Source organism: Motacilla alba, chromosome 2 (genome assembly GCF_015832195.1).
Source record: "Motacilla alba alba isolate MOTALB_02 chromosome 2, Motacilla_alba_V1.0_pri, whole genome shotgun sequence".
NCBI classification, from domain to species: Eukaryota; Metazoa; Chordata; class Aves; order Passeriformes; family Motacillidae; genus Motacilla; species Motacilla alba.
In genome coordinates, this window is record NC_052017.1 from 25,631,194 (window position 1) to 25,919,551 (window position 288,358).

At 37.8% G+C, this 288,358-nt stretch overlaps 1 protein-coding gene and 1 long non-coding RNA gene across 4 annotated transcripts; both read left to right on the forward strand.

The window, feature by feature from the left end:
- The first annotated feature begins 14,072 nt into the window (after nt 1-14,072).
- LOC119697526 lies at nt 14,073-19,312 on the forward strand. Of its 2 annotated transcripts, none has more exons than XR_005255863.1 (3): nt 14,073-14,201; nt 16,837-17,060; nt 17,357-19,312. It is a non-coding gene; the product is annotated as an uncharacterized LOC119697526 (long non-coding RNA). The 2 variants fall into 2 exon arrangements; XR_005255864.1 differs by having other exon boundaries at nt 14,102-14,376.
- Nucleotides 19,313-24,435: 5,123 nt separating this feature from the next.
- NXPH1 (neurexophilin 1) lies at nt 24,436-163,386 on the forward strand. 2 transcript variants are annotated; one of them, XM_038127938.1, is made up of 3 exons: nt 24,436-24,824; nt 25,792-25,953; nt 161,439-163,386. In XM_038127938.1, exons 2-3 carry the CDS (start codon nt 25,900-25,902, stop codon nt 162,198-162,200), a joined length of 816 nt encoding a protein of 271 aa, XP_037983866.1. In that variant the 5' UTR covers nt 24,436-24,824; nt 25,792-25,899; the 3' UTR covers nt 162,201-163,386. The 2 variants fall into 2 exon arrangements, with proteins under 2 accessions (XP_037983866.1, XP_037983865.1); XM_038127937.1 differs by having other exon boundaries at nt 24,438-25,077.
- The last annotated feature ends 124,972 nt before the right edge of the window (nt 163,387-288,358 follow it).

The following is a 288,358-nucleotide window of genomic DNA, read 5'->3' on the forward strand; positions in this document are numbered from 1 at the left end:
CTCCAGTGTAATAACTAGAGACGTTTCTGATGTCTCCCTCTGCCAGGACTGCATGGAATAACATCTAACCATGCCCCACCTTTGCCAAATTTGTTGAAAACAATTTTAACACTGATTTTAATCACATCTCCTTGTTTCACTTCAAGGGGTTAATGTTTCTTGGATGTCAAGCCTCCAGATCTGCAAAACTCGGTGAAATAGGGATGAAAGTGCAAGGTACCAAGGTAACCTAGGCATCTGCCATCATTTTCATCAGATATTGCACTGACTGTGTGACTGCTGACAGAGATTTCTCTGTGTCCCTTTTTCTCTAACCCTTTGGTATTCAAAGCAAGCAGTAGCTTTGCTGAATAGAAAGAAATAGAGCTGAGTCACATGTCTTCAAAGTGGCTGCAGGAAAAGACCCGAAAATGCATTAATATGACAGCCATCCTTCACAATGGTTTTTATACATCCTGTAGAGATCATGCCTGGCAGAGAGAGCTACTTCCTTTAAAGAAAAGCACTGTGGTTGGTTTTCCTTTCCTGTCTGGATTACCTTTCAATTGCTTTTATTTGGATTTCTCCTCTCAAAAAATTATGAAGGATACTGAAATCCCAAAAAATGATGATCCTAATTGCATTCAAAAGTTGTCAATTCCTTGTAAATATGCAGGTCACCTGTATAGTCATGGTATTTTTTATCTCAATCCTCTTTAAAAAAAAAAAAAAAAAGGACAGAAAAGGCTTAAACTTCAAAACATTCCTATGAGACAGGTAGATCTTTCCATAAAAGATTATTTCACCTTTTACTGAGATACAGGCACCTCCAGGGTGAAACACTGTGGTTTTTTAACTGCCTGTAGGCACACAACACAAGACGTGAGGGGACAGGAAATGAAAACCATCCTACCCAATTTAATTTTAAGGAGACAGGAGACAGGAGGAATGTAAAGTTCACAGCTGGGATTTCACCAGAGTAGAAGAAATAATACACCTTAAACAAAAGTGTCACAGTGTCTTTAGTGACTGCAGTAGCAGACTCTCACTTTATGTCTTATCTGGAAGACAAAATCCTCTGCAGGTCAGTGCTCTTTACATTGTCCTGCAATAACAATCTGAGAATTCAAGTTAGAGGGTAAAATAAGATTTTACCTTCCTAAGAAATCCAGATATTCCTTAGATTTTTGCAATGCAAATACCACCTGGCCATCGCTGATAAGTTATGACAGTATTGCAGTAAAAGGTGGAAGGATGCAGCAGATGTTTGAAGTGCCTGTGCAGAAAAACACCAGAGGAAAGGTTCTCTTCCAAAAATGTTTATTCCTGTTCCCTAGAGTATCTCAACCTGTATCTGCTTGCTTATCCATAGTTCTGTAGTGACTGGAAATGTTTAGATGCCTCAGGATCATTTGGAGAATTTTCTCTCTCTGGGAATGAGCTTTTGTACTTGAGGTCCCAGCCGAGAAGGAAGAAATGAGAACTGCACTTTACAGCTCTGAAGTGGCCTGAGGAAAAGCACCAGCAATGGGAACAAAAATGCACAGATGTGACTGACATGGAAGAAACAGGAAGGGAGGGAGGGAGGGAGGGAGGGAGGGAAGGAAGGAAGGAAGGAAGGAAGGAAGGAAGGAAGGAAGGAAGGAAGGAAGGAAGGAAGGAAGGAAGGAAGGAAGGAAGGAAGGAAGGAAGGAAGGAAGGAAGGAAGGAAGGAAGGAAGGAAGGAAGGAAGGAAGGAAGGAAGGAAGGAAGGAAGGAAGGAAGGAAGGAAGGAAGGAAGGAAGGAAGGAAGGAAGGAAGGAAGGAAGGAAGGAAGGAAGGAAACATTTGTTGTATTTGTCTTTTGGAGAGCCCCTGTGAGGCTGTGGCCACTGAGCAAATACTTGGTGTGGTTAAAGGGAGAAATAGCTGCAGCCATAAGCAGAGGAGGGTTTTGATGAGGAGGGTCAGACTGGTGGCAATGGGGTGTGACCCAAAAAAACCCTGCCCCTCCAACTGCCATATGTGTTTGACAACAAGAAAATCAGGTTTGCACTACAGATGTATTTTTGTGAAAGGGAAAAGAGGAGCTAGTATATTTTATTCTGATTTGTATAGTTGTATCCTTTTCTTCCACTGGATTTGTGAGTGTCTTCTTTAGCTTTGGATAGCGTAGTCCTTCAGTAAGTGGTTAAAGCAATGTTTTGAATGTATAAAAAGAAGGATGAAAACCACTTGTGGAAACTCTCTTTTGTACCTTTTCTTTACATTTGAAAGGAAATCAAGTGTCTTTTTCTGTAAACGATTCATCAGGAACCACAACAGGAATGCTCAGAGCTTGAACAACCTCTTCTGCACACTTCTTCCATAAATCATGCATTTATTTCTGACTTCCCTGGTAAACCCAAGTTGTGCTTTTTACAGGTGATTTTCATGCCTCCTGTGCCAGGTTATAGCTGCCAAGCTATTTCCAACCCTCCCTAGCATGTTTGTCATAGGTTAGGAAGTCTGTGAGGCTGCAGAGAACTATGGTGAGAGAGCATGTGTTATATCACAAGTGGTTTCTACACATTCCCAGCAAGAGGAAATTATTTTGAACAGCATAGTCTGCCTTGCTTTGTGTTGCTAGGGCACAAAGCTGTCAAATGTTCTTCGGTTTAAAGAGGACAACAACACTGACAACTGCAGGGATTTCAAATAGGTACTGGTTTCTCAGTTATGTAGCGAAGAGACAATATTATTAATTTCCTGATCAAAAAGAGTGGGAACTGACATATCCATTGGCTGGTGAAAACCATTGGGATCCAGGCACAAAGGTGTTGACCAAGTCAGTCTCTGTGCTGTGGAGAAACATTCATTCAGCTGGAAGCTACAGCAGCAGCAGCCACAGCTGAGCTGTCCGCTGCCCTAACCCATGGTCAGTCCTGCAGCAACAGAAACTGGGGAGGGCTGGATCCAACCCCATTGCAGCAAAGCAGTGGAACTGGGAGAAGCAATGGCCATCTTGCCTTTCAGTGGTCAACAGTGAAGGCCTTCTCCTTACCTACAAAGGGAGAAGCAGAAGGAGATGTGCCAGGAGGGGAAGGAAAAAAACGGTTCTGGTAATTTCTGCAAAGATTCTACACCTGGGGTAGGGCAGGTCTGCTTGTGAATATAAACTAGTGAATGAGAGGCTGGAGCTGCAGAAAGGGCCCTGGGGGTCCTGGTCATTGTCAGGTTGGACATGACTCAGCAGTGCCCTGGCATCCAGGAGGGCCACCCATGTCCTGGGGGTCATCAGGCACAACATCACCAGCTGGGCAAGGGAGGGGATTGTCCCACTCTGCTCTGCTCTGGGGTGGCCTCACCCTGAGTCCTGGGGGCAGTTTTAGGGCCCAAAATATAAAAAGAGACATTAAACTATTAAAGACTGTCTAAAGGAGGGCAAAAAAAGATGGTAAAGGGCCTTGAGGGGAAGTCATTTCAGGAGTGGCTGAGGTCACTGGTCAGCTCAGCCAGGAGGAGACTGAGGAGAGACCTCATTGCAGTTACAACTTCCTCATAAGGGGAAGAGGAGGGACAGATAGTGATCTCTTCTCTGTGGTGAGCAGTGACAGGACTCCAGGAAATGGCATGAGGCTGAACTAGGGTGGCGGTAGGGTTGTGGAGGGGGTGTGTTTAGGGTAAATATCGAGAAAAGGCTCTTCATGCAGAGGGTGGTGGGGCACTGGAACAACTCCCCAGGGAAGTGGTCACACCACCAAGCCTGACAGTTCAAGAAGCATTAGGACAACACTCTTGGGCACATGGTGTGACTCTGTGCAGGACCAGGAGTTAGACTTGATGACTCTGATGGGTCCCTTCCTACTCAGCATATTCTATGATTCTCTGAAAGGAAGGAACAGAGATGTGTCCTTGAAGCAGAGACATTGACGTGTTTAAAATTGTGGACAGTCCAAGACATACTGTTTTCTCAGGACTGCCAATAGCTGAAAGCTAAAGATGTGGAAGATTATGTGTTATCCATAATTCAGTTTCAGTGTTATATACTGAAAACAAGTGATGATACCATTGCCATGGAAAGGTCTCCAGCAACTGGCAGAGTAAAAAAAAACCAACAAAACTTTGCTGTCCTTCCTTTTATTTCATAAATGTCAAGCTATATCATACAATTCTCTAATACTTGTTTTGCATCCGTGTTCAAATACTCAGGGGGAACACTTGAAATCAAGCAGCTGAGACAGAGAAAAAGGGATCAGATCACATTAGAAAGCTAAAATTATTTCAATGGAGTTTTACAGAAGAGACCAAGCTGGTGTCTCTTACAGATTGGTCAAGTGATGCCTGGACCCAGTGTGAATCAAATCTACTGATGATTTCTTTGATGTATAGTCGCGTCTCCTTCCCTGCTTTCCTACTATGTGAGCTTTTTATCTTCTCCTCTGTCTGGCACTTTGTTTGCTTTCCCTTTAGAGAGAGACTAAAATGGTCAGAGGACTCATTACTATATCCCCAAGGCAGCATTGGAATGAAGACAAGGGACATCATTGTTGAAAGGCAGTAAAATGATGGGATGTAACAAGAAATACACTCAGGGAATGCCAGCTAATGCTCACAGCCCTCTCAAGGTAGTTTTAGCAAAGAGAATCTTGAATTTGTCACAACCAATCAACCTGAAATCATTATGGTACTTAACAAATGAAGAGTTTATAGCCATGGATATTTTGTTATATGCTCAGTGAAGAATGAAGAAAGGAATACAGCAAAGGCAAAATAAATTTCTGTTTAAGATCAATGAAAAATTAATAAAGTTAAAATAGGACTATAGGTGGCCTAAGATGTCATTTCAAATGGGTGTCATCTACTTGAGATAACTAGGACTTTCTTCTAAAACAGGTCTTTGGAAGTGTGTTGACCAAATATTAGCTTATTTAGGAGTTTTATAGGTCACAACTTGGTTGTTCTAGGCAATCACACACCTGCTCAGGGAAGCCAGACAGATGCCATTATCAGAAGGTGTTACATGGAGAGGTGCTGTGGTGTGGTACCCTGGCCCCAAAGGGAAAACACTCAGCAGAGGCACAGTCAGTGTTTTCAGGACAGAACATCTTACCTCTGTGCAAAGATAACCAGAAAATTTCTGGATCAGAAACACCATGGGAAGCTAAGACCATCTCACCACCCTTTCAATACAGCACAGAAGTAGCTGGATGACACAATTAATACATTTTTTATAGGGTGAAAACGCTAGTGACACTTCTGTGTTTTCTTCCTATTATTATTCAGAGCCACACTACCCAGCAGCTGCAGCTTCCAGAGAGTCCAGCTGAGGCTCAGCATTATGAACTAATCTCACTGTACCTTCAGGCATTGTTTAACACACATCTCTTGTTCCTGTAGCTTAGCTAAGACAGAAGACTGTCACTGAAGTCTGACTCCCCTGTTTTATGTGAGAAGACAAACTTAGACTCAGGAAGAACTACAAGACTAAGTGAGAGGACCAACAGGACCTGTGCATGTTGAAACACTTGCTGTTCTAGCAGCCCCTCCTGTGGAATGAAAAAGGAGAAGAGGCTGTTTCATTCAGACTTTGCAGGTCTGTTGTATGAGTAGGGGGAGGCAAGAGGGCAATCTGCAGGGCAATTCCCTTGACAGTCTGGGTATTCTCTCCCCCAGTCCTCTCCTGTGTTCCTTCCTCACTCATCTACTCACACTGCTGCTTGATTGAGCTTACCTACCAGTGCTTCATGTTTTTACCACTGAGCTATTTAGGAAGCAATACATTTGTATTGCCATTTGCACAGTGCCATTTGCACAGCTCTGCTTATTCTGAAGATATTCACTATCTTTTTTCTCCTACTAGGTACTACTCTTTTCTATTATTTCTTACTTTCTTTTTTTCTTACTCTAACTCTCCTACTGCACAGTACTGTTTCTCTTCTCTTTGTTTAGAATTGAAGTGAAATTCAGGCAGACACTTGAGTAGAAACCCCTGCAAAAAGATTTGGGATTACATCAGCACTCATGAAATTACCTGTAAGTTCCATGAGTCTTTCTTCAGTAGCCTGGATTACCTTCTTCTGTGGTTTTGTAGGATGACTGACCCCAAACCAACCTCTCTTCTAACTGCCTCCATCTCTGGGGACATACTGCACACTCAGCCACATCTTTTGTTGAGTCACAAACACCTCCTCACAGGCTGGCCTATTAGTAGTGGTGGGAACATTGTACAAACATTTGCCATTTGTTTTCTGGCAGTTCTTGATTCCTGCAGCACTTTCTTGATGGCTGCTTTTGCAGTGGACTCTGATAAACAGATGTAACACTTTTATAAGGACATAACAAGGCACAAACACTTTCCTACCACTCACTAGTTCTTTAAGCAGTTTAGCAGAAATTCCATAAGTTTTCTAATATGTTCATTCACTTTTTTTTCCTTTTTTCTCCTTGAGTAGTGTCACTTTAATGCAGTCACTAGCAGCTCATCTAGCATCAGCAGATACACAGTTACACACTATTTCCATTTCCAAGAACCTCTTTCTATAAATAATAGGAATCCTTTCATCACACAATATTCTCTTTCATCTTTGTCAGTCACTGATTCCAGTCCAGTGACCTTTTCACTTCCATTTACAATGAGCCTGTTTACAAACATAAACCACTTCTTGCTTTCATCTCACTTGCCTTGTCCATCTCTGTTCTCTTCCTTTGCAAGGACAGTGTCACATCACTTCTCTCTGCTGTGTTGTTATCTTTTTATTTAGACCTGGTCTCATGTCTCTTTTTTCTTTTCCTTTCACCTCTTTGCAGAGGTACCTAGGGTATGATCATAGAAATACAGAATCTTAGAATGGTTTGGGTTACAAGGAACCCTAAAGTTCATCTAGTTCCAACTCCCCTGGCATGAGCAAGAATGCTTTCCTCAACACCAGGTTGCTCAGGGCTCTATCCAGCCTGGCCTTGAACAATTCCATGGATAGGGCATTCACAGCTTCTCTGGGCAACCTGTTCCAGTGCTTCACCATCCTCACAGTAAAGAATTTCTTCCTTATATCTAATCTAAACCTGCCCTCTTTCAGTTTGCAGCCATGACCCCTTGTCCTGTCACTACGTGTCCTTGTTAAAAGTCCCTCTCTGTCTCTCTTGTCCCTCTAGGTTCTGGAAGGTGCTCTAGTGTCTTCCCAGATTTTTCTCGTCTCCGGGCTGAACAGCCCCATGTTTCTCACCCTAGAGAGGTACTCCAGTCCTGTGATCATTGTAGCCTTTCTCTGGGGCTCACTCCAACAAATCCACATCCTTCTGGTGCTAGGGACCCCAGAGCTGGATGCAGCACTGTGGATGGGGTTTGAGCAGAGTACAGCAGAGCAGAGCAGAGGGGCAGAATCCCCTCCCTGGCCCTGCTGGCCACACTACTGTAGATGCAGCCCGAGGGATACAAGGGGAACAGACCGTGCGGGCCTAAATCCCAAACTAGCTGAGGGGATTTTTACAGCCCGAAACCCACGGATCCTTCAGCAGCCCAGGACAGATTTGGCTTTCCGGGCTATAACTGCATGTTGCTGGGTCATCCATCAGCACTCCCACGTCCTTCTCAACAGTGCTGCTCTCACTCCATTTTCCGCTCAGTTTGTATTCATGCTTGGGATTGCCCCAACCCAGCTGCAGGAACTTGCACTTGACTTTCTTGAACTTTGTGAGGTTTTCACAGACCCACCTCCCAAGCCTGTCATCCCTTCCCTCCAGCACATCAACCAATTTGTTGAGCTTGTGATACAAAGCAAAATGCTTTGTGTTTTTGGCAGATTTGCTAACTGGGAAATTCAGAATTTTGACATTTCTCCCTGTGGAAGAAAGCACAAAGTTAGGACAAGTGAACCTCAGCCAACATCATGCTACTGCTACAGATTATAATTATGTTATTTGATCCTGTGAGATTCTTTCAAATTATTTTGCAATGGTCTCTGAAACATCAAGTTCAATTTCATTTAAGTGTTAAATACAGCTGTGACTTCTTTTCCTTTGTTGTAAGCTGTATGTCACACATTCTTGTGTGGCAAAAAGATTTCTGATTGAAGAGCAGCTCAGCATGTTCCTGTAATTAATACCGGAGAAAACTCAAATCTTAGTTCAGAAATGCTCGAATACCTTCAAACACAAAGATGTTCTGACAGCTGAGCATCCAGTGGGAATTCTGGATAAGAAATAGATACAAATGAAGTAATTTTTCTTCAGGCCTTTGCTAATGAGTACAATGGATGAGTGAAGCAGGCAGCATATAACTCAGCCAAATGGTACGCAGGTCACAGGTCACACAGCTTGCTCATTGGCAGCAGTAAAATAATAGAATCACAGAATATCCTGAGTTAAATATCCTGATCCAAAAAGGATCACTGAGTCCAATTCTTAGCCCTGCACAGGACCATCCCCAAGAGTCACACTGTGTGCCTGAGAGCATTGTCCAAACACTTCTTGAGCTCTGTCAGTGCTCCCTCCCTGGGGAGCCTGTTCCAGTGCCCAACCTCTCTCTGGATGAAAAAACTTGTTCTGATATCCAGCCTAAACCTCCCCTGACTCAGCCTCATGCTGTTTTCTCAAGTCCTGTCATGATTTATGAGAGTGAAGAAATCAGAACCTGTCCCTTCTCTTCCTCAGGTAAGGATGTTGACTTGTAAGAAAGATTGCCAGGAGAGCTACATAGGGAATATTAATCTATTAATGTTTTGATCTATTCCTCTTCTGGAAGAGGCCAAATGCTACATAAATTTGAGTTGCTGCTCCACCATGCTGATTTTTGCCATATTCAGACTGCTCGTCATGACATCTATTTATTTTCATGTCTATTAGGGCCCCTCAGTCTAAGAGAGAGATGAAGGACCCAAGACAGAAATCCCACAGTTGGGGACTTCCAGGTACTGGTTTGTGGCACAGTGCAAGGTGGCATCTAGTGTAGATATAAAACTAGACTATTCATCCATTTAAATCCATTGTGTTAAACACTGAATGGGAAATTGTTTTGCCTGTAATTAGGATGGTAAAGGTACCCCAGAAGCCTTTGTGCATTATATTATTAATTTATTTTTGGTTGGGGGGTGGAGATGGACTTCTCAGCAGAATAGATAACTAGGGAGTTTATGAAAAAGCTCTTTGTTTGCATAAAGCAGCATGTGAGTAATTTTCCTGCTGAAAGCACCTTGGCTGTGCTTGAAAATAGCTGCTTGTCCCTGACAGTCAACATTCCTGGCTAGTTTGTATCTATATGGGGTGATATGACATAGATGCCTGTGTCTGAGCAAGAGCTTTACATTATTCCTTAATTGAGAAATACTCAATGCTCAACATTTGTATTGGAGAAAAATAAAAGCCTTTGTAGTGTGACCTTTGAAGTAATTTCAAATGGGTATCAGGCTTTTTTTTTTTTTTTTACATGACAGCTTCTGATTTTGACCATTAAGTAATTTGGACTTTAGAGTTAGGATTTAAGTGTCTGGATGATGGGTCTGGAAGCAGTTAGGCTAGGGGTTGCCTACATACCATAGTTTAAAATCCACAATTAATGATTCCAGCAAGTTAGAAGACACAGTAGGTGTGCTTCATTCTCTCTAGCTTTAGCTGTCTGAAAGCCAGGATCTAGTCTGTTTTGTGCCCCCTTCCTCAGCCAATGAAGAAATATGACCTCTCGAAAAAGTGATACTCTAACTAAAGCAGGTGTCTAATTAGTTTCAAAATGATGAATCAAATGTCTAAATGCTCTAAAGCTTCATGTTTGAGTTATGCAAGATAAATTGGCCTCTGGAGTTTCCTGCCTTGGCCTTTTGATAGTGAAAATTAGCTATCTAAGTGTGCTGATGGTTGCACTTAAGGTGTTGAATCCCTATTAGAAATGATAACTATGAAAATACTGCTCAAACTACATCTGTTTGGTGTGTTTGGCCCTCTTTACTGCTAACACTGTTTAAGAATGAGGGATCAACTGAACAGTCCTTATGGGAATAAATGCTCCTGGTTTCTGCTCAGAGGGATGTGAAGAATATGAAGCTTTTTGCTTTGTATCACAGGCTCAACAAAATGGAAATTTCACCCACGACAGCATCTCTTGGCATGATGGTGCACCAGGTTAGTTGTTTACAGCCAGTACAAACCACAGTTAAACCTTAAGACTGGAGCCAAGTATAGATTTAAGTTGAATGAACTAGTTTGTTTTTCTATTGAGATTATAATATGTTTAAGCCCTTAAATTTTCCAACTTGCAATTCCCTTGCATAGCCAAACTTCTCTACTTCAGTTATTGTTGTGAGAATGGAAATGAAGCTCAAGATAATTTTAGGAAGGAGGTAATATAAAAGAGGATCTTGAAGGCCTTCAGGAGCAGTTATGGAAAGATGTCCACAAAAGCCCACCTGCTCTAGGGGGTACATTTTGTAGGTTTCAGGAAATTAACATTATTGATAAAAAGTACCAATGGAGGACAATTGGTGAGGCAAGCCCCTTCTCTGGAGCCTTCCCTTCAGCACTAATTCACAAAGAGCCAAGATAGGACAGGAGCTTTGTACCCCCTGGAGCTTGGAGCTCTGGGATTTGTTTTGTCTTTCTGCTTAGGGAAAGGCCATGGGAAAGTACTGGGAAAACTAGCTCCTAATACAATAGGTGACAGAGTTAAAAATATATGTGCAAAGAATATAGAAAACATATAAAAGAGAAAAGACAAAACCCAAAAGACATCATTACATACTTGTACATGACTATACCTGCCAGGCACAGCTGGTCACATGTCTGCAGGTATACACGCTATGACTCTGAAAACATTTAAGTGTGTTCCTGATGTAAATAGTGCTAGTAGTACCATTGATGCGTGTTACTGCTTAAGTGGGCAGAATTAAAGGTGCTTAAAGGCCATAGATTACACAAGATCTAAAAAACTTACCTCTTCATACAGAGTTACACTGGAGAATTGCAAGTCCTGAGTGAGTCTGCAAAGACACCCCAGAAATGCCCACCAGCATTGCATACAGGGTCACAAAAAACACCACTGGGACAGCAAGCTACTTTTAGCTAGAAATCATTAAAACCAAAGAGCTACTACCAAATTGTCTCCTCCGATAAATTATCACTAAATTTAAAGTAAATCATGTAACTTTTCCAGCTCTCCATTAAATGGACTTATACAGTTTAAGCTCTGTGGAGCTGAGTTCTTTTTCAGCTGTCTGCGTTACTGAAGGCTAAATACTACACACAAATTAATAACACAATTAAGCTTTGAATATAGTAGTAAAAGGATTAGTTTGGGTTCTTTTTTTTTTCTGTTTTGGAAAGCTGTTTAATTTTCATAGTTCTCTCCTCTGCTCAAATATTTCCTCTTTTTCTCTTTGCAAGAGTGGCTTTTGGGGTGAAGCTTGAATCCTGCTGTAGTGGATCTTCTCTTATACACTTTGCATTAGCAATTTCCTGCTTCACTGCTCCTGCACTATGAGACAAGCTTTAAGATTTAGTGATCTTATAGCAGAGTTGAATAACAGCACTTCCATTTCCTTTTACAAAAATTGGCATCTCTCTTGCCCTAGTCACTCAGATGTACCTAAACAAAAATTGCAACAGAGAAAGGAAAAAGTAGCGTCAGATTTTTTTTAACAGTGGCTCTCAGGCATCTGCATTTTTTGGAATACAAGAACAACCAAGTTGATGCATTTGAAGGGGATTTTTTTCCTTTGTCACATAATGATGTGCCATTATTCCTTTGCCACTGGTTTTACTAGCAGAAGAGTGGTTTGTAGAGGCTTTCCTTATGTGGAAGCTGTAGCACAGTTGTGATCTTATCTTTCTCTGCAGCTTTTCTACTTCTGTTAAAGCCATTGTCTGATAGAGGAGTAGACCTGTGCACAGTCAGCGATGGGGATGTAGTAGCCATTTGTGAGCAATGTACTTCTTGTACTCCTGTTTTCTGACTTCTTTGCTCTTTTTTAAAAAATTAAATACTTAAGATCTGTTTTTCTTCATGATTCCCACAGACTGTTAAGCTGAATTTTCCACACATCTCTTTCCTGAGAGGAAAAAATTTATTTAGAGCACATGCTTAAATGGTCTACCTTTTAATTTGCTGACATTGAACTTCACTTTACATTTTGTTGCCACTCTACATGGAAGCCACTAGTAAATTAGGTCCCTTTGCAACTTTTCACTACCATCCTAATTTTTTTGCAGTCCTGAATAATTTTCTATAATCATGATGTGCCAATCTTGGCACATCAGTATAATGTTCCTTTCAGACTTTCAAGCTGTTGAGCACCAGAAATGCCTGCATGGATCCCTATGAGCCCCCTGGCTCAATCTCCCTGTTGTGAAAAATTTTAGTTCATAACAAGACCTCCATCTTCCTCCAGGCAAGCAGAGTGTTTTTAAAGCTCTTGTGGAGAGAATATACCCAAACTTTTAACAAAATTCTCATATTCCTACTACACTGCAGTGTTCTTGTTTACATAATAATTGAAACTTCAAAGAAATGTAGTGGATTTATGAAGCACGACTTTTCACCATGAAAGTCATACTGACCCTTCTCCAACATATCATGTTTATTTCTGAGTCTATATATTCTGTTCTTTAATAGAGTTTCTACAAATGTACCCAAGATGGAAAACAGATTTACTAGGCTCATGTCAACAACCATTTTAAAAAACTGGCACCAAACTTCACATCTCTGGTACCAATACCGGTGTGTGTCTTACGATATGAAATGGAGTTGGCTCTTCAGCAATTTCATACATGAATTCCTATAGGTGTCCCGAGTGAACATTTTTAGTTCTGCAACCTGATTTGTTACAAGTTATTTTGTAGTTTTTTTCTGTAGTGTTTTCTAAGTGTTTTCTCAAACATTTCAGTTTGAGACAGTTCATCATATTCTTATCCCATATAAAGTGCTCTGCTGCCTGAGCCTCCCCCAGATCTTTCACCATGACCAGTAGTGGAAAAATTCATTAAACATTTTCAACCTTATCTTCCATGAGCATTCCTTTTACATCTTGATCATATATCTGCCTGACTAACTAGCTGGCAGCTGTCCTACTTCTGATGTGTTTAAAAGGAGAAGTTTTTTTAATGAAACATTTTTATGCCTTCAGTAAATTGCTCCTAAAAATATTTTGGGCTTCCTTGTGGTTTTCTGTAAACTTTCCAGTTTTTATGATCTCTTTTCCTCGCTTGGATGAAACTACTTTTATTTTTTCTTTTTTTACTTTTGAAGTCTTTCTTCACCCTATTAACTCCAACTGACTTGTGATTTTCTTCCTTTTAAAGTTTTGTGAGGGTAGGTCCTTGCTTACTTAGAACCAACCTCTAACAGGACATCTTAAAGCAATTTCCACACCATGCAAAATTTTTTTGCCCTTTTGCCTCTTTCCTAGTTTTCTCTTTTTTTTTTTGGGAATTCTATTTTTTGAAGTCAAATACCTTTCACATTAATTCTTCCAACTCTTTTGCTCCTATTGGCATAGTCACTGTGCCTCTAATATAAGGTTATATTGTGTCTCCTTTGCAGCCAGTTTGAATAGGCCACTGCTTGGGCCTGAGTCAATACCAGCTTTCTCTGGTGGGGACTCTCCAAGCTGTTACATCATGCAATCATAAGTGGGCACTGGCTCCAGTCCTCAGCCCTGAGAAGGGGACACAGCAGGTGCCTCTGGCACCCTTCTGCACAACAGCAGCTCCTGGCACTCTTGAATCTCTAGGAAGGTTTCTTCAGACTGTTAATAGCTCACTGGCCTGCTTTGTCACACATGTTATATGATCCCACCCTGCTGCTGTGATGGAAGTGTCCTGCTTGATTTATCCACCAGTATCTTGCAGCAGCAAGAGGGAAAGCCTGAAGTAAACAAAGATTCAGAAGCAGAAGTCTCTCCCTGGGGTATTTAGTCCAAGAAGAAGGAAGTTGTTGTCTACTGCCAAACATTTATTCCCTGTGACTCCTTGCTAAGAAGGGATCCTTGTTTTTCATTTCCTTAGCTATGGCTGTGAACAAAGAGCAGACTCTCTCTCTTAGTCCTCAAGAATACGGTGCTTTCAGGCTGTGTTTGTCAAGAGTGTCCCAAAGCTTTGAATTCTCCAGTGCCCAGCCCATCTCGGGGTACTTTCTCAGGAAACCAGACACTGTTTTTTCTCAGCTGTCATCTCTGGAGCTGGGTCTCATGTCATGAACAGGAGTATCTGCTGCCTGTAAAAGGACTGGGAAATTACAGGTGCTCTGGGTGTTTGAATCACCTTGGATTTTCATCATGGAGGTGAGGCAGATCTATTTCCAGGGGCTGTCATGCATATAGGCCTTTCTTAATGAGAATTTATGAGGCCAGTGAGGGACAGAGGGGAGAGAGTCTCCCTTAAAACAGCATGGAAGTCAGATACCACACACGGGGATAAGCCCCAGAACCTTGGCAGAGCTGTGGACTTGGTGAAGAGGTAAGCCATTTGTTTGGATAGAAAGAGACTGAGGATAACACTACTGAGTTGGAAAGAGTATGTATCTTTTTTACAGGTATTGGCTTTCCTTGACCTTTATTTATTAAAAAAAAAATTAACTTCTCTCTGTTTCAATTAATCAATGAGTTGGTTCTAGTTTGGTTTTTCTTTCCTTCTTACATAGATTTCAGCTATTCCAAAGAGTTCCAAAAATTAACCTTTCTGCCTTTACTGATTAACTTTGCTTTTCAAATATATCTTTTCTCTGTCTCTGTGTCAGTTTCAGAGTACCCCTCCTAGCCCAAAAGACTACATTTTCTCCCTTTGATATTGATACTGTCATGGTCCAGAGCTACCACATCCTCTTTGATGTTGTATAAGAAACTATCTAGAAGCCTTCAGAGGTCCAATGCTATTATTATATGTGGCCTACAAAACACTGGCCAGGTTTCCACAGCTTTGGAAACTGGATTATCTGTGTACTTGACAATTGAATCTTTCTGTAGTGTATCTTTCTGTCTTTTACAATGAAAGCTAGATTCCTTGTCCACTGAGCGGTATCCTTGGTGAAAAAGAATATATGGACATCCTAGGGTTAAGAGAACCCATGTACTGGAAAAAATTTGCTCCTTTTCAGATGAGTGGTGCCCTGATGTGGGACTGTTTATTAGCACAGGTGCTGTAGCCCACAGCTGGGACTGTGCTGTCTCCACATGGATTGGTGGTGCTCTGCTGTCTCCCCAAGCTCTTTCCATTTGTCCCGTTTGCCGGGGCCGGGAGCTCAATTGCTGTGAGCACGCCCCATCTGCTCAGGGGCAGATAATGGCACAGATGATACCTGTGCATTACGTGAATCAAGGGGCTTCTGCTCTCCTTCTGGTCTCATTAGATAGTTTGCTCCAAGCTTCTACAGAGGAGATAGTTAATTAAGGGTAATTAATCTACCGTTGCAGTGCCCAGCACTCAAATGGAAACCAAACAGCAACCTATTTATCACTCCTTCAGACCTTTGTACTGAATCCAGTTAATATTGTTAAAGCTGTGGATTTAATTCAAAATAGGAATTTGAACTACCATGCTCAAGATTTTCTTAATATTAATAAGTGGTGCTCAAATTGGATAAATTCTAAAACTGTATGTCTGTTTTGTCTAAGTACACTGTACCATGCTGGCAAAGTTTTAAATTAGCTGAACTTAAAATCTAATTGAATTACACAATTCCCAACCTGTCTCAAATTTAAATGTAATTCACCCTTAAGACTAGCTGATCTGTAGTATCCAAATTTACTGAACTTATTTTACTGCAGTTTGAAACTCATCAGGTAAGAAAAGCAGATTTTATCCTAAACAGTCTATTCTTTCTGTGGAATATAAATTTTATACTATGTATCTAAATCTGCAAGCAATCTGAACTTGAAAAAATAGTACATCCATGTTCTGATGTGTACATAGATGCCTACGTAGCTAGCATGTACTTGGCTTACAAGAGTATTGTTCTTCATCTTAAGAACATCTTAAAACTGTCCTCCTCTGTAAAGACAAAAATGAGATCTGCTAGCTTCAATTTACCTGGGGAGCTGGGGTGATCATGGCCACTTTGCTAGACTTAAACACCATTGCTGTTTAAATCAGGCTTCTGTTTGCATCTGATAGTCTCCTTAAATCTATGTGTAGAAATAAAACCATGGACACATCTTATGTCCTCAAGAGGAAGATGAATCTTCTGGTAATGTGCTTCATACAATTATGTTTTATGATCCTATTACCTTATGAGTGGTACACTACATAAGCTCAGCACCTTTGAAAATAACATAATATATACTATTGACAGATGACAAGAGACAAAAGATTTGTCAGCATAGATCTGTAAGAAGTATAGGATGAAAAGTAAAAGAGGAATCTGTCAGTGGGGTAATTGGTTGAATCTCTAAAACACGAATCCCATTTTAAAGCCTGCTGGATGATGCTTGCTTGGCACTGCAAGACCATCTGAGACATAACTATCCAGGACTGATTTTGATCTTATTGGCAAACTCTGCCTTAGCATCCTGCAGATCATTTTAATTCATGTGTCATTTGTGGCTTTCATGGATTTTCACACAGGAAATGGAGCCACTTGGTTCCCCTTGGTTTAATTTTTTTTTTATGTCCTCCAAATGTCCTTGCAGTCACTGCAAGTCTTGTGCAGCTGAGAAGGGCAGTTTCACAGTAGGATGTGAGGTTAACCAGCCTGGGGAACTGGACTGTCCACCCCCAAATCACAGCTCACAGGACCAGTCTGGGTAGGAGCTGTTCTGCAGCTCTTACCAGGGTACTGCCACTGCTGCTGCCATCCGTGTGCCTTGTACACTTTTCCTTTTTAAAGATATCCCTTCCCTCTTTAAAACTATGTCCTCTGGGATATGTGTCAATGAAATCAACCAGTTTTATTTCAGGTGGTTTATATCTCTTAAATTCCAGCTTTAAGAAGTCCACTTATCAGTTGGTGGCACCAAGGTACTCTGTGTGTGTGCAAGGAGCTCTTGTATCAACGTGGAAGGGCCCTTCTCAGGAGCTGTGAGTCTATTGCTGTGAGTATGATGTGATAACACAGCCTCAGACTGCAGCAAGACAAATCCTGGTGGCCTGAGAGAAGCAATCTTCACAGGGAGAGCAGTCAAGACTGGAATAGACGTCCACATATGGTGGGTGATGTTTGCTTCTGTTGGTGCATTCCGTTACAATGTAAAATAAGAATGGTGATTTAAACAAAACAAACAAAAAAAATTATATATATATATCTCCTTGGTGCTGAATTACATGGTGTAACTTAGAATAATGCATATGTGCTGCAACATGGCCTGTTGCAAAGCCTCCCTGGGGATCTTTCTGCATACTGCTTTGGGAGACATCCTTAAAGCAACACCCAAATATCAGCATCAGGTGTGAATGGGCGCTACTCTCTACCAGCAAAAGCTGACTTTTTTTTTTTTTTTTGTAGCAGGGGCACCTAAGATGAAAACTCTCTTCCACCTCTCTGTCATGTTTATGGACTGCTGCATGGATAACTGACTGCTTCTGCTTGGCGAGGGTGATGCTAACATAAAGCCTTTTGCGGTATTACACTGCGCCACAAGGTGGCACTGGAAGATTGCTATAATCCAGCGTAATTAACACCATCACCCCGCAGTCTCTGACAGAGAAAGCACGAATTTTTGTATTAAACGATGTAAACCGAGGGAACTGGCAATTTTTTCTTTCTTCTGATTTTTGGATTCACTGAAATTTTTTTTAGTGAAGTTTTTTCAAGAGTGAAAGGGAAATGTGTCGGTGTGCAGTGTAGCTATTGCAAAAGCACAACAGACTAACTAGACAAACTGACATCCCTTTGTTTTTCAACATGTATTCGTTAATACTGGCGTTCCTAACAGCTGTGTCTGTTTTTGTAGCGAATTGTTCATACCTCAGCAGCAACTGCAATGCAAAAGTGGGATTTTAATTTCCTCTGTAATTTCTTTGGTAAGTTGTCTGAAGCTTTCTCTTCCCTTACAAAGCTGAAAATCTATTTCAGGTTTTCCTTAAAGGTGAAAATTCTCCCAAAGTTTGTCTGCTTCTAATAGATTTCACAGTAGTCTAATCCAAAATATCTCACTTGGTTTTAATACCAGATGTAGGCTTGGGTAAACAAAACCAGTCAATTACCGTATTGCTATTACAGGTGAAATATGACACGTTTTTGCATGGCTTTGCAAAGTATATAGCTCCTTCCCATATTGTCACATTTCTTTCTGATCAAAGCTGTTTTGTACTTTAATGAAGTAACAAGATGTTGCTCACTTGGGTGGGCCATTGTCTGACTGAAGACTGTCTTTTACACCTATGACTAAAAGAATGCCCTCAAGCTAACAAAGAAAATAAAACATGTTGGTACCTTTCTAGTCCTAAGTACTACAGCTAAAATGTACAATCTTGATCATGAAATGTGAACAGCCTTCAATAGTTTAAAAAATATTCCTTTCTGGTCTTAAGACCTGACCACATGAAATAATTTACTTGATCGGGGACTTGGAAAAAATTTGTCTTTAAAAATTCTTGTTGCTGCAAGACATATCCAAAGGAGACTTCTCACAAAAGCTCAACTCCACCTCGTTCAAAGGAAGTCTCAATACTTTGATTTATCTGATGAAGAACAGAGTGGTCATCCAAATTTACAGGTCTAAAACACAAAAGACAAAGTTTTTATGAATAGTTTCCTGATAGCTCATTTTGTCTTATAGGTAAAATGACATTAAGTTATTCATTATGAAAGGTAAAAAATCCCCCTCAGGTTTTGCTACTCAGTGATCTAGAGGCAAAATCAGTGTGGTTGGTAATCTACAAAACCACCATGAAGCAAAAGCAATGTGAAAGGGTTCAGAGCTCTACAAAACACACTGAACACTCACTCAGAAACTGGTTTCTTTCTAGCTACAGCCAGTGGCAGCTGTATTTGACATGAAGGGTCCTGTGTCTGAGCTCAGGCTCTTCTATCTGAGATCATTAATCCTTTTATCAGGTGCTTTCTTAAAAGAGAATAAGGTTCCTTTTGGACACAGCCATTCCAGTAATTTACCACCTGTACTTCCCTTCCTGAGGTCAACAGAGCTTTTTACTGCAGCGTGTAAAAGCTGTAGCCCCAGCCTGGCTCTGTGAGCAGGTGAGTGTAGAGCAGCAGACCCAGCACTCGCTGCCTGTCAGCCTGGCACCAGTGTGCCTGCCACAAACCCCAAGAGGTAGAAGAGTGGGTGGAAAGAGCTGCCCCCAGAGCCTTCAGTGTGACGGCTCCAGCAGTAAGAAGAACCCGACTGGGCGTGCAGCCTGATGTCCTGCCCTGCCTGGCTGCAGCTGCAGCCACTCCATAGAGTGACAAGTAAATTCTGGCTTCAGGACAGCACTGCTGTTGGGTGTATGAAGTCAATACAGGATGAAGGAGAAAAAAAGAGGCAGAGGGAAAGATACTAAAGAGATCTGCCTTCAGTGAACTTAACACTGCATCAGAGATTTTATTCCTGCTTACAATGCAGTGAATGGAAAATAGTTGATTGCTGCTTCACAAGGTGTGGCTTCACAGTGTTGTTTTGGCACATACGATGTAGAGCCAGGATGTCCTAGCCTGGCAGGCTTTTGGGGGGAAATTTTGCCATTCTTCCCCATTGTCTGTCGAGTGTCCTTCTGCTCTGAATGCTCAAGGTTTATTTAGCTCTCTGACTCAACCCTTGAAAAGCAAACTGCTCCCAGGAGCCAAGGGCAGCTGCTTAAGACCGTGCCCTGGGCTGCAAGCATTCCTCCTTCCTTCAGCTCAGCCAGCAGCCCAAAAAGCCTTCAGAGACTTCCCTGCCCTCTTCCTCACCATCACTGAAAGGAAGAGAACTGGCTTTGCAGACTGTCCCTTACATCAGTTTCTTCTTCAAGACATTTTAACTCTCATATTTTAGCTCTCTTGTATAAAGCCTTCCCAGCTGACATGGTATACATTGTGTTATTTTGCAATTAAAACCCATATTCATAGACATAGAAATTGTAATAAAACTTTTGTTATCAAGTTTTATTATTCCAACAAGTGTTGCTGTCAGCTAATAATCCCTAGAGTGGACGTCATGAAATATTCTAATAATTGGATTTTAATTAAGCAATTCACTTAGTCCTACATTATTTTTGAAATCTAATTATGTCTTCTGGAAACTCACCCAAGTTGTGGTATTTTCTGGGACCTAATATACAGACTTCTTTCTTACTTTAAGTTCTTTTTCTCCACTTCTTATAGCTATTATTGAAAACCTTCTATTTCCTGTATTCCCACCATAGAAAATTATCTAGATCTAATGGATAAAATAAAAGTGGAATGCAAATAAAAATCTCTCTATATAATTATATATATAATTATAAATATTATGTTAGCAAATAACCTCCTTATGCAATGGAAGTTCAAAATATTTTTACTTATTAAATTTGTGATTTCCCCTCCTCCTTGAATTTAAAACCATTACTAATGAGAAAATCCCATCTATAAACTTGGCTGTAAATTTTATTCATATAGATTATAATTTATAATCTATGTTAACAGATTATTCATCTCAAGTATTTTTTGGGCACACTGAGTGTCACCTGCAATAAGTCTTATGAAGCCTGTAGGCTTACTCATGTTTATATCGCAGAAGCACTGAATGGTCCAACAACAAAACACAGCTGTTTCTACATTACCTTTTAGTCTTTGATGCTGAACATCACATCTCACTCCAGCATGGTGTGAATCCTCATGGTATAGTGTCAGGAGAAATAATTAAGAACACTATGAATACAAGTCACTTCTCTTGAAGGGGTTGGAGTATTCCTGTATTTTTCCATATGGGATAGAGAGAAACATCCCTTTGTGGTGTGCCTTTGACTGTAAGTAGGCAGAAATCAATGTAATAAAAATAAAAGTCTCACAGAGATATTTTTATATTTAGAAATAGCAATAGTACATACAGTCATATTCTGACCTTGAAAAATGGAAATAAAATGTGACAAGGGACTCTGTTTGTAGTATTTATACCAGCCATAAAAATGCTCTCTTCAAACATGAAGATTTCCTTGAAACAAAAGAAATCTATTTAAAATGTGAAGAGGGGAAGGGATAAGAAGAGAAGGTCTGATGAGTTAATGGTTGGCAATATGAAGAACATTTCAATAAGATTATTTACATGAGTGATATGAGGCATCTGGCCCACACACTGTACGGTACAAATATAGAAAAGCTGTGGAGGCCATAATCTGTCATTGTGGTGCATATGCAACTCTAGCTGAATTCAGCTTGCATATAGATAAGATAGTGGAGTTGCACATGCCCTACATATGTACTATACAGTTTACAGGCTGGACACTTCATATCACTCATGTAAATAATCTTACTGAAATATTCTTTGTATTGCCAAACACTGATTCATCAGACTTTCTCTTCTTATTCCTTTGCTTCTTCACATTTTAAATAGATTTCATTGTTCTCTGGCCCCACCTTTGCCTTCTTTGCTTTGATTTTTTTCCCAAGCAGTTTATTTCCAAAATAAGGGATGTGGCCTCTATGAATAGGATTCCATGGGATTCAGTTCTATTTACTATTTCATGATCCATGATTCATAATATTTCATGTCCATGTTTAGACAGGTTAGCTACATTGTGCAGTAAGTTTAGCACAATCATTTGATATTTATCATTACGGCATTGTATTTTCTTCTAGTGCCTCAAGCAATTAAACCATGTGCCCATCTTCCATTGGAACCTGTAACAGTTATTAATCACTTGCCATTGTCTTTGGATTTTCTGCTTGCAACCCTTTCAGTTCTTCAAGCCAGGACGCTATCTTTGCAGAAACAGGGAAGATATCTAAAGGCTAGAATGTATTTCCGAGCTTTAAAAATAGTCCAATTACATTCTAAACTCTAATTGGTCTTCTCCAAAGTCCGTTACTAAGCCTAGAACTTGTGATTCTTTAAAATCTCACTAGCTGATACTGCTTTGATGAGGATCTTATTGTTAAAATTGCAAACAGCATCCAAATGGTTGAAATTAAAATTCACTTATTCACTGTAAAAATCTAATATTCCACTTAAGCTGCTGCACCAATATTACAGGATCAGATGAAAGTCAAATGACTGTATCCAAAAATCTTAAATGTCAGATTTTTATATGCGTTTTATCATTTTATTCCCTTTGAAAATTATCACATTTACAGGTAGAATACTTTGGAGTTTGTTTTTTTTTTTTTCTTTAATAATAAAACCACTTAATCCAGACTCCTATGTACTCCTTACTCCTTTCTTCTGGAATGGCAGTGGAGAGAAGGAGCAATCCAAGCAGCATTTCTGAATGAAATCTCAGTTCCATTGTAGAAAGATTACACAAACTTTAGAAAGTTTGTCCCAGTGGCCTCTGGCTAAGGAGGTCAGCTGAAGGGCAAAGGAAGAAGCCCTCAGTTAAGCCAATGAGACCTTGGAACAGTCTGAACCTTCAGTAAACAGATTCATCCATCCTTAGGAACTTTGCCTCAAGAGTCTTCCCAACAATTCAAATAGATGCCACACAGATCAGGCCATTTATAGGAGACCTTGATGAATTCACAGGGTGAGTGAGGACATTTCAATGGGATGAAGTAAAGATGAGGCATGCTTGTGATTCCAGGGGAGCCAGGAGCTCCTCCAAAATGCTCCTCTAGACAAGGTATAAGGATCTGGATGAGAAAGACTAGGAGGACCTTCTTCTGTTTGACCAGCTGAAGGAATGATTATTCTCCTAGGACTTCTGCTTGTCACTCTAACATGAAGGCAGTGATCAGAACTTAGGTAAACTGAATCAAGTTATACATAGCATTGAATTTCTCCTTTCTGAAGAAATTATGTCTTCTCCAGGAACATGACCCAGTGAAACCTGACAGACTTTGCTTTTGCTGCTCCATACTAACCTGGCAATTTCATATCTAAAATAAGAGTAACTGTGCTGTGTTAAACAGCAAAACAGCAAGTTATTGCAATGATCAGCAGTATGCTCCACACACAGTTTATGGCAAGTTTGTTCTATGCAAAGAGAGCAATATCTATCTAGCCATCTCCTCTCTCTCTCTCTCTCTCTCTCTCTCTCTCTCTCTCTCTTTCTCTCATCTCTCTAGATTGTTTATTAGGTGTGGTTCTAGCCCCAGACTTATGGAGAAGTGAGAGTGGGAGAGATGGGAAGGAGGGAGTTGCAAGGGAAAAGTCAGCTGCAATTTTTTGTTATCCTTTTGAAACAAGAAGTCCCTAGGCAGCTTTAGTCTGCACTGCAACGCAGAGGCTGTCTGGAGGGGCAGGATGACAGTATGATTCCTCGCAGGCTGCACACTTCTGTTCAAAGCTGTGATATGAGCATTCTGCATGTCTAGCAGAGTGATGGTGCTGGAAGCATATGGAGGTGTCCATCTTCCAGGTGTTTGGAGCAGAAATGGCTATGGGGGAGGGCTCTAGTGCAGCTCTTTCAAAGAGCACTCCTTACCTTCCCCATTCTTTCCCTGCTCCCCTTTTATTATAGCGTTCCAAACTCAGATCCCAAAATTAAAACAGTATTTTACAGCTTGATACTGAATCCTTGGATCACAAGGCTGATGTGCTATGTGCTCTGAGAGAAGGATTTGACAGGACAACTGAAGTCTCCCTTTTCTTTCTCATTTCCCTCTCTGTACAGCTTACTCGTGTGCTTCTTGCTTTGCCTTTGGGAAGTGATAAATCTGGGGTTTACTACTGAGTTTGGGCATCTGGTAAGGCTGCTCTGTGCTGCTGGTATCCTCCCCTTCACTCTAGGGGTGATAGCGTCCCAATGTCACGCTCGTAATGATTCTGTTTAGGGGATGGAAGAGTGTATGGAAAACATCCATAGGATTCTTTGTAAAGTAGAAGCAAAAACATGTCGGTGAGACCTTTCCATTTGTATGACAGTTGGCAGGATAAGCCACAGCACCCGACAGGGGTGAGCTTTCCAGCTTCCCTCCGAGGGTCTGTCCAGCTACAGGTTCCTGCTAGCGTGGGAGAAGCAACCCTTCCATCCTGGAGCCTGGCTCCCGCAGCCGTCACCCATCAGGGCTCCACGATCCTGCCACCTCCGTGCCTGGCTGGCGGGCGCCCGCTGACTTCCCAGGCGGAGCAGCACTGCCGGTGCACGGGACACCGCAGAGGGAGGTGGAAAAACTAAAATGAAAGGGAAGAAAGAGGAAGAAGGTGCTCTGCCATGCTTCTTTAAGGCAGAAAGCCGGCTCCCGCGGGCAGGCAGAAAGGGAAAGGGCTGTGCCCACGCAGCAAGTGCGGGCAGCAGGGAGGGCAGGGAGGGCAGCGCCCGCTCCCGGGCAGAGGCAGGCGGCAGGGCGGGTAGGGCAGGCAGCAGGGACAGGGCAGGACACACGGCAGGCAGCAGGGACAGGGCAGGCAGCAGGGACAGGGCAGGACACACGGCAGGCAGCAGGTACAGGGCAGGCAGCAGGGACAGGGCAGGACACACGGCAGGCAGCAGCGCGGGCAGGGTGGGCAGGGCGGGCAGCGCAAGGCAGCTCGCACCGCCCGGGGAGGGCTCTAATTCATCACCCCGTTCAGCGGAGAGGATGGGACGCCGCTAAACTCCCCTTCCTCCCTCCTCCCTTCCCCCCTCGCCAAGCAAGCCCCCCCCTCCTCCCCCCTCGGCTGCTCTTTCTCTTTCCCCAAGCAGTGAGCCTCGGACAGTGCTCGGCTCCAGCGCTTTATTTTAAGATGATCGGCCAAGGTCTTTGCAGATAGATTTTATCTGAAGTTAAATAGCAGGCGCTCGCCGTTCACTCGCCAATAAGTCATTTTTAATAGAGACAAATCGCTCTGGACGCCCCGGAGCGCCGGTGCCGCCGCTCCTGCCCGCGCCCCCCGCCGAAGGCGAGCGGGCAGCCCGGGCAGCTCCCTCCTCCCGTAAGTGTCCTGCTCGGCGGATCCAGAGCGCGGCCGTGTGCGGAGAAGGGGAGGCAAGGGGGGGAGAGCCTGCCAGCCGCCCCGCCGCCCTGACAGTGCCTGCGCTGGATGCACAGCGGCCGCGGGACACCTCGGCGCGGAGCGCGGCGAGGAGATGCGCAGGGGTGGTGGGCTGCGCCGCGGCACTCAGCCCCGCTAGGCTCGCCCATGGAGCGTCCCGCGGAGCCCCGTCCGCCGTCGGATCCCCCACGCCGTACGTATCCCCACCGCGCCCCCCCCGCGGCGGCGGGGCTGTCCGCGGGCCGCTGGGGCGGAGAAGGGCTGGGGCCGGGGATGGGGGTCCTCGCCCGTCGGGGCGCCCCGGGGCGCGGTCCCGGCCCGGGGCGAGGCACGGCGCGCCTTTAGGAGCGGCAGAGGGAGGTGGGCGCTTGCAGGGGTAAGCAGATCCTGCTCGGGCGTCCCGAAGGCAAAGCTCTCTGCCTCGGCTTTGAGCGCGCAGAAGCATCCGGAGCCACGACCCCAGCGTCTGCTGTCGCCCTCTCCCCGCTCCGGCGCCGCTCCGCTCCCTAGCTCGCTGCCGGGGCTGCGCAGCCAGCTGGCGGGAGGCTGCCGCCCGGTCCCCGCCGAGGGCACACAGACAGGCAGGGCTGGCAGTGGCACCCCCGGGCCGTCCCAGCCTACACCACGGGGCTCTCCCGCCCAGTAAAAGGACTGAGCGCCGGGGAGCGCTGCCTGTGGGCGGTCTGCCGCCACCTCGGACCGTGCGATCACTTTGCTTTGACGATGGATTAACTCGATTTTAATCGTTTTTTGTTTCGCCCACCCCCATTCACACACCCCATCTCCTCGTTCTCTACCGCCGCCGCCCCCCCGCGCCCCCCCTTTCCCTACACACCTCTCTTCCCCCCTTGTGCTGAGCCTAACCTTGTCTTGTGGTCATGGGATCTATAATTTCGTTTTTGTCTAGGCTGGTGAGAGCTCTGCTTGTTCTGTAAAGTGGATGTCAGGTGGATCTATGTTCTGGAAGGAACAAAGAGGCAGCGAAAGCAGCGCGGGGGAAGTTTGAGCGGCGAGGATGCAGGCTGTGTACTGGTACGCGGTCCTTCTGCTGCAGCCCACTCTCTACCTGGTGAGTGTCCCCGGCCCCTCTCACGGGCCGGGCATGGGGAAGCTCGTCCGGGAGGAGGGCGCCAGCCTGGCGGAGAACGAGCAAACTCACGGCAACTACTTGCACGCCGCAGCCAGCCCTGCCCCGTCCTCCCGGGGCCGGGGCGGTGCGGGGCGGTGCGGGTCCCGGCCGGGAATCTCGGCTGGGCGCGAGGAGTGGGAGCGCAGATCTGTAACTCCCCCGCGGGGAAGGGGCGCTGCGCTGGGCCAGAGCAGGGCCGGGGTCTCCTGGGCCGCGTCAACCGGTGCTGCCTCCCGGACCGGTCCCTGGGTGTCTGCGTGGGCACCACAGCACCGCCGCGGGGGCGCCCGGCCGGGCTGCGGGATGGAGGCAACTTCCTGCCCTCTGCTCCCTCCTGAGGGTGGGAGCCCCTCCGGAAGGGAACCCCCGCGGTGTGCCACCACGGGCGGTGCGGCACAGGCGGGCGGGCACTCGGCGGCGAGCACAGCTAGTATTTTCCGCGAGAAGTGTCATTGACTTTCGTAGCAAATCTCCTTTAAGAGTACCGCGGGAACGCGAGTAAACATCGGCGTTATCTCCTTTCACACACACACACACGCACACACTTTATTCCCGCTACGATTGCAAGGAACAAAAACCAGGCAGTCTGCCCGTTTGCAGTGCGCGTCCTCTCTCGCTTGTGATGCGTTAAGCCGGCAAACGCTTGGCGGCAGCTCATCCCCGCGGCTACGGGGGAGGGAAAAGACCTTTTTCCAGGAGCGTTGCCGAGAGAAGCACACTGGCGCCTGTGCTGGGGGTGGTGACGGCGACGGTCCGGCTCGGGCTCCAGCTCCAGGGCTCTGGCTCCCGGGTTCCTCGGGCTCCTCGGGCTCCGGGCGCTGCCCGCGCCGCCGCTCCCTGCGCCGTGGCGCCCGCGCCACCCGGGGGCGCTGCGGGGCAGCGCGCGCGGCCCCGCGCGGGACAGCCAATCGCGCGCGGGCCCGCGCGGGCGGGGGTGGGGCAGGCGGGGCCGCACGCGCTCTTCCCGCGCCCGCGCAGCGCCCGCCGCGCCCGGCCCTATCCCGGCCCAATCTCGGCCCAATCCCGGCCCAATCTCGGCCCAATCCCGGCCCGGCCCGGCCCAGTCCCGGCCCTGCATCTCCCGGCCCTTCCCGTGCCCGCCCGACGTGGCTCCCTCATCGGGGGTGCTGCCCTCGTCGGGCGGTGCCACGTCTGCCGCGGGCGTCTCTCCTCCCTGCGAATTTTATAGCAGGGGTGGGGGTGGAGGGGTGGGGGGAAATGGGGAGAAAAGTGCGTGGCAAATAATCCATCAAAAAGCCGGAGCGATATCGATACGTCGTGTTAAATTTTAAATGTGTTTGCTGGCAGTTAAACTGCTCTCGACTCATTACAACAACAGTGCTGGATTTATTCTAATGCGCTGCAGTCTGAACAACAAGCGCATTAATTCTCCTTTAATTGTAAACTGGGAGCATTTGAAAACCATTCAGTGTGCAAATTATGCTGATTCAATTACCGTTTAGTTACAGACTTCATTACCTGAATACTTTTTTTTTTTTTTTCCGAGGACTTGGCATTGCAGAGTGAAGGAGACGATTTTCAAGTTTCCCTCGAAACAATGCGAAATATGATACAGGAAAAAAAAATCGGGAATAAAAGACAAGCTAGGGGGAGGGAATGCGCCCTTCAGCTGGTCTGTGTCTTCTGCCAAAACACTCGGGGAGGATCCAAAGGATTTCCCTAGCACGATTCTCCTTTCTAACTCGATACTTCCACTTTTATGCCAATCTCCCCCTATTCTCTGTATTTCAGGAGTGGCTCTGAAAGTTTGCAATAGGCCATCACATGATAACAAACCGTTTATTAGCAGCGAAGCATGAAGTTTTGATTAAAGCTTTAATGCGGTGCCACAAAGCAGCAAGGTGCAGCACTTTGTTGTGCCTATCCATATGTGCACGTCTCTCTGTGTGGACAAAACTAGTTTCAATTAGGAATTAAATTTTCAATGCTCAAACTGTTAGGAAGGGTAAATGAAATGGCAGCACAAACAGCTTCCTGTCGAGTTTGTTAAAAAAACCAACCTTTTTGAGAGGGGTTAATAATATGGGTGAGAGGGAAAATAGCCTGTTTCCCCTTCGCCTGAATTAGGAGGTGTTCATGGAGAGTGAACAGCTGCAGTGAGGCTGGGCTGCCTTGAAGTCACTCATTTACAGACACTGTCTGCCTTGTAATTTCTCTTCACTCAGCAAACCACTGCTCCTCTTCTCTTTTTAAAATTTTATTCTTTTTTCCCCCTCCCCTGTTAAACCTCTTTGTAAAAAATCTTAAAGAAAAAAAAAATAGTGCTTCTGCTTTTCTTCCCCTTTTAATAGATCCATGTGCTATTCAGCCTTATTGCCTGAAATTTACAGATATCGTGGCCGATCTGAATGAGTAGGAATTTTGCTGGGGTAGAGATGGTTCACCATATTATGTTTATTGAAAAGAACATCAGTTGTGCATTGCAAGGTGCATTTTCTCCTTGTTTTGAGCTGTGCAGTTAAAATATTATATTTGATTTGCAGTGGTAGTACATTTCCTTTGGCCTAAATGGGCAACTTAGTACTTATGTGGCAGAAATAGGAGTTAACCTTTAAAGTCTTGCAGATGTTTTCTTTCTCTACTTTTAGAAAGCTGCAGAAAATGTTCAAACACCTACACTAGGTCTCATTTGCCGTGACACTCCACATCACTGCTGTTCTTACAAAAGCGTCTTAGTCTGATTTTAATGTATGATGTTTCCTTAACTAACAGTGCTGTGCTGAGCTCGAAATCGTCAGTGAGGAAGAAAGTAAAGAATAAAGAAAAAAAAAATAACATCCGGAGATCGCAGACTCTCATAGAATTGAGTTCTGTTTATAAGGACGCTGGGATTTTACACCATTCCTTTAAGGGAAACCTTCTCGTTGTACCTCCTGCCTAGTTGCCGGTGAACTTCCAGTCCGACATCACAGGACAATAAAAGGCCAGGCTTTTTCTTTTCATTTCTTCCTTATTTTTCCCCCCTGTGTGGAAGCAGCAAGCTGTAGAAGTGGTTACAGAACGCGCGGGCTGATAGGAAGGACGGCAAGGATCCTGAGTATTATTTCTCAGAGGGACAGGTCAAGCAGGCCCTCGAAGGAGGAGGCAGATCGTTTCCGTGCCGGCAGCTGCGGAGCCGCTCCGTGCGGCGGGGCCCGGCGGGCTGTGACCGGCAGCTCCCGGCGGCGACGGCCGCTCGCCCGGTCCCGTCCCGTCCCGTCCCGTCCCGTCCCGTCCCGTCCCGTCCCGTCCCGTCCCGGCCGCCGCCCGGGCCCTGCGCAGCCCCGGCCGCGGCGGGCGGCGGGCGGCCAAGGGCTCGCACCCGGCGGGATTTTTCACCCCCGTCACGGCCACAGGCTCCGCTCCCGCCCGCTCTGGGGAGACCTTGCCGCACCGTACAAGCACGGAGTGGGTACGTGCACCTCTTTTGCCGGGTTCATCCCGGCTCGAAGAGACTTCGGCTCATTACTTAGGTGCTCCTACACCGGAGTAGCGGGTGCGGAACTAAAATCAGTCGGAATTTTGCGTGGCATGCCGCTAGGGTAAGGATCCCTCCCTCCCTTCATCACCCGCCCGGCTTGTCGTCTTCTCCCAGCAAAATGTTTATTCACCGGTGGGTTTAATTAGGATACGCACTGGAGCCTGGTAGCAGAGTGCTTCAACTCTGTGCAGAACTTAAACAGAGCAAGAGAAAAAGGAGGGGTGGTTTTCCACCCCGCGGTGAAGGCTCTTTCGCGGGGGGGAGCTTTCCTGCGCGGCGCTTTGCCAGAGGAGTAGATCTGCAGGGCTCACGGGGCACCTTGTTAAACACGGCGATGGCTTTGGCAGAGGGGCTTTGGAAACAGCCTGCTAACCTTCCCCCCGTGCCGGGCTGGGATTTTAAGGTCTGTTTCACACCGTCACTGTAGCTTGGAGGCCTTCTGACAGCCGAGAGGAGCTTCCCTGCAAAACTGTTGTGAATAACAGAGGTTTAAAATTGTCCTCAGCGATGGCACACTTGGTACAGTATTTGCTGAGCGGGTAAACAGGGGGTTAGCGGCTCCAGAGTTTGTGTACATTTAATTTCGCTGCGTGTCGCACTGTTTGCGGTCATTTCACCCCGGTTAATGAAAGCTGTGGTGAACGTGAGGAAATATCACGTGCCGGCGAAGATAAGTTGATTTTTTTTTCTTCCTTCTTTTTAAAGATTGTTGCTGATTGTGTCCTACTTTGTCATGGAAGAAAAAAAAAAAAAAGCCCAACAAACAAACCCACACCTCTATAGGCAGAAAACAAAAGAGACAGGAGGCATTGTCCTATCGTAATCACCACCCACAGTATTTTCTCAGAGGCATTTGGTGGTGAATGCATTCGAGTATTGCTTTTTTCCCCCCAGATAAGCGATTTCTTTCAATTTTCAAATTGACGTCGAAGGCAGGGAGGGCGGGGGAGAGCGCTTGGCGAGGAGGACAGTAGTGGCTTTTTGTGCGGGGGAGTTTACGTAGCCTTGAGAAGCTCCTGCTCCCTCTTTCCAAACGAGTTTGAGAGACGCTGTAGCGGTGGTGTAAGGGGAAAAAAAATTACCCTTTTGGAAGGTAAGACACAGGAATAACAACGGGACCCCGACCTCGTGTAGGTGAAACAAACTTATCTGCGCTCTTGATTTTTTTTTTTTTTCAGGCGGAGGATAGTGTATTCTTTTCCAGGCTTCCTTGCTTCGTAGCCACCAGAGACCTGTGCTAGTTTTACAAGGGGTTTCCCCGCACTGAACTTTCTTTTTCCTGATGTTTAGTACACACTATTTTAATTTAGTATATGGTTGGAGAAAGCAGTCTGGAATAGATTTCATCTTCTGGGGAGGTACCTGAATATAATCCAGCATCCCTGTCTCTCTTCGACTAGACAAATCTTCCAAGTCGGTATGGTACCTAGAGGTATCCATTTTAACCTCTTTAATATTTCTGTGCATCTCTAAACCGCCATTTTAATTAACAAAAAACCCATTTCCTAATCGTCTTGGAAAGTGCGGTGAAGCAGGTTAAGAAACCAATTGCTCGGAATAGCCAGCACTTGGAGAAAATGAATGTGTGAGCCATCCTAGCCTCCCTAGGATTGGCTTCTGTTCTCCCGACTGGATTTGGGCGAAGTTTTAATGTGATTTAGCAGATAGTTTAGCACCCAGCTCGCTCTTCTTGTAAGTCAGCATTAAACCTCCTCCTGGGTTCTTTGTAAATACAGCTTTAGCATTTTTTTTTCATGCAGCAGATTGACATGTTGACGATTCTGCTTTAAGGAATGTGACAATAAAGTGGAAAACCAAAGGCTGGCAAGCACTTCATCAAGGATAAAAAGGTTCTGCTGTAAGGATGTCACTCAATTTATTGTGAAAGTCGAATGAATTACGTTTAATGAAAGTGCTCCCCAGATGAATATTACCAGCAATTTCCTGAGTTGGCTCTGTCAGATTGATATGAGGAAATGCCAACCCATATCAAAAAAGATCTCCAATCTCAATTACTATGCAAGCTTTCGAAGAGCTCCTTTTTATTGATATGATATATATTGGCGGGTACTCAATGCTGTGCAAACTACTCTCTGTTTAACAGGACAGCACATTTCCCAGTTTATTGTTTAACACTACGTTTTTCTTGCTGTTGTATAAACTTCTGCGAGCGCCCTTTTTTGGAGGGGAAACTGCCTCTCATCCTCTTTCCCTTTCTGTGACCCAGAGAGATCAAAGTTGTGTGGCTGGCAGACAGCGGGGGCGACGCTCGTTGCAGGAAGTTTGTTCAGCATGGATGGACAAAGCCGAAGGTCAAGACTAATAGCTCGGCTGAGACAATGGCATTGGATCCCCTAATTTTCAGTGCATTTCTAGGCAACAATCCAGATCACGGCAATATTTGTTACGACTAGTAATCCCAGTATTCCCACCCTTTCTTCCTCATTCCTCTAGGGCTTCTAGGAGCAAATTAGGAATTTAGTGATCCCTCGAAGGGAGAGAAAATCTCTCTTGTCACCTCATCTACATAAGAATTGACTTTTCGAGAGGCTTTTCTGTTCTATTTTTACTACTGTGACGCCGGTCGTTACTCAAGAGTACAGCTTCTTTTCCCATAATCCGCCTTGCTGGTCTTGATTGTGATTGATTCAGTCAAATTTCTTCTATCGCTTTGCCATACTCTTTCAATTTTTTGTATCAAAGTAGACAGACGGTATTGAAGGACAATAGGGAGGCTCTCAAAACTCTGCAGTAGGACGGGGACACGGTTATTTTCACATGTGGGGCTGCACTCCTTGCATGAAGCATTAATGAGGAAGCAGAAAGAGCTTGTCCTTAGCACATATCGGGCTAGTCTGGCTTCCTCTTTCCCTTCCGCTGGTGGACCCACGTCTGAAACTTTCTTCAGAGTATTGATTAGTCTACGTGTTATTTATTTATTTGTTTATTTGTTTGTTTGTTTTTTAAAGTGTGTTTTCCCCCCCTCTGTCGGAGGTGCTGGGTGTTTCCAGCCGTGGACGGCGAGTGCAGGCGCTGCAGGGAGAGCGGGCAAGCTCTGGCAATGGGGCCGAGAGAGGGCTGGCACTGAGTGTCCCGCTCGGCGCCGGGCCGGGGTTGGCGCTGCCCCCTCGGCCGGGCCGGCAGCGCCGTGCGGCAGCGCCCTGGAGAGCACCCGGGCCGGGGCAGCGCCCTGGAGAGCTCCCGGGCCGGGGCAGCGCCCTGGAGAGCTCCCGGACCGGGGCAGCTCCCTGGAGAGCTCCTGGACCGGGGCAGCTCCCTGGAGAGCTCCTGGACCGGGGCAGCACCCTGGAGAGCGCCCGGGCCGGGGCAGCACCCTGGAGAGCACCCGGGCCGGGGCAGCACCCTGGAGAGCTCCCGGGCCGGGGCAGCACCATGGAGAGCTCCCGGGCCGGGGCAGCACCATGGAGAGCTCCCGGGCCGGGGCAGCGCCCTGGAGAGCTCCTGGACCGGGGCAGCGCCCTGGAGAGCTCCTGGACCGGGGCAGCACCCTGGAGAGCGCCCGGGCCGGGGCAGCACCGCGGACAGAGCCCGGCCCGCCTCCGGCCCCGGCCCTCACCGCTGGCTACTCGCTCACAGGCGCCCCGTCCCGGGCAACTCAAGGTTTTGGGCTGCTGCTGCTTAGACCTCATCCTCAACACGCTCTGGACTTGGGGCTTGGCACTCTGTGCCAGTTCTCCTGAAGGAGGAAGGAGACAGGTGGACCAGCAGATCGATGTGTTTGTTTACTGTTGCTGCTGACTGTCTTTCGCTCAGTGGCAAAATGGTAGATTTATTTTCTGAGGAAAAGCTGGTCAGAGGGGCAATACATGAATATGCCGTGGAACAGGGGTGGTAAAATGAATCTGGGGATAGGAAGGCTGTTCTGAGATGCTCAGGTTTGTCTCATTCTATCCCAGGACCATGGTATCCTCTCCTCTCGGAGAGAGACCAGAGATATCCAAAAGCATTGGCGTAAAAAATGAGGTCTGAGACATGGCTGACACCGAGACATGAGAACAGGGAGTTATTAATTAGCAATGACTTTTTAAATCCAATGGGTCAGAGCAGGAGTGTCTCTCAGACACAGCTGATGTCATTTTTGGGGGCAGTGGCACTCTGAGGCACCTGTGAGGGGCAGCCAGTTCTTGCTGCTTTCAATTGATTGCCTGTGTCCTGGCAGAGAGTGTTCAGGGTATCTCCCAGCCCTCCACTTGCTTTCACGAGGAGATAATCACAGGCAACTGCCTCCACCCCTGTAAATCCCACTTACTATCAACAGAGCTATCCTCTAGAGCTCTACTGCCTGAAAAGCACTTATCAATGAAACAGTGACTTTTGGCAAGGCAGGTGTAAGTGAATGACTGATGAAGAGTCCTTCAATAAAAGAATGTGATGGGAATTGACTGGGCTGAGAGGTAAAATAACCCACAATCTCCACCAGCCTTCCAGACAAAACCATAAGCCTTTTATTCCTGATCCATATTCTCCCATGAATACCAGTAGTGATTGTGATGCTTTTGCTGGATGTGAACATTCTCCAGTCCCTTTTGATTACACCATATCCCTGTGCGTGGTGTCTCACAACTGCATTGTCTGCTGCAGAGATACTGCTTTTATCTTCCAAATGCCACCCTCATTAATGTCAATGTCTCACCATCCAGCCAGTGACAAATGTCTCAGGGACATTCATCTGCCTTGCACACTGCATCATCTCTCCCGCTGCCTTGTCTTTTCCTCTCCGAGGAGAGATTTAGTAATATTTTCTTCCTTGCCCCCTGTATCTGCTCAAAAAATTTTGTCCACTAGTTGGTCTCTGTCCTGTCTGTTCACAAGTTAGTTTTGCCAGTTACCACCTCTAGGTTATCACCTCTCCTGTTAATCTGTTTGATCACTTTGATGACAGGTTGACCAGTGCACGCAAAGATGATCTGCTCTTTCCAAATCTGCAGGCTGTTGAAGGGGGAGAAATTAGGCCTACCAAATGATTATGATATTAGTGCCCTCTTTTCCTCAAATTTCATATTCTAACCCAGACTTGACACAAAAACCAAAAGAACAAAGAGCTTGGTTGTTTCTTTGTGTGGATAACCTGGTTATTGTGTGCACAAGAGCACTTGTGAATGCTTTTATTTTGCTGTGCTTTTGAATACTGATAAGTCAAATATGTCTATGTTATTTCTTTGCATATTTACTTAAAATTTGGTGATAGCTGTGCAGTCGACTTGTTTAAGAAGCAGAGCTGACAGCCAAAATAATAGCAGGAAAGAAGGGATCTAATAATCTTAGTTCTTGAAAAGGCATGTAATTTAATTATACAAAATTATATATTAATTAATTATTAACATTACAGTAAAATATGAGACATTATATTTATTTATTTATTTAGAAAGAAAAGTAGAGAGTCACTTAAATCTAATCAGTACAGTATCCTCAGCTGAAAGTTAAAAGGTGCTTTTTACCTTCCTAGCTGGGACATGCTTTGAAATAACAGGAGTAGCATTACCAATGATTAGTGACCAGTGCTTTATGATCCTCTTTCCCCTTCCCCTGCCCTATGTCAGCCTTGTATTATGTGTGAGTTAACTTTCAGCTGGCAAAATATTTCCTGCACTTGTTTTACAGGTGCATGTGAGCTACCGGGTAAAAGTAAAAATAGAAAAGGACAAACATTCTGGCCATGTATTGAGAACACTATGGACAAACAAAGACTCCCCTGCAGCAGATCCTGTGCTCTCATCCTGCAGTGTAATACAAGAGAGGATTCCATGTAAATCCATGGATTCCAATCCATCCACAATGGTTTGTTTACTTGTGTGAGGAGGACAGATTCTGTTTATGTTGAAGATTAAGTAGACCATTTCTATTTCTGAGAATTGCTTGTCACTATTCAGATATCACTTCAAATTGAAAGTGTAATTGGCAGCTCTTAAAAAATTTTAGCTAATGGAATTTCTGTTATGGGTAGTTCAGACCACCTGTACCGTAATATTTATCTGCACAGTAATTTTTATAAGCTATTCTTGATTGAACTTTAGAAAAATAGTCCTTCTGCTAGGCTATTTTGTCAAGAAATGTTGTCATAGGCCTTCAGGTATATACAACTGCTTATATAAAATTAATGGACTGCTTTTTATATTTACATTCTCATGCATAGCATTTGAGGCCTTGCAAAAGAAGAGATAAACTTAAAATTTGAGTAATGTGGAAACTGTGTCCTCATGCTTATTGCACTGTCAATAACAGTATTGTAAAATATACTTAAAATATATGTATTTATGCATATATTTGTGTGCTTAAAATCAGAATGCTAGTTTGTAATTTGACTCTAATTTAGACTTATTTCTGCTGTCACTTACTGCAACTACTCTGTATTACATACAGAGATTTTTCTTCATATTTATGTGGGGAATGCTTTGCACCTTGAGAAGATTTTGTAAGAAATATTGATAGGAAAAACATAGCAATAATACTGTAGCTCTGTGGAGGACAACTGCTGAGTGAACAGATATTTAAGGATTAGGAAGATAAGAAAGACTACAGAAATGTGACATAAAAGATGTGCATAATAAATAGTACATGAAAACCTTCACCATTTAAAAAGATGGGCTCCATCCTGCTGCTTTTGTTTGCAATGGATATTACTTGACAATGTCCATATTTTATATTCCTGCTTGTTTCTTCTCCCTGCTTCCACAAACTGTCACAATTGCTTAGCTGACTTGCTTGTAGCAGGTGGCAGTGTAGTACATGTTGCAAACAGGGAAGTGCATCCATAACTTCAGTGGAATCACATCTGGGAGTGGTCACTCAGAGTGGATAAAAAACGTTATTATCTGGTCCTTGACAAGACTGTGGTATGTGTGAATCATCATCTATCTCTTTAGCTTCTGTCTGTGCTGATTCAGTGGGACCTCTTCCTGTGTGTCTCCTTCCTCTGTGAGCAGCTCTGCTCTCAGTGCTAGCACAAGTCATTGCTGTGAGGTACCACCCCACAAGATTACAAATGTATTGGAATATAGCTTGTGTTTGGCTCTTAAATGCGCTAAATATTTGCTAGCTAGAGCAGACTGTGAGTGTTGGAAAAGTTATTGTATGGATTAGCAGATTGTAATTATATGGTTCAGTCTTCCAGTGTAACACAACTCAAATGAATATGGAAATGTATGACTAAGTACATTAGAGGAGGTGCTGTTTTTGTTCTCCACAATTTATAGAATATTCCGAAATTGCAGTGTTGTAGCAGACACTTCAGAGTGAAGGCAAATAGCTTGCAACTACTTTTTAGAAGCAAAACACAATCTCGACTGAAGTCAGAACTCTTGTCACATATGCTTCAGTGCTTTACTGAGCTAGGAGAAAGTGAATGCAGTATGGTTTTTGCATTTCTTTTTTTGAGATATAAAACTTCTTCCATGGAGGAAAAGATAACACATCCGTGTCTTCAAAAATATTACAGAGTAATGTTTTTGCCAAGAATCTGCTGAATTTACCTCTAGTCTACTTAGAATCTATTACAGTATTTTTCTATAACCAAGTAGTACACTTGATACTATCCCTTATCCTAAAAATATTGTCTTTATTATTATTGGACAATAATTAATGATCAAAAATCCTATTATGATGAGATAATAATTATTTTTTGGATTAATCTTAATATTTTGAGTCATGATTTGTGACTTATTCTAACTACTGCTCCAGCTTGGGAAGAAATAGTCTACAAAATTACCTTTATCTATGAAATTAAACTAAAGTTAGGATTTTCAAATAGATAATTCATGTGTCTTTCTTTTTCTTCCTGTATATATGTTTTTGAAGCATTCAGACAGCACCCTTACTACTGTCTAGAACTACAAAGACATGCAAACGACGGCATGTCTCAGAAAGCCATGTGTGGCCGTTTTGCAAAACTATATTTGAGGTCTAAAATTGAAGTCTAACTGCACTATTGATATACAGGTTTTGCAGACCACTGCAGATGCTTTTTTTTTTTCTTTCAGAAGAAAAATGTACTGGAACAATGACCATGTAAAGCAAGAAATGTAGCTTTATTTATTCTTCCACAAGAAACTTGCATATTGGTTCAAAACCACTCAGCTCAGAAGAACTTTGCCATTGATTTTTTTTGGCTGTAAAATGGGGTCTTTAGCTTGATAAATATTTCCATTTTTATATAGGAAAGATATGTCATTACATTTTAGCTTGATTTTCTTTGTGAAAACTGGCTATGGATAGCTCACACGGGAAAGAAGTAGTGAGCATTTCTAATGACCATGAAAAAATATGTATGTATGAGTATGTGGTATTCATAGCCTCTGGTCTGAACAACTTAGTCTTCTGTGAAGAAGTCAAAAAGAGCTGAGCAGGCTCTATACCCTTTTATTTCTAGCACTGCTTCTGTCACTGTTTTATTCTTTAGTAAATTTACCCATAAGAATGTCATCCTGTCTTTGGCCTGCCGTGAGACCCTTCCTGTAGATCCAAGTCCTTTTGTTCTCTGGCAGAACGGCTCCATGGCTGCAGTACTCCTTCACCTAGAGTAATGACTGCATGGTTTGCCCCTCAACTCTGATGTTTTACTTTATCCAAGCAGCGCAGTGTTAGTCATCTACGTCTGGCACAAAAACAAACCTGTGCTGCCAGCTGCTACAGGTGGATGATTTGCTTTAGCTCAACAGGTGGAGCTGTGACTTCGTTAGCCTCTTGATTCAGGCTAAAATTCATCTCCCTGGGCAGGTCCCTGACTCAATTTTGCTCAGGTGTTTTACACTCTCTAAATTTGTACCTACATTTTCATTGCTGAAGGAAAGTTTTTAACCTCTTGACCTATAAAATATTTCAGGTAATGAGAGGCATATATGCTTATGTATTCATCTAGAACAGTTAGTTTGTGGGAATGTGGTGGTTCTAGGGAGATTCTATGGGAGTTTTTTTTTTCACCTCAGCTTTGTGTAATAACAGAAATTAGATGGAGACTAAGATGATATTTCATTTAGTTCTCTTTGAGCAAGGTCCACCTTGCATGATTGATTTTTTGTGACCTGTCTTTTTGTTAGGTTCTCAAAGTCTGTAGAGATATTTGAAACAATTATGTCTTCAGCGTGTTTAGAGGAAACTAGTTCCAGTGGCGTTATACTAATAACATTTATAAAACCAGCAAACTCATTGCTCATACTTGCTAAAATTCTCATTTCATAGAATGCTTACAACTCCCATGGGCCCTTTTTGGCCTTGATTTAGCTGGAGCTGATCAGCTGGTGATTAGAATGAATGAAGGATCATTCTGTGTTGGGAAAATATATCATAGGACAACAAGGGAGTAGCTTGAAATAAGTTGGGATAATAGTGTGAGGATCCATCTATAAAGGTTCTTGCTTCTCCAAAGATTTAAATTTTCTGTATTCTCATGTTTTTTTATTCATTTTTTCAACATACCCCTCTGTAAACTTGTTTTGTCTGATGAATGTTTAGAGAAAGGTTGTTTTCCTAAGGATTTGTGCATCCCTTGGTAAGCTAGTGCTTCAAATACGATACTAGATCTTCACTACCCATGTCAGAAGTGTTCCTGACACTGCACTTACAGTGGCAAAGTCAGAGGAACAAAGATAATACTAACTGAAGGTTTCAAGTCACAGCATCTCCAGCGAAGAAATAATCATTGTGATTAGATGAAGCAAAGAGCTTCCAAACAAATATTTTAGCTTTCCAGACTAAAATATGCTGGAAACATTCACTGAATGCTTATGAATAAAATAAGCAGAAATCAAAATGTGAGAAGCTTTTTAATGAACAGGAGTATACGGTAAATGAATCAAATAAATTGTTTGCTATTAATAATGTGACCAGCTACAGTAAGATTCCAATAAATATGCCCAGTGGGGATGGAAAATCTACACAACTGAAATTACATTGATGAATTTATCCTAGTTTCCAATGCCTTCTGAGTATGTATTTAGGAAACAAGAGCTGTCATAAAGATAGCCTGACAGAAGATGGTCTCAACTATTTTTTTTAAAATTGAGATACTTCTCTTTGACAGTGAAAGTAATTTCAAGTTACTTAAGGATGTTAAATGTATCACTGCTTAGGCAGAGAATTATTAGCAGAAATGTCAGCATAAAAGTGACCTCTACTTTTGCTAGAAGACTTATTTGGAAGGGTAGGAAATGCATATTTTTACCTCTCATGCCTGAAGAAACAGGAGGTCAGTCTTTAATGGAATACTGTTGGTTCAAAAATATGAATGAGTCACTGTAGTTGCAAAGAAATAGGTACAGTAATCAAAAGGCAACCTCAGCACAAATTCCTTCTTAGAAATCAAAATAAAATTTCAAAACCCCCAAAATCTGAATAAAGATTCATCCTGTCCTAATTGCTTAGCTTTGATGTCTGTGTTTACAAGAATCTGTCTCCATCTCTGAGCCTGGACCTCTATTTCATTCTTGAATACTCAAGAATTGTTTACATCTTGCATTGTTGGTATCTGAGCCAATGTTACCTACAAATCTGAAACTCTGAGTTCAGTCACAGGCTTGGTTCAAGACTGAGCTCCTCACTTAGGGATTGTTTTTTCTCATACAATTTTACTGTCATTGAACACAGAAAAAACTCTCTCAAATGTCCAACAAAGTGACTGTGCAGAAAGTTACTCTTACATGCAATAATTTTTATTTTTCATCTTTTGTATCACAACTTCTACCTTTAATTGTTTAACTACTTTATATTACTCCATAATTAATTCACGTCAACCATGCACTTAAGCTCAGTCTCACGACAGTCCGAATATAGTCTTTGGATGTTTTTCAGTGTGCATGTCCTCACTGAACAGTACCTTTTCCATGGTTGGTATAAGCCAGACCTGACCATCCCAGGCTCAGCTATCAGCTGCATGCACACTTTCAAGCATCCTATTAGACAGTTGTAAGAACCTAACTACATCTAGCAAAGCTTTGTTCCCAAATAAATGACTGCATCCCACATTCAGGTATCACTTACAACAGAACCAGTTTCAGCTGTGATAGACTTCTGAGTTATTTAACTTAAATGCCACCATTTCAGCCTAAAATACCATAACTTCTCTAGTATTGATTCTGTTGACTCACATAAGCACATGAAAACAGAAAAACAAAACAAACAAAAACCAACCAACCAAAAAAAACAAACCAAGAAAAATCCCAAGAAACCCCAAAACCAAAAAAGGGAATGCTGACCATCAGGAAGCAGTTCTAGCTGAGTGTGTAACACCCTACACTTACAAAAGATCTGATAGGGTCACAATCAAATGACTTTTCCACTATCATTTTCTCTGTCTCTTGTTCATATTTTTCTCATCAGCCCAGTGACTGAAGCTTCTGTTAGGGATTTAAGAGATTCAGTTTCTTTACTTCTTCAGGAAATGTGAATCCAAACCTTACAAATAGAGGTAATTGCTTTAACCTCTGCCTGGTGGAATAATCTCTGAAATTTTCTTGATTTTGCTTGTTTTTTTTATTCTGCTTGGTTTAATACAGTCAGGGTCTGCTTTAATATGAAACAGGATCTCACTGTAGGTAGATTCTGAGGCATTTGTGTAATTAACTCTCTCTCTCTTGCTCTTTGGCCTTATGTATTTGAGATCACTCACAATGGAAGCACTTCAGATTTTGAGAGCCCTAAATGAGAAAAAAAGCTTTATTATCATGTGCAAGAAATTCTTGAACAAGAAAGTTGAAGATATGCTCTCTTGGACAAAGAGAGTAAACCTTTCACTGTAGAAATTATGGGCTCCTTCTGGATCAAGCCTGAAGGGTCTTCCAAGGTTGCTAACAGTAAGCCCAGGCAGTCCTGAATTTTATCTGCTTGCTGAATCTCCATTATCTTCACTGCTACATACAACTCTAATTCTCGTCTTACATTTTAAGAAACCCTGTCTGTCATAGCACAGTAACTAATTAGTAACTAATTGCTTCTAGAAAGCTCTTTATGTGCCCAAGATCCTGGAAGCTTTATTTTTTTTCCTGAAGAGCAATACTCATGGTTAGCTATGGATGCATATGTTAGCTTGCAACAAGTTACCAATTTGCAGATCACTACCCTCACTCCCCATCCATTATTTTTAAGATTATAATTTCCTTTGTTTGATGATTTGTATATATCATCCATGCATAAAAACCTGTAATGAATTACCGGGTTGCAAGCTCTCTTTATGTCTATCTGCTTTTTCATTCTCAGTGTACTTGCAGGAACTGTCAGGAAAGGATAGGAGAACTTGGCTCCAGCATCTTATTTTGTTGGTCTAGGATATATAGAGCAAGGATTGAAGGGGTGTTCTTGCTTGGTGCAACTAGCTCTCTGGGCTGAAGAAAGCAAACTCTGTTTTCCAGAGCTGAAACATGTATAGGTCATCCTTCAACAACAGCCCTGAGTGTTAAAACCCGTAAAGAATAGTAATGAATTTTAGCTGTAGAAATGGAGGTGATTCTGGGAACTAGTTAAGGCTTGATATTGAAAACACCCAACAAACTAGCCTGCCTTTGAATGGGCATTCTAGTAATCATAAAAATTATATGCTTGACAAAAAGGCCATGCCCTAACACATTTTAAAGGTTTTTCCTTCTCCAGAAATCCAGCATTAGGACTTCTCAAAGAAAAACTGGTTTTGGTTTATTTTCCAAAGCCAGGGATATTTTCCCGTAGTCTTGTTCTCTAAACCATTTTGTGTTAATCTTTCCACAAAGACTATATAAATATTCAGGTAGATACCTTGCAGGGAAAAATTCTGCTCCAAGTAGTTGGAGTTCAGCAAACTCGTAAGCAACTGAAAAAAAGTGTCTTGTTCCATGAAGTTTCAGGCAGCCTTAATCACAGCCATTGCTACCAAAATAATCTATAATTCATAAACATATGTATCCTCCTAGGTGCTCTGTGTGACAGTACTTTGCAATATAGTGTTATTCTGTGAATAACTGTTGCCCTTTTTTAATGTTGTACTTTGGAGTACCTCCATGGTTAAACAGAATGTTTAGAAGAATGCAGTTATTGTTATTTATAATTTCTTTATAACACTACCACTCTGTGGTGCTTACAAACAAGAATTTTAGTAATAACTTTATCACCATGAGGTTCTTAGAAAATGCAGAGGGAATACTGTGATGAATAGATAGATTTTTAAATATACATTTTAAAAAATTGAAAGTGACAGGCACATTTGGTATACATCCAAAAAAAAATATGCTGTTCTTTAAGTGTTTTAACACACAGATTGTATCCAATTATACATAGCTTTAATTATTTCCTAAAGACTCTGTTCTAAAAGTATAGACATTATAGTGCTGTTGGCCCCGGAGGATGTGATATATTTCATTTTGAATAAGGCTTTTTCAAGCTGCCAACTCTTTATGGGTAGATCTTTTTATCTGTACAGATGAAACTAGCTCGTTATAGTAGCTCAAACATAATTAATGATCTGCTTGTGCAGAACAGTTAAGGGACAAAGAAACAGTGTCTCATTATTTCTTATTTCTCCATCTTAAAATTAGGAGATTTTTTTTGACTGACAAACAAAAATAGACCACCAGTACTACAAAGTCTGGGTGAAACCTACTGGTAGCAGGATTAAGAAAGTCTTGCTTCATTTCAGACTATATGTGCTCTTGGGGGATCTGAGTTATGCCTTGTGACAAAAAATTTAATGTTTCATTTTGTAGTGGTACATCTTTCACCTTTATGTGGATTTAAAAATGTAAATAAAATTGCTTTCTGTCAATGGACTATGTGAAGGTCACAGTCATATTCACCACAAGAATTCAAAGTGCCATTTGACCCATCCTTGGTTCAGTAGATAACAATGCATTCCATTCCCTTCCAGTAATCTAATTTGTAAGCACTTTGTAGCCCAACATTTTATGCCTAACTGCTAAAAAGTAAGAAATAAGCCTTTAAGGACTTCATTGCAGATTTATTTACAGAATGTCTGTGTATCAGATGAAAAGATTTTAGAGTGCCAGGACATCTTGTATTGCAGTCTTGTAACAAGACTGAATGTTATAAAAGATAGTAGGAATGACTAGCAAAGGAGTTCAAGGGCTCTCTGATATATTTACTTTAAACTTTTATGTGCTTATCTCATGCAATTCTCTCAGATCATCTTTGTAGCAGGTTTGGCATAAACTGCATTCTTCTAAAATTGAAAACAGATAAAAGCTACTGTGCATGCTGTTTAGAGGTGGGGATGGATAAAAACACAGTTTTAGTTAAATAGAATTTTTCTAATTTTGACAATGCAAGGTCTAGGATAAGTGTGAAGTTTGTTTGCCACAATGCAGACTGCCCAAGTGCCCACAGACCTCTCTCTGGATATCTGGAACATTTCTTGGCCAGAGCTTCAGCTGGTATTAAGTCCGGATGGTTCCCCTGATCTGGCCATATGTGACTATGCACACCTTCTGTTGTTGCTTCCTCTCTTGGCTAGCAGAGAGTTGTTCTGAAGTGTGTAAACTGTTAAGCTTTGAAACAGAAACAAACCCTTAAATGCTTAATGCTGGCATGAGACTTTCTTACATGCAGCTTATTCTGCATTTGCTCAGGAGAAACATTAGATTTTTTTTTCTCCAGAATCTGAGCAATATATTTTTCTTAAATTGTAATTTAAGCTCTGATTTAGAGCTTCATTAGAAATACCTGATATTTGCCATAGGTAGGATCAGGACACTAGATTAAGTGAACTGATTTGGCCATAACTTTGTTTCTGTACGCTATGGAACACATTGAATACACTACCATGAGATTATTTCAACTGATTTGAGAGGAACCGGTAAAAACTAACCACTATTAGACTCTACAAACACTTTAAAGCAACAGAAATTGATGGAGCACACTTCCCAGGCTCCCCCTAGATATCCATGGATCTCTAAAAAGATCTGACTTGCAGCATTAAGCAAAGATACTGTGAATTAAAGTTTTACAAATATATTCTTAATTTTCTGCGGTGGGATTTCATATAGGTTCTTTTGTTAGGAACAGAAGGAGTTGTCCCGATGGCTGGTACTGGGGAACTGAGCACCTTTCATGAAGTAGATGTTTGTAAAGAGTTATTGTAGAGAACATTCTTGGTGCTTTTATAACTGCATAGCCAGATGCAGACAACTGAGGGGCTTGGCTAGGCTGTCTCATGAGCTACGGGAGCAGGAAGTATCCCTAGTCCTGAGCATATGCAGCTCAGTTGGGAAATGAAAGTGTTTGATCAAAGAAAGTGCCCCTTCCTCTTAGGTGAACTGTTAGCATGGGTGTGTAGCTGTGCACAAATGTAATTGTCCTCATCTTGGAAATTACTCACATGCTGGCAAAGAGAATCTTTGTGTTTGACCATACAGATGTGTTGTTGAATTCTATCCTGAGCCTCAGCATAAATGAACAAGATGAATATTATGACTGAGGCACAGGAGTAAAGATTTATCCTCCAGAAATTGCTTTGTTCTTCCTCCTGTTGCCTACTTTACTTAACCTTTGCTTACAGAGGTATTTCTAGGCTAAATTTCTAGGCTAAAGGGGTATGAGGTCAGTGTTTATTTGTAATATTCAGAGCGAAACTCAGCTTGAAGTGAAAGCAAGCCTGGGAGTCTAAAGGAAATTGTTCTTTAGTTTATTAACCAAGAGGGAATATTTTTCAGAATGGATGTGCTTAAAAGAAGTCTCCTGTTAAGCTCAATGAGATCTAAGAATATGTGCTGACTATAACCAAGATTACTACATGTTTTGGAGAAGTAAAGCTTGAGGGTTTTATGTTGATTTATTTTTCCTTTTACCTTTTATGCCATCTTTTTTGAGGAAAAGTACTAGCAGGAGAGAGCCCTAGGGGTTATAAAATGTACTCTCAATATATTATAAAAAGCAGCAAATGTGTGAAGAAAAGTATAGTATTTGCCTATAGTATTTGCTAGGTGTAGTCTGATCTAAAGCCCATCAATGAAATAACTGGACATTTTTCTGCACTACCTCTAGACAGGTTTAACAGAGTTTTCCACAAAAAAGATTTCAGAGCTTTGTAAAATGTCCAAAACCCCCTACAAAAAAAAGACTTCAACTCCTCCCACCTCACCCCCCACCCTCCAAAAAAAAAATCCCCAAAAAACAAACCAAGGAGCCTCACAACAAAGATAAATCAGAAATACAGAGGAGTGGAATGTGCTGCCTGTCTTGGGCTAGTTTAAGATGCTCATCTCCAAACAGCTCCATCACGTGTCTGGCTGACTAACCACGAGGACACTGGTGGGGAAGTTGGAGGTGCAAAGCAGTTCCCTGCAAGTCACACTAACCACACACACTCCCTGGCAGCAGTAATGCTGGATAATCGGTGAGACATCACACTACAGCTACAGTGCCACTGCGGGAGGCAATTGTCCTATTTGTCATAAACAAGGACATTCGTATATAACCAGGAACAATTCACCAGTTCAGAACAATTAATGGCATGATAACTCAACACATTTAATCTTTAATTGAAGTTGCAGACCTTATGAAATAATAAAACTGGGAGGCAGAAATATTATAAAATGTATTGATTTGTCAGTAATTGATTAAAAAAAATCAAAAAAACACCCCATGAATCCTGCTCTCATTATGCCATCTCAGATTGATGTTTTGGGATATTATGTGCTTTTGCAACTAACTCATCTGTAATAAAAGGATGTGAGCAGAGAAATTTGACTCAGAAAAGGATTTAAAAGCACCAAACAAATCCAATACCTCAGAAATCTATTCATAGCTCATTGTCAATGAGAGAGGCCTTGCAGAAGAATGGTAAACAATCTCTTTTCTTGGTATTAGCAGAGCTGTGCAACAATCTATAGAAGCCAAAATGTTTTGCTGTGTTTGATCTAGGATGAATAGCTGGACTGAGCTCCTTGCAAGTTTTTACACATTACTTATGTGCTTTCTGTATTATTTTGAAGATAATAGCAGATAAACCAAAGGATATTTGCACTTGTCCATTGTATTGTTGCAAATAAATCCAGGCAGAATTTTAGTGTTAGTAAATTTTTCACTATTGAAAAGGGAAATGAAAGGGGAATTACTTGATGTCACTTTTTTCTGATATGGAAACTCTGTTAGTGCCGATCAAGTGAAACAACAAAACATATTCTAAACTCTGAATATATAACACAGGTTGCAGTGAGACTCTTCACATAGACAAATATTTGCTTCCATCCTCTGCTGAATAGAGGCATATCCCAGAATCACAGAATATGCTGAGTTGGAAGGGATCCACAAGGATCACTGAGTCCAACTCCTGCCTTGTACAGGATCATCCCCAAGAGCCATATCAAGTGCCCGAGAGCATGGTCTGGATGCTTCTTGAACTCTGTCAGGCTTCATGCTGTGACCACTTCCTTGGGGATTCCAATGCCCAACCATCCTCTGGGTGAAAACCCTTCTTCCAATATCCAACCTAAACCTCTCCTGGCACGACTTCAGGCCATTCCCTCACTGGTCGTGTCACTGGTTGCCACAGAGAAGAATTCAGTGCCTGCCCCTCCTCTTCTCCTCATGAGGAAGTTGTAACTGCAATGAGGTCTCCCCTCACTCTCTTCTCCAGGCTGAACAGATGAAGTGACCTCTGCCACTCCTCATATGGTTTTCTTCAAGGCCTTTTACATTCTTGTCTCACTCTTTTGGACACTGTCCAATAGTTTAATCTTGTTTTTTATATTGTGGCACCCAAAACTGCTGCGAGCATTTGAGGTGAGGCCACCCCACTGCAGAGCAGAGCAGGACAATCCCCTCCCTTGCCTGGGTGGCAATGCTGTGCCTGATTCCCCCCCAGGACACAGGTGGCCCTCTGGGCTACCAGGGAACTGCTGAGTCATGTTCAACTTGCCATCAACCAGGACCCCCAGACCCCTTTCTGTGGCACTGCTCTCCAGCCTCTCATTCCCCAGTCTGTCTGTACATCCAGGGTTGCCCCATCCCAGGTGCAGAATCTGGCACTTTCCCTTTTTAAATTTCATACAGTTGGTGATTGCCCTGTTCTGTAATTTGTTGAGGTGTCTCTGCAGGGCCTCCCTGCTTTTGAGGCATTGATGCCTTGTTTGTGTTGTCTGTGAACTTTGTATCCCTTCCAGTCCTGTGCCTAAGTCATTTATGAAGATGTTGAAGAGCACAGGGCAGAGGATGAAGCCCTGTGTAACCCCACTACCATTACACATTGGTGAAAGTAAGGGGTCTATCTAACTTGCTTTTTGGTCAGAGTTTTGTTTAGCTATTAATTTTCTAATGTAATCTCAAGTGCATATTGCAAAATAACCCAGCTCAGTTCTGGAAAAAGAGGATTGTCTGCTACTTAGAAGGAGATAATGAGAAATGACCTTGTTTACACCACCCAGGGTCTCATCTGAGACTCTCTCATCTGGTGCAGCTAGAGCTTACCTTATCCCCACAGTTGTCCAAGTGGTGTCTGGGGTTCTTGGTTAGGACAGAAAACAGGTCTTTCTGCTTTACATGCTTTTGCTGGTGATAGCAGCCCAAACGCTGAGAAAAATGTAGCCCAGGTTTGCCTTTCAGTTCTTGGAAACCCTTGACACCTGACATTTACAGTGTTGACCAGTGCAAGATGCATAAGCATGAATGGCATTACTTTGACTTCCCACTCTTCCAACACAGGTCTGTGGCTGTTTCAGCTTAGTCCTGCCTCTTCCCACCTCACATGTCAACCAGTGGCACAAGTTGTAGCTTTATTTATGCAGTGCTGTCCACTGCCAGTCTGTGCCCATGCTTAAGCAAAATTCAGCCAGGAGTTCAGCTGTACCCTCCTGCTGTGAAGCCTGCCCTGCTTCCTCCACATGGCTCCTCTGATCCTTTCCAAGGACTTTCAGGAATACATAGACAAAGTGGTTTTATTTGGTACAGTAGGAGATGTGTAGGGATTGAATACATTCCATGTATGCATATTTGTACAAAGTCCCACGTTATTCTGTTTGCTTTAGCTTAAATACTCATGCAGAAGACAAAATGAGAGCGACATCTGGAAAAATACATTACATACTTGGTCCAGCAGTTATGTTTTCCTGTGTTATTAAGAAAGATCATTGTTATGATGGCTGCTACATCTCAGCTTCTGTGATTATCCCAGTCTCAGTTACTGCTTCACATTCTTTGAATCAGTATCCTGGGTTATGGCCATTCATCTGCCATCTGAAGGGATTAAAAAATCAAGATAATAATCTGTGAAAGATTACTGGGTATGCACATATTTGGTTTGGCCTTGCTTCTGTCTTTTTTGAGGTTCTGCTCTCTCACCCTTTCTCCTGCTTGCTCTTCCTGGAGAACCATCTGTTACTATTCTATGCAGCCATATGTAGGTGCTTTGTGACACCTAAGATTTATCTTCTCTTTCACTGATGTATGAGGGAGGAGAGACCCTGTCTACAATTTAAGACATCCAAGAGAATCCTACCAAATCAGGTGGTTGCTCTCCTGGGCACAGGTGTCTGAGAAAAGGACTGTCTGTTAAGGTGTCTCAAGCACAGGGTGAGCCTTGAAGTGGCTTGAGGTGTTGAGTGTTGGAAGAACGTGGTGGGTGAGTGCAAAGGCTGGTAAGGAAGGCTGCATATCTTAAAGAATATGTTTTCTTGTGCTGTTTTTAGTCAAGGATTTTCTTCTTAGAAAGTGGACTGCCTTGTCTTTTTTAAAATTTTTTAAATCCAGGTTACTATGCAGGATTGCTAGGACAGGTGGGAACAAGTTTTGATTCAGAAATCTGCAAGGGAGGACAGAGCATAGGCTCCTGTGAGTAAAGATCAATATTTCTTAGGATCAAAGTTAAGTATGAAGAGGACATACACGAACACATATTGATAGATATAAATATATGTATGTGTATGTGACTATTAGCTTGGCCTGCTTCTGTGGAAGTCCATACTAGCAAAGGATTCTTAGTATTGCTTGTCTTTGATGGAGCTTTCAGTTTAGGGCTTTGACAGCTGAGGTATTGCTCCTCATCCAACTCAAATGTTTCAAAACATTACAGGGTGTGCTAAAGAGAGGGTCCTTTGTGAAAAGGGATGTACTTGCCTTCCAGATGAACCAAGAACACAGAAAAGCACTCAGGGTGCTGTTCCTTGAAGCAGGGCTGTCAGAATTCATTCTTTGTAAAGTGAGTAAAGTGTGGAGTGAGGTGAATGAAAATCTTTTGTCTTGAACAGCAACAAAGGTTTTGGGAGGATTAAAAATGGTGTGACTTGTTGACATGTAACTAATCTGCTGTCTGTATGACTTGGGAAGACAACCTTGGCCTTGGCTCTGTTCTCCCACTACTTCCCTACCTCCTCACGTGAACCCAAGAATATTTAATCCAATGTTGTGTGTTCTGTCCTGTGTGCTGTATTTCAAAATCTTGGTGACCTCTGATGACTTGGAATCTTCTCAGTGAGGGAAGAATTCTCCAGTATACCGCAGCATGAGTTATATCCAGAAAAATTATGTAAGCAGGACATGATACCTCTGGAGTGCTCTGGCCTGGCTCCTTGGCAAAACAGGTACTTGTTTGATGCACAGCCCTTTTGGGCTGCCCGACACCACGTGCACATGTACCCAGTGAAAGGCTGATAGACTAGTCCAGTCGTTGGTGCCTTTTTCCTTTGGCTGTAAAATAATCAAAGACTGAGACTCCAGCAAGGCTAGTTAAGTTGTGTTTAGTCTCAGGATGCAATTGTCAAAGATGTGGAGAAACCTGGGAGGACAGCTGAAGGCCTGAAGGCACATCAGGATGTGGAGTTTGAGCTCATACAGTGCGGTCAGGAATGTGGATAGCTGCCACAGGGCATACCCATACTGTGGGAGGCAGTCATGGGAAGGCTGAACCGGAGACGCCATGGGAGGACACTGGTGTCTAGTTACAGTGAGCAACCCGAACAGTTTCCCATGGTTCTCTGCCTGGAAATGTTAATTCCTTGCCGTCAGTTAATTGTTAATCTCTCCCAGTTCTAGAAAGTTCTGTGCTTCCCATCTCCTCATTGGTCCCCTAGTAAGAACCACTCTCACTCTATTTTCCCATTGGAGCAATCCATGTGACTCGCCTTTAGTCCCTAACCCCTTCTCCTATTGGATACTCTGTACCCTGACCCCATCCCACCCCACTTCCCCTTTTATATAGCCTGGCCCCTCCCTTGGTCTGGCCTCTTCTGCCTCTGGTTTTTGTGGGCTGTGGTTGTGTTCCTGCTCGTTCCTGCTCCCGTCTACCTCCTCTGGACCCTCAGACCTTCCTCCAATAAACCCAGCTGGATCTACTGAGTGTGGAGTTCTCCTTCTTTCACTGGTGGTCTGCAAAGTACTTCATCCAGGCCTGAGGGTCAGGTGGGCTGTGGGACTTGGTTGTCTGGACTGGAAGGGGATCGCTCTTGGGAAGGGGGTCACCCCAACAGCACCTGCCCAGGGGTTCCCGCACGATACTAACTATAGCATGGGTATCCCTTGGTGGGAGAAACCTTAGTGAGTGATGAAAATGGCATTGTGATGTTCTGAGGCTTAACTGTTGTACAGTCAGGGTGTCACTACAGAACATGAAAGTAGTTACATAAAAATAATTCATTTTCATGTGGTCCCATTGACTGGAGAAGTTTAATACCCATTGAAAAGTGCAATCTTATAATGATTCTTTTAACAAAACCCACATGAATACACTAACCCTTATCTATGAAATATTTCTGTGGGTTTTGTCCAGGATTTGACCTTTGGCTCATGGAAGTGCAATTCTTTAGGTAGGGATCTTTTGGTTGTTGTTATTTACTGTTTTTCAATAATCATAATTTCTCAATGCCACCACTAAGCAGAACTTGTATTTTACTTTTCTACATTTTGTAATGTTGAAAGAGCCCCATCTCACTCTTTTGAAAGTCAAAGGGAGATTACCACTAGGCAGTAAGCATGATAGATGCATAATTTGCAGTTACATCCATTTTCTATCTGATCCACTCTTCTGTCTGCTATTTAAAAAGTAAATGAACAGGGAGATCAGAACTCTAAAGTAGAGTTAACACACCAGTCTCGGGTAAGGCTTTATCTGCCTACCAAGCTGCCATGGCTCACAATAAAATGAATCTTCTCTTTCTATGCAAGCAATTTTAAAAATTTGAAAGCCTTTGTAGGCCAAGCATTACAGGAATGCAGGTATTGCCAGGCAGAAATCTTAATTTCAATCATATGCAAGACTTACAGTGTTAACATTCATAAGGAGTTTATGAATAGGAATCCAGAGGAAATTACCTACCTCTTATCAATAGTCACTATTTCCTCTGTTTGCATAGAGGCTTGGAGTGGAATAGTTGGTATCTTTGTTATTAAAATGTCAAGTTATTTCTTTTGTAGACTTCTAGAGTGCATATGTTGTGTTACAGCACAAAGAGTGCACATTCTCTGTGCACAGGGAACACAATGTCTATTATAGTTTTTAATACTACCATTATGTGGAGTGAGGAACAAAAATAACGGGCATTCTTGGTTTTCTTCACATAGAGGGATTGCTCAGCTGTCCCTAGTTCCATGAAGGAGAATCAGATTGGAGTACACAGTTTGAAAAGGAGAGATTTGTAGGAACCCTCTGCTTACCTGGCCATAAACTCTGGCAATTCTGTAATGGAAAAAAGAGAAGGTGGAGTCAATTTCCCCTGCAATGATCGCTGAGAGATGTTTGGAGCTAGGCCTGATTTGCCTTTACTAGTAATTTTAGAAGGGTACAACATCTGTAGAGTAAACTGATGGCTTATACCAGTGGAAAGGAAAGGAGGTTTTTAGGACTAAAATTAATCTCATTCTTTTAATTTTTTTTTAATTTTTTTTTTTTTTGTGAAATAGACATAGGTTTTGATTTTCTGGACCTTAAGTTGCTTGAGTTGAGGTAGTGGGTGGTGCTTTCCATAAAAAATACGTTGTGGCTTGGGGAACTCTCTGAAACACAAATGGTTAGATGCTGGAAGGATATTACGGGGAAACATCATTACACCCTTACCTTGTTCTTGTACTCTACGCTAAGCATCTTTTGTTCACTGGTGTTGAAAACAGACCTTTGGTCCCACCTGTGTGCTTGTTCTCGTGTGCTTCTGGGGGTAGTGGGGAACTTGCCTCACAAGGTAATAATTTCCTCTGAGTGGTGGAGGAAGGAAAATGGTTTTCTGTGCCACAGCCCTGAGATGGAGTGCAGCAACTGAGTCTGAGTCTTCTGATGTCTGAATCCAGCCCTTGAAGCAGAAACAAGTATCTGAACTGCTGCAGGCTGCCTATAATCAACTCTTTGCAGACAATTCTCTTTTCTGAAGCTAAAATACTCTCATGCAGATGGATAATCTAATGCAATTTGACTATACTTTCCAACTTAAAGGGAACAGGTGTGTTTTCCAAAGAAACATCTGCCTCTACTCCTGAGATTAAATATTCTGGTTCAGCTCATAAAAATAAAATTGGCAAACTCTAAAAAAATTAGCATTTTTGTATGACAAACTTGAACTTGAGATTGGCCACCTGAAAAATGAGAAGCTCATTGGGGCTTAATTTTAATTTACTTTGTTCTTTTGCTGTTCAGGCAGCTTCTTTTCATTAAAAATTGTTATAAAATAAGTATTGCTGAATATTTCCTGACAGACAGTTATGTACTCTGTTTTCATGCCGTTTCTAGTTCTGATATGATATATTGTTCATCTACAAGGTCTGTATGATATTTACAATCTCTGTGCATTTCTAAAATCACCATGTGTGTTCTTAAAGGTATGAAGTTCATTTCAATTTTTTTTTTTTTTAAATAAAACAGTATCTGTATTTCAAAGCTTCAGCGGAGGATTCAGCCAGTTTTGTCTATGTAGAAGTTTCAGTGTGTAACTGTATGTGTGACTCTTTATATTTTCATGTTCAGAGGATGACACGTCTTCCTAGAGGAAATGGTACAAAATAGAAAATATACCTATGTAATGAAAGAATTCAAATTTTATTTTTCCATACAGTGTGTTACAGGTTTATTTGAAATGTGGTTTTAATTACACTAAAATTGATGGACCTCATTTTCTGCACTTGCACTGATGCTGACATGTCCGTTTGTTGACCAGAACAATGATTAGAAAAACACTAGAGTATCACACTATCTGTGAGCATAAATGACTATCTGAAACCCAGAATGACAGATCAAGGTCAGTGCTTATCTTGCAAATAGAAGACTAAGGAGCAGCTGGTCACCATGATTGAACCTAAAATGAGATTCTTCAGTCTGTGTTTAAACAGCTCAAGTAAGAGGTAGTGAAAATACAGTGTTTCCTGTTTTGTACAACAGATACTTATAAGTGTTTGGTGCTTTTGAAATTAAAATCATTTATCTAAGTATCTTTTAATATCTAGGCCTCTCTAGGGGTGTCTAACTTCATAGTCTATTTTGGTATTTTAGTACTCCTTGTAAATAAAAAATAGCCCTATATTCTAATTTTTTATTTTAAAAAGAAAAAAAAAGGTTTCTTTTCACACTGTGGAATTGTAAATGCAGCATATCTCTGGATTTATTTGCATTTCTCTGCATTTATTGATGTGTGCTGGAAATAATGTTGAAAATAATACAGACAAGGATTACAACCACTCTAAAAGTGGACAAAATAACTTGTTTGGATGCAATGATTTTTGCAGCATGCACCATTTGTGAACATAACTATCAGTTGCAGCTGTTTTATCCATTTTTGCTTCTTTCACTTCTAACTATTAAAGGGAACTTTAAAAACGTGAAGAGCGTATGTGTAAAAATGCTCAAGACTTGATACCAGGAAGTGTTGATATCAGGGCATGAAGAGTGATCACAATATTCATGTGTGTGGGAGTACAGAGGTGAAAACAGACCTTTGCTAATGTGTGTGGGAAACGGATGAACTAAATTCACTTCAGGTAGAAGAATTTACATTTTTTTTTGTGCTGGTTCCCTCAATAAATGTTGCTCCCCTTTCATTGTCCCAGGTGAAGAACCTGAAGTAGAAAAACTTCTCTTCTCTCTCTCTCTCTCTCCCCCTCTGTCTTTCTATATGCATGTGAAAAGATATGGGAAGTGAAATATTGATTTTTTTTTAGTAACATGTACAAATTATATTTTCCACAAATTAAAGTAAAAACAGTTCATGAAAATTATTGAAGATGTGACAAAATTATTTATGCTCCATTGATTTAACTCTGTTAGGTAGAATCACAGATCTTGAGTAGTAAAATGCAGAATTACCTAGATTGTTCAATAATCTAAGTACGTCTTTATCCTCACTGACAAAAAAAAAATCACAGTTCTGGCATTTTCACAGGATGCTGAAAAGAGCTGTGAATTTTGGGGCCAAAACCAGCAATTTCTTGTTGTTCATGTTGAGAAGGAGACCAGTTCTTGCAGGAGACGAGTCATTGCAGCAAAGGAAAGGGACAGGCAGAGTGAGGTGTAATTTCAGATGATCAAGTGGTTTTTGAATGAGCTTGTTTATAGTGAGAAAGAGCTCTGGAAGAGAAGAGCAAGAGATTTTTACTTGAATGTGTGGCTTCAACTGCACCTTCTAGACACCTTCGGTGAATGTGATAGACTGTTTTGAGGAGTGTATTATGGTGGGCATTGAATCAGAGACCTTTCTTTCACATATCTTCATGCTCACCTGATTGCTGGGAGAATTGATACAAGGATCTGCCAAGGAGGAGCAGCAAAGGACAAACTATTCAGTGAACAAGGGCAAATGGTCTGAAGCATCCATGCAAATGTACATCATGATTTTCTACTCGTATACTCTGTAAAAAATCAAATCTGCAAAATCAACTCCAGCTTCTAGATTTGTGTGTGTGACCTGTACATCTCCTGACTTGTCATTTTTTTTCCCCACCAGTTTTATTCTTCCTCTTCCTCTCTATTCCTATGCTTTCTCTTCCCTAGAAGAAAGGGTCACATGAGCTTTGGGGGAACTTCAGTCAGCTTGGGTAGATCCCCAAGGGTGCAGTTGTGAACAGGGAGTGTACGCTGTGTCGCAGAGAGCATTCATTGCAGTCTGTGTGTAGTCTGTGGGAGGAAGCCCTTGCTTTAAACTGTGTCACTGGGATGAGCAGCACAACTTTGAGAGAAAAGGGAGTGGTTTCAAAGAACTAATCTCCTGTAGTTTTGGAGATTGCAAGTTCCTTTGATGTCTCTCTCCATGGAAAAAGGCCATTGTTTTGTTGTTTAGTTAAGGGATGACCTTCTATCCTGGTCTTTTTCCCATACATTTCCTTTATCTAGACAATGAGGATAAGCAAGGTCCTTTCCTTTGTGTTTCTGGAAGTTCCCCATTCTGTGTAGTGTCCGCAGGAGAAGGCTCTGTTGTCTTTAGGCTTTCTTTGTCCTGATGGTTTGGCAAATGCTGTTCCAGTACAACTAAGGATCGGGGCCATATGCTGACTGTCAGACATGATTATTTTTCAGATCTATACTCACAGAAGTGAGTCCTTTGATCATATCCCAAAGGCAGGAGCAAGAGGTTCTCTCTGGTCATATTAATGTCATGCTGGTTTTCATTTATTTTTCAATGATGTTTTTTCCTTACTATGGTGAAAATCCTCATGAATAAGTCATGGAGCGTTAAACGACCCAGTATGCACTTGCTTTCAAAAGTATTTGCCTTTTAATTTAAGAATGCTTTAAAACTTATTTTAGATGACTCTGTGCTGGTATAATATCAAGTGCTCAGTGTCCAACTGCTGTGGCATTTTTGCTGGTTGCTTGCCTCTGGAGAGGAGATGCCTGAAATAACTTTCTTGGAATATTAATTTCCGTAAGGAAGATTGCTTACTCATGAATACCTTAATACCTTCTTTTAGGGCACCGTGTAAATCTTCAGTAGATTAGAGGGGGAGAGCTTGTACTTTAGCTACCTGAAGTGCTGTTGACACAATGATAGATGGTGTCTAATTCTGTAAGAGCCCCGTGATGGAGAAGTTTCCACTTCAGAAGTTTCTCTTCTGACAGATACAGAAGGTAAATTCTTTCATCAGGGAAACCATGGTTCATATTCAACATTAACACATGTCCTGTGAGATCCCCAAAGTCAACATCAATAACAATTTTTATTAAAATTATGATTTTATGAATAATATATACGCAGTCAACATGCTTTCTTCATGCCAAATCTGGAATGATGGGAGAACTCTACTAACAAATTTTTTTTCTCTCCTACGTAAAGAAAAGAGAAATATACAATCTGAAGGTAGTAATGAGTAAATAATATTTTTATGCAGCTGCTTAAGCATTGCTTAAGCAAAATAAACTCTTGGTGCCTGTATTTTGAAATGGCTGCCAGCAAGTTAGTTGAAATGAGTTCAGAATCTATATGCAGATGAAGTTGTGTGTTGTGACTGTCTACCTAACACTTGATAAATACAGCTGGGTGAAATGTTTTCCATGTAATTTAGATGTGTGTGTCACCAAGAAGGCTTCCAAGAGATGATGAGATTCTGGGGTGGAATGTGTGTATCACAGCAATGTAAGATTGATCACAGGTGTTGATTTTTTTCTGCTCAACAAGAAACTATGAGAACAATCTGCATCAACAGAAATGATTCTTCCACATGAATATAGTCCATTAAATATGGGGGAGATTGAAATATTGGTCCTACAAATATCTATAACTACATGCACATTCAGAAGTGCTATCAAAATTAATGACATAGTACATAGAATGTGTAGGCTTATGAATTCATGTGAAATCAAACATGGTGGGTAGCATGAGCCTCTTACAGATTAAAAATTAGTAAAAAACTATTTTACTGTTATTAGTATTTTTTCCTTCCTTTGCTTCACCCATTTTCATTTGGAATGTAATTGCTTTTTTTTTTTTTTTCCCAGGGAATTTTACCAGTGTTTTATACTACCTTAGGCTAATTTATCTAATTTCTTCTCCAATCTCTTTTGATTCCTCTAGAATTCTTTTCCAAGTCTTTTTCTCCTAATTTAATATTATTTTGGTACTATTTCTCTGTTCAAGGTTTATTATTGCTCTCTTTTTTTGTAGGGTTCCTGTTACACATCCATGTATTTCTCTTATTTTCTGTGACTGTTTAACCCTTTCCCATCTATTTTTTACTCACGCTTTCTCACTTATGCCATTGGCTTTTGTCCTAGGTTTTATGTAAGGCATATAGGAAATTGCAGAAAAGTAGTGTATAGTGATCACTGAATGCACAATTAAACACATTCTTTATGAGAGTCTATATATTTCAAGAGTACAAGTAATAGATTTCTTATATTACAGTGATAAGAAAAGGAAAACAGATATTGTCTGGAATTTTTATTCTGTTCAACAAAGTAATTTTTTTTTATAATAAACATCGGTTAATCCATAGAAAGTGTAGTAATTTTGCATTAAAACATCTAATAAATAGGATTAGCATGAGCCAAATGTTTAGGTTTACAAATAGCATCAACAAAAGAGAGTGAAAATTTGTCAGGACTGCCAAGAAGAATTGCCAATGAAAGCTCTTTAATGAGGTTTGAAATATACATTCTTCTGAAGTGCTTTTCTCTCGCATTTTTTGTAAGGTTGGTTAGGTGTGAACTGCATCATTAGTCTTTAAGAAATGGACAATTACTGGAAACTGCAAATTAGGTCTACCTGTCAATGCTTCCAAAGGGAAAGCTTTGCTCATCTGCAATATGGGAAACAAGAGGGGAACTGAATGTTGTGGGAATCTCTAAATCAGCTGTGACAACAAGCAAATCTATCTTCAAAGAAGATCAAGACAATAGCCCTTCCTGCCAGAGTGGAATTAAAAGGAAAAATGGACAAGTTCAAAAGCAGCACTGCGGAATAAGACTTTAATATTACTAACAGATCAAAGGAAATGGACTGAAAGAAAATAGATGAACTAGACAAACTAGGAGAACAGCCTGTCTCATAAACCTGAGCTGAACCACAGATTGTATTCCTAAACTTATAAAACCTGAGCTGAACCACAGATTGTATTCCTAAACTTATATTTCTACCTTTTCACTAGCCAATTGCCCAAACATTGTTCAAAGTTTATTGCCCTTGTCTTTCCTACACTGTTGCAGAGTGGCCCATGAAATACAGGGGTTCTACCTCATGTCTAGTATGTGGAGGCAGGGGTTGGAAGCAGTAGCAAAATCCTACACTCTTCTCTCATTTTGGCAACCTAGAATATTCTTGCAACAGAACATTTCTGCATGGAGTAGGAAATATGGGTCTGTCTCCTAGAGGTTTGGCTAAAGCAACTAGGCTTAACCAAATAATTCTATGTCTGTTTCAGTTTGGGAAAAATTTCTAGAGGGTCCAATGATCTTGTTGGCTAAATCTCTGTCAGCCACAATGAAATCTTAGATGCCTGCTGCATGTGCACAGACCTATGTGTGGGTGCTTAAATGTAGCTCAGTATTTCCTCATTAGGAAGGATTTTTGTGAGCATTTGTTATGCCACTTAATTTGATCATTGCTTGTATAGATGGAATGCTTTTCTTGTTTTGTTGCCTTCTGGTGATGTTCTCTAGACTGTAAGGCAAGGTGAACAAGTGGGGAACTTTGTCTAGGGTCACACCAGAAAAAAGTGATGCAATATTTCATGTCCACCTTGCTATTGAAGCAGGCAAAATCAGATAAGTTCAGTTTTCCTGCTGAAGTTTACTACTTAATGTAGTATGACTTGATTAGGTTGACTGAGCAATACTACCTCACACTTGCTGAGGAACTGACAAAAAAGAAGCAAGATTTTCAGAAATTCTAATTGTTATTGTGGTTCCAGAATTTTTGACAGTTGGAACCTGGAATATGTACAGCCTTTAGGCTGGAAAAAATTTTCTCTCAGGAATCCTGAGTTTCCTTGCTGGAAGTGTGTTGGAGTAGCAGAGACTTGTTTATTTGCTTTGCCATTGAGACCAAGACAGTTTTTTGTGACTGTGCCTAAGGAGAAGCTGTTAGTTTTAAAAGTTTCTGGCATTACATTCAGCAAACAGCCGTGTTCCATATTTGGAAATTATGCTGAGGACTGTAATGGAGAGGTTTGTCATGTATGACAGAAAACAAGATGTGACTTTTGTGGGGCTTCCCAAAACCATAGAAATGTTTCATTTCTCTGCTGAATATAGTTGGGATGGAGTTAATTTTCTTTAAAGCAGTCTGTATGGTGCTGCATTTTGGATTTGTGATTAAAACATTGCTGATAACACATCAATGTTTTAGCTGTTGCTGAACAGTGCTTGCGCAGTGTCATGTAAACATGTAAAGTTCATGTTCAGCAATGAATCTGGGCAGTTTTTCCAAAGTAGACATTGTTCAGACTAGCTGGAGATTGGTCTGTTTGTGGGAGGTGGTGAGCAATTGCCTTTGCATTACTTGATTTTTTTTTTTTTTTTTTGCTTTGTTTTCTTTACTCTATAAATAAAGTCTTCATTGTGACCCAGAAGGTTTTTCTTGCTTTAGCCCTTCTGATTATATCCACCATCCTTCTAGGGAGAGATTGTGTGACTGACTGGGTGGAAACTTAGCTTCTGCATGGGGCCATCCCATCACAATTTCTAATTGGTAATAAATAGTGAATGAGATGTGAGCATTATTATCTGAATATTCTTATTTTCAAGGTCTGCTTTTCAGTTTGGGTATTCTGCAACAGATCGCTTCCTGAACTGCATGCAATGCTGAAGAGAGGGACTAGGAACCTCTACTGCTGGAAAAAAAAGATTCTCAGCTATAAGATTTTCATTTGCCTAGGTGAGGTGTCCGGAAGGACCCCTGTGTAGAATGGTCCAGGAAATGGACCACAGCATAAGCCTAGCTGCATGGTGGAGAAATGCTGAATTTGTATGCAGCAAACTGAGAGTGAATATGGGGTGTAGCTAATGGGATCTTCTATGAAAAACCTCATACTTCTGCCTTTCCCTTTACTACTTTGATCTCTAGAATTTGCAGAGATCACTGCTACAAAGGTAATGTTAGTAGCCACTAATTTGCAGTTGTTTCTGGAAGCTGGTTTGGTATCTCAGTAGAACTGAAAAGAGAAGGTATGTGAGGACATAGTCTCTTTTTGCTCACAACTGGGGAGTTGGGGAGTGAGACTAGGCTTGGATTCAACAGGCAAACGAACATAAGTCTCTGAAGTACACAAGATGAGATATGGAAAGGTCAATATACTCAATATTATTCTGTGTCCTTAAGACAGAGTGTCTGGGAAGTTCCCTGAAGTGTTCCTCCGCATGTAAATGGAAGTTTTATGTAGGAATATTGAGAAGTTGCTTCTTTGCAGTGGCTTCTCATTAAGCATTTCTGAAGTGTTGGGTATCTTTTAGCTCATCATTGTATAGCACCTTTTTTACAGGGATTCCATGGCTTCTAACTTGCTGTAGGGAAGGAAGAGCTAACCATCACTTGTAACATCAATAGATACGACTATGAAGCTAGAAAACTAAATGTCATGTCCAAGGTCAAACAGAAAAGAATGGTAGAATGGGGATTTAAACCCACTTCTCTCTCAGGTGTCTTAACACAGAACTAATCTTCCATTCTTTGTCTTAAAGGTAATTTATTTTGTAAGTCAAATTCTTGGTATATTACTCCTAAGAAGTAGCAGGGTAATAAAGATAATTAAGCAGATGTTCGAATCACTAAATGAGTGTCATTTTTTGTTTGAAGGCTATCCCAACATGAACTCAGATTTTAGTCTCTTGTGAAAATGTCTGATATAATGCTGAGTTTTAATAGAGTAGCAGAGAGAAGAATATTTAGCTACCTTCAATGTATTCAGCTGTTTGATTAATTGAAGGGCTCAGCAGTCAGCGGACATCTCATTAGCCAATTCACGAAGGCATGCTGTGACTATTTTGGATCACATATCCACAATTCAAATTGACGGTAAAAGTCCAATTAAAAAGTAAATGTATTTTCATACATTGTAGCAGTGGTGTTGTCATGTAGCTTGGGTTTTTCCTTTTATTTCATTTCCAATTACTCATGTTAATGATGTGCTCCAGCATGTGAGAAACTAATGTTCTTATTTTGAGCTCTGCTTGGAGAAATTGTCAGGCAACCTTTCCCATACTGTTCTGCTCAGCTGCTGCAGAGTTTTGTGCTTTGACTGCATGTGCAGAGGTTATTGTGCCAGATGGTGTGGTTGTTTCTAGGATGTGAAAAACCACAGAGAGACCCCTGAAATATATCCCTTATGTCATAAAACATCACTTTAACTGGCTTTTCAGAGATGAGACTTATAGGTAAATTAAGGTGCAGAGAGCCAAACTGTATCTAACACTGAACATCAAAAGGTCAGCTGATAAATTTCCAAAGGCATTCAATTTATCTTCATTGTTAGACTACTTTTTAGCAGTGTTCTTTACTGACATAAGTTTCCTGCTTTAGTCTATTGTGTAAAAGCCAGAATGTTAATTTATCCATCAAAATCATGGTCTAAGTCTCTACATTTATTTTGTTATTCATTATGCATAGGGATTAGAGATTGTATTTGCTAGTACTTCAAACTAGATAAGATTATACAGCTCTACTGCAGTAATGCAAAGCTTCCACAAATACAGGTTTACTCTGAATTACATCAGAACCAAAGCAAAGAATTAGAAAGTTGTGTCTGGTTTCCTATCTACCCTCTCCCCCATTCTCGAAGAAAACAAACTAAAGAGAAATTTTTCTAATGGTTTACCTCCATAAACAGTCCTTGATTTATATGAAGCAAATTTGAGTGCTGGAACAAGGGAGTGGTTCGGAGAGGGGACTCTTTCAAATGTAATCATCAGTTCTGCTTGTTGAAATATTTTATGAGTCTGACAGTCCCCCACACCCCCAGTAAGAACAGACAGAAGAGGTACAGCATACTTCCATTGTGAGTGAATCTGCTAGCTGGTGTAGGTTGGGGAAATTTAGGATTCTACAAGTCTGTGGCTGCATAATTCAAGGGCAGCATTTGACCTCACTGATATGCAGGTGAGTTCTTGGTCATCATGAAAGGGCTTTGTAAGCCATACATGAGATCCCTTTTCTCCCTGGGTGCTTGTTTCTAACATGCAGCAGCTGAACTTCAGTACACCAGTGAGTTAAATTTTGTGTGGGAGCCCTTCTGCATTGTATTATATATATATATATATATATATATATATATATATATATATACACACACACTCACACACACAAACACATTTCCTTTTCCCCAAAGCTTTGAACAGCACATAGACATGCCTGTGTACTTGGCTTTGAAAAGGTCCACAACAGTTGAATGTCAGGCAGGTCAGCAGTGAATCTGAGTGGGCTAAGTCACAGCCTTTTGTGGCATATAAATTCCTTATAGTTCAGTGAAAAGCTGCTAATATCTGATGTAAACTTCAGATCCCAGAAACTATTGCAGATCTTTATTTAATCTACCCACTCAGTGTGTGAACTTGAGCATTCACTTCAGCCTGTGCATTGTATGGGGAAGGAAAAAGGAGCAGAAAAGTTTGGCCAGTGACTGTAGACATACATTTGTAAGCTTTTCCCAGTCTGTTCTGGAATTCAAGCTTTTTTTTCCTCTGACAGTTTGTAAGTGAGTATAATTCAAGATCCTTAGATTTAGATGGTGGCAACATGGTTGCTATTTCAATAATTTTGATGTTTCATGGTCAGCTCCTTTCATCTTTAGCATACTTCAGTTAGTGACAAAGCCAGCACATAAGTGCTTTGAGTCGAAGTCTTTCATTTGTAAATCCCCACACAACGAGGAGATGAACACGGGTAATGTGAACAGAGTTTAATGGGAAGCAGCAAACTGATCCATTCACATTGGCACAGACTTCTGAAGTTCATCATTCAGTGCCTAAAACTAGCATTTTGCTAACTAACTTGCTATATAGATTAAATGAAAAAGTTATTTTGATTAACATTTTTCATTTGTCATTTTGTCAGGTGAACTGAGAAAACATAATTTTAATTCTACAGATGTTTATCTTTATTAACATCTCAAAACTTACCACAGGGTTACTTTATTTTTCTATTCTACGTGAAAACACCTCGTTGTTTTGAGAACACTGACTAGTCAGTAATTTGTGTCTACCCAGTATTCATTTAAGAATGATTTATTCATTGTGATTAGTAATCAGATCTGGGTAAGAGACATAAAAAAAAGTAAAAATATTCCTCTGTCTCTGAATTATTTCTTGCTTTTGAGGCAGAGGAAAAGTAAAACAGGTCATCAAGAAATCAGATACATAAAGATGAGAGGTGAGATAATGAGCTCATTTGCATAGCGTTCAGGATTTGTTTTGAACTTCAAAACACGAGTTCATAAACGAGTCAACATTTAAATACTGCCAGCTATATAAAAGGCTAAATCAAAAATGGGCTTTGTGTTTTTTATCCTCTAGCAATTATTCTCTCACTGGATGTTTTCTGTCTTTCATTTGGTGATCTCTGAATGTGAAGTTCTGTCATCTATTCTTTATTTCTTTTTTAAAAACAAACCAACAAACTAAATGCCATAAATAAATTCTGAAGTCTGCTGTAAATAGCATTTAGGGGAGAGTAGAAGGATAGAAGGTATATTAGAAGTGCAGGTGTTGGGTCATTCAAAGAAGCTCTCTTTTAAAAAACGCTTTCCTGCTGGTACAGTTCAGGGCTTTGGGCAAATGAAATTTGTCTGCATAATAGATAAACAGAGCTAAGGTAATGGACCTCAAATACAGTTTTTTCATGGTTTAGAAGATATTTTATCGGCCTTTCACAGTAGTGCTTATATCTAGCAATTTGACAGGTACACTATTCGATTTCTGTGAGTGCAGAAGGAAAAGGAAGCGTTTCTTTTCTACATTGAGGCTTTGCAGTCTGCCACAGGGTGGTGGAGAATAGACAAGACAGATGTACTTGCCCTATTGCAGGAATAGGCCAAAGGACAATCTAAGCTTGAGGTTAAGATGGTGGAGTGTATGTTGGCATGTATGTTAGGGTGCTGCCAGTAAGATTTCCATCTTCATCCTTCTATTCCTCCCCCATTTAATTTCTTTGTAGAGGATAAGTTGCTTCTCCATGTTTTACTGATTAGATTCCTTCTCATATTCTTGGTAAGTCCGGACATGGCTTGTACATCTCTTAATTCTCCTTTTACAATTACTTGGATAAAGTCATCTTGCTCTTCTCACAGCAGAGAAATTCATATTCTGAGCAGAACCAGGCAAGAACCTATGGTTTCATCAGGGGTTTCCTTTCCTCTCTTTCCCTGAACAGTTGGAAAAGGCTGTGACAATTTTAGCCTGCTGTGATAAATGATAGCTCAGCTGGCTCATTGTTACAGTGGAGGGGGGAGCTTAAAGACATAAGAGGATAACCTTTCAGGAATGCACAAGTTTGCTCAAATAAATGACATCAGGAAAGGGCACCATATTTTTCCTTAGTTTTTTTCTAGTGTCTGAAACTAACCCATGCCCTAGTTACCTTGGTACTGTAAAGTCATTTGATTTTCCATTGTCTAGGTTATCTGTTCATATTTGGTCCAAGATGTCATTTGGCCCAATCTTCTGTAAATTAGATGTGCTTGACTAGGACTACTGTCATATACTCAGCAACTGTAAGAGGAAACACAAGCTTTGCCAGTACAAAAATGGAGACAGAGACAAAAGCCAAATTGATGTGAGTAAAAAGCAGTTCAGGTGACTTTTTGCAGAAAGCCTCCTGGAGTCTCCAGTCAGCCTCACTGATAAAGCTGCTATTCCTGCTTGCAATCTATTTTCCACTGAATATAATCAGCAAAACAAACACAAAATAATCTTGTTAGTTGCAGACTGCTGTGTTGGCACCTGAAGAGCTCCTAATGTGCCAGCTGCTGCTTTGTTTTGTTTTGTTTGTTTATTTGTTTCTTGCTGTATTAATGGATTTTACATCACTTTTATTATGCAGTGAAAGTATGAAAAAGACCATTCAGGTTGGGTGGATGCCAAGGTGGTTTTGTGGAGAAATTTGGCTGGATAGCATCCATTTTTGGAATCGGTGATCATTGTATATTTTCACTTGATTACACCTGTACAAAATATGTGGCCTGTTAACTGCTTTGAGTGGTGATGAGGGATCCACTCTGTGTTTTGTAAGGGTAGCTGTACACTGTACACTGTATTGCTTTACAGCAGCTACTCTGCCAAATTGCTGCCATCATCCTGAACAGTCATTCTATGCCTCTCTTAACCCTGTCTTCCTTTCCCCAAGAAAGACTGGTATCAAACATGCAAAATTTTTTTTTGTGGCAAGATGAAAGAAAGAGAAAAGTATGAGATTTTTATTTGCTTTTTTGGTTTGCTTTCACCTTCTCTGTGGGCTTTCTCAGATATATTAACATCTTTCATTCCTGGACAGCGAAAATAGTGTGAGAAAATCAAACATTAGATTATTTTGACCCTTAAGAGACTAATCAGAAAAAGTACTCATAAATGTGAAAGCAAAGATAATAAAGGTTTTGTAAAATTTAGTTTAACAGGCTTGGTTTACAAGTCATATACTTTCCCAGGTGAAATTAGTGATAATTTCTGAAGCAGGTAAGGGATGAATTTTAACACTGGGAAGAATTTTTTAATAGCTGTGGAGGAGAAAAATCTCAGATAGCTAAGCACCTGGCTATGGCCTTTGTCCACAAAATGACTGTTGGTAATCAAAAAATTCTCCTAATTCTCACATATATAATAAGCATAGATCTTCACATACCTTTTAGCATTTACAGTGTCTGTGGGGGTTTTAAAAATCATAGCACAGTAATTTAGATGAGAAAATTTGATTTATTTTTATTTTGTGTATTGTCCAGAGGCCTTCCCTCAAGTAATAATCCATTTCATATTTCTGATAAAAGCTTCATGCAGTATTTATGGTCTTTAAAGGGTTTTAGATTGAGAATGTTTATGAAATACTTTGGAAAAAATCCTTGTTCAGAAATGTTGGGATAACAGTTGTCCATTAAACCAATAATAATATTAAAACAACAGCATAACATTAATATTTTTATGTCTTCTAGCCTAAGTCACAAAACTTAATCAAAACAATCTCAACCTCTCATTCTCCACATTGTTTTTTTTTTTTTCCTTTTGTAAAATACATTTCAAGAATAAAATAGACAAATGGTTTATGGCATGGGATTAAACATGATTAGTGACATAAATAAATATATATGGAGCACAAAAACATAGATAAAGCTGTCAACAGAGACAAACAAATAGGCATTTGGGTGCCTACACATACATGGCTTTTTCATATAATAGGACACGGAGCTTTTATAATCATTAGTACCTGTGTTTACCACTTGCTTGCTTTCCAGTCTGCATGCTTTATTGCATATTATAATTTGAAAATATTATGTTACCAGGGTAATGAACAATAAAAAATATTGCAATTCATCCTAATAAGGTTGAATGGTAACCCACATGCCTTAGATGTTTCTAGCCAGGCATAATTTATCCACATCTTTGGCTGTGAAACAGTGTGGATCTTCTTAACTGAGTCCCTGACAGATGGTTTAAGCTTTTTCAGGACTACATTTCCAATCACTTTGCCCATATTGCAAAATTGGCCTTGAAAAAGGGTAAAGAGTTGTTATGCTGCATTAACATCTCTTCTGAATTGCTTGCTGTGAAGGACATGAAAAACCAGGAAATCAGAAAAGCAGTGTTTTAAAAATACACTTTTGAAAGTTACAAATGTTGGATAGGATGATAATCTTAATTTATGTCTCTCACCTCAGTTACAATGTGAATGTGGTCACATTATGTGTGATAATGAAAACATAACATGTTACCTTGTTCCATAAATGATTCAGATGGCATTCATGATTTAAGAAATGTTAAAAGTGCTGTAATTAGAAAGACTTCTTATAGTCTTAAACCCTGCTGATGGATAGCACAATTGACTGCTATTAGATGAACTGGGATTTCTGTGGCACTGTCAAGATTTTTGCTACTTTGAGTGGAAGGGCTCAAATATCTGCATTCATTTCTGCATGAAACATGGATTGATCGCACGTACGTTGCCAAATTTTCATTTTCTTTTGCAGCTTCAGCTGACTGGCTTTTTCATATAAACTGCTGTTCTTTTCTTCTTGCTGCCTTTTAGTTTATGATAAAAATCAATGAAAGCTGAAACCTTCCACAGTCATCTATAAAATGCAATTACTGTATACAACACACAGTAAAGCTCCTGTGGTGTATATGTTGAGACATAATTTATGCCACTTACCTCCAGAGAGGTATTGATCCTACTCTGTGAATATCTTACAAAAGGGCTGTTGAATGCAAGCTCAAGGAAATATGTGGTTATTGGGACTGATCTGTAATTTGATTAATAATGACCTAATTCTTGAACTCTGTTCCTTACTGCACTGTTTTCTGTGACTGAACCTTTTATTCTTGAATATTGCCCTGGCTGATCCCCTCCAGAGGCCCACCCTTCCTTGCTGTCCCTCGGAAGCACTGTGATCCACACCAAAGGAGCCATTGGAGAAAGCTAAAGGGACCTGGCAGATTTGGTTTTTATGTTTCAAATGGCTTGCAGTCTTTTCTAACCTTAAAAATGGTGGTTGTCCAGCACAGCCTTCACCCATTCTGTGATGGGATCTAGTTCTTAGTTTCCTGCTGTGTATAGGAAGGAAAAACAATTCTGAAAAAATACTACAGCAGGGATTCTCTGAGATAGTAAAAACTCAGTCATTTAATTTAACTCGTGGTTTTGAGACCCGTAATCTAATATATAAATTATAGAATTCTAGAATCATTTAGGTTAGAAAAGACCTTTAAGGTCAGTGCATCTAACCACTACCTTGACACTGCCAAGTCCACCACTAAAACATATTTTAAATGCCCCCAGGGATGATGACTTAGCCACTTCCTTGGGCAGCCTGTTCCAATGCTTGACCACTCTTTCAGTGGAGAAGTTTTTACAAAAATCTTAGATAAACCTCCCTGGACTCAACTTAAGGCCATTTCCTCTTGTTCTGTCCCTCATTACGTGGGAGACCAACACCCACCTGGCTACACCCTCCTTTCAGGTAGTTGTAGACAGTGATAAGGTTTCCTCTGGGCATTCTCCTCTCCAAACTAAACTCCCCCAGCTCCCTCAGCTGTTCCTCATCATGCTTGTGTTCCAGACCCTTCACCAGCTCTGTTCCCCTTCTCTGAACACACTCCAGCACCTCAGTGTCTTTCTTGTTGTGCGGGGCCCAAAACCAAACATGAGTTTCGAGGCGCAGCCTCACCAGGGCCAAGTGCAGGGGGATGATCACTGCCTTGGTGCTGCTGGCCACACTAATTCTGCTACAAGCCAGGATGCCATTGGCCTTCTTGGCCATCTGCTGGCCCATGTTCAACTGGCTATAGACCAGGTCCTCCGTTGCCTTTTAAGCAACTCTGCCCCCAGCCTGTAGTGCTCTATGGGGTTGTTGTGACCCAAGTGCTGGACCCGGAATGTTTCCTTGTTGAATGTCATACCATTAGTCCTTGACACATCAATCCAGCCTGTCCAGATCACTTTGCAGAGCCTTCCTGCCTTCCAGCAGATCAACATTCCTGCCCAGCTTGATGTCACCTGCAAACTATGTGGAGGAAAACTCAATCCCCTTGCCCAGGTCTTTGATAAAGATATTTAACAGGACTGGTGCCAACATTGAGCCCTGGGTAACACCATTAGTGACTGGCTGCCATCTGGATTTAACTCCATTCACCACCACTCTTTGGACTGAGCCTCCTTATTACACAGTGAACAGTGCACCCATCCAAGTAATGAAACATCAGGAAAACCCTTCAAGAATGATATAAAAAAGAAAGATTTATGTAAACCTCTCAGTGTTCTGGTGTTGGGCAATATTTGCATAGCGAAATAATCAGAAAAAAACACTTCTTCAAGAATAAACCTCTGTTACTCAATGTCTCAGCCCCTTACCTGTCAGAGGTAAATTCCTCAAATAAAAGAGTTGTGGAGTGGTGTCTCTGACATGACAGTTTCCATTTCAAAGTTTGTGTTCCTTGAGATGCTACAAGAATATAAGCAATTTGCTGCATGATATGTAAAAACCATGTATATTCATATAATGAGAGCTCAGGAGAGTTTAATTCACTTTGGGCAGAGACGTAGGTAGGAGGTAAGCTTGTCTATTATATGATTACAGTAAATAGTTCAACCTTGTTCTTATATAAATGTCCTGGTCTGGGATTTGACAGAAGTTAATTGACTATTGTGATTGCACTGTAGTTGTTATTACAGGGGCATGACAAAATAATATTTATTGAAAATGAGAGAAATTGCCTGTTAAGGAATGCTAAAAATATATTTCTGGCCCAGATTGACCTAAACTAAATCAAAGTAGAAATACACATGAAAAGGGGAATTTTTCTCTTCATCTATGTATTGGTGGGGTTTTTAACAAAGCATAAGCTCATATCATCTGTTCTGGAAAATGTGAAGTGGTTCTTGAGTAGCAGCTGAATGAAGAATAAACTAAAGCACAAATAGCCTCATTACACATGCAGAAAAAAACCCCAAACCACCAAAACCCCCAAAACTCAGAGATCAAAACCAGAAACTGAATTTCATTTTACAATGCTTTTTATTTTACCATATTATTATGAAAACTTAGTGAAGAAAATGCTGGTCTCTTTGTGCATTCCCCAAGCAAGGATTACAGCTGTGAGTAGTGCAGCCAGCAGTGCTACCTGCTTGGACAAAGGCTCATCATGGCTTTCTGCATTGGTTTTCCCATCTATGAGATTCTTTGTATCTTTGCTTAAAGATAAAACACATAATTGCTTTGAAAAGTATCTGTTGAGACTATGAAGCTTGACTGTGTATTTAATAAGAGATAAAAGAGACATCACTACAATGGGAAGAAGTTCAACTCTTCTAATTTCTTTGCTGACTTAAGTTTTTTTTCTTGCAATGTATTTTGTGCAGATTTATCCACTCTGGTAAGAAAAATATCCTCTTTATATTGAGATGATGTGAATAATGAGTAAAGTACCTGACACAGAGCGGGAGTCCAGCCCAGATGTGGAATGGAAGTCAAATCCAGCTGGAGAGTTCTTACACCATGAGTGAGCTTGACTTTTCATTTGAAGAACAGAGAGGAAGAATAGCGAACAATTTTAGAACTCAGCCACTGCATCTAGGAATTTGTAAAAAGAACTTATTTGATAAGCTGGAGAAATCAAGATTTGGAATTTGCTAAGGAAGTAAGGAAGCTTGGTTGAATCAAATGGTCACAGGTTGACCAACATATCCCAATGTGATTTAGTCATGAAAAAGATCAAATGTTCCTAAGGCAAGTCAGGTAAGGTACTTCTAGTGAATGCAGAATAATATTATTGGTATTTTATCTGGAAAATTATGTGCAATTCTAGTACCTCTCATATTCAAGGAAGAAATAAATGACTCTGGGAAATGCCAGGCTTTTTTTTTTTTTTTTTTTTTTTTTTTTTGGGAGGAGACTAAAACATGGCTTATTAGGCCTAGGAGAAAGGGGTTCTGTCTGCTCTGTTTGTTTAATACATCCTGGGGTAAGTGGAAAGGAAGAAGAAACACTTCCTTCAGCTGAGCAACAACGTTGCCCTAAGAGTCAATGTGTTGTGGTTGCCCACACACAAATTCAGGCTAGAAATCATCTAGCAATCTGAGAAGTGGATTCTGGAGCATCTGACCAGTTGGGAGAGCTAAATGAAGACCTTCATTAGTATTAATAAGGATTTTGATCAGTTCTGAAAGATATGATGGGATGTGGTGCCAGTAGTAGCTTATCAGGATCCTTTTGCAACTATGCCTTTTAACTCATACGAACTAAATCGACATTCTTGAAAAGAATGTGATGTTGCTGACTTCAGTTTGATTGCAGAACTGTATTAAGCGTAGCAGTACTTTACATTTAAAATGCAAATGATGTTTTGTAGAGAGTATAGGAGATTTAAAAAAAATCCTTATTACAACCGTGGCTAGTAGATTCATATGAACTCACTCTCATGGGTGAAGGCCTAAGAGAGGGGTAAGGGATCTGTGGTTTTTCTGAAGCCAGAAATTCAGCTAGAATAACTTGAAGCTGAAATCTCTTGAGAACATTAGATGAACCAGAGCGTGAGAAAATGCACAGCCATTTTGCAACTTTCCCTTGCTACATGCACTGCCCAAGGACTGTAAGAGAGGGCAGAATAGAGGGTATGTAGTGATATCCTGTTTGGAATTTTCTGTTTAACAGAAGAATTATCAGGTGCCTGGTTGCCTCTGCCACCTTTTCAGCTTCTGTAATGAAACCAAACTTCCTGTACTTGCCCATGTAAATTCTAGTTTGCTCAGCAAAAGACTCTATTATTGCACAGTGAATGCTGAACACACTTCATACACCTGAGAAATTTGCTCTGTAAATTTTCATTCATTTGTATCTGAGTTCAGTAGAGATCAGCTGTGGCCAAGGTTGCTGTGATTCCAAAGCAAAGTTTGGTCTAGCTTGAATGTCCCAGAATGGATCAGACAGTACAGCTGTTGTGTATCCTCAGTTTGATCATCAGCTTATCAGATTGTGCCTAGTCACTGGCTCACTGTCTTGTCTACAAGGGAGATTCAGTGTGTTCCTACAGGAATTCAATGTGATCTACAGGGCCATGACACTGGGAGAATGAACCTTCACATCTGACCACTGCCTGGTCAATGAGGGGGCTTGAACAGATAAATACAATTCCTGACTGGGAAATTAAATCTCATGGGAAGTAATACTTTACCTACAGCATATCAAATCTTCACAGAAACAGGGGACAGACACACAGTTGTTTTGGTCTGTCATTGTCCCTCTGCTTTCCCTTTGCCTGCTTCTTGACTATTATGTTGCATTCTGGCAAAGGATTTGGATGACAGTGCTGGGAACTGTCCCAGGAGAGGGGGTAGCAGCCTCTGCAAGTCGAGTGTCTGACATGATTCCTTCCTGTGCAGAGTAACTCTGTAGGCAATGGGGAGTTCTTGGGAGGCTTAGAATGAACTTTGCATGTTGAACTTACCTCAAAAAAAAATTAACCCTATATTTGCATTTGTGAAATGTTACATCAAGATGAAATAGACATAGAATACACACTGCCTGCTTCACTGGTTGCAATTCCTACTGTTTCCTCATGCATGTTTTTTGGGGTTAGATTTCTGCTAGAAAAGCATACTAAGGCTAATTCATTTGAAATCTTGGTCTCAGACAAGACATAGCTTAGTGATCTAAGAAGCACCTGGAACCTGTTTTGAACATTTATTTTTAAAATTCCATAAGCTGCAAATTTGATGTAGAATTTAGTCTTTTGCAATATTTCTTGGGCTTTCATGATCTTTATCTACCAAATCCTTATTCATATTAATTTGTGTCCTATCCGTGTCCATCTCCTCTTTCAAGTGCAGACTCTGGACTTAGAGAGTTTTCTAGTGCTTTATAAAAATGTGGGCTGCCTTCATTGATTCATCCAGCTTTAGGATAGTCTGACATAGTCTGTTAGTTGTTATGTGTCTGCTGATGGGTGATAATTAAATTGTATTGCTTTCAATTGTGCAACTGTATACAAGAAATCTGTGAAATCTGGATCAGAAAATAAGGCAGGTATAAAATCTCTGTCTTGTTTATGAAGAAAAAGCTCAAACACAAGTGATTTGCACCTCTTACAGCCATGTTGGGGCAACAACAAATTTCCAAGTGTGTTTTGAATGATAGTAGGGCTGTGGTTGTCTTGAATACAAGATGTAGCCTATTGGGTTTGTTTGCAAGTGTGGCAGCTACTGTGAAGCATATTCTCTGTTTTCAAGGTGGGCTCAAAGGAGAGCAGGCACCAGGATGTGAAGGGATTCCAGCAGCAGACTGATCCTGCACCAGCCTGAGGCTGTTGTGCTGCTGGGAACAAAGCCAGGGTAGAGGCCAGAGGAAGGGCCGGTCACTGCTGCAGATGCCAGTGCTCAAGAAATATAATCTGGAAGATAACAGCTGCCAAGTTAGCCCTCAGAGTAGCCAAGCTAGTTGGCTTTTTTTGGAAGAGATGACAGAAAGTGGCCAAAGGGACCAGTAGTGGCAGTTCTCCAACTACAGTAGTAAAACAAAGCCAAATGAATACTGCGATTGTACTGGTGTTTTCAGAATAAGAGGCACTGTCTGCCGAATCCCAATTCAGACATTTCCTTTTGTTGCATCCACATCCTGGAGGATCTGCAATTAAATAGATCAAATGTATGAGCAAAATGGAATCTTCCCCCACTTTTCTGACTCCATCCCAGTCCAGGGCAATGGCAAAATTAAAAATAGGTACTGCAGCCCCCTTCTCCAAATGTCATGATCCATGGTAGTAAAATGCTTTCCAAATTAGTAACTCAGCCTTGTGTGTAGGTCAGTGGTGCACTGGCTGGATGGGTCACCCCCTGTAACAGGGGGCCCACTTGGTATTGGACCGCCTAAGGTAGGAGTTGTTCAGAAGCAAGTGGTGATGGCTCAGCACCTGCCTGGAGTTCATATCAAGCACTGCTAATTCTTGCTAGGCTCCCTTTGGTCTGCTGCTGTGCCCGGTGCCCACAGCTGACCTGGCAGCCTTCCACTCTGTGGCTGCAGAGCAGCCTCCCTCGCCTGTAGCACAGGAGGTCAAGCGCAGAGGTCCTCAGTTTGATCACCTCTGCTAGAATGCCTAGCTAATAACACTCCTGAATTGTGTTGTGGTCCCAAAGAGAATATTGATTCTGCCACCTGAACAAGCCATCCTTTCTCAGGATTTTTCAGGTCTCTCTAAAAGCTTTTGACACAGTTAAGGGTGAGACCTCATGCTAGGAATGAGGGCAAAAAGAGATGGAAAGAGAGAGAGAGAGAGAGAGAGAGATTTGAAGCTAAAGAGATGATGTTTTTGAAGTAAGGAGGAAAACCTCTGGGAAGCAGACCAGGAGAAAGTTTTCATATTTGCAAAACAAATCTGGTGTGAAAGGAGATTGATTTCTGGGGGAAAGGCAATTTGAAAGCTGTTACTAGAACTGACTTTTATTCTAGCACATCTGGAGGTATTCTTTTCACTTGATAGATGCAGGATGGACCATGTGGTAAATTATAGAATCACATGAGACCTGAAGGGGTCATATTCCTATGGCCATCTTCATCTATCATACAAGATTTGTAAGGCACTTCATCCTCTTCCAATTGAGCCATCATCTTAACATGCTAAAATGTAGAAGGGGAATGTTTCCTGTTTTTGCTCCTAAAAACAGAATTTACTCCATAGTAACCTCAGCCATGTACTGAGAAGGGCCAAGTTTTCTATATACAGCCATACTTTTCTATATACAAATATGTATCTTCAAAGTACTTTATTTCAAATCCTGGGTTACAAAGGGAGGAGTTGGAAAGCTCTGATTGCTAACTGGTGCATCCACTCCTAGCCTAGGAAACAACGAAATATGGCTTATGTTGTATACCTTAGGAGGCCAGGTGATTCACTGCCTAAACATACCTGCTTCCTTTCATTGACTACAAAGGGAGAGCACTATGATGAGTTGTTTTAGTTGTTTACTTTATAGACATCTGTAGGATGATCAGGTGACTCAGACACAATGGAGTCATTATAGCTTGATGGGACCTTGGAGCCGAGACCCCAAATTATCAGCACAATCCTTTTTTAGGGCATGCCTACAGCTCAGTAAGCAGGAGACTTAACTACTTTGAGATATTTTTCTCATTGTCTAAAAAAGTGGAGTGCAAATTTTTCCTGTCTGTATGTTTTACTTAGAGGGTAGCTGCACCCTGGGGTTCTTTGTTACAAAACACAGAAGAGAGGCATAAGGTGTTATTATTACAAATGTTATCAGAAAATCTGATAAAACATGTCTGGAACCTATTCTTAAAAAAATCCAATGATATGGATTTTGCAGTCTTTCCAGGCAATCTGTTCTGATGCTTTGCTCTCATCAAGTTAGAAAGTTTTTCTAATGCCTAGTCTAAAGTTTCCACATTCCATTATTTCTTGTTTTAATCCCTGTGGACATGGGAGAACAATTGATTCCGATTCCTCAGCAGGGTACTGTTCAAGTCTGTTATGACATTTCCTCTGAAGTGTTTCACTCTCCAAACTGAACAACTCTGGTTTTGTTCAGTCTTTACCTGCACATCATTTTTTTCCAGTCCTCTAATCCACCTTGTTTCTTTCCCTGGACTTCTGCAAGGAGTTCACATCTCTTTTATAAGCAGGGTCCCTAGAGGTGCACACAGAACATTAGCTGCTTACTGATTCTGGAGTAACTACAAATCTCACACATGATACTGCCCAGATAACCTCTGCAATAGTTTTTGCAGGGAGGTGAGACTGTTTATTTCTGTTCAGCTTGTGATCCCCCACAGGCCACAAACTGTTTCCTACAGACTCATTTTCCACCTTCTATTTGTACAGTTGATTACTCTGCCTAACTGTAGCACTTTCACTTGTCCTTACAGAATTGCATCCTATTGATTTCAAACAACTTCTTCAAATCACCAACTTCATTTTTAATAGTGAAAAATGAGGTCTCCTACCTCAGAGCCTCTCTGTGTTCAGTATGGTCACACAGGAAAGGATCATAGATTTTCCTCTGCTTGTATTCTTATGGAGTGGCAAGGCACAATGGCCACAACTCTGCTGACATGAGTGTGCCTTGGGATAAGAAGTAAACATCCTTTGTTACGGTAGAGCCTGAAGGTAAGAAAAGTTTGTCCTACTGTTAGCAAGTGTTTTCCAATGCTTCACATAAAGTTCCTTATTCCATCACATGTACTAAAAAGAAGAGGGAGAAAAATATACTTTTATTCCTCATCAGGAGGACCTTTCTTTTAGGTATTCATGTGAATTCATGTGAATGATTCCTGCTCCAATAAATTTGTAACCTAAACACAAGAAACTAGAAATAGAGGCAAGGGCTTTAGCAGATAATGGAGAGGTGGCAAACTGGATGTTCATTTTTGGCACTTTCTAGGAAAGGTTTTAGTCGTGTTGATGAGAGAAATGGAACGCAAAAATGTAGGGGAAGCATACACTGAAGTGAGGCTATTTGAAGGGGACTGAGCATGCTAAGGGCAATGTAGTGGGAATGAAGGAGAAGATAAATAAAAAAAATAAAATGAAAAGATTCTGGGAGGAGATTGTAGAAAAGAGTCAAAGACAAGCCAAGAGATTCCAAACTAAACCGTATAACATAATCTCTCTGCCAAGAGGTCCACATTTTGTCTCTGTCAAGTAACACGTCTCTAGCTGAGCAAACACTAGAATTTGTCTTTAAAGCCATAGAGCAGGAAAGGAGCATGAGGGGAATGAAAAAGAGTGTTTTGCCAAGATTCTTGAGGGCGTGTCTTGAGCGCAGTTCAGGGAAGTGCTAAGAGAAGAGGTGGCATCTTTGAAGCTATGTTCTACATTGAGTGACATGTCTGTCATTGTAGAGCAGGCCCTTCACAAAAGAAATGTGTCCTGTAGACTGGAAGAGGATGATGACACAACTATATATTTTTTACCTGCTCCAAGGACACTACCTCCAGGAACACTGGCTGTGGTGCTCTTCCGTGCTGAGTTCAAAGCATACTCCTTCTGTGCACCTTGAAAACTCTCCACTTCAGAAAATTGCAGTCTACTTTCAGTTGCTGACTGGTTCACTGTGAATTAAAATGGGGTGTTCAGAAGGGTGAAATCAGAACCATTTATAATCCATGCTCTTTCTTTGTTTTTTCATTTCTTCTTCCTCCCCCCTCTCTTCCCTGACATAATTGGTGTGCATTAGCTTCACTGTCTCAGTTCATTAGGTCATTTCTGAAAATCGAAAATCACAGTTTTGTGTTTATTGGTGTCTTTTATTTGTAGGAAATCATTTGCAGTGAAACTACTTCTAAATTTCCTACTGTGTAGAAGACTCCAGAGCTGTTTGCTTATACCTCATCAGCAGAACTGCTGGAAATAATGCTCTGAGTTAGGGAATGATATTGTCCAAGGACTTTAGCTTTGATAATTAAAGATGCCAGTCCCTCATGATGCTGAAAACCCTCAGTTCTTGTGGACTGCTGAGGGTCCACAGCTTTTTGCAACCTCACAACCTTAGTCTGAAGTGATGGAGTAGTCTTTTCAGAGCATGCATAGGGCAAGTTTATTTCTGCTGCAGTATCAAAAACCAGTGCAAGAACAGATGAATGGCATCTATGGGATATCCAAGGGTAGATTCTTTTAACTATATTTATAACAGCTAAGATCTGGTCTATTTACAACTGACAGAGATTGAAAAGATTCAAAACCTGAAAATTTAAAAAGATGACCTGTAAAGAAAACAACTTTCAGTTTACATAAGAGATATTTTTATTGAATCTTTAAATGGCCTTTACAAAGGAAGGAAAAATTCAGGATTATCTCTACAGGAGAGAAACAGTCCAGTGATTTATATTTTAGAAGATTACTGGTATGTGAGAAATCTCTTCATTTTGCCTTTCACAGTCTTTTTGTCTCAGAGTCACTTTAACTTTTCTTTCTTTTTCATTTCCCTTCATCCATTTTCCTGTCAATAATATCCCTTCCCTCATTTTTCCAAATTACAATTTAAAATGTCAGCGTAACCTATGGCAATAGTAAGCCAGTTAATTCTATCTTTAATGGTGCCTTTGAGTCCAGAAGAAGTTTCCTTACCCATTTTTCCTTCTTGTTTAAAGATATTCCGAAACAGTTACTGTAAACACTTGTGAGAGGAGGCAAGATGCTATCTGGTAAGCCTTTAGCTAGGACTTGCAACTGGAGAAACTACTCTGAAGTTTCAATGTGCAGAACACTTTTGTAGAATATTTGCTTTATATTCTAAAGTCAGCCCTTGGCTTACTTCTAAGACTGACTATGGCCTGACTGGGAACTATGTTTGATTGTTGAATATGACTTTGAAAGTAAACACTTTTATTAGGACTTCTGTAATGGACTTGGAAGTCTTTTAATCCAAAGTTTTGTTCCTGGAACGATTAGCTGCCTGTGCTCTAGCCTGAGGGAAATTGCCACAAGGGAAAATAATATGAAAAATGGATGGAAATGGAGAACTGTGCCACGACCACTTAAAATTCAGTTCCTTGTGTGTGATGTTTTCAGAGAATGACAAATCATATCTATATGAAAAAAAAAAAAAAGATGGTTGGGAGGGTATGTGCAATAGGTGTGAAGATGGGTTGTTTCCTGGGATATCAGTACATTCTGGCAAGACCTGAAAGACCCTTCTGACCAGATTCTGAACTTTTACCTATGAATTTGACAATGGGAGTCTTTCACAAATCAAAATAAAATTAACAGGGAAAGGATGCCCCTCTAAGCAACAGTTTCATGAAATGTATACCAACTTACCGACATGTGCAGCACAGCATGAGTACTCAAAATCTCAGAATTGTAGTAGGAAAACACAGGTTAACACAAGGAATTTAAATATGCTTAGAAATGTAGAAAGATTGCAGGAAAAAAGTCCACTTCAGAAAGTGGTTCTTCCTTTTTCTGACAGGGCAAAACTGCTACCCCAGAGAACTGACAATATTTAGGGAAATTATATAAAGCAAGAGCAGGAGAAGGCTGACAGGTGCTAAAGAGTATTCAGGTCAGACAAAGACATCTGCCAAAGACATCAGTCATACAAGATAAGGAAAATTACAATTGAACTGTGGGAGGAACAGATGCTGCTCACAAAGGAGTATCCTGAAAACCTAATGGCATATCAGAACACAAAGCTAAATAAAAAAGCCAAATATTAAATAAAACTTACATGTCTTAGTGAAAGGCTAAAAAGTCTAGAAAGGTGAACTTGATTACTTGGTAAGGTGGCGAGAAGCCTTCTATAACCTGGAGGAGTGAAAGATAGAAATAAAATGTTTAAAAAACTGGATTTGAGTATTCATAATGAGTAGATTTAAGTCACTGAATAGTTGAGTAGTGCTACATCTAGATTATTTTATATTCTTCAAAGAGGTACACTTACTTAATACATGGAAATGCCTACAGATATAAACTGCCTGTATGTGTTTCACAGATTGTGACATTTGTTTCATTACCAGTGTCCTGACCAAACTATTTTCCATGAAGAAAAACAAAGGAGATCAGTAAGATACAAGATATCAACTGGTTAAAGAATCCAAAAAGGGTGATTTTGAGTATCTGGCTCTAAGCTACAGCGAATGAATAATACTCTTTTTGTAACATACGAGACAGTCCAATTGGAAACAGCTGAAATGCCAGATGTGACATTGATATAATTAAGCCCTCACTATTAAGTGACTGTGGAGTTGGAAGTACAGTATTGGAGCCTACTTTGGACAGCTCACTATAAATCTCCACAGTAATCTGCAAAGAGCAATAGTGTAACATGGAAAAAATGGAAAGATATAGTACCATCACTTTATTAACTCTATACTGCAGCTGGAGCCATATACATATAAATGAGAAGACACCAACAGGTACATGGCAAAAACATAGAAGCATGAAGCAATTTTGATCTGAAGAAAGAGATGAAGTAATGAATTTTAGAAAAGAAAAAAAACACAATGAAGGTGTACAAGATAGTGAATATTAATAAGAAGCTAAATCTGAAGCTTCTATTTACTTTCTGAAGATTTCATCAAAAGGGACTTTGCTTTGAAATGGAAAGCCTCTGCAATTAAAACTGATAAAAGGAAATATATTTAAAGATAATACTTAATTAACCTGTGGCGTTTATGTAGACAATGCAAATATCCTCAGGACATTAAACAGGAAACAACAAACAAAAAAATAATCAGTAACTTAAGCCCTCAGATCTCAGCATGTTTGCCAACCTGGGAAAAAAATGTCTGTGAGCAGGTTATTTTTAAAAATGCTACTTATTAATTTGGTTTTCTCCTTTCTCTCATGCACTGGGTACTGTCTGGGTTACCAGAGCATCTGTGTGTCATTTTTTTAGAAAACGGGTGAAAGGATAAATGCAAAAATACCCCTTGCAAAAGTGGCAGTAAGTACTTTGACTTCCCAGATGCTCTCTGAAATCTCAGATTTCAAATCTTGTAGATGGAATATTTTTAAAACCCTTCTAAAATATTATGGGAGAATTAACATATATTTTTGTATAATTTTCTTTATTGATAAAAAGGAAATAATTTTCTGTCCCAAAGTAAGGGACTGTAACAATAGGTAGTAGTATGCTTGTATATGTTTTCATCATTTGTATATGTGGGTGAGGGATGGAATGAAAACAGAAAATCCTATGTCTATTTTGTTATGTATTTGGGAAATGGGCCAAAATGACAAAGAAAGGAAGTGATGGCCCCAAACCTGCTTCCCTGAATCTGAGAATTGTGTGAGGTTTTGAGGTTGTGGCTCCTGATTAGGATGGCTCGCTGGGCTGGTGTGGTTGAAGCATACCAATAAGAGGCAGGAAGGTGATGTGATTAGTATCTTATCTGTCTGTCCTTGAATCCCCCATGCTTGTGACCTTGTCTGCATTCATATAGACTGGCCAGGAAAGCCTGTGATTACAGCAGAAGTCCATTAGGAAGTGGACTCATTTCAAGTGCAACACCAGGACGCTCTAACTACTCTGCTTTTGTGCTCCATGATGAATTCCCTGGTAATCTCTTTCCAGGTTACCTGCTGGCAATGGCTTATTTGCATATCTCTTAAGGACATTTAGGGTTAAGACTGCATTTTTAATAAGTTTTTTTTAGAAGACCATGTTAATTTTCTACATCCATAAACAGATTGCCTTTTTCATGGAGATATATATATAACAGTCCTTTCAGATTTGGTTCACACTCTGAAAACTTATTTCAGAGATCACACAAAATGCACTCTAAAATCAAATCAGTGTAGGTCATCATTTGGCTCTGTGAGGGTACTCAGAGGATGAAGAAACTAGGGGAGCTCATGCCCACCTCAGGTATTGTGGAGTGGCAAGCACTGGAGTCTACTGCCTGGGCATGAAGTATCTGGAGATGGGGAAGCCTTAGCTGTTCCTCAGACAGAACCAGTTTACAAGCTGTAACTGACAGGAGATATGTGTGGGGAGGGAGGAGAGGGGAGAAAGTAATCTGCATATGATGAAAACTGTCATCCCTGAGATGGAAAAGGGCTTAGAAAGGGAGTTGTGATTTTTAGGCAACACTATAGTGGAAATAAAGTAGCCAAGATTTTCCCATCCACTGACAATGAGAGGAAAGTCTAAGTTATTTATTAGCAGAGAGAGTATTTTTCTTATTAAAACATTTTTTCCAGTGAATCCTCTGCGTGCTTTCAATACCTATAATTACATGTCTCTGCTCAAAGCAGCTAATGATTTACTTTCACACAGGGTACTCTAAGAGGGACAACAAAAGAGTGGGATGGGGAGCATCAGGGCACTAAGGTTTGGGAGATTATGCAGAGATGATATGGGCACAGCATGGAGAAAGGCTTATTTTGCATTTGCATCCATTTTATGACTGCTCCACATTGCTAAGCTAACATAAAGAAGTCTCATGTAAATGAGTCAAACCTCCCTGGGTAAAGTGATTGAATGGATTTTAGGGGACACACATTTTTGTAGCAATCATGGTAGAGTGGTTTTAAACAATGGCTGGAATATGAAATTATATTGGCATTGACTGCCTGGTTTGATATTGGCATGGGAAGCCTGGTTACCAAAGGGGTTCCCCTGAACCTGTTTGAGCCTACCACAACAATTCCCAGCCAGTGATCCTCCAGAATGGCTGATGGCTTATCCAAAGCCATTAACCTCGTGACGTTTTTGTTACCTTGGATGTTTTGTGGGGAAAAGCAGCAGAAGTCTGCTCTGTGGAAATGGGACATATTTCCATATTTCCAAAACATCTGTTGACATTATATATGCCGGGTAATCTAATTTCAAAATTGTCATATTTTTCAACATAGGACATCTGTGCTAGTAGGCAGTATCTACAAAATGCAAACAAAAATGGAATTAGATGTACAAGAAATATGCTCAGACAAATACTATTTTTCAGTAGAGAAGCAAACATGCAGTGTAACACTTTTATCAGCTATTGTCTTTTGTCAGGGAAGTTTTCTCCATTCAACAGTCTAGCAAGAGACCAATATATAGGTTACATGCCCCAAGCAATTCTGAGACTATGAAAGTTTTCTATCCATGTAAAAAAGTTTGCTATCCAAGTCGTAGCTTCTAAATTCCCTTGGTACTTGACCGTTGCTGAACAAGTTGAATTCATAATGCCAAAGTTCCCCATACACACAGGGTAAGACAGGTTTGATCTGGGACTCCCAAAGGCTCATGTGTTAAAGTTCTTAGTAGGTTAGCACCAAAAAAAGGGGGAGTTGCAAGATATGCCTCTGCATCAAGCCAGGAATCAGAGCTTGGAATTGCTATGCATCTTTGTGAGGCAAGGTGTTGACCTCTCATTTGCAGGATGGTACCTTATAAATTGCACAGTGTTCCTATGCTGTTATGGAGTCATGAGAGCTCTCACTTGCATTATCCTAATGGGTTTTGCATTCTAGGCAGTGCTTTCAACTCCACCACCTTTTTGGATCAAAGGGATGGATTATCCTTTTTGGATATCCCCCTTCTGTTGAAGCTGGACTCCTGCTTTTGAGGCAAATGCTTCAAACCCTTCTTACACTGCAATGTAAGAAGTGGGTACCATTCATACCTGCCAGAGCTTTTCACACAAAGCAGTCTGTGTTAAGTTGGTCAGAGAATGGCTAGAAAATTAGGCTCCTCTGAGGTCTCAGACATCAGTGCATCTTTCTGAATTGTTAATGAAAGGTGATTTATCTAGGCAGCCAGCTCGGTAAAGAGAAAGATTCCAGAGAGTTTCCTTGCTAATACATATATAATTATCAGGGAGAAAAATCCCTGACACCTAAATGGGTTAGATAAGGTTTTCCCTAATTGCTTTCCTGATTTGAATTACTCAAATTTTAACTGTATTGTATTTTGAGTTTGAAGATCTGTCCATGCTCCATGTTCCAGCTATCACATAGTGCCTTATAGGAAAGACAATGACAAGGGAGTGTTAATACAGAGATATGAGAGACCTAGGTAGAACTGAGATTTTTTTGCATCAATCCTGATGCAAGAATGAGGGGAACCATGAATCGGGGAGAAGGGCCAGAGCATGAGGGAGGTTGTACTACACAGAGATTTTAGAGTTACAGAGAGCTTGGTTTATCAGTCTTGCTGATTACTGAGTTGGTGGGGCCTCTTGTACCAACCAAAAGTATTACTGGATGAATTCCCACGTGTCCTTCAGTAGCAGCTTGTGTTTTCGGGGCTTTGCTGTCAAAAAGAGTAAATAGATGGGTAGTGACCAGTTTTATGTCAATTTCTAATGGAAGTTTCAGTCAATTTCATCACAGGTGGTTTTTTTTTTTTTTTGGTTTTGTTTGCTTTTGGTATTTATTTGAATTACTACAGTAATTTTGAAAATTGGTATCGTTATGTATTGAGCGATAGATTTCACAAGGTCACTTGTGCCTCTTAAACAGTCTTTTTCTTTTCTTTCCCTTCCCTCAAATTTTCACTAAATCTGAGAGATGACATCTCAGTCTCTAAGGCAATTAAAGCTGCTTTCACATCTAAATGTTTGAGCCCTAATTGAACACTAAATACAAAACTCATATCTACAGTAAACATTAATTTGTCTATTTTACCTGAAAGACTCTGTCAGATCCTTCAACACAAGGTGTTCATAGATTCATTCACCATCTATGGAACGTACCAAGAGCATGGGAATCTGGGGTTCAGAACTCTTCTTACTATTGTTTCTCAAACGTGCATCCTTCACCTCTTCATAAAGTTCCTTTGGTCTGTGGAAGAGCAGCCTAAAAGTAGGCAGATGTTCAGACTTGTGGTGGTTATCTCCTCTTGTAGACCTGAAATATTAGCTCCATGAAACAGCTTTTGTTTTCCTTGTTTTCCTTTTTATTTTTTAAAAATTGTTGTCACTAGCCCATTTCTCTGTTGTAAATACAATTGCCTTCTGGAAGCAGAGGGAAACAGCTCAAAAAATTTAACAGGATCTTATAACACAAAGTGTTTTACAACTCCTCAAGAGAGGGAGGCACGGTGACTTAGATGTGGTATGAATAGCTTAGAGAAGTGGTGTTTCTCATCTGAAGTACCTGCACAGCTACAAGTGTTTTGTTAACTTGGACTATAAAGAAACCTTGTCACTTGTAGTCAGAGAAAGTGTGGCAAAAGTTATATCTACCTTGGCTAGAGAGTATAAATGTCATAGAGCGGGCTTTAAGCTTGTTGTTGCTGCTGCATATAAACATCTACATTCAAGATGTGTTCTATTACCTGCAGTTAGGCTCATCCCTGAAAATATATGTTAGCATAGCTCAGTGGTGTGCTGTATGTCAGGTTTATTAATGATGAAAAAAATGCCCTTGATATAGCATTTGTTCCAATTTGCTTAGGTATCAAATCAGTTTGGAAACTCATACTCAAGATTTGATATCAATACATCTGCAGATATTATAGAAATGATCCTGAATTTATAGTTCCCAGGAGTTGTTTGTAATGCAGTCAATTCTAAAACAAAATCTGGCTAAGAAGAAAAATTTATTTGATATAACAAAGACTTCCATGAATCTTTCACTGTGTTATGCTATTCATTGGTAGTGTGAAATGTATTATTGGTTGCTACAAGGTATTCTGGTACAGTACTGTGCAAGTATTGAAGCTTACAGATGCACTATGTTACTGTGCAGTAGATTTATTCTTGGGCTAATATCTACTAATCATATGTTATTTGGAAGAGAAACATTAGTTTATGAGTGTGAAACAAGATATTGCTTTAGAAAAATGCATATAAATCTCTATATGGAAGATATTAGGTATTGGTGTAAAAAGGATCTCTTTTCATGCATTCTAGAGAAATTACGTTTATCAAGGATTATTAAAGTTGAGAAATCAACCCTTCAGACTGGTAGGAAATACCAGATTGTGCATTTGCTTCTAATGACCTTGAATCTGCATAATATGTTTCAACAAATTGTGGTAGAATATGCTGATACATTGTAGATGGTCTTCAGTTTGGAGTTTCTTTATTGAGATAGCAAAATGAGACATGCTCAAAGAAAAATGATAATTCAAATTTTAATACTCACCACATATAAAATATCCTGGCTTGACCTTCAGAGTCATTTCAGTGGTTACAAAAGCTGTCTGTGGGTTTGGAGACCATGTCAAAATTAATGATACTCAGTTTTAAAAGTTTCATTGCTAGCCTTTTTTTTTACACTTTTCGTTTATTCTTCAGTAGGGAAAAAGTGGACTGTTCAGTGTAGAAAGATGAAACTTGCTTTCTTAGCTCCACTGGAAATCTACTGGAAGGAACAAGCCAGTTTTGAAGACTGCTGTTGAGGAACTAAGTTTGCTAACGCTCTAATCCAAAACTATTATACTAGAACTCTTGGCAAATTGACTGTCTTCACAGGTGTGTTTTTTTTCACTTGTGATGACACATTGAAACTTAGCAATATCATTTTCAGTAATTGATGAGTTAAATTTGACCTGAATAAAAGATTTTTGAAACATAAAAATTATTAAAGAGAAAATAATTTCAGATGTATAAATAACTGAAAAAAAAATGGAGGCCAGGATTCCTTCTGCACATGAGAAGCTTTACTGCCCACCAGAATAATGAAGCAAATGAACTTCAGGTGCAGGAGATCTTATAATATGCTCTCTAGAAATAGTGATTTATAGACAAGTAGAAAACAAATTTCATATGTAATACAACATGATGTCCTGTTGTGAAATTTTATGATAGGCTGGAAACTGACTTTTGTAAATGATGTGCTCAGGAAGACCACAGCACCTTCATGCAAATAGAAACCCTTCATGTAACTAAAATAGTAAAAATTGCTGTCTAGTACTTTTAGGATTTAGCATTAAGCATTTTGAAGTTTCAGCATATTATCACTAGAAACTATTTTTGGCTTCACAAGTTATTCTTTAAAGCCTGTTAAAATGAAATCCTCTTTTCCTTCATGTCTAAAAATAAGCATAGGTAAACTCTAATTTTCTGGAGGTTGTGATGGATGACTGAAGTCCTTATAAAATCAGGGTTAGTTATAAGAAATGTCAGACTTGATACAATTTTTGGGTACAAGTATTGCTATCAATTTTGAATGCCAGAGGCATTCAGGGCTTCAGCTGTATTTCCTTACATTACGTGAATAGTAGTGTTTATTCTTTATAAGGTGAAATTATTGTGCTTTTTCCAGTGGGCTTTGCTCTGACAATAACTATTATAAAGAAGACCCAGGCATTTCCATCCCCTCAGGAGGCATACAGTGCCTGGATAATAGCAAAATGTATGTGGCTTTGCTGCAGGTAGTGGTTAGGGAATAGTCAACAGAAATCTCATGCAGGGATGGAAGTGAGGGTCGTGTGTACTTGGAGCTGTGCTCGTAGGGTCTCTGTTTATCGTGGCAGAGGGAACGAGGGCTTTGGGGCCTGGGGGAAAATGTGGCAAATAAAGATTTGCCAGTTAACCTCCTGACAGTGAGTGAGTATATAGGGAGCAGTTGCTATGCAGGGCTTAATCAAAAGCTTCCAAAAGAGTGTAGCAGGCATGCTGAAAGCAGGCTGAAATGTTTGGAAGGATTCACAGTCTAAAAAATGTGGTTAGAAATCATTATGAAAAGGAAAACACCTGAAATGTCTGTCTTCTTCCATGAGTTACTGAATCTATAGATAATGATGTGGCCATACATGCTGTTTACTGCACTCCTGGAAAGCTTTTGTAAGTAAGATAATCTGTAATATCACAACACATTGCTTGCCTACTTGAGTCAAAATGAAACACTTTTCTTGGCAAAGTCAGGATGAGAAAGTGTAAGAGGCAAGACATTTCGGCAAATCTGATCCAGGTTATGGTAGAATCTACATTGTAAAAAACATCATAAAGTCTGCATATATAAACAAGCTGAGAAATACCAATTTTAAAAAAAGGTTTAAATATCTGAATAATCATTTTGACAGAATAATTATGTGCAAGGTGCCACAAGCACAGGCCAAAAACAATTTGGACATGACGTTACCTTTGTAAAAAGAAGACAACAAGGAGCTTAAGCAATGGTAGGGGAAAGGATTCGGCAATTGATGAAGAACATTTTGAAGTCACATATGAAAATAATCTGGTAGGGAATAAAAATTAATGTAGAATACCAGATATGAACCATGTACTGCTCTGGAATTTTGTTCCCAATGTTGATACTGTTTTTCAGTGCATATCAAAAAATTAAGTGAAAATGGGCTTAATACAGAGGAGACGTAGAGATTTCTTGAAGTTCCAGTTGAGCAAAGAAACTGGGGAAAAAAGAGGATTGGATAAGACACCATTTGGAAATCTTTCTCATGTTATTATATTTCACAGGATTCAGGTATTGCAGCTTGAGAAGTTCTGAAAGTTCTAGGAATCCCGTAATGTACATTTTGGCACTCAAATTATTCTTTTTGGAGTTGACAAATTAAGAGAAATTTTAAACTTCTGCTCAGTAGTAATGCTGCAGAACGTAGTGCCAGAAAAAAAAAAAAAAAGCTGTTGCAGAACATAGTGCCAGAAAAAAATAGTGGCTTTCCTAGACTTGTTTTTGATGTGTCCACCTGTTGTTGGTACCAGCTATTTGTGTTGTCCAGGACTCCTTGAAATTCTGGAGGAGGAACAGCAAGGATTACATACATATCCCATCAGAGAATATAAAGCAGTTGAATGTATTAAGCACTTAGAGACAAATACAGTTCCCCAGAGAAAACTGACAATTAATAATTATTTATACCTGAGTGTATGTATGTAAAACTAACATCTGTGCAAAGAAGATTAATAAAAATTTCCACAGTGGAATGTTTTGGGGCATTAGATTCTCTCTGTGCAGCAGAAAGAATACCTATTCTTTATGTCCAGGATGCATCAAGAGCCCTGGAGGTATTAATATGTCTAGTGTTCATGATGAGACAAAAGGAGACTAAAACAACATGTGAAAGGCTAAGATACTAGGAAATTAATTAAATTTCCAGAACCAATAACATTCGTGGCAATGCAAAAAGGAAAAGAAATCCATTTCACTAAATATTGGTACTGTCGAGATTGCTTGTAAAATGCTTTTTATAAACATCATGCAGAATAGGAGGGCACATCAACAGCTCTTTCAGAAAGGTTCATTCCTATTAAGGAATAAGCAGAATAGAAAAGTTCTTTTGCAGATGTTTTGGTGTACAGGGACTGTGCAGTTGATTCCCTAAATGGCTGAGCGAGATGCTGTGAAGGAAGGAGGAGGAGTAGTAGAAGTACCTCTTTGATGTTCATGTCTTAATCCGGAATTGGTTTTGATTTGATGCTTGGAGTGGCAAGACTAAGCCTATGATTTGCAGAATTGTAAAATCTATATTCCTACTGGACTGTAACAGAAAAAGAAACCAAACAGGTGGATCTGCTCTCAGTTGTACATCAAAATAATTCAGTTTACATGTTGTGCTGTTTCCCATTCAAAATTGTGAGGGTTATGGGAAAATTGGGCTCTAGAAGAGAATTTGTCATTGGACACCATTTTTGGATTTAGTTCCAGATCAGATACATAAAAATAAGGGTCTGCATATCATCTGGGAGTCTAAATTCGTAGTATAACAGCAGAGTTTGATTCAGTGGCTTAAACAGAGTTATCTGGTGCCAGTTGAAACTCAGACTTTCCTGCTTCAAGCTGTTCCAGAAAGGCTCATATTTCCCAAATCTCAAGTCACATTTACAACATTTGTGTATCGCAATAGATGAAAGGACCAATTTTAGGCAACTGAATTGAATCTGCAGTAAGTACAGTTACTGGACCCTAAGATACATTGAGCAGATTGGTAAGAAGTCTCTGATCTCCACCACTTGTTTTTACTAGCTCTCCATAGCCTATAGTAGGAGCTTGGACATGTACCTTGTATGTAGACGCCTAAAACATGTCTTTTAATTCCATGCTGAATTCTGCCCTGTATGGCTGGAGCAGTGCTTAGGGACTGAGTTCAATTGCCCACACCAAGATGCCCCCTGCCACTGGAGACACTGTGAGCATCTGTGACAGCAATGTGGTCGTGGCACAGATGGCACAGGGCCTACGATGTACCCGTGCCCTTCTGGAGGGGTAGCTGGATGCAATTCTAGGCTGTCCCAATGGCAGTAAATAGTCATTTCTAGGCAAATAAATCTTACCTGAGAAGATCGGAATAAAAGGTTAGCAAGAACCTTAAAAAAGTTCCAGAATGGACCCAGGTTATTAGGATGCTCCAATTCTCCTTTTAAAAAGAATCAATTTTGTTGAAAGATTTAGCTAACATTCAGACCTATTTTTAAGGGATGAAAATTAATGTACCAATATGAATGCTTTACAAAGATGCAGTTTTAAAGTTCGTACAAAAAAGGATTCTGAAGACAATCACTCTTAACAGGGTTTAGGTCCTGGCTCATGAGGTCTGTAACCAGAATGGCACAGGTTCAGTCAGTATCGGGGTTACAGCTGGGTTTGGATCAGCAGCACCCACCCACTGCAAGGGATTTAGAATCAGAGTTTTTTAAATGGTGGAATCACTGAGAAGCCAGTTTTTATGTGATTTTCTATTTCCCTGTGTTTAAATCATGGGAAAAGCATGATTTTGCTTCAAAGAGGTCCTAAACAGTAGAACTGCCTTAGAACCTTAGGGTGGGTTCAGATTTAGACATTCAAAACTAGTTACCCCGCAATGCACTGGAATGTGGAAAAGTTAAAATTCTGGAGCTGGCCAGCACCTAATGTCATTCTTTAACCAATACTGGTTAAGTGTACTTTTAACAATCAAAGATAATGCTGATTTTTTCTAATGGATGTTGCTGATACTGAGTTTGTAGCTTGGGATTATGAAATCATTATATTCAAAAGTCAAACTTTGTTTTGTGTGTGGTATAAATAGACAAATTTGAAACTGTGTTTTTGTTACTGCCTTAAATTGTGGTCTCATGATTATTTTGTACATGTGGTAAAATTTGCTACTTTCCCCCTGATCATCAAAGCACTAAGGCATATGCTGAAATAAGCATTAGTTACCTACAATAATAGAAAAATATTAAAATTGGATAGTTTAAACCTTGCATGTATTAAGCCATAAAGTGTTACATTTGCAATGAAGTTTCTACTGATGCCAAGATACAATATTTTAATGTTATCAAGCTTAAGGAATGTGCAAAGTACATCCTCTTATCTCTCATTGCTAGGAGAAATGACACTGCTCTAAGATCTCAGAAGGTGATTGCAGGATATCAAGTATGCAAAGACAGGCCAAGTTGAAAAGTTTTCAGAGGTCCCTGGTCTCAGTATGCAACTTCCAGATAAAGTTGAGAGAAATTAAATCCAGTGCTTTTCTGTGGATATAAATCCAAATTTCATCTGATGGCAAGTTTCCCTTATTGAGTGGTTTTAGCAGCTTTCAGACCTTGGTTCAAGGAGAACTGAAATAATCTGTAAATTATGCTGTAGCTATTATGGCTATTTATTCATACGGTAAAAAGGCAACATTATTCTGTCAGTAGATCTCAGCATCCTAGAAGGCACAGAGAAGACCTTGAAAAAGGGAATATATTTTCAGGAAGATTATTAATCTCACTTTCCAAAATAATCAATGGGTTAATTAATAGCCTATTTCAAAAAGTACTAAGATTCCATACTATTGATCGTTTTCATAATGAAAACAACGGAAATTCTAAATATCAACAATTTTAGTGCAAATGGCTTCATTAGCATGCAGCAGAGAACATACGCCTACATTGTTGATACCATTTTTCTTGTTTAATCTATGGCAGCTACGCAAACTGGCAGCACTTAACATGATTATGTCAAGATCTCACACAAGTTAGCTCACAGCCAAGGGCTGACATCTAGAGTCAATATGCCAGGGCTAATTATGTTGATGTCAAAAGTTACCTTTCTTTATGCATGTTAAATTTTTCACATAGATTAAAACATGTTTGTGTACTGTGAATTTTACCCAAAAGATTGCACCAAAAGGTCAGCAAGCTCTGATGTGATTTAATTACAAAATTGTTGATCATGTGTGCCTTGTAATCTGATATTATGATCAAAGTCAAGTGTAGGATTTGGGAAAAAAGTATGTATTATGGCTTTTAATTATGATTTTTGCTGGATGATTATGCCTGGGAGGACTAATACAGTCTGCATGTTAACCTTTGAAAGGAATGCTTCCACTCTATCCACTGTACTTTGTTTTCAGTAATTCAGAGATGGACGGTATTATCATACAGTTTTCTGTGAGATTTTGTGTGGTCTCTGGCATGCATGTGTCAAGAGGAACATGCACATGTAAAGAGGAACAGAGGCACCAGAAATCCTCATTCAGTCTCCAGAGTCAGACTTTTCAACATTTTTTTATAGAAAACAAATGCTCAGGGTTTCCAGCTCTCTGCTCAGATTTCAAAGTATTTCCTTACTACTAATGAAAGCCATATTGATTTTTTTTCCCAGTACTTACAGTCCTCTCTTCTTCTGTTCACATTTTAACATGGACACAATTGCTTGATGCTACAGGTGTATGACTTATCTTCTGGGATGAGTATGGGTATAAGTGAACCAAAGGATAAACTCCTCCCTCCTTTATCTGTTTTTTTTCAACCTTCCTCAAAATTGTACAGCTTTTTGGCTTACCTTTCCAGAGGGACCATCTCTGGGCAAGGTAATCCATACCTTTTCCCTCCTTCTCTATTACCAATATGTTTACTAGTTTATGAAAATTATAATCATAAGGAGAATTGGTATGAAAATACATCACATTTACCAGTAGTAATTTTCAACTTTTGCTTGATCATATTTTCATTGTGAAGAGGAAATGCAGTTTCTGTAGGTTTAAATAGTGAAAAATTGCTCATTTGTCCCCTTTTTTACATATCTTCTGCTTGTATTTTTTTGTATACATGGTGGAAAGAGATATATATCTGCCAGTTGTCATGCATACTTTAAATGTATGCAAAGATAACTGGTATTCTGGAATTAGAAATGTCTCTTTTTCCAGTGTAAGATTGATTATCAAACCAGATTAATGAATGGGGTTTTTTTTTCTTTTCATGACTGAGAAATCAACTTTTTATCCTCTTTGGATGGATAAATATGTTGTGGCTCAGTTGAATTCTTTAATCCCTCTTTCCATTACTCTCCCTCCAAGTACATTTCTTCAGTAATGACAGTTCACAGAAAAACTCTCCAGAGGGATATAACATCCTGGCATAAGTATTTCTTTTTGGAAGCAAGTATTCTGAAGAGCTCTCCTTGTTGCCTAATGAACCAAACCCCAAACCTTGTATTTCATTATGGTTATGATTCCTTAACCCACTAGAGTCCCTCATCAAAATGTGGTCTCATTAAGTGAAAGAGGCACTGTGCACCACTCCATTAAAATGTGCTAAGCTAATTTGTTGTCTGACGTGAGATGAAATGAAATATAATTATTTCAGATCTGTTCCTAGTGGACTGTAGCATACATCATAAGCTGGAAAAATATGTAAGACAGTTTGGTATGCCTAGCTCTGAGGGCCCTAACCTGAATGAGTACGTAAAGTAATGAGTCTAGAGAGGCATTGTCTTCTTTTGAATGAGGAGAATGGGAACTTTGTGTTGTGGTCTGGATTGAGACTGGACATCTGCAGCTTTGAAAGAAATTTGCAGCAGTTTGTGTTATGCCTGATGTTTGCACATATATCCAGGAGGTGAGGGAGCAAGGAACATTTCTCCAAATACATGCCCTGCTTTACAGACTGTGGGCATGAAGGGCAGGCTCTAACTTCTTTCTTGTGAGGATCTGTTTTTTGCACTGTCAGTTGGGAGATCTACAGAATGATTCTTGTACTTTTCCAAATAGAAATATCAGGTGAGTTGCAACATGCTTTTGTATAGTAAACAGTGTATTTGCCCCAAGGAATCTGTGATAAAAGTTAAAGATTGGGAAGAGAAAGAATGTACTTGCAACAGAGTGGTAGAGGTGCTTTGGGAATATTTTATAGAGAGAAAATCCAATAAAAATCAGATTTACAAACAGAAATCAAGGCTTTGAGTATGCAATTAAGTACCTAATTTAAACACAAAATATCTGTAAGTGGGGCATGCAAACTTAACTCATAAGTGTGTGTTCAGCTTATGCTGTCTATATGTAAGCTATCTGAAAATATATTTGTAGTACCTGCATATGCACATAAAGCTTATTGTTGTAGACCCCTATTTCACGCAAAGCAAGTACGGCTTTGTATTTCTGTAAAGTGCTAAAATTTAAAATATTCTTAAATTATTTCTTCAAATGCTATTCTGAAAAGACACATTGTAGATAACTTTTTGTCTTTCTGGAGGCGCTAACGATCATCATTGAAAGGGCACAAGAAGATGAGATCTTCATACTGAACTGCTTTCCTTCCTCATCTGGGAAGGTGGTATCCAAGCATCCCACCCAACTGTTAGCACTTTCAATTGAAGGCTTCCACACTTGTGAATCAGTAAGTTGGTTCTGTTGTCCTGTGCTATGTCTCATACTATCAGTATGATAGGAAAGATGACAAGACGGAATTTGAAGGGAAAAGATGTGGAGAATTGGCATGGTATGTGGTATTAAGCCATTTCCTTTGGACTGTGCCATGCCAGGAGTCAGGAAAATACACTGGACCTCTCTGTAAAGAATCTGTAAAGATGTTGACCTAAGCATCATGTAGGTCACAGAAAACTTGAAAAATTCTTGAATATTTCAGCCCATTTAATTCCTAAAATGCCACTTTAAATATTATGTACATGGTTGATACAATTGCATAGTGACTTCCCTTGGGTTTTTTGCTCACTCTGAGAACCAATTTCTTGTGACTGGGAACAGTATTCCTGTTTGGCTTAAACTCAAAGATTTGCAGGAAACCAGAAAACTAGAGAAAGGTTTCTACAAAGCTACAAGAGGTCTGAGACCCAAATCCAAAAGTGACATTGCTTACAATTACATAAACAGTGTTCCCATGCATTTATCCCAGCTATAACCAATAGCTAATAACAAATTATGGAGGCCCAATGTGGTTTATGCACGGAGGCTTCTACACAGGAATTTGTGTGAATAAAAATTACTGTTATTTCCTTTTCTATCCAAAGAAAGGAAACAGCTGAATTCTTGTGGAGAATACAATTTTCTTCCATTTAATTTTAAATGGCATTAGCACAGCAATCAGATTTTAAGATGAAAGATAAATACTTTTGGACGTGGTCTGTAAATGTACAAAATACTAAACAATAAATAGAACAACTCCCTCACCTTTGTATTTCAAAGGGCATTAGCATGTTGCTGTATAGGCAGATATATAACTGTTCTCAAACTGTTTTGCCTCCAAATGACCTATTCCACTATTTTTAAACTGCGTTAAGTAACCTCTGAATATTAAAAAAACATAACATTTAAACATTAAGATAATTTAGAAGAGACTTTGATATCGCAGTGCATTAACACTGTTAATTGATGATCACTTCTGATGGTGCTGTACTTTCCACTGGTTAAATTTAAGAGATTACTGTAAATGTGTAACAGTAGGGAGAAAACAGTCTAGCTCTGTCAGACGAAAAGGATGTGTAATAGCATTAATCCTTATACTGCATTTGAAAATACACAGGAAAGTCAGTGTCTTGTAGTTATAAAAGGCAGCAGTCATGATGTGACAAAGACAACCCCATGTGGTCATCTCCAGTGATTAGAAAAAAGGGAACCAAATAAATAAGGGCAAGAATCCAGTTCCCAGCAGTGGAGGAAATGTCTGCCTGTGTGTAGGGAGGCAGGGGAGGGGGCAGGGGGGCAGGTGAGGCAGCACCCATGGACACTGCAGGAGTGTGAGTGGGCAGGACAGGTAACAAAGGGTGAGGGTGGGGTACAAGGGAGAGGATGGGAAAGTCTTGGCTCAGGGGGTACCTTCAGCGGCCTCACACTACCCCTCTGTAACTTCTGGAGTCTGAATGCTGCATTGTAGACTTCATCTGTCTGGATTTGTAGACAGGAGAAAGATTTCCTTTTTAATCAGGGCATGCTGCAGAAAACTCAGAGGAGATTATTGCTTCTGGTTCATGCTTTTTGTTTTCTAACAAAGGAGGCTATCTTGTTACTTTCTCATACTAGGTCAGAGCACGTATACAGCATCTCACATGTCAAGTGGCTTTAATTACCCTTCTAAAAGAGAGTGATTAGAAATAAAGCAAGTAGTGTTAAATCTTTGGACAGACTACTACTGAGGTTTTCCTGGAGTTTCATTGGATAGATTATTTTGACTGCAGTGAGAATTTGCCTGAGTAAAAAATGAAAAGAGCCTTTGGTTGTAGCTTTAATCACTGAATTGAGCTACAGGAGAAATCAATGCCACATTCATTTAAATTTGCCATATTGGAGCCTGCTGTAGGCCTCATGAAACCACTGCCCTGCCTTTATTACCCGTGCACATCTCAGATGCTGATTTTTTTTGCTGTTTCCTTCCAGGTGGATTGCTACTGTTCCAAGTAACTGCAAGATGTGTCAGCAGCTGCTGTTGTTATTGATAAATTGTGCAGCCACTTTGGCTAGGACACACTGAGGTGCCTTTGAGGTAGCGAAATAAGAGGATTTAAAGGCAAAGCCCTAGATAGAGTGATGTATGAAGTGCTCAACCTGCCTGGGTGTGAATGGTTGTGTTAGGTTGATAGCTGTGCTATAATGTGTTCACAGTAATGTCTTACTGAAGGAACACTACATAGTTTGAAAGGTCTGGGTAAACACTCTATGGCTGCCCCCCTCTTTAAACAGACCTTAGGGCAGTGTCTCACCTTCTTCCCTCCCTTTTGGAGGAAAGGATGATTTATTTATTTATTTTTTAATTTCTCAGGGGAGAGTTTGCTCCCAGTGATGTGCCTGGTTTTGTCTGTTCCTCCTTCTCTCTGGATCTTCATTTACTGGGAAGACCTGAGTTTGCTGCCCTTTGTCCTTCTCCTACAGCTAGAGTTAAATACAAGGAAGACTCTCTCTTTTATTTATTGCCCTGCATACAAAGAGCTGTATCATCTCACTGGGATCCTTCCTTCAACTTTCAGATTTTGGCATGGGCTTTTACTGTCCTTTTCCTTTTCTGTCACTTGCAAGAAGATGTTCTTTCCTCTGTTTTTATGGGTTTGGATCAGAGGGTAAAAAGTTCAATAAACATCGAAATAAAGATGCTGTTGGTTATGTACTTAAAACACCCTTACATTTCTGTGCAAGAGGAAATGATTGCTTTTGAAGGTATATTCAGGGATATTCACATGCTTTGTGAATATCAGTGGATGAAGACTTACATTTGAAGTAGTCAGTGACAGAAAAAAAACTGACACAGAAACAACTTTTCAGGTTACATGAGTTACAAAAATGCAGTGCAGTATGAAAACATACTGTCACTGTCTGATTCAGAGGGTAAGCAAGGAGGAAGCAGCTAGCACATTGAAAAGGCAAGCATTAGGATTTAAAGTTAGAAAAGAAGATGGTGCCATTTTGCTCAAATACCCAACAGTCTGTTTTGCACTTGGTAAAGCAAAACATTTTGCTGGTATTGTCACATTGTTTTTAGCTGACATTTGGAAGTATGCATCTGTGATAAACACGTAGGATAAAATAACCTGTATCAAGATGACAGGAGGTATGATTAGATCATGAGCAATCCAGATCCCTGAGCAGAGAAACGATATTCACACCAGACTGAGATGCAACCAGACAGGTTGTGAAGAGATTAAGGTTTGCATGACACAAAGCTGGGAGCTGGTCTCACAGCATGATGCAGGCTTATAAAACAGGCCTTCCTCTGTCCATACAAGAACCTTCAAATCAGTCACTCTGAAAGGAGATGATTGCTGAGAATTTAGGCCTGGCGTGCCTATGAGTTTGTGGCTGACAAGTGGCAAAGCAGAGTCCTAATGTTATAGCACATGTGGTAGAGTGAGACCTGGTGGGCTGGAGGTTACAAGGGGCTGCCTAAAACACATAAATACTCAGGATATTCTATTCTGCTTGTAGAAGTCGATCTGGCTTGTAGACTAATTTAGAGACAGTTTGCCTTGGAGGCATGACAAAATGTTCTCAATTCTGCCTGTTTGGCAGACATAACATTGATGTTCTGCTGAGTTGCAGAACAGGTCTTCACCATGACCCGTGATGCAAACTATCAAAATATTTGTTGCCAGCATTTCTTTGTCATCCTGAATTTAAACATCATCTAATATCTCCCAGCTTTGTTTCTTTCAATTATGTGTCATTGGCTGTTTATAGAAGAGATTTAAAATAATCAGATAGTCTTTCTTTGCAGGAAAAAAAAAAAGGATTCTACAATTTGTACTTTTGTACACCATTTTTACTTGGCTGAAATTTCAAACTGATGTCACATTTTTGCAGAAAAAGTTTGGTAGTGACTTGGGATTTTCAGTGTTCATTTCAGTTGTTCCTTAACTGGTAAATTTGTTTTCAACAAAAAAAGTCAGTGTTCTCCTATTTTTTATATTTTTGATCTTTCATCATGATTTAATTATTTTTTACTCATATCCAAAATATCTGCAAGAGAAAAGATACTGCATTCAGTTGAATTAAACATATTTCAGATAGTGAGCAGATTATCAGCTGTTTATAATGTGTGTTTATAATCATAACAATCTTTTATCTCTGCAACTATAAGGTCAATTTGCTTTTTAAATTTAGGGTCCTTTGTTTTATTTTGGTTGTAATGCCTCCTTACTCCCATCTCCAGATGTCTCAATAATTTGAAAGAGAGTAGGGATTGCACATCATTCCTACAGGGGACACAGATGAAAGGATCAAGGCTGAAGGGATAACACATGAAAAGAAGCAGAAGGAATTATTATTGCCAAGTCCAACAAGCTTTCAGAGCAGGGTGTCAGAATGGATTGACTTCAATAAAAAAAATTCCCCTACTAACAACTGTGTTAAATATATGAGTAAGAACCTCAGGAACTGGACTATTTGATATTTCCGCATTCACTTTGCATGTCAGTCAGCATTAGTGACTGTCTGGGAAGCTGACACTGTCTGAAATAGTTCAGCTGTTAGGTATGGGCAATGATTAGCCTTGTTTTGAAGGACTTGGGGTATAGATTACTGTCTTTATCCTTGGCTTGTTGACTGCTATGTTCTACTATATCTCATACTTGTTGCAATCCATTTTGAATTCTGCTTTGAATATGAATACTTTGTGGTAGTGTCACCTTCCCTAACAGCTCTTCAGCATACATTGTCCTCAAGCATAACTTATATAATGATGAATGGAAAACATCGGTACTACTGGATGTAGCCTGTGAATATATTTTTGTAGGTCTAACAGCATGTTTGGACTTCTACTGGAACTGATAGAGCCTGAAATTATTGAAAACTCACTCTTCTATTTTATGTTTCTTAACCCAAGCCAATTCTTATTGAGCTGCACTCCATGAGCAGGCAAATCAGTAGGTGGTATGGAAAATTATGCTTTTTGTTAGTGTGAATACATAACCACAGGGTCTCTAGTCTAGTGCAATTGTGTCCTGATAAGTGACAATGCAAAAATACTTCTTTTATAAGTTTGTTTCCACTCTGCAGGAGCTATAGATTTATTTATAATAATGACATTAAAATGAGATATTTCCTAAAGGCCAAAGATGAAGCTTGAAACAGGACAAGTGATATATATTTCCCTGGCACTGGGGTTTCCCTAGGCTTGAATAAGGTTTGCCAAAGTGTCAGCAAATTGCTAAGTTGAACCTTGACTGCCTATAGCTTTGATTCCTTTCTCTCTCCAGCACTGCAGCAATCTATCATTACATCAGAGACCCCATGGGAGCTTGGCTTCCCAATCTATTCCGGCTCAAGAGGTGGACCCAGAGTACCACGTTACCGCTCTGTTACCTTCTCTGGCAAAGAGAAGGGATGTAACCAAAGACCAGGCCTCAGATAGGTGCTAAAACCTGTGCTTTAGCCTGGGGGTGATGAGGACTGTTAGTGCAAGAGCAGACCTTTCACTTCAGGCTTCCAGATCAAAGAGCTGCAAAAGGAATTTAGCTGCACTTTTGTTGTTATATCACAATTTTTCATGGAACTCACCATGATGGAGCGCTTAAGATGCTGTCATGAAGGAGTAGTGTGAGTAAACCCCAAATCAGTGCATTAGCTGTGGAAACGAGAGCTTTGCTGTCAAAGATCATTGCTGTTGAACTTTAAAGAAGCAACAGGCAATCCGGAGCCCAGCCACCTAGCAATTTAACTCTGAATTGTAGTACATCTGTCAGCAGTTGATTCCTAAAACTGGCAGGAATCAAGAAAAAATAAAACCACTGCCCATCATCAAAATACACTGTTCAGTAGACCTTTTTGTGAATCCAGCTATAAGCACCATTCTTTCCCTCACTGCTGGCTTAATTACATGGGACAAAAGGTATAATTGGATAATTAGGCAGACCATAACATAAAGTCTTATGTGTGCCTTCCTGTCCTTGTTTTCATGCCAGGTGGGTCAGTTCACAGATGTGAAATGTCTTTTCAGAAGTCCCTTATAATCTGTTTTCTTTCTTTTTGTGGACATCATCACATTCATGCTTTAATCAATACTATTTGAACTATAGATGGATGTTAATTAGGCAATTATTCAAAACCCAAAGGAATTACATGCCCAAATACCAACCTGTATCTTAGAGAATGTGTCTCTTCTATGTGGACTTATCACACCACACTCATGTTTCACCAGTGCCTTGAAGAATATTTTCTGGCTAGCTGATAGATGGGGAAAGAAAAGAATGGCAGACAGGAGTTTTGGAAAATATGTCCAAGGAAATGTTTTTCTGGATAAAGGTTTAAGGAAAAAAGCATAAATTATACCTGTTATAATTCAGATTATATAGGCACTCAGACATGCAAGTAGCCAGCTTTGACAGATAAGAGCAGAAATTGTAATTTGTTTTATATAGGAACTTAATTTCAAACCTAAGTCCGATTTATTATTTAAGAATCAAACACCTTGACATGCTGCCTCACATCCTTTCTTTTATAGTAGTGCCATATTTTTTCTGCTGATATTGCAACAGTTGCACTGAATTTCTTAGCTCTTCAACATAGTTTGTAAAAGAGCTTGCAGAAATACTGAAAGAGACCCATATGATTTTCCCCTTTATCTGTCTGTCTCTTCACTAACACCTTTTCATATTTTTTCTGGAGCAGGTGATGGGACTTGAATGTTATAACCAGACCTGGCTCAACTTAAAGGACTGTAGGGAAGTAGGGACCCCTATTGGAAGTCTCATGTCCTAGCCATGTTTTATATGTTGCATCCGTACAGGTTAGAGAAGCTTTTCAAATTGTGTTTTAAATATTCCTGTACTATTTCAGACACAGTCAGACACCACTTCGGCTCACATAGAAGGTAGAATTCCAGTAAGGCTGCATCTTTGGATGTAATTGGAGGAGACAAAATTTCAAAAGAGTTCAATAGCTTGGTAGTTTGTGCCTTTACCAGTTTTATCTGCTTGTCGAGAACACTGATAAAAACAGTATAGAGTTTTGCTTGAGGAAAACATCTTTTTTTTTTTTTTTTGAAAGCCCAGACAAAATCTGAGATGGGTGTCCTTGAATAAAAGAGGTATGAGCACTAAGAGGAAGCTTAGTGAGCAAATGGCGTGGAAGGTGATTTTCTAATTTTCTTGGCACTTAAATATACTTCAGAATAAGTGGGGATGGACCTAGGTTTCTCAGCACCACATGATGGAGATGCTTTAGCAAACAAAAGACTCCAAACCACTCAGCTTTCAGTATATTATCTCCTTTCTTTCCCTGGTAAATCTTTCACTGTTATGAAAGTCACATACCTACATTTAGGATGTTATCCCAGTGTTAATTGTTTTCTCACAGCAAATGAACTCTACTTCCATCTTCCAATGTGCCAAATGTAGCTTTGAGGTTTTAAAATGTAATTAAGAGTGACTGTGTTTTCATTGATACTTACGGTGCACATTTGAGAGGCAGCAAGAAGGTAGAAAAAACACAGTAGAAAATAGTTAATAGTTATTATTTTTATGGTACAGGATGTGTTTAGTGCATAGTATATGTGAAGATGAGGCTTTCATTTTTAAAATCTAAAACTTGGGTAATTTGCCACGTATGTAGTGTCTAAGACAAATTCTATCTGGAGCACACCAAGTGATCTGGCATATTTACAGAGTGGAGCTGTTCTGAGAACGTGATGCAAGGTGAGCTTCACATACTTATCACAGTAGATCATGACTCAGAACCTGTGATTGCTGTTTAACTATGATGGGAGAGTAAAATGAACAACAACAACAAAAATCAAAAAGAAAAGAATGTGGCTACCCGAAAGCATTGTTTCTGGCTAATGACTTGCAGTCTCTGAGGAGAGGGGCACACAGGAGCTTCCTACTCCGAGAAGCCAGGCTGTAAGGAAAGGCTGGACAGAACCCAGGTACCATGTGAGCTTTGTTTTCTGTGTGAGCAAGCAGCTCTGGGGACAGGATAGGGGTGATGAGGTATCCTGCAGTGAGCCCTGCAGGACAGTGGGCAGCTGGCCTCTTCAGTGCCTCCCCTGGGGTGGCCCACCCTCTGTGAGAAACTTGGCTGAAAAGCCTGAAATGAGGTCAGTCTCTCATTTTTCCACATTCCCTGGTTCTGCCTGGGAATTCACTTAGTTATTTTAGCTGCAACTCCAACAGAGATGGAGGATACCCTCTCATTGCTTGGACATGGGAGGTAAGAAAGGAGCTGGATGCCTCTTCCCCCCATAATACTCTGGGCACTTTTCTCAACCCCACAAGGCCTGCTTTATTTGACCAACCCGTGTGCCACAGACCTATCTGTCAGTGGGGAGTGACAGCTCTCTCTCGATCTGCAATAGCATTCACTGCTGCTCTGATAAGCAGATTGGATCTCAAATGAACTTGAAACACAAGATGACAGTTTGGGAAATGTAAAATTGAAATATGAATGGGTTATATGCTACTGCATGTGTGGGGGAGGAAAACGTGATAACTGAGCAGTTTAAATAGCAGGGTTCCCCTCTGCTTCTTTTCTTCCTAGTGCTTGTGGTAAATTACGGGCTTAGTACTCAGACTTCAGTGCATATTTTACCACCTTGTTTCATAAGTCTGAATACAGCATTTAGTGGGAGGACAGCCTGTAATTATGTTGTAAGTTATCAAACAAACTGCAGATGTATAAATGTGAGGGTAGGCTTAACTACTTTGTTTTGAAAGGGAACTTTAATATTAAACAAATGTGTACTTAATGGAAATGGCAGTGTTGAAAGCCTGCATTGTGAATCTGACTTAATAAACCTAATCTTTCCCTAAAGCTCTGTATATTATGGAGAAGTAATAAGATATCTTGACTAACTAAAATATTTTCCTTCATCTTTGAAAAAGAACCCTACTTCTGAAAGTAATTAATTGTTTGATTTAAAGCGTCCCATGTACATGACCAGATTTTTAATATTACCTGTACAGATATGATAGATTGCAATAATGAGGCAAGTATATGAACAGTGTGTAGTTAGAAGACATAATCTAAATGTTTTTGGGCATTTAGAGAGAGGAAAAGTAATATATATATGCATCTATTTTTAGAAATCCTTCCTGTAAGAATCGAGCTTTGACAAACAGAACTAGATATGAACCTCCAACAAAAATTGCATTTGAACCCAAGGCAAATATTTAATATTTCTCAAGAGCTGTGCTTTGTACTTCTTCACTTTTTACTGCCCTCTGTTTCCATTTTTTTTCCCTTCACCCAGGACAGAACAGGAATATCACAAGAAATACACAATTTTTAGACTAAGTCTAATTCATCTAAAAGATGTGCCCTGAACATTATTGTTCAGCCCACTTTTATACGTACAGTAGGTTTGGATTATTCATTCACACACAGGTGAATGTGGGTATAACGGGCATTTCTGTTAGGGAACACGAACTACTCTCAAACCTTTTCAAAATTTTCCTGCTTTTTACTTCTACATAAGAGCGAGCTGCTGGTATTGGTACGGTACGGGATATGTGCTACAAGGATAAAGGTTTTGACAGCTGTCCCACAGAGGTGTTAGTTTAAGTGAGCAGTTGAAAAAAATTGATCTCTTCTGATTATCTGAATAATGATAATACAAAGTCCAGACATTTAAAACTTATTTGGTGTGGAGAAATTTGCGGTTATCACCAGCCGGGACAAACAGGAATCAGCCTGAACTATTCTGAGTTGGTGATCTGGCTTTGAAATCCATGTCATTACTGTTCCAGTGGATTTGTCAATAATTGGCTATCATGTCTAAGAAGCAAGGAAACAGAAGGTACTTGTGAAGATAAGTACTGAAGGAGCAGGATGCTGTTCTCAGTACTGAGGAACAGAAGAAAGAAATGAGAGAGGAAGGAAGTGGAGCAGGGAAATGGGAGCCTTGTAATTCACATGACTCTCACTGGGAAGACTGTCTAGAGCCCAGGGGTGGTGACAGATGGACACAGGGAGTCCATTCACTACTTGTACTTGAGGTATTTGCTTTCTGTTGCAGTTTGACCTTTCATCTGAATATGTCAACTCACCTGCTGTGGAACCAGCATCCAGGGCTTGAGTGGTCCATAAGGATATGAATATTTTTTACTGGATCAGGCACTTTGTACATCATCTAATACCTAAGGCATAAAAATTGTCATTACAGCCATCTGCAATTTTTAGCAAAGGTTAATGCCTTTAAAGGAATTCTCTTTTTTGATTAATCCATCCTACAGCAAATAATGTGACTAAAATTTCTTGATGGAATACTTCCAATGCTGTTAAAGGGCCCTAATAAACCACAAGAAAGTGCTCCCATATTTTCTTCTTTTTCTATTAGAGAACAGAGATTTACAAAGAACCCGGTTAAGTAGAGAATTAATGAATGACTGTACTAATTGTTTACAAGAGCAAAGAGCTAAGAACTTGCTGCAACAGGAAAAACAAGTTACAAGGAGAAGAACTGCATTGCTTAACACTTTGAAAAATATCTCTGTAAACTGGCCCTTTCTCAAGAGACCAAGCAACTGCTCTCAGGAGATCAAGTAACTACTTTATTCATGCTGAATTCAGCAAAAAAATGTGTTCTAGTAGACACACCTGACTGCTTTCATGGTTAGATCAAGTTTTACCTTCAGTGCCTGCAGCTATGGGAGTACACATTAGGTTTTCCAACAACACCAAAAAATTTCTACAAAGCTCTCAAACCTTCTCAAAAACCTTTGAGAAAATCTCTTTTCCAGTGGGTGAGTGTGATAGCTCAGAGAACATACTTGAAGGCATGGTATAATGGAGAAGAAAGAGTACCTAGGCCTGTGCTGTGTGAGTGTTAAAGACAGACTGTGAACACAAGAGGATGCAGAAATCTCAGCATGTAAGACCTGACCCCCATGTAATTTGTGAGTTATATGTACAATATAACTCTTTTCAGACTTAGGTTGAATTTGGGTGGCTGAAAGGTTCAGAGAAAATAACCACTACATTTCTTTAAATAAATTCAGCTCCTATTGCTTTCAATATAACAAAAGAACAAACCAGAAAAAATATTTTCATTTTATAACTAGCTCATGTTAATTTTGAGCTTAATTATGCTTATTCACTTAACTCCTATGTAATTTAATAGCAAGCTTCAGTAGTTAAATTCAGGCACTGTATTGGGTCCTGGTGACCTGGTCCTGATCCTATATGCTTTACTGATCAAAAGTCATAAAGTCATCTGATCAACAGGCACATAAGTGCCTGTATTTGACCTAGTCCAGTTGCAAGATAACCGGATTTGCATTAAAACTCAAAGGAAAGCCTAAGCTAAGAGTCAGTATATTGGATTGGAGGTAGTCTTAGAGTGTGCACATTGATAATTTGGGTGGTAGCTGTTAACTTAATAAAGCTTTTGTGGATTTTGTATCAGAACTCTGCTTCAGTAAGTTTTTGTAATTGACTCAAAGGTAGATATCATTCTTGTCTAGAGTCCCATGTAAGAGTAGGTAGATCAGTAAACATGCTGCTTTTGAAAATGTGCCACTACTTAGAAGATGTGCTGTGCAATAGTACTTGTATTTTGACAGAAAGCAGAGACCTCAGCTCTGGAAACAGAATTAAAAAGCATGCTGAGTTGGAAGAGACCAACAAGGATCATCGAGTCCATCTCCTGGGCCTGCACAGGACCATCCATCCCCAAGAGTCACACCATGTACACCTGAGAGCACTGTCCAAATGCTTCTTGTACTCTGGCAGCCTCGGTGCAGTGAGCACTTTCCAGGGGAGCCTGTTCCAGTGCACAACCACCCTCTGGGTGAAAACCCTTTTCCTAATATCCAATCTAAACCTCTCCTGGCACAACTTCAGGCCATTCCCTTGGATCCTGTCACTGTTCAGCACAGAGAAGGGATCCTTCCTCTGCCCCTCTTCCCCTCATAAGGAAGTTGAAGATTGCAATGAGGTGTCCCTTCAATCTTCTCCAGACTGAACACACCAAGTGACCTCGGTCAGTCCTGATATGGCTTCCCCTCCAGGCCCTTCACCATCCTTGTTGCCCTCCTTTGGGCACTCTCTTAACAGCTTAATGTCTTTTTTATATTGTGGCACCCAAAGCTGCACACGTTATTCAAGGTGGGGCCGCCCCAGCTCAGAGCACAGCAGGACAATCCCCTCCCTTGCCTGGCTGGCTGTGCTGTCCCTGCTGCCCCCCAGGACAAGGGTGGCTCACCTGGCTGCCAGGGCTCTGCTGACTCATATTTAACCTTCTGTCAGCCAGGACTCCCAGGTCCCTTTCCATAACACTGCTTTCCAGTATCTCATTCTCCAGTCTGTCTAAACATCCAGGGTTGCCCCATCCCAGGCTCAGAATCTGCCACTGTCCCTTGTTGAACTTCATAATGGTTGATGATTGTGCTGTTCTATAATTAGTCAAGGTCTCTCTTTGTGCTAAGTGCTGTTCATAATCGTGACATGACACAAATATTTTTCAAGTTACCTTCTGATCAAAACCCCTGGTTTAATATGAAAAGTCTGCAATACTTTTAAGAGATGATATAAAATCACATATATGACAAATTTTCATGATAGAGAACATTTTAATACCTTTTTTTTAGCATAGGAAAAATGAAAGTCCCTTGAAATGGCCTCTTATTTTAGTGGTATCTGTGTAATAATTTGGAAGAAGTTAAAAGTACTACTGTATCCTTTGTTTCACTAGTGGAGTTCATTTATTGTGCTTTTATGCTTTTATTTATGAAGATTTGGTGAAATGAGGAGCAGGACTAAAGAAAGTAGGACTAGAGAAATTAGGAGGGTTTTTTTTTTTTTTTTCCCCAGAGTACAAATTAAGGACCAAAATGTATTACAAATATGAATTCATCAGTGACAATCTAATTGAATCAGGATGTCTCTGGATGCTTGAGACTGGCGACAGCTGCTCTGTTAACATATATTTCTATCTGTGTAGATGATGAGACACAAAAGAGGAAATTTACAATCCACGAATCCCTCAATTGAAACAACAAAATTGCATTGATAATTTTAACCTCTTTCTCAGTAATCGTGGAGATGTTTCCCATATGGCCAACTTTCAGTATGAAACCTCTGTAGTGAAAGTCATCCACACACGCCCTCAGTCTCTATAGGTAATAGGCCAGTAACATGCAGATGCAATCACAGCCACCAACAGCGACAAGCTCCACTACTAGCAGCATAATGAAGAAGCAAACTTGATGATGATAACAAACGTGTTCCTCAGAAAAACACAAATTCCTTCATATGAGAAAAGAAAAAACAAAGAAGGCTAAACAAATGAGGAATTTGGTGAAGTATTTGTGCTACAGATTAAGAGGCTGTATTTGTTATTAATCTATGCCACAATAACTGTAAGTAGCATGGAAGTGAGCTGCAAGTGTGATGTCCAGTGGAGTCTGTACTTCTAGTATTCACCACCATCGTTGTTCTTGAAGTTGCAGGGAGAGACAATATTGCAGAAATTATAATTGGTGAATCTGCCTCTGTGGGCCAGGACAGTCTAATTCCACTCAGAGGTCTGCAGGGCACAGCAACCAGTGTATTGAAAACTGCTACTGATGCACCAAATAAGCATTTTTAAAGTCAGAAGTATGTCAGTCACTCTGATGACTCGGCAGCCACCCAACAACAAGTAACTAGAAATGTATGGATCAGCATTTGAGAGAAGTTTATGAAATGAAGTTTTATTAGCTCTTCAGAGAAATTCATCGTGACACAATATTTTTCTTATTTACTTCTCTTGAGAAGCTAAGTATTTTTTATAAGATCCAAGAAGAAATGGAACTTGCAATCTTCCATAGCTGAATGGAAGTGGTTTCAAAATTCATAATGTTTGACAATGGTTTCAAAAGTCACAATGTTCCTCAGATACAGTACTGCTTGTAACTAGTCTCTAGAAACAGCTTTCTAGTGAGAGAAACACAATATCGTTGCACAGAGACAGATTGTGTAGTAAACAGACCTCATTGTGCATTAATGTAAAATTAATTGAATGATTGGAAATTGGTCTCTCTGAAACCATGGAAAGGTTTTCTTATCCTTTTAGCTCCTTCAGGTGCCAGAGATTTTAGTGTGAATTATTTATACCATTCGTATGTACAAAACCCAAAAGGAGATTCTTAGCACCTTTATGACAATCTGGTAGAAGAAACCTAAAATTCCCCTGAGTTTTTGCAGTTATGCAATAAAAATTTATATATTACAAAGTTCTCCTGTTTCAAAGGAATTCTAGTAAAAGTCTGATCAAGCAGGGGCAGTAAGTGTTGGAAAATTGTCCAGCCTATTGCTTTCTTTATACAGTCTATGATAGAATCATAGAATGGTGTGAACTGGAAAGAACCTTAAAGATCATCTTGCTACAGCCCCACCAACATGGGCTGGGGTGCCACCTACCTACTAGATCAGGTTGCCCAGAGCTGTGTCCAGTCTGGTCTTAGGCTCTTTCTTCTCCAAGACTGCAAGAAGTTCTAAAGTTTGTAAATAGTTCACAATCAGTAATTACTTGAACTTAGTGAACATATTTTTCTATTTATAAAATATTCAATATAATGCTGTCCCATGCTTATCTTTCCTTCATATCCTAGAATAATCAATTAAAAAAGTAATCTTTACATTCTGGAAAATCCTCTGTAGAGATTGGATATTGGCTGTGGGATTGTTACATCTGACCTATTAGTCAATTACAATTGATTTGGAAATTGGCATGCTGCGCACATTTTTGCCTGTATGACTTCTCTTCATGATGACTTACAGAAGAAAAGCACAAAAAATAAAGATGCTAAATTATGTAAAAATAAAAACAAAATAAATAACTTTGTGTATATGTGTCTGCATCCATCCAAGTGGTTCTGTAAGAAAGGGGGCAAAATTTCAAGTTTTCAAAGATCTAAAGAGTGAGAATCATGTACCATGTACTATTACTCAGATTGTGTGTGTCTTGAGGTTTAAATTTTCTGTGGGCATAGAAAGGTCACAGAACTTAATGCTTGATCAAAAACTTGATCAAATACTAATCCCCTATTTGTTTTTAGTTTTGTCCCTCAACTTCTACATGATTTGCATGATTTTTACTGACATTTGCTTTTCTGACTCTTTTGGCTTTTTTAAAATTCCGGCTTTCACATAATAGTTTGCACATTAACATGTGCTGTAGATCCAGTTCTGTACAGTGCTCTTAAACTAAACAAAGCTCATATGATCCCCAGCACCATTCCTGAAACCATCAGCACCTTGTTGCATTAGGTGATTGTGGTCTGTCAGGCAAGTTGTGTTTTAAAAGAAAAGAAAAGCGCCTCATAAAAACACACACAGTTGATCTTTACAACTATTTTTAGTTTGTGTCAATCTTCTATGGCCCTGGGCAACAGAGGCAAAATGCCAGCCTTGGCAATCTTTTCAGACACTCTAATATGCCAAGTTCTAGCAGCAGCACATTTTTATCAGAATTGTTTTCCAGCCTCAGTAAACTGCTTCAAATACTGGTGTGCCTGTTATGGATATGACATCCGTGGAGACCACAATGATTGCAATCAAAAAGTAGCAGAGAAAATAGAAAGAGTTAGTGTCAGTTCTGATTCTCACTATCCCTTTCATCATGACAATAAATTAATACAGCTCAGCTTCTGCTCTGGTAAGCCTTTTCCATAAGAACAAGGTATTAGGATCCTAGTGCTTAACATTCACAGTGAAATATTCTGGTGTTACAAATGTAGTGGAAGTGTAGTATGAAATGCAAAAAAGTATGTCTGTGCAATGTCATGATAAGAATGTACATGCCAGAGGAGTCAAGAAATTTGAAGTGATGATTCTCACAGGAATTTTAACTTAGTCCTCTTCTTCCTTGCAGAGAATTTTCTACCTCTTTCTTTGGCAGCTATTTCTAGTCCTACCTGCAACGTGGATATTGTGTTTATCCTGGAAATCATAACTTTGATTTGTGTGACATTTTGAATTTCTTAACCTAATGTCACAAAAATACTATTTTAAAGGATTTTTTTTTCCTTTTTAAGAGTGAGTGCTTTCCATCCTTTAAAAATGTAGAAATGTAAAAAGAAAAAATAGTAAATTGTGATATGTAGTATTGTGAAGAAAATTGCACGGTATTGAAGTTTTTTGACAACTAGTTGACCATGTAATCAGTAGCTTAACAATATCCATGTTTGCATAATGGTAACATATGATCAGAAGTGCTGAACAGACAAGAAAATTGTTTTGATTATGTTATGTGCATTTCAACACTTCCCAGGATGCCAGGATGCATTTTCTATGTGTTTAATATTCAATGCAATACCCAGAGACTCCTTTTTGACTTTACAGAACTGGATCAGTACCTAAAGCCTTGACCTTATAGTACCTTAAGCATACTTGTAATTCATTTGCATTGGAGCATTGAGTCAGGATAGTTATAAATATCCTGCTCTACAAAGGGCAATAGATGTTATAGAATGTGTTGTTTTTTATGTGTTAATGCATTTGTTTCTTATCTGCTACTTCCAAACTCAGTCAAGTATGAAATCTTCCGCTTTGACTATATACATACAGCATTTGAAACTTGCCAAATAACTCTTTTCTGGACTAAGCAGTATGCAGAAAATGACAAGGACATTTTCTTTAAAGTACAAAAAGCAGCTTTTAATGAAAAATAGCCACATTTTACTTTATTCATCATGAAAGGTGGTAAACTGCAGACTGAGCACAAAAATGAAAAATATCAGTTCAGACGATATTTTTACTTCTGAAAAACAAAAAAGAAGCTCTCAAAATAGGATTTGGCACAAAATTGCCTCTGTGCTTATATTTGCTCTTCAGTTTGCTATAAAAATATGACCTTTTCAATATTTTCTCCTTGGGACGAGGCTCTTATCTTGAGTTTCCTTTCCAGAAGAGATTAGTGCATTAATAGTAATGCGTCCTTTCCCTAAAAGAAGACAACAGCAGGACCAAACATGATTTCTTTCTTGACTAGACGGTATGGTACTATGCCATCACCTGGAGTCAGAGAAAAACAAGTCTATTCTTTGCTCTCCAGGACAATAGTCTCAATGAAGAACACAGAAGTTTACTATAGAGCCTACACCAATACACTGTAAGGCATAATTGTTTAGTTTCTCAAGTGAGGGTTGGCCACCACATTTTTTGGAACTGTTTCTCTAGGGATCATTAGAGAAGACATTGTGTTCTTTACTCATAGTTCCAACTATCAGTCGTTGTTGGACACTCTTGTTTCTGAGGGGACTTTAACATGAAGGATGAATAGGCTGCAGTGAGATTCTGCTTGAATGAACTGCTCTCCTACCCTGAAGGAGGACAACCTGATGTTGTGCAATCATGCAGTGTGTATCTGTAGCAATAAAATACCGGGTAAACCCATGCGTGTTTTTGCCCCTCTACCCTGCACCCCTAACCCCGGTCAGCCTGTGTGAATCCCAAAGGAGACAGTGAAATACTAATACACTGTGCTATAACTCCTAAGCTGCTGAAGGGCACACACAGGTGAGAGGGGTTGTTGTTTCCATATATTCTGTAGAGGGAGGATAGAAAATCATCTTTGTTAATCTTTGCTGGGAATCTTCTGTACTGTCTCAGATGTTGCTGAGTACTCAGTGAGCTAATTTGTGGTAACACAACACTTGTGACAACATTGTTGAAACTGTTACATTCATTGTATACTTGCTATCTAAGTGGAAAGCCAATGCTTCAGTAAATTAGTGAAAACAGCTGAAATGTTCTGTGGAAAGGTGTTGTCTCTTGGCTTTGCAGTTAGAACTGGAATAATTTGGCATTTTTCAAATCTGCTTTTGAGGTGCAGATATGACTCTTGTAGTCATAATCCTTTGTCAGATGCATCAACTTCAAAAATTCTGTTTGACCTTAAAGACAGAATTAGGACTTGATTAATATTCTGTGTATGCTTTTCAGTTCACATTTACAAAACTGGAAATGTAAGAAAATCTTGAAATAGTGTTTTCATAAGAAAATCTCCCAGCAAATAAAAACAGATCATAGAAGGAATAGATGTTTTGACTGTCAGAATCTTCTCATTTATAAAATACCTTTGAAGTCAATTAATGGTGAACAGAAACAGTGTCAGTGATCCCAGTGTAAAATACAAGAAAGCAAGCTTTATGGAGAAATTCTCTGTCACACTTCTGACTGGGGACAGAAGACAGCCTTCCTCTTTGTCCTGGTTTAACCAAGCCCCACACAAGCACTTGCTTACACCCCTTCCCCCAGTGGGATGGGCAGAGAATTGGAATGGTAAACTGAGACAGCTCATGGGTTGAGATAAAGACAGTTTAATAGGTACGACAAAAGCTGCACACACAAGCACAGCAATACAAGGAATTAATTCACCATTTAATCACTTTCTGGACAGGCAGATTTTCAGATGTGTTCAGGAAAGCAGGGCTCCATAATGCATCTTCACTCTCCAACAATTTACAGCTCAAGGATCTCCTGTGGCAGAGGATGCAGAATGATACTGGTATGATGCATGGACAGAGGTAGGACAAGCCAGGAGGCTTAATCTTCCTGATGGATAATAGGAATGATGACCATAAATATGACTTCAAACCTCTTAATTTTCTATGCAATGAGATTTAATATAATGAAAATTCTGAAAGTCACATTGTCACTGCTGTTATATATGCCAAAGATAAATATACTAACAACAATTACAGAGACCTTCCTTAAGCAATCAGTTTTTAAAAAGAAGAAAAGCACAATAATTTTGTATTTAATCTACAGAACAGTCAAAAATTAATTGCTTTTATTTCTTTCCAATGGTTGTCTCTCTAGCATATCAACCTTCTGTATTCTATGTTGATGATAGTACTACGTAAGGCTGTCCTCCTGCCAACACAGCGCACAGTTAGGAGAAATCTGGAATACGGAAATATCAGTTGCTGGCTTGGCTATTAAAAGCAATTACTCTCTGATAGAACCCAACTGTTGCAGAATGCTTTGTAGACTAAAATCAACACCTTCACTGTGTAATACTCCATTGAAATATTAATTAAGGTCCATTAAGAAAAAAAAGTTCATCTGAGATGATACTAGCGAGTGTTATGCTGCAAACCTATCAGGTTTCTGGGAAATAAAATTTCTAACACCTTGGCACTTGAAAGGTTCTTTGCTGATGAGTACCTTTGAAGAATTAGCCTACATGTCCATGTAAAAAGACCTAAAAAAATGAGAAAAAAGTAAATATTTGGAAAAAGAGAAAGCATAAAATAGTGTCTAGTTTATTTCATTATTCTACTTTTTAATTACTAGGATAATTAAGGGAGAGAAACATTTTCATGTTCTTTTGCAAGTAGAAGGCAAGCTTGGTTTGGAAGATGCTAATTTTTTGCATAAATGAGAAAATCCCAACACTGATACGCTGAAAGCTTCCTTGACACTGGCTTGGTGGTGTTCAAGTGTGTACAGACATGCACTGATTTTATATATTGTGTTTAATTTCTTCCCTGACTTAGTATCAACAATCTTTTCCACAGTCAATGCTTGGGAATTTGCCATCTTCACTAAAACATGCAAAGATATAATGCTTTCCACACCTGTGATACTTATTTTTCTTGAAGCCCTGCAGTATTACATGGAAAATCAGGCTGTAGCTGTGTGAAAAGGTTGAAAGCCTTATGGTGAACAAAGGTATATATCTTCCCATTGCAGAACTGACACATCTTCCCTTGCCAGAAAGTGCAATAGTCTCTATCTTACAGAATGCTTTTGAGTGCTCTGAGTGTTGTTACTGCAGGCTAAGTTTTCTTTGAGGTAGCTCTGACCACTGAAACATCATCAAACCTTTACATGCGATCCGTTAGCATCTTTTGCCGGAACCATCTGCAAGTAGAAAATTGCTAATATTCAAGAGCCTGCAGGAGAACTCAACTTTTGCAATTTTTCTGGGCCCTTATTCCTGAGAAGAAGAGCTGTTCTTCTGATGGAAGAACCCATATTTGAACCTCGTTCTGAAGTTGTGAGACACTTTTGGGCTCCCCAGCACCTGTCTGATCTGGGCATTTGGCAGCAGCTCAGTTCCTGGAGGTTGGGGGATGGCAATCAATTCTAATTATTGGCTGATGCTGTGAATATGCACTTGGTCCTGGAGGATCTGAGCTTATGCCAGAAATGACGAATGTTTAGTAGTCCCCTGGCTAGTGCAGACACTTGCAGCTACTAATTAGCAGTAGCTTTTTGCTTCCCTGCTCTGTGGAGAATGGAACTGCTGCTAAATATCAGTCCTCCTAAGGCAGTTGTGCTATGTTCAGATTATGCTAGCCTGTGTCCAGTAAGAAGAAAAGGTTGGTCCTTCCCTTTCCCCTGGCCTTGCCTACTTGTTGTGCTGGCGCTTTTTGATTGTGTGATGGCTTACACCAAAACTAACCCTCCAGAAATCAGGTATCAGTAAAATGATGTGACTCATTTCATGGCTCCATTCAGTGTTAGAATTGATTAAAAGGAGGAAATTGCAATCTGAGGCCATGGGAAAGAGGATCCTTCTTTTTGACAGCCGGGGAACCTTGGATTGGCTTAAACCATCATAAAATGAGCCAATGAGTCCTGCAGACATTTTGATCACCTCTGAATAATTTCTAAGCTCTCAAGGGGCAAAGGACTCACAGTTCTAGAGCACAGTTGGGGAAGAGAATGGAACAAACAATGCAAGAGTAGTTCAGCATGCATGGGTGGTTTAATGTCCCTTTAAGAATCACCTGTAGACTTAGTGTGAACCTGAGACTACTTTCACTTCTGCAAACTAACTCCCAGCAACCTTTTAAACTAAGCTGGTGGATCAGCTACATGTGTTCCTCACTCTTGCCAGCCACTTTCCAGTGGTGCCATGTCTCTCGTACTTGAATTTATTCCTCTTTAACCAAATGGTGATTTGTATTAAGGAATTACTATGGGATTTGTTGCTGGTACAAAGAAACCTGATTTTCACTCTATTTGTGTCAAGAGTGCATGCTTACAGCAGTTTGGCAGAGCAAACTGGACTATTCCAACAGCAGGAGATTTTTTTCTAGTGGAATATTCCTATAAACACTGGGATTTTGGCTTGATGTTTTTTCAGTCATTACTGGAAAGAGTTAAAGTGTCTTATCTCTTGCATTTGTCTGCAACGTCTGACTTTGTATAGAACATCTGTCATTTGGTTAGTCTTTATTACCATTCATGTTGAAGCAATGATGAATTGCTGTTTCAATGTCTTCATCAGATTGTACAGATATGTTCTTTGAGCATCTACTCATTTATCCTCAAAGGACTATCTGGATGGTTTAATTGATCGAATACAGCACGATGGCATGTGTCAATCTACTAGCCAGCCGTTCCTTAATATCTCACTCCTTTTAATGTGGCTTCAGAGAACGCTACATAATGAATGAGTAATAGCTACCACATCTCCTGACTATATAGATATATTGATTGAATCCCTCTGTGTCTATTAGGGACTCTGGATCTTTCACAGAGTTAAAAAAGCAACATGCTTCTCTTTTCAAAGATATTTAAAATATTTTTAGCATTTAATAAAAAAATTCTGGATGATTTATGCAACTGTTGCTGTAGGCATGCCTGGTTTTTAATGAATTTCACTGGATTTGTGCTTATACACTTTTCAGGGTGTTTTTGTGTCACATAGTCCCTACTGTATGGCATATTTGTTGGATGCAACTTCTTTTACAGGCTTTTGCCTAACCTTTAACACATGGGGATCACAGTAATTCTTTTTGATAGAAGCTTAGTTTCAGTTTCAAGAAGTAATACTTAGGTCATAAATTAATCTTTTTTTCTGTTTTAAAAATTAGTTTTGGTATGAAATAAGAAACTTATATTTCAGTATCACATCACAATGAGGGGCTGGATGTCAATCAGGCTCAGCTAACAGGAGCTATTTGTGTTCTTCAGAAAGTTGGTATATGTAAGAAGAGATTAGTCTTACAGCTAGTAGCCAGCAGAGAGTTGAAAGTAACACTAAGCTGTATTTTGTATATATGTTTATGCAGTACTCCTGAAAGCATGAAATATGTGTCTCTTCAGCACAGCAGTATAAATAGCCTTTCTCCCCCATGTATTCCCCAGGCAGACTTCCCTCCAGTTGGCTTCTGTTATCTTCTTTGTAGCTTCTATCACATTTTCCCTTCACCTAACATGCTCTCTCTACTTAGGGCTCTGGATGTTAGAGCTTAGTGTCCTTCCACATGGTACAAAGACTTTTTTCTCCAGGTTATTCCCAGATAGTTGGGAATATAGTGAACTGTAAATCAGCTTCATAGTCTAATGAAACTATTAGACTTTTTGTCTACTCCAGTACTTTGCATTTTGACTCCAGAGATGGCTAAATAGTCTTGATTTATAATTTTCTCTATTTTTGTCCAATTTTGTGTCCTTAAAAAATCACAGAATCACAGCAGATTGCCCATTGCACATTTACAGGGCCATTTCTCCAGTCTTTCTACTCCCATGCTCTAGTGGAGATCTCAGTGAAGGTTCTCAATACAGCTGTGCTTCTATCACTGAAGATGGCCTGTAGCATTATTTTGCTTGGCAGCATTTTGAATAGTCCATGGTTTTGCATTTGAATATTTAGAATTTGTGTGCAGATTTATGGAATTTATTTTTACACTATGGTACAAAAGCAACTACAAAAACCTAACCAAGACTACCTTGACAAACATTACACTAAAATGTTCTTATTTTAACAGAGTGACCTCTAATTCTTCATCCTCAATTTTGAATCAAGAAGTAACTGTGGCTGGAATTTTTAATCTGCAAATAATTGCAGCTACATTTTACAGCACTTAGCCTGATTACAGTTCCCACAGAGCTATGGCGAAATGTGACTTGCATGTAGCTCTGTTTCTATTACAGGGTCTGAGTTTATCCTGCATTTTTTTCTGATCCAGTTGATTCTGAAGCCGTACACTGTCCAGGCATATTTTGATGACATGGTATGTCTTAAAAATATACCAATTTATGGAAGCCAAAATTTTTCACAGTAATGGAAGCATTTCAGTAAGCCTAATTGAAAAGATTTCTGATTAAAAACAGTGAGATAGGCGGAGAGAGAGCTGAAACCCAAGAGAGCTGCTATCTCTTAGTGCATTAATGTGGGGAGAGTATGAAAAGGAGCTGAAAATGAGTCTTCACCATATTGGTTGCTGATCGCTTTACTCCTCAATATATCAACACTTCTGGATGTTCTGTGCTCATTCATTTTCATTTTTAACTTCTCCGTCAGAGGAGTCACCTTCCGTATTTTGGAAAATCATGTGTTCCAGAAATGGTGGGGCTGAAATAAGCAAGATACTGTCTCAAATCTTCTTCACTTTTAATCTGTTTCAAAAACGAAAAAGTTAGGTAATAATAATAGGGAAAATACTAGAGAAATGCACGGACCTATTGGCAAGCTGAGAAGGAACTGGGAGGAAAATCAAAAGAAAATTCTGGCCATGGTTCCACATATTTTAATGCATCTTTGTTGCTCAGTTTATGTAATTTAAGAGCTTAAGGTTATAAAGATGACATGAGAGTCATCTAGTGTCTTCAATTAAGCAAACTTAATTAGATTTACTGAAGCTGATTCTTGTTGCTCTAAATCTCTTTGCTCTCATGCTGCTAAATCAGCAATCTCCAGAAAGAGGGACAGCAGTTACAGTTCATTGTAGCACTGATAGGAAGCCTTGGTTTGTGTCTGAAGGAGCAGTATTAAGTGTTCAATGGCTAGACTGGTTGTTCCAAAGTTCCATGCTAGTAGGTTCTGCATAAAGCTGTGAATTCTGAGCTACTACTGTTTCATTTTAATACCAATTAGTTGAATATGGAACTGGAGGTAGTTTGTTGGGAAATACCAATTGCATTTTCTGTCCTGCAGTCTGTCCAGAAAGTAAACAATTCTGTTTGTCTTTCTTAGTATTTTTTGTTGTTGTAGGTAGTACTTTTTTTGCTATACATGTGCATGACTAATGAATTTTCAGAAGTGAGGAGAGCTTTGGCTATTAAAAGATTAGCCAGAACCTCCTTCACACATGATTATGTTTATTTTTCAGTAAAATTCAGTATTGAGACACCCTTACTTCCTTGTCTTCCTTAGCTGAAGACAATAGATTGAGATATTTTTCTCTATTCAGCTTGTTTCCATGGGTTGGAGAATGAAACCATAGTCACAATTTTCCCAAAATAATAACCTCTGAACAAAACTGTAATGGACATGGTACATTCCAGGCATAAAAACATGAAGGATATGATTAGTATGAATGTTCCCTAAGAACTTTCCATCCTCATGTAGCAATCTTTATTTCTTAATTTACATTCCTAGTCAACACAATGAATCCTCACAGGATTTTTGGTGTTGCTAAATCTACTATAGTTCTTTTGCACTGCCTGTATTTCCTGTTGAAATTATTTGGTGCATTGCTTTATCTTGACCTTTTTTTTTCCAGCTAATGGTGACATACTGTCTTTGAAGAAGTCACAATTAAAATCTAGCATTTGCCAGCAAGTAGCATGTGAATTTTACAAGTCACCTTAGTCATCTGTGATGTAGCAAGTGAGAATGCAACTGTGAGGATTTTGCTTAGAATGGTCTGTTGCAGGTGCAATGTGAATGTACATATTTTAATGATGATGCAGTCTTGTGACTGATGAGATCTCTAAACTCAGGGAATTTCTGATATCAGACTGCTTATACCTATTTTTATCTTCAAAGGGCTTGAGTCTTCAGAAAACAAGAGAAATTTTTATGGTCTAAAGCCTGGGCAGTGATTTCTGGCATTCAGCTGCTAGGACAGTTCCAATGCTTTGTTGTACATGACAACAAACTGTGATATTTTATAAGGAGAGCTCTATGAATATATTAATTGTTCTCTAGGGTATTATGTTAGTGCCTTATATTCCCTTCCACCTAGGACTCTTTACAGGTGCTGATTGCAAAGCAAAAAATTGAATAGAATCAGGGTTTGACATTACCAGATCCTAACATATGCTTAGCACAGTTGTATTAGCTTTTTAAGCATGCATATCTTGCAATGGGGAATCTCAGCTGCAGTTCCTGCCTCTCCACACCGGGGTATTTGGGTGTCAGTGCTTGAGCTACCTTTGTTCTATCTGACCTCTTTTATTGGTGATTACTGGCTCTATTAACAGCGCTTTGTGGAATTCTATGGGATATGTGCAAACAAAAGAGCTGTACAAATGTACACAAATGTGGTATGGTGACACTGCTGATGTGTCGATTTTGGCACAACAGCGTGCCAGTTGGGGGAAGCCAGAGGCTAATATTCAACAGATGGCAAAGTCCTACACCCTGTAATAATGACTGCAGTTATTTTCATTACTGTCATTTGATGACATGTACGATAGTGGGGAAAGACTTGAACTGGGTAATCACGGGAATTATACTCCAAAGGACCAGATGCACTTCCAACTCCTAAAATGGTGACGGATGTTCAGGCTGAATGCCACTGTTGTCCATATTCCAGGTATATTTACTGCTGAGGACTGGAAGCCACACTGTTTGCTTTCATATACAAGGCTGGCATTTTCCCTTCTCTAGTAACCAGGAAAAAAACATAAAAATTGGCATTTTTTAATGAAGGGAAATTATTCTATATTGCTGATATGTCTGTATATTATTATCACATATATAGTGATATATTATTTCTCAAAATTTTCAACATGAAGATCAAAGCATGAAAAACCAGAAAAGGTTTGCTGTGGAAGCCTAAAGAATTAAAAAACTCCACAAGCTTGTCTGATTAGTCCTGATAAAAATCATACCAATTTATGTGAATGAAAGCATTAGATGATTATACCTTGAAGTTTTACAAGGTTAAAGGCATTTTTCTTCATCCAGCTTAAGAAACCTGTGAATGGTTTGTTATTATCCTGTGCATAGGGAACTTCCATATAATACTTGGAAGGCTTTAAAAATTATTTAGAATGTTATGATTTTTCTTTCTCAAATTTGAAGGATAAAATTATGATAATCTATGTTCCAGCAGAAAAGGACATTGGCTTTTAGAAAATTAATTAGATCATATTTGAATATTCATAGAACTACTTTGCATTTGGGAAAAAATAGTTCTTTTTGGTTTCCGGGAGATTTAGGAGTGACCTATTCTGACCCAGTTTTAAAAGAGTCCAGCAAAGCAGGTCTCTTTCTGAGCTATTTAGTACAGCATCTATAGTCATGATACATCCACAGGCTTAATTCAATTTGTATTAACAGTGTCATGCAGTGATTCCTTCATGTTTATTTTATTTTTCTAAAAAAAAAAAGAAAAAGTAAAATCATGTTTCTTTATTTAGCAATTCTGTACAAGCCTTCCCACACTAAAACAAAGCCAGAATATTTCACACCTACCATCAGTGATCTAATACTTAATATTAAGACAGCTCCTACTGTGACATGTTTCTTCCCTCTGCTGGGCTAACAACATAATAGGGATCAGGAAAACAGTTCTGAACATGGCATTGCTAAAATCTCTGAAAAAAAATTTCTAGGTTAAGCCTTCTTTCTGACCCTACCTTGTGTAATTGGTGCAAAGCAGATTGAGAGAACCTGGTGCAAAAAAATCTTATTAGATCAGTCTGCTGCTTTGTCAGCTGATGTTGAGCTACTTATATGAGGTCCTCGGTGCAAATCCTGATGTATTCATGGCTTCTATAAAATGGAGCATTGAAGAAACCATAAACAAGGGGGGAAATCCATAAATCAACCTGACTGGGAAATTGAAATTATAACAAGACTTTTACAAATGTCCTAATAAAATGAGAGAGGTTGGTGTTTTGGCTTTTTTTTTCATGTGTGGTTTTTTTATTTTATTTTTTTTTAAACTCTGCATCCTTGAAAGGCATAGGAGAACACTGATCTGGAAAGGATTTCCTTATTTTTGCAAGCAGGCTGTGTTTGCATACTTGATCCGCAATATCAAGGCCGCTGATACCTTTAGGAAATCACTCCCAGTGTTTGCTGTGCATCTTAGATCAGATTTCTTTAATTTTAAGCTACCTGCAGAATTAAGCTGGACATAATCTGACACCAGCTTTTCAAACTGATTTACAGCCAATCAGGAAAGATGATATCATAGCCAAAGGTACAGGATTGGGACTCAGGGGTTTGGGCTTTGTTTCTGTGATGTTCCTTGTACACTGAGAAAAATTAATTTTGTTCTAGAAAATCATTTTAAGTGCCTGCATCAATCCAGGATGAAATGCTGTGCATTAGAAGCACAGGCTGGCTTCTCAGAGTCCCTGCCCAACACCCTGTCTGTTTCAGGGGTAGACAGAGAAATATTTTGCTAATGGGAAAGTTTGTATGCCTGCTACAGAGAAATATTTTGCTAATGGGAAAATTTGTATACCTGCTGCAGAGAAATATTTTGCTAATGGGAAAATTTGTATACCTGCTGCAGAACAGAGATACAAAGATCCAGCTGGACCAGGTCTGGAGGGGTTTTGGTAAGTGGGCTTTATCTGCATACTGGAAGCAGTTCACTCAAGGTTATGAGGAAGGTTCTTTCTTCCCTTAAAATGCTGTGGAAATCTACATTCCAAGTTTTAATCTCAATGATCTGGATGCAGTTCTGCTACCTTTACTCACTCTGGGTGGTCCCAATGATGATGCTCTGGGATCCTACACTCAGTGACAATAAAAAATTTTAAGTCTGTACCAAAAAGAAGGTACAGTTGAGTTGTGTCTGTCCTCTAGCTGTGCAATAGCATAAATGACATTCCTGCAATTTTAAAATATTCTGAGGACAAACAAATGATTGCAAACTGCTTGACTACTAAGGGACTGTGGTCTGTGTTGAAAAGCCAATCTGCCAACCAACCTGACACAGTGCGATCACAAAAACACCAGCCAGCTATTCAAACAAACACTACTCCCAGCTTATTGGAATAGGTCTGAACCTCAAAAGTGTTGTGGGCAAAGGTTATGTACAAATTTCATCTCAAATATGTTTTCTTCCTGGACTTAATGAGTACCTTTGAGCATTGCAGTCGAGAACGCATTCCATCTGGTGACAGCTTTTTTACAAATGAGAGAAAAGGACATTTTAAGCAAACTTCTTGCTCAAATGGTAGGGGTTATTTTTGTGGGGTTTTTTTTGTTTTATTTTGTTTGTTTATTGCAAGACTCTGCTAGCCTTGCATGACTTCAGAAACGCAGTTTTATACTGTGCAGGCCCAAAATAAATTAAAAATGGTCATTAGGTTACTGAGAATCTGCCTATTGGTATTAGTTATTGTTGTCGTCAAATGGAATGGTTTTGTGCTGCTTGGAAATATTCATAAGAATTTTAAATCTATACAAACTTTAATATTATTATTATTATGGAAAACTTGCTGACCTTTGGTTCTAATTTTTAATAGATTGACATGATTGCAGATTTATTTACTCTAATAGTGGGCATAAAATTAAAAGCAGCAGTAATTAGCCAATGGCTGAAAGTAAAAATCTGCCTCTGTTCTTTTAATTTGTATTTTTGAATAGGATGAAATCAAATTTATCTTCAGAATGAGTATGTGGGAACCATGCTAAACTCATAGAGAGGAATCAACTTAGAATCTCAGGGGTGATTAAAAGGTCCAAGTCCTGTTTTGATGCTTGCAGGCTTTCCACAATCAACAGGCGTCCAGGAGATTGGAGCACCGTTGTGGAACTGGTTAATTTGATGCAATTTGATTCTGAGCTTATTTCAGAAACTTATCAGCAGAAAGCAAACTAATACTGAGGCAATGCATAAGAACATCATCTCCCTAAGGCACGATTAAAGTGCAGAAGTCTGGGCTGTCAGATATCTCATGAAGCCAAAGAAAGTCTTGCATGAGCAGTACTGTAGCCCTGCTATTTTGTGGTGATGTTTCTTGAACTTGTTTATCAAGAAACATCACATACTAGCCTTCTAGTGCCCATAGTTCTGGACTGTGAAGGATCTCCACTGCCTCATCTCTCCAGTCTCCATGTCCATTGTCTTTCCAGTTTCTTTTTTTTTTCCTTTAATCTTCTTCTTGTCTGTATCAGTGGTGAGAAAAAGTTGTGACTGAACCAGATTCTTCTTCCAGTGGTCGGATGACTAAACACATTTTTGGGGGTTTACCTCCATATGGACTTGGGAAGAAAATGAGGTTCCCAGGTCTGTGTATATGCCTGTAGAGGTATAGTGAGTTGCTTCGATGGAATTTCTGATTCTGTTTTTAGTTTTAGAAGTACCCAGGGATTTTGAATGAGGTTGAGGCCATCTTGTACTAGGAGCTGTGTACATAAATAGTAAGAGACAGTAGCTGCCACACAAAGCTTGAAGCTTAATCATTACAGGGACAAAAGGGAAAAGTCAGTCTCACAATGAAATAAGGAAGGTTATACACTTCAGAGTAGCCAAATTTGAGTTAGCCTCCTAATCCTTGAAATTCAGTCCACTGCTAGACTGTGCCTTGAACACCAGGAATACTCTTAAATGGAATGAATGGATACAGCTTTAGGGACCATCAGTTGCTTGATAGTCCAGGTACTGAAACAATGACTGAAACCACATATCTCATCACCTGACCCATGACTCACACTCACCACAGTATTTCTCATGTATGGGCTTTTTTAGTCCTCTGTCACTAGATTAGTGTCCAGTTTTGCTCCCTTAGACTAATGATACCTATGGAATAGGGTAAATGAAGAACTACATCATTTATCTTAGCAATATCTTTCACTTTTTAGCATCCTCTCTAGGTTAATCTGCTTTACCATGTGGGACCATAATAGAGCTCTCTTTTGAAGGTAGATAAAATTCTAAAATACCAACTAGAAATGCCATTAGCCTTTTTTATAATAAGGCTTTTTCCTTAAAACTTTATCTTGGAAAAATTAAGGACAATGAACCAAAATTTTCATTCCAGTTGCATTCCAGTTACAACAGGCAAACCAGCAGCTTAAAGTCAAAATAGTATGTGGCTCAAATTGTTGCATGTAGATAGAATGGGATTTCAAACCTCCACAAAATTAATTATTAATGAAAGAATTTATTTTGAAAGCATTTAGTTTTCAGTTATATCACATCACACTACATTTGTTGAGCTAAAATTTAAGATAGGTTTCTGTGGTTTTGTATTGATGCGTTCCATATTTGACATACGTAGACAAAATATAAAACATTTTCCCTTGTTCTGCTAGAAAGGAGATTTACTACTTTTTAGCCATCTCCCTGTGGTGAATTCTGCTGAAATTCATGGGAATATTTCCAGTAATGGCTAGAGCAAACCCCTTCTAAATGGCTGAAGTAAACAGTCTCTAGGCAGGCAAACCTCCCATGCAGGATGTCAAACTTCAAAATTTCTGTCTCTTTCTTGAGTGTGGGCCGTGAGGTCTCATTTAATTATGAAAAGAAGTCTTTGAATACCTGAATTTAAGCTCTTAAACTGATCCATTTGAATGAAATGTCTACTTCTGAAAATATGCCTACCACAGGCACATAAGCTATATGTTCTGCTACCATAAGATAGTGTGGGTATAATAGATTTCTTAGAATTCTTGTAGTGTAATCACAAATCTAATAAATAGAAAAATGCTACTTTTAATATATAATTATCAAATTAGATGGTTTTGCCGTCATGTCCCGCATAGTTCAGCTCTTCTATTAACTACTTATGAGTGGAATGTAAATTTTCTATGTACACAGTTTCCAAAGAAATAGAAACTATCTCTTTGCATCTTTACATTGTACAGAATCTGAACCTGCTCAATACTGGTTTAGTTCACACTACTTAGAGAGTTTAGACTTGTCCCACAGGGAAGTAAGCAATTTGCATAAAGTGATAGGAAAGAAATAAGAACAAATTATTTATCTGAATAGATAGATTTTAAATCCATTTTTCAAAAAGCTCTTTTATCATCAGCAGTGTGATGGATTATTTCTTTAAGGAAAAGTGGCAGTAATTAGTTCTAATACCTGAGAGAACTCAATAAATATTTGCTAAATTAAGATTATTTGTTATTTATATTCCAGGACCATCTAGATGATTCCTGTGAGATCACACCCCCATTGTTCAAGGAAGTGTGTAAGAACAGCTGCTATCCTAAACAACATACAGTTCAAAATAGATGTCAGGGAAGACAGGAGGAAAAACAGAATCTCAAAGAAACAAAATTAACTGCCCGAGGGCAGAAAATGAGCAGCAGAGTTAGGTCTATGATCAGGTAGGTCTCTTCAAAGCCACCCTGGAGCTTTACCTGGAGCAAATATCTTCCCTTTTTACATGACCCTTTTGACTTCCACCCCATCTCTCAGTACAACAACCAACCCCTGACACCCACCATGAAGCCCTTACACTTGTGGCAGCAGTCTTCATTTCCTTTGACATGGTCCCTCTACCCACACTCAGAAATCACCTGTTACGTAGGAAAGTGAGTTTGTTTTAGATTTCCTGATATTTCTCACTTATTTTGACCATTCTTTATACCTTTCCTCTTCTACTGAATTTGCCATTGTATCTTGTTGTCACCCTGTTTTTCTGCAGACTGTTATCATTGCCCATCTACCCAGCGGTTCTAAAAATCCTAGCTGATCCTCTAAAAATACTCAGGGAATAGTGAGTCCGGTAAGTTTGGTATTTGTTGATGGTTTCCAGAAAACACACTGTAGCTAATCCATTAGAAGGATATTTTTATTGTTGTTGTTGATCTTTAGTTTCTGATCAGAACAGGACATGGGATAGCCAGCAAGTTAATACACCTAAGAAGGAAACAAATCCATGTGGACACCCATGTATTGGGTAATGTACTCAGCAATCTGTTTCTTACGTATGTTCCAAACTCAAAAGGAATATTACAAATTACTGCTACAGGCACCTGAACTAATGAAGTGGTTTAGGACAAAAGCAAATGGTTGCAGAAAGCCTGCATGGGGAACTCAAGTGAGTCTACCCAGGTGAGAGCAGTGCTCTGCATGGAGTCCCTTCTTCTTGAGCCAGTGTCACTTAGCTGTAAAACGTGTTGAGGGGAGAAGAATTCTGGGGAGAGTGGCTCTGCCATAACATGAATCTTCTGCATTTCCTCCATCATTTCCTCTTAGTTTATACATTGATGTGAAATTTCGAGCTATCTTTACTTCAGTTACTGCAATGACAGTAGGCCTTTCCTTTTACATAGACCGCAGTTTTAAAACCTGAGACCCTTCAGCTCAGGCACCACCTTTGTTTAGGTCATCTGAGATCCAGTGAAGGGGAATTCTTTCTGGGAGCTGCCATTGACCAAGAGTCTCTAATCTAGAGAGCAATTCAAACATCCTCTCCTCGTTTCAGAAAAGAACATCCTTTCCTTTCATCTTACCTTTAATATTAGATCTGTGGGTGTAATGTAAAGCTATGCACTGATTGACTTTATGCAGAAGATACCTTCAAGCTATCCTGTTCTCTGCTGCTTCTTCAGGATGAGTTAAAAAGCTAAGTGATGACAGCATTAACCCCAAGATTAGAGACTTTTGTTTATATTACGCTTGTGCACAGGCTCTGCAAACCCAGACATTCCTAGGGGATGTGATGAAACCCTACAGCTGGCCTCTTGGGGAGAGGGACTAGCATAAACTTCCAGGGTTTACTTCAAGTTCAACACACACTGTGGTTTACCTTTAGCTATCATTTGTTGCACACAGGAATTTGATCTTGATATCATCTAAAGAAAACCTTTTTTGAGTTCATAACATAGATACATCATTGGTACATATCTATTCAGACCTTTGCTGGCAGGTCTGGTACTCTATTTTATATTTGTTTTTATTTGTTTGGTTTCTTTTTTGTTTGTTTGTTTGTTTTTTACTGTAAGTAGCTTCTACCAGATAAACTATGTAATTGCAAGCTGGAGGTTGAAGTGTATGCTGCTGTCTGGTGCTACAAACTGATAGAAATCTATTTAGAATTGATTTACAATTGAGGCAGAATCCAGGAGATTATAAAATGACCAGATCAACGAGATCATGGGGATAAATGGAGATTCTTGTACTGGTAGTCACCCTTAGACAGATTCCTCTTTCTAAAATTTGATTTTATACATTTATTTTTATTGACTTAGGTTATCTGATAACTTGGATAACTTAGTGTATCTAAAATTGCACTAGATGGCTATGTTTGAGCACATAATGTAGATTTGATGCTTTTGTAGTGTTTCACATGCATTTGACAACCTTCAGCAAGTTCTGAATTCCTGGTTAAAGAGTTCCTGAGTGAACATGCCTTTGTACGGCAAACTTATTTCAGAAAAAGAAAAACAAGCAGTCGTACAAGATATCCCACATTGTATCTTTTGTTTAGTGATCCTTTCCTTCCACGAGGTCTTGAACAAATAACTTGGAACCAAAAGCACACAGGCTTTCACGTGCTTAGCAATATGGTTGGGTACAGCAGGTTCATCAGATGTGTAGGTGCCTATTTTTCTTTCTTTCTGAATACATGTCTTTGTTGTACCTCGGTGAACAGATACTTGTGAAGAGTTCTGGGGAGCTAGAGCCTACCTCTTTAGAGGTCTCAATAGCCTCAAGAACTTGTCCCTTCCTTCCCAGTTATAAATGCACAGAGGGTTTTGCTGTCTCTGCACTGTGCAGAGGGACACCCACATTAGGATAGTAGAGTTCAGTTGCAATCAGTACTAGATAAATCTCTGAATAACTTCATCACACATAGGTGATATGCAACAAATTTAACCTATGTATCAGGGCTTCCATATCAAGTTCAGAAGTAGGAAAGAGTTGTGCCCTGATAGACCACAGCATAGTGGAGTGCCTTTGGAGCCTTTCCAAAGCAGGTGATACTTTCCCAATTTCTGTCTCTCTAAAAATGTAGAGCCTGATTTCATGTGGTAACCAAACCAATGATAACTATTTCTTCTTGGGTGTATTTGTTTGACATTAGGTGCAATATTTCTTACCAAATTATGCTGTTCATTATACTTATTTCATTTGGTCTGCATATGCATAGGTGTGTGTACATTGCTATGCAAGTGTATTAGTGAGATATCTTCTCCTTCTCTCTCTTTGGGGAAGTCGTAACTTCAGGTGATCTGATCTTAAGATGTGGAGATATGAGAAAAAAATAGGTATAAATAAAGATTACAGACAGCAGGTCAGGGACACTCAGAAGCTTACTCTGAAGCCTCTTGGAGGATCTTTAAAATCAAACTCACAGACAAGTGGTTACTCTTCACAATTCAGGTAGAATTGTTACTAGGTACAACTGGAGGTACTACTAAAGCACAAATCTTTGTCAGTATTGTGAAATTACAAAGTTATATCATTAAACAAAAGAAGGTGTTGTCATAAAAGCTCATGTGAAAATTCTACATATATTATAGTTTCACAATATATATGTTGTTTGTTGTTTTTTTAAAATTCAAGTAGTAAGTGCCAGATGCCATGAAAACTAGGTAATCTTTCTTAAAATTCAGATTACACTAATAGTGCTGTGACGATGTTATTTATTTAGGTGATCTAACAGTATATCTGCATAATTTATACTGTGTTTGTTTATGAATTTGGATCACACCCTTGAATTTTTAAGATTTGGGTGGAGGGAAAATTTTACTCTCTAAATTCAAACAAAACAAATCTTTGGATGAACAGAGGAATTTTATTTCAAGCTCTGAATGACTTCTGTCTTAGCATCATTAATATACCCTGGGTGTTTCAATAAATACTCCCAAAATCACACTTTTATTCAGAAATAGCCAATTTAAATAGAAAATCCTGTTGCCTTTGGGTTGATTTTTGCAAGAAATACATTTAATCTTTGTACGTAAATGTCACTCTTCATTTGCAGGTAAATTCTATTTTTGTCTATGTAATAAAACTTATGTTTTTAGATGTGAATTTAAAACAAAATTTCTGAAAGTATACAGTTTTAGAAGAGGAGATTTAATTGAATCATTTCTGATTTGAGTGTTGAAGGATTAGATAAACCTTAATCGCAACACAATTGGATTCTGATTTTATTTCTTCATTTTGGCCCAATAAAAACTATTTGTTGAATTTTATGGCATTCTACAAATTGATCTATACATTCAATATTTGTTTTAAGAAAGAACTAGAAGAAGGTGAGTTTTATTGTTATTTCAAAAGATATTTCAATTCTTTTCTCAGCTGTAATATTCAGTTATAATTTTCATAACAAAGTAGCCAGATATTAAAGTAGACAGATACAGCAAATAAATAAAAGAACTGTTGGGGGGATCTTTCAGTTTTGACACTGTATTCAGGAGACATTTATAAAGATCATTATATAGCTGTAGCTAAATGACACTATCTTCAGCTAATTTTTCTTGATTAAAAAGTTATTAATGATCCGTGAAAAGAGAGCAGGGGCAAACTTTGCTTCTTGAATAAAATCTCATAATGATGAAATGCTACATGATAGCCCTGAATTCTGCATGTGACTCTTTTCCAAGGTCAATGACCTATTTATCCTTCTTTTGGCTCAGAGATGCCAATATGCAGCTTTATTCCTATTAGAAATTGTATTTTAAAAAGGGAGAAGAATAAGATATATTCTGTAGCAAGATACGCTAATCTCCAATAAGATAGAAGGTGATTCTTCTGCTGATGATTTTGAAAAACAATATGATCTTCAAATCAAACCTAGTAATGAACTCACTGTAACTGGATCTAGCAATTGCCTAGAGCGATAATTACTAGATAAAGAAGGGCATGAAATGGGCACTGAAAGCAAAAGAGAGAACAGAAATGATTGAGGTAGGAAGCTTTTATTAAATTAAAAAAAAATAGAGTCAAAATACTGTTGTATCTTGCATTTGAATAATAAAATTGGGCATCAGGAAAATTTTAATGTAACAGTGTCGAGTCAAGTCTAACAATAATTCAGACACTTACCTTCAACAAGGTATGGTTAAGGACAGACCATAAATACCCACTATAGCAAAGGAACCTCTTGCTCAATGAACAAAAAAACCTCACTACTGAGTTTATACTCATCCTGAGTGTCTGTTGAAATTGTACTTATGAAACAATCAACTGCAGTGAAGAAAGCGGACTGTTATATCACTTTGATAAACTAAGTTCAGATTCTCATTTCTTCTTTTTCATCACCTTGACATCACAGATTCTTAGTAACGCTTGTCATATTTTTTCTGCCTCCTCCTTGGTCAGCATTTTATGTAGTTATCTAATACTGGTATAAGGACAGTATATTGAAATTTTAAACTGGAATATTTTCCCAGAATTCTGACTGTATGATCTGCTACTGAATTTTCTTGAGACTTAATTTTTTTTTCCCTGTGTAATAATCTTCCTACAGGTTCATGCCAGATTATTTCCACACGCAGTTTTGCCTTTCATAATCCAATATTGTTGACAAAATGCATAGGAATTTCCTATTCCATAGTCTAAATTTCAGTAATGTAAAGACAACTGGGCTACCCTAATTATTTTATTAGACATCTCTTTCATTGCAGTACAAAGACCATGTTGGAGGATGCTATCACACAGACCTTAAAATCTATTTATATATGTATGCTGATCATACTACAATTTTTCTTTGCCACTGAAGCATTGAAAACATCTGATACATAGAGATGAGATTTATGGAATGTTACATATGCCTGGAAAGACTTGTATTCTCCTATTGTTTGTTGCCTCTAAGGGCAAAATCTATATATAAGTGTTAAAGCTAGGATTCTATGAATCATAATTAATAGAGAAAGCAGACTGTCTCTTCACATTTTGTCTTCTGTTTTGAAATTAGAAATATGCCTGCTTTCTTCAATTCCCTTAGCTTTTTCACAGATTTCCATATTAAAAAAATATAGATAAGGTCTCTAAGATTACAGCTTCTTGTTTTTAACATTTCAGCAGCAACACTGTTGACACCTGGTGCTTGTTATTCCTAAGGGTTCTGATTGCCTCTTGAATCTCTTCACAATTTGGCTCAGCTGCCTGGAAGGTGGCCATTTGTTGTTGGCCTTTACATTTTCTTTACTGGACTTGTCTAAGCACTCCTACCATATTTCTCTATTTCCATTCCTTGTAATAAGATTATTTTCAGTTTTATATTTTACTAGACTTTCTTATTATTTATATTCTTTTCTTCATGCATTGATAACCCTGTAAAATTTTTGAACAGTCTCAGGCTCCTTAAACTCAGTCATCAGAAGCAAATTCTCTGCAAACTATAATCCTCTGAAAAGGTCCACTCTTGCCTGAGGAACAAATGTAAAACTTAACAATACTCATCATCACACCATAGTAAGTATCTCCTCCAAAAAACCACTGAAAGCTCTGAATTTTGTATTTGAATTTCCCAGAATATAATGTATTTCACCTAACACACCAAAAGCCCTTAGGGAAACTGGGGATAGGAACTGGTATAATTAAACAACAAATTCACACTTGAATGACCCCCTGCAGACCAACAACAGGGGCTATAAAATCCATTTTCCAGTAGGGGAATCCTTTTCACAAAATATTCCTTCCCTCTCTGAACTTTCAGGCCTAATGCAGTAAAGGTATGAAATACCTTTAAAAGAAAAAGCTTGTAAAGCAAAATCTCTTATGTCACTGGATACTAATAGGCTGGGCTTTGTAGCTGCAGACTTCAGGGAACAGTAATGGTTGGTCTTTTAACACCAGCTTCCTTGTTGCTCCTACAGGTTCTCATATCTTTGCTAATAATCAGCCAATAACTCCCTCTGCTCTCAGCTTTTCACCCAAAGTCTTATTAAAATTCTCCTACTTCTCACTATCATTAACTCTTCTTTCTCAGATTTTGGAACTGTTTTTTTAATACAGCTAATTGTTTTCAGCCTTCTCTGAATTTTGAACTCATTGAACTTTGAATTTTGTTACTCATTTTGATCTGAGGGAGGGCTTACATAGACTACAGTTTTGTATTTTGTTTTTGCCTTTTGGAAGTCATTTAACTCAATGTTTTCCTCATGGCAGAGCTAAGTTTCAAGGTAATCAGATTGATCAGGGCTGTGTTTAGTCCAGGTTTGTAAATAAATGTGTTAGTCTCTCAAGCAACTGTTACCATGTTTGATCACACTCATCTTCTCACCATGTTCAACAGGAATTTCTCTTTATTTCTTGTTTTCATACAAAATTCCCTAGGAAAGCCTGTCTCTACCTTCTCTATATCTCCCTTTCAGGTAGTAGAAATGTGACAATAAGGTCCTTCCTTACACTTTTCTCTAGACTGAACCCAGTTTCTTCAGTCCCATGTATCATCTGCTTTTGCACCTGAGACATTTTCATGGTGCTCCAGGGGATTGACCCCAGCTGGATTGCCCCCCTGTACCAAGGATCCAGAACTCTTTGTGCAGTTAAACATGTCCTGAAGTCATGAAGGATACTCATGTTTTTAGTAAATTTATTCTGATTCATTCTTTCCTTGAAGTTTTGTATTTTCTTTGTAGAGTTGCAGTTTCTTCTTCAGGCTTTTCACATTCTGTAGTTTCTGGTTATATTGATTACACTGGCATGCTGGCCATGTTGGATATTAGGTCAAAGTTGTTAATTTACATTTGGATGTGTTTCTGTGAGCTCTGATTTTGTGCTCTCCTTTGTTTTCCAAACGTCCTTCTTTTTGCTACCAACACATCTACAATTTAATAGAGCAGACTCTAGAATTTTTTTCCTGAATCAATACTTCCCATTTGTGTGCATAATTTGAATTGTCTAAAGACAATGTCTTCTCTATGTGCTCATATATTCTCTGTTTTCTCTACTATGTAATTTTTTTTTCTTATGAATCTCTTATGAGACAGTCATATGCATTACTGTTATCTCCCTCCAGATTTTTGATGCCAAGAGGCAAAGATTTCTGTCTTGACTTAGTGAGTGCATGATCAGTCTAGCTAATAGTAACTCCATCTGTGCTCTTCACCAATGTTGGTGAGTACTTGTAGCAGAAAATGCAGTACTCTGTAAAGGCACTTTATAAAATCTGTTCAAAGTAATCTAGTTTCAATATTATGGAACACTTACATTATTTCCATTTTTTTACATCTTCATTTCCTGTACTAAAACACTAGAAACTGTAGGCTTACAGCTGTTGAAGATATTCAGTGCATTCATCATCTAATATTCTTTATTTTTCTTCAGTGAAAGTAGATATATTGCTGAAGTCAATACTGAGCTATCTCCTTTTAATCTTAATTGAATGTTTGTCCACTAATGGCTTCAAAGGTATTTCTGTTGATAATGTATTTTAACTGTCCCCGTTTCATGTCTTGCAGTCTTTCTTTCATTGTGAATGTAGATCCTTCTCTACTTCTATGTATCTTATCTCTGAGAAGTCCATGATGTGTGCACTGTTTGCTTTGCTTGGGCTATAAGAGTTTGGGGAACTTTTGGCCTATATAAGATCAGATGTTCCACATTTCTAATTCCTAATTTTTTCCAAAGCTGATGGCTTTTATTCATATTGTTTTTCATGGTTTTTTTTAAGTTTTGGGGATGACTCCTTAAAATTGTTTTTTGCTGTAGAACAGAGAAGCCGTTATTAAGCTTTTGTTTCCCATATACATTCTTTTAAGCTGTAGATTAAATAATTCCTAATCTTCTATAAAGTATTGAGCTCTTGGAGTATTTAGCTATGAGGAGATCTGATCTGCTACGCACGCTGAAGGTTCTTCTGTCAATCGAGTACAAGTTATCAACATTTCTCTTTAAACGTTGCCAGCAGATTGGGACAGTATGCTCTTGCAGTTCTTAGGCCATTGTCAAATATACAAAATAACATTAGTACATTTTTCCTTTTACTAAGGAAAATTTTCATATTACTAAAAATTTCTAGAGATGCCAAGGTGACGGGAACTTTCAGCTGACTCAGTCTCTTCTTTATCCAGTGGTTTCAGGTGTTGTAGATCATGGGATGATGTAAGATTCTGACAACTCCTTGTTCATAAAATTTATGTTTTTTGGGAGGCTCTAAAAAATACCTTCTCATGCTTTTGTCCAACTTACTAAACTGTTCTATTGGATTTATATTGTCTAATTATCTGTAGGTTTGCTATCTATTACTTTGAAATCTGAATGATCAAAAGCCTTTACTGGTGATATTGCCTTGCAGATCAGTAAAAGATGTTGGTAATATATGTGGGGCCACAAAACCTGCAAGTTGCATGTCTCAGTTTCAGCATAAATATATTTCCTTGGGAAATTTCTTTATGTGGTTACATTTTTTTCTTATCCTCTTCATCCTTTATTTCTACAGCAAAACTCAGAACAAAACCATCAAAGGTAATGAGCATTTATTTTAAGTTAGGGTACATCAGGCAGTTTGACATTTTATACCCATTTTAGTTTTCCTCAACTAAATGAGAACTGCGTGCTGGAACAGGTCATGTCTCTTTCTGTCACAGTCCACCTTGTTTTGTGGTTGTGCACCCTTGGATGCATAATGGAGATATGGGTACTTGTGCATAAAGAAACATAGCTTAAATGAACTGTAAAGCTCTGTGCTTTATTGGGCAGCACTTTTTGAACTTTTTTTCCCCTGGGTGAATTATTCAGAAGATCTTTGTAAATGGTGCATAACTTCAAATTGGATCCATAGACTGTAGATCAGGTAATTGATTCTCCTCCTTAGTTTCATTTGTTACAAGATCACATTATTGCTTTTTGTTTTTTGATTAAGTTTTTTTTTAAATTCATAGCATTACACAAATAATCTAAACCAAGTTCTAATGTCTTAATCTCTTGTTAATTAACATTTCCTCAGCTCACTTAAATTGCCCATCATGCTGTCTTGCGAGGTCATTTCTTGCTAAATCAGAGCATGATTTCAGGTAAAGATGTCTTTTTGAATTTGGAGAGAGATTGAAGTTGATATTGGTATGAGATATGTTGGGAGTGATATTTTTTGTTGTTGTTGTTGTTTTTGTGGGTTTTTTTGTTTGTTTTTTGTTTGTTTGGTTGGTTTTTTAAATTTATTTTCCTCAAGAGCACTTGAGTTTCTTCCTAAAGTGGTTCAGCATTTTAAGATGAAAGATGAAACTGTTTGCTTTGGGTAGCTTTCTCATGGCCTAAGACAAGAAGTCTGCTGGCCATCATGTTCATGTGGAAGAAAAAGTCCTTACACTGTGAGTTCTCAAAGCTGAGCTTCTGCTGTGTTTATAATAAGCAAACCTCTTTGTACTTGTTGCATGGAGAGAAAGTTCATTCTTTTTTAATGTGTCCATCAGAGTTGCATAGCTGCTAATAAGGCACTAGCAGGTGCTAACTATAGAAAACAGAGTTTCCTGTTCAGCTGCATTTTTTGTTATTATTTTTCCAACAGGTTTCTGATGTGAAAGTTGTAAAGAGTTGAATTTCTCTTGAGATAAGAAATTACAATTAAATGGAGACTGGTTGATCAGCCATGACACGATGTTGTCAACATGAAATCAAAGAGGGGACAGTACATTTGCATTTGATGCCGTTGTAGAGTGAGGTTATGCTGACAGCATGGAGCTGTCTCACTCCCCTAGGAGTACAAAGAAACTCCACGGCTGCAATTCTGAAATGCTTCCTGGAGGGGTGAAGATTACACCTGCTCCATGTTGTCTCCAAACTGTTTCTGTGCTAGAATAGCCTCTGGCACTGCCCAGTACTTGCACTGCAGTTCCATGCTCACCTCCCGTGGATGTGCTATGGGATTAATGAACTCTAAGACTGATTAAATTTTCATAATTAAATCATTTTCCCATAACTCAGATTGAATAAAAGGATTTGATGCAGAGTTGTGTCATTCATGAGCATAACTGATATAATTTCGTAGTTTGCATTGTTGGTGTTTTGTGTTAACAAAATGGAAACACAGGGAAAATTTAGTATCAAGCTTTCCCAAAGTCCTAAGTCATTTGAGCAATATAAACCCCATGACTTTGTGTGTTCTTGTCTGTATACAACATACAGATGTCAAAACTGACTGCTTACATCTCAAAATCAGAAATTGCTGTATGATTTACTGATGTCTGTGGGAAATTTGGTAGATGTATAAATTTATATATTTTTCTTGTATGAAAATATCTATATTTTTCTATGCTTATCTCTTGTTGGATAGGTGCTAAAGTTCTCCAGCTGATCAACAGATATCTGCTGAGCACATTATTGAATTGTATCTGTCTAAACCAATTTCTACACCTGTGTGTAGTATTTGCAATGATAATGTGTCAAACCAGTGAAATACGTATTCTTCTTGTGAATAGGGAATGTGTCAAACCAGGGAAATACGTATTCTTCTTGTGAGTGTTATATCAATCCTGCTAAAAAGGACAAAAAGAGACAAGATGGAAAGGGAAACATTCAGTGGCTAAGCACATGTTATAGACACAGAGAACTTAAAAGCCAAAGTGGAAACAACAGCCCTCACTGTAACTCTGAGATCCATGCAGAGGAAGTTCAGTTCTTAGAAAGAATTCCTTTTAGTGCAGGTGCAGAGCTGCTTTCGGTACATGTATTAGGGAAGATTACAAATAACTATGAGATCTGAAAATGAAAATAATGCTGAACTGAGAGACTGTGAAATAATGCAATGAGAAAAACATTCACTTTTGATTCTGTTCTCCATTATCTGTGGAAAAAGAATTCTTTCCCATCCTGAAAGAAAATCCTTTCCATGAGAAGTGCTGGAGCAGGAGTCTGTGCCTTCACAAGCAGCAGGACTTGGGCTATACCCAGCAAACAATGAGAGTCAGGGAAGGAAAAAAGGAAATTGCTAATTCCCCGGAAAGACCTCATCCTTCCCTTGAAGTGAATCCTATTTGTACTGTTCTAAGGGGCAGGAAAAACATGGAGAGAAAAGGGAGTTGAACTTCTCCCTCCTTTATGGAATAAATGTGCTGAAACACTAGTTTTTCCCTCTTACCCATAGTTCCCCTTTACAAATACTTTTTTTTTGAATAGAGAATGAATTAGTCCTTCAGCTGGGCGTTCCCATCTGAAAAGGGAGAGAGGACTTTGAGATTATATTAGAGGTGCTTTTTATAATTACTTGTCAGAAACTAACACAAAAGAGACGTGTGAACATGTTTGCAGGAGCTAGCAAAGGATAATGAGGGGAAAAGCCTTTTTTCTGATTCTTATTTATATTATCAACACCAAAGAGCTCTAAGTTCATAAACCAGGACCACATGGGGACGTTATGATTCAAATGTAAGAGACAACACATGTATTGAGACAGCTGAAGGAGCACAAGGAAACAATGAGGCAATGTTGGTCAGTATGAGAGAAAGCGTCTCAGTGCATTAATAGCTTAAACATTTTCTCATGTTTTTCTGTAGGCATCACAGCAAGAGAGTCTTAATGAGGGATTTGAAGGAAGATAATGAGGTTGTGTGGCAGATGCTTGGAAAAAATCACAGAGGAGCTTGTTTAAAAATATCTGACAAATGGGTAGTGGAAGCCAACATTATGGTCTAACTGGATACAGAGCTCATTGGAGATGAGGATGAAGGATGAAGCATGTAGGATGAAAATGAGGAAGAATTTGAAGATGAAGGCAAATAGCTTACAGCTAATTCTTTTGAAAATAATAACCAGGCATTGGGCAAAAAGGGTGGCACTTTTGTTTCATTAGATTCTATGGGAGGGGATCACAGTTAGAGGAACTGATGCTATGATGGGTAGAGATCTGAAGTGGATTATGACAGTGTGGAGAAGACTTTTGTGGGTGAACATCAGTGGGCACTCATTAAAGGTGCTATGCAGAAATAACAAAAAAATTAGGCTGAAGTATATTGCATTGGACATTGACTTGTTTACAAAGCAGATGATGTGATCTAACTTTCTAGAGGAACACATGATAAGTTTTATATTTAAAAGGGGAGCACTGTCTGGTGTTGAAAGAAAGTTGTGTCAGTGTGTAGATTGTTCCTCTTTTCTAGTATGGAAAGGTAAATATTTTTTTGCCTCTGAATGAGGGCAATAAAGAAAGTTAAAAAGTAAATATGTACAAAAATACAGCATGAGTAGTCACAGCAATGGAAACTTCTGCTTGGGTTTCTTGAAGACATACTTCTGCTATCCCTTTACATTTTTTCAAAAGCTTCAGGTCTGGTTACTTTGATTTTTAAAATAATCCTCACAATTTAAATTTCAGTTTCAAAAGTGATTATATTAAAATGCTTGCAGAAAAAAGGTTAGGTTCTGTGAATATCAGGGGTTTAATACAGATGATCTAAGCAATTAGTACATGTCACAGTTGAGACCAGGTAGTTAATGGGAGATTTGAAACAAAAACTAGTGCACACAATAGATTCCTATTTTAGCTTTTATAGAAGAGGAAGGCAAATACATATTCTTTGTGGGAAGCCTAATCTTATGGAATAAGTCTACATGAGAAAAGACATGCTGAGCTGTTTTGTGAAGGAATTTTAACGTACTTTGCATGGGGTCCATAAAGGTAGCTGGAATAAGAAGTTCTGTCCATAATTAATGGACAGAACTTTTAAACATTAAATTGATGATTTGCCTTACCATTCACAAGTGAGTGGGTGACAGATGCTGGAAATGGCTGTAAATTTCCTACGAGAGGAAGAAGAAATACTGAGGGAAATCAAGACTGTACCTGAACAGATGATCAGGATATTACAACGTCTAAAGATTAGCAAAACTTCAGGGGCAGATGGAGTCTGTCCCAGAGATGAGAAACCCAAGAACCTATGAGAGTAGAGGCAACGTCATATCATAATAGAAAATACTGATAGACTTAAAAGTGGTGAGCAGAAACTGACAGGAAATTAATGATATTTAGGGATCACTTCTGCTCTTGAGGACAGTGACAGCTAAACATTCATTTTCAGAAAGGTATTTGTTTACAGGCAGAACTCAGAAAGGGAAAACATTTAATTGTTTTAAGTAGTAGCCTCAGATTAAAAGTGAACTAGGGAGAGGGAGAAAGGCATGTAAGTGGTGATGACTTTAAGAAGCTTTGTCTATAATACAGTCTAAAAGACAGGCCAGATTTTTAAAAGCTTTTCTAGCCAGCCAGCATCTCTTTGCATGTATATGTTCCTGGGTCTTCCTTTACAGAGCTGGTGATTCCTTGAAGTGTTCTGAGGTTTCAGTGGGACCAGGAAGGCTCTGCACACATCAAATCCACAGTAGTATTGCTGCGAGATTCAGTTAAATATTGGTCAGCAGCAGCTGCAGCAACCACTGAGACCTTCATCTGATTTGGATAAGGGAAGGTGATTATCTTCAGGATATGAAAGATTTCTGGAGTTATCAGGTAATAAAAAACACAAATGAAAGCAAATTATTTCAGCCATTTTGTGAGGATCAGCGTACTGCTAATTTTCACTTACTAGAGCGACACAAACGGGGAACATAAGTGAGTAAAACAGCAAAAAGTAGAATTCGTGTAGGGTTTGGCATTTTGATACAAGTAAGCAAAGTAATTCACACTAACTTGGGATAGCTTGGGAAGCGAGTTCAGCCAACTCGTTTCTACATACTGGTGAAAAAATGTAAGAGAATTGTAGGAGGGACAAGAAAAAGCAAATACCCCAAAGTCACATGCAAATTAACATTAATCAGGAGGATGATCTAAATGAAAGAATTATAAGCATGTAACTATTTTTTTTACATAATTACTTATGTAATAACAGCAAAAACCCAAAGGGACATTAAAATTCAATAAATACTGCATGGAATATAAATGATTTTTGCCTGCTATAAAAAAAATCACAAAATCTGTGATCCCAAAATTTGTATTCTCTGTGTAATTTTTAATCTTCTAGCTATATCTTGATATACAAAGGATAGCCATATAAAAATATATGGCCTAATAATTCTGGAAAGGAAAACATTAAAATCTGTGTTTATTTTAGCCACAGCACTTATCTCTAAAATGAAAATAAAAATGTGTATGCCACCAGTTATGGCAACAATCAGTCATAAAACTTAGTGATTAACAAAATGCCATTAATTCCATATTTAATTTGTCATTGACCTGCTCTATTTAAATATAAATAAATAAAGCTAAATATATAGCTTGTTGTTATAATCTAGCAACTCTGGTGTGGCTGTGAGTACATCCTCTGTGTTTTTCTTATCTAGTGGAAATGTCAAGATTATATTTTTCTCTCTATTTTTCCAGTACAATACCTCTTACAAGATCCACAGTTCTTAACAGTGCTGATTGATTACCTAAGACCAAAGTCTATCAAAGTTAATTGTTTTGTTCAATCCCTCTCTCCTCTGAAATTTTGGACTTGTGGCTTTTCCTTCAGTAAGAAATGATTTCTGGTTTTTCCTCTTTACAGAATAAGGGAGATAGACTTTTAATTAGACATCACCAGCACAGAATTTGTTCCTTAGGAGAGAGAAGCTCAGTTTTCAGAGTCAAAGAAGATTTTGAGAAGTCTAGGGGTAGATGAGGAAAGATCTTGCTAAAGGCCTCAGAGAATTCATGAGAGTGCAAGCTCAGTGATCTTAATATAATATTTCATGGTTCTGGGGTTTGTAGGTCTAAACTGGGAGGCTAGAGACTTTACCAAGGAAGATGGATCATGTTTCACAAAACGCAAAATCTACGGACTCACTGGGAACCTCTGGGGAGATTATATTGTTGGTTAGTAATGAATAACAGGCTGCAAATGCTGAGGTGGGTTGGAGGTGAAAGTGCAGAAAGTCTCCCCTTTCATGAAGAAACACATTCTGCCTAGAGAAAATGATGGCAAAAGTCTGGCACACTATTATCCCTTAGTGTTTCTGTTGTAAATAGTTGCAGTAGCTTCCTAGACTAAGCAGATTGTTTTTGCCATCCCATTGTCATTGCAGGCATCAACTGATCACAGATGCCAGATCTGCAGCCTTTAAATCTTCCAAGTCAGACCTGCTTAGTTTGCTGACAAAAAGAAATTTCCCAATTCAGTACTGTGGAGTCAATAAAAATGTAGCTGTGGCAGAGCAAGGTGCATTCTCTTCTCCCTGATGTACCATAATCATCAAATTGTAAGCTAAGATACAGTTCCAGAAATAACGTTGCTTCTAATAGTTGATGTATGAAGCGGAAAGAACATAGTTAATCTGCAGAGGTGAATTTGAGCTTTCATGTCCATCAGACAGGAAAATCTGGTTTTGACTGCAGACTGAGAGCACTTTAAATGGCAACCCCTGATGGAAATATATATGGAATGCAAAGATGTGTTTATACGGTCAATTTTCTATCCAGATGAACCTTCTTATTTCTTCCTGTCAGTTTTACTGGGACTTTGTATTAATTTCCTTGCAGTTTTTCCTTTTATATTTTTCTGACTGTAAATTTTTTCATGGTTTCTTGTTTTTACAGAGATATTCTGTGTCTTGCTGTGTTAGAAACAGTATCTCGTTAATGACTTAATGTAGGGGTTACTATCCAAAAGACAAAAATATAGAACTTTTATTGCAATATTAAATTTCTAGTTTTTACTCTAGTCAGTGTTACTGTACGGGTCTTTCCTCATAGAAACAGTGATTTGGGACAACATCTAAACATCAAATTGAGTCATTAAGATATTTTCAGGGACTGCACCTTAAGCTGCTTCCCTCCAGGCCAGATAGTGTCTTTTTTGGATGTAAGAAGCTTGTTGCAGTGGAATTTAAAATGTAAATTTGAGTATTCTTTAATAAAAAAAAAAAATCCATGCTCTTGCTTTTTTTTTTCCTGTGATAACTTTTGGTTGTTGTTTATTCACAAGTGGTCTTCAACTGCCTTGGATTTACATCATGGTAAGGATGGCTCTAACTGTGAAACAGCTGACATACAATACCAGAATCTTTTGTGATTACTTGCTCAGGTATCAGTGTCATCACAGTTAGATAGACACACAACTAGCTGGCAGTGCAGCTTCTGTATGGCCACATTTTTCCCACTTAGATGTCTGTACCAAGATGTGCCACAGTATCTTTGGCTGGTTCTTCATTCTTAGCAGATGGCAGGAAGGAGCCCTGCATAACGGGCTTGGATACCTTGATACTAGGGTATATTTTTTCAGAAAAGGCTATTCTTGGAGGTTATAGAGGGTTTTTTAGAATGTTGTCCAGCAGCTCCAGGTGGAGTAGGCTGAGAATCTCTTGACAAAGCTCATTTTATGAAGACTGAAGGTATTGACAGGAAATGGTTTGGTGAATTTGAGTTTCAACTCTTAAATATATTTGTTTGGTTCAGAAGGAGCTTCTTTACTGCCAAGAAATGAAACAGGAAAACTTCTGGGTGCAGAGCAGGTGAGGTGGTAGTATGCCCATCTCCATTTACACAGTTGGTTATTTTTTGTTCTTCCAGTACAAATCTACTTAAATGTTGGCCATAAACCTTGGCTGCATTTTAATATTGGCTGTGTACTTGTGATCTTTCTCTACTGATGCTTAAAAAGGGCATTGACTCTTCCTTTTATTTGATTTCTGTCTGGAGCTATAAAATTAATCTCCCAGTGTCATGCTGCAATGAGCTGTGTCAGTGGAAGAGAGATAAGTTTCATTTTTTTTGCCTTAAAACTTCTTCCAAAGTTACAAAGAGTTGAACACATTTACTTTCTCTTTTCAATTTTAACAAAGCCCTTGTCTTTTTTCTGCATTTCTATTTTATCCATGTCATTTTGGTTCTTTTGTTTTATACTTCACATTTTTTCCAGACTCTTTTTTTCCCCTTCAAGCCTAGTTTATAGTCTCTGACAGGATTCTTTCTATGCTATCTGCCAAAACATCTGTTCCTTTTCTGAATAAAAAGCTTGCTTCTCCAGAAAGTGTCACTCGGGTCCACACCAAGTATAAACCTTCATTTCTCTCTGTGACTTTGCCAGTGATGGACCAGCACTGGGAAGTTTTGCATTCTTGTCTGTCCTGCCTCATTTTTCATTGCACCAAATTCAGTAGTGTAGTGGGGCAAAAAATAATTTGTATTTAAATATACACATTTCCTTTCAAAATATGCTAGTACTTTAATGTACTTTCTATTTTTAAACTTGCAATTACTTCCTGAATTTTTAATCAAAGCAAATACATATTAACTTCAAATTGATTCTACTGTAAAAAAAATTCTATTGCCTGTTCTTTTCTGCCAGGACCACATTTGAGTTACTATTCTCACTGAAAAATCCAACACAACTGTCCTTGATTCTTCTTTGATTCATTTTGGCAATTTTACAGTTTTGCAGTCAAAACAATATTCATTTGCCGTGAGAAAATTATATAACTTTCAGTACTTTGATAATTCTGATGCAGTTGACCAACTTCTATTGTAAAGTTCTTAGACACCTTTAGGAAAAATTCAGTATTTAAAAATATATTATTTTTATATTGTGTTCCCACAGATAATAAGATTAATGTAACATTTTATAAATGGTCAATACTAGCATTGAATAATTTAAATATTTTTCTCCAGTATGGATAAAATATTTATTGTTCTCTATGTTGTGAAATACAGGAAAAAAATGGTTTTTGTATGTATTTGTCTGTGTTATAATTTGCTGTTGATTTGTTGCTGAGATCATTGACCTTAGACTATAATAAAACTAGGAAGAAGAATATTAAGTTTGTGGTGAATAATTTTAAGTTCCTGCAACCTTTGAGCTTTAGTGTTGTAAATAACATGAGACAACAGTGGATAGAAACTTCCCTCTGGACTGCATCTGATTCACTGATTCAGCCTCCTGAATTTTTAATTAATTTTCACATAAATTAATGACTACTTTTTTGCTATTATTTTTTGTCTTTGCCAGAAATGTCTTAATTCTTTAGAGGATAAAAATGTGTATTTCCATTGTAATATTTGTAGTAGTTACTTAGGGGTTTGCAGCATCAATCTGGTATGGGGATGGGGAGACACATTCTGTTTCATTGTTCCCTCTCTCTGCCAGACATAAAGGGTTTCTCCAGGTGGCAGAGATTTGATAAATGCTGGGAAGCTGTGTAAAGAGAACTGCTAAGGAAATTGAATTCAACCCTTCTCTGTGGCTTGATCCCCCCCTAGAACAGGTGGCCTGGCACGCTGGCCACAAGTTCCTGTTGACTGCCTCCATCCAATACCTCAGTACCCTCGTGCTGGGGATTTGTTTGTGGAGGCTGGCAAGCTGCCTTCCTGGAGGAGCTGCAGCAACAGAAAGAGGCCTGGGAATGGTTCAAAAGTCTTGAGTCTTTTCATGGCTCTTGTGTTTTGCTAGTTCTTTGAAATGCTTAAGAAAGTTGGTGTGTGATTTGTTAAATGAAAGTTGGTAAATTCTTAGTCAAAGAAATATTTTCAACACAACGCACTTTCTCAGTCAGCTTTCTGTGAGGACTTGCATGTGTCTCTTGCCAGTATCTTAGGGCAGAGGGAGTCTTTTAATTTTTGGCTTATACTGCAAAAATATTTATTTAAAAATAATTTTTGTTACTTGTGTAGGCCTGTCTTAGTATGATCAAGACAGCAGAACATGGGAAGTGTTCTCAATCCTGACAAATGTCAATTACTCATTTAATAAGTTGCTATTGACTGGGCCATTCAGTAACTTTGCGGAACAGATTAGAACTTCTGTTTTTGATAGCACAGTTCAGTAGTAACTCCAGTAAAGTGCAGTCAATTATTCTATTTTTATACTAGAAAACTAGCATTCCCTTTTTGTCCCCTGAGGTGCAACCCAAGGGGCTGGAAGCCCATGAAACAGAGAGGTACCTTTAATGTGTTCCTCTGTGAAGCCCAAACTCAGTTTTCATGGGAAATTACTCCCTCCAGTGAACAGCTACAGAGATTTGTATTTACTTTGGAAGATCTACATTTTTCAATCGATAAAAATGAAGAGAATAAGGCTCTGACATCACAAAAAATTCAGTACAGACCTCTGTGCAAGCTGTTTCCTGAACCAGTAAGCACAGAGCTGAACGATGCCCCAGTTAAGGTCTACTAATAGGTGGATTTAATTATCTGCTGCACAACTTCATGTGCACAGTTTGTCTGCTTTGAGGGACCTTGCTAGTGTTTCTGTCTGAGATACTAATCAGTACAACTTCAGGGCAGTAGACACTGCATTCCAGTTTGCAATGGCAATGCCCTCTAAGTATTACAGAAAAGTAAACATAATGCAGTACAGAAATCTTCAGTCAGGTTCAAAACAGAAATGTGGTTCTAATCTTAGTTACAGATATGACCCTCAATCCTGTAAAGAAACAATATATATTGACAAACACATGTGAGAGGCATGAAACCGTGTGACAAACCATAACAGTATTAGGCACTTGCATTTACAGGAAAATTATTATCAATTTAATGTGATTTTAATGTGGCAGAAAATGTGAAGAACTTGTGTTCTTCTGATATTAAGCTTTGCATTAAGACCTGAGTGATCACACTGCCTCTGTGTTTCTTCTCTCTTAGTTAGAAAATGTTAGTTTGAAATAAAATTGAGTGTAGATATGAAAATAATCAAGGAGAAAGTTTAGAGACACAGAATTTAGAATAACCTAATTGTACTCAGAAGAATGATTCAAAGAAAATGTTCCCCATGTTGTAACTTGAAATTTGAGGAGGGGAAAAGCTTTTGTTCCTGTTTTTTTCCTGTATGATCCTTTTTTAGAATGAAATTCAACACAAAGTGAATCTCAGCTGGTTTGGAATTATATTACCATCTGGGGGAAGATTTTCAAACAAGCCAAAACTAACAGATTTTCATCAGCCCCTTAAGAATTCTAATTGCCAGGAGTTGGGCATTTCTTAGGAGCAAATTGACAGTGCTGTAGTGTGAGTCTGCAAGATTTGTCTTGGCTGCAAAGTCTTCTTGGCTGGAGAGACTTTTTTGATTCATGTAGAATCACCTAGAGCTCAGCAGATATTTTTAATGTTTCTAGTTAGACAGTTTCTTCTACTTCATCTGGAAACTCTGGCCAAAGCTGCAATTAACATTTTCAAATCTGAGTGTACTCTTGATGATGTTGTTGGTTAAAGCCAGTGTTGAACAGAGAGGGTCAAGCTGCATGCCTCGGGGGCTCTGTAGTGTACTTCGGAGTCCCTCGGTAAGGATTAGCAATTAAATTACTAGTTTGAGTCCAGGAAAGGTCAAGAGTGATTAACAATCTTTGTTCCATTGGTTAGTGGGAAACAGATGTAAAATGAAGTGATGATCAAAATCCAATTCCTAGTAGATATTTTACATCATAGACACCAAACTCCTAATGATCCCTTGTTAGCAATCTGATTAGAATGGACAGTAATTGAACAGGCATGGAAAGCTGCCATGAAGCTTCTACTGCCATTCCCCATAACCAAAATTACTGCCATTTTCAGTCTCAAGGACAAGCTGAAAGTTTCAGTCTCTCTATCTGAGATTTTTGTATTCCATTTGGTTATCTTTTACCCTGAGTAATATCAAATCATACTTTGGACCCAAAATAAAGCTGAAAATTATTTGAAGGGCTCTGAATGCAGAATAACCTGTATTTTAACTCTGGAAGGTTTTATTTGATATTTTAAAATATATGTGGTTGATTCTCAGCTGGATTAATCTGACATGGACCTGCTGAAAAATTAGTTAAGTAGTAGTCAGTGAACCTGCAAAAAGATCTGATTCTGCGTTACTCAAAGTACACAATCATATTTAAGGCGTGCAAGTTGTTTTAGAGAAAGTATAGCAAAATTATGTGTGTTATACATACAAGGCCTGAACTTCTTCTTCTTGCCATCAACTAGCCTAGGATGAGGTGAGAGGTTGTATGTTAGGGGCTTGGAATGAGTAAGGGTTTGGGGCTGGGGCTTAGGCTTCCGGCATTTGCCTAGGGTTACTACCATAATATAGCAAACCTTTAAATTCCAAAGCTTTGTGTTCTCATACTTCTGTAACTCATGAGTGACAGAATATCTATCTTGTAAATATGATATCTTTTAGATCAAATCTGTGTACAAGCTGTTCTCCATGGAAAAGCTGTTCTGAAATTACCAGGAAATCTGTTCTATTAATTCATCTAGGAATATTGCTGGATTACACTAGATAAAAATTCTTCCATATTTTAGCAATAAAATCCAAAAGATAAATGGATTAAAAATTTTAATGGATGAATAAAAAAGCTTAAAGTATCATGTAAAAAGTACCACCTCGACTTTTTTTACTGTTCTACGGTGTCTTGTCTTAGTTATCTATAGAGCAAACTAAGAAAGAAAACACTCTAAAAAGCTAATAACTTGAAAAAGTTCTTCTGTTTTCCTCTACATTTATAAAAATTACATAATTAGATTTTTATATAGTAAATTTGAAACAATGGAAAAATATTCTTGTTATTTACTAGGTAGCTTATGTTCTACCTAGAGCTGGTGTTGATTGGCTACTGGAAGATAAAGGGTTTCACATTTTGAAAGACATTTATAATGTCTTACAAACTGTGAATCCAATTTTATTTCTTTTTTGTTGTTTTACAACAACACTGCAACAAAATACAAGACATGAGTATGATTATGTTCACTATCATTTTTTGGCAGAGGAACAAATCAAACATTTCTCATTAAAAAGGGCAGTTGTTCCTGCTCCTGTAGAAAACTGGGACTACTTAATGGTCTACAAATGGTTTTCAGGCTTCTTGTTGACACAAGTCACTTCAAAGCTGATTTTGTTTCCTTGAGCTTGCATCCTTTTTAAACTGGCATTACCTATAAGTAATTATTGGAATTGGCCTTTTCATTGGTATATACTGGATATGACATGGGAAGGAGAAGTCCAGAGATTTGTACTAGCTCTTAGCTCTGCAATTGAGTTAAGATATTACTAATATTTCTTCTTTTAGCTTTGCCTTTGTCAAATCTGTTTCAGTGAGAAATCTTTCTAGGTCAGTGACTATATATGTTTAGCTTCTAGTACACCTTAACCCTGACCACAGGGAGGTCTGTGAGCATTGCAGTAAGAGTAATAATATATAACACTAACTAGAGGTTATGAAAGGATGTCTTATTCTGAAAATACGTTTAAGGGAAACACAAGCAGGACTGTCATTTACTCCCTGAAAAATGGAACTGCTAAGCATTTGTATTTAAATTAAATGCTTTTATGAGTTTATTGAATATTATTTAGCAAGTATATTATACTGAAGACATGTTACCTTCTGCCTTAGAATGAGGACATTATTGCTTTTTCATATTTATCTTTTGTATCAGCATTTGGAAGGCAACAAATGAAATTTGTTTGCTAATGTTAAATTGTTTTGTACTGCTGCTCAGCCACAAAGATATAGAAGGATGAGACAATGTAAAAAAGTTATTTGTGTTTTTGGGTAGACAGATGAATGTAACAGTGATCTTGATCTGTCCTTGATGAAATGTTTATTCTGTGAAAGGCAAAGCACTTAATTCCTGTCTGAATCACTCCACTGAAATCTTGTTCATGCAGGAGGCTGTGCGAGTGGAAATGCAGAGAGAATTGGCTCAAATATCTCAGTGTGGTCAAGGTGTTGATGTTTAGAACTGTCTGAGATCAAAGCAGAGCAGACTCCATGTATCAGTCAAAAAAGATGAAGACTTCCTGAAACTTGGTGTGAAAAGTTTGTGTTTGTCTCTCCATTTTTGGGAGTCCACCACATTTCCTAATTTGAGCAGAATTTGGACAAAGAATGCCTGCCTGATTGTCCCTGAAATCTGAATTTTTTATACTCTAAGAATATGAAAACAGAATCTTGAGTAAGTAATGAAGCCTAAACTTCTAAGGATTCCAGCTTAATTTTCCAGAGGCCAGGGGTCTCTTTAAGTTTAGAAAAAGCCTCCTGGCAACCAAGATTTGCAGGTCTCACTTTAGTTTAAGCCTGTTTTTATAGACCAATTGAATTTTTTTTTACATACCTGAGAAGTTCTTGGGATACAAGGTCAGAGTGATAAATGTTATGTTTCTATTCTTCATGTAGGATAAGTTATGTAATTACATCACTACTTTATTACTCTGCAGTAATTTTGTTACTATGCAACTTAAAATATTTTTGCCATCAGCATTTGGAGAAAGCTCATAGGTGTGTAGCACTATATTATAATCTGCCTGTAAGACTACATATTTTCTAGTCACCCTGTCTAGAAATGCAGTGATAGATCAAGACACTGGAACTAGCTTTGAGGTGAGCTGGGAAACTGAAAATGCACTTTATTTGCATTAGAATTGCTGCAGTATTTCTCTTTATGAGCTGAGTTAATACCTCTTGCTAATTGGAAATGTCTGGACCTTTTATGAAGGCTGAAGGCTGGGAAAGTCTCTGAAGGATTTATGAAACTGGTCCTCAAGTCTTATTTAAAAAATAGAAGTCTTTCTGTTATTTGAAGAGGTGCAGCAAAAGTCGGCAAGTATAAAATAAATTAATAAATTCCAAAGATGTAAATTTACCAGACCTTGGACTGTCTTGTATTTAACTTGCTTCAGTACATCTTAATAAGAATTTAAACCGATGTATCAGAGCTACTCAGGAGAAGACTCATGGCCCCCATAGACAAGTTCACAGTGCTGTTCATTCTAGAAGCTGGCATGCTGAAGCAATATTCACGTATTCTCTTCCTGAGTTTTTTGTTACAGTGTGAAGAACTTAGCAATGAATAACCTCCCTCAACTTATGTGTCAATGCCCAAAGGACTCTTAACTCATCTCAATTTAAATTAATGACCTTAGTGATAGTATTAGCAATTGGACCATGGCTCTCATGAGCCAGCTATTTGCATATGGAATTTGATTAATCCTGCTGGCTATAAATTTTCACTTTTAATTAGGTGTGATACTATTGCAGGAGAAAATACAAGATTACTATCAGGCAGTGACAATGTTGATTTTCTGTTGAGTATTCTATTCTGTTTGTTTGGTTGTGGTAAATTCCCTGACAATATCTGCCTGGATCAGCTCAGAAAGGTACCATAGACCTTAAAACAGGTGTGTGCAAGCTCAGTGATAGTCAGCACAAAGAAGCACCATATACATTGAATATGAATAGTTTATAGGATGTAGAGAAATTGGTTTATAGTATCCCCTTCCAGTACTCAGTAGCTCTGCTCCTCTTAATGGCATTGTAATCTCTTGTAATGCAGCGTCCAGGGTCACATAAAGACCAGCTCTGCAGGCAAGTGTGGCTAGGACTTTTACTGAGGCTGCTTGGTTTTCCTGCATCCTGACTGAGCAAATGTACACTGATGATAGAGTCCTGCTCAGATTTGGATCAAGACTAAATTTTGCCTGGATCTTGTAAATATGTAACATGTGGTGTCTCCTGATTTCCAACAGGCCAATCCATATTTCTTTGACATTTTTGCACTTTGGGAACATTGCAGCATGTTTGTGTATGTCACCGCCAGGAAAACAATGTTCAGCACTTGGCTCGCCTAGCAGAGCTGGTGCCCACATGCTGCTTACCGCTGAGCACACCCCTGTAAGAATTAGCAGACCTTGACAAAACCCTCAAGAAAATCTCAATAAAAATTAATTGAATACACTTGCAATAGAATAGCTGCTTAATATTTCCCTTTCTTACTAGAACAACTTTAAAGAAATATACTTCTTTGCTCAGAAATGAATTTTAATAGCTGTTGCTATCCACTGACCAAAAAAATGAATGAGCAATGCCTATTAAACAGACACAGTTAAAAAGGCAGTATGTTGTTGTATCTGGTTAAAATTCAAAGAGAAGAAACCCTTCTTCTTTGAGATCACAGAAGACTTCTGAGAACTTAGTACATGTATGCAGCAAGGGCATAAGGTGAAGGTGAAGGCATAAAAGCTAGCAGGGATATGTCAAATTCTGAACATTGGAACAGCTTCCTCTATGTTTTTAAAATGCCTTTCCTGAAATATTCAGCTGTTTGTAATCAATGAATAACTCATGGTGAAGAACAGGGAATTTAAATGAAAAGAGTTTGTATTTTTGCTATAGAATTTCTTGAATTTGTGGGAGCCCTCCCCCCCAAACATCTCGTATAGATATAGAATTCCTTTGTGTGGCAATGTGCATGCTGCCAACATCAATGGGAGTTAAATCTCCTCAAATGACATCTTTGTTCAAATTCAGATTTCTAGGGAGCACCCATGAATATCTATGTGGAAAGTGACTCAGCTGTATCAACATTCCAATGTTTTTCTCTGGAAAAAATATAGCGTCAGACACAGGAGCAACAAACTCTTTGGGTGGATTTAATTTGATTTAAATTTTGGATTGTCAGTGGATGACTGGGAGCATCATGTAGAAAATGAGCAATATTAACAGTGCACAGTGGCCTTGTCCATTATATAGTACCAGGATATGTCAAATTATAATATTTTTCACTTTCTTCAGAAGATAAGGCTACTCATATGATAATGAATATTTTCTTCAGTGTGTTACACAAAAAGCAAACTATAGTGCAAATTTTGATTAAAATGTTGCTCTGTGGCCTTTCATATAAAATCTAATTTTATTTAATATTACTTTCTACATGTATGCAGAAAATGGCAAGCTAATATTAATAAAAGAAGGCTTACAGGAATGTGGAACAAGAACAATAGATCCCTGTCAAAATTTATTTACCTAGCTAGACTTTCATTTCAAAGTTAGCAGCACTCTGTGATACTGGGATAATACAGCGATTTTAAAACTCTCTTAGACATTTTTAACCCACTTTAATTTATTCCATGGTAGTTTAATCCCCTGCTGAATGGGGATGGGGTGAATTTTCAAAAGTCATAATCCACTGAAGTAAAAAATCTGTAATGACAACATAGACAGCAGGCTTCAAGAGTTTAGTTTAAATTATTTCCAAAAATGTTAAACTTAGGGCAAGAGTTAATAGGATATTTCATACAGTTATATTTCAATCCTTTTCCAAATCTTTATACATTCACTTGCATCTCTGCCATCAGAAATATTTGGGCTCGATTTCTGTTCTTTTAAGGCAAAAACCAGAGAGCTGTAAAATTCTAATGCGAAGTTTTTCACAGGGTATTGTAACTCATTTGGTCCTTCAGTTCACAGAGATTGATATGTGATAGCATAATATTTTCTTAACTGAAAGAGAAATGACAATTTACAAACTGTACACCTTCCATTCTTTCTTAACCGGGCACAAAAATGAAATTTTTGAAGATACATAATACCACACTGTCTTCGTCCTTCTGCTCCTCTAGGATTTTTATGATTGACTTGGTGGGTGAAGATTCAGCCCACAAATCGATTGGGAAAAGATCATACATTTCCTATGTACTTGAAACCTACAGTTTTACACTCTTCCTTGACCATACCTTTGGGGCTGCGTAGTTCTGGAAGCAGCTGTAACTCAGACAACACCTCATTTTCTTTAACCAGGAAGCTCCTCTAGTGCCTGCTGTAGACATTTACAGCTTTGCCTGGCCTCAGCAGCCAGGCACCAAACTTCTGCCTGAACCGCACAGGAAAAATGCTGCATCCTTCCTAGGTTTTGTTGTGTCATGCTGGACCAGGTTTTGGGTGGTATCAGTTAAAGCTGGCAGGTGACTCGTTCAAAACAACAAGATGAGGAAGTTCTGAGAGTCTGAAGTAGAGATGAGGTGGTAGGGTGTTTCACATGTTAGAAGATTCATACAGAAACAGACAAGTGCTTGTAAGTGATATTTATTGAAAATGAAGAAATTCATAGCCCCACCTGCAACTTTAAGAAGTCTTGGATCTGCAAAGGCTTGAAAATGAAAAATATTTTCTGGTACAAATAGTATATTCTTCTCCTCATTTTGCCTTTCTTGATAAAATCAACACTTAGCCATTGTTGAATGCATGGTGCAGGACCAGATAGACTTCCATTTTGGCTTGCTAATTCTTTCAAACTCTTAAATTAAATAGACAATGGCAATATTTTCCTTTTTTATTTTTGTGCTCTAAAAGCTATGTGTTTGGAGAGAAAACAATGAGTTTTCTTCTTTGAAAAACAACAGTAACACCAGTGCCCGTCTTCACTCCTACTTTCCAGGAAAAGGGTGGAACAAACTGTAGGGCTGGCTTTTCATCACTTCCTGTTGTGGTTCTGTATTTTGGTTCTTGGTTCCAAGGTCCCAGTCTTATCCAGACAGCTTGAGGAGCTTGGATGTTTAATTCTGTGTCTGATTTCTGCTCTGAAAGTTTGTGAAAGAATAAAGAAAATGTTTCTATATATCTGACTGTCACAGGGGTGAAGGTAAGACTGGCAGAATGAAGCAGAGAAAAAAAAGGAGGAGGAGAAAAATATCCATTAGGGCACTGCTACTAGAAGAAATGTTTCTGTAATTACAATCTAAGTCTGATTGATTTAAAGTACCTATCTGTCTTAGATGACTAAACATTTTTTAAAAGCCTGCTTACTAAACAATTCTTCTAGTCACTAGTGAACAAAATAGGATCAAGAAGAATAATTTTTCAGATTTTAAATACTTGTGAAAATTTTTCATGAATCAAACTCAAAAGATAACAGAATAGTACAAATCTACACTGTTTCTTACAGGAAACCTCCAGATGGGGAATTTCCTCTATCTAAAAAGAGGAGCAATACTAGCAAGTGTGCATGCCTTGGTGTATGAGTACCACATCACCTGCAGCTTCAGCATGCTTACAGATGTACAAGGAGAAGTGCACTTCAGCAGGACTGGAGAATTTCAGAAGGCATTTACACAGAGCATTCATTGCTCTGCTTCCAGCCTGCAGCCTTTGGGTTCTCTCCGTAGAATTGTCTCCAGGGTGAGTTATGCACCATAGGTCAGATTGTTCTTGGTTACTACTGGGTGACTAGGTGAAGAGCATTTATTCAATTTGGAAAGGTCATCAACATTCATGGAGGTAGAGGACACAATCCATTCTGTTTCTCTCTTGATTATGGAACAGGCCTAGAATTCCAGGTGAATGAATAGATCAGTGAATCCCACACAAGATCATGGTCTGGACTGGAAAAGAATATTATTTAATTCAGGACCTAACAGCTGGCAGGCTGTCATATTTTTTCATCATTCTTTTACCATTCACAGGGCTTGTGGCAGTGTCACAGCTTAGCCCACAGTCCAGGAATGCAAGCAAGAGGAAATAAAACTCTAATTCTTAAGGATTTTTACTGGGACCAAACACTTTAGGTGTTTTACCATCTTTGCATTTCCTGAAAATTGTTTGAGACTAGCTTGTTTTCAGATTTGTTTGTAAGGCAACTTTAATTGTGTAGAAAGCACTGTAAAATTTTGATTTTTGCTAGCTTTTTTGTTTTGCAGAAGAGCCATTCCAATATCTTAATATTTTATGATAACAATTATTAAAAATTATAATGCACCTAAACAAAGCTGTGTTGCTGCTGTTGTATTAGTACCCTCATCTTTCTGTGGGCAAATTTTCTAATTAGTCTTTGATTCTTAGTCAGATCTCAAAGAGATATCAACTGATACAGGCACTGTAATTTCAATGATGTTAAATTTCACTGAATTTATATCAGCTGTTGTCAGCTGAATTTATATCAGCTTCTTGTCTTGCATAACTGCTCTGTTGTGTGATTGATGAAAAAATCTCAGGTGCTACATTTTTGTTTTAACAAGGGCAATTTGAAGCAAGAATGATAGCTCATAGATTAAAACCAGAAAAATACAGCATTTAAAGCTGAGCTGAGCAGAGTTAATAGAAGTATTCTGAATTTTGTGATTCTTAAGGATGTTCTATAAAAAATTGCAGTAATGGTGTATGTTAAGTTCAATTTCTTAACCTAAAGATAGTAAAGAAAAAAATTACATTCCTTGTTTTCTATGTGACAACAAATTATCGTTTTTTATGCTTAAATGAATGATCCAAAGTGATTACTTTAGAAAACATTATTAAAAACTTCAGACGTTCTTTTTTATATGGTCAATAATCAATTCAGTGCTCTTTTATGACCAAACCCAAATAAAATACTTTGAATAAGTAGAGAAAAAAGACTGAATAAATAATGGAAGGCCATATTTGCCATCATACAGGACCATGGTTGTGCCACATCCTGAATACCATGTACTATTCTGGTCTCCTCATTTTAAAAAGAGAACTGGGAGTGGAGAAGGACAAAAAGAAAATTCATAGGTAAAGGTATAGAGCAACTTATGTACAAGGATTATTTGCTTGATTCAGGAGGCTTTTAGGGCTGGAAAAGAGATCAATATCTTTTTACTATTATGAATGGATATAGTTGAGGCACGTACTAGTCAGCTAGAAGGAGGCTGCTTCCTTCATTTAGCTAGGAATCATCAAATTTTCCACTCGGTATTTGTAGAAAAAATATTTAATAGCAGTAAAGAAAAGTAATGAGGAGCATGGGAAATTTGGATAGAGACAGAATTTTCGATATGAAGGGCTCTCCAAAGGAGGTCTCAGGAACCAGGTTAAAAACAAACCCTAGGAGGAAACAGAGCTGTGTAACTCATTGCTGAAGTATCTTAGGAGTGTTAAAAGTTTACAAAGGGTCAAAGTGAACAAATGCACAGATGATCAGTCTGTTTAGAGTTACTGAAACAGAAAGCTCATTTGGTCCTTCCATTCACAGATTTTTGTATGTGATACCATAATATTGTAAAATGGAAAGGGAAATGATGAAACAGAAAACATATGCAGAAACAGTATGTAGCAGAAGAAACTAGAATTATTGGACAGCTGGGAAGAAATTAGGGGTCTATAATATGCTTGCCATGTTCTTGCCCTTCTCGAGGCATCTCTTATAATTGCTATTGGAGACAAGATGATTTTTCTAAATGAGTCTTTGGTTTGATCCTGCATAGCCACTTTTGAATTCTCATTTGACACTGTAGATCATGGGTTACTGTCCTGTTTGTCAGACTCATCTGAGTTTGCAGAAGTTTTCAATAACCAACACGCATCCTTACTCTTTTCATATTGTGCAGGAAAAAGGTTTGTAAGTTAAAACCAGAGAGGCCTGTTTCTGTGAAATACCCATGTATGTGTTTTTTTGTTTTTGTCCTTCCTTTCCAAAGTGTCTATTTAAGAGGTACGAGTCCTTCAGTGTGTTTTACTCTCTCCCATTATAATCATATCCCCATTAATTTGCATTCTCAGTTTCTTTGTTTATTACCAAATACCTGTAGAATATAGACCTTTACTTTTCTGGGAATTATTCACTGAAAAAAAATATTTCCATGCCACTGGTAACTTTATACAATGTGTAGACAGCTGCAGGAAGAAAAAATGGATCTAAATGGAAGGGTAAACTTGGTCTTGTTTTCCCTCCACCCATTGCATAAACAGGATGAATATAAGGACACTGGACTCTGTGACAACTTTCTGTGTGCTGTCCTGCCTTGATAATGGTCCAGCTTATTGTAATGTCCATCAATACTCTCCTACCTTTGTTGTACCTGTGATATCTTACCAAGGAAAGAAAATTCTGAATTCTTTTATACAGAGCATTTGCAAGCACAGTGCTGCCAAATTCTCACAGTGCTATGCCAATAAAAACAGTCTTGGTTTTTGATTAGTTATTTACCTGAAGAGAGAGATTTTCCACCTTGAGTATTAGATTGTTTGTTTGCATTTTCATTTGCTCTGAAGTAGTCATATATTCAGAGAAATAAATGCATAATTTCTAAACCAATACTGTAATTATAGGTAATGAAATGTAGTAGAGCTAGAATAAAAGGAAAAGAGTGAGAAATCAAGATGCATTCTGTACATTTTTGAACTAGTATTTTTTAAAATCTCAAATTGATCAGTCTTAAATTAATGTTAATATACCTGTGGTTGATTTACACTGAGAAGAGGACCTAAATCACCAATTGAAGCCTTCATGGTTTTCTGAAATTCCTTTTTAACTTCATTTTCTCTGCTCCAAATGTTCAGGTTTGACTTGGCAAAGAATTCATGGCTCAGTGTCTTCAAAGAGAACTCCAAAATTTCTGAGATAAATAAACTTCCTATTCTTTAGGAAGTCCTAAAATAACTATTTTAATTAAAGAACTATATTAATTAAAATATGCTTAATGAAGCTAAACATTAAAAAAAATCATCACCCTCAAAACATAAGATACAAAAGGAATGGAGTATTCTATTTTAATACATTAAAAAAAATTATTTACAGATCAATTCCTGTGTTGTTTTAATGATGCTTTCTGATATTATGCCTAATGAAATCACTGTCTTTCCTTTTTCAAAGGAGAAGTAGAAATTGAATAACAATTTGTTGGAGAAGAGTTGCTAGGCAGTAGTAAAACTCCTGGTGCCATTTTGGCATCAGTAGACTTTACTAGGTACTGGAAATCCATACTTTCCAGTAAAAGTACAAGACCAGAACCAAATATCAGTCTGCCATGCTTAATAAGTGCTTTTCCAATGACACTTGCAGTACTAGATAAACACTTCTAAATTTTTTTGCTCCTAACTATTTTTCTGTGCAAACATTTCTGCCATCATCATCATTCAGAACCACTTCTGGCCATGCGGTCATGGAGGAAATCCCCCTACTCAGCCCTTTTGCAACACTGATTTATTGCACTGCAGAGGTGTTTTGGGTTAAACTGGTGAGCAGCTAAGCACCTCATGGTTCTTTGCTTACTATCCCCTTTTCCCCAGTGGGACGGGGAAGAGGAATGGAACAATAAAAGCAAGAAAACTTAGGAGTCAAGATAAAGAAAAGTTTAATAACTGAAGGATAAATAGAAGAAGAAAAAAGAAAAGAAGGAAACAAACCAGAAGGCAACACTCAACATACAACCTGTGGTATTCACATACTCTTTGAACAGAGAGACATAATTCTTTCTCCCAGGATTTTTCCTGGGGGAAAGCAGTGAGAAAGCTCAGAGAGAGAGGAGAGAACAGTTGTTATCTCTCTGCTCCTGTTGTTTGGCACATGTGGAATGTGTTATGGAGATTGTTTACTGAGAGTGATTTGTTAATTGGACTCTGGTGATGATTGTTTTGACTGATTGACCAATTAGGTCAAAGCTGTGTTGTGACTGTTGGAAAGGGTCATGGGTTTTTCTTTAGTGTGATCTAGTTTTAGTTTGTAGTGTAATATAATATAGTATAGCTTAATAAAGCAATTGTTCAGCCTTCTGAATCATGGAGTCACTGCACGTCATTCTCTGGCTGGGGATTGTCCTGCATCGATACACAACCTCCTCCAGAGGGTAGAACAATGACCAACCAGTTCCTGAAAAAAAGATGGCTACCTCCTCTTAAACCCCCACTTTTTTAATTGCTAAGCATGATGCTGCATATTACGGTGAATTCAGGCTCTCTGCTCAGCTGTGTCCATTCCCAATCCATTGTGCACCTCCCCAGTCTATTCACTTGAGAGGCTGAGAGAGAAACCGAGAGAGCCTTGGTACTGTACACTGTTCAGCTGAGCTAGAACATCACTGTGTTACTAGCATTTCAGTCAAAACTCTAAACCACAGCACCATATGAGCTGCTACAAAGAAAATGGACTCCATCCTTGAGCCATTCAAATTGGATTTCAGATGTTTCATCTAGGAGTGGCACTAGGCTATGGAAAAGGAGGCAAAACTGGTTATAGTGAACTAATTGCTGAAGTAGAATATGCAAGTTTCTGAATTATATGTAGGCATCCCAAAAGAAGAGTACAAGAAAACCACCATAGAATTTAGGCTACTCCATGTTTTATTATCCAATTTAAATTGGCTCTTTTTCCATGAACCCCTAAAATAGGTCTATGTTTAAGCTTCACAATACTAAGCACAAAATCTCATGCTTTTGCATGCTCTTTCTTGTATTATTGCAACCTTGTGTTTGAGAAGAAGAGGGATTAAAGAAAACTGAATCAGTTCATGTGAAAGAACTGCTGCATTTGCAGAAATTCTATTACACAGCAATGCTCTGTGTTATTGGGTGTGTGAGTCTCTGAGGATATTTTCTATAGCATATAGTATACTAGCAGTATATGAAAAAGCAGTTGGATGGAAAATGTTAGTGAAGCACAATGAATTCTAAAGCTTTTTTATTAATGCTTGTGGGCTGCTTTTTTAGTGCTAACAGACTCTTGACTAGGAAGGACAGGTTCAGGCCTTTACTCACGAATGCAACCAGTTACCTACACTGAAAATCACAGAGGTCTCAGGACTAACTGCGCAGCTGGAAATTGTTCAGGTATTACAAAATCAATGACAGTAGCAATCAGTTGTATCTGTTAGATTGGCTATGAAGCAGTACAGAATGCATATGGCTGAATTCATCCATTTCCATGAAATACTCTGGCTTTCAAAAAACCACGTATAGGATCAGTCATCGATCATTTCAGAAAATTTCCTCCCTTTCCTGAGTCTTCAGTTTCACATGTCTGAAAAAAAAGAGAAACATATTTTAAAGGTTTTTAAACTCTTACATATTGTTACATGGAACTGGTAGTCTAATCCTATGAAATGTAAATCATTAAATGAAGAGAGGAAAACAAAGGAAAAACAAACTGTAAGCAAAGAAAATAAGAGTGGTAAGCAGTCTATATCCTATCTACAGATTGCTGGTTTACTAGCTCTGCTACCTAACTGCTTAGATTCATTGTGGGTTGACAGATTCATTCTAGACAGGCACATTTTTTCTTTTAACCACATTTCTTCTCTTATTTTGCCCTCCTTCCCCATATGCCATAGAAAAAAATAATATATTCTGAGTCTCTTTCTCTCTCCCTGTGACATCTTCATTGCTGCTTCATTAACCAGTGCACCATCAGTGCATTTTATTACAGCCTTCTCTCCTGGCCTACTGTGTTATTGCTAAGATGCAGCTATGAACTGGCTATCAAAATGCTAGTCTGTGTTTTAATCCTTCTGTCCATTCAAAAGAGGGGAAGTTGTCTCTTTGGCAAAATCCTGAATTAAATCCAAATTTTATCTATTATCCTTACTGGCCCCACATGAAATGGATTGGACAGGTATAGTGTAGGTTGCGACAGATTTATTTACCTATTTAGCTGCTGTAAAAGGCTGGGGGCATATCTCCTGTGTGATCAGTGTATTAGCACAATTTAGACTGATTTTATGTATGTGCCTTCAAATGACCTTGGAAAACTACTGAAGTTAATGAAAGTATGTTTCAATTTCATGATTGTTAAGAAATGAAAAGGCCATGCTGTGATAGATATCCTCCGTGACATATACCTCCAGTTGTACCAGTAGGGAGGGGACATGATTTAAATACTTTCTGGTTTCCAATGGGTTTCCTAGGTATGGAATGCACTCAATTCATTTTTAAGTGAAGAGAAAGATATAATTGCAAGTATGATAGAAGCACATAAATCAGTGCCAGAACACAGAGGAATAAAACAGGCATATTTGGAATCTCTTATGTAGCTATGAAAGGGGAAATAAGAAACTTGATGGCCTCTTCAGAACAGTACAAATGTTAAAAAATTGGGCAGTGTGTGTGGTACAAATTTTAGGGGGAATGGGACTACACATGTTGTCAGACCCTTTCCATCCACCCTGCACGAATTCCAGCCCTCCCAGGTACGCTCAGTTAGAGCTCTCTGCCAGTGCTGCATGTTAGACAGTTGTGAGCCTGCATCTGTTCTCTGTTTTCCACTCAGTTAAAGCAAAGAGAAAAAAATATAAATAAGGCAAATTGCTCTGACAGTAAATTTTGTGAAAAGCTATGTCTGAAATATATTATTTTGTAGGAACTTGGTGCAAGATTTTCTGTTCTTTTAAAATGTGATTTGCAGGATTTTTTTATTACTGCTTTTAAATTGGTGCCTCTATTTTTTAAATTTTTTTTGTAAATATACAAAAGGCTTTCTGTCTTACACAGATCTCTATTTAATTTGGGGAGGAAATGGTGAAAAAAGAAGTGAAGCGAGAAAGGAGAAATGCTTGTCATATTAGATACAGACAAGGCAAACCAGTAGTTGATCTATAAGGGGTTATTAGAAAACACCGCGACTCCTCCTGCATTAACTGATGTGGAGTACACTGTATGTACAGCTGTCAACTCAAAACTGATTAAAATTTTCATTATTCTGTTATTAATATTGTAGTTGTGACTGAAGATCCCAATCAAGAACATAGACCAATGAGTATTCATAAAAGGAGTAGGGAAATTGTATTATTATTATTAGATTCATAATGACAAGGACTCCAAGCATGGTCAGGCTGGCACCACCAAGACAGCACCCTGACAGTGGACTCCAGGGGCAGCAAAAATAAATGAATGTGTCTCTGATGGTGGAAGACACAGCAACCTTGCAGAGTGAACATTCAAGCAAGACCACTTCACTCTGAGATGCCACATACAGCCTGAAGGATGACAAGACTGTGTACCTCAGTTTTTGTAGTAATTCATTACACACATCACTTACAGACATCATAGCAGACAAATAACGTGAATGTCTGTGATTAAATCTGAAGGCCAATTTAAAAAACCTGGAAAAGGAGAATTGAGTAATAACTACTTGGAAAGTGGAGGAAAACAGGCATTGCTCTTTTGGTTTACTGAGTGGAGAGGTACAATTTAATTTATCAAAGAAATATTTCTCTGTGATTAAGAAATCTGGTTATTTTGGTCTCAGGTGGAAATGATGGGGTTTGTATCACATATCTCAATATATTGTTTCTTTCTTCTTCTCTTCTCTTTCAGGTTACCTGTGCAAATTTAACAAATGGAGGAAAAACAGAACTTCTAAAATCAGGAAGCTCCAAATCCACACTAAAGCACATATGGACAGAAAGCAGCAAAGACTTGTCCATCAGCCGACTGCTGTCACAGACTTTTCGTGGAAAGGAAAATGATACAGATTTGGACCTGCGATACGATGCCCCAGAAACTTATTCTGAGCAAGATCTCTGGGACTGGCTGAGGAACTCCACAGATCTGCAAGAGCCTCGGCCCAGAGCTAAGAGACGGCCCATCGTCAAGACTGGGAAATTTAAGAAAATGTTTGGCTGGGGAGATTTTCATTCCAACATCAAGACTGTGAAGCTAAATCTGTTAATAACAGGGAAAATCGTTGACCATGGCAATGGGACGTTTAGTGTTTACTTCAGGCATAACTCCACTGGTCAAGGGAATGTATCTGTGAGCCTAGTGCCCCCTACAAAAATAGTGGAATTTGACTTGGCACAACAGACAGTGATTGATGCCAAAGATTCCAAGTCCTTTAACTGCCGAATCGAGTACGAAAAGGTTGACAAGGCTACCAAGAATACACTCTGCAACTATGACCCTTCAAAAACCTGTTATCAGGAGCAGACCCAGAGCCACGTGTCATGGCTCTGCTCCAAGCCCTTTAAAGTAATCTGTATTTACATTTCCTTTTATAGTACAGATTATAAACTAGTACAGAAGGTGTGTCCTGATTACAACTACCACAGTGACACACCCTACTTCCCTTCAGGGTGAGGACCAACTTGTGTCTGAGACTGAAGCCTGGGGAATAAAAGAGGTCGAATAACAGGGCTGTAACCTCAAGGAGGAAGGCCACATCTATTGCCTGGAATGTGTCTACCTGCTGCTGCTGATGTCAAATGGCTGCAAATATGTTAGTGGAAAACAATCTAATGTAATTTTTGCCCAGTCAGCTCCGTGTATCCATCTAGGTGTAAATCACTATGGATTGGAAATAAAACCATACACATACACAGAGACACACACACACACACATTTTTCAGCTCACATTATTGAGATTCCTGTTAAGAAATCTTTCATTGTCTGATATCTACGGATTCAGCATAACCTATCATCAAGCAAAATGGATTAACTAGACAGTACAAGGTTTCTAAGGCAGACTGTTATGGAAATCTCCTGAAAGTCTTTTGAGTACATGCCAATCAATAATCCCCACTCATGCATTCTACTGCTTGGAGCAGCTGTACTGGTAAATAATACTGTAGGAATAAGTACTTGTTAAAATGGGAAAAAAGTGTGCTTAGAGTTCAGTATTCCGTATTATATGAACATAGCAAAGTGTCTTGACTTTTCCCAGCACACAGTAGGCACATTCAAGGTGGTGTTGGTGGCTCTTTTTCCATGGAGCAAGCCTGTTTCTAGTAAAGATGGGCAAACATTTGGAATTTACATGTGAGCAGACATTCTGGTTTAATGTTTCTCTGACTCTTTAAGGTCTGATTCTTTAAACTTGTTTGAGTTTAGGCCAGCTAAACTACTTAAAAACTGGAATTGATCTCTAAGAAGGAAAATACCTGGCGGACAACATGTAAGTTATAAGTGGCTGTCTTATCTTTATTACAAAATATTGTAACAAATTCAATATCCTAGTCTTCATTTGTATGAATGGTTTGTATTGTACATAATTTAACCAGTGTTATTTGAGCTGCTTATTAATATTAACTTGTAATTGTCTCTCTGCTTGTTATTGTTTAAAACAATCAAGGAAATGAGGAATCCATCAATGTAGCTGTAAACTCCATTAAAAGACAGAACTATGTACAAAGCATTTATTCAGCTAAAGTATTGTTGAAAGCTATACATATACAACATTACAGTCTGTCTGTATTTAGATATTTTATTTCCAGAGGAAAAAAAATGAACTGTACATAAAAATAAAAATCTTAAAGTTGAGTTTCAATATGTACTGTGTAGATAGTAGTTTAAATAGTTCTGACAAGCGGGTAATACTCCAAGTCTAATATGATTTTCAATATTGTCTCTTTGCATATTTACATCTATAGACATCTATTTATGAATTTGTGTGTGTGCATAGTTGTGTGTGTGTAGGTACATGTGTGTGTGAGTGTGTGCAAATACATATATATGTTGAATGCATAAAACTTTCCTGAGCCCTTTTCCTAGCAAGGAGATCTCATTACTGAAAGTCTTGCTAGTTCAAGCAGAAGCCCCAACTCCGATAAGAAATTACAGGTGCAGGGCTTTGTTAAAAATAGGTCATTATAATTTAGAAGTGGGAAAACATAGAGCCACTCTCTGTGTACAAAGGCCTGTCTTTGCCTTAATTCTAGCCTCCTGTGAGGTACTGATCTCTATGGAATGAAGAGATCCCTTTTTATGGTACTAGGGAATTTTCTTCCTGTAAGAAAAAGCTCATGGCTTTTTTTATATGTATATATTTTGTGGATAGTGGCATACTTTACCCCCAACATCCAGAAAACCAGCAACTGTAAGAAGTCCTTGCCTAAAAGAAGGCGGCCCAAAGAACTCAGTATTTCATATCATATCTTTCAGAATTATCATTCCTGGAAAAGTTTTCTTTCCCCTTCCACCTCCACCCTTGCCCTCATGTTCTGTGCTCTTGGGTCACAACTGCAGATGCAAATGTGGGTCAGCTTCCAACTATGTGCAGCATTAAGAACAGCTTCTCCAAAATCCCAATAAACACTCTACTAGTGTTTCAAGAACAGAAAAGTTCAAAACAACTACCAGTTGAGGACCTCTTTTGCTGAAATGCGCAGAACCTAAATGAGAATGGAACAAAGCAAATGGATAATGTTATTGAAAGTAAATGTTTTCCCACTGATGTGTCAGTAGGAGACTTTCATATTATTATTGCTTTGGCTTCTTTGAATAGATATGCTTGTGGGAATTTCCTCATTATGTATGACATTTCCCAGGACAAAATTGTGACCCCAGACCATGTCTAGATTTGGTGAAAGAAATTTTCCAAACTATGTAGTCTGTATTCTGATATCATTCAGGAATATGCTGACACATATTTTTTTTTTTCTTTTAAGGGATCATGATTAAACTGGTAGTGTTTATCCCTTGTGCTCTATGAAAAGTAATTGTTATGAGTATAAACCATATAAATTAATTTGTGCTGTTGCAAATAGTTAGATCTTGGGTCTATTAAATCAATGGGAATTTTACTATTGATTTCAATACAAATTTCCATTTAATAGTATGTAGGACTCCAGTGTTAAATATAATTAACAATCTTAGCAATCTATATTATAATTGAGCATTATATGGTTTGTTTATATTCCTGGAACATGGATGTGAAATACTATTGCTGGTACAGTTCCATTATTTTCTATATTTTTAAAAACTTCTCAAAAATATATGGAACATATACATTCTATTCATATATAAACATTTGTCCACTTTTCAGGTGGCATACATACAAAAAGGAACTATTCATCATGCAATGTTTGATCCTATTAATTGTGGTTGTTGGTATTTTATCTGCCTCTGTCACAGTCATTCATACTATTAATTAGTCTTAAGCTTTTGAAGAGTTTGCTATTCTTCATAAGAATTGTTGAGTTCGAACTTGAAAGAGTTTTTTTGGTGATTGAGTTGTGAAACAGTGATCTAATACCAGAATAGATAATTTATTACTTAGGTGCTAGTTCATTGCATTTCATTCAATCTATTTGGGAAATATTTTGTGTTTACTAACTTTGTTAAAGAATGTTTTTGTTTTTGTCATTTGGAAAAGGATTTTATTGAACTTGAATGTGTTAAGTCAGTTAAACGATGTATGTATGAGTGTCTGGGTCTTGCACACAAACAATGCCTTAATGGAGTGCTAGGCCAGGCAAATGTTGCCACACTATAACTCATTAATTCTAGGAGTAATAAAGATGTATATCTCTAAAGGTATATTTTTAGGATTAAAGAAGATTAAGTTACTTATTTTTAAGTGAAGAGACTGTTTCTGTTCGCCCTTTTTAAAAAAACTTTTAAATCATGCTTTGGCTCTTATTTTCACTTCATAGAGAATCACAGTTAGAGATATTTTAATGGAACCAATTATTTCTGATAGAAAAATACATGGATCAAGCACTTGAGCAAGTATCAGTATATTAAAATTGCCTTGCATGGATCAGTGATATTATTTATGTGTCAGTTCCTTTGCTTTTGCAAAAAGAAGTCCAAGATCTAGGAAATGGGTGGTTTGCAAAAAAACCTGCAAAAATCACTGATTAAAGTTCTAAACAGTGGTGGTGACCTGTTAGGCTTTCACTTGTTATCAAAATATTTCAGCCTGGGGCAGAAAATATACTATCTTGTCTCCTTATGAAATCACTTGTAAAATTTTATCCCTTTCTCCCTTCTTCCTCTTACACTGATAGTAAGCAAACTAATAAATTCATCTTTATACAGACATTGTTTTTCAAAGTTTGCCCTTACTTGAAAAGTAATAATGTCAGAAAACATTGAAAATTACAGTAGTAACTTACAGTAAACTTGGAAATATTCAAACTCCGTTTATAGGAGAGCAGAATGGAAGTTTTGTAGTGTTCTGATACATGTTGGCACAGAAATTTAAATAACACTATTCAAGTCATTTGGTCAGAGGGCAGTTTTACTATGATTGAATCATCACATCCTCAGGAGCTCTGAACGTTGTGTTGTAAATTGCAATTGTAGTAGAATATCATAAACTACTCTGAAAATCATGTGTTAGAGAACTGCGGAAGAAAATTGATTAAAAAATATCTGCTAAGGTCACTGTAAAACCAGCCTAAAGCATAGACAAGTGATCTGAACAATTATTCTTCAAGACAAGACAATGAACCTCAGTCTTGGCATCTTGTGGGTCCTTCTATTGTCCTTCCATGGCAGAGGTAGTCAAATTGAATCTGACTGCCTCCTGTAAAGGAAGAGCAGCTTTTCTCTAGTGATTTGTACTTAACTTCATGTCTTAGGACTGCCAGAGACCTCAAATGGCTGCATCAAGGATCTGTTGGGTTAGGAGCTGCATAATATATAATGTATACAATGCCTATTCGGGAATGGTTTGGATGCCAAGAGCAACTAATTTCCAAGACAGTGTACGGCAGAGTTCTTGTGAACCATGTACTTATAAATTTGAAGCATACTCTTTATGATTTTTTTGTTAAATATACACAGTTCCAAAAGAAAAAAGTATTTTTAAAATCTCATACATACATCCCTCAATGAAATACAAGCACTTTTGACCCTCTAATTAGTTACAGTTGCCTCTTTAATTTATGAATATGAATACTATTTCCAAAAATATTTTGACATTGAAAAAACAGAGTATTTTATAAGAAAATAATCTTTCAATTTTTTTCTTTTTTTTAATGGTCAGTATCTTACTAAAATGATTATAAATTTGGCAGATTAAATAATTTTCTGGATTAATTTGACAAAATAAATATCTATGGATATGGTTAACACTTATCGATATGGTTAACACCTTTTGCTGCTTGCAAGAGGAGCATTCATTAAAAATAAACTGTCATATGTGAATATACAATAAATTTTGGGACTGTGGAACTATTATATTTCCTTGAGTAGTATACACATGACAATATGATCTAATACTTGTAGCATTTCTCCAAAAACATTGATCCATCTTATAGTTAAAAATAACATTTTTCTCATTGTTTTCTGTATTCTGTGCTAATTAGTTAATGTACCCAAACTAGCAAGCAGATTACTTTATTTTGTACAGGAGCATTTTCTCGTTGGAAAATATCTATACAATGTTTTAATTCTGTTTGAGGAACACAGCTGGTGAATCTCTGCTTGTGCTTAGACCGATGTCCTGTGTATGATCATAATTTTGAATTCTTTATCTTAGTTTGCCTTTGGGATAAAGAAGCAATACAGTTTTTTGTAGGTGCTTTAGATCAGGAGCAAGCCAATGACTCACTTGAACTTTAATTCTAAGAGAGTTATATTCCCATTGTCAAAGAAGGAATTTGAGAAAATGGAGCATGTTTGGGATTTATTTCTAGTTCAAACTGTACCTCAGTCATGTATCTAGTAGGGATATTGTTATGAGGGAAGGCTTAAGTGGTGTGTGAAATGACTTGTTGTCAATAAGAAATTAGAGGCACCAAAAGAAAATTTATAAGTTTGAAGCCATTCATACGCATCAGTGAAGATGTGGCAATTAGCCATTCCAAAAAGTAAATCACTATTTTGTGGAAGGGCTACTGAGTTTTTGGGAGAAGCCCAGTGTACTTGCAGATCTGTTCATCACAGAAAATAAATAAAACCAGACTTGGCAAAGGCATAAATAACATGAGATCTTTAGTTCCTCATCTAGGTCGCAGAAAATCTGGAATGAGATGCAAAAGCCTACTTAGAAACAGGTAACCTATGGAAAATTTGAGATCGCTCATGGAGTGTAAATGAAAAGTCATATTAATTCTTCCAGTATCCAATAGCTATAATTATTAAATTAATTATGACATATTTATGAAGCATTTAAAAATTTCTTTTGTGGAAGTAATTTATTTTGATTAGTTATAGAGTGGAAATAAAGATGGAATTTTCTGCAAGGAAATTTCTACAGTTGCAACATGCTTCTTCCAGAGGCAAATACTCTGAACTCCTTTCAGCTGGCTACATGTGGAGTCCAGAACTGTGATTGCTGATAGTGAACAAACCAGCAATAACAGAACTTGAAAGGACGGGACCATTGTGATCTTGAGTTCATTGTATGCTAATTTTGTTGTGTTTGTCTGTTTCTGGGTTTATGTTTATATTTTTGTAAATCTAGAGGCATAAGAAATGCAGTTATTTAGGCATGATTAACTTTAACATTTTAAGTGTGGACCTCACTCCTAAACTCTATGAAACAAACAGATAAATAGGTGTATAGGTGCTCTAGTCTTCATTTTGCTAATCACCTGTAGGTCGTGTCCAGTTAATAAGGTGGACAGACACTAACAACACAGCTTGTGTATCAAATGAATTCCCAAATGAATCTTCCCTGACTTGAGAAAAAACTACTGAAACCTTTAGTTGATGAACTTCAGTAAGTTAGCTGTAGCCCTTCAGAAAACAGGACTAATACTCACAAACTTCGAACTGTATTTTTTCTCAAGATCTCATCCATATTTTCCAGTACCATCTCATTTCATGGAATTACAGTTGAGCAAGTTTCTGTTTTTTACCCTGCAGACTATGGTGTTACTGAATTTCCTCTCCCAAAAGAAGGCTTTTCCTCCTACTGAGGTAAAAGCATCCCTTTCATTTATTCATGGGAATCACACAAATTTGCTCAATTTACTTCCTTTTGCTAATTGCACAAGTATTACCTGCAAAGTTGCTTTTAATTAACCACTCCAAAAGAACTGCATCGGTCTTTTCAGAGCAAGTCCCATATCATCACTCTCTAATACAGTTAAAGACTACAAAATGAATGCAATATTTTACATGGAATTCCAGTGATAAAGGGTCTCATCGCCTTTCTCTAATGAAATTCCTTCATATTCATAGTTACGGTGCTTTCTCTCAGGTCCCAAATTGCAAAAAAATTTACTGCTAATGAGCTCTCCACTATTATTTCTTTTAGAAGCAAGTCTTAATTATGCTGCTTTCCAGTGTTCCTTCTCATTTGAGTTTTGAAGTAGTAGTCTTCAGATGTATTCATGGCTACGCTCCTTTGCCACTACTTTATGCAAGTCTACCTCTTTAGACCCATTTTTAATACATTTCTAACCTCACAGGTGAAGGAATTGTCTGTGAACTTCATTAACACATTACTTAGACTTCTAGCTAACTGCTGTGATGTCATAAAGATAGGAAATATTTTGTTGTTCTTTTCTGACTGATTTCTGGCCTGCCTTCTTCCCTGTTTGGTGTGTTTTTTCTTACTTTGATTTGAAGTCCATTTGTCTGTTTCAGGTCAGATGTGAGTAGTGCTCACTGATGTGATTACACATAGGAAGGGATGAAATACATAATTACGTTTTCTATTAAAAGTTGATCTAATGAGGTGATTGTGTGAACTTGTTTAGAAGTACTAAGTAACAAGGGGTAGTCGTAACTAATCCTTGGGTAAGGATTTAGGTATGCCATTAAAAAAATAAGTAGTTACTTTATTCCTAGGACAGGGAACTCATGTAAAAAAAAGTTGTTGCCTGTGTCTAAATATCACTAAAGGCAAAGTGATTAGCTTGGTGGTAGAACAAATCAGTAATAAAATTTCATATCATTCCTAGGAAATACACACCATTTCCAATTAGTTTCCTGCTATTTCTTGTATCTTTCTAGGTAGAAGGCTAATATACAATTGTAACTGCTAGCCTGCAGGCCTATTCTATTCCTTTCACTTCGTCTTATTCTCCCCCAGATATTATTAACATTTTAAAAAGGCTTTACACTGGATTCCTCTTGCTACTCTTATATGACTTAGACCATCTGATGGCTAGTTGCCAAAAGAAGGCAACTAACTTTCTGTAACTGTATTCCCCCCTTTGACCTTTTGAATTTGTAAATTTCCAGAACTTTTAGTTCATCCAGTTGGCATATTTTAAATTTACTCTTCACTCTTTTTCTAGCAGGTACTGATTTTTGGTTTCTCAGTTTAAGATTATTTCTATGTGCTGTCTTTGTGGAAGAGAAATGCAGCTTATTTATTAGGCTAGCTGGGTCCTACTATTTGATGGGTTAAATCCATCATAACATGCAAGCTGTAAATTCAGCACAGAACACATTCAATAATGAAAATTATATATGGATAACTAGGAGGCACATAGAATGACAGTTAAGTTAGCAAATGCAAATTAATAATAAAAGAACACATATAAATATAAGCATAATTTGCATATATTGTAATTTACATATTCATTTCTCTTTTCAACTATGAGAAGTATACCACTAAGATTTCTTCTTACATATAGCAAATATGAGGAAGATTAGTTAGATAAGAAACTGAAAAATGGGTGGTAAATAATCAGATATAAAATTAGAGCCCCAGTGACTTCTTGTTAGGCTTCACTCAATAGGTGCTGCTGATCCATAGTAAATTGCAAATAATATATTTGAGCCAAGTACACGCCACCAGAAGGTTACATTTTAGCAAGGCTGCTATAGGTCTAAAAAGAAATGAAAAGGAATTGCAAAGCTATTTACTTCTGAGCTCCTGCCCAGAGAAAGGCTCAAGAATGTTTAGACCACATGGAAAGTTATTTGTCTATGAATAGTTTTTAGCACCCTTCAGTGTGCTCAACTACTTGTTCTTTCTAGGTAAATTGTCTCCAAACTCAGTAGTTCTTAAACTCTATGTTGTACCTTTTCTTCAAAGAAAGTTAATCTTGAAGTCTTTCACTTTCTCTTTCTTGCTGGTGTTCTTGCACTCACTCCTAGAACATGTTAGAAAGGAGAGTGATGGAGCCATTTACCCTTTTTACAGTGTTGCCCTGCTCTTGTAGCCCTCAGGATGGTATACATCAACACTTGCAGGTATGGAATGTGACAATTGCAAATGAAACAATTATTTCCTTCCAAGTCTTCTTGGACTGAAAAAAAAAAAAAAAAAGCAGGAAGTTCTCTTAAAGCGCCCTTTAATATCTTTGAAGACTGTTACCACACTCAGCCATCAGTCCTAGTTTTTCTGGATTTAGCAATCTTGCTTCTTATAGCATGTTTGCCTGCATTTTTCTGACTACTCTAAAACCTGCCTACCATTTCAAGTAGAACACCAAAGAAAGCAGACTGTTCTGGCTTACGTCTTGCCAACAGTGAGAAAAGCAGAATGTTTCTGTGTCTTTTTATGTACTTGTAACAGTGTTCTATGTAACACCAATATCATAGTTGTTTATCATTACTTATCATTGACTATGCTGGTCATGCTGAATACAACCTGCTTATTCAGTAATGTTGTCTAACCAGTAATTCCACATTTTCTATTTGTGCATTCGATTTTTTTCTCTGCCTATGATAGAATTTAAACGACCAAATTTCAGTAAGATAGAGTATAAATTTACAGCACACTAGCTTCTCCACACCAGATTCCCCTGTGGATGCTTGTAGCCTGCACTAATGTTGTCTCTGTGCAGAATGTGAAGTAGAAGACATCACAGAGAGCTATACTTACTGCTTAGCAAAGTGTCAGCATGAAAAGTTAGTATGCAGCAGCAAGTGCACTGTAAATTCATGCTTTAGTTTGCTGTACTAATCTGTTTGTGTAGACAAGCCCCAAGTGTAGTACTCTGCACTTGTCTCTATTGAATTTCTTGTTATTGATTTCAGACCAATCCCCCCATTTATCAAGATAACTTTGGTATTCAATAAAGCACTTCTCTCCTCCCTCTTTTTTTTTTCTTTCACAGTTACATCAACTCTTCATAGTCTTTGTAGTCTTTAATGATATTGTAAATCATTGCAAGATGCCACAGGTGGAGTCTGAACATTGTGAGAGTAACCAAGCTGGCATTTTTACACTTAGAGTTTTTAGACTACAATCGCACAAATTTAAAGCAATGATTAACTGGGGACTAAACAGGAGACTGAAAAAATTATTCACCAGAAGAGATGCTTTTAATGTGTTGAGGGAATGAGCTACTTTTATAATTTATCTGCCTTTGGAAGGAAGAAAGGTCATAAACTTTAAGTAGATTCTTGCATGTAAAGTCAAGACAAAAGTATTTCTCTTGGAACCCAGCAACAATTAATAAGGACCTAATTCCTTCTCATATTAATGAGGGAAATAATTCCTTAGAGAATGCTGTTCATAGTTTCTTTAGGATTTATGCTGACATTTTTAAATATATTAGAAGTACCTGTTACTTCTGGCCTGTTAGTATGTATATGTTACAAATAAAAAACTTTGCCTAGATCAGAGGTTCTAGTTTGGGAAAATGGCTTTTATATAACTCTTAAGACAAGCTCCCACATTTCAATGCACATCACATGTCTAAGAAATGTTAATGGTGTCTTCTCATCAAAACAAGGACTTTAGCTCTCTAAATAGTATTTTCATTTTCTCATCATTAAATTTTCATCATTTAGTTTTAATCTGAATTTGATTCTTCTTTATAAAATTTAACTACAAATATTTGTAAAACAAAACTCAACTATGTCTACTCTTTACATTGTTTTACTATTAGCTATCAGCTCTCTGTTTACCTCTGGTTCTAATGTGGTTATCAGAACATACAGAGTGTGAAAGCAAAGGTCCAGGTCTCTTTGATTACTTGCAGGCAAAGTCTCTACTTTGCTTGTGCTCTGATCAAAATGGGTGTGAGAAAGAAGGTGTATTAACACACTCACCTAGGCTAATAGACCTCCATGGTGGGTTTAAATGTGAGAATATCTTCGAGGTGATAAATACGCACAGCTTCCAGGCTGAAGGGAGGTAAATTCACAGCATAAGTGAAGTCAGCTCACACCTGGCTGTAAAAAAGTGAATGAGCAAATTTGTGGATCCTGGACTGCAACTGAGGAAGCAATTTTATTTAACACCAGTCTGATTTCTGCAATTTGCTCCTAAAAGAAGTGTTCTGCTTTTTCTCCTGCTGGGCTGTTGTCTCCAAATACTCAGGCTTTTCTTTTTCTTTGAATCAGATCTCATGACATCTACAGTATAAATTGAATCAGTCCTCAGTCCTGTATTTCCTTCAAAACAATGAAAAAAAGTTTTCCCTTTTAAAATGTACAGGTTTCATTCTCACCATTTCTATGGGAACCATCTGGTTACATCACTTGCCTAGAAAATGGAAGACATGAATTCTAGTTCAAAATTCAGTGTTCTCTACTCTGCCAAATCATCCATTCTACTTGCATTCTCTAAGTCTATGATTTCTCTTCTGTTCTATGTGCTTCAATAAAACTATCATTCTGAACACCTCCAAGGTTTCAAGAAGAGAAAAGTGTAAGGCTTAGGTATTCATTGTTCAGCATTTAAGCAGAATAGACGCTTTCAAATACCCTGGAGTTTTATTATTTGAAATTGTAAGAAGTGTAGGCTTTACCTTCTCTCCTGATAGACAGCAACTTAAAAAGGGCAATTTTGGCCTGTGTTTTTTGGGGAAGGAGATGTAGCTTTTCAAGGGGACTGTTTAGTAAGTCAGCTAGGAAAGGATAGCATGAAATTTTGGGTTCAGTATCATGAGGACAAACTTGATGGGCTTCAGGGTGCGTTTGTCCTTCTATGAATCTAACCTCTACAGCTTAATCAAAATACAAATGAAAGACCATTTACATTCTAGTGGAGGAAAGTGTCTATCTACTTGTTCACTGATTAATCAATATACTCAGAATTTATTTACAGTGTTGTTCACTATTGGAACTAAAATGCCAGTTATTCTCAATTGCCTAACAGGCTGATAAGCATAAATTACCTCATTTCCTGCAGAAATTCTATCAGAAGAGGGTCTTTCCACTCTTCAGTTATATTTCTGATGTTATTAGCCCTGTATAATGTCAGCCTAACTGGGAGACAGCGTGGAACCTCTGCTTTCCGAGGACTATGCGTCTGTGAGGAGACAACTGCAGAGCAGCTTTTCCATGTGGAACTGTGTCAGCTCATGCATCCATGTGGCCTCTCCTCACTAATACTGCTTCCTGCTCTTCAAAGTAAGAAGATAGATCTGCCTCCTTTTCCTACCTAAATATGTTTCTGCATGACCTGTGTGAAGGACCTCACACTTCCCTCTGTCTCCCTCACCACTACTCTAGACAATTATGTAAGGGCCTTTTATTGCACAGATTCCACTTGAAGAAAAGCTGTTCTGCTGAGACAGGACAATATTTTTTTTTTACCTACGATTACAGGTCATTGTTTTGGAGTTTCTGAAAAGAGCTATCGAAGGGCATCATTATTGCCAATATCTTCTTTGTAGGTTTGAACTATCAAATGGCCTTAGTGTATTGAAAAAATCATGTTCAGGCAATCTGAGTCATGACGAGTAGTTTAGAAGGTCTGTGGACTGAAAATAAATTGCTGGTTTCTAAGAGATTTGGCTGTAAACTCTGTCTGCCAATCATCTGAAGTAACCTATCTGGACATCATCTGCAAATGGATACAGTGTGTTTGATTTAAGAGCAGATATATTCTTTTGTGTGTATTTTCAACTATAGAAGGAGATATCATGCTCCAGCATTTCACTTTTCAGGCAAGTTACATGACACCATTTTCACAGAGGGCATATTTACAAGGTCAAATTTACACTATGAGGGAATCAAGTCTTCTGAGTATTTATATTGGGTCAAGTTTTGGTCTGTAATTTCTGGAATTTTTTGCTTATACAAAAACAGTCATTATTTGAAGCACTCAGGTTTGGAACAGTCTCAAATGCATATCAGAGTGTTCACGTGATATCCAACTTCAAGCCCACCAAAGTCTGGGCTTGAAGATTCAATTTGTAGTCTCTGGATTTTCTGCCAGAGAAACTTAATGAATATTTAAACTTTATTAATTTTAATGAATACTACTACAATTAAAGGCATCATGCTTATATATAAAGTCGTAATTGTCTCATAGACTAACATAGCTGAATCCTCTCAATGAGACAGGAAGACAGGGTAGCTGAACAAATCTCTCCCTATTTTTGAGAGACAAGATCTAGTCAGTGAATGTTTTAGTGGTGGCTTTTCTTCCTCATCTTTGAAACTAAAAACCTCTCCATCCTATTCCCAGGGAACAGAGTGTGATCTTGATACTGCAAAAACTATCCTCCAAAAAGTTGTCTGCCTTCAAAGGATTGTAAGCAGAGGAATGAAACCATTTGTTTTGGTGTTTTGGTTTGGGTTTTTTTTTTTTTTTTTGTGTTTTTCATATGGTTATAATTCTGACGTGGGGCTTCTTAACACCAAAGATTCCTAAGGGCCACCTGAGAGTTGGATATTTGCTCTGTCAAGCACAACAGTACCTCAGGAATTTTCTAAATGGTCAGAGGCTGCCAATTGTACATTAACTTGCCCAGTGCTCTAACCTGGTCAGACTGCCTTATACCAATAAATCCATTTGAGAAGCAAGAATTGTTAGCAGGGACACAGTCACATACAGATCTGTCTAAATGACTGTAGAGTCTCAGCTAGTTTTGGTGATGATTTATGCACTCGAAGAACAAATTTCACATCATTGTCTTCTGGAGCACTTTTTATCAAATTCCAGCAGTGTGTCACTACCCAGGTGACATATAAAATGGTTTCATTGCGCTAAATTCCACAGAATTGCATTTAGCCTACAGGTAGTAAAAATGCTCTACAACATGAAAGGATGTATGGATTTTTATTTTTTTAAATTCAGATCAGATATCTGCTAGGAAACCTGCTCTCTTTATTGATAGGCAGAAACAGCGTGAATTGATAAGCAATTTCTGAACCTCAGAACTGCTGGATATTGTGGTTCACTGACTACATGAGTTATTCTGGGGTAGTTTGAAACATATCATATAGACAACACAGTAAACTGCTCACTTATGAGTTTGCTAGTTTCTTTTTTCTTTTTTTTTTTAATCACCAGACCCTGAATTCATTCTACTTACACGAAACTAGCTGTCTATTAGCTATTGAACTCCTTCTCATTATCTGAATTTTTAGTACATTTTGTGGCAGAAACCATTACAAAGCCTGAAAATATTTCCGTCATTTATGTATTTCCAGACAACTTGGAGTGATTTTCTTCTAATGCAAGTTTTCTCTTTCATAGCCCCAAAGAATATTTGCTATGCTTTTGACAGCATACTAATTTTATTTATAGTATAAGAGCTACTGTGACAGAGCACACTGTCAGTTTTGTATAAATATTCAGTACAATCCTCATCTGGGTATGTATTTTTGATATATAGAGTCTAAATACTCCACTTCCATTGAAAATCTTCTTTGGAAAACATATTTCAGTTCATTTCACACTGTGTTAATTGTGTAACACACTGTAACCATTACCTTTTACCAGCCACAGTTGCTCATCTAATGGGAAATGATGACTTTAACAAGGAATTATTAGATCTGTTTGATCTGAGAATGCACATGTGGACAATGGGAGCTGCTGGCTGGAACATGCACCATTTTCTCCCCCTATGAGTACATAATTGAATTACAAGTCTCATTTTATGAAGGAAAAAAAGTATCAGCAATCCTTATGCTTTGTAACTAGCCCTGCTGACTTGTAGTTTGTATTTAACATAGAAATATTTAGAAAATTCAATGTTATCTCAAAGCTAGTTTAAAATACATCAGATGGAATGGGTGAGTAGGTAGGAAGAACCCTTTTTGTTGTGTGTTAGAAAATTTTTGTACTGTTTTTTCATTAAATACTGCTACAACTATAAAGTTAGTTTTACTAAAACTAGGAGGAAGACAAGCAAGTATTAGAAGGTAATGGTCAACACCCTATGTTATGAGAAAACTGTTTTTTTCAACAGTGCTGCTTTAAATAAGATTTTTTCTGTCTTCACATGGCAAACTTATATTCATGAGACAGATGTTTCATGGGAACATAAACTCTGAATGTACCATATTTAACTTCACCATTGCCTTCTATTCCTCACTGGTGGAATAGTAATTATTTTTGTTCTAGAAATTCAGAAAGAGATGTGAAATGCCAGTATATAATGACTTGGGAACCTGAAGTCCAGTTTTCATAAGTCACAGAGAGGTGTTGGAGTTTTGGGATATCCACCCTGTACTGCTGTGAGCAGAAAAACTAGCTCTTTCCTAATTGAATTTTCTCCCAGTCATCAACTGTACCAGTCTCTGCAGGGTTCTTAGTCTAAGCAACCATCCCATTTTGAGAAAGTAAATACACATATTGGAGTGGACCTGGACTGATGTGACTACCTCAGGACCTAAGAAAGGACCTGTGAAATATCCTGTGAAACAAGTTATAGCTGTAGCTCTAAGTCTCCTTGACAGTCATTTCCTAGGTCTTTCAAAATAATTCAGGCTCCCAAAACAACAGATTGGTGCTTAGATTCATGGTATTGGCACGGCTGCTGTTTTCGCAGCTATAACTACAGCCCAACCTCCCAGGTGTCCAATTCAGTTACGTGTATAGTCTCTTGCAACTGGCAGCTTCACAGCATCCAAAGCACTGCTGCAACTTTCCCTACTGATTAGCTGCTTGGAGCACCGGCTCCACCATTGAGGCCTTGAAGATGCATTATTACAGAAGCTGGGATCATCTAGTTGGTGAATGATATATAATTCAGATAAAGTGCCTAACGCTTTCTATCCTGTAAACCTTCTAGCAGAAGGGCCAGATTAAAGTCCTTAACAGCTGCAACATCTGCATAAACAGTCAAGTGACACCAGCTGTGTCTGAAAGAGGTAGTGTAAATGGGAAGAGAGACTGAGAAGCCTAATTTCATGTGAGATGCAGAGTGGGACAAGTTATCAGTCTTGGTGCTATCAAATCCAGCTCCTTAGTCCTTCCACTTTCTTTTCTCACTCTCCACTGTGGTGGATCCTGGATGCCTACACAGCAGCTCCTTCAAATCTGGTTAGCACCAGTGGGAGTTTGACCAGCTAAAAGACCCCTAAATACTTCTGAAAATGGGGCCCAAGGACTTTTATACAAAATTGTGCTGATGCAGATGCACGTGCCCCTAGCTGGCCCTGTGGATGTCTTTTCAGATAAATGTGAGGCTCCCTGCAGCCTGCAGGGCATGCTAGACTTTCAGGTTGGCAAAGCTCATAGAAGTGGTGTTCAGTTAATGCAGATCTTGCAGCATCATGAAGTCCTAAGAAGTCAAGTTGCACCTGTGCAGTGGGAACTAGCTGAATTTGGGCATTGCAGGGCCACAGAAGGGTTGCAGTGCTGAACTGTGAGCTCAGCTCCTTGTCTCTCCTGTTTTTAATTCCTCACACTCCCCTGGTTTCATAACCCTCTATTTGCCAAAACTGGTCTTGAAAGCCCTTATATACTTGTGGTGGTTAAAATAACCAGCTGTGAATTAAACTCCAAATAAGCCACTCCCCTTCCACCAATAAGCCACTCCCCTTCCCTCCCTCTGGCGAGAGAGATGGGCCGAGGGCAGAAACTATGGGTTGGGATAACAATTTACTGGAAACAAACAGCAATGGAATAAGAAACACACAGTAACAGCAACAATATTAATAACAAAAGTATACAAAAGCAAAGGTGCTTTATGGAAAAAAAGATGTTCACTATCTTAATTCTGTGTGGCTGCCAAGACAAGGACAAGTTGGCAGAGGCTCTCCACAGCTGGTGCTCCCCATCTCCATACCCAACACAGTGAAAAATGATGACGGACAACCCCCCCTAAAAGCTGGATCATCTGCACAGCACTGCAGTGCCCACCTCCAGACTGCTCAACTCCACTGATTTAATTCCTTGTGGTGCTGCTGCTTCAGACCTGTCTGCTTGGCTCTGCTGGACTCGGCTGGGGCTCAGCTCAGGCTCATCTCACTGCCGCTTCAGAGCTGAGTCTTGGCTGAGTTTGTTGCTTTTTGGTGATGTGCCATGGATCAGATGTGTTCACTGCCTGGAGCTGCATTCTCTGAGGGACAGAAGGGCAGCAGCAGGAGGGGCACAGAGTCCTCAGTGCTAGTCCTGGTGGCTTCCCCAAGGAGAAATGGAGCAAAACAGTGAACTTTTGTCCTGAGGTTGTTTTTTAATTCCCTCAAAGCCATGCCCTGATGATGCAGTGGGTGGTATAGAACAGCAATTCAGCCACATCCACACAGCTCTAAGCTCTGCTCCTGTGGAAGCAAACCAAAGAAAATATTTCTGATACTTTCTGAAAGGAATGTGAGATACCAGAGCCACAGAATCAGATTCACCAAATCATTGAGGTTGAAAGGGACCTCTCCAAGTCATCTTATCCAACTCTGTTCAAGTAGGGTCACCTAGAGCAGATACTCCAGGACCAGGCCTGGATGGCTTTTAAATATCTCCAAGGATGTAGAATGTGCTACCTGTGCCAGTGCTCCATTGCCCTCACGGTTCAGATGAAACCTTCAGTGTCCACTGACTCCTGTTCTGCCACAGATCACCACTGAAAAGAGCCTGGCTTCGTGTTCTCCACTTCGTGCCTCCACTCAGATATTCATGCACTTACATTTACTCCCCTAATAAAGCTCAAGAGAGCTCCACTCATATGGAGGATGCTCCAGCCCCTACATCCTCTCTGTGGCTCTTCAGAGGATGGTCTCCAACATGTCTTTTTGTTCTGGGGAAACCAGAACTGGACCCAGTAGTCCAGGTATGGCCTCACCAGTGATGAACAGAGGGGAAGGACCACATTTCTTGACCTGCATGAGGCAATACTCCTCCTGATGAAGCTCAGGACACTTAGCTTTCTTTTGCTTAATGTCAGTCACATTCTTACAAAAATGTAATGAAAGCAACAAAAAATGCTATTTTTTTACTTCTTGCCTAATCTTCTGAGCCCAAATAGTTAAATATAGTTGTGCCTAAATTTATTTTTGAATTTCAAATGAGCTGAACTAGGTCTTGCACAGTCAAGAACAAGCAGAAATCAAAAGCTGTGTTGAACCAGAGACAGTACTATACTCTGGCGCACCTTTATATGTCAGGATAGTTCCATTAACTTAAGTGAGATCAGCCTTGTAGGGATAAAGCCTCCAGAATACATGAAATTACTCCATCCTCTCTCAGACCTCTTTACCTAGACCTATAAGCAAATGACTAGCAAAGTATTTTGAAAGTTGTTAAATTACTGATTGAATCCTATTCACACCGATAAGTTAGTTTGCAAAAGCATTTGACTAATTCCAGCAGACCTAAAAAGTCTAAATCTGTACACGTTGGACTTTCAGTGCCTCAGGTATGTATGCAAAATGAAAGCTTGATAGAAATATAATCTATGTATCTGAACAGTTTGTTTACAAAAGTTTCAAGTTAGATATCTAAAACGATGCATTCTGATATCAGTTCTGATTTTCAATAAGAGAGGATCTCACGCCCACCTCATAACCTGTGTTCTGTAATCAACAATTCATGAAATCTTGTACGAAAAGGAAGTACCTGACATTTCCATATTCACTGAAGGCAGCAGTTAGTGGAGTCAAGCTACCTCATTGTTCTCTTCCAATGATACTATGCTATCTTTTAAATATAAGGATGAACTAAAGTCATTCTAGATACAGTAAGAGATTGTATTTTCCCCTGAAATTGGTATTATTTTGATACTTCCCTCACAGTCTGCACTGGCCTTGAGATTCACTGCCTCTTAGAATATGCCATCAGAAATGTCACTGCATTTTTGGGCAGATTTTTTTAGCTATGACTTCTTTTCATTACACTGTTATTTATGCAACAGAACACTGTTAAATTAGACTTCGCTTATATTCCATATTATATTGGTTTGAATTACTATGCTCAAACTTCCCAGTAAGCAAAAGCAAAACTGGAGAGATTACATCCTTGATAAGATTACAATCCCCTCTTGTAAGTAATACTAAAATTGACTCCCTGAATATAATCAAGAATTTGTCTCGTTATCTTTAATTGATCTCCCTAGAAAGACAGTATAGACTGCAAATGAAATTGCAGTACATTACAAATCACAGAAATAATATTAAATCAGAGAGTAAAGCAAAATAGCAATTTGTGCCTATCTTTCCACTCAAAAGTTATAACTTGTCTCTAACTGACAGGAGAGGTCAGCTCCTGTTTATGGTAACAGTAAGTAAAATAAGGCATCCAGGGCAAGACAAAATTGTGCATTAAATATCAAGATGTTGAAAAATGTTTCCATTTTTTGTGAGTGCCATTGGACTTAAGAAACTTATTAATAAAATCTGGAACAAAAGTAACATTTCTTAAAATATGTTCTTAGGCATTAGCAATCACAAGATAGGTAATTACCAATCACAAGATTGGATTTAAGAAACTTAAATCTCATTGCTGCCTTTATTTGAGATAAATTGAATAATTGTATCTTTCTGCTGTATTTTTTGCAAGGCAGAAATCCCAGATTCCAGCTATTTTAAATGTTTGCAAACTGCTGGACCAATGGTTTGTACTTAGGTGTTTGGAAAGTCCCTCAAGGTCCCTTCTTGAGGAACAGTGCACAGTCCTCTAGTCCTTGCAGTCATCACCTCTCTGGAAGAGGTCCAAGACACACAGTCTGTTGCTGATCCCCATATGCACTACTGCCCTTGCACAGATTTGTCCAATCTTGGCTTTCTCAGATCATCATTTCTTATAGATTCAATAGGATATCTGGTCTCTGGAGCATACTAGTTCCTTGGAGACTGTCACATGCTATGTCTCAACATGTCCTTTTAGTCTCTTCAGCCTGCTCTTTTCCAGTAATTTTTTTCTATATCTGTACCCATAGATACCTAGAGAAATTATTCACACACACTCAGAGAGAAGTGGTTCTTTTTTGGTGGTTCTTTTTTGTCGACTAAAACAGGGCAACCTGGATAAGTGCATATGAGGAAGATGGTGAAGAGGTTTTCCTCTGAAGCCTGAAAAGAAATGATAACCAGGTTTGTGAAATAGCTTCCAGCAGTGCTGACACTTTCTGCGAATGCTGTTTATGCTAATTTTATCCAGTGAAGTCAAGGTTGAAATTTATATTTATAAGCACCTCTATCTTCATGTGTATGTTGATATTCCTGTGACTATATTATGGGTTGCTTCAATTATTTTATTTTTATTATATGCTGTGTGTTGCTGTATGTGTAGGTATATAAGAACATACAGAACTATGTGTAATTACACACGAATACTTTTGATTAGTATTATATTTAAAATGAATGAATACCCTGCCTTATTGCAAGGAAGTCATAATACTTAAATATTTGGTACTGTATGCTTTATATCATTATTTGTGATCTGTGCTCCTTGAGCACCTAAACTCTCCTAGCCTGGTCCCCTACTGTATTAAGTATTGTGCAAACTGAATTCTTCTGCCTCTGTACCAACAGTGATGGTTCTCCTTGGATAAAAAGAAGAATGCTGTGTTCAGTGTATCTCCATACAATTCTAAGTGTTATGCAACTACACAAATAACTCATTATCATATTCTGCATTTCTGTTAGATATAGGATTAAAGAATCATTGGAAAATTCTGTTCATTGTTAACTATTAGTTCAACACAAGATACTCATGGCTTTATCCAGTCTTCAAAATCTCCAAGGACAGAGACTACCTAAACTCTCTGGGCAAACTGGTTCTTTCAAGCTCCTTTCATGGTAAAATTTTCTTTTCCTTATATTTAGTCTGAACCTCTGTTGTTTCAACTTATGTCCATGTCATCCTCCCTACCTTGCACCTCTGTGAAGAGCCATTCTTGATGCCCTCCTTGTAGGTTCTGGCATTCATATTCCCTGTTAAATGATCTCTTCTCCAGGCTGAGCAAACTCAGTTCCTTCTGTGACAGTAAGCTAAATTTTTGTGTCTAGCCATGACAGTCTTGTACAAATCCCCACAGACAATATATTTTTTATATTGTTTGACTGAAAATTCAGTTTTTGTTGAGTCTGTATTGTCTGATTGCTGTGTGGTTCACACTCCCATTCAATGCAATATGCTGGAAGGTCAAATACTGCTGAAATAAATATTTATCATAATTTTATTTTGAATTAAAAGGAGACTTGAGGGAGAAATTTAGAATGGTGAAATGGAGAGCTGGTTTATTTATTTTTTTTTCTCATCATTATGAAAACCATGAAACTACAGGGTATCATGACTGACAGCAATGATTAGCATCCAGAAATAACAAAAGGATCTTTAAAAGAAAGAGGTATAATCCATACCTGAATGGTTGAAAGCCGTTACAGGTCTGTAAATCCTACTGTCTCTATGACAGAAAAGAATCTTGGATACAACCAACAGCATTTACCACAGTTTGTCTATGAGACTCCTCCAGGAAAATTTTGAGACAAATTTCAGAATTTGGTCAAATTACTTTCCAAATATTTTTAGATTCTAATTTGAAATTATTATTCAGCAAATATGGTTATTTTTTCTGATTCAATACCAAAACCCCTAAAATTGATTATTCAAACCAATGAATATTTTTTTCAAATATTATTTGTAACAAATTACTTAATTTAACAAAACAAAATTCACTGTGCAAAATGCCCAGAGGAAAAAAATCTCTCCCTTGGAGAGGTCAGGATCACATCGAAAATGGGTCAAAATGAATGCAATGAACAACAAGACAGGGAGAAGAAAAAATTGAAAGAATAGGGATGAAAATAGTTTAATAGTTTTATGACTTGCCACATTGACATGCACAGAGCTTGGAAGTTACAAATCATGTAGAAGTTTTGCCTTACGTCCCTCAATAGAAGCTTCATTTCAAGTCAGTATGTAAACAATATGGTGCAGGTAAAAGTGACACATGTTGATGCAGAGGCTCTGGACTGCAGCTGTGAGAAAGGTATTTCCTGATAAGCACTGTGCAACTACATTTTTATTCCATAGAAGTTCTGACTAAGTGAAGCCCTATAAAGGTTCTGAGTATTAATATCCAATATAAGTTAGAGAATTTATGTAATGCTGTGAAAGTATTTGCATTTTTCTCTCTTTCCATCTGCATTATTTTAATCATTATTTTAGTTAAATTGGACAACTTCATTTTTAACATTATCAGTATCCCACTACTAAGTCACAGCTCAATGCAGTTCTTGGGTTTTTCTCTATTCTTGTATTTGAAATTTGCTAGGGTTTATTCTTTATGGTCTCAACAATATATGAGACTTTTACACTCAAGAAACATTAAATTAGTTTTGTATCTGTATTCTGTCAATACATTAAAAATAATATTCCACTTTTGCTTTTATATCTCAATGAAATTTTTGTAGAATGACCAGTCATGGTCAAAAAACTTCCAAAGTGAGTGGTAGTATTTTTGGTTTCCATGTCAATGTCACCACATTTGATCAGAAAAGATGAATAGTCCTACCATCAAACTACCTCAATGAACAAAGTAAATTTTGGAAAAATACTCCAAGTAAGCCCTTCCTGGAAGGGGGTCATTATAACAGATAGAGGGAACACAAACCAAGCTCTGCAGGTTCTGTACCAGTGCTAGCCTGTTGAGCGTGCAGTGTGGATGGATCATAGAACAAAAAAAGGGCAAGGATGGTGCTTTACTGCTCCTAAAAGGCATTTGAATGGTGTCTATGCTAGAGAAACAGAGGCTAGGTGCAAAATTTGTGACCGATTTCTAGTTTGACTTAAATACATGGCTGTACCTAAGGTTGCAATGGTTCTCCAGATGGAACTCTAACTGTGTCTTCCCTGAAAAGATCTGGCAGGCATTGGGTCATCTTTGTTAGTCTTTGGGGTATATTTGGATGGATAAAGAGGCTCTTCTGTTTAATTGTATTAGTTCACTTGATTTTAGTTAATGGCACTGCAGAGCTTGGCTGACATGTCTGAAGTCATGTTAATTGACCATGTTGTCATGTCCCTATCCCTGATGTTTTCTCCTGAGGCTAACTGAGCCTGAAATGCTGTAGCCTATTTTGTCAAGGGCTTTTTAATTGGGTTAAAGTCTCCTGAGCAAGCAGCACTGAGAGTTTCACATATAGCCTGAATAGAGTGCATAAATGAGTGCAAAACTTCTGCAAACCTTTTTGTACTGGATGAATTTCCCTTTAAAAATCCCCCTCTCAGCTAAAGAATTAAACATAAAAATGGGTCTTCTGATGATTAGTTGCATTTTAGAATAGCTGGTATATGTAAATTGGTTTTAAAAATTAGGCTTCTGAAGGGAAACTTTGATTAAATCCCTAGAAACAATAAATCAGCTATAAAAATAAGCAAAGTGAAACTTTTTTTTCCCTTTATGGATGTCTTCTTGTGTGGGAAGTAGCACAGATATAATATTGGCTTAAGACAGAGAAATAGCATTTACAAATGTGCAGCACTACTTTATGAATACATACTGAAATAAATCAATTGCTCGTTGCACTCTGAAAATTATAACATAAAGAAAAATTATTCCTTTAATTTCAAGCAGCATTATCTTTAGTAAGACTAGATCAATGATTTTGTTCTTATTTTTAAACAACAAAAGCACGTGGAAAATGATTGATAATAAAGATAATGGAAAGATATCTTAAAGTGATCTTTATTTTCTGTGATAGAGGAGCTTAGGAGTACATTTTTGGAAAACATCTAATAGCAGCCATTTTCAGTTATATCTAAATTAAATCATACATCTTCATTAATTTCCCTGTTAACCATCCAAAATTAAACCTGCATTTTTCTTCAAGAACACTGAAATCTGAAATCACTTGTGATCTATTGTACCGTCATTCACATAAATTTCATTAAAATTTGAATATCCTTCTGCTCTGATGACAAAGATGACAGCTACGGATAAGGTAACTTATGAAAGGTGTAAGAAATGCAAATTGCATTTTTGGTTCCTTAAATGACCTTTTATTTCCAGTGTTTATTAGAATGTTAAATATTCTTTCCCTGCATTGGAAATATACAGAATTTTGTATAAAATTAAGAAAGCAGTTTATTTCAGGTGTCAAGCTAGGATTTTTTTTCCATGCTGTAACAAGGTAAGGCTGTAACAGTCTGGTGTAAGTCATAAAAAAACCTCAGGTAGTCCTTTAGCACAGATTTTACACAAGAATATTATTTGTGAAATTATTGATATGGTCTGGAAAAGGTACTGGTAAACCCGTACTAATCTTTTCTAGATTGTGAATGATTTAAGAACATAAAGCACACTAAACTTTATGTCAAATGATGTTGTTATAGTTAGAGACTGGCCAAATGCCAGGCACCTATGAAAGCCTCTCGCTCACTCCCCATTGCAACTAGACAGGGGAAAAAATATAAGGAAGGCTTCCTTTTTTTGATTTCTTCTAAAATATGTTATCACAGAGGCATTACCAACATCTCTAAGTGGCCAGCCTTGGCCAGCATCATGTCCATCTTTAGAGCCATCAGGGATTGACTCTGCTGGAAGTGGTGGAAGCTTCTGGCAGCTTCCACCATGGAAGAAGCCACTTCTGTGGCCCAACCAAAAACCAGGCCATGCAAAACTAACACAGATGTAATCAAGGTAAATCTAAATAGACACATTTAAGTTGGTATATTTTTTCATGCTTAGCATTTCTGCAAACATTAAAAAAAAATCTTGCCTATATTTACCTAAAGTGCTATTGTTCTAGTTAAATAAATTTTTAATCTAAGTAATGTGGAATTTTCTGGGAAAAAAGTCTGTGATTTCTGTGCCAAAGTTATTGTTATTACTTACTGCTAGGTCTGTCAGATCAGCTGAAAATAGTAAGGGTACCATAAAGAGTCATCTCACCAAAACTAACAGATTCAGTGAAATTCATTTACATAAGTGGAATGGAGGGAAAATTTTTGTCTACTAAGAAATGGGGAACAAAAATCTAGAGTGGACTTGAAACAAGGACAGAGTAGAGATGGAAGAATGAGATCATTAGGTCAAGTCCTTCAATCAGCTAGTCTATTTTTCAGATTCAAGCTAACTCACTGACAAACGCACATTATTACTCTTCAATCACACCTCAAGTCTGCAAGGCTCTTGATGCCTAGAAACTTTGAATTGTTTTGCATGATTTATGCAGTCACATTTCAACTTAAGAACTTTAGTCTGCTCAGCAGCCATTATCTTACAGAAGAAGTAGATGCTAGGGTTAAAGGCAGACCAATGTCATCCTATTTTTCACATAGATTTTTATTTTAATTTCTGAAGTCTAATCTCTTTGTAAAAGAGGTAATATTAAAAATGCTATATGAAAAAATTATGTAGACAGGACCAAATCTGCATAACCAAATTGAATTAATTAGAAAAAGTCTTTATATCCAATACTAGGATTTAAAATGACTTTGAGGCTATGTAATCTCTAAGAGATAATGGTTTTGAAAATAGGAGGATTATTTTCTAGTTTGAATATGTAAAAATGTTATAAATAACTCCTGCAAACCCCCAAAAATGCCACTCATCTACATGGTGATATTTCTGCACATTCATGGGGGTAGAATGAGAAAAACAGGTCCATCTGCAGATCCATTGTCCACTCCCATTAGTCATCTCATTTGGAAAACTGAACCTGAATCATTTTTGTCTGGCAGGTCTTATGCAAAAGATCACAGCAATAATGTGAGATGTTGAAATGCTAAAAAGTCATCCTCTCAGGAGGGTTTTGCCAATTAGGAAAGGACTGAGAAACCTTTGTTGCAAGAGGTAACTCAGTATGATTTAGGATCAGAAATGGGAAAGAAAAGTGGGAGGAGGAACAACAAAGAAAAGAAATGAAAACATATAAGATATATTTGAGAAAAAAATATAGAAATGTTTCAACACTGGTCTAGCTAGTTGTATGAACTGAAGTGTGGAAGCTGGTCTTGATCTTGATCATCGGGGGGCTGCACTTTGTGCAGTTGGGCAGGGTGGGGATTGGGCTGATGTAAATGAAAAGCCATGAGTGAAGGCGTCGAAGAGGAGCCCTTAATGAGGGTCTGGTGTTGAGTCTCAATTGAATACTCTTTTATAGACTAGTAGTGGTAGCCTTGTATCCAAATGCTTCAAGGTTTTGTGTGGATTATATGCCAAATATTGTGAGATAGGGAGATATTATTAACCCTTGAAGGAAAGCCAACACAGAGAAGAGAAAAGAAAAGCTGATTGTTATGTCTTAGGACATAAACAGAGTTAGTGACAAAGGAAGAAATCGACTCCTATGTCTCCTGCTTGACATGTATCATTCCCTTTTTCTGAACTTGGATACTGTCTTGTAGCTTGTGACAGTGACGTACATCTTTCAGAAATCAGCCTTTATCTCTGCTTTAAAGTGGAAGATGATAACCTGGTTCAGACAACAAAATTATTGCTATTGAATTTCAGACAGATTTTTAATAAACAGTTTTTTATTGTGTGGAGACATCTCAGTACCATAGCAAAGAGTTCTCATGGATAAAAATGAATAAAGATTCAGATTAGGTGTCTGTACTGAGATGACTGACTCTGCAGTCAATATGGTCTAAGATTTAGCCTCTCACCCAAGGTATAGCCATTTGGAAATAATTTGTGCAGTTATAGTTAGAAGAATTTCCCTGAAGATGCCGGAATCTAGACAGATGATGGCAACACTGACAAATGAGTGGCATCCTGTTTCACACCAGAATAATGGCAAGACCAGAGTAAAAGAAGACCCTAAGAACACAGACCAAGCTGCTTTCCTATTCAGTTTTAAGAATAAAACATCAGCCCTACACTGGCAGCTCTGGAAAACAATATCTTCCCAAAGCTTTATTGCTTTCAAAACATGATTAGGATCAATGTCAGAACAGGAACTGAGTCCCCAGCCTAGAATAAACCAGCTCCTGTCGGCTAAGTCTGACAATATGAGTTTATTGTACCACTGACATCTATGTGAGTATAGACATTTCATTCATTTAACTGCAAAACTCGTTAACTAATTGCAAATTTGATTAACCTCATAAATACTTGCTTTCAAAAACTGCAGCATTAAGGTCACAACTCCTTCTAACACTTATTATTTCATTCTTATTGTTCCAAACAGAGAAAATTATTTCTTCAAGTACTCAGCTGTGATTTACAGGTGCTGGAACACCCTGGATTCCATTTGCTGGAAATACCCTGGATTCCCTTGTTTAATGAGATACTATTCTCTGAGTGATAAAGTAAAGCTGTGAAATACAGAATTGCCTTTGTATGAAAAAATGGTTTGAAATATCTTTGCAAATGATTGTTGTGTCTGTTTTCCCTATTGTCTTTTTTACTATTATTAGAAGTCATTATTGTCCCCATAAAAATATTTCCAAATATAAAAGCTAGGAGAAATATCAACATGAATATTCCTTTTTTTATTTGAAGAGGGTTAGTCTTTTCTATTTTTCACTTGTAAGTTCCCTGCTTAAATTTCTGTGTTGTCCATTCAAGGAGTAGGAACTATACCAGGAATCCTGGATGAAAAATAATCATGTAGCAGAAAAGATGATACAGTTCAGCTGTTACAGTGGATGACAGAGCTACATGTAAAAGCACTTTTGAAATGGTTTTGAATAGCAAGAACACTCTGTGAGACCAGGATAGGTTTATATGCAGTTCACAAAACTCTGTCAAGGCTACAGCCATGGCTGTGGATTATGGTACCTAAGCCCATTGCCATTCTTGCTGTAAGCTGCTCTCCTTATCTAGTTGTAAAAGCTGCAGTCCTGTGGTGCTTAGTGTGTTAAGGGAATTATTTTGGGAAGCTGGATGCCAACGTTTCCTTCGGTGCAGTAGCACTGGGAGCTTACATGTGGCCAATACACAGCTGCAGTTCCTTTCTTGCTGCACAGGTAAGCAGCACCTGCACTGCTGTGCCTGCAGCACGAGCTCCCCCAGGTAGGTGATGTGATGCTAAGCTGTGTGCTTGCCAAGTAATGTGACAACACCATCTTTTTCCTTCATATGACAAAAGTGGGAATACAGTTGCATCCAATGGATGTGGAAGGGAATATTTTAGTCATAACATTGACTCTGTGTCTCTGTGCTTCTTTTGGACGCAGACATTCGAACCCTGTGATCCAGCACTACCTTCCTTAGGTAAATCTGGCTGAGCTTCATACACTATCCAGGTAGCCCAGAGGCTTCTTTGAATAACTCTTCTGCAGTCAGGATGCTTGATGGAGACAAAGCAGGTGAATCTCTGAGCTTAGCATGCCCAATCCTTGTTTTCTTGGTTTGAAGTAAATCTACCCCATCATTTTTTAATATTTAAAATTAAAGGAAATTAGTTAGGCATTTAAGAGAGCTATTTCATCAAGCAAATGATCTGTGAACTAAGCAGTATTCTGATGAACTCCACAGTGGCTGAATTACAGATTCAGGGGCTGGGGGCTCCCAGATCAGCTCGTAATGCTGTGAACTTACAGTTGTCCAAATGTGCCCTGCAAAAAGTCACTGCAGTGGCCTGCAAAAAAAAATAAGTGGTTGTTATTTCTTGTGTCACAGGTACAACAGGTATGCATTGTCAGGCAGGATCAATATTACATTTATTTGCTTTGCGTAACTTAATTGATATCACATTATACAAATTTTATATATTTGGTCCCAAGGTCCTTCCCTTTGAAAATATGGACTGTTGAAATGGTGAAGAATTGGATTTTAGGGAAAAGAGCTTTGTCTTTTTTATTTCAAAAGTAGTGAAATATTTATATAAATATTTATAGAAATAATATATAAAATAGAAATAATATATAAAATATAGAAATATAGAAATATTTATAGAATATTTATAGAAAAATAACCAAATAAGCTACATTGGTGGCAAAAAAAGATTTGCACAAATTTTAGGTGTCTAAAACCTGGATATTTAATTCAGAATTAAACACTTGAGACTCCATTCATAGCAAATATAAACAAAAATAGATGCAATTTATCTGATCAATCATGTTAGGGAGAGAAATAAGTGTCTAGATGTGCCTTCCTCTTCCTTTGCTGTCTATAGCAGAATCATGGGGTGACTAGCTCAGGCCCATGAACTAAGGTTTGGTTTCTTAGCATGAGAAATTAAAACCCCCTCCTTTGATAAATCTTCTATTTTATACCAGAAGAGGGAACAGCTTCAAAGAGTGATTTGTTCCAGCTAAATAAAAGAACTGAAAATCCATTTGTTGTGATTTTGAGATTTCTTCTTTCTTTTTTTTTTCATCTTTCTTATCAATACTAAAGTATTATTTTGGAAATAAAGTTCTAGCAGGATAAATTGTTTGTATAGATCTGATCTAAATAACTTGGCAGAGGCATATTCTTTTGGAGTGGAAAATCTGATGTCCAATCCCTCTTCTACCAGAATATAATGAATACTCTGTGCAGCATGGTGGCAGCTATGAAGATCTGCTTTGTTTTTTAAAAATCCAGATTTCAGTCTTGCTGAGGAGAAATGTAGAAGGAAAGTAATCTCTAGTCTTTCACAGACACATTACTAGAAGTGGAAAAATACATTTGGCATGCATCTTTTTTTTATCTATTACCCAAAATTATCAAGAAATACCTCCCTACTTTAAATTGAGCAGAAAAAAAATTATGTAGCTATTTTTAATATTCATTATTATGTCATAAATTATCTTGGTTTTCCAATAGAATATGGTTATTTCTAATTAAATGTTTTCCGGCTACTGAATCTCTAGCTGCATTTTTCTTTTCAAGCAAAACATAAAATGTAACAATCCTTGTCATATTCAGGGAACTCAGATGCTAGCTGGTCAGATCCTGCCATTTGGTCTTTGCTTTATTGTTCTTTAGGTGCCAGTTATGGTCAATCCGTTATGTTTAAATTGTTAGCCATCACTGTCTCCCTCCATTTCAACTGACAGGACACAGCAGGAGAGGAATTTCAAAATGTCTGGCAAACTCATTACTCCTCATAACTACTGCTGTGCTCAGCTAACTGGAGTTGAGGCAGCATAAGCCTTAAATGGCTGACAGCATACTAAACATCATATTCATTAGCTCTCTCTTTTCCTTTTTTTTTCCCCCATGCTTTGTTTTTTTTTTTATTTTTATTTTTATTTTCTATTAAATCTGCTCTCAGAAGAAACTTTCAGTCATTTGAATGAACAGCAAATCAAAACATAAGGTATTTCAAAAGAAAAATTAAGGTAACAGGATTTTCCTATATGAAAGTTTCTCTACATAACACATTGCATAATGTCGAAGTATATTCCCATGCTGCCATTTTTTTTCCTTCCAAGTACTACTCAACACACAGACTAACAAAGCCACCTATGCATCAGGTCTGGGGATAACAGTAAAGAAGAGACACAGCCTCCCCCTTCTGTGATTGCTTTTTGGAATAATGTACAGCTGATACACATTTTATGGATAAATCTGAAGATCCAGGATGCATCAGGATTCATGTCTAGCCCATACACCAAAACTTGTTGCATTTGTAAGATGCTCATTCTGTTCAATTTTTTGGTTTTCCCCAGAAAGGGAAAAGCGTATTGAGAAGACATTAAGAGTGCATTGTATGTTTTCTAGGGAATGTTTTCTACAGAGTTCAAATGCAGAGACTTTTTGATCACCAGAGACTGAACCCTAACTCCCTACATGGGATGTGGACAATCTCTATCATCATCAGAAACTGCCGATGTGATTAAAGAAATTTAACAGACTGAGGAACTTTGTGTCACAACTAGCTCTTGAAGACTCCTCAGGGAGTCCTATAAAAATGAGTTTTTCAATAGCCCCAGAGAGATCTGAGCAGACTAATGCTGATGATCACACCTTTACCAGACCATCCCTCCCAGATTTCCTATTGCCTGCCTCATGCCTTAGACTTTACACATTTGATGTTTTTATGGGCAGTTCTGTGTGCCTGAATTTTGCTCTCTGCAAGCTACATTGCTTCTCACAGTAGAGAAAGAGCACTGAGGAGATTTGATATCTCAAGTTTCTCTGCCACTGGGGAGCCAGGATTTGGTAGTGCTGGTGATGGCACCGTGTTAGGGCAAAGAGAGGAAGAAACATCTCTTGTTTAATTCCTTTTGTTGGCTTTGCTGAGTTAGAGGTAGATTAGCTTAGCTTGAAAGATGCTCTTGGGAAGTGTGTTTAAGGAGATACTTTTGAAGTAATTTTGGTTTTCCTTTCTCAGCAGACTTGTTATGAGTTTGTGCAGTGATGCCTAGGTAATTCTTTGGCATTTTGGAAACGTCTGAATGTGAAAATTTTAAAATTTTCACATTTAGAAATGCTAATGGAGAAATGCCATGAAGTTGATTACATGAGCAGACATATGTAGCTATAGAAAAATTTAGGGTGTTGGAGACTGATATGATTGGGGTGCTTAAGATACTGACAAAACAGAACAGTTCTGAGGTTTAGAAAAAGACATTTCCAAATTCTTTCATTAAAACGTCCACAAGTTATTTCTTATCATCCCTGCATCTACATAGTTGCTATTCTTCAATAAGTGTTTCATATATGAGTATCCTTGTAATATATTTGGCAATATATTCTACCTATTTGCAGTCTCTTGGGCTTATTTTGTTCTTCTTTATTTTTACCCGATCCCTTCTACATTAAACCACACACATCTTTGCCCCTTTGGTGTCACAATGCTCACATACAAGCATATGCAAAAAATGTATCTGCAGAGTGCTTGTCTGCCTATGGTATTGCAGTTTTACAGTCACTGTCTTGGCTGAAAATTGAATGAAGGGGCTTTATTCATTTACCAACAAGTTGAAAAGTAATCAGATTTCTTCTGACAGTTCTGTTTATAGTTAATTTGACCCTTTGTCTCCTCATCCATCTGGTATTGTTGCCTCTATTTTCATTTACAGCAAAAAGCTGCTGCTTGCTTTGCATGTTTTTGAAAACCATTACAGGAAGTAAATACTAATAGAGACACAAAAATTCTTTTCAATAAAATAATTCAAATTTATTTGTGGGGAGTTTGTGTTATTAAGCTCTTGCTTGCGTTTTTTTTTCTGACTTAGAGACATGGTTCTACAGACAGTGTTTAAAGAACATGCATATCATGATATGTAGTATGATTGGCAGTCTTTGCCAGTTTATTGACATATGCAGCCAAAATGGAAGAGGAGGAGAAACAGAGCAGCCAATCCTCTGCAGCCTGTGGATGATTGAGCAGGTATTGTCCTGCAACCCATGGGAAGAATTCATCCACTCTGCATGGAGGACTCTACACTGGAGCATGTGGATATTTCCCAAATGATTTGTGGTCCATGGAGGGCCCATTGTTGGAGCAGGTTTTCACTGAAGGACTGCAGTCCATGGAGAGGCCCACACTGGAGAAGAAAAAAAGGATGGAGCAGCAGAAAGGAGCTGCTACGGACTGACTGTGACTCCATCATTCCCCATCCTCCTGCACTACTTGGAACAGGGAGAAAGTAGAGAACTTGGGAATGAGGGAGTGAGGTTGAACCTGGGAAGAAGGACAGATAGAAGGAAGGTGTTGTTTTAACCCGCAAGCTTTTTTCATCTTTGGTCTCTCCCAGTAGATGCTTGGGAGAGGAGTCAAAAGGGGGGAACAGCTGGGTGGGAATCCTTCACCTGGCCAGGTTCAATCCACCATAGTAGGAAATGAGAGGTTATAAATCTATTTGCCACTTTGGTCAAAACACAAACAAATAATAAATTCATGACAAAGAAAACAATTCACCATTGAAGATACCAGTCAATCTTACAGATAAATTTAATCTTGCCCACCCAACAAAATGATAATTACTCAACAGACACAACAGGGAAAATTCCATTACTTATAGTGATTCAAAGAGGCCATTCAGAATAAGCATTATTGCTGGGCAGTAAATCCATGTCAGTTATCAGACTTTTTCTTTCTTACTTTTTTCTTTTTTTAATGATAAACCCTCATTTTACAACATAATATAATTCATAGTTTAAGCAATTTTTATAAGAATGCCAAAGGATTTAATTTTTAGACAACACTGATTGTTGGGATATGTTTTATAGAAACTCATTACTTTTAACTTATTCATGTTCTTTCTCTGACAGAAACTTTAATTGTTTCTCAGCTATTTAAGATAAAGCTCTTTTGAAATTTGTAGTTAAAAATTCCATATGTCTAAATGTAAATGGTTGCATAATCCCTTCCTGATTCTATTGCTATGTGAATATTAAAAAAAATTACCTACAATATAACAAGGTTTTCTGATGCTATAACTAGATAACAAAGTAAAAAGCGATTTAAAGTAAAAAAGCAAAACCCCTAAAATGAGCAACAAACAACACTATCACTTGGGGAATTAATTAGAAATCTGACAATGCTCAAGTAACTTCCTAACCAAACTAAAAGACAAAATATGTCTTTGTTTTTGGTCTGGCTGAGATGGAGTTCACTTTCCCTCAGCAGTCCTCACAGTCCTGTGCTTTGCATTGGTAGCTTGAAAGGTGTTGATAACACACCAGTGTTTTGGCTACTTCTGGGCAGCGCTGGCACGGCATCAGCTCTGTCTTCAACATCCTCCCCCCATCAAAGGGGCTGGAAGAAGACAAGGTCTTGGGAGGAGACTCAATGAGGCCAGTTGACCCAAATTCACTTAATTTTTATTTTCCACTGTCTCTTAAGATATAATTGTCAGACTGAAAATGTAGAAGCACTGCTCTTCATCCTCTACCCAGTACAAATGAAACAGTTTGTATAGCTATTTTGATCCTGTGAGAAGTGCTACTGTGACACACTTTATCAACAAGTATATTTTGATCATTGATCACAGCCAAGATTTGCATGTGATCACTGGTCATTGCCTTTAAAATGGTGTCCTCAGCACTCAGTAAGTGACCTCCTTGTGATTGAGAAAAAAATAAATTAAAGTTTCTTTAGACTTCAATTTCTTTTTACAAAGAGAACTAGGTACTTGGTGAACTGGAAACCTGCTGATCACATGAAGTGTTCATGTCTGATTTTACTTTATCTGCTCAACCAGAAACTAAATATATAGGGTTTCAAAAGTGTGGGTACTTTTCTTTTGAAGAGTCTTTAAAGGTTACTAGATTAGATTATTGACTCCTGAGAAAATGCACTGTATGCTGTAAACTTGAAGATTAAAATTCAGCATCCTGTATCATAAATGTATGTTATATGGGAAGATGGTCAGATATCTGCAGGTGAAACCTATGGCAGTTTGTTTTCTTAGATGTAAGGAACTGATTGGGAGGAATACAGATTTCAGGGTGACTCCAGAACTCTTCAGGGAAGCTGTGGATCTGTGCTGCTAAAAATCTAGAACTATTTAAAAGCAGGGGCCTGCCTGATATTGTTTCTACATCGTACTTTTTCCTCAGAGTAATTTCATTCCTTTTACTTGGTTCACATTTACTAGGTTAATGCATTGGTTACTGAAGCCTCAAAAGTTAAAGTGAAGCTATACAGATTATTATATTTTGAAGAGCTATAAGACACCTTTAGTACTGAAAACATGTCCTTTGGAATTATAGTACAGATTAAGAACATCATAACACATCTTCCAAAGATCAAATGCGCTGTCATGTCTTTAACTGATATAGATCTTTCTATGTTCAAGATACTTCAGTCAGACTATTCTGCTTCACCCCAGCTGAGAATTCAGCTGCTGTTTCCTCATGATCACAAAAGATTTTCTTATCTGGCCAAAACACTTGTCCATTTCTTATTCAAAAACTAGTGTTCTTCACATTAGAAAAGAGCTGTGCCTGGATTATTCATCAGACACCTGGTGTTGCATTTTCTTCCTACTAAATAGTCTCTTCACTCAGTGACATTACAAACTTGGTGTATCTCATTTTTTTTTACCTTGCCGCCACAAAGTTTTCATTGTAAAAGGTGATATTGTAACAGCATGATTGTCACAGAGTATGATTGTCCATAAACAGACATCTTGTGATTTCCACAAATCCGTTTTATTGGACAGAACTTAGGAATGATGGTATTCAATATGCTAGCAGCTAGTGGTTCTATGATTGATTTAAAGTTTAAACAACAATTTCATTTCCTCAAAATTTTGATGTACTCTAAGTGTACTGCAACTTGAGCAAAACAATACCCCAGTCCTCCTCACACCAATGTTTTGTCACTGCTTTTCATGGTAATGGGGTTAGACTTTTTACTGAGTCATTCCTTTTCAAAGGAAAATTCTCTCCTGTGTTTGACGGAGATGCACCAAGCCTTGGGATTTGGTAGCCAGGGGAAACAAGATCCATTCTGCTCTCACTTGATAATTTTGAGCCTTAGGTTTGAGGTTTTGTACAACAGAGTAGAAACAGAAGTGTTTGGCAGTGGAGACTTTGATTTCTGTGCTATACACATCAATGATGTCAGAACTTTTTGTTTACATCAGTATTACTTTGAAAAAAATATTCATTTCTGTTCCTCCAAGACTCATTTGTGGGTGTGTGCTATAAGGTATACCTTATATTAGCAATTATTTCCTTGACTAATCCTCAGAAAGGCTAGAAAATTACTTAAAAATTAGTGACCTCAAATTTGCCCCTCCAATTGCATTCTTTATGACATTTTAGTCTAGTACTATATTTATATCCTCTTTTTGATTTTAAGTTTTTTTGCTATTTAGTATTTTAAGTTTAATCAAAAGTCAACTTAGAAAGGCCATTCTGCCTAAGGGATATTTTTCCATTAAGTATTTGACATATTGGTGGCCTTGAGGGATTATTGGTTTTTGAAGAAATATTAGCAGCTGGAAATTTGCATTTTAATACAGTTCTCCTCAACTACTCAAGCAATTTCATTTTTAAGACTTGTGACAGGCTTCAAAGCCTTAGTTCTAAAGCAATCCTGCCAAGTAGTAGCTAACATAATTTTACTACAAATGATTAAATTTCCTAATAGGTTTTCCTTTTCAAAATCTTGTTTGAGGTGTCTGTGAAATCAATACCAAAACTTTTAGATTTGTACTAGAACTAGCATTGGTAATTTTTCTGAACTAGAAAGAACTGGAAAAGAACTGTACTCTAAATTCTCCAACCCAGAGAAAATGAAAAGTGAAAACTAAACCCAAATGTGATGGAAATAAGTTCTCTAAATCTAAGGAGGATGACAACCTCTGAAAAATTGATATTCTTGATCAGTATTTTTTAAAATTATGGCTATACAAACAGGCTATCATAAACACTTCTATTGTTGGATGATATCTGAGGCTTTCAGGTGAATCAGATGCAGGAAAAAGCATTTACAGTAAAATCAGAACAGACTGCACACTCTGGAAGTGCTGATACCAACACTCTGCATGTGATGTCTGTCTCAGCTGCTATTCAAGAGAAAATGCCCATTGACTTCATGTGTTTTGTGTCAACATCACGTAGAATTTATGAGACAGTGAAAATTTTGAACATGGGCTACACTGAGATAGTATTTCCTGACATATTTGCATTGCTGGTTGAAATTAGGCAGACACAGTTAGATCAAATGATCATGCTAATCATACATTAGAGTATGGTAGATTGGGATTTTTTGTTTGGGTTGGATTTTTTTTGGTGGGTTTTTTTTTGGTTGTTGTTTTGTTTCTGGTGTGGTTTTTTTTTTTTTTGGTTTTTTTTTGGGGTTTTTTGTTTGTTTTGCTTTTTTGTTGTTGGTTTGTGGGGTTTTTTTTGTTGTTTTTTGTTTTTTGAGAATGAAATTGCAGGGCAAAGTTTCAAAGATATAGTTTAGCTAAATCTTTACATTGTGGAATACAGATAAACCAGAACTGGCTGTAATTATAGAAGGGGGAAAAAGGCACTATCTGGGAAAAGAACGTTGTCCAACTTCTCCATACATCTTCAAGTCAAGTGTAACAAATGGCTTCAATGAATTCCTTTCAGAGGAAAATATGATGTGATTTCCCTTTCAGGAAAAACCTCAAAACCATATGCCTGATCAAAAACCCTGATGACTGTTGGGATCTTTTATACTGACCTTAAGATATCTCAGATTAGGTCTGAAATTTATTATTAGAATCCAAAGTATTTTAAACAAAGACAGTAAGATTTCTGCTTACTTTACTGGTTTTTATAGAAAGAAAGACTATTTTTTTAATGATATGAAGTGTGGCTGACACATCATCTCATTACAACTGAAAGTCTCATTGCAACTGGTAGTCTGTGAACTGATTGTTCTGTTCTATTTCACATAGGGACATGGAAGGGCTTCACTGAACATCACCATAGAAATTCTACTGGATATTATGGAAAATCCCCAAAACCCCAGCCAGAATAAGTTTTCAAATCAGAGACTTATGAGTTTGACTTTAGTTAAAAAATAATAAGACCATTGTTTTCTAATGAATACATTTTGAGTGTGCTTGTGTTTTGGTTTCTGAATTTTAATTTGTCAGTTGTGGTATGAAATACTTAACATTGTTGAATTTCCAGAACTTAAACAATGTCCCTTTCACCAACAATTCCTTTTCTACATTCCTTCCCCAAACTGCCAAATCAGTTGTGGACCCAAAGGGCCCACAGAAGGTCTGAATTCAACCACCATATCTGACCATGCCCCAAAGCAGCATCTAGTCACATATTCTGACCCAGACCTTCACTTAGATTTTTTCATTGTTTCTTCATAGAATCATAGGATAGTTTGAGTTGGAAAGGACCTTTTTAAGATCATCTATTCCAACCTCACTGCAATGAGCAAGGACTTCTTTGGCTAGGTCAGGTTGATCAGAACCCTGTCCAACCTGAATGTTTCCTGAAGGGAGAGGGCATCTACTACCTCTCTGGACACTGTTCCATTGTCTCACAACCCTCATTGAAAAAAACTTCTTTCTGATATCTAATCTAAATTGACTGTCCTTGAGTTTGAAGCCATTTCCCCTTGTCCTGTCACTACAGACCCTGCAAAAAGTTTGTCCCCATATTTCTTATAGGCTTCCTTCAAGTACTGAAAGGTTGCAATAAGATCTCCTCTTAGTAAGCCTTGTCTTCTGCTGGCTGAACAATCCCTCTTTTCTCAGCCTTTCCTCTTAGGAGAGATGCTCCGTCCCTCTGATCAACTTGTTGGCTTCCTCTGGAATTGCTCCAACAGGTCCATGTCCTTCCTGGGCAGTGTTCCAGGTGGGGTCTCAGCAGAGCAGAGGGGCAAAACCTCCCTTGCACTGCTACCCATGCTGCTTTGGATGTAGCCCAGGACATGTTTGCCTTTCCAGGCTACAAGTGCACGTAGCTGGATCATGCCTGGCCTTTCGTCCACCAGCACCCCAAGGTTCTTCTGGGAAGGGCTGCTCTCAAACCCATCACACCCCACCTGTATTGATAATGGGGATTGCCCTGACCTTGCACTTGGTTTTGTTTGTTCTCTTGAGTGCCCATGGGCCACTTCTCAAGCCTGTCCAGGTCCATTTGGATGTCATCCCATCCTTCAGGGCTGTCAACCCCATTAATCACTTGCCTTCTACCCTAAAAAGCCTGAAGATTCTTCCAGAACAATGTGCAAAGCCTACAGAATTTTGTTGTGTTGAGTGCATCTTATCACAGCTCCTGGTTGTGACATCTGCTGGTTGCCACCTTCTATTTTGCATTTATACTGAATGGCTATAGTGAGGTGAAGAAAAAAATCAGGAAATAATCCTTAGATGCGTAAAATTCTTTTAATCATGTTGGTCTGATATAATGATATTCCTCAGTAGAATCAAAGGAACATTTACTTTACTGCTTTTCTCAGACAGCAACTGAAATTGGATTCCTCAGAGGGGTGGATGTGGTTTATTGTAGAAATAATCTGGTTTAACCTGTTCATCAAGTCTTTTCTTTCACATGTCCTCAATTTTTTTTTTAATGTCTAAATAAAAAATAGTTTCTGTTTTTTATACAGATGTTTCTATTTTGATATCAATTTTTTAAAACAATAACAAGTGATGAAGCTGGTTTATCCTTAGGTTTACATCATGTATTTTGGATTCCATAGGCTAATTTACAACTGCTAAATGATAGGAATAATAAATGTTTATTTGATTCAGTTTTAAGTGAATTTTCTCCTCTCACTATTATTTTAATTTCAAACCCAATTACACTATTGTTATTAAGAGCAAGATCAGAAAACAGCTCTCTTAATTATAAATGAGAAATTTTAGGATATTTAGAAAAATCTTATCCAATTAGATAAAAAGAATTTAAATAGATAGAGGTTAACCCATTTGACATAATGACCTATAAAATGGTGTTAAAAAAGAAAGATGATTTTCTACACTACCCTGGGCTCATTAAAAATCCTCATTGATGCAACCTGAGTTTGTACGTGTGGGATGCAGTTGTACTTTGAAAGTTATGTATATGTCCCTTTGGTATATTTCCCAAAAATGGAAAAAATCCAAAGTACCAGTAACTAAATACATCCCAAACTCCCAAAATTTCTTTTTAAACTGGTAATCATGTAACAAAATATGGATTTTTGTTGGGCTTGGTAAGACCTGTGTATTGATTTAAACATCTCAGGCAAATAAGATTCACCCATAAGAATATGATTACTGCTAGAGGCTGTAACTTTATTAACTTAATTAACATAATGATAGCTGGGGAGATGCAAAACAGCTATTTCACCCAATATCACTAGCTAACAGGAGTGCTCCAGAGTGCTTTTACCTAGAATATATCAATCAAGTTAATAATAAAACAGCAATCTTCATTTACATTCCTTGGCAGCTGATAGTCAAATCTTTTCCCCTTTTTCTACCTGAGTCAGGGATCAGGGTGAAGGTGTCTCAGGTGTCTCAGTCTGCGCTCAAAATTTTTCTATGTGCTGGGACAGGTCAACCACTAACTTGGAAAATGAAAATATCTGAAATTTTTCCCTTGAATCACCTTGGATCTTGTAGTATGAGGTCATAGGTTTCAAATCAGCAGAAACTCCAAATCCCCATATATTCTAAAACATTTGTTGCTATAAACTCCTCTGAACCTCCCGAGTTCCTTGGGTGTGTGACACATGAGAAAATTAACACTGCAGAAAACTATCTTTGAGATACAATAGAGGAAAAAGTATGCACAACATATCACTGTCTCAAATTCAGGAATTAAAGACTGGCTATAACTTAGAAATGCAGAAAGAACTAGAGACCAGGAAGATTTGCTTAGTAAAAGATAAAGGTAATATTGAGCCCATATAATGGTTTAGTTTGCACAGCTACAGTTGAAGTATCTTTTATCACTAACTCTAGTCTATTTTTTTTCCTTCTGTTATGGAAGACCTTTGTAATGTACTATGAAAAATTTTAGTAGCCTGAAAAGGCCAGGAATTAAGTAACAGAACTTATAAAACTAATACTAGAAGTTGAGAAATTTTCAGTAGAAAATACTGAGGTACTGGGAGGGAGCTACCCATATGATTGTACAGAATTTTAATTTTTCTTTAAGTCAGGAAAGATTTCTCTTAGCACTTAATTTCTGTCAAAATTAAAAAAAAAAAGCCACCCAAAAAACCACAATCCTGTAGTTGCAAATAAATAGCCATGCACTGATGGTATGAAAAAACCAGACTTTACATCTTTGCCCTGACTGATTTTGAAATGAATGTCTTGAACTTGCAATTCTCATCTTTCATGGTAGCTACTGTCTCCTCTGAACAGATGCTCTCTATTTTTTCCCATAAAACCCTTCAGAAGTCTCAGTTTTGGCTTGATGCAGACTTACCACTGGCTAAGAAAATAATTTCCTGCACAGTTTTTCAGTGCTCATACCTTTCAGCACAGTGTGTTTCCTTAAAAGCTAGCTAATATTTGCAAATTTCTTGCATAGCAAGTCAAAACTCTCAGAGTAATTTGGAATACTGTTGAATTTAAAACCAAATGTCACAGGCCTAAGAGAATAAACATGTCCTGAAAATATAAATGAGGATTTGGTTTTCTATACAGAGCAGATAAAGTGGTTTTCTCTAGAAGAGTTTAGGCATTCTCTTGCAACTGTCCATATTTTTGTCATCTTTGCAACTGTCCATATTTTTGTCATCTTTGCCCACGTCCACTGTGCACATTCTCATCTGTTTGTGCATATGATGCTCATATGATCCTGCTGAAAAGCCTAAACAAGGTCAGTTATGAAAATCAAGCCAGCAGGGGAAAGAAAAAAAAAAAAATGAACCCACTGCTGGCCCAGGCTGAGCCCATCAGTGATGGTGGTATCACCTCTGGGATAATGTAATAGACAGTGGTAAAAAAGGTGCTGCACAGCAGCAACTGCAGACAGATAAGAGAGGACTGAGAATACAAGAGAGAAACAGCTCTGCAGTCATCAAGATCAGTGAAGAAGGGGTGGGCTGAGCTACTTCAAGCACCAGATCAGAGATTTCCCTGAAGCCCTTGGAAAAGGCAATGGGGAGGCAGGCTGTCCCCCTGCAGCCCAGGAAGGTGCACAGAAGAGCAGAAATCAACTTGCAGCCTGTGTAGGACTCCATGTAGGAGCAGGGAGGTGCATCCCAAGAAGCCTGTGACCCCATGGGAAGCCTGGACTGTGCAAGCTCCTGGAAGGACCTGTGGAGCCATGGAGTCCACAGGTCTCCAGATCTGCTGGAGCAGATTTGCTGGCGGGAGTTGTGACCCTTTGGAGTCTCCCTCTGCAGCAGTGAATGAAGAACTGCAGCCTGTGGGAAGAACTCACGTGGGAGAAGCTCATGTAGAACTGTCTCCCATGGGAGAAACCTCACACTGGAGGAGAAGAGCGTGAGTAGTCCTACCCTGAGGAGGAAGGAGCAGAAGCTATGATGTGTGATCAACTGATTGCAGAACCCATTCCCTAATTTCTTTGCCACTAGGGGGAAGGAGGTAGAGAAAATTTGGAGTAAAGTTGAGCTCAGGAAGAAGGGAGGAGCAGGCGGCAGGTGTTTTAAGATTTAGATTTTTCTTTCTTATTAATTTATTCTGATGTTGATGCATAAAATTAAATATTTAATTTTCTGAAGTTGAGTCTGTTTTGCCCATGATGGTAACTGCTGAGTTACTCATCCTGTCCTTATATTGATCCATGAGGCTTTCCTTATATTTTTCTCCCACCTGGCCAGCTGAGAAGGGGAGTGGTAGAACAGCTTCGTGGGCACCCAATATCCAGCCAGGGGCAAGCTGCTACAGTCATACATTGGATTAAAATAGACAACCTACACAAGATGGTCATGAATTTTCTTGAAATTTTGCTGTGCAAGTTTAAGATCATTTTGCCTGCTGAAATAAGAGTCAGTTTCCTGAGCTATTTGCTTTGTCTTCTGCTGTCTTGTTCTGCATTTAGTATAATTTACTGCACTTGCTCTATGACTGAAATGAATCATTTAATTCACATAAGCTCTTGGATTTGTTCAGCTTTTTATGCCTTGCCATGAGTTGAGGACAATATAGGCTTAGAAGTATAAGGTCAAAAGCACATTTTCCATAAATAATAAGTTATTTGATCATTTAAATAAGAAATTTTCTTACTATAAGTTTATATCATGGTTTTTAATGTCATTTTTGGCACTCATCACCTTAGACATTATGTCTACATCCATCAAAAATACCACTGCCTTCAGACTCCACATTGTCTCAGTGTATGAAATGCAGTTACATTTTCATTGGGTGCAAATACTTGTATCTTTAAAATTATTACCATGAAAGCAAACTATAATTAAAATATTGAAATTCATCCTGCTAAAGAATGTGACTATTGTTAACTTTTGGACATTGCAAAAATTATATTCTAGAGAGCTCAAACATTAATTTCTTTATTTGTGACTTTAAGTTCTCAATGTTCTCTTGTTTTGAGAGCACTGAAACTTGTTGGAAGCTGTAACTGTGATTCATGTAAGTTTTTTTTTTTTTTTAATCCAGGTAATTTGCAGTTCTTTTTGAACAAATTTATTCCATAGGTGCATTATAACACTATTCTGTAAATAATTTTGCAGTCTGTAAACTGAAAGATGTGAAGTTTCCCAAAAATTTTAGTAGAGGTATGTGATGTCAGTAAGTCAGTCCTGACAAGCAAAAACAATTAAGGAAGTGACAGTTGCTGATGCTTCACTCTATGGCCAAGATAGCGACATAGAATTACAGCTCTCTTCTAGGGAGTTTACTAGAACTCTTCTCTGTAGAAGGAAACCCATTAAAAAAAATACTCTGGCTTGATTTTCAGCATCTCAAAGGGCATGTTTAAAATTACCCAAAGAAGTTAGAAGTATTTCTGAAAACTTAGCACTCATTTTCTAGGATGGCCCTGCTTGAGCAGGGAGGTTGGACCAGATGACCCCCTTTCAATGGGACCCATTCTGTGATTCTCCTAAACACTTCAGTTGCTTAAAAAATGTCCTAATATCCTTGGTGAGAAGGAAGAAGAAATAGACATTCTACCAATTTTATGTTCCATAATGATTTGAAATTAACAATCACTAGATGTAATTAGAAGCTGGCTACTTTACAGAGGGTATGTATTAGGAAATCACATTTATTTTGTATGTCAGCTTTAAAAAGAAACCCCAAAATGTTATTCATTCTAATGAACCTATTTCTGTCCGTATTAAAAATATGAAGCATTACAAGAAAAAAACACAGGTAGAAAAAATAGGTATCTTCAGTAGACATTTGTAAGACATTCTGTGAGTAAAAGAAGATGCATAATTTACTGCAGCCTTAGGGAAGCTATAAATTATATTCAGACAAATCACTATTTGTTTTGTTATTGTAGTGAAAAATTCTCCTAGCAACTACCGTGCCTTACTGTATCTGTTAGTTGATATACAGAACATGCTTTCTTAAAGGAATGTATACAAATAGATGACAAAGATCTTTATCTTTTCTGGCAAAGCCCATAGGGTAAAATGCTTAATTTTCAGTTGAAAGAAAAAAGAAATCTTTTAGTTGCTCTAGGGTATTTGGATTAAAGAGTAGAAAAGAAAGATGCAACATGTGTCAGAAGAAAGAAAGGGCAAGAAAAGTGCTAAGACATCAAAAGAGGAGAAAACATAAACCAACATATTCCTAGGGGAGAATTAAAAGACAAAATACAAAATAAATTTAAAAAGTTATAATACAGCTATATAATATAAACCATTTTAATCATTACATAGGAAAATAAGAGGGAAAAAACCCAGTACCAGGTAGACATACTGTATATTTTGGAAAAAATGAATGAATATGATGAAGATATGATTGTGTATGTTTGTTACAGGACACCTGACTTGAAATGGAAAATTCCCACATCAAACCTTGAAGTGTTAAAATGAAGAAACTACTATATTCATGAGGGACTTAACAATAACCATTTTGAAACCCATTAGGTAATGAAGACAGTAAAACACAAAAGTACTTCCAAGAATACTGAGAAGACAGCTTTATGATCCAGAAAGTAGAAAATGCAACCAGAGGAGAAACTGTCCTGGATCTACTTCTTCAATAGGGAGGAACTAATTGTGAACGTGAGTATAATACAGAGCTACTTGTATTACTCACCATATGTAACTGATTGTAAGGAAGTAAATCCTTTTGAATGAAGAAACTGAAGAAATATGGCGCAGAAGAGAAAGAATATGAGACAGACTAGAAAATGTCTTTGCAAAACTATTAACCCTGCCTATTAGTCCTGCAGAAAACAAAGTGTACAGTCCAGTTGCATGTACAGAACACACAAAGAGTTGTGCTGCACAGCAGTGATGCTTGATACATCACTGATGAACTGATACTAGAGGTCACCCATTACCTACTGAGTAGTTTCTCTCCTGAGCTGTTTTTCTTTTGCAGTTTGCAGCAGTTGTGTCACTATGGTAAAGTAAGTTGTCAGTGAGTTATCTTGAAGAAAACTAGTCTCAGCAGAATGGAGCACAACACAAGCTAATTTATCTAATTTTGTAATTAGAACAGAGAAAAAGAAGAGTAGAGTCTGGAGCATTCAAGATCCTTTGGGCAGTGTCTTATCCAGGAAGTTCTCTAGCACTATTTCCAGTCTTCAGTGGCTATTTAACTGAGTAGTTTTTATTCTGCCTGGTCTGCTTTCCTCTCCACAAAACTCAGCAGAGTCAGACTGAACAAAAAATACTAGGGCCATTTTATAACCTTTCAGTACCAGTTTATAACCTTTCAGTACCAATAACTGCCATTGAGTTCATGTTCACCAACTCACTTTCTGCAAACTGCTCCAGGACATTTAAGCAGAGCTTCTTGCCAGCCAGTATCATTACAAGGTGATCTCCCTTCCCATGCGCGGGCCTCAGCACTTGCCCTTGCTGAATTTCATCAGGCTCCTGTAGCCCATTTCTCCAGACTCTACACTGGGTTGCTCTGCCCTTGAACCTGTTGACTGTCTTCTCCAATTTGGTGTCATCTGCAAATTTGACACAACCTTTTATCTTCTCCCAGAATTCTTTTTTTTCGAGTAAATTCTGTCTCTTTACACAGCTTTGTGTGAGGCGCCTGTCTGAGGTCTCTTTAGCAGCCCACCTTTTCAGAAACCTCAGAGCTTTCTTGGTAAAACTCAGTTGTGCTGTGTTTCAGTTCTTTCCCCAAGTCATGTCAGACACTTCCAGACTGGACTGAACTGAAGAAAGAATGCATATTCATAGGAATTAGATACACTGAACTATTAAGAACACCTATTGTTTACTACAGCTTTGCAATGGAAACCTCATGTAAATTCTATCATAGTTTCTTGCTTTAAATAATCTTGAATAATTTACTGAACATTACAGCTGTACCACCACCTTACTTAAAAGATGTAAACCCATGATGTTTTAACCCTGTCAAAAATTTGACCTCATCATTCAACTGATTTGGCCAGCTAATTTGGAAAAGCAAATTTGACCAGAAAAAAAAAAAAAAAAAGAAAAAAAGAAAAAAATGAGCCATTTTTCACTTTTTGCCTCAAGCATGTAACTATGAATGATTCATGGCACTTCTTGCTCTGTGACAGATTCATTATTAAAAGTTTATTTAATTATCAATACTGTGCTCTGCTCTATTAAGAAAATCATATTTTATATTGACTATTACTTGTGAATGAAGCTATCAGTGTCATTCAATCCACTTGGAATCCTGAACAGCTGTTTCATTAAGCTGATAATGTTTTCTATTGACACGTTTAATGCAATATATTTTACAAAGGCATGTTGGCAGTTTCTCTGTGTGTTAGGAGAACTCTGTGGGGTAAGCTGGGATGTATGATATTGTATGATGTGTCCTGTTATGTTTGGGGTACATTTGAGGCTCAAAACCTGAGAGATACTGTACTGCGGTACAGTAGTGCCCACTTCAGTAGTGCCAGTTCAATTTATTTCATTGTTATTTTCATTGCAAATGTGCATCAAGAAACATAATGATCTCAGCATGTAAATTATACAAGGACATAGAAAATAAAGGGATTTGTAATCCACTGTTAATGTCAGTTGCTTTCAGTTTGCCTAAATACATTAAAAACATGATATTATGGATATTTTGCAAACACTAACATTAGCATATATTAATGCATGTGTCTTTTTTTTCTACACTCCATTTCAGATTAATATCCATTACCATTATCAGTGTTTTATCTCTTTTGTGCTGGAAATTGAATTCTGCATTAGAGAAAGTGGATAATGTTTAATAGGAAGATGAGAAATATTCTGAAATAAAAAATGTTGGGCTTTTTTTTTTTCTATTAAAGATTGTTTTCGTACTCAAATGATATTTTCTGCCCATTTTCACTATTTGCAATAGTGTTTATCTTGGAAAATACTAGGGTGAATAATTGGCTTTTCCTAAACAAAGTTCCATATTTAATTCAGAAGCTTTCTTTAAATGCATATGGCACAATTACAAAAGAATGTATTTATATATTTACTTAAAATATTTAAAACACAAGGATATCAATGATCTTTTTGTGCACTTCAGCGGACCAGGCCTTAGTCTGCTTTCAGTTGTCAAAGTACTCTATATTATGAGAAATCAATATTCTGTTTCCATGTCAAGCCAAATTCTGTATTTTGCCAGTAAGCCTTTTTCTATCTCAAAGTTTACACATATAACTGTGGTTTAGCAGATGCTGTCATAAAGCTGATGCCCTTAAGGAGGGAAGAATTTGCAGGAGAGAAAGAGCTTGCAATACTTTGAAATGTTTCTGTGTTTCAAGTATTCTGAGGTTTCAAGGGTTTTGTTATGGGGTTTTCTCTCTGTGTGTGTGTGTTCTCTCTCTATATTTATTTTTATTGTACTGACTTTGAAAAAAAACCCTAAACTACTCTTGGAATATGGACCAAATTAAAACCAGGAAAATGCAAGAATTTATATTTAGTTATTTAATTAATTTCTTTAAAACATTAGTCAAGGAACTGGCAGAAACATAAGGTTTTATTTTCCATGCAAGAGTAAGCCTTACAATGAATCAAGTGACTGTCTTTAAAGTATAAAGCAGTGTTTACAAATAATGATCAATTAATGTGTGGTTAAAAACACATGCAACTTTCTGTCCTGATCAGTAAAACCTTACTCAGTAAAAATAAAATAACAGTCTTTATAAGACTCCTTCTTCCCTGAACTTTCATCTTCCTCTCTCGGGATCTGTTGAAGAAGGTGAATATCATTAGAAGATATACTTTTTCATTGTAATATTTAAAGATCTCCATTTTAAGATACCTGCCTAGACACAGTGGATGAGACAACTTTTCTCCTGATGACTATTTACTACACTTGTGACCAGACATGATAAGAAAAAATTCCCTTAGAAATGAACTACTTTGTGGAACTGTTGTAGTGTGGAAGATAAGTACAGAAATGTGCAGAAAGATTATTTGGATCTAAATATGGTAGCAAATCAAAATTAGAGATTTAAGCCACAATAACAAATAACATAGAAAAACGGAAGAATAAGATTAGGGAACTTTATTCCAGGTCCTCTGTAAAATAAATTAATACTGTGGCTCATGTTATGGCATTGAGACAGTGACTATTTATGGACCAGACTAGCATCTTCCGATGAAAACTTTCAATAAATTCTCATGATAACTAGTATTAAAAAGTTTTCAGTTTGGTATCTCCCTCCAGACAAACTTCGGTGAATACGAGTGTTTGTGTGCATGTAGTGAAAAAAGATTCCAAATTATTACATATTTTCACAGAAATTTGAGATCAAGCATTTAAGAACCTTATCATAAAGCTCAAAGCATCACACTAGGTAGCAACTCTAATGTATGTATTTTTCAGTTTCTCAATGCTTTAATATCATGTACAAATTTAAAGCAAAAAGCACAGGCTAAACACACTACAAACAACACAAACTCTGTAGTTCTACTTTTCATGTGGTGTAACAAACTAATCTATATGAAAATCATTGAATGATATCCATTGGTACTGGAACACTGTATTTTAAAATATCTTCCTTCATTTCCCCTCTAATAAAGAAAATTTTGTTAATTTGAACATTCTGAGGTTTCCAACTCACCACATGAACCAAACATCCAGCAAGCTAATATCATATACAACCAGATCTTACCAGAGCAACAACTGACAAATCTGTCCATTGGGGCCAGCACAGTCACCCCCATCTCTTTCTCCACTGTCCCAAAGGAACATCAAAATTCATAGGCATCCTACCAGTGGAATTTCTGTGCCCAATGCTACACTGAAACTACACAGGTGAAGCAAAGCAATCACTTTGTGTCAAAATAGATCCGCTTAGTCAGCTAAGACTGGGAGAAAATTTTCAACAAAATGACCATTTCCTGATCTGTTAGTTCTGATGCTCATCAGAGAATTACAAAAAAGCTGCGAAGGTGAATCTTTCAATTAAAATTATAACTCTGACTCAGATTTATGTACTTAATTGTGACATTGTTTTTCAGATATTACAATCTCTTTTCTTTTCCTGGTTCATGATTCATTTTTTTTAACTAGTTACCTAGCTTGTCCTGGCAGATGACTAAATATAATTGTTTTGCTTAAATTTGTTGTTTCATAAGTTTTTTGATTTTTTTTTTAATTTGCCTCTATTTTGTTAAGGATCAGGAAATAACTTTTATTTCTAAGTCTTTTATTACCTGACATAATTGTATTATGTAGTGTTTTTACAGTACAGGAAGGTATTTTGTACCTCTAACAATTCAAAACTGACAGATAACAAGAAACATCTGTTGGACCCAAGCCAGTAGAAAATTTGTCAGAGTATTCCTGTAATATGAAAAAAGGTACCCAAGTGCCTATTTTGAATTCAGAAATAGTTTCAGTTTATGTCTCCAAGGATTTAAATATTTGACCCAATAAGTAAATTTCTAACTGTATTTACATCATTTGTCTTTGCAATACTTTGAAGAGTTTAACAGAAGCCTAGTGTGGAAGAGGAAGAGATAACAAAAAGAAACAAATTCTTTCTTTGTTGTATGACTGAGTCAATAGGTTTTTCCCACACACAGTTACTGGCCCTGGGAGCCATTCAAAACATGAGGGTAGAAATGAAATGTTGCAATTCCCTATACCAGAAGTTATAACTCATAGCAGCAGTAGCCTCCACAAGACCCTGAAACTGGTGGGATGGATTTGAAGTGGGAGGAGACTCATCTGAGGATTGCCTATTCTCACCTTCCTGCAGTACATTGTTTTGGGATAATGCATGCTTAAAAGTTCCTCTGGTTGCTAGTTCAGAAGCTTAGAAGACGGAAAATTTATGTTGCTTTTCTGCACAGCACACACTATTTGCACAGCTCTTTAATTTCTCAACATTCCCTGCACTGAATAGTAACCCTCCAGACCCAGTGTCCATCCTCTCTAGATTCTTTTATTTCTTAATCCATATTTCCGTGTCCTTCCAGATACTCTTATAATCTTAACCCTTATATTTATTCAGCCATAGTTCTTTTAAGAAAAATATCACAGACTTCAGGGCCTGGATTAGCTGCATGTCCTCTGCCTGGTTCATAGAGCATTACAGGCTGACCTGTACACAGACTTTATTAAGTTTATCTTAATGCAATGAAGGAATTGTTCTTGAGGTTGAATTTATGTTATCTATTTCTATTGATGCCAAGATTATTTTTTACATTTTCTTTTATAGACCTTTTATATAACTTTTATGTATTCTCAGTATTCTTAGCAGGCATAGTTGTAATTCCTTAAGTCTGGTAATTTAGCATAGCCCTGGTATTCTGTTAGGCCAGGAAACCAAACATCTAAAGGCCTCATAGTAGGAGGCTGGAAAACCCTACACTATCTTGAGAAACCAAGGTCCTCTTTAGAATATATTCTGTAAATCAGAGATTTGGCTCATCCAGGGGGGAATTCCACAAATGGGGAAATACCATGCCATTAATCCAGGCCTCCCACTGGGGTATCCTTATTAGATGTGCTAATTTGTAAGGTCTCTAAATTGTAAATGCAATTTATCGTGTGCGTGCAGTGCGTGCAGTGTTCCACCTTGGCAGAATGGTGCACCAATAAGGGTCCTTATGAAAATATCGAGGCAAAAACCCCTTATCCCATAACTGTGTCTGGCTCTCAGTTTCCTGAGACCAGGAAAAGGCATCACTAGCATGTTGGGAAAAGTTCTTGTTTCCATTGTACCACATTTTTTATTGGTCATTTTTATGGAGCATAAATTTAACCAAAAGGAGGGAAAAAACCCCCAACCAATTAATGAAGTTTGTTTTGAAGTAAAGTACATTCCAAACTGACTCGTTTTAAAGATGCTAATTTTTTTCCCTGTGTGAACTTTTTCTCCTGGATAGATTTTGCACAGTGTAACTCATTATAGTCCCCTGAGAGCACTAACTGTATTTTAGAATAACTAGACTGTTAAGAAATATTCTCTAGAATTAGCCTGGGGAAAAATCTAATCAAACAAAAACCTCTGATAAGTCTGCATCAGTATAAAATAAGGACACAAAAATACATCCCCCCCCAAAAAAGTCAAATGTTTTTCAACCTTTATGTCAACTTTTACCTAAAATAGGCATTTTTTGGTTAGATTTTAAGAAAAAATATAAGATTTCCCTGAAAATATTTAAATTTATCCTCAGGTAATATTTTTTCTGCTGGCTTAGCATAAACAAAAGATTTATTTTTATCTGCTGCAAATGAACAGCCTACCTCTTTATCTTCTTCCACACTAAAATTTTCTTCAAAAATAAATAGATTGGTGACACCACAGGAATTGATCCCTTCGATTACTCCATGATACAAATATGCTTTACTAGAACAACCTATGGTGTAGTCTGCTGATTCAGCAGAGAATGTAGGGTTAACTAAATGTTTTGCTTCAGTCCATTTATACTTATTAAACCTTCACTTATTGCAGTGAGCCATTTTTGATTAATGTTGCTATTTGTTTGATGGCTTTGCCGCAAGGTTCTCACAATTTCATGAAATATATTGCTGCTTAAGTTTGTTTGATCGATCAACTCCCAAATCAGATAGTTATGACAATTCACAATTAACTTTGATTTTGGGCTTCTAAATATAGTTGAGCTGTTCTTTGTAATGGGTGCTTAATCTGTAAATTTACTGTTATTTATTTTCTGAGTATTGACTGTTCATGATATTTTGGTAGAAGTTAGGAACACAATATACTACCAGGAAAATGATACAGTGGCCAGTTATTTTCATTTTTTGGGAAATGTAATATTTGTGCTGTACTTTGTACAGAGAAGCATTGCATATTGCACTTGAAAATTCTTATGATGGATCAAATCCTTGTGATGAACCGGTGATATGTGAATTCTAATACATATTTTTGGAGAAAGCAAATAACAGATGTAATCCAGCAAACAACAGATAAAGGATTTAAGACACCTGTGGATCTCATAATCTTACGAGACCTCATCAGTAAATTAGCAGAAATATCTCAATTACTTTCACTCTTTCAGATCCTCTAACTGTATCCTCAACAATAGAAACTTTCTGAATCTTTCTTGCAAAGGTATTCGAAGTCTAGTTCAGCAGCATTCCAGCTACAAATTGACAACCTGCAGAGTTAAAAATTCATTAATTTCCAGAAAGAAAAGATCATCTAATCTTTACCTTCAAAAAATGAAGAAACTATTAGTACTCCTTATGGAAGTAAATGAAGATTTTTTAAATGACAATTAAAGATGGGTTAAAATTGATTGAAAAAAGCACACCAAAGCAAAACAAAAACCTAAAACGAAAGACCTAAATTAATCTGTGCCAATTTACTTCAACAGGTCCTAGATACCATACCAGAAAAGTGATACATACATAGGGCTGCTAAGTATAAACTATCAGAGATATCTTAGAAATACTGTGGCAACAAACTGATAGTGACTATCAATGTAATTTAGTTAAAATCTAAGATAACAGACATAATTTCTTTCCTCTTCTCTTTCCCTCCAAAGTGAAAATCTTAGCCACCTTTTTTTTTAGTTTCCTTCAAAGATAAGATATTAAAAAAATAAGCTGATAACAAATTCAAATTTTAATAAAGGATAACATAAAGGATTTGGGCTTGATCTCAGGAATCTGAAATAGCAAAGAAGAGTAAACTTATGTTTTCCTAGATGGTTTTCATTTTTGTATGCAATCCATGGTCTTCTGGGCCTTTCATATCCTTTTAGCCTACATGACTGACAACATTGTCTTAACTTGGTTCTTACTGTCTGCTTTAATGGTATCTAATGTCAGTTCTTCAAACAACTTTAACTGAGGTATCACCAGAGCAAGGTTGATTTCCTGCATAACCAGTTGGAATTTTTGTTTGTTTGTTTGTTTTTGTTTGGTTACTTTGTTGATTTTGGGGTGGTTTATTTTTTGTTTTTGTAACCAGTTTGGTGAGTGTTTGCTAGTGTTGGTCAAAATAAATATAGCCAATATTGGCATGGTTCTCTTCTTTTAAGAGAGTTAGAGATTCTTATATTCTGTGGTGCTCATGCTCCTAAAGGGAAGAATGCTTTTGGCTGATAAATCTATTAGCAGACTAATGAACACATTTATGTTAATTGCACGTATTGCCAAAGGTTGAATAATGTATTGATTTCTCTTAGTTGAACTACTTATTTTTTCGTTTATCTCTCTTACCTACCCTCTTTCCCAGCTTGTTACATTGTTGTCCATGCTGAATCTCACCTAATTCAGAAGTTCCTTGGGATGACAACGACCTTACTTGTAAGGAGGGATGACAATGGCGTTACTGGTAAGGAGGGTGTGGGGTTTCACCCCCGGATTGGGATGACCCTGAAAGATGGAAAAGTCCCTCCTCCAACCCGTGCCTTCGAAGAAAGACTCAGTAGTCTTCTGTTGTCTGTTCTCAAGGTTGTTTATTGTTGGTTATCTACAAGATTCTTCTCCCTGAACTGCTGTGGCCCGTTCAGCAGCTCAGACAAAGGCACACTGCCCTCTCAGGGGGCTGGTGCTATCTTTTATATCATATATTACGTACTACATGTTTATGCTTTTTCTCCAATACCTACTATCTATATTGAATGGTGACTTTCTACTCTAAACCAATCTGTGAGTGCCAACATCACCAAAGACATGGAGGTTAGGAAGGAGAAAGAAAGAGGACAGGGCACACCCAAGTCCTTCCATCTTAGAACTCCTGACCCCCATGTACAAAACTTGGACCCCTGCGTACAAGGCTTAAAACCCCCTGTACAGCACTCAAAAATCCTACCCTTTACTTCGTGACTACTTCTACTACACTATCTAAACTTGTGTGTGTGTGGCTTGTAATTCTTCATACAGAGTTGGTAATTTGCTCCACGGGCTAAGATCAAAACCCCAAGAGTGTCTTTGGCTGCATGCCAGGGTCTCAGAGCCCCCTGCCAGCAGCTCTGGCCATCCAGGGCACCCAGAGGAGAGTCCTGGGTTCCAACAGAGGGAGAATAATCAGTGTGGGTATCTGGTTTGCACTGCAATTTCAAGTCTCTTTGAGCACTGTATGTCTCATTTCTAGGTGATTTCTGTAGCATGGGTAATATTTCAGGGGGGATTCACAGTTATATTGTGGAGCACAGGGAAATGACGTAAAATAGCATGAGAAAGTTCTTTGGAGTTGCTCCTGGCCTCTTAGCTGAGGGAAATGCTGTCTGGGTCTATGCTGCAAGACACAAATCCTCTGAAGTAGGTCCCAAATGTCTGATGCCATGAAAAGACAGAATGAATTCCTTAGGGTCTCTCATTTCTTTGTCAGGAACTTCAGATACATGTGCAGATAGGAAAGAAGGATGCTCTAGGGAAAGACTCATGAAGGAATTAGGCAGAGTGACCTGGGAAAGCAACTGACTTTAAAGAAAAGCTGAACTGAAAGCGAGCACTACTTCTCGCCAGAGGAGATTATTCTTTCAAGAGAATTTTGTGAGACCAGTATTTTGTCAAGAAAACTCACACATGTTGAGTAATGTGCAGCTGCTGCAGTTTTATTTCCAGTTATGACACCCAAAGCTACCAATGTAGTGCATTTTAAAATATTATCCTGAATTAGACATGTGTCTATGAGTATTTGCTTGTCTTATAGGTGCCTGTAGCCATTATATTGGATAATTAAGTAGCATTCTAATTAGACAACCTTAATGAAGTGTTTCAGAGACAACATGCATTCATCCTCATTTTCTCTGGTGTTTAGAAAGCACAAACAAAAGTCAATTGCAAAATATTGTGTAGTATAAGCTGGCTATTGTAAGTATATTTTGTTGTGAGTCTGCATTTGTGTATAAATACATAACCCTTATCAGGAATAAGAAAGTAATCAATACTCCACTGTTACATTACTTGTCTAAGGTTATGCTTTGTGGGATAGATTTAATATTTTGAAATAGACCGAAGAGAAAAAGCTCAGGTAGCTGAAGGTTACTATTCAGTTGAGGCTTTGATATTTCTGTTTTACCAGTGAGGACTGCATGTATTCTGCTGATCACTCAACAACTGAGACATTAAAACATGCTTACTATTCTTTAATTATTAAGAGTTAATAATAAAATGTTAATTACCAATAAAACACAAATAAAAGCTACTGCCAAGTTGGGGTAAGATGACAACATACAGAGATACAGTTCAGAAAACACAGGTTGTGTTCTTGATATCCTTATTCCTTGGGATGGTTGACAGGGAAACGTGACAATTGGTTTGAGTGATTTTTTGAGTGAGCAGGCCATTGTTTTTCTTATGGCATCATGAAGGGTAAGTGATTTCTTTTGCAACTGCAGGTTTTGTGGAGATACATGACCCAAACCATAATAAGACTTGGTGAAGGACATCAGTGAAGGGAATAGGGGCCTTTATTTTCAAAGTTGCACCAGATTACAGATGGCTGGATTAGAACCTTTTTTTTCTGATGCTGTACTTACAGATGGTGTGCTTAGCTGCTGTGCAATGCATGAAGTGGAAAGACAGATTTGTTTTTTAGTATGGGACACTGAAAGTGATCACATCACCCACAACAACTGTGAATTGCTTCAAACTCCTAAAGGAGAAGGCAATACAAACCATACTGTTACTGTATTTTCTGTGAGGAAGAAAGTCAAAGTGACAAGATTGAAGAACCACGGCTGATAGTAGAGCGTCATTACTATTAACATGTTTCATTAATTTCTTTCTCTACAGATCTATAATATTGTTAAATCTGCTTTCAGAGTGTTTTCTTTCAGAGTATTTTAAGGTCTGGCAGTTTGTCATTGTTTTTCAAATAGTTTTAAATCCTCTAGTTAAATTCTAATTGTACAAGATATTACTATTTATGACTCTTGTTTTTTAGAACATCTTTCTTTACCTTGCTAATTTTATTTTCAGTCTGGTCAAGCAATGTAACACTTATTAGGATATTAAAAACATAGCACTGAAGCTGTAAATAAGTCATTGCCTTCAAAAAAAAAGAACACAGATGAAAACAATATGATAAAGCTCGTTGTCGAAATAAATTATGCCTTGAGAAAAAAAGTAATTTGCACAATTAGGTGATACAATAGAGTGTTCCATAATTAGGTGCAATACAAGTGTAACCATCCTTAATATCAGTAGTATGCAAGCCTTTCAGACTTCATTAAAGAGTTCCATTGGAACATGTGAATAATAGGATTAATATAGCCATGGGCACTGCTGGGTCAGCTGGCAATAGATCAATCCACAATGTAGAGCATATTAAAAGGATTATAGATTAGCAATTAGATGGCTTTTTCGTGAGCAAGAAATAGTTCCTAAAGCTTTGCCAAAGGTTAACAGAGATAGGATGTCGATTTTTCCAGTTTATAATCCAGTAAGAGTTATAAGGTAAGGGAAGTTATGGCATTTTCAGGATGGTAAGAATGATATGAGCAAAACATAACAAACCTTTTAGAATCAGTGGCTTGGCTTCACAGAGGAACTGTTCTCACATGAAATGTAGAAGATGATTATAACATTTCTTACATGAAATGTAGAATGCTGTTAATAACTAAATCTCTAAGAAAAAAGATTTCAAGTGAACTGTCTGAGAGGTAAAAGGCACTTTTAAAGCCCTTTCTATAGCATTCTGTTTGAAAACTTTTGAGGCATTTCAGAGAATACATAAATAAGTTTTCTAATTCAAACTCTAAAAATCAGTGTTGAGCATTATTAAGATTATACACCACTGGGATTATAGTTGAACACTTATTTTTAGTGTGTCAATAATACAGATATCTAAGAAATTTTTATAGCTTCCTGATGAAATACTGCGTGGCAATATTGGTATGTTTTCAACTGCATAAAGAGAATGTAGTACGTAGAATCAATACATATTGATCACACTGGTAGCTGAGTCTCAGCATTTCCAAAAATCAGGTCACTTACTTGGATAACTCAGTGTGCTTTTATTTCATATGTCTAACTCTGAAAATATGGGCCTTTGTATAAAGGGACGCATAAATATATTTAAAAAGATGAAATGGGCATTCAAATTGGAAATAAATCAAGAATACCTGGAAATTAAAAAAATGAATAGCAGCCAATAATTTATTCAACAAACTCAAACATTTATGTCTGTTTATGAAGAACTTTTGCTCCCTCATTATTCAGCTGCATTGTTACCTTTCTGCAGCAATTTTGGGACAGAAACCTGACTGTTAATATTTTGCTGAGCCCATTTCTTACTCTGTAAGAAATGCTGGTGAATTTGCTGAGATTAAAGGCAAGCAAATAGCAATAAAAATTGTCTGAACAATGACTCTGCTAAACAACAAGGGATAAGTTTTAAAAAGGTTTTTTTTTCTAAGAAGAAGAAATATTTGCAAATTATTGCAAAAAAGAGTAAAAGAATTTGCATAAAACTATTTTATTTTTAAGAATTAATGGTTGTACAGTTTAAATGACATTTAGACTAATTAAAATACCTCTTAATAAATTAATGAAGTCACAGCTGCAAAATTTTTCATAAATTTTATGATACCACCCTGCCTTCGCTATAACAACAGCCCCATAGAGATCTGAGTCAGATGAAATGTTTAAAATTAACTCTCCCTTCTTATTCTGCCCAAACCAGCAACTATTTTGGGGCTATACCTACATCAGATACTTTTCAGCATCATTTACTGGTTTTAAAGAACAAGAATTTTCTTGTGGAATCTGTCTCTCTGAGTACCTGAAAAATTATGATGCAATCTCAGTTTCTAATTCTAAATGCCTCTTTATTGTACCCATTACATGTTATTAGTTTTAGGGCAAATGCATCCATTTTCTATAAGAAAAAAAACTTAAGGGATAGAGGATTATATACGATCTATGTAATTTAATATTTTTACAGTATTACTTTCTAATACTGAGGATATACAGTTATATTTTAATCTCAGTTAACCCCTATTTTTTCTAATGGCTCTTGGCAGTCAGAAAAGCAAAAACCACAATATTTTCTATTTTAAAAGTTTGAAGACTGCATTTTTGACTGAAATCTGTATAATTACTACTTTGACTTTAGCTAAACTATAAGAGAAATTTTATAAAGTAGGCCTTTCTAATTACAATTCTTTTCAATTTAGTTAAATTGTGACAGCTGCTCTGATTTTGACAGACAAGAAACAAAGTGTTTGCATTGCAATGACAGCCATGTCCATGACACTAATTGCAACTTTTGTTGAAAAATGTCATGAATAATGTTTCAAATAGGATCCAAACATAAAGCTGGCTCCTCACTCATTTTACTTTGCAACAGAGTTCTGGGATATTAACATTATCTTTGTCTTAGTTAGACTAATAATTTTTGCAGCAACTACATACAATGAAATAGGTAGCAGCCATCAATGAAACAGTCCAGTCAATTCACTGACTTTATGAAATGTTTGGCAGCCACTGCTCCTGAGTGACTAGAAGAATAGTGTTATATGCCTAATTATTTTCCTGTTTGATACAGAAAACATAAAATGATGCTGCATTTATTTCTAGAACTGAGATATTTGCATTTTTTTGTCAAAATCAAAAAGTGACAGCTGTTAAAGGTGGAATTTTCATAAGCTCATAGATAATGTAGGAACAGAAGGCCTGTCTGTTTTTGTTCATGTGCTGCATGCTTTTAAATTTGATTTAGTTGAGACTTTTTAGAGTGTTTAAATAATGTGAGAGTCTTATTTTCACTTTTTTTCCTTTGCTTTTCAGCCTAGGTTTGAAATTTTAATCCACCGTTAAATTGGATGCTTTTATAAACCTCACTGTGATTCTTACTATTCCTTAGGTGCCTACATAGCCCATATAAATATGGCCTTCAAAGAAAATCCTACCTGAAATATGCTTAAGGCTTCCCCAAGGGGAGGGAATGGCAAGGAAACATACCTCCCAATTCCCAATATTACTGCTCTGGGGATAACTGACAGATCCCCTAAGAGTCTGAAGAAATTATACTGCCCTATCTTCATAGCATTTCTCAATATGTATATGCTATACTTTAAATACCATATACTATACTATATGCTTGTCAAGAAAAAAAACATTAAGAAATTATACAATTGGAGTAGTTGGAATAAAATTGACAGAGCATTTTCTCTTTAGGAAAGTTAAAGGTGGGGAAGGGGAGACAAGATTAACTTTCTTAAATTGATACAGAGGTAACTTTCCCATGGGATCAATAATGAGTGCTGCATCCTTCGGGGTGCTTTGGCAGGACTTCCTTTCTATACCCCAGTACTTTGGCAAGCCTGCCTGCACATGTCATGAAGTACTCTTCAAAGTCAGCCCCATGTTTTCTGCCTTAAAATAATTCTGACATTATGACAGGTCACAGGATTAGCCTTTTTCCTGTACTGCATGGCATCTCCCTATGTCCGGACTGAATCAGGTTTTTTTGATTTATGTCTTCTAAAATGAACTCAGATTGCCATGGCTGCTTATTGCTTATCTATCAATGCATTATATCTCCAGACCTCTGTCTGGTTTCATAATTTTCTTTCTTGTCAGCCCACACAAATGTCTTTTTAATGTCACCTTCTCACTTTGTATTAGGAGTTCAGACCCATGGAGATGAGCGTGGGAAACTCCCTCAGCCCTTTCTGTATCAAACAGCTGGCATGAAAATACCTCTCCTCACTCCCTTTCCAACATACAGCTTCTTCCCTATGGAAACACAGAGGACTAATATTGAATGAACCCTCACACTCCAGTACCTAAATCCATATCACAGCAGCTGGGTAGGCTGAAGTTTACAATTATGCAGAAATGTATAATTATATGAAGGAACTCCTCCTCCAGTAACTAGCACTTTTCCTTTTGTAGACAAAGATTTCTCACAGAGGCTATGTTGTTTCCTCTTCACTTGAGAACTTTACCTTATGGATAAAGTAAGTACTTATGGGAGTTACAATGACTAGGCAATCTGTTCTTCTCGGAGTCCTTTTCCATTAACTTTTCCTTTAGGAAATGCTCCCCTTGTGGTAGTGTCCTACAAATCCCTGGCCTCTGTCTAGATCTCTTCACCTCCACAAGGCATTGTAAAGTCTCTACTGCTAGCACCACATTGCTCAACAAGTTACTTCTGCTCAAGCTGCAGAAATTCATAGTTATGTTAATAAATAAAGAGCAGTGATCTCCTCTGAAAACTTGCTCTGTAAGTGTGAATAATCCAATTCAATTTCCTTTGCGTTTGGATTTAGCTGTTGTAATATATGATGTTTACTGTAAGCTCAAAAGGGCTATGTCCATCACAGTCTAACTATGTCCTTCTTCTCAGAGTGGATAATTTCATGACCTGTTCAACTGTTAAAAGGGTAATATTCAGATTCCTGATTATGCTGAGAAATTGCCTCTGAACAGCCATCTTGGGCAGTCTTGTTAAACCAACAAGGTATACAACTTATGGATCACAAATTTCTTGATAGATCCTCTTGCAGAATAGGTATATAATTGATTGAACCTGTTTACCTTTGCTTATAATATATTTCCTTTGGGAATCATTTCAGTTTATTTTTTTCAGTAAGCTGAAAAAAAACCCCCAACTCTACCCCATGTGCAAAAAAACCCCCCAAAAAACATAATAGAAAAATGTCACAGTATCACCAGAGGAAGTCTAGTAGTGGCTGTCCTTCTTGTCTCTAAAGGATTAAACTAAATGTTTCTACTCTTCTCTGTTTTTAGGCTTATTGCCAATGTAATGTCTGTATGTGTCCTCTGTCCCATTGGGAAGTTGTATTTATTTCATCATATGTTACAATAATCTCCATGAGTGGAAGTAACAAAGGAAAGTAAAGACCTAGACAGGTAAAAAGCCAAAGAAACAGCAAAGCACTGAATATTGAAAGGAACTGAAAGAGCAGAGTGCACATTATTTCTAGCTGTATAAAACATATATGGTGATAGCAGGTAATCATAGCTCCTACTTACTACTCTAATATAGGACTAAAAAGGGGAGTATTGTATGATGGTTGAAGATACGCCTGGAACAAGGCAAAATTTGCTGGAGGAAATTCTCTTTAGCAGTTAGAGACAAAAAAGATGGGGTATTGTGGGAAATTTCCAGCCTGCCTGAGCCATTCTGCAGCTCCTCTGGTGTGCGTGAGGCTGGAAAGGTTCTGAGCAGGGCAGGGCTTCAGAACTCTGTGTTTGTGTGTGTGTGTGTGTGTGTCTGTGAGAGTGTGTGTGTGTGTGTGTGTGTGTGTGTCTGTGAGAGTGTGTGTGTGTGTGTGTTAGGCATTTTCTGTTGCCATTACAAAGAAATGTGCTTTTCATCCTTCAGTCTGAACTGCCTTTGCTTCTCACCTGCTTGCTGGCCTTGTTAATAATCAATCACATTTTAGTCACTTAACCTTTGTTTGCTGCTCCCTGCCTCTTTTGCTCTTTTGCATGTTGCAGCGGATGGCACGGCTCCAGCTGTTTGTTGATTAACAAATGTGCACTGTATGTGCTGCAGCCATTTTCACTTCTTCCCGGAGCCTTTTGCTGCAGCCACTTTAGCTGCTTCTTTGCATATTGATTGAACAGTGCTCGCATTGAGTATTGACTGTCACAGACAATGTTCCTCACTTACCATTACTGCCCTTGTTTCTTTCTCCCTCATCACCATTCCTGTAAATACTGATGTTCATCCAGTTTCTCCTGCCCTTATATTTCTCCACCATCTGCCTCTTTGTTTCATTCTCATACTTGTAAATCAACCACATACAATCATTTCTTTTCTTTTTTGCTATTGCATTTGAGAACATTTCTCCTAATCACCAGTATGGCCAATCTCAGGAGTTCAGCATTCAGAAATCATGACTCAGCCTCCCTCTTCTCTGATATCAGGTTACTGATCTAATACTGAAAAAACCTTTATTATTTTCCTTTTTTTCCCTCAGAAAATAAATATAATCATCTAGCCTTTTAAGGAATGTAGGAAACCTAGGTAGATATACAAAGATATTGTTTACAACCCCTGGGAAAATATTATTGTCTTAAGAATAAGAATAATAAAAAAATTAAAGCATCTGCTATCACCAAAAAGCAAGAGCCTGATATCTGAAGACAAAGAGCAGCTAAGATAAAGACAGGAGGAAAGAGAGAAGAGCGCACACACTGCCTGAAGTGGCAGGAGCTGAAAACAAACATGCCAACTCTATAAACCACTAGTCATTTAATGGAATACAACCTTGTGAGAAGGGAAAAAAACAGCTTTAAGGAAACAAGAAAGCAAAAAAACAAATCTCCATCATATCTCTGGCACTTTGGTTATCATGTGTTTGAATGTAACATTGTGACATTGAGCTGAAGATCAATGGAGTGAGCGCAATACGAAAGAATGTTGGAAAATGTTAAGACTCAGGGGAAGAATGAGTCTTCCATCTTCCCTGTATGGGGGAGGAAGAAAGAATCAACACCATTCTCCTCCTGGCAAAGAGAAAGAAATTCTGTCCCCAACATCACTTGCTTTGCTTTGAGTGAGTGACTGAACTAAATGACCTCTACTGGCGTCTCTCAATCTCACGTGTCTGCTGCAAACATATTTTTAGTAAAATTGTGAAATTATGCATTTAAACCTGTTTTCTGTTGATATTATTCTTCTTTTGGTTTTGTTGTAGTTGTTTGGGTTTTTTTATTTCTATCCTCAAAGTAAGATTTCATTGGCAATTTTCTGTCAAAAGACTTTCTAGCATAGGGTTGCTACATGGAAATATGTTGTCAGTGTAAGGACAGGACACCGCTTGAACATTTTTGTTATCAATTTAGGAATATCACAAGTAAAGCTGTCTTTAACTGGAATATCTTGATTTTTAAATGAAATGAAGGAATTTTATTTTGGGACAACAATAAATGCACTCCAATTACAGTCTTGGAGCTTCCTATTTGTTTTCTCTCTGATGATTTGAGTTCTCTTTACAGGCTGCATTTCTCTTAATGTATTCCAGCCTCATCCTTGCCTCATTTCCAGGAATGTGCTGGAAACCCTATAAACTTGGTCTGTTATGAGAGATGTAATTTGGCTTTAAAAAAGCCAAAGTTTTAGAAGAAAATATAATTTGGTATCCAAATCAAAACACGTAGTAAGTTTTTGCCATCAGGTCTCAGGATGTAACAAAAAAAGGTAGGGAAAGTGCTAAATACAGGACAGGAAAGAAGAAATCCTGCAGAAGTTCCCCACTCTCAGGCATGAGCAGGGCACAAATTTGCTTGCTAAGTGAAGCACAGACAGTGAAGACATGGGGTGGCAGGAACTGAAAGCAGGGTTTGCTGAAGACAAGTGAGGTAGAGCAAATGTACCAGATTGAGCCCTAAGCTACACAGGCCCACCAGGGTCAGTGACCATGCCAGGGGCCAGGCAGGTACTGCTCAGTGCCGTGTTTAGCAAACCTTCCCCACCAAACACAGACTTTCTTTTTTTTTGTGGAATTTTTACTCATCACTCATTTTCACATGGATTTCTTCCCCGCGATTTCTTAGGTCATTACAATATGCAAAGCCATTTTTTAAAGCAATTAAAAAAAATTGAATGAGCTGACATGTTCCTTTGAATTCTTGTAAAAATGCGTGTGTTTCAACTTTCTTTTCTGAAAAGCTTCTCCTGTGCATCGTGGTTGTGAAGATGAAATAATTGACTCAAACATATTCTGTATATAGTAATATAAAGTGGGGAAAAATGTATATTTGTTTCTTTTAGTTCAAACTTGAACTTTAAATGCTGAAATAATCATGTATGAACATTTGAAATATTACTTCTATATTAAATGTTGCACTTTCTATTTCTAGCTCATGTTTGCTTAATCTCACCTTGAACTCGGATACTCCTTAGAAACTTCTTGTACTTAGACACTTTAAGTCTTCCCATTTCAGGTCCTTCTTTGACTGAGTGTCTTTGAGGTCACCTTGATGATTCTTAGACTTCTCTCTTTCAACTGATGGTATAAATTACCCTTTCCCCCCCCCAGTTCGTCCACTATCTTTTGCTCTTATATCCATTCAAGTCACTCCATCTTGCCCTGTTCCTTACTCAATGACCCAGTTTGAATATTGTTATTTTGATAATACCTGTATTTTCTCCTGCTTGAGTAGGGTCCTACTCTTGAGAGTACTCTTATCCTCTTATTTGAAACTGAAATTCTTTACAATAAGTTTAGCTTATGTACAATGCATTTTTAAATGGTCATATTTTACAAAGTGGAGTGATATAGAAGACAGCAGCAAACTAAGAGAGTATCTGGTGCTCAGATTCACTCTATTGTGGCTGCCTATATTCCCAAGGACCATAACATTTAGTGAAGGAGACTCACATATATGAGTGAAGTTTTCTCCATTCTTGGCCTTTGGTAATAATAATGTAGGAATAAAATTAAAAAACTTTAATTATAATTATGTAATGACTTGTTCTGTGTGGTATGTGCTAAACTACTGTAATATATACCAGCACTTTCATATTACCAAGCACTGCTTTTGGGATCATTCCATAGCGGCACAGAATTTTCATATTTAATTTCATTTTCCTCAAACCTAACTGCTTTTCAGAGACTAACTGCAGCTTTGATAAATGTTCTTTCTAGACTAGTTAATATCTTAGGCTTATAAAAGGTATTTTAATAAAAAAATGTAGCTCCCAGCTAGAGCCCAGATTTCAAAGGATAAGAACATCTACTTTTCCATTTCTTTTTTTTTGGAATTAGTCACTTTAGTTTAAAGACTTTTTTTCCAGGCTGATTAAGAAGAAAGACTGACAAATTGAACTTCAGATTTACTCTTTCACCAGACTGATACAAGAAGCAGGTAATGAGATCAACTCATTGTTAGTCACAAAGAGGTTTCTTTGAAATGAAACGTCAGACATACTTATTGCTTTAACAGTCACAGAGATTGATACAAACAAAAGCAAGACACTTAGGCCTACATTTTCTTCCATAGCTGCTAAAGTAACTAATGTGTATCCTTACAGCTTCTCAGAACTGCCACCAATCTGATACCAATTTGAATTCTTAAAACTGCATTAATACTAATTTGCCAACAGTGTACTGTATTTTTTGTAAAGCTACTGTGTTGGTGTAGAAATTTCATCTCTCTCCTCTCAAGTAAATAAAACCTCAGCTATCATTTTTTCCAGAAGACTAATTGTTTTCTTTGTATTAAAAATGTAGGAATAGCAAAGAAATAAAAAAAGAGCAGGGTTCAGAATCAGCCCCTTCCCCCATCACCCCATACAAGCTGACGAGCCAATTGACTTTTCCTGTTAGCAGACAAATTTTAACCATGTTAATAGAATGTGCTCATTTACTAAAGAATCAAAGAATCACTGAATTAATTAGATTGGAAAAGACCTTTGAGATCAAGTCCAACCTATGACCTAACACCAACTTGTCAACTAGACCATGGCATTAAGTGACACATCCAGTCTTTTTTAAATACCTCCAGGTACAGCGACTCCACCATCTTCCTGGGCAACCCATTCCAATGCCCATTCACTCTGTCTGGGAAGAGTTTTTTCCTTTTTTTCCTAAACTTCCCCCAGTGCAGCTTAAGACTGTGTCCTTTTGTCCTGTCCCTGGTTGCCTGGGAAAAGAGATCAACCCTTACCTGGCTACATCCTCCTTTCAGGCAGCTGTAGAGAGGGATAAGGTCCCCCCATGAGCCTCCTTTCTACAGGCTAAACACCCCCAGCTCCCTCAGCCCCTCCTTGTGGAGTTTGTGTTCTAGACTCTTGTTTGTCTAGACACCAGCCTTGTTGCCCTTCTCTGGACACCTTTGAGTACCTCAACATCCTTCCTAAATTGGAGGGCCGCACTGGCCTGACAGATAAGGACTATATTCCAAGATGAGGAATTAAGTCAATTGTAAAAACTTTTCCAGGTTCAATAAGACCCACCAGCCTTGGCGTGAGAGGAAAGCTAGTGAGTTATGCATAAAACAAATCAGGAGATAAGTGGATGGAGTGGGAAGACCTAGTCGACTGGTGATCTGGATGGTTTAGGAAATTTTAAGAGCTCCTCCATGGAGTATTTTTTCTGCTACATATCCTTGATAGGAAGAGACAGAAGAATACCAGTAACTAAAGGAGAGAAAGAGAAGATGGTTGTACTAATTTCTTTGCTATGAAACATCATGAGTAGAATCAGCACTCCTCTGTCACTTCCCCTTCCCCCTTCTCATCCATACACTAAAGACAATGTTCATGATTTGAAGGAAAATTTCAATGAAACCACAAAAAACTTCTATACCCAGGATATGAAGGATTAAAGTTTTAAAGTTTGCATGCAAAATATCTAATTTTACTAGCTTTTCCTGGGTTTGCTGTAACAAAAAATTTATTATCTCTATCAACCAAGAATTCCTTTCTCACCTAAAAGTTCCTTTTTTTTCCCTCTCCTCTCTGACCTGGCCTTGATTTCTGCCTCTCTCTTACTGAGAAACCTGACTTATTTGCATTCCCTTTGGTACTTACAGTACTCATAGTTCTGCTTTTCAGCAGAGGATACCATATCTCTCTTTTCAACTATATCAAGCTCCCACCAAAAGAGAGTAAAATTGCTCCTTTTTTACAAGAATGCATAAAAATGAGAGACTCAACTACAGCATGTCTGAGGAGACGTCAGACAAGCAGGACATATTTACTATGTGCAGATTATAAATACCCTTCTGAAAAATACATTTTGTTTTTGTAGTTGACAAAAATAGGCTGATCATGAAGAGTTTGGGGAGCAAAGTTCTGGTGATGTAATCAGTTGTGGAAGTTTTTGGGGCATCCTTTTGGGGATGAAAGGTTGCTATTTAGCAATTCATCTTTACAATCATGGGTGAATGAGACTATCTTACTTCAGTCCTCCTGCTGCTCTATTGATACACAATGTATCAGCCCTGCTATGGGAATGAGTGACAATACCTGTTATGACAAAATCCACATCTGCTTTTCTCCTACTGGGACACCCATGCAAAAATAATTCCCAAAGGCAGATGTACGGTTTCTTATTGTCTTCCATTGTGAAACCGTAAGAAGTGAGAGTGCAAGAGAAAATCTGAATCAGCATCATTATAAAAATACTAATTTTTAAACATTTTTCTTTTTTAAAAAATTGAATCGAGTGTGATTTTTATTTCCATTTTGATATGAAATAGTCTCTTCTTGGCCCTTGGGATCAGTTGATTTCTCTTTCTTGAAGTGTTTGTAACTTAAAACAAAACAAAACAAAACAATACAAGCCACACCAATTTGGAGTGAAAATCCACCAGCTACTCCTATGAAGGTAGCCAGCCTGATATTTCCAGTCCTCCCTGCAAAGTTTGTGTTCTGGATTTGCTGGCAGTTGGCTCAGTGTGCTGTTCCTCTGGGAAAGTACACCTAAAATGATGCAGCACCCAAGGCACTTGTGTGATGTTTAGAATTGTTATGAGCGGCATAATCTGATAAAATGACACCTATAAAAGTACCATTTAACCATATTGTATTATGTGTCTGTCAAGACAATAATTTTCAGGAAAGAGAATCTTTTTTTCCCCTCCCCTTCCTTCCACTTCATTTTTTGAGAAAGTGTTCCGTTAGTGCTATGTTTTAGTGCTCTGTTGGAGCTGGGGTACGTAAGAAGCTTTTCCTCCATTTCAAAAGAGACAGAGATATCATCAGACTGGCAGCAAACTCAGATTCCCTCTGGTGTGCCACAGTGTGTGTGGCATTTACAGGCAGTGGTGCAACTTCCCTCACAGTACATGACTGCTTCCTTCCCTGGTTGGGGAAGGAAGGAGCAGCCCTGGTTTGCATGTGGGAACTGATGGACAGGAGATGTTGCATGTGTTTCCTATTTCCTTTATTGATGTTTAGACCCTTGAAAACCATATTCTGCAGTACCACCAACCCCACCAGTAAGGGGGTTGGGAGTAAATAGAGTCCAGTTTCCATTCTCACCTTGCCTGTTCCTTACGCTACTACGAGGAAAGCCCAGCCTGGCCCTTCAGGTGTTTTCCCTGCACTCTACAAAGGTTCACACATTCCCTATCTCCTCAGAAGTCTGCTAAGGTCTCAGCTGCTGGAACAAGGAGCACTATGCTCCTGATAGACCCCTTCATCTTGCAGGAAAAAAACCTGAATTTGCCTACATTGTTAAGAGAAGACTTCATTTTTGTTGCCCTTTCAGAAATGTTTGCATGATACTAGTATAAAACCAAATTTTCAGTGAATTGGAATGGTTTTTTACATTTACTTAAACATATTTTCCCTTCATACTTTTAATTAGGAAAAGCAACTAAAATCTGAAATAAAGAGTTCTTTCAGGTAAAAAACACACCAAAAAAAGAAGATTCTGTTACACAGTTTTTGGAAAAAAAGGCAGCAGAAACTGAACCTTTCTAAATTTATTTTCTGATGAGTCAGTATTTTCACACAAAATAACATTTCCCAGACAATTTCCTAAAGGGCTGTAGAGTCTTGGCTAGATTGTAGATACACCTGTTCCTCAGTGTTGCACTAGCCCTCAGAGTTATCAAAGTTTATCTGTAGAATTAGTTGATTAGAAAATATTTTAAGTTCTCTTCTAAAATATATACTGCATTTTGAAGTTTTGTTTCATGTATGGTAATGCATCTGCAGATATTAATCTGTACACTTTTCTGTTCAACTTAGCAACCATGACTGTGAATATATGTTTAAAACAAAAATTTAAATAATAACAAAACCCCCTGCTTGCTCATTTTTAACACTGGAATGTTAGTAATGGCACAAAACTGGCTTGCTGTGTTGCCCCTTTGTGCTGCAGTCCTGATAGGATGCCATGATGAGCTTACTCTTTTCAGCCTAAGGGCTTAACATCCACAGCATATGACAATTTTCTTATCAGAGTCTGCTTTGCAAAGCACTCAGGGAGGAGGGAGTGGACTGTCATATATGGAATGGTGTGGTAATTAAGCAACACTGTTCAAGCATGGAATGTGAAAAAACCCAAGGGCTTCACTGTTAGGCTTCTTACATGATTGCAAAACATGCCAGTGCACAGCTTTTCTGCTGTGCAATAAGGGACTTTTTATTTTTGAGAAAAAAAAAGAAGCAGTTATTAAACTCAGCATGGAGACAATCTGAAACAGGATCTTCATCAATCAGATTAACTACTTTCCAAGATGAAAGTAGACGAGGCACAGTGTGAGCCTGAGAAGATATTTATCAAAACCCATATTAATAACCACTTTCAGCCTTCTCCTGACAGTTTCATCTTAGCTTCCATGTTTAACATTTGAGTATCATATGTTTTTGTCAGGATGAGGCTGCTAAGAGCATCAATTAATTAATTCCTCTGAAGTATGGTTTGGAAAGGTAATAAAGTAACATTCCCTAAGGCCATAACCAGTAATGGTAAGCAGCATTCTGGTGCTGTGCAATTCGTTACTTCAGAAAGAAATTAAAAGCATGGAATCATTTCCACTTTTAAAAGCAGAAGATATTCAACTTTATTTTAATAAAATTGCTGAGAGGGATCCATTTTTTAAAGAAATATTTTCAAAGCTGCTGAAAAAACATTGCTGCTTTTTATTTGTTTTATTTTGTTAGAAAAAAAAGTAGAATGCTTCTGGCAAAATAAAAGGCAGAAGAGATGACTGGAATATGTCTTAACACTGTTATTTATTTGCTATCATTATTATGATTTGCCTTGTTATTTGGGTCTTACTGTTCTGTTCTGGAATTTTCACTGTGGGGTGAAGGAAGCTGGCTGACAATACAGAGAAATTAACCCTCTCCTTGTTCTCTTAAAATTCTCACTGGGAATTTCAAGTATATAATAACTTGTTCATCCTTTCCCCTGGTTAAAACCAGTGAGATTCTTGTTTCTTTAACTCTGTAGGAAAAGAGATGTTTTTTCTTGTAAGTAGTGGAAGAAAAGCAAGGATAAAGAGCTGTTTGGTGACACAGAAAAACATCAAGGTAGTATTTTTTCAAAAATTAGAAGCAAGCAGATTGTTGTTGAACTTGGATACACTGCTTTAATCTTGTGAAATAGATGCACTCTTACTTCCACATCCTTGTAGTCCCACCACAAAGTAATGCATCTATGCAAAAAGACATATGTATGTATGCTGTTGACAACAGTAGCTCTTTTCTTGCTGCCTGTGGGAATGTCAGTCTGCATAGCTGGTATATCCTAATGACTGCACGAGCCAGATCAAAATATTCTGCTTGCTAGTTACTAAATAAATGTCTTCACACATTTTATATTAATGTATTTCAGTCTGATCTTGTCAGAGAATAAGATTCAGGCGTTCATAGTTTACATCTTCTGTGTGAATTGTGTAAATGTGTGTCTATGATCCCTTTGCCTATCAATTCTCTTTTATAGCTTTTGAGTCTTTTGACTACTTGGTTTGGGGTGGTTCTGAAGACATTTATGTTCATGGGAAGTAACTGCTTTGCCCTCCAGGATAGCTGGAGAGGCAGTTACGGCAGAATAGGCTGAGAATAAGAAACTTGGTGAGCTTTCATAGAGACAAACAGGACAGGGATGTTGTCTCTTTCCCCCACTGGAACAGGTCAGAAAACCATCCCCAAACAACAAATGCTTTTGACATCCTATAAGAACTATGTTGATTTATGTCCCTATTCTACGTGGTGGGGCTTCATCTGGACACAATCGTTCAGAGACAACAGACCAAAAGAGCCCTGAATAGCATCATCTTCCTTCCGCAAGAGTAGAGGTCAGTAGCCTGCAAACTAGACCTCCCAACAGACAGTGTCATCATTTCCAAAATCAACTTGTTTATAAAGAATATGGATGATTTTGTCATAAATTTTTAGGTAGTCAAATATCCATAAAACACCCCTTGTATTATACATGGTGAAGGCATAAATTTGACCTCCTATAACCTTCAAGAAAATTACACTTTTCCTCCTTCCGGGGAGGAATATCTATCTGCTTCATTGCTCACATTGGAGTGAAAATGGCTCAGCTATCCCTTTCCTCAATGAGAGAAGCAATGTCTTGGATCTTATAGAAGATGGAATAAAAAAAACCAAACCCACTAACAAACCAGCCAATCAACCATGATATCTATACTCAGCTGTAGGTTTTGCACTTTCATTCTGACAATGCATGGGACTGGGCATCAATAATATCTGGAGATCCATTCTGTAGAGATCCTATGGCACCATCCAGATAAGCTCAAATATTTTGGAGGATCTGTGAAGAACTTGCTACATTCTGACTCTAACAGCTGAGCAAAGCATTTAGCATTTCCAGCAGAAAATTCACCTCTGGTGAGTAGGGATCTGTGTCAATTCTCCTGGCCATGGCCAATCTTAGGACCTGCTTGCTCCTGGTCTTCTGAGTTTTATTCCAAAATGGCCTGCCTGGACTCAGATTGCTGATGTTTATCAGCCTTTTTGTTTTATCAGCCTTTTTGTTGCCCTGGGGATGGGACTCTAGTCAATCAAAGAAAGGGGAGACAAAAATTGGAAACAAAGTTAACAGAACACAGAATTTTCTTATAGAAATTTTTGACTTACACAGTAGATAAATTCCATTAGCTGTCTTCTGAGCTGTTTAATGTTTCTATTTTGTTCTCTTTCTTCATTAACTGATATTGTGGAGGATTTATGCTTGATTGGTGAAAATGAAACAAATCTAAAATTTTTTCACATAAAATAAAATATAATTTTCAAATTTACAGATGGACTATGCTCATATACAAGGTCAGGAGTGAGGGTGGAGACACAAAGGTGTTCTCTGACCAATCAGATGAACTGGTATGAATCAGATTCAAAGTCCCGTGGAATTCCTCTTTGCTCTTCTCCATGTATAAAATTGCTATTTATGTATTCAGACCTAAATACCTCTGCAGAAATATGCAAATCTGAAGCGGTTTGGTGCAAATTTTTTTCACCATTATCTTTTATATAGTGTAAGGTAACTATAAGTGAATTAGGAATATAATACACATAACACATGGGGACTTTACCAGGAGCGTGAGAAGACTGGTGAGCAGCCAGCCAGAATCACCAGCTGAGGTCCCTTGATTTGCATTCAGAGGTTACAGAGCATACAGCTAGAGGAGGATTATGGAATTGAAAGGTCTTAGGCGCAGGAAGACTGAGTCTATAAGTGCTGTAAAGAAAACTGAGAAAAACTCAGGAAGCTGAGAGTTGAAACAAAACTAGTTTGTCTTATGTTCTAATTTGGCTTCAGAGATTTAAGGGGGTTATTTCTGCTAAATCTCATAGATTGTGGCTGAACCCTCTGAGTGTCAGAAGATCTGCTATTACTGTCTTCCCTGCTAGGGTGATTGTTGTTGCTGGATAAAGAAGGTGTACATCAAAGCAGAAGGATTAATGTGATTTAATACCACTATTCAATCTGCAATTCTGCACATGGAATTGATTATTTTGGTGTTTACAGCTGTGGAAACTTAACATTTGAAAATGCACAGCACTTTTTGGTAATGTAATTAATGTTAAAGAAATATCATCAAACTAAGAGTATGTCCACATGCTAAGCTGACCAAATGCTGCGTGACCATGCTGAAAATTAAATTTTGGTAGGCAAGATCTGTGAGGCACAAAAATGAGTATACTGCTTAAGATCAGTATAAAACACTGATGCTAAGAATAGCCTCTAGATCCTAACTACACTTAACATTGCAAAGAGACTTGTGAAATAATACCAGCCTACAATTTCTACAACATCCTGGGATTCTGAGACCTTTTTAAACAAATATTTCCTTTCATGAAGTTTTGTGCTGTGCTCCACAGGGTCATTGGGACAGGTCAAAAACATTATGAAAAATGTCCTCTCTTTTTCTCCTGTTTTGAAAATATTTCCTTGCTGTTTGCTGACTATCAGTTTTGGTTACTTTGTGTTACTCCCAAAGCATGAAGAATGAAACTGAAAACAAACACAATGCTGTTAAACACACACAGACAGCTACAAAAAAGAAAAAGGAGAAAATAAAGCACTTCTGCAAATGTCTTACTATTGAGATGTTGAGGTTGTATGTGTATTACATGATCACATATGTGGGTAACAGCATAGTTTTACCTAGTGGATCCACAATATACAAGATGTGTCTTCATAGTCAATGACTTCAGTCTGACAGCTCCTAATTCCTGACCATGATAATGTAGGCTATAATTCTTTAGAAGACCTGAATGGATTTATTGTGTTTAGTTTTTGATCCTGTAGAGGTCCACTGATATTCAGGATCATTCTTGTAGCAGTGTTTGTATACTCTGCTAGTAGATGAATTCAGTTTGTGGTGATTTCCGTCCACATCAAGTTACAGGGATTCTCTGGTATTTAAAGCAAATTTGTGAAACTCCTTTCTGAGCATTACCATTCTATTTGAAAACCTTCTGACCGACAAAGAACATCATTTTTCTGAGTCAAAATGGATGCTTCCTGGTAAACAGCTCTTGCCCAATACTGTTTAAAAGCTCAGGTATTGAGTGAGTCACTCAGAGTGGCCATACCCTCAATAAATATTGTACTGCCCTATTGCCATATTAAAACACATACTTTGTATAAGCTAGGGCTTGGTATGTTCAAGTTATAGTCTTACACAATTGGCCCATTGGTCTCTGTCTGAGTTTTCATCCAGAAAATGTTCTTCAGTCTTTCCTGAACACTTGCATGGAAGTGTTTTCAGTGTTCATGTCCTTGGGCTGACTCTTAAGTGGAAGAGAGTTTGTCTGGGATAACTGGAATGTCATTGTTGCTCATACAGCACTTTTTTGCAACTTATCTTTCCACTTGGACTTTTAAAATTACATTTCTCCCTTTATTTTTGTTTTATCCTTATTTTTAATTTACTTTGTCCCATAACTTCACTACTCAGGACAGTCTACATAATCTACATGGTTCCACTATGGTTCCTGTTCTGGGTTTAGCCAGGACAGGGTTAATTTTTTTTGCAGTAGCCAAGTAGCTTGGAGACCTGTGGGCATATTTGGGTTGGTTATTCCACAGAAAATACATCACCCCTGGGGGCAGAAGGAAGGGAATCTGCTTCTGGGAAGATGGGTGTAGCTTGGGGTGCAACAAAGTGTGGCAGGGTGGGGAACCCTTTAGCCACTGCTCTTTCTCTTGGGGTCAAACTGCCTTGGGTCAGGATGAGTGGGCATTTTTCATGTAAATCACCGTCTCTTTTGTAGACTTTCTGTTATTAGCATTGTTGTTGCTACTGTTCATTTTCTTATCTCATTGCTTTTTCCAGTAAGACATTCTTATCTCAATTTGTGATCTCTGCCTTTTGTCTCCCACTAGAGAGGGAGAGGGTTTGTGGTTTCCTTTGTAGTGAGAGTACTAAGTTGGGGAATATCATTCCTAAACCATGACAATTCTGTATCATGACTCAAATAAACATGAAACTGATGAGGTCTGTAATTTTGTATCATGTGATTTTTAATAGCTCGATGTACCTTTTTTACTTCCCGATGGTTTTGAAAGCTCAAATAGAGTTTCTTTATCCTTTTGCTTCTAGTTTGCATACTGACCTATGGCAGCTGTGCTTGTTCATAACTACATGCTCACAATGACATAAATCCCTTTCAAAATGACATATCTTGTGGTCTGCACATTCAAGTTTCATATATTCAATTGTAAAGCTACAAAGAATCTCCTTGCAGCCATCTCACACAGGAACTGAAGACTGCCTTATGTTTTTGGAGAAAATATGTCCTTTTGCTTACTTTTACCAGCAAATAATGTATGGCCAGAGAGGAATAGAATTTTTGAAAATAAGGAACCTACAGAAATATTGTCAGTAATGAAACCAAAATTTTACTGTGATATGCAATCTAAAAGATCCATGTTCCCTACAATTCTGTAGAAAACAACTATTTTGTAGTACTGGACTTCTGAGAAAAACTTACAGATTATTCTTCCTGCCAGAATCAATAACAAGAAATAAAATGGAATGTCCCAGCTGGTCATTTGAAATTGTGTTCCTATCAGTTAAAGTATTGGAATTAGACTGGACTGTATTTTTAGACAAACTATCGGTCTCTGTTAAACAAATTTGAAAGGTAGCAGGAGACCACTTCAGCTATGTCCTGGCTGAAAACATTTCACCTGAAGGAATTAGCCCATGCTCCTTGGACCCAGAATTATAATGCCATCTGGCAGATATTATTTCAGCACCAAGTTCTTAATGAGATAAGGTCGAGCCAAACATGGATTCAGGGTACAAAAGAATTTAATAATCTTTTATTCATACTAGTGAACATTTGCATATACTTTATGAGAACAGTTATTACAAGAAACTTTTCACCTTCTAGCATTCTTTAAAATATTTTGGCATGTAGATATTCCTAAAAGATCCACAATGTTTTTATTTCTGTTTTTTTTTTCCTCTATTTAAATTCTTGAACTCAAGTATTTGGATTCAAATTTACGTAAAAATAATTGCATTATGTCACACATAAGTAAATGTATTTTATAATCAGAGGCAAGTAATAGTAGAATACTGAAGATCCAAAATTCTCGTTTCTAATCAGTGTAGGTTAGAACAGTCAAACGTTTTAAAATTTCAACCTTGAAGTCCAGTCATCCCTTGTGTTAGTGAATTGGGCATATTGCAGTTCTTTTACACCATGTCACGCAGGGAACAGTACTACTAGCAATATGTCTGCTTGCTCTCAACTTCTTAGCCATGATGAAGGCTGAGGGCAGTTTTCAGTTCAATTTCAGATGAAACAAAGAGATTTAAGCAAAAAACATTTTGTGCAGCCTTATCATGTACACTGTCTAATGCAGCTCTGAGTATTTTCATTACCCACTTAATGGAAAGGGTCTAGTTAAGATTCATCTTGCCTTGGTTACATGTAATGCATCTGGCCATATTTGAATTAATTGTATAAGTCCCATTAGAGTCAATGAAGATATAGCCAATACAGTCAATGGCATCCAGAGAGCAGTTAATCTTGTCCTAAATTTGATCAGATGAATTGTTCTTTAAACTCCATTAACTATATTGATTATCTCCCCAAGAATATAATGGAATTCAGACAGTAAGTCTGCTTTGGACAGGCTAAATGGTAGATATCTAAAGTAAGAATTTCATGCTCTCAGCCATTGCTCTCTGCAATGAAATCTGGTTGAAATACTGGTGACTTAGAAGCATTTCAATTTAAGAATAATATTCAGGTTACAAAAAACTTCACAGGGGAGCAGAACTTTATATTGCAGCTCTGGTTGCCTAAATAGCAAACATCCTTGGAAGAAAAGAACTGATTTCTGTTTGCTCTTTTGGATTTGTTGAGAAGCCCACAAGATCCTTTTCTGTCCAAAATCTCATATAGTTGTTCAGGTAGATGTTTACCCTCAAATCTGGAGGGACTGTGGCCGCTGTCTGAATGTTTGGTATGTGTCTTGTTCAGAACAAATGGCCTAACCATGCAACCAAATCAGCAGGTCACTCACAGCTACTTCACTGTCCTTCACTGCTGACTTGCCTTCTTGTACTGTGTCATCTTCATAAATTCTAAACTTACAGAGCCCAAAGAAATTACTGTAACTGCCTAATAAGCACTCCTGACAGACTTGGCCCTGAGAGTTCCCTGAAAAATAGCTGCTTGAACATGGAACCACATCTTGATTTAAAAATCGGTGAAAAATTATCTATCACTGTCATCAATAAATAGTTCTAGCTAAAACCTTCCCCCTTATTTCCCATATGAACTTTTCTAGCCTTTATAGTGATCAAAGCAGTATGCTAGAACAAAAAGGTGTCCATTATCATGTTTCTCTTTCTTTAGTGTATAATTATGGATGGAACAAGAAAAGCAAGGTCTTTCCTGCTGACTAGATATGTATGGTAGCTGGTATAGTGTCCTTTTCCAAGCTGTCTTCGTGGAACTGTTTCATGTCAGATAAATAATTAAATATTTATTGTAGAGGGGCATTGGGTCTTTGTTTCTTGCTTCTCAAGGGAATGCAGCTACCACTGGATCAGTCTTTAAGTGGCTGAGCCACTGGATTTTTTTATATAGAATATCACTGTGCTGAAGAAAGATTGATGCTATTTCCATAGCTAGGATACTCAGCTGGGATGTAAAAATGTTCTTTTGAGCTGGGCAAAAAAGGATCTTAAACTGAGGACCCATTTATGCAGGTAACTGCACAACTATTGATCTACGACTACTCTGGGGGAGGTCTCTTTTCTTTTGTGGATAAAAAATCCAATATACTTAAAGACTCTTTCCAATGCAAAATTCCTGCTGCATTCATTTTGAAAATTTTAGTTTAGGGGAAATAGAATTTTCTTCCAGAAGAATGGCTGTTGAAAAAATTTCAACCTGTTGCTTTCAAGATATAGCTGTTGATAACAATCCCCTCTTTACACAGAGAAAATTCCCACTGTTCTTCTGTTATTTTATTGGTCTTGTTTCTCCCCACAGTGAGTGTAAGGAAATAGATGAAGGCAGAGTGTTTTGTTTATTATTTTACAGCCACTTCTCTCAGAAATATAAAATGTTTCCTCTAAATTCTTAATTCCTTGTTTCTGAAATTTTTCTATTTCTAATTGCAAACCAATTCTACTTCTCTTTTAAACTAAATTCAAGATAATTGCTTCTCAGGTGAATATCAGAGGAGAAATTTGTGATCAAAAGCACAAGGCCAACTTTTTTTTTCTGATAATGATTTCCTGTCCCAAAATTTTCAAGGCATATTAATATTTTCCTTTTTGGGGAAAAGCTTAATTCAAAACTCCTCTTGGAAATATTCTTATAGTTAAATGCTGATGCTGGTACAGGCACTATATAAAGATATGGTGCCACTCTTTGCCACAGAACACTTCCAGTTTGGGCAGACAGTGAATTCACAAACCTAAAAGGACAGCAGTATGCTAAAGCATTTGTAATCATGTGCAAATATATATCATGTTTCTATGCCATATTTTACTTTGCATAAATATATAAAGCTTCTTCAATGTCCAGGCATCACTTTGCATTGCCTTTAAAAAATGTTAATATTCCCAGTGCCACAGAATTACATATCATGGAGATTTGAGGGAATAAATGGTGATAGCTTTTCAATTTTTTTTATAGAGACTCCCTGGGAGAGGAGTTTTACATTTTATCTCCCTGCCAACTTTTTCCCCCATGTTGACTTACTAAAGCCTGCCTGCCAGTGGGATACCCCGGAGGGAAGGGACATGGAGAATTCCATTCAGTAGAAACAAAAGAAGCACACACATTAAAAAAAAAAAAAAAAAAAAAAAAAAAAAAAAAAAAAAAAAAGTATCTGCTTTTGTAGTCTCATTCCGGGGTAGGGCAAAGGGAGGTGCTGTGTCAGCAAGTAAGCACTAACCTCCTGTGACCAGGCCAAGGACCTTTCATGGTCATCATGCTCAGGGAAGAGCTGATAAGGCCAAATGCAGAGTTCTGTCTGTTACACTGAAACCTGGAAAGTTATCTGCCCATTCTAATACCTTATCACACAAAGTGCTAGGATCTATAGGAATATTCTCTCCCAAAAAATGGGACTTTTCTAACTTTGCAGATTATGTTGATTTGGAGAGAACAGCATTTAACATCTTAATTTTTGACTGGAGATACTTTTAGTGAGGTTTTCAAGAAGGATGGTTAGTATTCAATTGCTGGTAACCTACATTATTTTTCATTAACCTGCTGGTTACATCACAGCATCCTTGCATGGTGTAATCCCCTTTTCTCTCCATTCCTCTAAGATATTTCTAGCACTTAGGTTCTTTGCTGTAACAGTCCCAGGTAGAGATTTCTGTTATTCCAAAGGCTTGGTTTAATGAGAAAATCTTAAAGGGGTTTTTAAACTCTTTGTAAAGAATGGTAGATATTATGCCCCTCAGCATGACTGGTGGTGAAGTGACTCATAAAATAGTTTCCAGACAAATTTCAGATAAATTTCAGCTGCTAATCAATGTAATATTTTCTATTATTACAGTTAATCTTTGCATGTTTCAAGTTAGTCTGTTTTGCTACATGCATTTAAAAAGCAGTATTTCTACTGTTTATTTTAGCTTAAGTTAGCCTTGGTTTGCCTTTTCTTTACCCTCAGTTTCCTTTTTTCATGCCTATTCTGTTTTCATTCTATATGAGCAGTTCTGAGCAGGCTGATGGACTCCTCTGGAGCAGACAAAATCACAGCTGGGTCTTTCAGGTTTATTGGTTTGTGCTCATAATGAGGTGGGGTTGGTTGTGACAGCCTGAATGAGCTGGGGCAGGCATGTTCAGCTATCTGCTTTTGGTAAGAAGATGTGAGAAGGGAATATTGATAATATAAAGAGCTTTGAATACTGGTGAGACAGAATGCTTGCAGTGTCTAAGAGCAGAAAAAACAGCAGATTGAGTCTAACAGCAGAAAAAAAAGTATGGAATGCAAGACATCGAGACCCTTGCAACCCATATCTATCATGAGAAGAGTTTTTGTGTGTGTGACTTTCCACAATTTTATCTGAATTAATAAATTGCGGAGGAAGGACATGAAGAGATTCATTGACATGATGTTCCTCCTGTGTTAGGGGACAAAACAGTGGCTTTAATAACCCCTCTGAAGACTGGGGAAGAGTTTCAGAGTAAATCAGAGAATAAAGGAACAACAAAGAAACAGCAGAAGCTTTTGGGAATTAAAATGAAAATACTTGGTAGAAGAGAAAGCAAACAGTGAGATTTTACTAATATGCGGTAAAATATCCTGTCACAGTATACTGTATAGTTAACTTTTCTGAACCACTGGAGATTTAGTCTGGTTGGCTAAATGTGAACCATTTAGCAAAGCTTAGAGATCAAATAACAAACATTACCATTGAACACCACTTATAAACATCAAACTCAAAAAAACTGTAAAGTCTTTTCAAATTTGATATATTTTTTTTCTTTTGTCACTATTCTCAAAATGCAGGAATATACCTGTAAGTATCAACTGAATCTTATCTAGTTGGGTTTTTTTGTGGGTGTGCTTTAAAAATTCTTTTGCTGTTGATTTTGCCTTCATTAGTATTTTTGTGGTCTTTCCTGCCATAACCTGAGCAAAATTTGGGCTTTCTCAGTGTATTTATATACCTCAAAATTGAATACCAGGGATTCACATTAACATATTTTGGCAATAACTAACCAGTTCAATGAAACCATAGGTACATTTTAGTTGTGTAATATTGATTATATTTTGCTTTTCTGTGTTATCCATGACCTGCTAGAACTTCAGACCAATGTGTAGGCCTTTGCCTTTAGCTCGTGAAGGCAGAGTTTTGAGGTGTAATAAGTAGTTGATTCAAAAAAATAAAACCCCCTGAGTACTGTGTTTAGTATATGTACAAATACCATTTTTTTATGTGTGCACTAAATTTCAAAGCCATTATTTAACATTTTGATAGAAGTAGAATCTATAACTTTACATCTCTGCAGATTCTGACCTGGCTTTACTGTGGCTGTACAGGGCAGCCACAGCAGAGTGTGAGTACTATCCAGTGTGGTCACCGGCTCTCTTAAAGTGTTATAGTGGTATCTTCATGTTGTTGGCTGGCTTTCTGTTCTCCAGCCAGTGAAACAGACATTACACATTCAAGCAGGATTACACATCTGGAGGTCTAGGCAATATACAAGGGATCAGGCTTATTTTCTTATAGCAACTGTAACTGAGAGGATTACTAAAGCACTGAGTTGGTGTCAGAGTCTAGGATTTATTCCTTACTACCTCTATCACTTTGGGCAATTCACTTAATCTCCAAGTACTTTAATTCTCTGCTCAGAAATGAGGACAAAAATGTTTCTTACCTTACAGATATTTCAGATGTATACACAGCAAAAAACAAACAAACAAACAAAAAAAACCACCAAAAAAACCCAAAAAAAACCCCCCCAAAAAAACCCCAAACAACAATGAGGGGGCAATTCTGTGTTAAGGGTTACTCAGGAGCCCATGTACTGCTCTGACAGGGAGTCACGAGAGCTGTGCTGCCTTCTGGGAGCTAAGGTCTGAGATGTTGTCCAGAGGGTGCCACAGCTTGTCAAGAGCACAGACTTCTTTCCATTGCTACCCTTTCATGTGAGTACAACCAAAGTATTGGTACCCAAGTTATCATTTCTTGCATTTTACAAGTTAGAGAAAAGGGTGAAACCAGGAATAGACATATTATGCAAACAAACTTCTGGGTTAATGGCTGGTGCTGTCTTGAGGGTTTTGGCTTTTACAACAGGACATTCTTCGATTATTATAGCCTATCAGGGAGGAATGGTATACCTCTGTCTAGAGGAGGTAAAGGAATCTTTGATGGTGGGATATCCAACTTGATGATGTATGCTTTAAATGGAAGGACTTAGGGGGCAGGGCTCAAAGATTTGTTGTTTTTTCTAAGGTGATATCAATGTAGAAGTCCGTAATGGGTTACGATGCCTCATTTTCTTGGTTAATACATAGACTAGGACAGAAGGAGGAAATGGGTAATATAGGAGGAGGACAGAATGTGAGAGAAGGGAGGGAAGGATTTTTCTGAGATCTGAGAAATCAGAAATTCTGAGAGTGAATGACACAGGAACTGAGGGCTAGAGGTGTCTGTGGAGTTGTTTGATAGAAAGACAAGATAGCATAACCTCCCTCAGTTCCTCCAGAGATGAATGTCCAGAGCAGCCCTCAGCTACCATTTTAACAGCGGGAGAAGTAACAGAGACTACTCAGTCTCGTGGCTTTCTGCTGTTCAGTCATAGGGAGACCTAGACTCTGTGTGACCCAGTCACATAGGGTGACTTTGCCACCTGCACAGAACTGTAACTTAGTGACCCCTGAACAAAACAAGGACAACTTATACTGTCAGGTTTTCAGGATCTCCAAAGACAGAGATTTCACAGCTTCTCTGGACATCCCATCTACAGCTTTAGCATTGCTGTTATGAGAAAAAGAGAAAATGTCCTTACCTCAAAACACTTTGAAAGCCACAGCAGTGGGCATTAGTTGACTTGCCCCATACAGTCTGGATTTGGGACTTTCTAATTGCACATTCAGAGATTTCAGATTTACCAACATCTTGACTGTCTTGGTGTCAAAGTAGAATGAAGCTTGTAAGAAGCTCATAAATTGAGTATAAAAGGAAATTGCCTCACTGAAAATTATGTGAAATCCTCTTGTGTCTGATGCTACAATAATTCTTCATGAGGAACAACCTGCCACACTACAGAGAAAATGAAGACGCAAGACTTTCTGGTGGAAACAGTAAGTTTATGGAATGAAACTCTGTGCCTTCAGCTCACTGTAGTGTCAGACTATACTTTCTCTCACATAGAAAATGTTCTTATAAATTGTTCAAGTAAACATGGAAGTTTACAACAGAAAATAGCAAACAATTGGAAGTAGAAAACTGCTTACTGTTATCATTACAGTTCAAAGTTGGTTGAAAAAGTAGGGTCTGTAGCAAAATCCTCTTTTCCATATTTTTTAAAACAAACTTTTCATTAAGTTACACTAATCCCATAATATGTCTTCAGTTTTGTGGTGACCTCACCTGAGATAGGTATTAAAATATTTTGCTTAGATCACACCAAGCATTGATGCTCTTAAAATTGATTAGATTCTGAAATTTGTGACATACAGTGAAGGACAAGAATGGTGAATGTGTGGCTTTGAAATGACCACCTTCAAAGTTGCCCTGCTCAGTGAAAAGTCAGACTAGAAAGAGCACCACTGAAGTAATACATTCCCTCCTTATCCTGTCCTCATTTTGGTTTTCCAATCTCAAAAAAAGTCAGCATCAGAGTAAATTTTAATATTAAAATAGTTTGCTATTTGGTTAAGTAGTTTGATTCCATCATTAATGCAGGTGTTTTCTTTTAAAATTATTGGGCTTTACCTGATCTAATGTTACAAAAAAACATGGCCTAATCCACTCACCCCTGTATGTTGAAGACGATGGCTTTTTCCATGATCCATAGGGGAAGAGGGCTGTTTTCAGAAGATTATGTTTTTTCTCACAGCTGTTTGTACATCTCATATATCAAGAAAAAAATCAAAAAGCTTTTCTGAGTTAGTTCAGTCAAAATTTGGGTGACTGACTAATAGTCCTGCAAAGGGTCACACGGAATTTTTGATCGTTTCATTTTGACTTATTAATGAATAGTGTTAGAAAAGCATGCCCAAACTTTATTTCAAATGCTTCTTGTTTTGTTGCTCACAACTCCCATTTACTAGATATACAAAAAAAAAAAAAAGAGTGGTTGGAATATGCTCTGGTTTTGAAGGAAACAGGTGGTATATAAAAATTACATTCACGCATGCTTTCTACTTTATTTGTGTAATGAAACCTACAGTAAGTGAAATCTTATTGGCAGAACATGTACACATTAAGGGCTATTCAACAAGAGCTCTAAAGAATATTTCTATTTCTTTCATTTCTTTAATTCTTTGAATTTCTTAGTACATTTCCACTGCATTTATGAAGCAGTATTTTATATCACAGACTGTGGTACATGTAGTTTTGTACCAGTGCTTAAAGAGCTCAAATTCAATTAAACTGTAATGGGCATGGTCATTGCATGTGATCTATAAAAATTAGACATAAAAATTTGCACTTAAGATGTATTTTGGTCATTGGGGGCAGGTAAATGAGTATTTTGGGATAAGACAAAGCTCAGAATATTAATATATTATAGAATATATATTTGACATTATGGATAATATATAATGTATACACATACCACATACACTAATATAATTTTTATAGATTATGGAATACAGAATGTTCACCATTAAATTTAGGTAACTGAATAAATATACTCAGACAATATTAAACACCTGCAGAACAGTAAGAGTTAGACAGGTCTTGTAAGAACACTATATTTTTATCTGTCATCTCTCCTTTTCTGTGGAAACTATGAGGCACCTGACAATCACTGTAAGGATCTGAAGAGAATGATGGAGCTGATGTTCAAGCATGCTTGAAGAAAATGGGAAATTTGTTCCCTTGCATCTTTACACACCTCATGTGGAGTTGGCTGGAAGAGTGGGAAATGTATGCTGCAGTACCAAATAGAATAGCAAGGACATTATGAGAAATAGCAATAGTAGCAATACCATGATATTTTATGGAAGTCCTTTAATTCCAGTGATGTCCCTGAGATGATGTACCTGTTTAGACCACTTTCCAATGCAGAACAACACTTTCTGTACCTTCAGCTTTAGGTATCCCTCCAGGCCCAGCTCCAAACATTTCTTTGGAAAGGTGACTGAAAAAACGAAGAAACAGACAGCTCAAATTCCACTCACCATCAAGAAGCACATCTTCAGGTTCTAGGACTAGTAAAAAGCAAGTTAAAATTTAAATCAATTGGACAATCTTCTCTATTAACGAGAAGGGCAAAGAGAGTTTTTTGGATGATAGGATACATTGCAAGCTACACCTGCAGTTAAACCATGTTTAATTCCTCTACTGTTAAATATGTTTTGTTAAGTACTATAAGTGTAGTTGGTATTTGATACCATAACTGTACTGAATCTGGTTCTTTGGTGAAGTAGTAATCCCCTTCCTATTCATCGCAAAGCAAAATTCATAAAACTAATCATTTCTTGATGACAAGTTTTGTTTCACTTGTGGTGATTCCTCAACTTCTCCAAGCTCTTTTTACATGTCACCTTAATATTTTGATGGCTTTATTTCAAGCAAAATTCATAACATGATAAAGAAATAATATTCTTGGTCATATTCAATTAATCAGATTGAAACTGGGAAAATATATTAACAAAAGACAATTGGCTTCTTCCAATGAATATTAAATAGTTATTGTCATTTTTATCAAGAGATAGTTGGGAAGAATTCCTACTTTGTTCCTTGATAAAGACGTTCAGGATATGTGGAAGTATCAAAACAAACAAGCAAACAAGCAACCCTCCCCCCCCCCCCAAATCCACTAAAACACACAAAACACTTCAACATTTTATTTCAAAAGTGAAAGAAAAAATATTAGCTCCTGAAAATACCAAAATACTCTGATCCATCCAGAGCTATATTTACCTAATATAAACTTAAGAGGCTGAGCATAAAGATTCATTTAAAATCTTCTAACACATAGTTTTCATATTCAAATACACAATGTACACAATGCAAGTACGGTAAACGTTCTTTTGAGCAAGACAGAGGAAACCTAATGCAACATGGGCAAATGTGAGTGCCACTAGCCACTCAAGCTGCATAGCTAGTCTAACTAGAGGATTCAAGAACTTTGGATGTTTCGTATGTAATCAGCTTTGTTATCTGGAAGAGTGGACTGTAACATGTACAAGGGAAGGCAACTGCAGACTAATATCCACACATACTTACTGTCCACATAAATTATTTAGCAGTAAAATATGTTCCCAGCAGTTTCTCAGGTCATTTACAGCAAATTAATGAAGCAGATGTAGCAAAGAAAATCATAAACCCAGTTAAGCTGACTCTGGCAACAAGAAGACTCTCATTCATTTGATACACAGAGGTTTAGGACTAAAGGAACACTAAGACAGATTAATAAATAGGAGCATTATTATAATAGTGGAAAGACTTTCTCATTTCTGCCCTCAGCCTTTTTCCCTTTATTTTGATTTTCTTCTGCAGTTAATATACTTTATCTTTCAGAACAATTGAGTTCTGTTCTCTGCTACAATATGACTTGTTCTCAGACACTGAGCTGATAGGTGACCTAGAATTTCTTGAGTGAAATAGCAGATTTATCTCTGCCACTTTCAGAGACTGTATGTGTTGCTAAGCTGGGGTTAAAGGAGAGCTTGTAAAATAAATTTCATAGCAGACTATGACATTATGAGCAGATCTATGCATGTTTAAGTTGTTTGCAGCTCTCTTAAGATTTTGGCTGGCAGGCAGGTGTAAACTGCAGAAGGTGATAAATGGTTTCCCTTCATCGACTCTAACTTGACTGCCCTTTGAGGCCACCAGCAAGCCACGTCTGAAGACAGAACATTATTCAGTCTCAGGAAATGATGATCTGCATTTCTAGTCGCCATCTGGTGGTTTCCTGTACAACAACAAGTAATTTGGAAAAGAGTCTCTTAATGGCAATTCTGATGTCATGAGGTTGTTTTTGAGGATTGCAGCGAGTGCAATGAGCATTGGTGTGAGCATCCCAATACGCGATGTGTGTGTCCGAGACATGAAGGAATAACATCTACTTACAGAACCTAAATTGCATTTCTGAATGTATATGTAACAAAGATCTTGTTCTCACAAACTGAGAGTTTCTCTCCTGTTAAACACTTGGTAGCAGTAGAAAAATCTCAGCTCATTCACTACTGTCTGAGAGAGCATAGTCTTCTGAGAAGCCTGATTTTGGTGATCACATCAAAACATTTTTCAACATATTGCTTAACTTTTTTTCCCCTTCATTTTATGGAGATATTTCTCTGGTTTTTTTTCAGTGTTGATATGATTGCTTAAGATCAGTTCCTTATATTCACTGTTTGGATAACAATGCACAGAGTTTTACAGCCTTTCCTCTTTTGTCAGGAGGCTTATTGGAAGAAGAAAGGATTTTTTTTGGTGGAGATTACCTTCTCTGTTGGTATTGAATAGGACAGCCACATTTCTGGTCTTCAAGAACATGATGAAACCAAAGGGCCACTGAAAATCCTCTTTTCTTATGGGCAGGTTGTCAGGCCAAGATATACAATTCAAAAACCAAAGCATTATCTCCAGCCGAATATTTTACTGGACCTTAAGTCCTTCAGGAAAGATTGAGATCTTGAAGAGGATTGTTCATCAGCAGCCAGTAACTAGAGGACAAAACTTATAAGCCATTGCTAGATTACTGATTTACAGTCAATATAAGTAGATTGAGCCTTTGTCTAGTAAAGACATTGTGGGAAACCTGGGGGGGAGGCAAGGGACTAACCATTGAGGTTAGAGATGTGGAATAACAGTAAGACATTTTACTTGTGGTGGGACTGGGTGTGATAGCACTATCCAAACTGAGAGAGTTTTGCTAAAGTCTGGATTCAAGGCAGAAGCTAAGCAGTGGGAAAATAATGATAAGATTACTCATAATACACAACATTTCACCACTCTCAGATAGTGAGTAGTACTAAGCATATGGGAAAAAACTCCACACAACTGCGACCTCCCAAAGAGCATACTTTATTCAGATATTGTCAGTTATGATTTTAGGCTGAATAAACATTTTTTTGATGCATTGTTCTGCTTCCAATTTTGTTTTCCAACAAGCTTGCAGGTATTGGTACTCTTATGGAGTATGGAAAACTGTGAATGAGCACAGTATCTGAATTTGGAGTGAAGGGAGTTTAATGGCATTTTAAGAGAGAACTTGGCTGTTTGTAATTAAACAGTACTGACTCTGTTTATTGTCCAAATATTTTTGCATGAATTACTACAAGATTTTATCAGTGTAAGAAGTAGAACAAATAGGAAAACCTACATGCACATAATAGAATTTTGTACCTGTTTCTTGACATTCATTATAACAAATAGCAATATGCTTTTGAAAACAAAAATATTTACGAAATAACAGAGAAAATTAGTCTGTACATAGGTAGGCACCTTGTATAGTGGTATAGTGACAATATATATCAGGCTTGATGTGATTTCAGAAGAATAAAGGCTTATTATTTAATTATTTTTCTGCTTGCTCCTTTTGCATCCTAGCATAATTTTACTTTTAAATAATTTTCAGTCATAATTTATTGAAAATCCTAATAATATTTTGCTCTTTCACACTGATTCTAGCAAGGTTTTGACCTGAATCCTCATGTGTTCCACATGATTTCCTTCTGGAGATTACCAGGCCAAGCCAAAGAGTAAATGAGTTGTAAGGTCAAGAGTTTCTCACTGTGAGACAACTGCTGAATTCCTGGTAGCCATGATTGCATCTTTCTATTACACCTTAATCACTATTTCACAAATTTCAAACAGAGATTGATAAATTAATGTGACTTATTTTAATTAAGGCAATATGCTGCTTCGCTACATGAATATTAAAAATACACAGACCTCGCAAATAGTAAATATGTCTCAAAAGGATGGTAAAATGATGGAGCTTTAATCATGGGTGACTTCTGCAGATATAATATATCTTCTTTGATTTAAGAGTGGGTGCAAATCATTACCTCACAGCAACAGGAGAGGAAAACTAGATTTGAAATTGATATTATTATTATGTTTTCTTTTAAATCTCCAAATAAGCCTTTTAAGCCTTTAGAATAAAAATTGAAAAATCTCAGAGGAGAGTTTAATGACTTCACAAACATTACTATAAAATATATTTTAAAAGCAATAACTCCTGTTCTTTTTACTAATACTGTTACATTGCCAACAGTTGAATGTAGTTAATGCAAATGTCTATGTTCTCTTCAAGAATAATCTCTTTTGTGCAGGTGTCTGGGAACAAAAGAGTCAGATTCAGATCCCTATTGTACACCTTATTTCTTATATTTCTACCAGAAATATTCTTTGTGCATAAGAAAACACCCAAACCAATACATTTTAAGGTGCACAGCTTCAGTGAGGTTATGTTAAAACACACTAAGTTCCATAGCAGTGGAAAAGAAAGGGACAAGTCTAATACTTGCAGACCACTCCAAAAGAATAGGTATTCATTTAACATTCAGATTTGGCAGTAAAGATAGAACAAGGCTCTGACTGTGCTTCTGTATCATCAAGAGGAAAGTATAATTACTCTTTCACTACACTCACTATAGGAATACCTGCATGTTCAATTACCCATCAAAACTCTGCATTTTATTAAAATTTCAGACAACTAAGGCTGAAGTCTTATTTGATTCATTTTTGCCAAATCTCAGGAAAATGTTTGTGTCTTCTGTCTTGCAGATGCAGAAGATGAAATACAACCTCCACCGAAATTTGCATGGCCCTCTGTAAGAATACAAGGGATACAAGGGATGTGATGTCTGGTTATTATTTGTTTTCTTAGCAAGATAAACACTACATTTTCTAGAGAGTAATGTAAAACAACTACCTTAATGAAAACTAATTTTAGCATAATAAGTGAAGTTGATTCAAAGCACAAGACAGTAAAAAGATGTAAGTTTATGATGTTGCTTAGGCAAAGGGCTATAAATATTAATTTCTAAGGTAAAATTTTGTTTACATTGCATCAGGATAAACAAAGGATGTCTTTAATGCTGTCAGACTTCTTGAAAATCCAATGAGCTGCTGAAATAGTTCCTCTGACAATATACACTATAATATCAATTTTCATTTAAGTCTGCTGTAATCCATGTTTGCTTTAGAGATTATAGACATAGTTGATGTGGGAATGAAACGCCAAGTATAGGTCAGATGATGATTTAAGTTACTAAACCTTTTTAGCTCTCTTTCTATCAAATCCTTCAGTAATATATGAACTCAAACATCTATAGATTCTAGTACAACATTTGAAAATTAATCCTTAAAACAGGTGGGCCTAAGACTGACTTTGATATAAATGTAGAAGCAGAGTTTGTGCATAGATATGAATATAATTTCAGTGATTAGAATTCAGAGGACATCCCACTGAAGATTAATCTGGAAAATGACCATGTAGGACGTAGCTGGAGGAAGTCAGTTATTGAAATAAAAGACATTTTCAAAGTAACTAAGGTGCTGATGACACAAATGATAGGGGAGGGATGTAGAAGAAGAGAAATGCTACCTGTTTTGTAAGCAGCTGAGTGATAGGAATGTCCTCCATTCTAACAGTAAAAATATTATTGTAATAAAAAAATATAATTTTAGGATTTGCAACTAAGAACAACAAATAGATATGTCCTGTGGTCCCTGTTATCTAAGATAAATGCTTCATTCGAATTTTCACCTTGAACTCAAATCAAATTCAAAATACTTTCATATCTCAAGAAAGGCAGTTGACTCCATTAAATGATGAAATGCAAAGTATTTCTGCTAATGGTATGTTGATCCTACACATATTTTTTCCTAGATTTTAGGAAGTACTAGCATATACTATCCCTGTCATAAAAGTTTCCAGCCAAAATGCAATTTTCATGTCTGTTTCATAAAGGATTTTATGTCTAGCACTGTACAAAGTGAAATCTTACTAAGGGGGTTTCAGCACTGCAGTGGTTGGGGCAACTTGGTATCTCAGTTTGCTACTCTGGGGAAAGATTAAACTGCATATGTAACTTGGATCAGAGCTCTAGGAATTTCCCTGCTGAAATAGACTTGTGAGCACAGGTCTTCTTGAAAGAAAAAATGAAGAGAGGAAACCAGTAGCAGGTATTTACAGAGTGATTTACAAATACCTGATAAATGGTATTAGTGCTCTGGTACAAAGTCACTTGGAGTTTGCTGTATTTGCTGTCTTAGGTGGCTCAGCAAACAAACTACTGAGAGATTCTGCAGTAAACAAAAGATGGATAGTCATTCAGAGGAACCTGGAGAAAAAGATGAGAGGCTGAGAGGAGCATTTTGAGGTTGCACAACATTACATTTTTTACTTAGGGAATACTGATGGTTACGTGGTCAGTGCTGTCATCTCTTTTAGTAATCAGTTAAGTGGTAAACCTCATTGCTTTGTGCATACCATGAGGACTAGCTTTCTGCTCCATGATAACAAAAAATGCTTTACAAATCCACAGAAACTGTGTTTATGTTTTAAAACATGATCGGTCTAGGCAACAGTTTGAGATGAGGAGGGACGAACAGTGGTGGGATAATGGACAAATCTTGTTTTTCCAATGTCAGTACAGTTGGTAACATTAAAATCCTAGAAAATAGGAAGGAGGACTGACCAAAACATACTGAAATTAGGCTGATTTTTGTGTTACAGAAATGCAATGATCTAATAATAAAGCATTAACACTGTCTGTAGAGGCAGTTGACGCCTTCCTGAGCTGAATTAAGAACCAAGGCTGAGAAGTGCTAGTGACTTGTTTTAGTTTTTTGACAATGTAAAAATAATGTTTATGAAGGACTGAACCTAGGCACTACACTTCTCCTCAGCTTCTCCGTTTGTGAGTACTGCAGCCAGCAATATTGCAGCCAGTATGGAATCCACATTGCACCTCTAAAAATAATATTTCAACAAGGTCAGCATTTGGACAACTGAATGTTGTCTGAGCCCTGGTGTTGTTTGGAAGGAGAGTCTATGGTGGTTGTAGTATTAGATACAATCACTTCTCCTTGTATAAGGAATGCAATAGAAACATCCTTAAGTTCTTGAGTTACTTTTCCTTTTCCCAGATGATGGAGTGCTGCATCGTGTTGTGTTACCAATGCACAGAGAGACTGAAATTGCATTGGCTTGCTTTTGCTGCTGTATTTCATACTGCTGTCTAAATTGCTTTCTACTATCTCTCTTGTCTAGACTGTCTAGGTTTCTTCCTGCCTGGAAAATTTATGGTTTATGTTATTTTGTCCCCATCTAATTGTATTACCTTGAATTTTTTTTTCCTTTTGTGTCATGACCACATTTCTAAATCTTGTATGCTTTTTTTTTTTCCTACCATCTTGTCCTCATGTTCTTTCCAGTTCATTCTTCCTGTCATAGGCTCATGTCTTTCATGGATATAGGTAGCAAAATTACTGAGGATCAAAATTTTACCTAATTTATTAATTAGTTTTTTAGAATGAATTGGGGCATGCATTTTACTGGGAACAGATCATGGAAAAAAATCTGGAAGTGAACAATTCTAGAGCTCTTTCAGTACTTCTGAAAATGTTACTTATAGGAAAGTAGATCTGGGGGGGAAGATCAAAGCATAAAAAATAGAATGCGAGTTACTGAAAAGACACAAATAATTGGAACATGGAGGATGCCTAGAATTTATTTACTTTGCACTAAGTAAATGCAAATATTTTACAGAGTTTATATTTCAGATAGAAAATAATAAAGTGACAAAGGATAAATAATGAGTAAAGAATAAACAACTCACACGGGCATCCAGAAGAAAGGTATAGCCAAGTAAAGGGAAAAAGAATGATGAACAAACGAGTTAATTCTTGAAAGTAAGAGAAATAAAGAATACAGTGAAAATAGCTAAAAGATAATAGCTGAAAGTTTTTCACTTTGAAAATAAAAATAAAAATACAGCTTTCAGTCACATAAATAATGAGATAAAATGTTAAGGCCTATGCGTCACACTACAAATATCAGGGATGTGTATAAGGTTATAACAAGTCTGTGAACCAGAGTGGAAATGAATAGTTTAATTACAGTTTTAATGCAGAGAGTAACACTTACATGTAATATATATATGACGTACTCATAAAACAACACGTTGTATAAAGGAAACTGCCAAATTTGGGATGAAAACACACATCTAGAGTGTCTGAAGAGTAAGTCCAATGAGGAGTGGCTGAGGGAGCTGGGGGTGTTTAGCCTGGAGAAAAGGAGACTCGGGGGGTCTCATCATTCTCTACAACTGCCTGAAAGGAAGTTGTAGCCCGGTGAGGGTCGGTCTCTCATCCCAGCCAACCACCAACAAGACAAGAGGACAAAGCCTCAAGCTGTGCCAGAAGAGGTTCAGGTTTGATATTAGGAGGAATTTCTGCATGGAATGGGTTTTTAAGCACTGGAAGGGATTGCCCATGGAGATTGTGGGGTCACTGTCTCTGGAAGTGTCCAAGAAACAGTTGGATGTGGCACTTAGTGGTGGTTGATCGGATGTGGCACAAGGTGGTTGATCAATCTAAAGTTGGACATGATGATCTTGGAGATATTTTCAAATCAAAGATTCTGTGATTCTATGAAAACAGCATTTGGGCAACTCATCGCTTAAAATCTAACCACCTTTTAAAAATACTAAAACAATTGGAAAAATTATTTGCAAATCAAATAGTGATTATTCCAGTTAGATTTATTCTAGAGAATTGAACTTAGGACATAGAAATTTACAAATAAAATACTAAACACAGTATCTTCTTTTGAAAAAGGAAGTATTGGGGAGGTGGTCATGGAAATACTTGCTCACTGTGGTTTATAGGCTCAATGTTATAGATAGGAAGCAGGTGTAAGCAGAAAGTAAACTAAGAAGTACAATGCTTATATGAAGGGGAATTTCTAATAAATTAACCTAATTACTGCTAAGACAACAGATTTTTTAAAAAATTGAATATTTTTAAACTTTCTTCAGCTGCATTAAAAGAAGTGCTCTTGATTTACTGCCCACAAGTAGTTATTGAATTGAAGACAATGGAGTGCATGGATTTAGTTTTATGGTGAATAAAAAACTGGACAACACAAAGATGATTGATACTAATTATGAAGGAAGTGGATCAATCACTTTATTTTCTTTGGATACTGCCTGTTTTTAAAACTTCTGTTCAATATTTTCCTTAATGGGCTTGATGTTTTAGAAAAGTAGAGTTTGTACCAATCCAGAACTTACTACCAGTGTGAGGAACCACATGGTTATCATGTGGTCTGTCTTCAAGGGATGGATAGCAATGAGACAGAGAAGTACAAGATAATTTATTTTGGAATGGACAGCATAATACTTCTTATAAACAAAAGTAATTAATCAATTTAATGTGATGGAAGAACAAACCTAAACGAAAAAATTGATGGTTAAATTTCAGCCATGAAAAAAGGCGGCAGTTTTGCAATATATTGTGTAGAATATTTTCAGGAGAAATATTCCAGGCACTGCATAGTTGCTTTACAAAGCTATTAGTAGGAGCACACGTAAAATACAGAAATACTCTGTTAAGCAATCTGTGTATAAAACAAACTAACAAAATCCTCTGAGACTGGAACAGGAGCAAAGGAGGACTCCTTGTATAACTAGGGGAAATGGAAGACTTATCATATATAAAGAGATTAAAAGGAATTGGTTTGTTCAGCCTAGCAAAATAGAAGTTGAGAAGGGTATGATTATTTTTCATAAATACATTCAGGAAATAAATGCAAAGGCATAAATACTGAAGGATAGTACTTACAGAAAATTAAATGGATACAAATGTATAAATTTGAACTAGAAATTAGAAATAGTTTCCTAATCAAAAAAGAAAGATTTGGAAAGGCTTAGCAATGAAAGAATCTAAATTGCTTCTAAACTTGATGAAGCTGATGAGTTCATGGAAGGTATTTACAATACGACAGGAATGATCCTGATGTAAAATGCAAAGAATTCTTTTTTGCCTAGTTTTTTTTCATTAGTCTTGCTTTGCTGAAAGCTATTATTCCATGCATTCCATAGTAGTAGTTTTAATAAAAAAGACCCAACAAAACTTGTGTAAAGTCATATAAAGTAATTTCTTCTTTCTCTTTCAAAGCTGTCCTCAAAAGTTGTTCCGTGTTGTCATCTCTGAATAGTAGATATAAGGAAGAATACAATTATAATTAACTATTCCATTAAAAAGTGGGTGTGTCTGAATGTCAGCATGCATTGTGTTTTTGTGGAGTTTTCTAAATGCCTTTATTTCCTTATTTACTTTTCAGTATTTCTGCTTACTCTCAGTCCTCATGTGTTACAGGCATAATATTAACCATTCTTCACTGGTTATCAGATATACAGGTTAATAAAGCTTCAAAATAGAGGATATCGTTTGGAGTTACAAAAAAGAAAAAAAAAAAAGAGAGTAGTATGGTCTGGTACTTACTTGGAAGGGGGAATTGAAGGATTTGGGAAACTGTTTCAGTGATACCAGGTCACTCTTTTGCATGACTTCTTTTGATAGGGGAAGACAGAGAAAGTCAAACAACCCTAATGAACACCATGAGGGGCGACTATGAAAAAGTGTCCATTCCAGTCCTGACTTGTGTTTACAACTGCCCGGAGTAATGGCTGTTTATAAGTGTAGTGATCCAAACTTTTATTTGTAGATCCACAAACTGTAAATGGACAGTAAGATAACATTCTGAATAAGCTCAATAGGACAAAGTTGAGACAATCATGCAATGAACATACTTAGGTATACAAATATTCCAGAGGAGATAGGTTAGGAATGCCCAAGTTTTGCATACCATTGAGGAACCCTTTTGAGTCCTACACATTTGACAGCTACAAAGCATTTAGACATATAACCATCAGAAGAAACATAAGTAATATGGGAATGTCATTCAGAAGTAAATAGACATTTTATCCAAATTTTGGATATAAGCAGCAAAGGTCTTCTAAGTTCCACTGCTGAAAATCAGACATTGGATGATTTGTATCTTGTTTGGGAAAGTTGTCTTCTTTTTTAACATGATATTATTTTAAATAATATTCTTTTCATATGATATATAGAATAATATGGAAACAAAAGAGTGCATAAATAGAAAGTCAATTTTTTAGATATTGACCTATTATGAATGTTCTCTGAAGAAAAAAACAAAGGGGGAAGGGAGTAAACGTGGTAATTCGCCTAAGAATAGAATTGTCCCCAACATAAAGAGGAAGTAATAATAGTGGTCTGTTAAAGTACTCAATGAGCATTGAATTTTGGTCAGGGGATTCACAAGGACATAACTGAAATCAGATTGGTTCACCTTTTCTGCACTCCTTCTGGGTTGGGGACTTTAATTTGTATCATGGTGTCCTGCTATGCATGCACTTGGAATGTGTAAACAACATAAGCTGAATATTTATTTTTAAAAATACAACTTTTGACTACAATTTCATAATTGGGGTGCGTATTTATAATTCAATGCATACATGAAAGGATTGTCACAATGTTTGAACCTGACACTTTGATACAATGCAATTTTGAAGGGGAGACTTCTGTTGGATATGCTGATCAATTCAGTCCCCTATTACAACTGAGAGTGCTAAATAAAAAGCTTTTAAACAAATCTTAATAATGTCAAAAACACTTGTAATACTACACCAGGCTATATCCTGTCAATAAAGAAAACAGACTCTGAGTTGTAAGTGGTAAATACCCACAATACTGCCCATCATATTTGCACTGAGAATCAGTTCAATGTTTGCTAACAGAAGGAGTCTTGTCTTATTTTCATATGCAAATGGGATTTTGCTAATGGTACCACAGTGACACTGAGATCTAGAGTATCAACGACAGAAAATATATGGAAACACAAACAAGCTCACTTAGGCTTCTTTGTTGGGCTTTTGTCTTTTATTCTTCTGAATACACTTTCTTTCATCTGAAAGAAACAGTATAATTTTGCCATTATTTGGAGGAAAATATGTTTCCATGTCCTTTGAAAATGTAAAACTATTAGGAGAGGAGAGTATATCTTTGAACATATGGTAATATGGGTCTTGGAAATATGAAAGTATTAACTGTGTTTTTCATTGCAGCAAAATCTATTGCCTTGAAATAATGTTCAGTTTGACAGTGTTGCTTTGTAGGGGTTCATATAAACATTGATTTGGTTTTGGTACACTTAGAATAACATCTGCTGATTTAAATTTTTTTCTCTTGTCTTAGCAAAATTCTTTTAGAACTGCTGTCTGAAACTCCCTCAATTTCATATGATGTCCAAGAAAGCCTAAAAATTCTATATATTACCAAGGCATCACATGGTTTTTCCAGACTTGAGATTCATGACCTCTGAAGAATGTTTTTTAAAAAGAAGAATTTTACACTTCAGAAGTTGACTAGAAGTTGAAAGACATTCAAGACATTCAAGGAAGGGCCAAGGCTGTAGAAAACATGGTAAAGAAATTATTTCAAGCTAAGATAAGAATTAGCATGGATTTTCAAGAGTCTAGGTAAGGTTAGAGACAAAAACTCTTAGAAGGATCAAGTAAATAGCTGCATATGAACTATCAGAAAGCAAATTAGAGAAGACAAGCTAGTTATATGCTTTAGACACCTCTAATTAAGGAATCCTAGGTAACTTACCCAGCCTACAACATCATTGTCCTCATTAGTGTACTGCCACCATCATCATCGTCTCCATCCTACCTAACAACAAAGCCTGAGGGATTTGCCATCACAGTATTGGGCATCCCATTTCTTTCATTCTTAGACTGCTTTGAGACAATGTAAATCTCATCTGCTATTCCCCAAGGAGCCTATTTAAAAAGCAGAACACAGGAGGGGTACTCTGTTGTTGGCAGCTCTCATGGCTTACACAGATGGTCTACTGCATTACAGAGCCCACTGTGTCTTTTAAAAGTTGGTTTCATTCCTACATGCAGAAGATTAAAGTAAGAAAGTGTCAATCACAGATGTGCAGATTGCCAAGTCTGAATGGCTTTTGAGTTCCTGAGTAGCAGCCACTCAGGTATCAAAAATCAAAGAAAAACTAATTAGCAGAGAATGTATCTACACCATGACCATGCAGATCTCCCCCCCCCCCCAAAAAAAAAAAAAAAAAATCCTGTTGAGTGAAGAGCAGAGACACTCTTGTGCTGGAACTGACATGTCAGCCAGCCTGGGTCCACAAGCAGTGATTGAAACTAATAATTGTCTCAGAGGGTCTTTTTCACTGAGATGTGACAGTGTGGAAACACAACTTGTCTGTACAAACTTATTGGTTCCTCTGAATACTGTCTTATGAGTTCAGCAGTTTGTGCATGTGCTGCCTATGTAGTGTTGACCTGTTGCAAAGTTTTTTATGGTCTCCAGCCATCCAGTACTCCCAGCGTTTAGAGACTTATTTGTGTTTATTGTAATCAATACAGAAAAGCCAATGAAAAAAATATAAAGAGCTACTGGTTACATATTTTAAAATTGTCAGTTTTAAGGACTATTCCCATTTTAAACTGTAAAAGGTTAAGACCATCTCACAAGGTTTTGGAGTATGTGCCTTGAATTAGTACTGTGATTAGTAATGTGAATTGGTACTAGCTACAGTACTGTATTTTCAGAGAACTGGTTTTTAACAATTTTTAGAAAGTCCTCTAGTGGAACAATTTGACAGTGGGAAAACAGTCATGTGTTCAATAAGATTGACACATCTACATCAATTCCACTGGCCTTTTTTTTTTTTTCCAGAAAATAATCAAAATATTTTTATGTGATTAGAGCAATCATATTGGTGTATGACACTTCAGCAGTTAATTCTTTTCTAAAGTGGGCCAAAACATAATAGAAAGTGATAAGGTGAACTTGAAGAGAATGCTGGAGCTTTATTGAAGCAGCATTTGTTTGAAGTGAACATATTTGTAGGAAAAGGAATTTGCCATTTTAAAAATTTTATCCCATTTTGGGGAGCCAATTAGACCAAACTGTTTATAAGAAATTCTGATTGACCTGCTCTGCTACTCAAGGAATAAATGAATGCTCTAAGGGAACAGTGACTGTGGAGCCAGTTCTTTCCCTCCTGTCTTTGTAATTTGTACTTAGCCATGTGTAACCTGCACATTATTGGCAACATGTGATGTCAGCAGAAGCAGCTGCCTGATTAAGTGCTACCCACTGCAGAAAGTGGGCCCTGGGCTATGGTTTGTGGGGTAATACTCATCATAGTAAGATAACTACTGTGTTTACTGTAACTTGGAGGTTGTATGTACCATTTTTAAAGGCAAGGAGAGAAGCACTATAAGCCTCATTAGTATCTACTTGGCAAATTCTGAGAATATATCCATGTACATCTTTGCTGTTTCTCATCCTGTTATATTCAAAATGCTCCTAGTTTTAATACAGCTCCACCTTCACTGTGACTTAATAGGGTAAAGTTTTATGTCAAACCTATAGTGTCATCAGAAAGATGTTTATTTCACTTGAACTGATATAAAATCTTTCCAGTGTCCTTTCCTCTCCATCTGGGAGAAAAAAATATAAGAAATGGCTGGAACGCCATGTTTAAAGAAGACAAAAACTACAGAAACATTATTTGACTTATGAACTGTCATTTTGAGATGCTGTTGCTTTAAATATGTGATAAATTTCTGGTTTTGCTAAGTAGCAATGCTGATTTTCTGAGAATTAAGGCACAAGATGATGACACTTAGAGTTTGCATATGGGAATGAAAAGCTTTCTTATTAACTGTTTTAGCCTAACTCCTTGGAGACTATTAGACCCACTGGGCCAAGCAGTACTCTTGCCTCAGCCTCCCCAGGTGCGCTTCAGTAAATCTCTTGGGGCAGGAAATGGGGTTAAACCAGGCTCAGATGGTTCTTTGTAGTTCTTCAATTTTCTGCTTTGCAAGAGGCCAGTGAGGAGGAACTATAAAGAAGGCACCTAGAGCCCTAATAATGTCTTGCTTTACAGCAGGCTCGGGGAAACTGCAGCCAGCTGGAGGTGATTTCCAGCTACCTTGGGACTTTCAGGGAATGTGGTTCTATTGAAGGTGAAAAATGATGACTGGTTCAGGGCTCAGACCTTGGTCTACAGCCACGACACGTGCAGACGCACAACTAAGCTGCACATGTCCTGCTGAAAACTCTCTGGTGCTGTTAATGTGGGAAGGCAGGCAGATCAAGATGATCTGGTGACGAGTTGAGGTCTTAGTTTATGCTTGTAGAAACTGTGTGAAACTAGGTATCAAAATTCATAGTTATGGTGCCATCAAAAAGTCCTGTGTACCAGTGAATTCCAATGGCCTACACCTTGAGTGGGTACAGCAGCATAACAGGATGTTGGTACTACAGGATGAAAGGAATATATTGCTCTTTCACGTGCTACCTCAATATTTTTCACCACTCATGGGCATTGTGAGTTGCTGATTTTTGTTCATTCTGCTCAGTCTTGGAGACTTTAAATACCTATCTGAATCTACATAAGAGTAATTTTCCTGAAGTCTGATTTCTGGGTCCATAAGATCACAAAAAGATCTTTTATCAAAAGAAAACCCCACAAGTCTTGAGATGATGCCAGTTGTGGCAGTTAGAATCACTGCTGCCATGATGTAGCAGGATGAGTCCCTGGGTCCTGTGGCTCTCCTTGTGTCCTTGCTGAGTGTGAGTTATGCCAGTCAGAATGATATGACGTGGAGGTCCAGAGAAAAACTCCTAGTTATAGGATGCATGAGAAGTAAATTTTATGTAAATTGTACCTGGGGACTTTTACCATTAATCCTTGCTTACATAGAAAGTGGAGGAGAAAAATAAAAAACAGATGAGACAAACATCACAGCTTCTTGATGCTCTCATGAGGTCTGCAAGAAAATTCTTATTGATTTCAGTGGGGAACTATGGCTTGTGCTAGCCATAAAAGAAATTATGGAGTCCAAGACCCTTCTGTCAGGTGGTTTGATGATTGTCCATAAGGAAAATTTGGCCTTCAGCCTCACAATACTTTCCCAGTAAAATCTAGAGATTTTACATTTGCTGTTTTTAGAAATATACTTGTTAAAATAACCCTAAGAATTCATTTGCTGTTTGTGTATTCATTCAGCCTTCTGTCTGTAAAAGTCTGCTTGCCTTGAGAAAAGATGTGTAATGGTTTTATGTGGGATATGAAATTTCTCTCATAAATGTGATATGATCTAATAATTAATGAATGTCAGAAGACAAGCTGGAGAGCTTAAAGTCTAACAACTTTTCTCTAAGTTATTCTACCTTCTCACTTTCCATCATCTCAGACTTTCAAACAGGTCTAGGGTTTATAACTAGATAGATATTAAAAGTCCAAATCTCTTCATATTGAAGTCCTATTTCTCCCTTTACATGTCTCTGCCCATATAATGTAGCATCAAAATGAGGTAAATGTAATGTAATTTATTTCCAATTTAATGTTCCTTAAAAATGTAAGGATGTTTTACAGTCATATGGGTATTACTCCAGAATCTTGGGTTTATAAATTAAAGCTAATAATAATAGTAATATTTATATACTCATTTAAATATACCTTTATTTATATATATATTTTATGGCATGTCTGGGGGAAGTGAATTGTAGGTATTATAAAGAATGCAACAAATATTCTGGACAATAAAATGTAAACAGGAATTTTTATGTTTCATCAAAAATGATTTTGTTTGAAAGAAATAGGATGCTTTCTTTTGATTAAGTTATTTTAATTTATATTTTAATTAGGTTGATAAAATTATTTATGTTAAAATTCAGATTTAAAATATACTGAGTTGATGGAGATCACTCAGCAGAATTTTATAGAACATAGGGCTGACATATGATCTAAATAATTTTGCAATTTTCCATGACTTCCTGAATAAAAAATTTTAGAAAAATATTATTAGACAGGATTTTCAAAATCTTTGCATTCATAAAAGGGAGACAGATGCTTGACAAGATTTTAATGTGCATAATGGGGCTCCTACACCTCCTAGAAACTGCACAGAGGGTTGTGAATATTGACATAACATGGGCTATTTTTTTGTGTTTGTATGTTTCTACATGTCTTTTGCACCTTTCTAGACTTATCTTTTTGCCTCACTTGTATCAGTTTCTTTTCTGCTACTGCATATTTCTCTTCTCTCTTCTCTCTTCTCTCTTCTCTCTTCTCTCCCCTTTCCCTTTCCATTTTCTCAGAACATCTATGTATTTTGTTTGTTTTCCTGTTTCCTTCCCAATCCTCTTTTTATGTCTTCTTTTCTAGATGAGAAGAAAACATTTGTTGAGGAGACAACATAAATTATTGACTTAGGTGAAGGTCAGCAAAACTGCCAATAATATTGTTCCTGGTCACAAAAATAAACCAGCAATATTCAGGAAGATTTGCAATTAGCCAGATACCATTGTCTTTTCAAGACCGTATATAATGCAGCAGTGAATTGCTAACTCATTTCTTGTAGGGCAACGGAAGATACAAAGTCACAGGAAGAGTACAAAGACTGAAGAAATAACTTCTGGATCCAGTAAATAAGTGCGAGTCATTACCAATAAAACAGAGAAAAAAATGAAACTAATTTTGCAGACTGATTTCAGTAATGTGATATCGTTAATGCAATTCTGTTTACTCAGTTTAATTATTTTTCTCCTGAAAAACTTGGACTTCCAAATATGTAATGTGTTAGTCTTATTGGAAAATGCACTTCAAATAGACCCTTTTGTTAAAATTCAAAGCCAAATAAATGTTTTTATATCCTTTTGAGATAGAATATTCCTTGGCATTTTTTAAAATGAAGATAACTACATAGTTGTTATAGTGCTAGTAACAGTGGATTATCAACTATATTGACATAGTTAGGAAATTATTGGTTTAACAGACAGATTTCTTTCTTAGTGTTCTTTCAGGAGTCAAAGAGAAACAAACAACTGGAGCATTTTTGGTTGTCCTCCTTTTGAACCATAACTCAGCACTGGAAGTGGAAAGAACACTGTAGTTCTTGCATTGAAAGCCACTATTCTGATAAATTGTGACTCATTTGATTTATTTTTAAAATACTTTATTTTTAAAATACTTAAATATTTTTAAAATAAAGTTTGGTATGGATATATTTATTCTGAAAAAAGTAAACATAAACCCAAGATCACAAAATGCAAATGCAAAATTATGCATACAAGCTATATTTAGAATAATCCTAATGTAATTTTCAGTTGCTGGATTGATTTGATCTCCTTATTGTGGGGAGAAATTGGACTCTGAGATATTATCAACAGCTTCTAACTCCAATCTGATTATTGCCATAATCCTGACAGTGATTGATTCTGAGTAATTATCTCAGAAGTAGAATTAGATTAAAAAACAATATTCCAGATTATAGAAGACTCCAGTCCATCCTTATAATTAGTTTCGTCTTAGAATATATGATGCTATCACATTTGAATAATTTAGAATGAATTATTTGCAAGCAGCCTGCGTGACTACACTTTAATAGGAAAATAGATAAACATGAAAACATAATATTTTAAGAAACATTGCTTTTTAAATTAGCAGTCTCATTGTAGTAAAGTTTACTTTGCCAATGTTCTGAGTTTACCATGTAGCTCTATCTATTATACCCCTACCATGGGGGGCAAAAGCCCCATGTTACAATAATCAGTGATCATGCAGTTGTAATGATGATTTATGATTACTGATGGTGTTATTATCATCATAATTACAGGCTATGAATTAAATTTTCACAATTGGCAACTGAATAGTTTTCAACCATAGGCCTTTCCTTTGTGAGAAGAATTATTTGCAGATAATGGTCAGAAAGGATGGACTCATGAGAATGAACCAAAAAAGAAAAAAAAAGCTATATTTAAATTTCTTGAGCAATAGTCACTTATTATTTTCATTAATTCTGATTACAGTGGTGATCGCCTGAACAAAATGAATCTTCATTGTTCTAAAAACTTTAAAGAGTACATAGAATGGTCTCTTCTCAAAACCCAATAATAACAGGATCTTATAGAAAATAAAGAAATATGTGTTTAACATGTGTCTTCTTTTAGTACTTTATCTAATCTGATTAGTTAAAGGAATGGACTCAAAATATTTCACAGTCCAAATTAATTTGTAATATCATGATTCCTGTGACTTCCTTGAAGCCAAGTATGAGGTGTTTTGGGCCATCTCATTTTATCAGCTACCTTGGGATTTGAGAGTTAGCATTTTCTTCTCCAGACCCATGCTTTTGGGCTGGTGTGACAGAGTTTTGACAAAGATACAACAAAAAAAAAGTTGTTTCAGAGATTTTTTTTTTTTTAACCAGATCAGGACAGGCATGGAGTCAGATGGGAAGGAAAGCATTAAATTCAATGGTGAAAGAAGGAGAGAAAATAAATCACCTCATCATATATGGAAAAGTCTTATGATTCATAATATCCCAGGCTTCAAATCTGGGCAGACTTCAGTCTTTCCTCCTTTTGGCCTCATATAAAGCTCAAGTACATATTGTAAAGGAAGATAATGTAGTAAAGGGTGGAAAAGATGTCGAAAAATTGTTGATCAACTTCAAGGCAAGAGAAGTTAGACAGAGATAAAGGAATTGAAAAAAAAAGGAAATGGAACAAAAAATTCATGTTGAATTGACTAAGTTTCTGTCCTTTCAATTTTTTTGCAGATGTTTTTATGAAGTTATCTCTTAAAATACCAAAAGCTTATAATACATGTTATTTTAAAGTACTAAATGCACATGCAGTAAACCAATCTTGAATATATGATGGTCTCAGAAATAAATTGCTAATATAGGGGCCTTGAAGGAAGCTCTTGCTCTAAAAGCAGTGGTAACAGAAATGAATATTACGAATAATTATTAACTTTAGTCTGTTAAAAATCAACATAGCTGCGATGCCTAAGCATGGCATAAAATTGAAACGTACAAAAGATAGAGCCTCTCTGAACAGCACAAAATTAATAAGCATTCTACTTGGATGGATACTGTCTAAGGACAGTCATACAGTCATATTTTGCACCATGTTCACAATGCTTTCTAACAATGGGAAATAAACAATGTAATGCCAACAAACAACAGATGATGAAAACAGCAATCTGTTATAAAGCAAGTGAGGAAATAGGCACTTCTCATGTATGTCTGGTTTTCACACAGAGATTATGTATACTTTGGCCTTTTGTAGAGATGCTGATCTGTTCCTGTTTCTAAAAATTCTTTGAAATAAAAATACAGATGTATTTAGGATAGGCTCATGGAAACAGTAGATAAGGTTAGTGAAACAACTTTATCATGAAACTCCAGATTTAAATCTCCAGAACACAAGTAGTTCTGCATTTGAACCTTCCCTTCTATTTTTATTATACACAAACCCCCCACCTTTTTGCCCCTAAATATAGTACAGTATTTCAATAATCTACAGCACTTCAAAAGGAACAGGTAGAGTTCATTCTTTAAAATGAATACATTGAATCTTCACTAAAAGTAATCTAAATGAAAAAAATGTTGCTGTGGGTGGTAGACTGAACCAGTGTTAACTTCTGTTAACTTCTTTGACAGTTTTGAAGGACAAAATCCAGGAGCTGACAGTTTGCATTTTCTTAATTATTTCCATCCTGATGATGTCTGAAGTTTATAAAGTTGTATTATTCCCTTCACTGCCACATCAATTTTGTCATTCCCTTTTAATCAACAGTATTAACAGTATTGTTAATCTTCATTAAAAATATATCAAAACCAATTTTTACACTAACTGTAAACCACACTATGTTTAGATAGAAGAATAAATGGGATAGAGAATAACAGCCCTTAGAATAGCTGAAATTTAGGGATTTAGCCTAAAAGGATATTTCTATTTGAAAATTTGCACCTAATTAATTTGTGTGGTTATTAAAACTGGTTTCGGCAGTTGCTTATGTCAGGCTCTGCTCAAACATTGCCTTTGACTAAACAGATTTTGCTGTAGATGATATTTTTATATAAGACTAACTTTTCTATTGAAGACTTTAGCAAAGAAAATACTGCAGAAACTAACAAATAGTAACCAAGCACACAGGTGAGTGTTGGCACATAGGTACGTGCAGCTTCATAAGCTACTCAGTGCATAGATCAACCACGACTGCCATTCCAAGGCATTTGAGGTATTCTGCTGATGGGCATGGATTGAACTGGATTGCTTCTCTGAAACCTCTGAAAGTTACACTGAGTGACATGGTGTTTGAGTGATGTTCTCAAGCAATATGTTCCATAGTTCTGTCCCGTGGCTTTGTCTCTGGCACAGACTATTTGAACCTTTGGCCTAGATTCAGCAGGTAGAGTGGGTGATAAGACTCCCCCATCTGAGCTGGCATGTTGCTACAGACCACTTGATGCTAACTCTGTCCACCAGAAAAGTACAAGTAATTCCCTGGAGGAAAAGGAATTTACAGGGAACAGTTCTATAGCATACAGATGTTTTTTGGCACAGTGAGACCCAGTGTTTCTCCTGAGGTGAAGTCTTTATTGTGATTATCTTAGCTGTGCACATTGTCACCATCCCATGTCTGTTCCTGCAGGCACAGGCCAGCCCAGGTTGATTGGTTTCTCATGTGCAGGGCTCAGCTGCAGCTTCATTTGGCCAAGGAATTATGCCATATCGTTCCTCCCAGAAGTGAATGACAGACTAGCAGTTTGGCCACATATTTTCAGGAGAGAACTACTTTCCACATTCTAGGCTGCTTTAAAAAAACCAAAATCCTGTTCTTCTACTGTTTAACAATATATACAGCTCTCATTTCTTGTTTTTCACAGAATATTCTGAGTTCGAAGGGACCAACAAGGATCATTGAGTACAAATTTTAAGTGAATGGCCCATATGTGGATAGGACCCACAGCCTCTGGGTCATTAGCACCATGCTCTATAACCTGAGACCTCTGCATGGTTGCATTTAAAGTTATATCAGACTCTAAAATTCTCATTTCTTAGATGTACTTTTTTCATTTCTGTATTCTTTCTAACAAGAAAGGCCTTGAGGGGAAGTCTTATGAGGGGGGGCTGAGGTCACTTGGTCTGTTCAGCCTGGAGAAGAGGAGACTGAGGGGAGACCTCATTGCAGTTACAACTTCCTCATGAGGGGAACAGGAGGGGCAGGTGTCACTGTCATATTTTCTGGAAAAATCCCCTTGACCAGTATTTTCTCCTGGGAAGCTGAGAGGCCTCAGCTTCTGGTGTTTTGCTGCTCTGGAGATTGTTTTTCCAATATGTACATTGTTTTAACTTAATGGCCAATCACGGACAGCTGTGTCAGGACTCTGGAAGCAGTTGCAAGTTTTTATTATTCATTCTTGTTAAGCCTTCTCTAAGTATCCTTTCTCTATTTTTTAGTGTAGTGCAACATTTTTTAATATAATATGAGTTCATAAAATTATAAATCAGCCTTCTGAGATCATGGAGTCAGATTCATCTCTTCCCTCGTCCTGGGGAAAGACCTCACAAAGACCATAGGCAGGCACTGATCTCTTCTCTATGGTGGCAGTGACAGGACCCAAGAAAACAGCACGAAACTGAGTTGGCTCTCAGGAAAAGGTTCTTTGTCCAGAGGGTGGTTAGGCACCAGATCAGGCTCCTCAGGGAAGTGGTCACAGCACCAAGACTGACAGAGTTCAAGAAAGGTTTAGGCAACTCTCTGAGACACATGGTGTGACTTTTGAGGATACTCTGTGCACTGCTAAGAATTTCAGTGATCCTTATGTGTCTCTTCCAACTCAGAATATTCTATGTTTTTATGTTAAGAAAGTTTCTTTACGTCATTAAAGTAAATAAATAAATCCTCTAACTGATAAGAATCCTTCTACTGTCCTGAAGCACCTTGAGTTGCTTAGTATCTCAGACTTTTTCAATTTTTCTGTTCCCAGATAAAAATGCTAGTCTGGTCAGAATGTTTAATTTTTTAGGAATATCAAGCTAAATGCCTGCAACTACGGCCAAATTGTCTATTCTTTTATGTGGTGATTGTACAGAAACAACACTGAAAAAAATCAATATTAAACCAGCATACTTTGATTTCTCCATACAGACATGATTTTCTTATACGGATTAGATTTTTCCATCTCTTGTTTAGAACAATGTATATACTTTGACTATCAGTGTGACTAACACCATCACCTAAATTGTAGGTAAATCTGTATTCCTTTATAAAATAGTTTTCTTATCTTACCTTATCGTCATTCACTAAGCCTAGCTCATCCCCCCTTCCAAAGGATTTATTTTCTGCCTGCACTGAGGGAATGCTGTTTGAAATATTTCCTTTGGAAAACAAAGAAGCTATGAAATACAAGTATTTAAATCTGGTTAACATTTGTTTCTGTAATGTCATTTCAGCAAATGTAGAATAAATTTCCTCTATTTTCAAAGCCAGTCATATCAGAGGGAGTTGAACAAAAAAGAGCCCTCCACATGCATCACAATTCTCTTCTTGCTGCAGCCATTTCTGATATGCTTAGGTGATACATCCATCCTCATTAGCTACTGTTCTTCTTTATGGGCAGGCTATCTTGAACAATCAACTATACTAGACCTTACACAAGATAAAAAAATAACCTAGCTTGGTTCCTTTAAGCCCTTAATACATTGTTTCCTGTCCCTTCTTCCAATTAATACCATCTTTTCCAAATCACTAAAGACTTCATATTTAATTTCCTGTGTGTTTGTACAGGCCAGAATATGTTGAATTAATTTCTTTTGGCATGAAATAGTTCAGTTACAATACATATATAGATAGTAAGATATGTTCTTGTCTCCTTAATCTTCTTGCCCAAACAAATATATTTTACACAATGAGTACCCTAAAATGTAAATCTTCTATATTAAAAAAATTATTATAATATTAATAATATCACCTTTACATAATATACAGTTTTCTACAATGACTATCAATATTTGTAAATAAAAGCTTCTAAAATTATTTTATATGTTAGTATATATATGTGAAAATCAGCAGCAAAATACAGCAACAATGCTCAAGAAACTGCAAACTTCAATGAACACCTGATAATCGCTTGTGATGAATCACAAAGACAAAACTGAATTATGGTACCAAAGTCTACAAAAAAAAACCAACCCAATTCTCAGGATATCACTTAAGTACATGTGTAGATATAAAAACATTATCATTACATATGCTCAGGTATTTTGCTTTAATTAAGGATTCATTTTAGTGTATTTAAGGTAATTTATTTGCAGTCTCATCATCATTATTATAATTCATTACATTTTCATGCCTGGATATTTGACATAGCTAAACAGAATAGTCAGTAAACAAGCAAACAAATCAATATCTGAGTAGGAAAAATTAAAAAAAAAAGTTTCTACTCTTGGGCACATATATTTGGAATTCTCATTGATTTTCAAACCCAGAACTGCTTGCAATGCCTTTCAGTTATTTTTCTGCCATCTATAATTTTTCTAAGGCTTAGCGTAATTCTTCTACACCTGTTTTCTTCTTTGTATGAGAGTTCTTATTAATTCTGATATTTTGTGGAAGTGTATTTCTTCTGCTTTTTGTATTTTGGGTATTGGAGTAGAAAATGGCTTTCAGTTTTGATCTCTACTCTATCTCATCAATTGTAGAGTCAATCTTCCATAGGTTTCTAGTACATTTTGTCATTCCTGGTTCCTATTTCTAATCTGTGGTAACAGAGTCTGTATTTTGCTGGAGCAAAATATCTGCATATAAAAGTAAGATTGATATAGGAAATTTGTGTGAAGATTTCTCTTCTCTCTCACAATCCAGGCTTTTATTGAACTCCAAATCCAACCAAAACAATAAAACAAAATTAAAAAAAGTATAAGAAGGAGGCTGTGTTTCTGTTTATGTACAGTTGCATATCTTATATCAAATTAATCTTTTAGCATACACATGAATTTTAAACATGACATGGTTTTACCTACAGTCTTTTCCTCAACTCGCTTTAATGTCTAGTTACAATTCACATCAGGAAAGATAATGATTTGTGTTGTTTGAGGATGCTCATTTAGCATAAGCGCAAGACTGTCTCAAGTCACTGTGTACACCCATTTTAATTCAGCACAGTGGTTTTGCATATTGTTACTAGTATGCTGCTCCTCAAGAATGCAGTGCAGACTTTCGTCTGGAGAGGACTTTTAAAGTTAATTAGCATGGCACTGGCAGCTGTCTAGGCATGGTAGCAAGGAACACCACAGAGGTTAAATTACCCTCATTCACAGGCAGTTTTTCAGTAGATCAGACTTCAGCTGAACTCTGTGCTGCTGCAGCTACTCTGCTTCTGCATCTCTGAGTAAGCCTGTGAAAATCTAGCTCAGACTTCTGTAGTTTGCCATGTAGAGATGCTGAAAATGCTACATACTAACCACTCATTATCAACAGGACAAGTTATTTGTAGTCCCAAACAAGTTTTGGTTTGAAAATTTAGATAAAGAATTGAACAAAAGTACATGCCACCACTAAGTTAGCACTAATATAATTTACATCTATCCTGGTGAAATCTCTGATGTTTCACTGAAACTTCTGTGAACCAGATAGTTTGAAAGCAACAGGTTCTACTAGTAAATGAGGAGTTATGTCAGCTCAACTAGTCAATTTGCAGCAATACCAGAACCAGTTTTATTTCAGCAGGAATCAGCAGCTCTCATTTTCTCCCTAGTAGATTTTCCCATGCCCTTTTTTCAAGAATGAGTGGAAGCCAGCGAAAAACAGACTGACTTGCCAATAGTACAAATGATTTGACGCATATCAACAAGGACTGCCACCTTGAGGGAGATGCATCCTCCTGTTTCTGGTCAAACTGAACACTTAGGTTTCCATAGGAAATTAAAAAACATATAATTATTTTATATTATCTGTTAAAACAAATGTATCTAGGATTAAGGCTTGTGAAAATTCCTAGTGTATTGCTGCACTTCTGTAAGTAATGATGTTGGCCATGTTCCAGCCTTTAATGTTTTCTCTTGGGCTTAATAAACTCATAAAAATATCCACTAAATTAATCTGTTTTCTTACTCTTTTTAGTAATCTTGGGCTTGAATGTACATGCCCTGCTCTTGGAGTGATAGAATTGTGCAAGATTCAAACCTTTTAATAATCATTAATTCTGTTATCAAGATACTTTCTATTTTCTTCTCTTTTTGTCCCATTAAATCTGATTTCTGATGTAGGTAAACATTCATTGATTTCATTTGTACAGGCTGGGCTCAAATAATTGTTTAACATGCTTTCTATTTTCTTATCCTGTGTCTGTCTAATTCCATGCTAATCATTCTTCTGAAGGTGACTTTTTCCTCTGTTACCAATCCACAGAAGTGGACAGGATATTCTTAGTCATTTATGTGAAAAAGTCTTGACAGAACCATCATTTTTAATATTTTTTTTAATGGAAGATCTCTTTTTTTTTATGGGTAACATTTTGTTCCAATTCAATTGCCTGAAATTTGCCCCACTCAAAAATTCAGATATAACATGATTTCAAATCAAGAGAAACTTTAATTCAAATAATGGTCAGAATTATTTCAGAAACTATCCTGGGAATAGGGTATGAAGAAAATTTTATAGCCTCCTACATGATTCTTGGATTCTGTGTTAAACTTTGCCAGTGCCTTAACATTTGTTTATAACTTCTTTTAATTTCATATTTGATGGCTCTGCAGAAATAAATATAAAATATATATACTAGAGTAGCCCTGTTACATTTATTTTATAGCATCCGATTACTTTGTGACTATGCTTTCAGTTTCCCACATTTCAGAGATTTGTACTAGGACTAAGTTTAGCCTCAACATCATAAAAGCCAGAGCTGACTCCAGGCTCCAACAAACAATTCCTGTTTTAGAGCAAGATCTGGGGTATTTGACCTCAGTGGGAAGTGCCAGAGAATATACATTTATGAAATAATAATATCACCAGTGTGTAGTTATGTTATTTTATGAAAATCTTTTCGTTAAGATTTTCTTCTCCTGAGAAGCTAAAGGGCATCAGGAACAAAATGTAAACAATAACTATCTGCTACTGTGGAATGCAACAGGTGCATTGTTGATTGGTCCATGTTAAGTGTTTCTACTTAATAACCAATCAAGGTTATTAAGGGTCAGACTCTCTGGTCAGTCAAAAAACTTTGTTATTCATTCCATTCTATTCCTGTCTCGCCATCTGATGATTCCTTTCTCTCTCTTCTTTTAGTATTATCATAATATAATAGACCAACCTTCTAAAACATAGAATCAAAATTTCACATCTCTTCCCTTATCCTAGCTACCCTGAATGCCGCACCAGTGAGATTAGTGTGAAGCAGTGCAGTTGAAATGGAACAATTAACACCACTGGTATTTATATCATCACCTCCAGGTTACAGCGTTAACTCCTTATGGAAGTGAATGGGACATTTAATGAATTCTCAGTCTGGTTTTGCTATTCTACTTGGTAAGTTTTTATATTCTATACTTATTTGGAAGGACACCTTTCTAGTCCTATAGAATTTTAATTGTAAACAGAAAGAAACCCAAAGAAGATGACCCATTATTAGTTTTAGATTATGATATCATAATTCTAGATTAGCTTTATGTACTCTATGATGCTCACAAGATGAAAAATCTACTTTCCTTTTACACTTTCCTTTCACTTTTTATCATTCATCTAACAGAAGTAATAATAATTTTTCCTTTATAATAGTTTTGACCTATTTTATTAGTGGATGTTTGCTTTTATCACGGAAATTGCTATTGTAATGAACTCTAACACATCTTTGTTACATTCTCACCAGAATGTCTAATAAATTACTGAGGTTTTTGATAGACATGTCTTTGTGAAATGAGATAACACAGCAGGGAGCAGAGTTTGTGTTGTCCTTTCACAGATCTCTGTGTTTTACATCTCAGTAAACTCAATATCCAGAAAACTGCTTTCAGAGATATCAGTTTTCCATTCTGTCCTATTACATACTCTGCCTGACATATTTATGCATGTTTCCTAAGGATTCTTTTGATGTGTGCGCTCTTCAGTAGGTGACAGATTTCCCATCATAATGTACAAGGAGAAGTAGGATCACAGGCTGAAACTGGTGGGAGATGGATCAAAAACACAGCACTGAAAAATAGAGCTGAAAAATATAAACCAAAGATGTTTAGGACCTCAGAGTTCCTGTGTTCTGATTGTAGAACCTCTGGAAATACTATTTCCTTATTATTCCTTTAAAAATTATTCCATTAATGTGTAACAAGAGTAGGATAAATACAGAGCTCATATTTTACACTGAAGAGTTTCTTAGATGAGGAGACTGTCTGCGTAAGATATTGGCACCTAAGGATCCAGTACCGTAAGAGTAATGAGCACTACTAGACAAATTCTACTAAAATATGGTCCTATTTGGGGTTACTGTCTACAAATTGGATCAAGATAGACTTCTGATAAATGCATTCCCTTGCCATTAGTGCTATGTTGTGATTACTGGAATTTTCTCTAATGGAACATTAGAAAAGTTTATTCTGGAATAAGAAAGTTTATTTTTGATGAAGTCCAAGTACCTTATGAAAAACTTTCAGTGAAGTCTCAGTGAGCCATAGGCCAACCTTGAAGTAGCTTGCATGGTCTTTTTTTTTTTTTTTTTTTTTTTAGAGGATTTTCCTTGTTCCTAAGGCATCCAAAACCCAGCGATGGCCTTATTGCATGGACTGCCTCTGGTGCCTGACTGCCTACAGAACAGGAACAGGAAACCTGCTGAAAGAAGGACTGGGAAGTCTGGGCAATTTGAAGCAGAAGTGTTTGGGGCTTCGTGGCTCTGCCTTCTGCTTTGTAGTCACTGAGTATCAGAGAATTATGGTTTGAATTGCTGCCCAGCACCTTGCCCCTGATTTGGGATCTTGGCAGGTCTGTGAGGGTACCATGAGCTGCTGCTGGATCCCATGACTCCCCAGTGAAAAATTGGTACCACACAAGGAGATTGTTTCAACTCCTGAGGAGCCAAATACCATGGACCATCATCGACCCAGGTTTTTGGTTTTTGGAGAAGTAAGGCAAAATCAGTTTATCTGAACTTAAAAACAAACAAAAAAGCAAAGAGACAAACTTCTTACTTTGGCTAGAAAGCCATCAAGCTGTTTCATTCTCAGATGAAGGAAAATCTTAGAAAGGCAGGAGCCTTGTGTAAAATACTGATGTAGTATTCTGATCCAAAAATCTGCCTGACTGTAGCTATTTTATTTTCAATTTGGCACTGTCTCAAATCATACACTGCTTTACTGAAGCCCCTATCTGTCTTTGGTGAAGCCATTCATCCTGGGAATAATCCTGTAAAGCACTACGGTATACATATTTGTGAACTCCAATGTTTTTCACCACTTCCTTTTGTAGATGCCCTTTGCTTTTTTGGTTCAATGCAGGGGAAGAATGGATGAGTAGCTACCACAGGTGCACTGTTACCAGCATGTTACTCTTAGTTTGAACTACATCAGGTAAACCTGCTATGCCTTCCTGATACTTTGGTGAACTGCAGATTTTCATCTCTTCTACCAAGACGTCCACTGATAAAAACTGAATAAGCAATGGCATAAAAGTTGTCCATGGATGTGTGAAAAACATAAAGCAGGCAGATTTCAGAAGGCATTAGTTACTAGAATTTTACATTCAGGATACCCATAAGAACTTAAAAAGGTTCTGGTTTGCTTTGTTCTCTGGTAGTGAAATGTTTGATTCATACTACTGTGTTTTGGGTGGATACTGAAGCCATTTTTCCAGCAGGAATTGCCTCCAGTTTGTTGTTGCCATTTCAATTAAACCTAAACTGAATTGAGTTGTCAGTAAAACTGGCTGTGTTTTTTTGGGTTTTGTTTTTTTTTAATTCACCCCTGGACTGTTAAAAGTTATTGCTTCAAACAATATACTTTGACTACTGTTGGGTGCTTATAGCTAAGATGTGTAAACAGAATGTACCAAGGTCATCCCAGGCATAATGTACTGGAATTCAGCATTGTCACACCAGGAGTGAATTTGGCTCAGTATTTTGGCATTAGCGGTAAAGGTCATTCCTGCAGTTTGCCCTCGCTATAGAAAGTGCGATCAAAAAGTTTTCCATTTTATTTCCCTTTTGATGGTCACATTAAATCTTATTACACTGTTGGTACTTACCTCACTGGAGTGTCTGTGGGTTTTCTTTATAGGCAAAGCTTTCATCCCTGGACATCCATAAATAACTCTATTCACCACACTTTCTCCCACAGCATTTGAGTTATGCTTCCAAGTTGAGACAAGTGTTAGCTAGTTTGCTCTGCAGATGGATTTTTGCTTCATTTTTGTCCACTTCAGAGGTTGCCTATTTAGAAAAGTTTTCTACCCCAGGATCTTCCATTCCAATCAGCTTCATATGCAGGCTTTCTCCTGCACCATGGCTTTGAGAGGGCACTTTTCCAACTTTTCTGATTAAAGTGGATACAGTACTGTGGATACAGAGCTCTTGAAAGCAGAGGCTACTGCTGCAAATTCACTTCTCAAATTTGTTTTTTCTGAAACAGATGCCACAATAAAAAGAGGAAAAGTGATAACTGCATATTTTTTCAATTAAAGGGTTAGTATTTATGTACTTGGGTAAGTACATGATGACTCAGTTGTATATTATTCAGAACTTCATTTGTGTAAGTTACTTTCTGATTAGTTATTGATTATAATCAGAACCTTTGGAGCTAAATGTGCAATATAGCTAATAAGCAGGTCTTCTGCAGATGAAGAGGATCCTTAAATATAATTTTGATGCACTTTACGCTTTCTATTTATTGAACTTTGTCACAAATGGCAAATTGCAGCAGGCCATTGAAACTATAGCAGTCGCAGATTATTTGCAGTATTTCTGTAAGCAGGGAAATGACAGAATATTAAAAAAAGGTCTTGTTTCTCTTGTTTTTCAGTCTCCAAAGTTAAAGCAATAAAAAGGTTTTTCAAAATATCCCTTTCTAACTAACTCAGTTAGATACAGGCTGGTTAAATCTCATGAACAGGCTAAGATTCTTGTAATGGGTAAGTGCCTCATCAGCTCCCACCAGCCAGCATTGGTTGTGGGGACAGAACAGGGAAGAAAGCTCATGAGACTGCCCCTGCTGTGTCAGCCGGGAGGGTCCCTGGTCAAGGCATATTTCCCAGCTTCATGAGGATGTTACTCCTACCCTACCAAGCCACCTGGGCTTCAGATAACAGCTTATCAGAAGGCTAAAAGCACTAGCTGTTTGTCCAGTATGCGTGCCTGCAAGGGAGGTGCTTGGGTATTCCCATGTATACCTGAACATATATTAACTCACTGAATTCCGTGTTCTGTGGGATCCCTACCACTGAGAAGAAGGAGAATGAAACAGGATGCAGTCTGGATCCATGGGTGGTGACTATCTTTCTACTTAATCTGTCTTTCACTCTCTTTTTCTCTCCCCCCTTAATATTTTTTTTTCTATTTCTTTCTCTCTACCTCACATCTACTACTACACAAAATCTGTACTATTGACTTTGGCATATGCCTTTGTTTGCACCTTAATTTGGGCAGAGGATTCTCTCTCTAATGATGGGATCTTCACAGTAGGAACAAGGCACAAAGGATTGATGCTGCCTGGTCCAGCAGCCCGTGGGAAAACAGAAGGGTGCTGTGGGACTGGCTGCAGAGTGAAACATGCTCCAGGCAGTATATCTGGCTGCTTTTTAGATGCCTTTGTCATGCTTAGAACTTATTTGCTGGCAGCAGACATGGAGGTCAAAAATACACACTGAATCTGCCAAAGGGCTCCCCTGAAGTTAATGGGAGTCTTTCAGTGGGTTTTGGCTTAACACATTCTGTATCAGTGAGCTAGAAACCTGTTTTCTACCACGAGTTTTGGCCAAGAAAATTATACTAGGCTATAAAAAATAATATATAAATATTTATAATATAATCTCTCTCATGAGATAACATTGCATTAATATTCACAATAAATAAGCATCCTACTGACAAGATTAGATAAAACTTTGGCAAAAGCAAATTTATTGTCTAAAGAAGCCAATGGAGACCAAATCCAAGGTAAATTTTTTCCAGAATGTTTCAGTTCAACTAAAAGTTATCAGTCACCTTTTTTTTTTTGGAAGTATATAATCTTTCTGCTGCTTTTCATTTGCATTTGAATAAATCAAAGTATGGAAAGTGAAACAGTCAAAATTGCAGCATAGTACATAACACAGACAGTAAGTCTGTAAATAAACATGAATTTATTTCAGGGACAAACTGAGTGTCTTCAAAAAATTGCTCATTCTTTGATGAACTTTTTCCAAACTTTTTATCTTAGAATTAAAAAAAAAACAAAACCAAATCCAAAAAGGGGTTAAATATAGCTCAGATTTTGAAATAAAATGTATTATTTGCCTTCTTAATGCAAAAGGGTGTAATACCACAACAAAAACGTATACAACTGACACAAACTCCACCAGTACTCCTTTGCTGAAAGACTTTCATCTGAAGTTTTTTACCTCTTGTTTCATCTCTGTTAGTTAATTCAAAATTCATGGCATGTTTTCCTTGCATCTTAGTTGTGAAATTATTTGATGACAATCATAAATCCCTGACTACTTAATATAGTATCTGCAAAATCTTTTAAAATTACCTTTTGAACACACAGGAAGTAATTTATAAGACAGATGGAGAAATTATTTACTAAAAGCCCATCAGAAACATATAGGCTTCAGCTATCCTGGTCAGCAGAAAGGAGGCTATGGTGTAAACAGGGTAAAATACTGTAAGAAGTTGTAAAAAACCTGCTAAATTAGATTCATATGTCACACTGCCAATCTGTGGAAGAACTGGAGTCTCTCTAGACTGAGGATCCAGCTTTGTACTCATCCTACTATCTAGAATTCATAAGACACTGACAAGTCACTCCAGATGATGAGTCCCAGACTAGGTGATCATTCCATCTTCTCATTCTGGAAAGTGCCTGCCTCAGACTGCCCATGCAATCAAAATAAATAAGAGTCTTGGGATTTTAACTCCTGTTACACTCTGTGGTCTTTTCTATTTTGTGTGAGGAGGAAATACCACAGATGCAAAGAAAAGTGTTTTCCAAATGCCTCAATTTAATTTCAATCTGTACTTTATATGAGTCAATTTGTTAAGTCTAGAAGGGGTCTCATTAACTGATTTGAAGCTGGGTTAGAGCTTTCTGAAAGCTTGAAGTCTCATTTAATTATGTCAGAATTTTTAATTCTAGCAGGGGTAAACCTAGACAATATTCATAAATATACAATAACTGGGGAGGGAGGGAGATGTATGAAGTGAAATTCATCCTTCACATCCATGGATTTACTGGTTACAATTCTTACCTGTATCTTGTATGACAAAGCAGAAAGACTTTTCTACAAATACAGTCATCTAAATTGCCAAACACACTTGAGTTGACTCCACGTGTACCTTTGCACATTAATGACCTTTCCCTATTACTCCTAGGCTGGTTCTTAGTTTCAGGATGAATGATTTGTAAGCTGACTCTCTGTATCATTACCACAATGTGTTATCTACTTTATGTACTTTCTTTTTAATTGAAGAATTTTCAATCATACTGATAAAGTGGGACTGGATGGTTAAGTGGTGTCTGGGACTGATGTCAGACCAATAGATCCTTCTCAAAGTACAAGGTTATCAGTCTCCCTCTATGTATGTGTGTATTTGACATTATAGTGGATGGAGATTTGCCTGTATATAGCTAAAATTTTAAAATACTTTGGAGCTATAAAGCCCTAGTCCTAGAAAATAATATTTACACTATATTTTATCTTTTTGAATTAACTTCTTTAACTTTTGCTTAAAAGGGATCAAAATAGACAGAATTGTGGACATCTGGATATATAACATGTACTGGATATATAACATCAGTACTACATGTACTGATATGTGAGGTGAAACAGAGACCTACTCAGGCTTCTCTCTAAATGTTACTAGCCTGCTAATCTGTTCTAACAGTCTGATGTGAAAAAATGAAAAAAAACCCCTAAACCTCAATCAAGCAACAAATAAAGCAAACAAACAAACAAATCCCAAACAAAAACAAGCAGAAAATCCCAGAACAAACAAAAACCCAAACCAAAAGAACCTATGAAACCCAAAAGAAAATTTCCTTATGAGTCTTATCTTTTTGATTAAGAACAAATAAATCCTTGTCATAGAAAACATATAATATCATGTACATACATCTTTCTTTCATGCACATATGTGTGTTAACAGTAGAGCACTGCTGGGCTGCTAATTGCAAAATCACTCTGCACATTATATCTTAAAAATTCACTAACTTTGAAGAATTAGAACAATCTTCAGCAGACTAGTAAAAGCTGTATCTGTATAACCAATTTGGTTTCTTTCTTTGTAATAGGAAAGATGTGCATTTTTCCTCATCCCTTTAAAAGTGACAACTGATTGCTTGAATGATGAACCATACCTAGGTTGCTTGGAAAGGAAGGCCATTGCTATAAAGAGCTAAGCATAATCTCTTAGGAATTGAAACATCATTTTACAAAAGTATAAGTAAGGTATAATGCTCTCCAATGAAATTTTGGTGCTGCACTTGAATGCTCTGATTTATAGTTGCTTAATATTGTAAGAAATATTGCAAAATTATTTACAGTGGTATATAAAATCTCAGTGTTTCAAAACTGAGACAGTATGACAAGCCTTTGAAGTTATTTTTATACAGTTTCAGTCCCTTAGTCTTGGAATTCAGATGACATTGTGACAGCATGAAACAAAATTTATTAAAAAAACCCCAAACTGCTAAAAGGATAAAATAAACATAGGGAGAATGAATCTTGTCTAAGATCATGGTACATATTATATTGAAGAGACAATATGTATGTGTGTGTGCATGTGTGTGTGCATCTATATGTATAAAAGACAGCTCCAAAACCATGACAGATTACAGAAAAGTGCAGATTATAAAATCTAAAAGAAGAACTTGTGTCTAGAAAAAGAATTACATGAAATAGAAAATATAGATGCAACCAATAACAAGGCAAAACAAAAAGAGATTTTGAAAACCAAGTTTCTTAATTCCTTTTCAAATACAGAAAAAAATCCTGGCAGCCTGCCAGAGAATCTGTAGCACTTATATATAGATCAAAATTTAAAATGAGTTCTCAAGGAGGAGGCTCAAGGAGGATGAGGACACCACAGAAAAAGAGAATGAATTATTTCACTCAGTGTTCTGTTTAGAGGGGGTTACAACAATCTAGATCCTCTGGGTGGGATAGGACAGATGAATTCTTTTGGCTTGTGGTGCTACCATTTAAACTTTCGGAAAGAACTGATGGAATGAGTATCAATATCTCCATAACTATATATTTTTTGTGAAGAAATCAAAATGAAAACTGCCAGAATATAAGATGTGGATTGTAATTTATCTACTGAATATCCACTTTGCACTAGAAAAGAAGCAAGGTTGCAAAAACTGTAACAGATTAAAAGGTTTCATGGGAAAATTTAGAGAACTGTAGGCTACTAAGTCTGAAGCTTTTAATGAGTGAATTATTTGAAACTATAGTGAATAATAGGTACAGTAAACACTTCACATAGTGATATTAGATGGCTTTTCTAGAGGGAAAACAAATTGAATAATCTACAAGACTTCACTGAAAATCAAAAAACACATGATAGAATATTTGATTTTACTCATATTCAGGAATCTTAACATGTTTCTTAGCAATGAATCTTAACCAGCCATGAGCACAAGCAGTGCTCCAAGGGATTAACAAAATATAGGAGAGGGGATTTTCATTTGCTTTGGAGAAAGAAGGATATTAGAGGAATCCCAAAGAGAGATGTTCTGGATCAAGTTGTATTAACTGCAGTCTTAAGTGATCCGAAAAAAAAAAAAAAAAAGGTGAATGACAAGTTTTCTAATAATGCAGTTTCTTCAGGTGTATAACACCAGTTTCAAATATTAAAATCTTGTGCATGTTTGAGTGCCAAAATGGAAGAAAATTTATTTGTTGAATGCAGAACAATCACCCTGAAGCAAAACAGAATAGTGAACATGCATGAATTACGATGGACTTTGTCTTCTTTGTTGCTAAACACATCTTAGAGTGCATCTGAATTTCTCTTCCAAACAGAGAAATAAATATTACAGTTCATAAAGGAAATTACAGAGACTGGAAGAGAAATACTAAACCCAAGAAATTAATGATGAACTGCTAGCATGAATATTATGCTATTTCAGTCAATCCCTTCTCAAAAGCAGTATAATTGAATTTGATACCTTAAAAGGATGTATAATCTATATATTTAGAGTTACTGAATGACCTCTGCATGGGAAGGGATGAAGCAAGTTCGAAATCAACTTGAAAAGGAGACATGACAAGGTAAAGCATTTGATAGAATACTTGTCATTAAATACTTCATTAAGTTTCAAATATTTTATCAAAGGATATAACTGTATTAAAGGAAAACTAGAACCAACCATGAACTATTACAGGTAGCCATCAAGATACTCTTACTTATGAACCTTGGAAAGTGGGTGGGTTTATCAAAGTGATTATCCTTTTGAAACATAATTTTTCTATAGGAAGTATTACTATCCTCTCTTCAAGTGTCACTTTGGGCTAGAAAATACTATTTTGATGTAAAATCGCTGTATGCCTTTTTAGAGTATGAAAAGGTATAAATAATTTTACAGTAATCAAATGTTTTAGCTGTTTTTATGAAAATGTCTTAGAAATTATTCTCTTTTTGAGACACAGTACAGTTATACATATATGATGGCAGAAACTAGCTGAGGTTTTGTGTTTGCATGGAATATACCTCATATATTTCTGATTTAGAAACAGTTGAGCATGCATTGCCATGATGGGTCGGATGCCAAATACACTCACATGAACAACAATAGAGCACAGTTGATGAGCATCAAATGCAGGCACAGGGCATAATACTGGTTCCTCAATAATTTATGATGCAGAATAAAATAAAAGTCATTCAAACTGATAGCTAAGTCTATATTGAATTTTATTACAAGAAATCACACTGTGGGAACCAATTCAGACACTGGGTCAGGTGTCTGGAAATCCTTTCAGTCTTCTTGTCCTGATGAGAATGAGATCAAGAGAGTTGTCATAGCCTTTTTACCCAGGTATTACCAAAATTTTAATGAAAACATACTAAAATGTCTCCTGGTGCCAGTGAATAACAGTGTTCATAAACAATTAGGACTCCCTGGGATATTTCAGTTAGACTGCATAAAATGCTTCACAAACATGGGCAGAATTTACCTGGAAGAGGTAAATTACTGTGACTTTAACAGAATACCGTATAATCTGCTTTCTAATCTTGTCTCGTCAGATGGCAATGCATTCAGAGGGTTAATGGAGAGTTATGTAATATAGTCATATAAAATATGAACACCAGTTCTGCTGATGACATCAATACAAGCTTTCTTAGCTTTTTCATACAGAAAATGCAAAATGACTATTAAAGTGTAATGGCACAGAACATCTTGTTTAAAAAAAGAAAAAGCCCTTTACAGTATTCTTGTTTATAGATGATATTTATTGCCTTTGTATTCTTGTGGTGTGCTTCTAAGTCAATTGAAATGCAAGTGCTAATGAAACCTCTACCATAACACATTCATTCTTTTTTACACCAAATGAGTCTACTACAAGATGTAAATGACTTACATATATCTGCTTCTCAGGCTTTATTGTTTTGGGTTAATTTATTCACTGTAATATTCTTAATGAAAGTAATGACTCTCCCAGTAGTTTGTATATTCATATATTGCAATTTTATTAAATCACGCTGTGAAAGTTCACACTGGCTGCTTTAAACATTCCTGAAGTTTCATGCTATACTTAATATATAAATGTAATCTTCTAGCAGATTATCAGCATAGTATATTATGTTATCCTTTGCTCTTCATAATTTGTTCACACCAGGGTATATCTAATGTACAGTGGTGCTCTTACAGACAGGGCTGTAACATTCTTCTGCGCTTTATTAGCACATCTCATTGCAACAAAGATAAAAATCTTCAAAGCAAAGCCAGCTTAACATATATAATTATTTTTAATGTACTTTATTGTTACGGAGGTTTAGTGTAAATTCACTGCTCCAGATTAAAAAAAAAATCTTATGTCAACTTCAGTATTGGCTTTTACTTTAAATGCTGAAAATTAATATTTTCAGGAGAAATTAAGAAATAAAAAATGTGGTGATTAGCATCCTTTCACCTGCCTTACACAACTGTAAAATTCTGACAAAAACCAACAGTAATCTAAACTATTGAATAATACAGCTCTACTTGACCAAAATCTCCTAGAGCTCTTTTATTATATAAACAGTTTGCATTTGTTTTACTATAAAGCTTGTCCCTTCATCAGTACTGGCAACTCTCACTTCTTAAAGCATTGTTCAAACACAAGCTACAAAACATCAGGCTTCCAAGAAGGAAGAATTACTAGGAGCAGTTTGCAGAATGAAAACCTGAACATCAGAAAGCTTAAATGAGCTGCCCAAGGATACAGCAGGCAACAACAACAACAACAACAACTTCTGATACCAGTAAACCCCTTTCAAGACACTGGACTCATTTAAGCCCTTGACAATCTATATTAACAAAAAATCAAGTGTTGAGATATGAGCTTACTACCTGTACTACAGTTCTAAGACAATATTACCAAATTATCTGACTATCTTCCATGTGATGTCATGCATCATATATAACTTGACACAAAATGATGCTCTCTTCCTTGAAACAGCATCAACCACAGAATTATTCTCTGCTCTTTTCCAATATGTAGGTTCCCAGGTTTTGTTTATACCAAAATAGGCAAAAATTTGTTTAAAAATGGGATAAAAATATAAAAAATGAATCCTTAATAAAGTCACTGAATGTTAACCTTCTTTTAGCAAGTAGCTGTTAGTTTTCACTGTGCATTCTTCTCTTGCTTACTCTCCATACAAAACAGGAACTATTCCATGGAAGTAGTGAAAGACAGCCTTACTCACAGGTGTAAGTCCCCTGGGTTGCTGTCTAAGCACTGTAAACAGCCTTCACCTTCCCTTCCATCCCATGCCAGTATGAAATTATAGAATGATGGTGTTGACAATCACTTGTATAGTGCAAATTATATTTGAAGCACTACACTGCTAAAATAAACATATATTTTTGACTGTAGTGACCAAAATGTGCCCTGCCATGAATGTTAAATTTTGTTTTATTGCTTTTTTGGTGAGATCCTTCTCATGGGACAAATTAGCCTCATGTAATTACAAATACAGGTGCTACAATAAGTGTCCATAGAGTTGGAAGGAAATTTTCACAGATGGCTTAGCATTCAGACAAAAAACCATTTTGGTTTTTTTGCTCATGACTCTTTTTCTGGTTTTTCCACAGAGGTTCTGAGACTCCCTTACAGGTTTTAGATTAATAATCAAAGCCATAAAGTAAGGTCAGAAAATTTGGTTCTACCTAACTTGGTGCCGGTCTCCAAAGCAAAATTTATGTGGATCTCTTTACAGGGATTGGAGAAATTAGCATAGTCTATATTATCTTTATATGCACTTAAAATATCTTTTAAATGACAAGCTAAATATTAATTATCTCTTGCTGTGTAGATGAATGGTTGTAACATTGCAAATTTGAAATGACACATTTCTAAATTATTTCCTTCTCTTAAAAGTCCAAACATAGAGACCTTGCTTTCCCATTTTGTCATAGGGGCCTGACACTTATATTATTGTGTATCAATTAATCTCAACATATTTCTGAACATGGAAGTTGAATCAGCTGGATTATCCATGAAAAATAACAAGAAATATGTGCACAAATTCCAATTCCCACTGAAATCCATGGGAATGTCTCTGATATCTTCAGGAGACTTTGGATTCAGCTGTCACAGGTGGGTGAAGGATATGGTTATACTCTGGAAGAATCATAAATATAATTTGATCACAATCCTGTTAGAAATCTTGCATTGTCTGGTGAGTGTGCTTTCTTCTGAGATACAATGTCAAAACATTTTGAAACATGGAGCTGTTCACTTTGTAGAAACAACACCTGCAATATAATTTGGAGCTATCTCTATGCAAAATCAGTTTCTGGAATAGCCTAAGACAAGCAGTGTCAGGTTTTCTGTGTAACTCCTAGAAACTGTTTGTCTATTTTTGTTCTGTCCCTTCAACAAAAGAACAATCAATGCAGAACAATATTCTCTGTAAATGTTGAAATCATCTGAAAAATATTTATATGGGAAGTTCTCAAAAGAATTATTTAGAATATCACACCTTTGCTCAGAATGTAATCTTCTAGTTTCCACATTAATTTATTTCATAATATTAGTAGTAGTTTGATGGAAATTGCTGTCTACAACTGTGTTTGAGTGATTATGGGCACCTCTTTTAAATTTGGGGTTTCTCTGTGAAGTTCTTCATCAAAAAGGGTGATTTGGTTCTGGACATTGGAGCTTTCTTGCCTTACAGTCAGAGATTACATCTCTGTGTCTGAGACATCTGGATACCTGTCAATGCCTGCAAACCTAAGCTTGAGTTACTAAAGAAGTTTAGGAATCCAAAACCCATCGAAATCCTGTCACAAAAGTAGCATCAGGAATCTGTGCTTTAACAATCAAAGAAATGTGAAGAACACCCTAGTGGAAAAAAACCCCAAAAACTAGCCATACTTTCCAAAGTGCTGGAGTATGTATAAAACCAGAGTATTTCTGAGATAGAATGAAAAATGTTTTGATGAGAGTTACATTCTATTCAAAACATATATGTATACTTTCTAAATACTTCTACAACATTTTTCCTCTTCATAAGTACTTTGCTGATGTTAATTAATCCTCACAATGAGGTGGCTGATAAATTAAGGTGGATGAAGAATTCACAACAAATAATTTATCTAGGAAATATAGTTATTTTCTTTAGTGTGAAGTATTCAAGAACAGACATGGTATTTTACTCACTTATTTGTACTTCATAACAACCGAGTTAAAGTTTTATGCAAACGTAATTCAATTAGTGGAGTTATTTAATGTGGCTGGGTTTGATGTAGAAACTTCAGTTCAGAATTAACTGTCTGATATACATTGCTCTTGAATCAGCAGCACTCCCGGGCTCCCCACACACATCCTGTACATGCCTGGTTCCCAGTAATGAACAGAGGCCTAGATATGTACTAGGTTGGTTTGGTGGAATAAACCTGTGATTTTCAATTGAATTGGAGCAGTGGAAAACTTCCAGTTGGTCTTGGATGTGAAGGGTTGAGAAACTTTCACCCAGAACATGTCATGGTGCACAGCTCACTTTCAGCCAATACACAATGAGCAGCGCCCAGTTCAACAACTCCCAGATTTAACACTCATGGAAATTGTCAGGCATTCAATATCTGTATCATCATTAAGATGGGATGCCCAAGTTAGGTAAACCTGCAGTTCCTGCTGCTGCTGCTGGTTATGTGTTGTGAACTGCAGCTACAGACTGTTACATGCTGCATGAGAGCCCCAGCTGACAGCAACCCATGTAATTTATAGCTGCATGCTCTACTTTGAGTCAGCCTATTCCTGCCTGTTTGGCACCACCATTTTAAAAGCTAATGTCAGAAAAATAAACAAGGAGGCAGCACACTGCTGACGGAACAACAGAAATTATTTCTCCTTGCACTTTAAACAGCAGGTGAGTTATATATGAAGTAGGAAGGGTACATGCCAGCTCATAAATTTGTCACGAGAACTTCTGTGCTCCTTGCCACAAAATTACATTGTGGGCAATGGAAATATTGCAGTGGAACCTGTAGAAATATTGTAATATTATGAGATTTTGCTAAAGAAGGCATTTTTTCATTTGAGCAATAGCTCTCCATTCTGCAGTAGAGAAAAGGATGCCTCCCTGTAAAAGTGTACCTTCTGTATTAGCCAAATATAAAATTTCCATTATGAGAAACAAGCGTGCTTGAGAGCAGAAAATGAATGTAGACAGGAAAGTGTTGTGGTTTCTCCACAGCATAGAGGTAAAATAATTGCAAAAGTATAGTGAAAACACAAGAATACTAGCAAATCTTGGCCATCTTTCTGAGTTGCCCCAGTTAAAGGTCCACTCAATAGAAAGAAACGAGCACCTTTGAGAGAAATTTTGTGTATTGCCAGCAGAGATTAATGCCATTTATTTCTTTTTGCTTACCCTACAGAGATCTAAGGTTGACCAGGGTCCTTGGGTAGGTTCTTCTCTCAAGTAAGAAGTGAGAGTGTAGAAAGTCTCCCTCTGAGACAGCTTTGACTTGCCCAGAACTGCTAGGGAGATTTCCTCATGCAGGAGATTTGTCCTGCTGCACCATGACAGAGTGCTGCTGGACAAGGGAGCTTCTCTGTGCCCTCTTCTCTGCATAGTGCTCACAGTAGTAACAACAATAATAAAAAACCAAGACAAGAACAGGCATTAAATACGTCTTTCTCTTTTTTTTTTCTACTTTTTGCAAAAATATTTTAAAAATTGTACTTAAATCTTTGAAATTCAAAATAGGTCCTTTGAAACATTTTCCTTAATGGAATTCAAAGCTTCTAACTAGCTTTTGATTTCTATGTTATATACTTTAATGTCATCATAAACATGACATATACTTCGTTATCTTCAAATGTACCTCTCCAGTGTTAGAACAAAAACAAGTTTCCAGGCTGAAGCCAGATTGACCCTGGCTTTACCTGATGGTTGAAAGAAGGGTTTAAACCTAG

Excerpts from the sequence above, each read along its gene's own strand:
- NXPH1 (XM_038127938.1), top strand. The coding sequence starts at position 25,900 with ATGCAGGCTGTGTACTGGTACGCGGTCCTTCTGCTGCAGCCCACTCTC. Across the intron at positions 25,954-161,438 it reads TGCAGCCCACTCTCTACCTG|GTTACCTGTGCAAATTTAAC; the intron begins GTGAGTGTCCCC and ends CTTCTCTTTCAG.